This window comes from Lithobates pipiens, unplaced genomic scaffold (assembly GCF_037356315.1).
Source record: "Lithobates pipiens isolate NorthernLeopardFrog02 unplaced genomic scaffold, aLitPip1_a1.2 Scaffold_18, whole genome shotgun sequence".
NCBI classification, from domain to species: domain Eukaryota; kingdom Metazoa; phylum Chordata; class Amphibia; order Anura; family Ranidae; genus Lithobates; species Lithobates pipiens.
This window is the reverse complement of record NW_027507758.1, coordinates 449,193,898-449,482,255: the sequence shown is the minus strand read 5'-3', so window position 1 is coordinate 449,482,255 and position 288,358 is coordinate 449,193,898. Positions and strand designations below refer to the sequence as shown.

The window sequence follows — 288,358 nt, the reverse complement described above, 5'->3', positions numbered from 1 at the left end:
GTCCATCTCAGCTCCCGGGGGCTGATATTTCTTCAGTCGGCCTCCAGCCCCCCACGCCTATGCTCAGACTCATGGGCACATTTGTAAGTAGTTTTGGGAATTGCCTTTTTCCCTCGTCCTCTCTCTCCAGATAGACCTAGTCTACAATCCCTGTTTTTAACATATGTTTTAATATTTTTAGACATCTACCTCATACTCGCTCCTGAAGAGTGGCTGTCGCCACGAAACGCGCCGAGCCAATAGATGCCTTGTCGCTTATACATTGCAATATTATTGCCAACTACCTTATATACCAACTGGATTGTACCAACCAATCAGGGTTACAGTTATTTACTATGGAAACACGTTTCAATGAACTTGGCTTTTTACAGTGCTTACAATGTGAACTAATTATGTTATAGGGTTAAGAGCCACTAGATGCTCCCCTGTTGTTACTACAATTGTATTATTACTTTATATATCAATTGGAATTTATCTACTATGGTTACAATTATTTATTGTAAAGATATGCCTTAATGAATTTTACCCTTTAGAATGTTTACAGCTTGAATCAACTATGTTAATATATTATGTTATTATTACTGTTATACTTAATATACAACTAAACCATTGAATGCCAATTGATGTCATGCATTGCCTCATTTAACGCTTTTAGTTCCATTTTTTCTAGTTATTGGCGATATTCATTGTAATCATGTTATTTCTCGAGATGCATGCCTCATACAAAGTCCCACCATTCTTCTTTCTTGTCAAATTATCGGGGATGGAGGCGTTTGGCTTTAGATGCCCTATGCCTCAGATAAAGTCCCACCCTTTAGCTATTTTGTTTTTATTTCCAATTAAACTTATAAATGTTAGTCACATAGACTGGATAGGGTTGAGGGGCAATATTTTCAAATCAGTGTGCCCAATCTCTGAAAACTAGCGCAAATGGAGTTGGACATTGACTAGAAATGTTGGAAAGCTAATATAGGACTTGGTCTGAACTAGCAAACATTGAGGGGGCTGCAAGCTGCATCTTTTTGATTACTTCTTTATAATCATTCCAACAATAAATATACAACTGGTAACTAAGACAATGTGATAAACTTAGCTAAAAGAATCAAAGGGCACAAGAGAGCCGGTGTCCTATCAAATATGGTCCCCCATCGGATAGCAGTACACACAGATTCCGAAAATAGCAGAGGATGAACGGTGCCTGCGCCGTGACTCCAGGTTCTATCCCCACCATCCAAGTGGACATAGAGTTAGAATAAAAAGAGCCGAGCGCAGCGAAGCCGAGCCCGAAGCATGGCGAGCGAAGCTCGCTCGCGAGGGGCACTCTAATTTTCCCAGCCCTATGTCCGCTTGGATGGGGGGGCTAACATCTCCACTCACGGCGCAGGCGCCGTTCATCTTCAGAGATTTTCCGAAGCTTCATCTGCCCCGTACTGCACATGCGCAGTATGGGGCGGACACTATATGATGGCAGGACACTATCTGCCAGAACACTGGCAAAACCTTTTTACTGATAAGAAAAACAGTATAGTAAACTTACATACCACAATTGGCCTGAAAAATAAATATAAGGTACGCGCAGTTGACCATGTTATACATTACCACATGAAGTCTTTTGTGTGAAGTATATGACCTTACAGATTTTCCCATTTGACCGCTATACAGCCACAGGCAAAAGCTTAGCATGAAAAGCTCTCATAATAAAACACCCTTGACATGGTAGCAGAATTTAACTGTTCCAGTGATGTACATTTAACAGAAAAATTCTGTTCCGAGAATCAACAGAGCTTAAATGCGCTCTCTTCACCTCCTTATGGAGTTTCAGTTGGAGTATCAATAAAGAGAACCAAAGGTATATACCTGCATTAAATGTTTATTTGTAAAATAAATAAATCACATAAGATATCAGTTTTAAAAAATGTAAGCCCTTGTACACACGGTCGGACATTCCGACAACAAAAAGATTTTGTCCGAAACTGGTGTTGCATACACACGGTCGGACAAAGTTGTCGGAAAATCCGATCGTTCAGAACGTGATGACGTTATTTTCTTATGACGAGAATACGTTCAAGCTAGTAGCCAATAGCTTTGGTCTTGTAATTTGATCTGACCATGCATGGAACTTTGTCCGATCGGAATTCTCTACTAACGATCGGACAAAGTCTGATCGGACCATGTTGTGGGAAAATTTTATAGCCCAGCTCTAAAATTTTGTTGGTCGGATATTCTGACGGAAACAGTCTGATGGAGCCCACACACGGTCAGATTATCCGACAACACGGTCCACAGTGTGTACAGGGGCTTTCAGTAAAAAAATAATTATAATATCCCTTTAAAGTGACTGCCAATCTTAAAGCAAAACTCAAGCAATAAATACTCACCTTTTCAACAACCCATCGCCGGTGCTAGCATCTTCTTCTGTGTGCCAGTTTTTGGCCATCTACATTGGCCGGTGCGCCGTGTCTGCTCACATTATGTGACAGCGGAACTAAACCCTCCTATCCTTTACAGACAAGGAAGCTTCCATCTTAGCCTTTGTTTCTGCAGTTGCCATGTGATCAGTTGTGCCACTAGCCATTTGATGTCTTGACAGTTCGATTGACAGCTAATATAAGCACACTCATTCTTTATGAAAACTCTCTTCTATGCACAAGCCACTAATGGTGCAGTACATATTACAAAAAGAGAGGCAAGAAGGCTTAGTCACAAAATGTCAACCTGTCACTCCAAGTATTGTGAACTGAACCAATGCAGTTAAGGCCTCATGCACACTGTACATGAGATCCTGGCATCTCAAGCTGGTGGAAGGTACAGGTGCCTTGCTGCCAGTAGCCTGTAAAACTCTATGAGAGGCTAAAAACTTCTGGATGGGGCAGGACAGTGCACCAAGTGGTGCTAAAATTTAGGGCAATATGTGCCATTAGACAATTGTCCTGAACACAAGAAGGCTGTGTCTTGAGTATTTATTCCTGGTGCATACTTCCTTAACTGCCTCCTTTGTAATTTGTCTATACAGCGGGTGGGATCCTCTCTTGTTCTGGGACGACATCATATGACGTCGCCCCAGTCTCACCGCACGCTGCATGGGGATCGCGGGCATGCCATGTCCCTGGGCGGATCTTTACCCATATGATCAGCTGTGTCCAATCACAGCTATTCACAGTGATGCCAATTTGTGTCCATCAGTGATGTCAATCTGTGCTGCCTATCCGTTCTGCCTATCTTTGCCCATAAGTGCCACCAATGAGGGCCCTTCAGTGCCACCTATCAGTGCCCATCAATGCCACCTATCAGTGCTCATCAATGCTGTATATCATTGCTGTCTATCAGATCCGTCTATCCGTGCTGCATATCCTTGCCCATAAGTGCCACCTATCAGTGCCAATCAGTACCACCTATCAGTGCCTATCAGTGCCACCTATCAGTGCTCATCAGTGCTGCATATCAGTGCCATCTATCAATGCCAATCAGTGCTGCATATTACTGCCTCCTCATCAGTGCCAGGAGCAGAACCAGACGCATATTACTCAAATTTTTTTTTTCAACGGATCTGAATGCAGCACTAGTTTACTGATCTTTACTTAGCTGTGTGCATGGGCCCATAGAAAACAATACACATGATCAGATACAAAATGCAGCATTTTTCCTGGTTGTCCAATACAACCACCAATCAGACCAGATCAGCCTTGGTAGCTTGACTTTGATTGATGTTATAACCCCTTCCCACTCAGCCCTGGCTTCCATTTAACTTGGCCATAAGGTACACTGTGATTGGCTATCACAGTGGTCACATGATCAGAAGCTAGTCCCACCGATCAATAGTAGAGACTGGAAGCTGGGATCTTTGTGCTGGGAGTGCTCAGCAAAGAAACCTCTGCCATCAATGGACGCATATATGCAGTGTGTGTGGGCATTAGAGCCCACCTTCCGTACCATCCCACATATGGGTGAGATGGACGGCAAGAGGTTAACAAGCAGAGAGCCAATAAGTTATATAGAACAGGCTTTAGGAAGCAGATTTACTCGCTCCAGAATTCTTCGGCTGCAGGTTTTACTCTGATCAGGGTAAATTGAGTAAACGTTCCCATTTTAGCACAGCTGCAATATTTGTTGAATAGCAATTGAAATGTGCTAATTTGTTTACTGTTTTATCTGGAATTTCTATTTAACTTATTCCAGGAGCACAACCTTTTTCTTTTCACAGGACTAGAACATTTTTATTTTGGTTTTATGCCAAATAACATTTTTGTGGCCTGCAAAAAATATGCCCCTGAAGGATAATGCGGAGTTCAATATACATATTTGCAATTTGTAGGTTTTTATTTGAAAGAAAAATGAAGAAAATTTGATTTTTATTCAGTCTTACACTTATGTACAGTAATTAGCATAACCTAAGCTATTCATCTTTAAAATATAATCAGCAAAATCTTGAAAATACACAGCTATCAAAAAATGTGCTTTAATATAGGAGCCAGGTAAAGCCCAGAGTAAAAGACCTACTATAAGCATTGCTTTGTAATGGTCATGCAGCAAAAAAAAAAAAAGAAAAAAGAAAAAATGAAAACCAAGTAAAAGTAGCATTACTAGGCGTTTACAACCTGTAATTGTTGTAAATGTTTTAGAACAGTTTTCTTGAAAATAAATGCAGTATGCCTATATATGAAGGACATAAGGCCAGCACAGGATAGTGCAGTTATTTTTTGCTCTGTGACATGGTCATTGGGACGTGAAACCTTTTCCTGATCCCTGACAGTTTAACAGTTTGTGGTTTTATGGGACATGATTAGTCAAATACGTTGATGCAAATTTTATAGGGCATGTCCAGTCAAATAAAAAATGCTAAATTAAATTTGAGTATCAGTATGAAATAGGGCCGGCCCAATACATTGTACTGCCTGGGCCCAAAAATGAAATGCTGCCCCCCCCCCCCCAAACAACAATCACGCCCACCAAAAAGCCCCCACATTCATTATTTTATATCATGATAATTAAAACTAAAATGACATTTATCATAAAATCAGATGCACATGCAACAGCACCTAGTCTATATGCAAAATTATATCACAAACCATTACGTTCAAATCCCAAAATGTTTTTGTTTATAGCACAAAAAATAAAATGGCAGAGGTGATCAAATGCCACCAAAAGAAAGCTCTATTTGTAGGAAAAAAACTAAAATTTTGTTTGGGGCATGAGCGTGCAGTTGTCAGTTAAAGCGATGCAGTGCCGTATAGCAAAAAATTGTCTGGTCATTAAGGGGGCAAATCCTTCCAGCCTGAAGTGGTCAATCAGAATCAGGGCTGGGCGAGGCAAGTCCCTATCAGGCTGTCATGTCTCATACAACTTGTGATGTGTGTTTGTACTTACAGTTTTGATTCAGACTCCTGCAGACAATGCTGCTATGCGGAACTCACTGGTGGCGAAATGGACAGGGTGAGGGTCATGTGTGTGAGCAGTCTATTGCATTAGGGTTTGCACCCCAAAGCTCAAAAACACATGCGTATATATGTATATATATATATATATATATATATATATATATATATATATATACATTATATGACCAACAGTATTGGGGTGCCTGCCTTTACACACACATTAACTTTAATGGCATCTCAGTCTTAGTCCATAGGGTTCAATACTGAGTTGGCCCACCCTTTGCAGCTATAACAGCTTCAATCCTTCTGGGAAGGCTGTCCACAAGGTTTAGGAGTGTGTCGATGGGAATGTTTGACCATTCTTTCAGAAGTGCATTTATGAGGCACTGATGTTGGATGAGAAGGCCTGGCTCTAATGCATCCCAAAGGTGCTTTATTGGCTTGAAGCCAGTCAGGTTCCTCCACCCCAAACTCGCTCACCCATGTCTTTATGGACCTTGCTTTGTGCACTGGTCCAAATCATTTGGTGGAGGATGAATGGTGTGGGGTTGTTTTTTAGGGGTTGGGCCTTAATGACGCCCTCTGGGAGGGTGAAACGTTGACGCAATTTCTGGTATCACTGATGTCACTTCCCGTCCCGTGGAACGCACGCCAGAAATGACGTTTTTACACTTACAGCTCTATGTGTGAGGCTTCTTGTCTTGTCTTACTTTTTGTAAGTACCCACTCCCTTGTACAATAAAACCGTTTTTAATGGTACTTCACTATCAGTTCCATTCTTTCTTTACTTCTGGGTACCTGTCTGTTCTGCTGAGAAATTTCTTAAAGGAATTTCAGATTTGAGGATTTGACACCATATCCATCATCCCTAAACACCATTACAAAGCCTTAAGTGACCCACCAGACTGAAAATCTGGGGGTCGTCCCAATCTGGTGAGTGGAGACACATGAAGGGGGGGTTGCACACCTGAATACTTCTGAAGCATTTTTGCACTGTTTCTTCTTCGGATTGGAGCACCTTTAGTCACTTTTAGTTTGGACATTGTTTGGTTTATTATATATTGTAGTATATTCACTCATTGTGTTTGTGAGAACTATATTTATATTTATATGTTTTTCAAGTGATCAGCACTTTGTTATTAGCAGCTGCATTTTTATTTATTCATTTTCATTTTTTGTTTTGTATACACCACTAACATATGTTTAGCTTATATTTTTCACAATGCCAACCTAGCTAGCAGGGCAACTGATTGGCACAGGAACTGAAAACAAGTAGAGATAACAGCGGTAGTGGTGCCTACTACAGCTTTTCCAGCTTCCAGTTGGATTGGTCCAGTATGGTAGATGCACCATGTAAAAATATTCATACCTGAAAGAAAATAATTATTTTATATTATTATTTTGTTTCACTTTAAAGGGTAACTCCACTTTTGGGGGGTGAGGGTGGGGGGGGGGGGGGGAATAGCAAATAAAGAAAAAATAATATAGCACATATAATTGCCACACTAATCATATTGTAATTGAACGTTATTAATAATTACCTTTCCTTTTTAATCTGCAGCCGCTGTAATTTTCAGAGAATGCAATGCAATATGGCTACCTGGAGTTGTTCTGCACACACAATGTGTACTGACCATCCCCCCGCCCCAGAAACATAATTTCCTGCTTGTGTGATTGGCTCACCAACTTTCCCAGAAGTCTGCCTAAGATACAAGTCAGATTTCAGGCATCCCCTGCAACAAAATGTCATTTTTGGAGAGATACTTTCAATAGGAACACGTCTAAAGGGATGCAGGCCCAGCAGATTTCCTCATTAGAGCCCTGTAGCTGCACACCTGACAATTAATTATGAAAGCACTCCCATTAGACCCACTCAGTACAGAGGCACAGATTAACACACAGGGATTTTTTCAGAACAACAAAAGGTAGGCATCTGCAACAAAGGTTGTTATAATCCTTGCAAGGTACATAGATCACCCAGAGGGGATTTTTTTCTCAACAAACGTGGAGTTACGCTTTAATGTAATTGTCCTTGCAGGTAATTAGCACATAAACTTCATGCCTCTGAAATTTCTGCACCTGCTCTGGTCTGATAAAATGCAGAAGAGCTAGGCTACTGAAGTTAAGGGCTTCCCGCCCTGGCTACTCCCAAATGATGTCCTTCAGGTATCACGCCTCGAGCACTGCACGGGCCACGCTGCGCCGTGATCTGTCACCCGTTGTGTCCAGCCACTGGTCACAGTATGTAAAAGAAAAAGAAAATCTTAAAAAAGTTCTTTAAAAATGCCACCACACCACTTATATAATTATGCTGTACTGCACTGGTGAAAGTATGTAAAAATAAAATTGTGAGAATAAAAAAACAAACGTTTTCATTTCTTCATTTTCCACAAAATTGTGACAAAAAATGACAACTTATAAAGACTTGCCATACCTCTTACTAAATACCTTGGACTGTCTACTTTGCAAAAGGGATTAATTTGCAGGGTATTTATACTATCCTGGTATTTTTGGGCTTCAGGAAATGTGATAGGGTGTCAGTACATCAGGATTGATCAATTTTCTCATATATATATATATATATATATATATATATATATATATATATATATACAGTATAAACCATCGTTTTTTGGACTCTATAACTTCCCTCCAGACTAGTTTATATACACTTATTGGGGTTATCTTCACCAAAGAAATGTAGCAGTATAGATTTTGGTCTACATTTTTAAAGAAAATGCATATATTTGCAAACTTTTATTACAGAAACAAAGAAAATGCTTTTATTTTATTTTATTTTTTTAATTTGTTTATTTAGCAAATGATAAAAATCCCAGTTGTGATTAAATACCACCAAAAGAAAGCTCTACTTGTGTGAGAAATGATAGTGTTTTCATTTTGGTACAGTGTTGCATGATCGCACAGTTGTCATTCAAAGTGTGAGAGTGCTGAATGCTGGAAATTGGCCTGGGTTTTTTATTTAGACTTTGTATCTGAAACATTATGTGTTACTATAGAATTTGTTACAACTGATAAGGGAATCAAGGCCTGGGTGAGAAATAGTTTGTATTTAACATTATGGTTGACTGGAAATGAAGTGTGAAGATGTTGCTGGTCAATGAATGTGGCATATACAGTAATATGCAGTTATATCTGCATACACAACACTTGGCAGAACATGTACCGTAAGAAAGTTAAGTAAAGTTGAGAAGATAACATGCCCAGGAGTGACTTTGGCTCCACAGCTGGAGGATGCCCATCGGCTGAATTACATGGAAGTGACACAATCTCTTGCAAAGCTGTGAAGGTTCCCGAGGAGGAAATACACAACATTATATAACCTAACACAGTGCCTGAACAAATGTGTGAGTATCATATTTAGTACTTAGTGGAGCTTGGGATTGTTTTCTGTTACCCTTTCAGTACTATAAGGCAATGACATCCTGTCGGAAGAATAGTAATCACTGTCATGTCTTACAACCTTGCTTAATAGTGCTTGCAGTTCAGAACAGGTATATTGTACAGACATAAATGTGTATTCATTAAATCACAACTGCTATATGCTCTCACACGCTGCAATTTTTTTCCTGCAACTATGGGTTGGATTTCCCCATCAACACAAACAGCGCTGGCAAAGCAATCCCTCCTGAGGAGCAATTGTATGCTCCCGGTGGGGGGAAGCCGTTCCTGCCAGGAGAAGACAGTGATTATTGCTAGCCGCTATATCAGCCACTAGCAATAATCATAAGAGAATCTGGCAGCCTGGTTATACCCAAGTTGATCGGGTGTTCAACTTAGTACATTCAGCCTGCCCATTAATGGTTCCAGTCTTAGCCGGTTCCTGCTAACCCGGCCAAGATTTGAACCATGTATGGCGGGCCTAAGTGCAGAGAACAATAAAAAAAAGAAAAATCAGCACAAGGGACGCAACTTACAGTCAATAGGATGTATGCCTTGTGCTGATGTTTCCTATTTTAGTTGAAATCCCCCTCTGTCTATGCCCTACCCCTGCCACTGAAATCATCCCGTGTGGCAAGAATTAATATTAATATTAATGGCAGGAATTAATATAACTGAAGCCTGGTACACCGTTTTTTTGTTCAACCCAGGGTGCCCCCCCCCCAGAACATGCCAGTCAGTGTTCAGTCTTTGCCTGCCAGTGCTGATCAGATATGAGTTGGATACTCCCAGCATGCCCATTCAACGCATTCAATGCCCATGTCGGACAGGCTGAAAGTCGGCTGGTTTCCATTGAACCGGTCGATATCGGTCCAACGTCAGTCGATGTGTACCAGGCTTAAGGACTGTCACAGGCTCTCATCAAGAGAGCCCAATTATGGCTGCCCTCTCTGCCCAGCTCCACCCTTCATAAAAGCCATTCTACAGCTTCTATGTCTTGATGAGTGCCTGTGACAGCCCCCTAGCATTAACTGCTTCCTCACCAGAGGACTATGGCCACAGGGGTTAGGACATGGCCAGAAGAGGATTTCAACTAATGCCACGTACACACAATTGGACTATCCGGCGGACAAACCGCCGGATTTTGCAGCGGAGGTTCGCCGGACTTTCCGAACGAGCGGACCTGCCCACACACGACCGGACTTTTCCTGGCAGACAATCCGCCGGACTATGGCAGGAGTCCGCCTAACTTTTGAAATGAACGGACCTGTTCATTCATTAATTTTAAACGCGGCTCCAGGTAGATGGGACTAGCGCAGGAAGTCAATGTCGCTGCCTCCATCGGCGAGATTGACACCTCACTGGCCCCGTCACCTGGTATGGACTTAAAGGGGAAGCTCTACGCTGAAAAAACAGCGTGGGGGTCCCCCCAAGTCCATATCAGACCCTTATCCGAGCATCTAGCCTGGCCAGTCAGGATAGGGGGTAGGGACGAGCGAGCGCCCCCCCCCCCCCCCCTCCTGAGCCGTACCAGGCCGTGTGCCCTCAACATGAGGGGGTGCTTTGGGGAAGGGGGGTCCTGCGGACAATTTTGAGTCAAAACTTCTCTCTAAGTCCACCAGACTTTTGGAAAGAAAAAGCCCACACACGGGCGGATTGTCTGGCAAACACTGGTCCACCAGACCAAGTCCACCGGATAGTCTGATCGTGTGTACATGGCATAAGAAAATAAATCTGCAAAAGGCTATTGACTGTAAGTCACGTCCCTTGTGCTGATTTTTCTGTATTTGTTTGTTTTGGCTGCAATTAATATAGTCATAGATTGGTGTGTTTTTTTCATTCAGCCTGCAGGCTGAACAAAAAGAAAACTAACACCCACAATCCATGAAAAAAGAGTGTCCGCATTTTAAGTAAAAATAAAATAAATAATGCCCAGGTCAAAAGTATTCCCAGCATCCAAGTGGTAGTGTGCAAAAATGCTGAACACTGAGATTTATGATTAAATCATTGTGTGCTCTTTGCTATCCTCATTCCACAATGTACAGTATTTGGTTGATCTTAGAATGGCAACTGGGACAAATTTTGATGCCCATTGCCCCAATGTAGTTTCTTCTTTCTCAGCTATGTTGCACAACAGATCCCTTTGCCAACTAATCATCTGAATAATCAATGCTAACACTTTTAACAAACAATACTGGTATTGTAATAATACTAATGAAATACACGTAATGTCCCCATTATAAACTCTTTCGTTCTGCTGCATTTCCATGAGAAAAGTAGGTAAAACTATTTATAATGCCATCTGTCACTAACTTAAATATTAACGTCACTGTCGCTGAGAAAAAATATTTCCTTCGAGGTGATCTATGTACATTAAAAGGATATTAATAAACTTTGTTGCAGATTCCTACCTTTTGTTATTCTCAGGAAATGATTTTGTGTTTGTCTGTGTCCATGTCCAAAGTGAATCTGACCTTTCAGCACTATTTGGGCTGCATGACCGGTGCCTATTGTTCCTTTCTTCCTGTTCCTCTGATCTATAGTTACTATTCAACACTATTGACCTTATGACAGCTTTACTTTATTCCTGCAGTTCATACCTACTCTATTTTGTGTTTTATATAATTCTTAAGCAGTAGTGGCTGGTGCTCCATTTGGGGGGGGCAGCAAACAAACCACACGCCCCAACCCCCCTGCCCCCTGGTCGTTCAGCACCCGTTGATCATTTGTCCATCGGCCCACAAGCCCTGCACTTACCCCATCTAGGTCACGAGCAGCTTCGTATCCTTTCTACGTCTCCTCCTCCTCGGTTGATTTTCAGCTTCCCAGTGGCTTCCCATGCGTCTCCTCCTCCTTGAAGGCTTCGTCCTCGGTGGCCAATATGGTCGCTTCTCCTCTCGGCCAATCGGGTCTTAGGACCCACTTCCTGATTGACCAGGAGGAAAATCAGGAAGACAATAGCAAATATTAATTCACTATTGTCACAAAAGTGGGTGGGCTTGAGGCACAGAGCACCTTTTTGAAGCCTCCAGTTCTAATCACATACTTAAAAAAAACACAAACCCCATTGGAATCCAAGCATCCAGCGCCCTGCATGTAGATTAGGGGCTGGATGTATTGGATTAGGGGGGCGGCACCCCTGTGCCTCGTACGCATGGGTCACAACTGTTATTGAGAATAAATTCATGCTGTTGATTACACATGTAAGTGCAATCAGAAAATAAAATAAATGGTATTGCAGTTTTGTGACTTGTACAGTGGGTATAGAAAAGAATCACAGAGAGATCTAGTACTAAGAATATAGAGATTTACTTTTACTTCATGTCCCAGAAACCCCCTGATTTTAATATCCTTAAAACATGCACTTTCGGCATTTCTTGTTATATTTTACAGTACCTTATGTGTGATGCATTCTTTGTCAATGTGTGAGCTTGTTAGACATCCAATTTCAAACCAATGGGTGGTGCCCTGCTCTCCTTGTGACTATAAGTTTCTACTACTCTGGGAAGGCTTTCTGCAAGATTTTAGAGTGTGCCTGTGAAAATGTATGCCTATTTGGCCGAACAGGTCATTTGTGAGATCAGGTACTGGTGATGAATGAGAAGACCTGCCTCACCAATGACATTACAAATCACCAAAAAGCTGTTTAATAGGGTTGAGATTAGGGCTTTGTGCAGGCCACTCAAGTTTCTTTTCATATCAAATTCATCAAATCATGCAGCAGGCTTTGTGCACAGGGCCTCAGGCATGCTGCAAGCCTTCCCCAAACTATTGACACAAGGTTGGAACTGCACAAATGTCTTTGTATGCTGTAACATTACCAGTACCCTTCACTGAAAACATCAATAACCATATAGTAGGATGGTCAGGTGACCACAAACCTTTGACCATTTAGTGTGTCAAATATAGATGAGTGGCTCTTTGACAAGTTAGAGGTCAAAGTTCTGAATATTTTTTTTTAATATACTGTACATATCTTTGCTTGTTTGACCTAAAAAAGTGTATACATTTTTTTGCAATCTTGTGTTCCTAGGGAGATCATTTCCACATTTTACAAAGTAATTCTACAAAAGCAAGAAAAGTATTTTATTGTTCCATCTGGGAAACAATGTATTACTTAGTGCAAAGGAGAATTCACAGCACAGCAGTATTGTAAGACATTTATCAAGGCTGGCGTGTCACATTCTACTATAGATACCCAAAGTGTTAATTCATACACCTGGGGAGTCAGGGAACCCCCTAGGATGCCACAATACTTGTAATAAAGTAAATCTGTCTACAAGTCATATTAAAACATGATTATTACATTTACCACATACTGGTTTTATCATTATGAATATCTCAGAAAGCAGACAATTATAATGCATTGCATTAAAAAAGCCTATTTAGTTACTAAAAACAATATTCATTATTAAATATTTCCCTTCTTTGGGTGAATAGGCAAAGAATATAAAAACAATTAATAGAATAACACTTATCTATAAGCCTTAAAATATGTAACGCTTTTATCATTCTTTAAATGTCTTTCACAGTTTGTCTATTGTCACATGAATTCATTTATCATGTGCATTCAACTTGGTATATGTGTAACATTTAGAGTATGAAAAAATAATATGCAGCTTGGAAAAGAGTCACACTCTTCATATTATGTATAGATTTGTGTGGATTCTTCTGCAGCCATGGAACAGTCTCCTAATAAATCTATTCATTGAGGGAGTGCAAAGAGCAGTAATGATCTCAGATAGCAAGTAATTGTGCTGCAAGTTTGAAATGAACTTGCTAAGCTATTGCTAGACTTGCCAGACTTTACAAGTTTGTTGCACAATTACAGCAAGTCCACATTGCATGACTCCAGGTCAGCTTTCTTTGCAAATTTTCTGCAAGTCTTCTGCAAGTGCTGCCTCATGTTGTGCAATATTCATCCCACCACAGGGGTCACTGTGACTTGCAGAACTCTTGCTGTAGACTCACCACTGCAACTTTGCTCTTGTTAGAAGCTTGCCATGCAAATTTGCTATAAATTGGAAAAATGGCACGTCAAACTTGTGCTTCAAGTGTTCTGCAAGTGTACAACTTGCCAGTGAAAATGTGCAACAAGTTAACAATTCAACACTGCCACACATTTGTGGCAAGTTATCCTTGCTATCTGGGATGCTGAATGTACATTAACCCAAAGCAGACAATCGGACTACAGTTATAGTAAATCTTTAAGAAGAGAACATTTTTGTTGCAACATGAGTTGCAAATGCTAAATTCTCTTTCTGAAAATGTTAGTTGACCGGCTGTCACATTTAATCGGTACTTTTTGAGTCACTGATCTAGAGAAAGTATACATATCAAGAGTTTGAGCTTTACTTTGCCTTCCCTGCCTGCATATTTGATTTTGATCAAAGACTAAGAAAGCTTAAGCCGGCCGTAGATGAATCGAATCTTGGCTGGTTCAGCGTGGAACATCTGAGATACAATCCATCTATGGTCAGGCTGGTTTGAACCAAGTTGATCCATTGATTGGCTTGGGTACAACCAGTCTGTTGGATTTTTTACATGCAATTACTGCTGGAGGCAATAACCACTAGCATTAATTATTGTGTTTAGCACTGCGGAGGTTGTCGTGCTAATCCAAACAACACCTAAAGCAGGCCATATATGATTTACCGTATATACTCGAGTATAAGTCGACCCGAATATAAGCCGAGGCCCCCAATTTACCACAAAAAAACTGGGAAACTTATTGACTCGTGTATAAGCCGAGGGTGAGACATCCCTGTGTCCATCCCTGTGTCCCGTCCATCCCTGTGTCCATTCCTGTGTCCCGTCCATCCCTGTGTCCATCCCTGTGTCCCGTCCGTCCCTGTATCCATCCCTGTGTCCCGTCCGTCCCTGTGTCCCATCCGTCCCTGTGTCCCGTCCGTCGCTGTGTCCCGTCCGTCACTGTGTCCCGTCCGTCGCTGTGTCCCGTCCATCCCTGCCTACCTGTGCCAATCTGCAGCCTCTGTGTGCCATGCTCTCCTCGTCTGACAGACGGCGGCAATTCCTCTGTTCAAAAGCCGCGCCTCCCTGTCTGTGATAGGCGGAACACTCAATTTCCCAGCAGTCAGTGTTCCGCCTATCACGGACATCCTCTCATCCTCGTCCGTAGTATGAGAATGAGCGGATGTCCGTGATAGGTGGACCACTGACTGCTGGGAAATTGAGTGTTCCGCCTATCACAGACAGGGAGGCTCGGCTTTTGAACAGAGGAATGGCCGCCGTCTGTCTGCACGACACGCTGATCGGGCAGGCAGACGGCGATGACTCGAGTATAAGCCGAGGGGGGCACTTTCAGCCTCAAAAAAGAGGCTGAAAATCTCGGCTTATACTCGAGTATATACGGTAATATTCTTTTCTTTCCATCTGCCTTATGTGTTGTTTTAATTAGTATGACAGACAGAAAGTTAGCATTTTCAATAAGACAACAATAACAACCTTCATATATGAATCAGCACAGTTTTTTTTTTGTTTTTTTTTCATTTAAGTTAGGCAGGTGGAAGAATGAACATCAATGGTTACAATGGGCTACTGATATTACTAATAAAAAGCAGATTAGAAAACTCTAGTACTTATTTCAGAGGAAGAGATTGAGGCGTCCCACTACCATAATGCATTGCATGGTCTTTGAACAGTAGTCAACAGTCAGTGAATTGGAAACTGCAGAAGGGAAAGCTGACAAACTGCAAAGATTAGGGTCTATTAGCTCTATCAGCGTTTGGACAGTTAACCGCTTTTCTGTCTTTTTTTGTTATCATTATTTGTTCTTTTTTTTTTTCTTTTATTTTGTGGTTTAAAGTCAGCAGCTTTCAGGTGTTTTCAGTCTTTTGTTAAAATAATAAGGGGTTTTGTTCCAGGGGTGGTATTTTGGGCTTTTCATTTATTTTGGAGGTATATTGTTTTTTTATTTATGTTGTAAGGGTCTTTTTTTAGGTTAATTTTTTTTTTTTTTTTTTTGCAAGGCTTCCCTTTAAAAAATGGGCTTTTGTTCCCGGAGTGATATTTTGGGGTTTTCTTTTAAATATTTATTTGTGTTGATAAGTGTTTTTTTTTAAAGGTCATGGGACCCAAAGGAGATCATTAAATTGTTACTGAACATCGGTTCTTGGAGCTGCCTTTTCTTTTTAGCACACTGCTGCACTGGTAAAAAACAAAATGAATGCACTGATGATTCTTATTGGAGTACTTCCACTTTATGTAAACTGTATGTTAGAATTTATTATGGAGTAAACTACCGTATATACTCGAGTATAGGCCGACCCGAATATAAGCCGAGGCCCCCAATTTACCCCCAAAAAAACTGGCAAACTTATTGACTCGTGTATAAGCCGAGGGTGAGACATGCCTGTCCATCCCTGTGTGTGTGTCCGTCCATCCCTGTGTGTCCGTCCATCCCTGTGTGTCCGTCCATCCCTGTGTGTCCGTCCATCCCTGTGTGTCCGTCCATCCATCCCTGTGTGTGTGTGTGTCCATCCATCCATCCATCCCTGTGTGTGTGTCTCCATCCATCCATCCATCCATCCCTGTGTGTGTGTGTCTCCATCCATCCATCCATCCATCCATCCCTGTGTGTGTGTGTCTCCATCCATCCATCCATCCATCCCTGTGTGTGTCTCCATCCGTGTGTGTGTGTGTGTGTGTGTGTGTGTGTGTGTGTGTGTGTGTGTGTGTGTGTGTGTGTGTGTGTCCAGCCTACCTTTGTCCCGAGCCTCCGTCCCGTGCCTTGCCTCCTTGCCTCCGTCCCGTGCCGTGCCTTGCCTCCTTGCATCCGTCCCGTGTCGTGCCTTGCCTTGCCCCCGTCCCGTCCCGTCCCGTGCCGTGCCGTCCCGTGCCCTCTTCGTCGGCGGCCATTGTAAAGTTCAAAAGCTGCGCCGCCGCCTTCGCCTGTGATAGGCGGAACACTGAATTTCCCAGCAGCCTGTGTTCCGCCTATCACAGACGTCGTATCATCCTCGTCCGTAGTACGAGGATGATACGACGTCCGTGATAGGCGGAACACAGGCTGCTGGGAAATTCAGTGTTCCGCCTATCACAGGCGAAGGCGGAGCCGGAGGCGCGGCTTTTGAATAGAATGGCCGCTGTCTGTCTGCTCGACACGCTGATCGAGCGGGCAGACAGCGATGACTCGAGTATAAGCCGAGGGGGGCACTTTCAGCCTCAAAAAAGAGGCTGAAAATCTCGGCTTATACTCGAGTATATACGGTATGTGTTCTTCTTTATAACCTCAATAAAAAAAGATTGAACAGAAAAACAAACACGTTTTTCAGAACACAATAGTTCATCAGGGAGAGATCGCTGTAACAACATACTGGGTTGATAGAGAATCGTGTTCTTATCTGCAACTCCACCATCGGCTCTCAACCCGCACCAGGAGGGACAGCAAAGAGGCCTCAGGTGAGAAAAAATGTATTTCTCATATTATAAAGTACTGTCTTTCTGTGCGGTTTTGAGGAGCCGGGTGGGGCTTGTGGAATACAGAAGGTAACACGTTCCTTTTGATTTTATTCATTCTGTCTATGTATGATTACTGAGAATGTTATTGGTACCAGTTAAAAATTAAGCATGCAAAAGTACTTACTTGCCCTTCTTCTTACTCTCAGAAATGACAATGAATATAGTCATGTTATTAAGGGATGTGTAAAATGCAGGTACCACAATTTCTATGAGCAAATAGAAGGTGGTGAATGTTGAATTTTTTGTGTGATTTTTTGAGAACGTTTGTGGTCCTAAGGCGGATAGGTTTGCCTTCAGCGGATAGCCACAAATGGGTGAATGACCTGCTGTATGCTCTCTGGAATAGGGAGTCGAGATAGGGACTAGCCTATTACCACTCAGAAAGGAGATGTCCTTCTGAGAGTAGAACGAAGTGAGATGTCTCAAAATATGTACTGGGCTGCTGGTACACATCCGTAAGAAGAAACAGTAGAGCTCTTAGTCCCGGAGTTCTAAATTTTTGTCATTTCTGAATAGAGTAACAGGAAAAATACCAAGAAAATGGGAAATTTGCTTGATAAAAATATTTTACCTGTAATGAATACTTTTGGGTTAACAAAAGAGAGGGCAAAGAAATTATTAATAATAGCAAAGAAAACAGGATTAAGCGTAGCAAAATTGTATCCGAGTGCTCCTACCATCAAGATGATGGTGAGTGGAGACCCGGATGCTTTGAAACATCATATAAAATGGTGTAATATTACAAAGAAAGAATACAAAGAGGACCCTTCTAAATGGTGGCCACCGGAAGGTTCCCTCAATACCCCAACAATTGATGCATTATTTAATTTACTTTTTTTTAAATGTCTGATTGTGGGGGATTGAATGTTTAGCTGCTTGGGAAGAAGCATCTCGAAAGGATATTAAGTCACCCCCCTATAAAATGTGTGCTGAAAAAGCTGCTCTAAATCTAGATGATGAAGAGGAACTACCTAATGCTTGGGCTTCCCCTTATGATCTCGTAAGAAGGGATTTAGTCATAGCATCCAGAGTAGCATCTGCCCCTATAGCTGAAGCCGTCCCTATGGGACAAAGGGAAGTGGCCCTACCAGGGAACATGGTAGGTAATGAATATGTAGCAAATATGGCAAAAGTTTATATCCCTTGGAAACCAATGAAATTAGGGCGATTGTGGCAGAACTGCACAACATGGAGAAGTGCCCTATGAAATGGTATAGAAAGATGATGTGGATGGAGAGAACTCAACAAGCCACATATACAGATATGTTTAGATGAGAGAAGTAAGTGATGAGTTAGCAAATGGGTTAATCTCTCCCTATCGGTGTGCACGGGGACGGCTAGCAAATTGCAGATGTGCTTATGATTTTCTGAAAGGAAGGGATCAACAGGCTCCGTGTCAGTGAGTGAAGGAACGGTGCAGGCAGACGCCTGCTGCTACAGTTTCTGACTCGGCAATAAGAATTTAAGGAGAATTAAAAGAAAGTGTAAAGACATAGTCTGGTTAACGTTTTCATGGGAGGATTGTTATAGGAAGTTAAAGAATGGAGAAAGAAGCCAGCGCTAGAATTAGTGAATATTGAATCTTAAAGAATCTAAGAGATTAATAAGGATAGAGATAAAAATAGTGAATGTGTAACAAGTTCCCATACCTAAGAAAACAGCACTGCATATGGAAAGTATTGAAGTGCAGGTTGTAGCTCTTCAAATTAAACGGGAAAGACAAAAAAGACTTTGTTAAATATATGTGATGCCAATTTTCCAACTTCGAATCAGCAGGTATTTTTTTTGGTTGAGGTAAGTAATGATGTAATTACTGCCAAAGTCACTGAACCTCTATAGGTAAGAGTTGGTGTATCGCTATACTCCCCTAGCAGTCTACTAGACAGAGAAAATATAAGAGTAACTATAGTTTTAATGCCTGAAGGGATGGGAGTAAAACATACTTGAAGCAAAGGGTGATGTTAAGTTTGCTCCTTATGCCAGAACTTTATTAACCCTAAATAGGAGGGATTACAAGAAGCCCACAAGGGGCTTATGGACAGGGCCGCTGATAGGGCAGTACAACCAGCCCTGTTGTACCGGGCCCGGCCAGCAGGGGGGGCCCGAGCAGCTTTTAACTTCTAGCTAAAAAAAAAAAAAAAAAAAAAAAAAAAACGAAATAACTATATTAACCTGCACCCACTTGATTACTAACATATATTAGGAATATATATTCATTTCCTGGGCCCCATCAGGTTACCAGAGGGGCCCAGGAGGTGAAAGCAGAAGAGGGACTTTTTTTCTATTTTCGGGTGCAGGGATACAATGCTGTGCCGCATGCTGTTCTCAGTATACCTGCACAAACTAAAGTTCTTCCTGCTCACTGTATGCCTCCCCGGCGGATGGATATTACTGTTATACGGCTCCCTTCATCCAGTAAGTGCTGCAGCTTGAGGGACTTATCACTGGGACGGCTGAGACAGACAGAGCAGCAAGAGTAATCTGGATAACGGCAGTGGTGCACAGGCAAGCAGTCCCCTGCACACACACACACCCACTGACAGGTCACACTATTGTAGCATGTGCAGTCCCTAGACTCTGTGTGCTCATGGTTATTATCATTATGATGATCAGGGCACAGTAGGTGCTGTATGGCTCTGTCAGTGTAACATGACTGTGTGGTGCTGACTTTCCTGATATATGACTGTACTGTGTGTTACAGACTATAACTCAGCACAGCCATAACAAAGTCAGCATCACACAGTCATGTTACACTGACAGAGCCACACAGCACATGCTGTGCTCTGATCATCATAATGATAATGACCATGTGCACATAGTGAGATGCTACTTTTACACATGTGATGGGGGAAGGGACAGTAAAAATACATAGCCAAGCTGCATTTTTACCACCCCCAAACCACTCTCCTTTCATAACCTTTCACCCAAGCTTTGCAATTAGGTCCTTTTTCATGCAGACCTGATTGAAAGCTCCGTATGAAGACACAAACTGAATGGGCACAGATGTCAAAACACTGACATCTCTCCCATTCAGATGCAGTTATGATTGGTGGGGCGCTGTAAATGTTAAATGTTCCAGCTCCTGCCTCCTGCCCTGACAGCGTGGAGGCAGGGGTGGGGTTATGGGCGGAGCCAGGATGGGTTGTGGGCGGGGTCAATGGGGCCCCGTCAGGTAGGCTGTATGGGGCCCCATGATTTCTAACAGTGGCCCTGCTTATGGATCCAGCAGTCTGGATTACTGGAATCCAGCAGTCTGGATTACTGGAAATTCTCACCAGACTATATTAAAGTGGCCACGGTGAAAAGTCATGGGGATTTAGCCCTGTCAGTACCAAGATTTTTTCAGTATCTTGAGTAGAGAAGCCATCGGAGGAAGCTGCCCGGTGATTAAGAATAGATAATAAATAAATTTAAAAAAATAAATAAAAATTTTACTGGATGAAGGAGATTCAATCCTCCACTAGTATTAGGTCTTTTACAGGTATTATTAAAGGGACATACAAAGGGTAGTTATAAGTTTATCGAGGACAAATTAACCCCAGCAGTGAAGAAAGAACTTAAAGAAGCTTTACTGACAACCCCAAATCTTGGGCTACCTGACTATAGTAAACCTTACTACCTATTTTATGTAACAAGCCAATGAATATGCTAAAGGAGCAATCTACGAATAGCCATCCGGTGCCATGCCTATGTTGTTAAAGAAAAAAAGGTTTAATTGGCACTGTCAACAGATAAGACACGCAAACCAAAATTAACAGGAGGGATGTGTTGGGTGGTGAACAAACACTGGTGGGCTCCAGGCTTTCATACATATGCTGCTAAATAGATTAATGAATGTGCAATATGTCAAATGCATAACATTGGAAAACCAGTGACCACCCATATGAAGCATATTCCACATACTGAGGAGCCGTTTCAAATTGTGCAGATTGACTTCTCAGATATGCCCCCTTGTGGTCGGCCCAAGTATCTTTTAGTTTGCATGTGCCAGGAGTGATGCCCGCACAGTAGTAAAATGTCTCATTAGAGAGTTAATCCCAAGATTTGGTATAGGGGCTGTTTTCTCCTCAGATAGAGGTACACACTTTGATAACAAGTTAATGGCAAGTTTGATAACAAGATGAATATTCTGGGGATAAGACAGCAGCTGCACACCCCATATAGGCCACAAGCTAGCGGGATGGTGGAGTGCAGCAATCAAACTTTAAAGGGGTATCTGGCCAAGATAACTGCTAATGGGAAAAGCACATGGGTAGAAGCACTGCCAATAGCCTTAGCTACCATTAGGACCACCCTTAAGGTGAAGCATGGACTATCACCCTTTGATATACTATTTGGGCGACTGCCTAAGAGACTTCCTGCAACCCTTGTACCACCAGAGACAGTGACTTTGTTAAAAGGTCAAGATGCCATGATAGACTATGTACGCAAATGGGCAAATGTATTTTCTGATACTTTTTCCAGAGCCAAAGCAGGACAACCAGTGGATACAAGTGAAGGAGCACATGGACTAAAGTCAGGAGATTGGGTGTACATCAAGAATCAAATACCCGGGACCACTTTGTCTCCTAAGTGGAAAGCACCATTTCAGATCATTCTTGTATCTCCCACTGCTGTAAAGCTGAAAGACTACAAGTATTGGGTGCATGGTTCACACTGTAAAATAACTGTAGCTCCAAAAGAACACATAGGTCGTTCTGCTGCTGGCAGGTATTGTTCTGTGCCCTTACTTTCCAGGTCATCTCCACCACTTACTCGTGCCTAAGCAAGAAGACTGCAGAATGAATCTCCTGGGGCCTAAACCTGATGTGAAGCTCTGGAGTGTTATCCTCTGCGGTGGATCGATGGTATGGATTAGGTTCATGGCATTTGAATGGACATACCATAAGGAAAAGGGTAAGATACATAATACTTACCTTTTGAATGCTACTGTATTGAATGAAAAACTACAGTTTGAAACAAGTTTAACTCCTGATCAATGGCCAAGAAGATAGGATACAGCATGGAGCACGGATCGATATCAAGAACTACATGACTATACACATCGTCAGCATTCTAGGCAAAACAATATGAAGTTATTAATGTGCTTGCAGGGGTATAATTTCAATAAGGCTTGTGCAGCTCCCCCAGGTTACTATTTCATATGTGGGAAGAAGGCTTATACTTGGATCCCTTTAAATTCTATGGGAGTTTGTTATTTTGGAAGGGTCATACCTGCCACTTGGTAGATGAGTGACAATGAGTTTAAAGAATCCCAAATCCGCAAGATTCCCATACATCTTCTTAAAAGAGATCTGGCTTCCCAATCAGAACCTGGGAGGGAGGAGGATAGCCATGATGAGAATAAAGATCTAGATATGAACAAGGAGGGTGAGACTAATATTGATATACCGCCACTTATGTCTGAGGAAGATACTAATGATACTGACACTAATGTAGAGTCACATGATAAGGAAATAAAGCCAATATTCTCTATACCCTGGGTGAATAGATGTTGCATTAAAAATGCTTTCAGTTTTATCATTGATTTAGCAGATTTAATTGACAATATTACAGCATTGTATGATAGGAATTTTGTGCCACAGAACTAAAAATGGTTAAAAAGGAGATTTTGCAGCACTGGCTGGTGCTGGATTATCTTACAGCAAGCCAGGAAGGAATATGCGCCATAGTGGGAACTGGCTGTTGCAACTACATTGGAAATGATACAAAAGCAGACGACGCTATCATTTCACATGTGGAACAGGTGCAACAGCTTAAGCTCAATTTTCGGAAAGAGCATACTGAAACTGCTTGGGTTGAAGGAAGCTGGGAAAGCTGGCTTTCCTGGCTTAATCCGGTCAACTGGTTTTCAAGTATTGGAGGATGGTTTGCTGGTATATTACATGGTATCCTTTATATTGTTGGTATCATAGTACTTATAATCCTTATAATCAAATGCGCACCTATGTTATGCAAATGTTGCTTGAAGATAACTACAACTTCTTGTAGTGCTATTTGGAAAGTTTGTACTAATGTTGGTTCCTTTGAGCCCTCAAGGTCAAGAGTCAGGACTGCTCATGAAATGGTAACCCGCATACCCGGAGGCAAACCCAGAGACATAGAGGAGGTCTAAAGAAGAATACCCAAAGAATCATAAACATAGGAGGGACTGTGAAGATATGAAAATATATGCAGCACATATCTGTATAGTACTCAGAGTTCCCCTTCGATATAAGAATGTATTTCTTAGCAAAATGTTTCTGAATTCTTTTGGTATTTCTTAAAGTCTTGCAACACATATGTTGTTTGTGTATCTTGCTCTCCGGATGACATGAGATGTCCTGCCAATAAGATGATAAAGGATATTATTCCCAGAAATTATGTTGAAATGTTTTTATGGAAAGTCCCTGTTTATAATATAATTTTTCCCCGTCTTAATTAATCTCTATCCTGTCAAACTGACCTTTATATTGTTATTGTGTTTGGGTCAGTATGACCAGATGAAATATGAAATAGATTATCCTGGAATGTATTGTGTATTTTGTAACTTGGGCTCGTGCCCGCCATACACTGTAATGTTATCATTTTCTTATAAAAAGCTGTAACAGATTGTATTCTGTATCACAACTAGTGATGGACGAACGTTTCGCCCGGCGGTCGTTTCGCGGCGAATTTCCGACTTTCGCCGTCCGCGGGTTCGAACGCCTTTTTCCGTCGTTCGCCCCGGCGGACTTACGTGTTTAATGTATACAAGAACTTTAACCTTTCGTGACACGTTTATCATGTGTTACAGGACAACCAATTGAGACATGACAGCTCATGGACACTTGGACATTCCCCCTAACCTATAAATACACCCGATCCGGTGGCCATTTTACATTCTTTCTTCTGTCACTGTAGGGAAAGGATCCTGTGTGGAGTAGGGACAGAGAAAACGCTAGCTATTTGGTACACAAAAGTTCTTTTCAGGACTGGTATAGGTGTTAGGTCAGCAGCCTGAGTTTCTTTTGTCAGTTTAGATAAAGGGACAGAGCGCTGTATGCTGCTATTTTAGGGACAGCTCAGCCAGATTAGTCTTTCTTCATCATCATCATCATCATCATCATTAGCTGTTACTATCAGGTCCACAAAAGAGCTATTCCAGCTAATCGTTCCAGCCTACTCTTTTTTGCCAATTTGTATAGGGACAGGCAGGAAGCAGTGTGTCAGGCAGTGAGGATAATTTTAAAGACTTGCTGTTACTATTAGTTCCACAAAGGTTCTTTTCAGGACTGGTATCAGTGGTACGGTAATAGGCTTGTACACGTATAATATTCTTTCTTCCAAATATAGAAAGAATATTATACTTGACTGCTGCCCTTCTGCTGCAGTCTGCTAATCATTCACAACTCACTTGTTCCACAAAGCTCTTTATCAGGACTGGTAACTTGGTCTGTCTAGGGTGCTACGGTACATAGGCTTGGGTGCGGTACAGTCTGCTGTTCTGTAAGGACCGCTATCGGTCCACAATACATAGGGTTGCCGTGCACTACTGCTGACCGCTGCCCTATACTGCAGCAGTCCTTCAGCGGTATAGGGACTGACGCACAGTCTGCTAAACACTAATACACAACCTGCTTGGTCCACAAAAGTTCTTATAAGGACTGGTAACTTGGTATAGGGTGCTACGGTACATAGGCCTGAGTGCGTTACAGTCTGCTGTTCTGTAAGGACCGCTATCGGTCCACAATACATAGGGTTGCCGTGCACTACTGCTGACCGCTGCCCTATACTGCAGCAGTCCTTCAGCGGTATAGGGACTGACGCACAGTCTGCTAAACACTAACACACAACCTGCTTGGTCCACAAAAGTTTTTATAAGGACTGGTAACTTGGTATAGGGTGCTACGGTACATAGGCCTGAGTGCAGTACAGTCTGCTGTTCTGTAAGGACCGCTATCGGTCCACAATACATAGGGTTGCCGTGCACTACTGCTGACCGCTGCCCTATACTGCAGCAGTCCTTCATTGGTATAGGGACTGACGTACAGTCTGCTAATCACTAACACACAACCTGCTTGGTCCACAAAAGTTCTTATAAGGACTGGTAACTTGGTATAGGGTGCTACGGTACATAGGCCTGAGTGCGTTACAGTCTGCTGTTCTGTAAGGACCGCTATCGGTCCACAATACATAGGGTTGCCGTGCACTACTGCTGACCGCTGCCCTATACTGCAGCAGTCCTTCAGCGGTATAGGGACTGACGCACAGTCTGCTAAACACTAACACACAACCTGCTTGGTCCACAAAAGTTTTTATAAGGACTGGTAACTTGGTATAGGGTGCTACGGTACATAGGCCTGAGTGCAGTACAGTCTGCTGTTCTGTAAGGACCGCTATCGGTCCACAATACATAGGGTTGCCGTGCACTACTGCTGACCGCTGCCCTATACTGCAGCAGTCCTTCATTGGTATAGGGACTGACGTACAGTCTGCTAATCACTAACACACAACCTGCTTGGTCCACAAAAGTTCTTATAAGGACTGGTAACTTGGTATAGGGTGCTACGGTACATAGGCCTGAGTGCGTTACAGTCTGCTGTTCTGTAAGGACCGCTATCGGTCCACAATACATAGGGTTGCCGTGCACTACTGCTGACCGCTGCCCTATACTGCAGCAGTCCTTCAGCGGTATAGGGACTGACGCACAGTCTGCTAAACACTAACACACAACCTGCTTGGTCCACAAAAGTTTTTATAAGGACTGGTAACTTGGTATAGGGTGCTACGGTACATAGGCCTGAGTGCAGTACAGTCTGCTGTTCTGTAAGGACCGCTATCGGTCCACAATACATAGGGTTGACGTGCACTACTGCTGACCGCTGCCCTATACTGCAGCAGTCCTTCAGCGGTATAGGGACTAAGAGTTTTGTCACAGGGTGATTTAAAAAATGACAGGCAGAGGAAGAGGCAGGCCCTTCCGCAGGGGTGGTAGGGGTAGGGCAGGAGCAACAGCCTTGAGCCAAAGTGGGAAGTTGCAGAAGGTGCGTTCAATTACTTTAAAGGACGCACCAGACTTGGTTGAGTGGCTCACTCAGCCTTATTCTTCTGCACCCTCCTCATCCTCTCGATCTGCACCCTCTTCTTCACTCTCTGCTATGTGCACCCCCAAAGACACTACCACCAACAACACCACCACCACCACATACCTTCCGCTTGAGTGCAAATGGGGGCCTTCATGCTCCAGTGTTTTAATAGGGACCCCCGTATAAAAAGCATGAGGGTCAAGGACCAGTACTGGGTGGCAACGTACTTAGATCCCCGGTACAAACACAAAATGGCGGAAATGTTACCGCCGTCGCAGAGGGCTGTCAGAATGCAGCACTTCCAGGCCTTGCTTCGAGAAATGCTGCATTCTGCTTTTGCGTGCGCTGGCAGAGGAGCAATTCCCACTCCCAGAGAAGGATTTGCGGGTACCAATCCAACAGCGCCTGCAAGAAGAGGCCGGTTTGAAGATGTGTTGGTGACTTCGGATATGAGGTCATTCTTTCAGCCGACCCATCGACAGGTGTCATCCGGATCCAGCATCAGGGAACGCCTAGACCGTCAGGTGTCCGACTACATTGGGTTAACGGCCGATGTGGACGCTCTGAGGAGTGATGAACCCCTAGACTACTGGGTGGGCAGGCTTGACCTCTGGCCAGAGCTTGCCCAATTTGCAATCGAACTGTTGGCTTGCCCCTCATCCAGTGTCCTGTCCGAAAGGACGTTCAGCGCAGCAGGGGGGATTGTGACCGATAAGCGTACTCGCCTAGCTCACGACAGTGTTAACTACCTCACATTTCTAAAAATGAATGAGGCATGGATCTCGGAGGAATTCAACACATGTGATCAGTAGACCATGTATATGTCTATAAACAATTTTTGGAATCAAGCACACAGACCTTCTTAATTCATTTGGCTCACTTCCCTGACCCAAAAAAGCACACCGTACTATATGCCCCTACCCTCCTCTTTGAAGAGGTTGAGCGGTGTCATATTTCTACTGGGGCTGCTTATTATGAGGGGTTCCCACCATCCCTGTGCTGTGCTGACTTCCTCCTGGGTGTTCTTATTATGAGGGGCTCCCACCATCCCTGTGCTGTGCTGACTTCCTCCTGGGGGTTCTTATTATGAGGGGATCACACCATCCCTGTGCTGTGCTGACTTCCTCCTGGGGCTGCTTACGGTGCTGCTGTCAGCGCTGTATGTCACGGAGCTGCTGTCAGCGCTGTATGTCACGGAGCTGCTGTCAGCGCTGTATGTCACGGAGCTGCTGTCAGCGCTGTATGTCACGGAGCTGCTGTCAGCGCTGTATGTCACGGAGCTGCTGTCAGCGCTGTATGTCACGGAGCTGCTGTCAGCGCTGTATGTCACGGAGCTGCTGTCAGCGCTGTATGTCACGGTGCTGCTGTCAGCGCTGTATGTCACGGAGCTGCTGTCAGCGCTGTATGTCACGGAGCTGCTGTCAGCGCTGTATGTCACGGAGCTGCTGTCAGCGCTGTATGTCACGGAGCTGCTGTCAGCGCTGTATGTCACGGAGCTGCTGTCAGCGCTGTATGTCACGGTGCTGATGTCAGTGCTCTGTATTACGGTGCTGCTGTCAGTGCTCTGTATCTCCTGCACCCTCTTGTTTGCCTACCCTGGTCCCTGACCTTCCCTCTCCTCCATTGCCTTCATTAGCTCCATAGTCCTGAATTGTCAGAACAATTTCCCAAATAAAAAAAAAATGCTTGTAGTTATCGATCCCAAATTCACCTCATACATGTATTATGCTATTGTCCAGGTGGTGGGACTACGTGCTACCCCCTAATAATTACCCCGTGGCCGCAAATTCGACCTAAAGGTTTGCGAAATTCGCCTCCCATTGAAGTCAATGGAGCCCGCGGCGAACGGTCGTTTTCGCGAACGTTTGTGTCCGTTCGCGTTTCGCGTTCGCGAAACGTCCCGTCGGAAGTTCGTCCATCACTAATCACAACCCCTTGGAAGGTGTGATCCGCTGTACAGTGCGTATTCTGAAGTAAACATACATTGAGACGAATGCTACTTCGTAGATTTCCTTTATTTCAAGGCTGTATGTTATAACTTATTACTCTTCTTTCTGCCCTTTAAAATCCAAGGGGGCATCTCTTCCATGCACTTTGTTGCAGTTATTTCTCTATAAATATGATATAGGATGCTGGCAGCACACTTATCATTCTCATATTCCCATTTTTTCTGTTTAACATATTGGCCTGAACAGAAAAAAACTACTGGTGTGTACTAGGCTTTAGTGTAAGAGCTCTGTGTACCTAAACCACTTCTTGTACATTTCAGGCAACTCTCCCTCATTAAAAATGTTCATTGGTCAATTTTATACTAATGTATCCTGTGTGGTATCTACAAACATGTAGTAAATCCCCAGCCTGTGCTCTTTGTCTCTAGTAACTTTCAATTTACGCTCATTTTCACTCATTAAAAATGTCCTGTTGCTGGTTCATTTTACACAGCTTTATCACCTGTGGCCTGTTAAATTTTAAAGAGAGCTTGATAAAGATAATAATCCAGTGGCTGTGCAGTTTTACATTAGCAAAAACTGGGACAGGCACACCAAACTGCTGGCCAGTTTTTATCTGTTGTTTAAATCAGGTGTTTTACCATTCAACGAAAACGCATCTATTAGTGCTAAATCTACCTGAAAAAAAAATTGAGATTTCTAATTGAAATGTATCAGATTAGGGTGCTTCTGATGTATGTGAGCCAAAATAATTGTTAAAATAAGAATAAGAATTCCACACTTAGTGTATGCTGTTTTTGAGACTGTCTATAAAAATTATACTGTTATGTAACACCACATGCAGCTTTAAGGGAATCCCCCAAGAATTTTATTATATTTGTGTATTTTCACAATTGGCTTTGAAACCACATTAAAAAAAAAACTCCATGGCAGCCTACGTATGGGAAATAACTAGCCATACAAACCCAAGTGGGAAATTGCTGGTTAAAGAAAAAAAGGTTTAATTGGCACTGTCAACAGATAAGACATGCAAACCAAAATTAACTGAAGACAGAGAAGCCGGTTCTACACAAAAGTGCATTATAAATTTGTTAATCGATGACCATGAGGCCACAGATTACTTACGGTGATACATGACAGGTGCCTGCCCATGATGTAGAAACGCTCCTGGTTGAATGAACTGTCACTGCCTCCGGAAGGAGCCAGACCCTTAGCCTTATAAGCCCCTTGGATGGCCTGAACAAGCCAGGCTGCAATGGTTCTGGAAGAAGCACACAATCCTTTCCTTTTCCCCTGGAAGTAAATGAACAGATGATCAGACTGCCGAAAAGCAGCTGTGGCTTCTAAGTATTGCTTTAAAACTTCACCAACATCTAAAGGATGAATATGGAAAGTTGGAAGAACAATCTCCTGATCCCTGTAAAATACAAATGTTACTTTAGGATATGATCCTAGCATAGGAATCAAGACTACTTGATCAGGGAAGAAAGAAAGGAATGGTTCCTTGAATCCTAGAGAACCAATCTCAGAGACCCTCTTAGCTGATGTTATGGCTACCAAGAAGACAGCTTTGAGAGAAAGTTCTTTAATAGATAACTGATCCATATGTTGTATTTCTCTTCCTGAGAAGAAATCCAGGACAAGAAGAAGATCCCACTTGGAAAATCTCGGTTTTCTTTGAGGTCTGAGCCTTATTGCTCCTCTGAAAAACTGCCTAGTAAGAGAGTGTTTAGCCCAGTATATACCTGTGAAGGCAGAAATTGCAGAAAACTGAACCCATAAAGAACTAACTGATAAGGACAGATCCAAGCCTGTTTGTAGAAAGCCTAGGATATTCTGTATCTTTGGATCATTACAGGAACAGTCAGTGGTGGAAACATAATCTGCGAACTTCGACCAAATCCTTAGATAAACCCTGTTGGTACTTGCTCTTCTGGCATTCAGCAATGTAGCAATAGCTCTACTTGGATTATCCTAGTGCTTACAGCCTTCCAGCCTCTCTCACGAAAACCTAGCCATCAGTTGCAGATGGGCATGGATGAAGAGTCATTCCCTGCAACAGGAGATCTGGTCTGGAAGGGAGAGGAACTGGATCCCGGTAGCTGAGCTTCATCAGGAGAGGAAACCATGGTCTGTTGGGCCAATACAGGACAATTGCCACTACTTCAGCTTCTTCCCACCTGAGCTTCGATACAAATCAGAGAATGACCGCAACTGGGGAAAAAGCATAGGCCCTGCTGAATCTCAACTGGTTCGTCAGAGCATCCACTCTGAAGGCCTGGGGACAACGACATCTCATGTAATACCTCTTCAGTTTGAAGTGGCACGGGGAGGCAAACAGGTCTACCTCTGGCATGATTCCCAGAGACAGGACCCAGTTGAAGACCTTAGTGTGGAGAGACCATTCGTTGTTGTCTAGGGAAACCCTTGAAAGAAAGTCTGCCTGGACGTTCTGAATTCCGGGAAGATAAACACCTGTCAGATTTGTCAAGTTTGCCTGGGCCCAGGACATGATCAGACTTACCTCTTTCAGTAAGGAGAGACTGTGGGTACCCCTGTCTCTTGATATATGATACTGCTGTTGTATTGTCCAGCCTTAGGAGAACTGAGGCTCCTGATGTCAAGTGGAGAAATGCTTGTTGAGCACGGAAGGCTGCTCGGAGCTCCATAACATTCGACACTATCCCTCAGGATGGGAAAACTGAAAACAATCCAACAAGGCAGATAAGCAGAGCAGATTTGACAAGCACAGAAAACAATCCATTAGTCGGGTAATACAGCATAAACCCCCTACCTTAGACACCAGCGATACAAGCACGGGGAAGCAGGTGCCTGAGCCTGCAAAGCAACCCAAAGAATAGCTGTATCTGACAGCTATTTGAATCTGCCACTTGATGATGATGTCATTACATCTGCAGCGCACCTATGCTGTGTCCAATGCCGCTCTATTGCGCTCACGCACATGCATGCCCGCCGCCATCTTGCCCTGACCACGCACGCACAAACTGATCAAGGCTTCTCAGATCTGCAGACAGAATGAGAAGTGGAGGACTGGAACACATATGCGTCCCAGCCGCCATGGCCAGAAACCAAAGCTGGTTAAAGGACAAACAACAAAAACAAGCACAGCTGCCATGTAAAAGAGAAATTGTATAAATTACCACCACGGCACGAACACGATCCGACCTGGGACTGGGAGCTGTAAAGCACTCACTGCGCGACCGGGGCATTTCAAGAAGGGGCCTCCCGCTAATAGCTGGGACTTTTGGCCATGTTGCTGCTTGCCAGCCAATGGCTGGCTAGTGAAATCTTCAAGGCATCGCTTTTAATCGCCCGTGTCTGCCCTGCTAATAGCTGGGGAAGCTGGACTCTAGAAAGAACACCGCCTTCACCATCATTCATGTGCAAACCACCAGGATCGGATCAAGAACTCCATAAGGTAAGACTACACCTTGGTTCTAGGAGGAGGACAAAAAAAGGAACACCGTCTCTGACTAGAAGCAAAGATTTATGGGAGTGGGGTCCTATGAGGTATGAGAGGCGGGATTAACCCATACGTAGGCTGCCATGGAGTCTGTCAGGAAAGACCCTTTCCCTGCTGTATGGCATTTTTTTGTATTGTTACATATCCCCTATGGCAGTGCCTTGCCTCTAATTTCAGGCTCATTCTATTTTAAACAAGATTCGACAAACCCTTGGTGAATTAAGGTAAACAAAAACCTACTGCATTTAGAACCACTTTAAGGCTTTTTCCCTTTACTTTCAGCCAGTTATGCTGCCAATAACACATTTCTAATCCTGCTCCTTCATGGCTACACTCATTTTTCCACTGTATCTGAAGAGCCATGGTTGTCACACAAGCTAGACTTCCAATATGTCAGCCTTTGTTGACCTCCATTACATACTAGATTGATGGGACTGATGGTTTATAAAACAGGGATGACATTGTTTTATGCGACTAGATTTGTAGATTAGATCCCCATGAAGAAGTCACGTGGTATGACGTAACGCGTAGGGAGTGGCCGTAGGACAAACCGGAAGTAGCGTAAGACTGGCAGAAGATGCCAGATCTCCATCTTACTCTATCTGTTTGAATTTTTTCTTTTAAATGTGAGAGTCCATTTTTATCGCTTAATAAATTTGTTCATTTATTGAAACCACTACACGATTGGAGTCCCCTCTCTCTCCCCCTTTCCCCCTCTCCTCTGTGTTCTTTTCAAGTTCCACACCACGGAAATACAAGTCCATAGCTGCAGTATTACATTCAAGAGCTGGAAATGGCCCTCTAGTGGCAGAAGTGTATACTACATGCTTTATCTGCAATTCCTTGGTTATTGTATACAAAGAAGCAAAGGAGAAGTTTTTGGGGTTATTTTCATTTGTCTGAATATTTCATCTTGAGGTGAGAGTTCTGAGAGCCTGGATTTATATATTTTGGAACATTTGGTCCCGTTCTTTCTCTTGTTTTCCACTTTATACCTTCACTCATCGGTGTGTTTATTTTTTGATTTTTTATTGACTGTTTTTATTTTTTATATTTTTATATTCATCATCAATTTTTTCAGTGGCACGATTTGCGCAGGACTCTTTATTTTATTCATTTTGATGCGATAGTTTGTGTTTACTATTTTGTCCCGCTGCATTTTGTATTATTTAGTAGCACTTGCACTTTTGTATCACTTCACTGGTTATTTCACTTATATTGTTTATTGGTATATTTTCCATTTTTTACACGTACTTAGATACATTTTCACGTTTAGCACTTAGTGGCGCGAGGGTCCATTTTTTACAAATAATACAAGGTACTTTACTGGATACATATGAGATGTATTTTTAAGGTGTCACATCATGTTCAAATAAATATATATATTTTTTTAATTCCATTGTTTGAAAAAATAAACATAAAAGAAGATTTAGTTGTCATTGATTGTACCACAATCATGTAAACAGCTGCATATTATTCCCATATAAATACCTTTTACCACACTCTGGCATGTGAGTTATACAGACCTTGTTTCACAGAATGCACCATTGTTTTGATTGGAAGATGGTGGGTATATGTTTCACAACTCAATCTTCTTCATCAGACTATATGGCAAAATATTCTCTATTGCACAAATTGTTTTATGCTTTCTTTTCAGCTCATAAGGAGTGACAAGAAGAATGCATCTCTATGATTAAGCCCCGTACACTGCCTTGAAAAAAGTATTAATATCCATTGGAATTTTCCACATTTTGTCATGTTACAACCAATGTAAATGTATTTTATGGGGATTTTATGTGACAGACCAACACAAAGTGGCACATAACTGTGAAATGGAAGGAAAATGATAAATGGTTTTCAAATTGTTTAACAAATAAATATGTGTAAAGTGTGGCGTGCATTTGTATTTAGCCCCCCTGAGTCAATGCTTTGTAGAACCACCTTTCACTGCAATTACAGCTGCATGTCTTTTTTGGGATGTCTCCAGCTTTGCAAATCTAGAGAGTGACATTTTTTCTGATTCCCCTCTTGCAAAATAGCTCAAGCTCTGTCAGATTTGATATGATGTGAACAGATAGTTTCAAGTCTTGTCACAGATTCTCAATTGAATTTAGGTCTGGACTTTGACTGGGCCATTCTAACACATGAATATGCTTTGATCTAAATCATTCCATTGTATGGCTGTATGTTTAGGGTCGTTGTCCTGCTGGAAGGTGAGCCTCCACCCCAGTCTCAAGTCTTTTGCAGACTCTAACAGGTTTTCTTCTAAGATTGCCTTGTAATTGGCTCCATCCATCTTCCCATCAACTCTGACCAGCTTCCCTGTCCCTGCTGAAGAAAAGCATCTCCACAGCTGCCACCACCATGTTTTACAGTGGTGATGGTGTGTTCAGGGTGATGTGCAGTGTTAATTTTCCACCACACATAGCGTTTTGCTTTTAGGCCACAAAGTTCAATTTTGGTCTCATCTGACCAGAGCGCCTTCTTCCACATGTTTGATGTGCCCCCCACATGTCTTCTCGTAAACTGAAAACGGGACTTCTTATGGCTTTCTTTCACCACTGGCTTTCTTCTTGCCACTCTTCCATAAAGGCCAGATTTGTGAAGTGTATGACTAATAGTTGTCCTGTGGACAGATTCCCTCACCTGAGCTGTGGATCTCTTCAGCTCCTTTAGAGTTACCATGGGCATCTTGACTGCTTCTCTGTTGAATGCTCTCCTTGTCTGGCCTGTCAGTTTAGGTGGATGGCTGTGTCTTGGTAGCTTTGCAGTTGTTCCATACTCTTTCCATTCCCGGATGATGGATTGAAGAGATCCGTGAGATGTTCAAAGCTTGTGATTTTTTTTTATAACCTATCCCTGCTTTAAACTTCTCCACAACTTTATCCCTGACCTGTCTAGTGTGCTCCTTGGCCTTCGTGATGCTGTTTGTGCACTAAGGTTCTCCAACAAACCTCTGAGGGCTTCACGGAACAGCTGTATTTATGCTGAGATTAAATTACACACAGGTGGACTCTATTTACTAAGTAGGTGACTTCTGAAGGCAATTGGTTCCACTAGATTTTAGTTAGGGGTATCAGAGTAAAGGAGGCTGAATTCAAAAACATGCCACACTTTTCAGATATTAATTTGTAGAAAATGTTCAAGACCATTTAGCATTTTCCATCAATTCACAATTATGTGTCACTTTGTGTTGGTCTATAAAATCCCAATAAAATACATTTACGTTTTTTTTATTGTAACATGACAAAATGTTTTAAAGGGTATGAATACTTGTTCGAGGTACTGTAGGTAATGTGAAAAATTTTAAATGAGCATATCCAGGAGGAATTCCTCTCTATATAGTGGCTGGGTTCTGCTGTGTGACGTTTCTTCTGTCTTCCGATCTGTTTCAGCCAGCCTGGATGAGCTTGTTTGAACATCAGCACCCAATCTTTATAGTGGCTGGTTCCAGTGTGTGGCATTTCCCTTAATATAGTTTTATTTGTTAAAAGGGACTCTGTGGGAGTGAACATGTAACATGTTCCAAAAGTGAACTTATCCTTTAAGGGTCAGGAAAGTCAAGCTATTAAAAATCCTAAACCATATCAAACCTAATCAATATAGCAAATGTAAAAAGAACATATATAAATAGATATTAAAATAAATTGATAAATTACATATAAGAAGGGAGGTTTGGGACTTTAAATGAAGCACTTGGATAGTGGAGGTAAGTTTTAACCATATTTTGATATTTATTGATTATTCGGTGGAAAACCATGGATTATAATAATAAGGCAAATTCATGATATATATAGGCATCAATACATTAAAACACAATATATAGTATCCACATAACACTGCTTGACAATGGTAATTACATTAAATAAATGGAGAGGCATAATAATGCCTATGACAGCAAGCCCGGCATCGAAATTTCATCGGGTAATTTTTTCATTTTTTACAACTCTAGTGAATATACCTATATCCCACACCTAGTCCTTAGATTTATTGGGTTCAACAATCATCACACTTTTTATTTTTATTTTTAGACACACCCTCTTTTTCTGGTCCTTTCCTTATTTTGCCCGAAGCTGCATCCATCTTTCAGCCGCCTCAGTTCCCCGGGGAGGGAATGTGTGCCTAGCCCGCCCGGCATCCACCGCCGCACACGGCACTTACCGTCTGGACTGGTGAGTTTGCTTCGGCCAAACCATTTACATGTACAAAATCCTTATTATTATGGCTGGTACACTATTTTTATATTTTTTATCTTACTCCACAGGAACTCTGCGATAACATCAGCTCCTGATGAGTGGGGAGATAGCCACGAAACGCGTCGAGGTTTTTTGATTAGATGTCCCAGTTGTATTCTATATGGAATCATGTTTATTGTGTTATGAATTGATTACTTAATTATATATCAACTATTCTTAGTGGATGCTTATTTACCATGTTGGTATACCTATCGATGCCGGGCTTGCTGTCATAGGCATTATTATGCCACTCCATTTATTTAATGTAATTACCATTGTCAAGCAGTGTTATGTGGATACTATATATTGTGTTTTAATGTATTGATGCCTATATATATCATGAATTTGCCTTATTATTATAATCTATGATTTTCCACCGAATAATCAATAAATATCCAAATATGGTTAAAACTTACCTCCACTATCCAAGTGCTTCATTTAAAGTCCCAAACCTCCCTTCTTATACGTAACAAATTACTGGAATGGAGGCACGTATCCAGGCCTCATTTAAAGTTCCAAAAAAAAAAAACCCTTTACCTAAATTGATAAATTAGTAAATAAACAAACAGAAAAATAAATTAAAAAAAAAGATGAAAACAGAACATCCTAATTACGGTATAGTGCAGTCCCCATCTAGTAAACATATCAATCTTTCAGCTAACATCTACATTAATACCATTAGGGTTAAAGCCATTCACAGGAAGTCTTGTGTATTTATGAATGAATAGAAGGCTTCTTCTGATTGTCTGAGATGCATAGATGTGTGGAAGGTGTTTTGACCCTTCCACCTTAGGTTTTGCCTGTCTATTGCAATTCACCCATCCAGGCTTAGTCATGGACTAAAGGTGGAAGGATGCTGTGTGTGCTGTCTATTAAAGAACTTACATGGAGTGTGAACGGGGCTCAACTGCTCCTGGCTTTCTGCATCATGGGAGAACAACTGGACAGCTTGATGTGGTGGGGTTTCAAGTTTCTTTTAATAATGTACTGTAAGTGTCGTTGTTGAGAAATAACTGAATTTGTCGCACATGCCAGTAATAGCATTAGAACTGTAAGACTGTTTTTCTTAATTTGATGCAGGATATTTTTGGACAGATTAATGCCAGAAAAGTTTCACAAATTCTATACTGAATTGCCCCAATGTCATTTAAGCCATTGTAGTGTATAGTCATTGTAAGTATGTTGTATATTTAATCCCATAATAAGTTTTTTCAAATTCTAGCAGTATGTCTCATATATTAGAATCTGCAAGTGAACTGCAATAATTATACAGCATGCGTTGTGTGGAAATATTTGCTATTTATGATTATTTACAGCAAAAATCAATCCATGTGGTTTTCTTTGCATTCTTTTAAAGGCTCTACTTCTGAATATAAACAGGTTCCTTTAAAAAAAAAGTATGTTTTCTGTTCTTTAGAGGATCAGTGTTGCCTTATGAGTTTATGTTAAATCTCCAGTAACAACTGTATAATATTGTAATCATGAATATAATTAATTTAGAGTTGTATCAATGTGGGTGTGTAATATAGCTTCCCGGAAGATCCTGTTATACAGACGATTCAGTTCCTAAGCTCGTTTATCTAAACAATGGGACCCAAGCCTCTTTCTTCTACAAATATCCACTTCAAAGGATCCCTTGTTTAGATATGCAGTGAAGGCCCTCAATACTTAACTTGCCTGAAAATGTCATGTACCTACAAGTTAAGTTTCCAGCTCAAAATAGTCTGTGCCAAGGATTTTCATTAAAGGGGACTGACTTATGCAAAGTATAGGGATTGAAGATTTAGCCAATCCTTAACCATGAATAGGGGGGCCCACAAATCAGAGCCACACCATGTCAACGAGGCACCAGCCTATACTGATATACACAGACTAGATGGGAGGGGAGAGAACACTCTCTGGAAGGGCAGTCACCAGAATAGAGCCCTCACGTGCAGAAGCATGGTAACTATGCACTTAGATCTAAATGTATGTCATGTCTTTTCCCTCACATTGTTTGTATTTTAATGATTTGAGGAATATACTCTGTATTCCCTCAGTTAACCTATGATTGTTCCTTTGCTGTGAAATAGTTAGATTGATGTGTATTCGTTTAGACCCTCTTACTACTTACCAATACATTTTTGTTATGGTATTAAAGCTTTCACTCATGGTCAAAGAACTCTCATTTAACCCAAATCATATTTGAGAGATATTAAATCTCAAATATAGTATACGCGTTAGGGATGAGATGAACACCCCCCCCCCCACCCGGTTTGGTTTGCAGAACATGCGAAAAGGCAAAAGATTTGTGTTGTGTGAATATGCGAACACCGTTAAAGTCTATGGGATGCGAATGTGAAAAATCAAAAGTGCTCATTTTAAAGGCTCATATGCATGGTATTGTCATAAAAAGTGTTTAGGGACCTGGGTCCTGCCCCAGGGGACATGTATCAATGCAAAAAAAAGTTTTAAAAACTGCCATTTTTTTGGGGGCAGTGATTTTAAAAATGCTTGAAGTGAAACAATAAAAATGTAATATTCCTTTAAATATCCTGCCTGGGGGTCTCCTTAGTCTGCCTGTAAAGTAGCGCATTTTTCCCATGTTTATAACAGCAGAAGGATATTTCTAAAGGAAAAAATTTAATTTAACCACTTCCCGACCGGCGCACATCAATGTACGTCGGCACAATGCCACGGGCAGGCATATTGGCGTACAGGTACGTCCAATTTTAAATGCCGCCCTACCATTGCGAATGTGACGCCGGCGGCTCGCTCACGTGCCGGTCGGGACTCCCGTGAGTCCAGACTCGATCGACGCCGGCATACCTGCGATCGTCTCACGGGGCGGCTGCACTGGGAGATGCCGTTGTAAAGAGCATCTGCCCCGATCTGCCTAGCAACAAGTGACGCTGATCTCTGCTCCATGTGATTGGAGCAGAGATCAGTGTTCACTAAAAGAAAGCCCAGTCCCCCACAGTTAGTAACACACCCCTAGGAACACTTAACCCCTACACTGCCACCCACTGGTTAACCCCTTCACTGCCAGTGTCATTTACACAGGAATCACTGCATTTTTATAGCAGTGATTGCTGTATAAATGACAATGGTCCCAAAAATGTGTCAAAAATGTCCGATGTGTCCGCCATAATGTCGCAGTGACAATAAAAATCACTGATCACCGCCATTTCTAGTAAAAAACAAAATTATTAATAAAAATGTCATAAAACTATCCCCTATTTTGTAAACGCTATAACTTTTGTGCAAACCAATCAATAATCGTTTATTGCGATTTTTTTACCAAAAATATGTAGAAGAATACGTATCGGCCTAAACTGAGGCAAAAAAATGTTTTTTATATATTTTTGGGGATATTTATTAGAACAAAAAGTAAAAAATAATGCGTTTTTTTCAAAATTGTCGCTCTATTTTTGTTTATAGCACAAAAAATAAAAACCGCAGGGGTGATCAAATACCACCAAAAGAAAGCTCTATTTGTGGAAAAAAAGGACGTCAATTTTATTTGGGAGCCACGTCGCATGACCGCGCAATTGTCAGTTAAAGCGACGCAGTGCCGAATCGCAAAAAGTGGTCTGGTCTTTGGCCAGCAAAATGGTCTGGGGCTGAAGTGGTTAAACCTGCTCACGGCTGTAATGTATTGTCAGATCCCGGCGATATAGATAAAAAGCATTGAAAAAAACGGCGCACCACAAATACTAAAAAAAGCGTGGATGTCCTTCGGGTCTGGTATGGATATTAAGGGGAAGCCCGCACCAAAATGTTTTCAAAAAATGGCTTGGGGGGCCCCCAGGCACTATATACTCTGAACAGCAGTAAATATACTATATGACCTGTCCTATACACTTTGCAGAAAAATTGGGCCTTAGGTGTTGGTGGTGCCAGAACACTGTAACCCATCACAGTTACACTTGTTGGGTGCAGGAACGGGCCCTGCTGTGAAATATTATGTCAAATATTGTAATTACATGCCCCTGTTAAACAGGGGCAGAAAAATTGGGACCTGGGGGGTAGTGGTTACAACACTGTAACCCCTCACAGTTACTCTTGTTGGGAGCAGGGCCGGGCCCTGCTGTGAAATATTATCTCAAAAATTGTAATAACATGCCCCTGTTAAACGGGGTTAGAAAAGTTGGGCCTTTGGCTTTGGTAGTGCCAGAACACTGTAAGCCATCACAGTTACTGTTGTTGGGTGCAGAAACAGGCCCTGCGTTGAAATATTATATCAAAAATTTTAATTACATGACCTGGTAAACATGGTTAGAAAAATTGGGCGTTTTTGGTTTTGGTAGTGCCAGAACACTGTAAGCCCTCACAGTTGCTCTTGTTGGGCGCAGGAACGGGTCCTGCTGTGAAATATTATATCAAAAATTTTAATTACATACCCCTGTTAAAGAGGGTTAGAAAAATTGGGCCTTTGGTTTTGGTGGTGCCAGAACACTGTAAGCCCTCAGAGTTATCTTGTTGGGCGCAGGAATGCACCCTGTGTTGAAATATATCAAAAGTTATAATTACATGCCCCTGTTAAACAGGGACAGAAAAATTGGGCCTTGAGTAGTGGTGGTGGTGCCACAACACTGTAACCCCTCACGGATACTCTTGTTGGGCACACTAATGGCCCTGCTGTGTAATACTATATCAAAAATTGTAATTACATGCCCCTATTAAATATGCAGGATAGGCCAATAGCTCAGTTGCATATTGTGCAAGTTCTGGCCAGTGGTCCATCCTGAAGACCCAGTAACTCAGTGGATGCTCTGTTGGAAACGTCTCCAAGTCTGCTCTTGCCCCATGATAATCCTGCAAAAATAATGCAGACGCTGGCAATGGTTTCTTGAAATGATCAGACCTTGGCGCTGAGGACTGAAAAGTTGTTTAAAGGCATTATTCAGCTGGCCACCTTCTCCACTGCTCTTCCTCTGACTGAACGAATGCCTCAGCAACACAGTGTCCAGCACCAGGAAATGGTAACCTCTCAGGGTCTGGAAATGCATTACACAAAACTTTCTTCAAGGCCTCCTGAAGATTTTTTATCCTCTGCTCCCTCTGAGAAGGCAGAATGAGTTCTGCAACTTTACCCTTGTAATGTGGATCATGAAGGGTTGCCAGCCAGTAATGATACCACAAATCCTAGTGTCCTTCTGCAAGCTTTGCAGAATCAGGGAGGCTATGCAGCGTAAGTTTGCAGAGGCATTCGATTCTGAGTCCTCTGGGTCACTCAGGATCACATTATCCGTAACTACCTCCTCCCAGCCCCGTACAAATCCTTGGGTTTCTGGGGACTGAAAACCATCCCTGGAAGACTACTGCTGAGTGTTATCCTTCACATCCATGCTGACACAATCCTCCTCCTCCTCCTCCTCTTCTTCTTGTGTGTTTGGCAGGCCCACGGGAATGCTATCTGGATAAAGGGGGGCTTGAGAGGAAATAAATCCTCCCGCTGTTCTGCCTCAGGTGTCCTGTCCATGATTCCATGAAGCGTGTGCTCCAGCAGGAAAACTAGCGGGACAGTGTCACTGATGCATGCATTGTTGCTGCTCACCCTCCTTGTGGCCTCCTCAAATGGTGACAGGACAGTGCATGCATCTTTGATCAGTAGTCACTGATGTGGCGAAAAGAAGCTAAGCTCACCTGACTCTGTCCTGATGCCATACTCACATAGGTACTCATTGATGGCCCTCTGCTGTGTGTGCAGCCGCTGTAGCATTGCCAATGTTGAGTTCCACCTGGTGGGCATGTCACAAGTGAGGCGGTTGGTCGGCAGGTTGCCTTCCCTTTGAATGCCAGCCAGCCGAGCACTGTCATTGTATGACTGGCAGAAATGACCACAGACTTTTCTGGTCTGCCTCAGGAGATCTTGTACGCCTAAGTACCTGGTCAAGAACCGATGCACCAGCAAATTCAGGACGTGTGCCAAACATGGAACATAGGTCAAGTGTCCCTGTTGGAGGGCAGAGAGAAGGTTGGTGCCATTGTCGCATACAACCATTCCTGGCTGAAGCTGGCGTGGCGTCAACCACCTCTGAGTCTGCCCCTGCAGAGCTGACAGAATCTCTGCCCCAGAGTGGCTCCTGCCTCCTAGGCAGACCAACTCAAGCACTGAATGGCATCTTTTAGGCTGATTGCTTGCGTAGCCCCTTAAACGCTTAAGCCCCATACACACTATCAGATTTTCCGCAGATTTTTTTCCTTCAGATTTACCACCTTTTTCTATGATGTAGGTTTTTCAAGTGCTGTTGCCAACAGACTGCATGGCAGGTCGTCATATGTCTGGTCAAACACGTAGGGCCGAAGCAGCTGCTGTTCTGGCCACACCCGCTTCAGACATAGGTTGCAAACAGCAACGGTGCAATCTGCTTAAGCCCCATACACACTATCAGATTTTCTGCAGATTTTTTCCTTCAGATTTACCAAAATCATATAATATGAGGTCAAACCTTAAGATTTTCAATTTGTATGCAATCAGTTAGGCCCCTGCACTACTTCGTTTTGGTAAATCTGAAGGAAAAAATTAGCAGAAAATCTGATAGTGTGTATGGGGCTTTATAGAACACTGCTGGTTCAGAGGACAAATCTGCAGAAGAGGCCATAGAGGAAGAAGAAGAGGAGGGGTGGAGGAGAGAGCTGTGGCAGAATCACCACTAGCATTTTGGAGGCATGGTGGCGGAACAAGCTCCAACAACACTGAACCCTGTCCTGCATCCTTCCCAGCTGCCAGCAGAGTTACCCAGTGCACCGTGAAGGAAAGGAAATGTCCCTGCCCATGCCTGCTGGACCATGAGTCAGCAGTAATATAAACTTTACTGCTGACCGCCCTGTCCAACGAGGCCAAAACATTGCTATCCACATGCTGGTAGAGAGCCGGAAGGGTCTTCCATGAAAAGAAATGGCATTTTGGAATCTGCCACTGAGGTACAGCACATTCCACAAATTCACGAAAGGGGCAGAGTCTACCAGCTGAAAAGGCAACAGATGCTGAGCATGTGGATAGCTCGGACCAAATATATTTTTACGGTTCAACTGAGGTAGGGAAATTTGCCTGCTAAAATTTATTGCTGGTGTACTGCTAGAAGATTGGCTGAAAGTACTTGGGACACCTATCGCTATACCTTCATTCCTCTCGGTGCAGGTTTTTGAGAGGACTGGAGGTATAGTAAGGTTGGAGATCCCAAATGAGGAGCAAGGAGAAAACCACCTTTTTCTATGATGTAGGTCTTTCAAGTGCTGTTGCCAACAGACTGCATGGCAGGTCATCATATGTCTGGTCAAACACGTAGTGCCGAAGCGGCTGCTGTTCTGGCCACACCCGCTTCAGACATAGGTTGCAAACAGCAACGGTGCAATCTGCTGCACACTTGTCGAAAAAGGCCCACACCAAGGAACTTTTAAAAGTCAGCGGGGAGTCAACTGGGAGTCAGCAGTGCCCTGCACCTGCAGAGCTCTACAGAGTGATGCAATAGGATGGCTGCCCTTAAGCTGCCTCCTAGAGGGCATCCTGCCTCATTGGAGTTGTGCCTCTGTCAGGGCTGGCTTAGCCCTTCCTCCTCTGGGCTGGTTGCTCAGCTGTCGTCTAATTGCCAGCTCTCTTCTCTTTCCACAGTTACCAGCTGTTCCCGATGATGCTCGTCTGACCTGCCTATTTAAAGCCTTCCAGCTCACTCTTTCCTTTGCCTTTGCGTTGGTCACATCACTAGGAACCATCTCCTGCTGTTTGTTTCAAGACTGGCTTGCTGACATCCCTCCTGGCTTCTATCCTGTTGCAGTTGCTCTCCTTGGATCCCTGACATCTGGACTGGCTGATTACCCGATCTGGTTTATGAACTTTGGACTGGCTGACTAGGCTTTTTCCTATTTACCTTTTTATTTTTATTAATAAACAAGTGTGATTTGATTGTACTTCTGTCTCTGTCTGTTTCATGGTTCCTGACAGTACGCGAAGGCCATGAATTCCGAAAATACAGTCAATCCACTTGTTGGTAATATTTTTTCCAGATTGGATGAGCAAGATCACCACATGGATCAGTTTGCCTTGGCGTTACAAATGCTCCTGAATCGCACTGCTCACCTGGAATCCCCCACGGTGGTTGCTCCGGTACAACCTGAGTCGCAGGCCGTCCCTGCTACTGCACCAGTCTCTGTGCAGGCAACCGCCTCAAGTATTACCTCTATAAGAGGTATGTCTGGTTCTGCTCTGCTTCCCCAGCGATTTGGGGGCAATCCAGTTCAATGCAGAGGGTTTCTCAATCAGGTTGGGATATACTTCAAAATGCTGCCCCAGGCGTTTCCCACGGACAGAAGCAAAGTAGGTTTCGTGATATCTTTGCTTTCTGAGAGAGCCTTGGCCTGGGATAACCCTCTATGGAAGACGCAAAAATCTGTTGTCTTGAATTACCCTCAGTTTGTGGCCTCCTTTAAAAGGGTTTTTGACGTTCCCGCATGCCCCGCTTCTGCTGCCAAGTGCCTCATGGCCATCAAACAGAGTACGAGAACTGCTGCCGACTACGCCATTGAATTCCGTACTCTGGCAACAGAGGTTGCTTGGAACAATGAGGCCCTTGTGGATGCTTTTTCTCATGGTCTCTCGGATTCCATTAAGGATGAGATAGCAGCCCGAGATATACCCTCTGAGTTGGAGAGCTTGATCTCATTTGCCATCCTCATTGACTCCAGACTCAGAGAAAGACTTTCTCTTAAGGAGCGCTTGCGGAAGCCTCCTGTATGTTTGCCTCCGAGCTTTGTAGTCCCACCCATGCCTCCCTCACCTCCCATGCCTCCTGGTACCGAGTTGGTCAGTGAAGATGAACCCATGTACCTGGGCTTCACGCGTCTCTCTGTGGATGAGAGAGCCTTTAGTGGGAGGGAGAGATTGTGCCTTTATTGTGGCCAGGCAGGTCACTTTTTGAAGTCTTGTCCTACCCGTCCAGGGAATGCCCGAACCTTGAGGTTCTGTCATGGACAGACCTTAGGTGACGTTGTTTAGTCTCCAGTTATCCAGAAGGATAAGCCTCTGGTTTTGGTCACCCTTTCTTGGGCTGAGTCATCCATCGAGATACAGGTACTAATCGACTCCGGGGCTGCAGGCCTGTTCACTGATGCTGCATTTGTTTCGCAGCACTCGATTCCGCTGCAGCTGCGTGACACTCCATTTGCCATTGAGGCTCTTGACGGGAGACCTTTACAGCCTGCCCATGTGACTCATGAGACTGTTCTGTTGTCCATGGCCGTAGGGGCTCTTCACCACGAGATAATCCAATTCCAAGTTATTTCCTCACCTAAGTTTCCGCTGGTTATTGGTTATCCTTGGTTACAGAGGCACAATCCTTCTTTTGATTGGCTCCGTGCTGAGGTTCTCTCCTGGTCACTACAATGCAGTAAAACATGCTTCCAGAAAGTAGCCAAGGTCCTGTGCAACTCTTCACTCTCCTCCCTGCCGGAGGAGTACCACGATTTTAGCGATGTCTTTGACAAAGATCAAGCTGGTAATTTGTCTCCACACCGGTCGTATGATTGCGCAATTGATCTTCAACCTGGTGCCATACTCCCTCATGACCGTGTTTAGCCTTTGACGGTCTTGGAGGATAAGGCCATGGAGGAGTATGCTGCAGACACCCTTTCTCAAGGTTTTAGCCGCAAATCCCCATCTCCTGCTGGTGCTGGTTTCTTCTTTGTGAAGAAGAGTGGTGAACTGAGACCTTATATTGATTATAGGGGTCTCAATCATTTCACGATTAAGAATGCCTATCCAATTCCATTGATTACGGAGTTATTTGACCACCTCAAGGGACGCTTGATTTGAGAGGGGCATACAATTTCGTGAGGATTAAGGAGGGCGGCGAGTGGAAAACTGCTTTTAATACCAGAACAGGCCATTATGAGTACCTCGTAATGCCTTTTGGCCTTTGTAACGTCCAGGCAGTTTTCCAGGAATTTATTAACAATGTTCTCCAAGATTTGTTGCAGTTATGTGTGGTGGTTTATCTCAATGATATCCTCATATTTTCCAAGTCCCTGGAGAGCCACCACACAGATGTCTGTCATGTACTTCAGAAACGAAGAGAGAACAATCTCTATTGTAAACTGGAGACGTGCGAATTCCATCGTGAACAGGTTAAATTCCAGGGTTATGTCATTTCCACGGTTTTTACATGGACCCAGAGAAACTTACAGCAGTCCTACGGTAGCCCGACCCATGGGTTTACATCCTCTGCAGTGTTTTCTTGGCTTTGCCAACTATTATCAGAAGTTTATTCGTAATTTCTCGTCTCTGGTCATGTCCCTGACTGATATGACCAGCAAGGATGGTAACCCACAGAGTTCGTCTCTGGAGTCCATTAAGGTCTTTCAGAGTCTCAAGGCTGCCTTTTTTTCTGCTCCTAAATTGGCACATCCTGATCCTACGTTACCTTTTATCCTTGAGGTTGATGCTTCTGAGAATGGAGTTGGCACCCTTCTGTGTCAACGTCCTACCTCTGAGAGCTCTATGCATCCTTGTGGCAACTTTTCCAAGAAATTGCCACTTGCGAAATGCAATTACGAGATTGGTGACAGAGAGCTGTTAGTGATCATTTTATCCCTTAAAGAATGGAGACATCTCCTTGAAGGTACCTCTGTGGCAGTTCTCATTCTTACTGACCATAAGTATCTGACATTCTTGTCTAAGGCTAAACGCCTCTCTCCCAGGAGGGTGCGATTGGCTCTTTTCTTGTCAAGTTTCAATTACATTGTCTCATTCCTAACTGGTACTAACAATCAGGGCCGGTGCTACCACTAGGCAAACTAGGCAACCGCCTAGGGCGTACTGCTGCCTAGGGGTGCCTGGCCACTGGTTTCCCTCTGCGTCTGCATGCTCTGCAGGCTGCAGCGTGTAACTAACTCAGTCTCAAGCAGCTGCTCCGTCCAACCGGTAGTGTAATTAGAGGTGCAGTGCAGCACTGGAGCCAGCGACAGAGAAAGCAGAGCCGATGCTTCCTGTATAGCGCCACCTCCCGTCATATGGGCAGGGCAAAGGGGTGGAGTCAGGGGTGGAGCCAATGGGGGCGGCAAAATTAGGTTTCGCCTAGGGTGTCAAAAATCCTTGCACCAGCCCTGCTAACAATGTAAGGGCTGACACTTTGTCACGACAATTTTCTTCCACTTCCGAGATTAAGTTGGTTCCTGTGATTCCTCCTTATCGTATTCTGGCTATGGTTCGCACCAGTCTCACTTTTCCTTTGGGTGACAAAATTCTTGCTGCTCAGGTCCATGCATAGGCGGCTCTAGGCTTTGTGAGGCCTTAGGCGAAACTTACACATGAGGCCCCACTCACGCCCATAATGGAGTAAAAAATTTGAGCAATAAAAATAGCTGCAAAAAGATGCACAGATCTAGCTCACAGTTCCACACCACTTCCAGGGCACTCTCCTCAAACCCTCTAAGAATTTCCTGTGTCTTGGGAGAATAGGGAGGGGTTGTCACTGAGTCCTTCCACATCCACAGAGGAAGTAGAGAGGGAGGGAGGGGGTGAGATAGAGAGGAGGGGAGGGAGATAGAGAGGAAGGGAGGGAGATAGAGAGGAGGGGAGGGAGATAGAGGGGAGAGAGAGATAGAGGGAGAGAGAGAGGGTGAGGGAAGAGAGAGAGGGGGGAGGGAGGAGAGAGAGGGGGGAGAGGAGAGAGAGAGGGGCGAGAGAGAGGGGGGAGGGGAGAGAGAGAGGGGGATGTGAGAGAGAGGGGGAAGAGAGAGAAAGAGTGAGGATGAGAGAGAGAGGAGGAGAGGGGGAGGAGAGAGTGAGATAGAGAGGTACGGGGAGAGAGAGGAGCAAAAGATTGTGAGCGAGAGGGGGAGAGAGAGAAAGAGAGAGAGGGGGAGGGAGAGAGTGGGGGGAGGGAGCGAGAGAAAGAGAGAAGGTCGGAGAGAGAGAGGGGAGGGAGAGAGAGAGGGTGAGCAAGAGGGGGAGAGGGGGTGAGAGAGGGGAAGAGAAAGGGTGTGCAAAAGGAGGAGAGAAAGAGGGTGAGCGATGGGGGAGAGAGAAGGGTATGGAGGGGGAGAGAGAGGGAGAGAGAGGGGGGAGGGAGAGAGAGAGAAAAAGAGTGAGGGGGAGAGAGAGAGAGAGTGGGAAAGGTGAGAAAGAGGGGGGTGAGGGAAAGGGGGCGAGAGAGATCTCTAGCCCCGTCCCTGTCTGCAGCCCCTCCTGTGCCCCATGTCTCAGTCTGTGAGAACATGGGGGGGCAAAGAGCAGGGAGGAGCTAGAGTGTGCTGGGGGGTAGGGGCCAGAGGGTGCTGGGGGGGGCAGAGAGTGCAGGGGAGTGGTGGGCAGAGAGTGCTGGTAGGTGGGGGCCGGAGGGTGTTGGGGGGTGGGGGCAGGAGAGTGCAGGGGGGTGGGGGGAGTAGAGTGCTGGTAGGTGGAGGTAGGGGAGTGTAGGGGGGTGGGGGCGGAGAGTGCTGGTAGGTGGGGGCCGGAGGGTGCTGGGGGTAGGGGGCAGAGATTGCAGGTGGGTGGGGGCGGAGAGTGCTGGTAGCTGGGGGCAGGAGAGTGCAGGGGGGTGGGGGGTGGAGAGTGCAGGGGGTGGGAGCAGGAAAGTGCAGGAGGTGTGGGGCGGAGAGTGCAGAGGGGTGGGGGTGGAGAGTGCTGGTAGCTGGGGGCAGGAGAGTGCAGGGGGGTTGGGGGGCTGAGAGTGCAGGGGGGTGGGAGCAGGAGAGTGCAGGGGGTGGGGAGTGGAGAGTGCAGGGGGGTGGGGGCGGAGAGTGCTGGTAGCTGGGGGCAGGAGAGTGCAGGGGGTGGGGGGCAGAGAGTGCAGGGGGCGGAGAGTTCTGGTATGTGGGGGCTGAGGTATGGGGGGCAGAGAGTGCAGGGGGTGGGGGCGGAGAGTGCTGGTAGCTGGGGGCAGGAGAGTGCAGGGGGGTTGGGGGGCTGAGAGTGCAGGGGGGTGGGAGCAGGAGAGTGCAGGGGGTGGGGGTGGAGAGTGCAGGGGGGTGGGAGGCGGAGAGTGCTGGTAGCTGGGGGCAGGAGAGTGCAGGGGGTGGGGGGCAGAGAGTGCAGGGGGGTGGGAGCAGGAGAGTGCAGGGGGTGGGGGGCAGAGTGTGCAGGGGGTGGGGGGAAGAGAGTGCAGGGGGGTGGGGGGCGGAGAGTGCTGGTAGGTGGGGGCTGGGGTGTGGGGGGCAGAGAGTGCAGGGGGTGGGGGCGGAGAGTGCTGGTAGCTGGGGCAGGAGAGTGCAGGGGGGTTGGGGGGCTGAGAGTGCAGGGGGGTGGGGGGTGGAGAGTGCTGGTAGCTGGGGGCAGGAGAGTGCAGGGGGTGGGGGGAAGAGAGTGCAGGGGGGTGGGGGGCGGAGAGTGCTGGTAGGTGGGGGCTGGGGTGTGGGGGGCAGAGAGTGCAGAGGGGTGGGGGCGGAGAGTGCTCGTAGCTGGGGGCAGGAGAGTGCAGGGGGGTTGGGGGGCTGAGAGTGCAGGGGGGTGGGAGCAGGAGAGTGCAGGGGTGGGGGGAAGAGAGTGCAGGGGGGTGGGGGGCGGAGAGTGCAGGGGTTGGGGGCAGCAGATTGCAGGGGGGTAGGGGGCAAAGAGTGCAGGGGGTGGTCTGCAGAGAGTGCAGGGGGTAGGGGCCAGAGGGTGCTGGCAGGAGATTGCCGGGGGGTGAGGGGTGGAGAGTGCAGGGGGTGGGGGCCGGAGGGTGCTGGGGGTGTGGGCCAGAGATTGCAGGGGGAGGTGGGCCAGAGAGTGCTGGGGGGTGGGAGCAAGAGAGTGCTGGGGGATGGGAGCAGGAGACTGCTGGGGGCCAAAGACAATTGGGAAAGGTGGAGAGCACAGGAGGGGTGGGGGCTGGAGAGGGGCAGCAGAAAGAATTGGAGTGGAGAGCAGGGGGTGCTGGCGAAATGGGGGCGGAGCCAGGGAGGACAAGGAGGGTCTGGAGAGCAGGAGGGGCAGGGCCAGGGAGCACACGGAGACGCTGGAGAACAGGAGGGGCAGAGCCAGGGAGCACAAGGAGGGGCTGGAGAGCAGGAGGGGCGGAGCCAGGGAGCACACGGAGATGCTGGAGAGCAGGAGGGGCGGGGCCAGGGAGCACAAGGAGGGGCTGGAGAGCAGGAGGGGCGGAGACAGGGAGAACACGGAGGGGCTGGAAAGCAGGAGGGGCAGAGCAAGGGAGAACACAGAGGGGGCGGAGAGCACGGGGATACAGAAAAAGTTAGAAAGGAGGAGCGATGGGGAGACTGCACATAGTGGAATTGATTTTTCCATATTCCTCCTGAAGCCACTTCTCCTCCTCCTCTCCCTCCTGCAGACATTCAGCGGCTGCAGGAGGAAAATGGAAAGATCAATTCCATTATGTTCAGTCTCCCCACCGCTCCTCCTATTCAGGCACACAGGGAGGCTGCACAGACACGCACCTTCTCTCCGGTCAGCTAGGCAGCATAAGAGGTCCTTCCTCTTCACAATCATGGGGCAGCTCAGCTGGATAGCGTCAGCGGCTCCCCCCCCCCACTGCTGAATCAAATAGGAGGCCGCAGCGGAGGAGAGGTCGGGGGAGCGGCGCAGGCTGAAAGAGCAGCTCAGCTGCGGGTCCCATGGACATGCCGCCCGCATGCCTTGGAGCCGGGTGATGTAATTCAGCCGCTGCGCCACCTAGAGGCCTCTCCTGTCTCACTCCGAGCATTTGCTGCCATTGGACCGGGACGGTCCGAGATGAGATCTTGATATCAGCATTTGATCACAGGCAAATTAGGCAACCCACGAGGCCCCTGTGTGTGCGGCGCCTTAGGCGATCGCCTAATTTGCCTAATTAGAGAGCTACATGTTCCTCCTGAGAAACCTTGTGACCACTGCTTTGTCCCACAGAGTCTCCGTACTGCCGTGCTTCAGACTTCCCATTCTCCCAAGGGTGCTGGCCACCCTGGGAAGAACCAACTCTTCTGGCCCATTTCCTAACAATTCTGGTGGCCCAGTCTACGTGCTGATGTAACCGCCTTCATAGCTGTCTGTTCCGTGTGTTCTCAGAGTAAGACTCCGTGATACCTTCCAGTGAATCTCCTACAACCCATAACCAATAGAGAGAGGCCCTGGATCCACCTTTCTATGGATTTCATTGTGGAGTTACCCAACTCCCAGGGCAACACAGTTATCCTTATGGTGGTTGACTGGTTCTGGAAAATGTCTCATTGTATTCCACTTAAGAAGTTGCCCACTTCTAAGGAACTGGCTTCCATTTTTGCTCGGTAGATCTTTCGCTTATATGGGCTACCCAAGGTGATTGTCTCGGACAGGGGTAGTCAGTTTGTCTCCCGGTTCTAGCAAGCCTCTTGTGCACAGTTGGGAATTCAGCTTGTTTTCTCCTCTGCGTATCACCCGCAGTCTAATGGGGCCACAGAACGAGCCAATCAGTCCTTGTAGCAATCCCTACATTGCTATATTGCTGACCATAATAACAACTGGTCAGACCTCTTACCGTGGGCAGAGTTTGCTCACAATAGTGCCTTAAATTGTGCTTCCCGATTGTCCCCATTTATTTTTTTTATTTTTTTTATTCTTTATTAAGATATTTATTTTGTTTACAAAATACATCAAAATCAAACATCCCCTCAGCCCCCCTCCCCCTCCCTCCCATCACCTTATCAGATAAGAATATAACAACAACAAAAAAAAATCGTTCATATCTTGGGTGGCCTAAGAGGGGATTGGTATCATGGGGGCCATCCTATCTGATGTTCCATTTAATCTAGATTCCTACTCTATCACACGTCTCTCTCATCCCCATTCTCGCACACTTCCATCATCTTCATTTGCCCTCTTACTTTAATTCCTATTGGGTCACTTTTCATCGTTAGAATATTTTTCCACACTATTATTATTCACATATCAATCCCTCTGGCTTCCCACCAAGGTTTGTGAAGAAAAAAAAAATCTTGATTTTGCAAAGAATTGTGGGCAAAAATTACAACTTAAAAAAACTCACCATGCCTCTTACTAAATTCCTTGGAATGTCTACTTTCCAAAAAGGGTCATTTGGGGGAGGGGGGGTATTTCTACTTTCCTGTAGTGATGGCCGAACGGTTCGCCCGGCGGTCGTTTCGCGGCGAATTTCCGACTTTCGCCGTCCGCGGGTTCGAACGCCTTTTTCCGTCGTTCGCCCCGGCGGACTTACGTGTTTAATGTATACAAGAACTTTAACCTTTCGTGACACGTTTATCATGTGTTACAGGACAACCAATTGAGACATGACAGCTCATGGACACTTGGACATTCCCCCTAACCTATAAATACACCCGATCCGGTGGCCATTTTACATTCTTTCTTCTGTCACTGTAGGGAAAGGATCCTGTGTGGAGTAGGGACAGAGAAAACGCTAGCTATTTGGTACACAAAAGTTCTTTTCAGGACTGGTATAGGTGTTAGGTCAGCAGCCTGAGTTTCTTTTGTCAGTTTAGATAAAGGGACAGAGCGCTGTATGCTGCTATTTTAGGGACAGCTCAGCCAGATTAGTCTTTCTTCATCATCATCATCATCATCATCATTAGCTGTTACTATCAGGTCCACAAAAGAGCTGTTCCAGCTAATCGTTCCAGCCTACTCTTTTTTGCCAATTTGTATAGGGACAGGCAGGAAGCAGTGTGTCAGGCAGTGAGGATAATTTTAAAGACTTGCTGTTACTATTAGTTCCACAAAGGTTCTTTTCAGGACTGGTATCAGTGGTACGGTAATAGGCTTGTACACGTATAATATTCTTTCTTCCAAATATAGAAAGAATATTATACTTGACTGCTGCCCTTCTGCTGCAGTCTGCTAATCATTCACAACTCACTTGTTCCACAAAGCTCTTTATCAGGACTGGTAACTTGGTCTGTCTAGGGTGCTACGGTACATAGGCTTGGGTGCGGTACAGTCTGCTGTTCTGTAAGGACCGCTATCGGTCCACAATACATAGGGTTGCCGTGCACTACTGCTGACCGCTGCCCTATACTGCAGCAGTCCTTCATTGGTATAGGGACTGACGTACAGTCTGCTAATCACTAACACACAACCTGCTTGGTCCACAAAAGTTCTTATAAGGACTGGTAACTTGGTATAGGGTGCTACGGTACATAGGCCTGAGTGCGTTACAGTCTGCTGTTCTGTAAGGACCGCTATCGGTCCACAATACATAGGGTTGCCGTGCACTACTGCTGACCGCTGCCCTATACTGCAGCAGTCCTTCAGCGGTATAGGGACTGACGCACAGTCTGCTAAACACTAACACACAACCTGCTTGGTCCACAAAAGTTTTTATAAGGACTGGTAACTTGGTATAGGGTGCTACGGTACATAGGCCTGAGTGCAGTACAGTCTGCTGTTCTGTAAGGACCGCTATCGGTCCACAATACATAGGGTTGCCGTGCACTACTGCTGACCGCTGCCCTATACTGCAGCAGTCCTTCATTGGTATAGGGACTGACGTACAGTCTGCTAATCACTAACACACAACCTGCTTGGTCCACAAAAGTTCTTATAAGGACTGGTAACTTGGTATAGGGTGCTACGGTACATAGGCCTGAGTGCGTTACAGTCTGCTGTTCTGTAAGGACCGCTATCGGTCCACAATACATAGGGTTGACGTGCACCACTGCTGACCGCTGCCCTATACTGCAGCAGTCCTTCAGCGGTATAGGGACTGACGTACAGTCTGCTAAACACTAATACACAACCTGCTTGGTCCACAAAAGTTCTTATAAGGACTGGTAACTTGGTATAGGGTGCTACGGTACATAGGCTTGAGTGCGGTACAGTCTGCTGTTCTGTAAGGACCGCTATCGGTCCACAATAGATAGGGTTGACGTGCACCACTGCTGACCGCTGCCCTATACTGCAGCAGTCCTTCAGCGGTATAGGGACTGACGCACAGTCTGCTAAACACTAACACACAACCTGCTTGGTCCACAAAAGTTTTTATAAGGACTGGTAACTTGGTATAGGGTGCTACGGTACATAGGCCTGAGTGCGTTACAGTCTGCTGTTCTGTAAGGACCGCTATCGGTCCACAATACATAGGGTTGCCGTGCACTACTGCTGACCGCTGCCCTATACTGCAGCAGTCCTTCATTGGTATAGGGACTGACGTACAGTCTGCTAATCACTAACACACAACCTGCTTGGTCCACAAAAGTTCTTATAAGGACTGGTAACTTGGTATAGGGTGCTACGGTACATAGGCCTGAGTGCGTTACAGTCTGCTGTTCTGTAAGGACCGCTATCGGTCCACAATACATAGGGTTGACGTGCACCACTGCTGACCGCTGCCCTATACTGCAGCAGTCCTTCAGCGGTATAGGGACTGACGTACAGTCTGCTAAACACTAATACACAACCTGCTTGGTCCACAAAAGTTCTTATAAGGACTGGTAACTTGGTATAGGGTGCTACGGTACATAGGCTTGAGTGCGGTACAGTCTGCTGTTCTGTAAGGACCGCTATCGGTCCACAATACATAGGGTTGCCGTGCACTACTGCTGACCGCTGCCCTATACTGCAGCAGTCCTTCATTGGTATAGGGACTGACGTACAGTCTGCTAATCACTAACACACAACCTGCTTGTTCCACAAAAGTTCTTATAAGGACTGGTAACTTGGTATAGGGTGCTACGGTACATAGGCTTGAGTGCGGTACAGTCTGCTGTTCTGTAAGGACCGCTATCGGTCCACAATAGATAGGGTTGACGTGCACCACTGCTGACCGCTGCCCTATACTGCAGCAGTCCTTCAGCGGTATAGGGACTGACGTACAGTCTGCTAAACACTAATACACAACCTGCTTGGTCCACAAAAGTTCTTATAAGGACTGGTAACTTGGTATAGGGTGCTACGGTACATAGGCTTGAGTGCGGTACAGTCTGCTGTTCTGTAAGGACCGCTATCGGTCCACAATAGATAGGGTTGACGTGCACCACTGCTGACCGCTGCCCTATACTGCAGCAGTCCTTCAGCGGTATAGGGACTGACGTACAGTCTGCTAAACACTAATACACAACCTGCTTGGTCCACAAAAGTTCTTATAAGGACTGGTAACTTGGTATAGGGTGCTACGGTACATAGGCTTGAGTGCGGTACAGTCTGCTGTTCTGTAAGGACCGCTATAGGTCCACAATAGATAGGGTTGACGTGCACCACTGCTGACCGCTCACCTATACTGCAGCAGTCCTTCAGCGGTATAGGGACTAAGAGTTTTGTCACAGGGTCATTTAAAAAATGACATGCAGAGGAAGAGGCAGGCCCTTCCGCAGGGGTGGTAGGGGTAGGGCAGGAGCAACAGGCTTGAGCCAAAGTGGGAAGTTGCAGAAGGTGCGTTCAATTACTTTAAAGGATGCACCAGACTTGGTTGAGTGGCTCGCTCAGCCTTACTCTTCTGCACCCTCCTCATCCTCTCGATCTGCACCCTCTTCTTCACTCTCTGCTATGTGCACCCCCAAAGACACTACCACCAACAACACGACCACCACCACCACCACCACATACCTTCCGCTTGAGTCACTGGAATTATTTTCCGATCCATATCAAGAGGACATTTCTGATGCGCAGCCACTCTTGGTATTGGATCAGGAAGAGGAGGTAGCAACAAGCGCTACTCAGCAGTCTGACGCCAGTACCCAGATCAGCCCAAGGAGGAGGTTGGTCCCCGGTGTTGCTGCCTACTCTACTTATAGCGGTGGGGAAGGTGACGTTGATGATGACGTGTCTAGTGATGTCACGTGGGTGCCCACAAGAGAGGAAGAGGAGGGGAGTTCAGAGGGAGATATGGACCAGCAGATAGGGAGGAGAAGCAGCAATGACTTACATTGCACAGCAGGGACAAAGCAGACTGCAAATGTATCAGGAGCGAGTCATCGACCATGTACGGTCACATCTGGCGCTCCCAGGACACCGGCACATGGCTCCGCAGTGTGGGCTTTTTTTAACGTGTCCGCTGCTGACAATAGCGTTGCCATCTGCAATCTTTGCAGTCAACGCGTTAGTCGCGGTAAGCCCAATACTCACCTAGGGACGACCGCCTTAAGAAGGCACATGAGCAGCCATCACCGAGCCCAGTGGGAGCAACGGAACACACAAAGCCACACTGCAGGCTCTCACCGTCCAGCCTCGTCTTCTACTTCTCCTTCTCCTCTCTCCTCACAATTGTCCTCCACTCCACCTTCCATCACGCCAAGCTCACATTTTTCTGCAAAAAGGCAGGCTTCCGTGGGCCTAATGTTTGAGCGTAAAAAAATGATGACGCCGGATAACCCTCTTGCCCAACGGTTGGCGGCTGGCTTGTCAGAACTCATAGCCCGCCAACTACTGCCATATAAACTGGTGGACTCGGAGGCCTTTCGCAAATTTGTGGCCATTGGAACACCACAATGGAAGGTCCCAGGAAGGAAGTATTTCTCAGAGAAGGGCATCCCAGAGCTATATGGCCATGTTCAGCGGCAAGTGAATGTATCTCTGGCACACAGTGTCGGTGCCAAGATACATCTGACCACAGACACGTGGTCTAGCAAACACGGGCAGGGAAGGTATATCAGTTTTACTGCCCACTGGGTGAACCTTCTGACGGCCGTCAAGCATGTAACCCGTGGCACCCGTGTAGATTTGGTTTTACCGCCACGGATTGCATGCAGGCCTGACTCTTCTTCTCCTCCTCCTACTCCATCCTCCTCCCTCTCCTCCTCAGCTGCCTCCTCCTTTTCCGCTGCTAGCGTCTCTTCCACTGCACCGCCCAAGCTCCCCAGAACCTATTCCACATGCCAGGTGAGACGTTGCCATGCCGTGCTGCGTCTGTTGTGCCTGGAAGCAAAGAGCCACACTGGCCCGGCACTCCTTTCAGCTTTGCGTTCACAGGCAGATGAGTGGCTAACACCGCTCAATTTGACAGTTGGTAAAGTGGTGTGTGACAACGGTGCCAATCTGCTTAGCGCATTGAAACAGGGCAAAATCACGCACGTGCCGTGCATGGCACACGTCTTAAACTTGGTCGTGCAGCGATTCCTTGTCAAATACCCTGGGGTCCAGGACATCTTGCGGCAGGCAAGGAAAATCTCGGCCCATTTCAGAAGATCTTACACGGCCATGGCTCGCCTTGCTGACATTCAGCGGCGACACCATCTGCCGGTCAGACGTCTTATTTGCGATTGCCCGACGCGATGGAACTCAACCTTCTATATGCTTGATAGGCTGCTCCAGCAGAAACGTGCAGTTAACGTCTACCTGTATGAACTCTGCGAAAGAAACGGTTCTGGGGAGCTGGGTTTTTTTTCACCGCGCCAGTGGCTGCTCATGCGCGACACATGCAGACTTCTGCGGCCATTTGAGGAGATCACCAAACTGGTCAGTCGCAGCCATGGCGCCATCAGTGACATGGTACCTTATGCCTTCTTTCTGGAGCGTGCATTGCGTCGTGTCATTGATCAGGCTGTGGAGGAGCAGGAGCGGGAAGATGAGGAAGTCGCAATGCTGGATGAATTCCCAGGGGGGGCTACTCTATCTGAGACAAGTCAACAACAGGAGTCTGATGAGGAGTCAGAGGAGGATGGTGCCGGGGCGGATGAGCAGGAGCAAGAAGAGCATGCTTTAAACCTTTCTGGGATCCCTGTTGTGCGAGGATGGGGAGAGGAGAATGAAGAGGACGACATTATCCTGGATGATGAGCAGGAGCCAGGCCACCACACCGCTTCCACTTTAGTGCAAATGGGGGCCTTCATGCTCCAGTGTTTTAATAGGGACCCCCGTATAAAAAGCATGAGGGTCAAGGACCAGTACTGGGTGGCAACGTACTTAGACCCCCGGTACAAACACAAAATGGCGGAAATGTTACCGCCGTCGCAGAGGGCTGTCAGAATGCAGCACTTCCAGGCCTTGCTTCGAGAAATGCTGCATTCTGCTTTTGCGTGCGCTGGCAGAGGAGCAATTCCCACTCCCAGAGAAGGATTTGCGGGTACCAATCCAACAGCGCCTGCAAGAAGAGGCCGGTTTGAAGATGTGTTGGTGACTTCGGATATGAGGTCATTCTTTCAGCCGACCCATCGACAGGTGTCATCCGGATCCAGCATCAGGGAACGCCTAGACCGTCAGGTGTCCGACTACATTGGGTTAACGGCCGATGTGGACGCTCTGAGGAGTGATGAACCCCTAGACTACTGGGTGGGCAGGCTTGACCTCTGGCCAGAGCTTGCCCAATTTGCAATCGAACTGTTGGCTTGCCCCTCATCCAGTGTCCTGTCCGAAAGGACGTTCAGCGCAGCAGGGGGGATTGTGACCGATAAGCGTACTCGCCTAGCTCACCACAGTGTTAACTACCTCACATTTCTAAAAATGAATGAGGCATGGATCTCGGAGGAATTCAACACATGTGATCAGTAGACCATGTATATGTCTATAAACAATTTTTGGAATCAAGCACACAGACCTTCTTAATTCATTTGGCTCACTTCCCTGACCCAAAAAAGCACACCGTACTATATGCCCCTACCCTCCTCTTTGAAGAGGTTGAGCGGTGTCATATTTCTACTGGGGCTGCTTATTATGAGGGGTTCCCACCATCCCTGTGCTGTGCTGACTTCCTCCTGGGTGTTCTTATTATGAGGGGCTCCCACCATCCCTGTGCTGTGCTGACTTCCTCCTGGGGGTTCTTATTATGAGGGGATCACACCATCCCTGTGCTGTGCTGACTTCCTCCTGGGGCTGCTTACGGTGCTGCTGTCAGCGCTGTATGTCACGGAGCTGCTGTCAGCGCTGTATGTCACGGAGCTGCTGTCAGCGCTGTATGTCACGGAGCTGCTGTCAGCGCTGTATGTCACGGAGCTGCTGTCAGCGCTGTATGTCACGGAGCTGCTGTCAGCGCTGTATGTCACGGAGCTGCTGTCAGCGCTGTATGTCACGGAGCTGCTGTCAGCGCTGTATGTCACGGAGCTGCTGTCAGCGCTGTATGTCACGGAGCTGCTGTCAGCGCTGTATGTCACGGAGCTGCTGTCAGCGCTGTATGTCACGGAGCTGCTGTCAGCGCTGTATGTCACGGAGCTGCTGTCAGCGCTGTATGTCACGGTGCTGCTGTCAGCGCTGTATGTCACGGAGCTGCTGTCAGCGCTGTATGTCACGGAGCTGCTGTCAGTGCTGTATGTCACGGAGCTGCTGTCAGCGCTGTATGTCACGGAGCTGCTGTCAGCGCTGTATGTCACGGAGCTGCTGTCAGCGCTGTATGTCACGGTGCTGCTGTCAGCGCTGTATGTCACGGAGCTGCTGTCAGCGCTGTATGTCACGGAGCTGCTGTCAGCGCTGTATGTCACGGAGCTGCTGTCAGCGCTGTATGTCACGGAGCTGCTGTCAGCGCTGTATGTCACGGAGCTGCTGTCAGCGCTGTATGTCACGGTGCTGCTGTCAGCGCTGTATGTCACGGAGCTGCTGTCAGCGCTGTATGTCACGGAGCTGCTGTCAGTGCTGTATGTCACGGAGCTGCTGTCAGCGCTGTATGTCACGGAGCTGCTGTCAGCGCTGTATGTCACGGAGCTGCTGTCAGCGCTGTATGTCACGGTGCTGCTGTCAGCGCTGTATGTCACGGAGCTGCTGTCAGCGCTGTATGTCACGGAGCTGCTGTCAGCGCTGTATGTCACGGAGCTGCTGTCAGCGCTGTATGTCACGGAGCTGCTGTCAGCGCTGTATGTCACGGAGCTGCTGTCAGCGCTGTATGTCACGGTGCTGATGTCAGTGCTCTGTATTACGGTGCTGCTGTCAGTGCTCTGTATCTCCTGCACCCTCTTGTTTGCCTACCCTGGTCCCTGACCTTCCCTCTCCTCCATTGCCTTCATTAGCTCCATAGTCCTGAATTGTCAGAACAATTTCCCAAATAAAAAAAAAATGCTTGTAGTTATCGATCCCAAATTCACCTCATACATGTATTATGCTATTGTCCAGGTGGTGGGACTACGTGCTACCCCCTAATAATTACCCCGTGGCCGCAAATTCGACCTAAAGGTTTGCGAAATTCGCCTCCCATTGAAGTCAATGGAGCCCGCGGCGAACGGTCGTTTTCGCGAACGTTTGTGTCCGTTCGCGTTTCGCGTTCGCGAAACGTCCCGTCGGAAGTTCGTCCATCACTACTTTCCTGTCTTGTTAGGGTCTCAAGGATTGAGATAGGCCATCAGTGCATCAGATGTGATCAATTTTCAGAGATTGGCACCATAGCTTGTGGACTCTATAACTTTCACAAAGACCAACTAATATACACCATTTTGCGTTATTTTACCAAAGATATGTAGCAGTATAAATTTTGGCCAAAATTTATAAAGAAAAATTACAAATTTGCTAAATTTTACAACAGAAAAAAAGAAAAATGCATTTTTTTTAACAGGATTTTCTTTTTTTTTTCTTTTATAGTGCAAAAAAAAAACCAGCGGTGATTAAATACCACCAAAAGAAAGCTCTATTTGTGTGGAAAAAAGGACAAAAATCTGATGGGGCTGTACTGGCGGGCACTGATAAGGCGTCACTGATGGACACTGATGAGGTGGCACCAATGAGGTGGCACTGATGAGGTGACATTGATGGGCACTGATGATGGGCACTAATATGGGGCATTGATGGGGCACTGATAGGCGGCACTGATGGGGACTGATAGGTGGCACTGATATACAGCACTGAAGGATACACATAGGTGGCACGGATGGGCACTGATAAGCGGCACGGATGGGCATGGATGGGCACTGATAGGTAGCACTGTTGTACTGTAATGTATGGTACTGATGGATGCCAATCAGTACCAAACAATAATGCCTGCCAATCAGTGATGCCCATTGTGGGCACCGATTGGCATCCCTAGTGGTCTTGGGTGGCATACCTGGTGGTGGGCATCCCTAGTGGTCCTAGTGGCGTCCCTGGTGGACCAGTGTGGGCATCCTTGAGGGGGCTGCGCTGATAATCGATCAGTACAGACCCCCCCCTGTCAGAGGAGCAGCCAATCAGCTCTCCTCTACTTGTGTCTGACAGACGCTAGTGAGGAAAAGCCGTTCAATGGCTCTTCCTGTTTACACTACAATCAGCTGTAATTGGACAGTGATCGGTGTTGTGATGTGTCAGACCGACACACCGCAACAATATCATGGCGAGGTCATATGACATCCAGTCAGGATATTGAAACCACTTTACCGCCGTCATTGTGCTATATGGTGAGCGGCAAGTGGTTAAATATTGTGCCTGGAGGGGCACTTAGTCTGCCTGTAAAGTGGCACATCTTTCTCATGTGTTTTACTGTGCTGCAGCAAAATGAAATTTCGAAAGGAAAAAATGTAATCTAAAATTGCTTGCGGCTGTAATGTATTGCCGGGTCCCGGCAATATAGATAAAGATCTATGAAAAAAATCGGCGTGGGCCCCCTCCCAGTCCATACTAGGCCCTTCAGGGTCTGGTACGGATATTAAGGGGAACTCCACGCCAAAAAAAAAAAACAGCGTGGTGTCCCCCCTAAAATCCATACCCAGCCCTTCAGGTCTGGTATGGATTTAAGGGGAACTCCATGGCAATTTTTTTTTATTAAAAAAATCCCCCCAAAAATCCATACCAGACCCTTATGCAAGCAAGCAGCCATGGCAGGCCAGGAAAGAGGGGAAAAGCAAGCGCCCCCTGAACTATACCAGGCCGCTTGCCCTCAACATGGGGAAGGTGCTTTGGGATCCCCCCCAAAGCACTTTGTCCCCATGTTGATGGGGACAAGGGCCTCATCACCACAACCCTTGCCCGGTGGTTGTAGAGTCTGCGGGCGGGGGGCTTATCGGAATCTGGAAGCTCCCTTTAACAAGGGGGCCCCCAGATCCTATCCCCGATGTAAATGGGTTATTGTACCCCTACCCATTCTCCAAAAAAAGTGTCAGGAAAGTAGAAACGACATGAGACAGTTTTTGACAATCCCTTTATTTAAAAAAAAGTGTCCTGTGATGTCCATCCATCTTCAATCACTGCACCGATGGACCCGAAAAAAAAAAAGAAAAAGCTCCATCTCAATGGGAGGGGTCCCGCCAGTGATGTAAACAGGTGGCCCCACCCTTGCCTATATAACAGCTGTCACCACGAAAAGACAGCAGTTGGCGGGCACCTCCCATCGAGTCTGAGCTTTTTTTCTTCTATTTTTGCCAAAAACTCTCTCCTGTAATTTTTACTTTTTTTTTACACTTTTTTTGGTGAATAGGTAGGGGTACAATGTACCCCTACCCATTAACATTGGGGGGCGGGATCTGGGGGCCATGTAATATCTCCCTTGCACTTAGATCTAAATGTTTGTCTGATGTCTTTTCCCTCTCATTATTTGTATTTTAATGTTTTGAGGAATACACTCTGTATTCCTTCCGTTAACCTATGATTGTTCATTTTCCTGTACAATAGATAGATTTCTGTGTATTAGTTTAGACCTTCTTACTACTTACCAATACATTTTTGTTATGATGTTAAAGCTTTCACTTATGGTCAAAGAACTCTCATTTAACCCAAATTATATCTGAGAGATATTAAACCTCAAATATAATCTCAAATATAGTATATGGGTAAAAATCAGCTGTACCCATGGTCAATTTATTCTTCAAAGAGAGCCCTCTTTCATGTATAATTCATGGTGCAGATGAAAGTACAGGACCTAATATTTTTTCTTTCAGTAAAATGGACCAATGTCTATTAATAACATTTTCTATATATTGAAAATTGTTATCTGTAACAAATGAAAAATTACTTTTTGACTCTTGTGTCTCTGGTTTTTGAACTGAATTAAGTCTAATCTATCAAATGTTGCAACCCTACAAATTTCTTCATCCAAGATATATATTTTTTCAGTAAAGTAGTATTTAGGTATATCTGCTTGATTGTAAAGGTCCTTATCATTTTGTGTCATACATGTATCAGGATGTCTGTAGTCTTAAAAACTGTTTATGTCCTTATCCTGTCTTCCTCAATAAAAACTTCCAAAAGTATATAGAATGCTTGTTAAAAACAAAAGTAAAGTGTATATTTTTGTTATTCTTGTTACTGTGCTGCAAAAAACCCAAAGTTATTTCATACCTAGTCTGCCTAATAGCGAATGACTACCACTGACTTTTGGGCAGATAGGAGACTGCTCTGCATGTTTTATGAACCCATGTTAATTAAAGTTTTAAGATCTTTGAACTAGTTGGGGTGGGGTCCTTCTTTAAGGTACAATATTCATTTATATGGGAGAAAAACCTGCCCACATAGTAGATTACTGATTAGCACTTTTGTATTGCAGCTCTGGGGTCCTCACATTGAATCCCATATCGGACACTTCCTCTATGGAGTTTGCATTGATGGGTTTTGCATACACACGGTCGCACAAAGTTGTCGGAAAATCCGATCGTTCAGAACGAGGTGACGTACAACACATATGACGGGGCTATAAAGTGGGCAGTAGCCAATAGCTTTCGTCTTGTAATTTCATCCTGGACCTAATCCTAACTAAGATAATGTAGTGGCCCAGGCATGCCTCCATGAGGTGAGAGTCCATTATGGCTCTGTCCCCACAATCACTTTTTATAGGTGGGCCAGACAGAACCAAAGGCCAAAAAAGTTTAACCCTTTCCCTAGCCTGGGCCGGCTGCTGAATAACTAACTGCACACATATTTTCAATCTGCCTACATGTGAGATAGGGACCTTGAATTGTAAGCTTCTGGAGCACAGGAATTGATGTGAATGTACACAATTGTAAAGTGCTGCAGAAATTGTTGACGCTATATAAATATTTTTAATAAATAGTAATTGTTTTTCTTTAAAATAAATATATAAAATAACTAATCCTATGTCTTTGTCTGCTGAACATATCACTATATAATCTCATTTTTGTAATTATGACAGTATGCTCCTCATATGCAGGGATGTTTATTTTTGACAAATGTGTTATTTTCAAACATTAACATAATTAATTAATATTTTCATTTTTTTTTAAATATCTATTGTTTTGCTTCTTACAAATTACTGAACGAGACACTATTGCTAGCTTACTAAAGCTCTGTAAACATTTTCAACTATCTGATTTAACTTGGTTTTTTATAATCAACATATAACACTATGAGAAGCCTCTTTTGTCTTTACTGAACATTGCACACCTACAGTATATGCTGGTACAAGAACACACTGATGTGTCACTGGGATATTCATCTACACAGAGTTCAAAACCATAAAGGGAAGCAAATATGGTTCCATGAAGAGGTTTTTCTTTTTGACTTACCTTTAAACAGATGGTAATTTTGATGCAGTGAGCTTCAGTCCAGTAGATAATGGCATTGCACCCGAATTACTGATTGATACACTTACCGGTAAGTGGATGCATTGAATATTTAATATTGACAATAGTTTATATATCCATAGACATATGGACTATTGTTTCATGTTGTTTTTTCCTTGATTCATACAGTTAACTTTAAAACATCTTGTTATTATGTTTGCTGCCCATGGGCTTAACAATGGGGTCCCATATCAAAATTTGGTTGGCGCTAACTCGCTCTGTAGCAGCTGGCAGTGCCAACTGTGATAATATGTGTCATTGATCATAACATAAATGTATGCCTAATTCAAAGGAAGACAGAAGGAGAGCTATCAGCATAGTCAGATTACGAGGGGCCAGTGCCTTGGATAAAAGGTATTGTAATATTAATAGTAATAATAATAACAACCATAATGATATTTCTTATGCCAAAATTATGAATGCTCTTGAACATAATTACTGTTTTAGCAGGCCTCCACTGGCACTGCTTATTATTATTTGTTACACCATTGGCACTGCTTATTATTGTTTGTTACACCATTGGTACTGCTTATTATTATTTGTTACATCATTGGTCCGGCGTATTATTATTTGTTTCACCATTAGTACTGCTTATTATTATTTTTTACATCATTGGTACGGCTTATTATTATTTGTTTCACCATTGGTACGGCTTATTATTATTTGTTTTACCATTGGTATGGCTTATTATTATTTGTTACACCACTTACACTGATTATTATTATTTCTTAAACTATTGACACAGCTTATTGCTATTTGTTATGTCACTTGCACTGCTTATTATTTGTTTTATGTAATTTAAACATCTTTGGTTAGTCTACTGTACATTTAAGATACTAATATACACTAAATAGTTATCTAGTAACATGTAAAAAAAAAAAAACAACTGCCCACAGTTAAAATGGCTGAAGCCAGACTCAGTGGAGGGAGATTTCTGCAGCATATTTGGCACGTACAGAATCACAGTATATATAAAATAATATGTAAAGTGGTTGGAGGGAAGCTTCAGAATGGCAAAGATGTTTTTATTGCAAATTATGTGAGCAGACTACAGTTCCTCTTTAAATTCAAATTTTCAGGAAAAAATACACTTAGATTATTTTTAGTGCATGCAAACACAATATAATTCCTTGTACACACGGTCAGAAATTCCAACGGAAAAGGTCCGATCGGATTATATTGTCGGAAAATCTGATCGTGTGTGGGCTCTATCGGACTTTTTCCGTTGGAAAAAATTTGAGAGCGGGATCTCAAATTTTCTGACAAAAAAAATCTGATTGGTCTTTTTCCGATCGTTTGTAGAGAATTCTGTTTGAACAAAGTGCCGCGCATGCTCAGATCAAATTACGAGACCAAAGCTATTGGCTGCTAGCCTCAATGTCGTCCCGTCGTAACGAACGGACATCATCACGTTCCGAACGATCAGTTTTTCCGACAACTTTGTCCGACCGTGTGTATGCAACACCAGTTTAGGACAAAATCCGTCTGAAAAAATCCGATGGATTTTGTGGTCGGAATGTCCGACCGTGTGTACAAGGCATAACACCCACTTTTTTGGTAAAATATAAAAGATGATACTGCGAGTAAATAGGTACCCAATGTGTCAAGATTAAAAATTTTGCACACCTGTGAAATGGCGAAAAACTACGGTACCTAAAATTGTCCATAGGCAACTCATTAAAATACTTTACAGGTTATTAGTTTAAGGTTAAATCTGAGCTCTGGTGCTAGAATTATTACTCTCACTCTGACGTTTTTGATACTTCACATGTGTGGTGCAATCACTGTTTACATATTCGTGTTAGACCTACTTGCGCGATTGGATGTGAGCACGGGGGGAGGGGAGTGCTTTTCAATTTTAAATTTTTTAATTTTATTCTGTTTTATTGTTTTTTTTTAGATTTAACTTTACTGCTCCCAAAAGGGTGAACATCAACTCTTGTGATAGTTTGGGGCAGTGACAGGCACTTATTAACCACTTCAATACAGGGCACTTAAACACCTTCCTGCCCAGACCAATTTTGAGCTTTCAGCGCTGTCGCAATTTGAATGACAATTGCGCGGTCATGCTACACTGTACCCAAATGAAATTTTTATCATTTTTTTCCCACAAATAGAGCTTTCTTTTGGTGGTATTTGATCACCTCTGCGGTTTTTATTTTTTGTGCTACAAATAAAAAAATACCGAAAATTTAGAAAAAAAAATGTTTTTTTTTTGTTTCAGTTTCAAAACTTTGTAAATAAGTACGTTTTCTCCTTCACGGATGGGCACTGATGGGGCTACACTGATGGGCACTGATAAGGCGGCACTGATGGGCACCAATGAAGTGGCACTGATGAGGTGGCATTGATGGACACTGATAGGCGGCACTGATAGGCGACACTGATAGGCGACACTGATAGGTGACACGGATGGGCGACACGGATGGACACTGATAGGTGGCACAAATTGGCACTGATAGCTGGCACGGATTGGCATGGATGGGCGGCACAGATGGGCATGGGTAGGCGGCACAGATGGGCATGGGTAGGCGGCACAGATGGGCATGGGTGGGCACTGATAGGCGGCACAGGTGGGCACTGATAGGCGGCACAGGTGGGCACTCATTAGCGGCACAGGTGGGCACTCATTAGCGGCACAGGTGGGCACTCATTAGCAGCACAGGTGGGCACTCATTAGCAACACAGGTGTTATACTGTACTAATGGATGCCAATCAGTGCCAAACAATAATGCATGCCAATCAGTGATGCCCATTGTGGGCACTGATTGCCATCCATTATGGGCACTGATTGCCATCCATTGTGCCTGACTGGCATCCCTGGAGGATTACCTCTGCTGGGCATCCCTGGTGGTCTGGTGGCGTCCCTGGTGGTCCAGTGTGGGCATCCTCGGGGGGGCTGTGCTGATAATCGATCAGCACAGACCCCCCCTGTCAGAGGAGCAGCCGATCGGCTCTCCTCTACTCGCGTCTGACAGATGCGAGTGAGGAAAAGCCGATCACCGGCTCTTCCCATTTACACTGTGATCAGCCGTGATTGGACACGGCTGATCACGTGGTAAAGAGTCTCCGTCGGAGACTCTTTACCGAGATCGTAGTTGCTGGGTGTCAGACTGACACCCCGCAACAACGATCGCCGCGATGCGCGCCCCCGGGGGCGCGCAGTGGCTCATAATCCTGATCACGTCATATGACGTCCGGTTAGGATTATGAAACCACTTTGCCGCCGTCTATTTGTAATAGGGCGGGCGGCAAGTGGTTAAAAAAGGAAGTAAACACTGTCTCTTCTTTTTTTTTTTGGTGACCTGCAAAGTAAAGGCACAATGTCTGTGGACTCCGGCTGTGTGACTGGTCACAGCACAGGGCTCTGAAGAAATGGCACGGGCGGCCTTTCCTTCAGAGCGCAATTAAGTCATCAGCAGCATATACAGTAAATATCTTCTAAACGGTGTATATTTACAGCACCTATAGTACCAATAGGTAATAGATACCAGGATGATACCAGGATCATAGCTACTGATATAACTGCTTGCTGCCTAAACCGTATATATACTGCCTCTGGGCTGAAAGCAGTTAAAGCCCAACTGATGAATTACTGTAATGCAGATAGGCATCATGTGCAGTAATAAGGCCCCTTTCACACTGGGGCGGTTTTCAGGTGCTACAGCGCTAAATATAGCGCCTGAAAAAAACGGCCCCTTTCAGTGGCGCTTTGCGGGCGTTTTTAACCCTTTTTCTGCCGCTAGTGGGGGTTAAAACCGCCCCACTAGTGGCCGCATACTGCTGCTAAAACAACGGTAAAGCGCCGCTAAAAATAGCAGCGCTTTATCGCCGACGCCCGCACCGCCCCAGTGTGAAAGGGGCCTAACTGTTGTACTTTTTTTTTAGCTGATAACTAGTTATAACATGAGTTAGAACCCTGTGCTGACAGCAAGTAGGAGAGTCTGACCATTACTTTCACACACAAGCATTGGCCTGACCCTTCCAAAACACACTGAAAAGCACTACTGATTAGAGCAATATTCCCGGATAAGTCAAGTGTACTGTGTTGTGTGTGACAGCAGTTGTCCGACTTTAGTGTGTGCAGCCGACACAGGGTATTTAACCCTTGCTGAAGCTTGTAGCAGCTACTACAGGAGACATGGAAAACGAAAGAGAGGACTGTGCTGGGGGAACCAATAGCCCCAGCACCACCAAAGAGAGTCACACTGTATCGCACCACCAGAGAGAGAGACACTCTGTACCCGCACCACCAGAGAGAGAGCAACTCTGTACCCGCACCACCAGAGAGAGAGCCACTCTGTACCCGCACCACTAGAGACACGCTGTACCCGCACCACCAGAGAGAGAGCCATGCTGTACCCACACCACTAGAGAGAGCCACGCTGTAGCCACACCACCAGAGAGAGCCACGCTGTACCCACACCACCAGAGAGAGCCACGCTGTACCCGCACCACCAGAGAGAGCCACGCTGTACCCGCACCACCAGAAAGAGAGCAGGCCAGTGTCACTGGGCAGTGTGGGCACAATAGGAGACAGACAGTACTAGCATTGTATGGCCACAATAGGACTGGGACACTGTAATATAAAGGGGACTGCACTGTAAAGGGGCACTGGTCCCTGGAAAAGTTGGCTGCTCAGTCTAAAATGCCCAGGCCTATTTTTTGTCCCAGTCCGGGCCTGCTGCTGACAGTAGGGGGGGGGGCATTTTTTCCATCCATCTGACTGGTCAAATACCTGTGACAGCTGGAGAGCACTGAAGCAGCTGTTTTTCAAGACACAAGCTTCTAGAAAGTACGTATGTTCCTCTTTTACCTGTAGTGACAGGGACACTTTAAGATAAGCATTTATCACAGTAAGAACACAATCTAAAACTATTCTAAGAATTATAATGGGTCATAGAAAAACCTGCATTGTGACTTTATTTTTATTGTAATATCACATCATTCTACAAAGTAATGACAAAGCTGGTAAGATATAAGAACACAGACATATACATAGTAGCTTGAACCATTACATACTGTAACTAACCTTTGAAGTTATGAATAGTATAGAGTGTGCTTAAGGGCATAGTTACAGCTTACATGACAAGCATGGATGAAACACCTAGAGCATATCCCATTATGTGCATAATGTAAAGCTGGGAGATTCCAGTAGTTAGAGACAATGGCTTGCAAACAATAGGTGTTACAACTTCTCTAAAGAAAGCTATTTTATAGAGAATGGGAAAGCAGAAATTTGATCTGAGGATATAGGTGTGACAATTATTTTAATTTGCGGAAAGCCTGGGGCGTAGAACTATGGAGGTGAGTCACACAGCCATTCACACTCGAGCGAGGGGACGTATTGGATATATTTTGACTGCCATTGTGCTATTCCTGGGTGTCCAGTGTGTCCCTTTACCTTTAAGAAAGGGGTGGGCTCCTTACTTTATCTATCCTTTGGTATATATGTGCTCTAACTCTGGAAACTCTCAAAATTAATTATAAAGTTAGGACTGCAGTACACTGGGGTGTCATGACATGGCCGCTGCAGCTTACTCATGTATTTGCAAATGTGTGCAAACTAAACCCCTTGTTTTTAACATGAACTGTTACACAGGGTCAGTTAGGTTTGTTGCAGGCTGGCTGGGTAATTTGTGTTTTTGTTGTTTTTTGACATGTGTCACACTTCCATTTGCTCCTTGCTGCAAAAGGCCAGTTATAGGTTGGGGTGGTTGCCATTTGTTTGTAGTTGAAGAAATATATATTAAACTGGATGTCCTGAGAATAATTCAAGATTTATTGGACATATCTGACCCTGGATTTACTAAACACACAGACATCTCATCTTTTCAGTTCATGAAATTATATTTAGAATGCACACTATACTATATCTGCCTCTCCTATTGACAAAAATTATGTCTGTCTACATAAATAGCGTATGGTCGGTAATGAAATATTTCAGGTCAGAAGTAAATAGCCATCTCAGGTGATGTATATAACTATACCTTTATGTATATTTATAAATATATTTATATAACTATATCATTGCCAGAGTGGCTTCAGAAGTTTCTTTTTATTTTATATTTATTTATTTATTTATTTATTTATTTATTATTGCTTAGTTAAGTGTTTTTATTCTTGTTAAACAATACATTTTTTGTGTTTCAGAGAAAATCATTTTTTTTTCCCCTCTGTTTTTTCGTTTCTTTTTTTTTTCTGTTTTTGTATTTAAAAACCGATCCAACAATTATTTTTTAAAGAAATACTTTAGATAAATAGATTTTAAATCTAAATACAGTTTTACAAATGCAAAATAAACAGACAGAAAACCTTTAGATAAAATAAAGACAGCTTCAGAAAAAAGATACCTATTATCACTATTACACAGTAGAAAAATAAATAAAAACAAAAAAAAAGGATTACTTAAATCGGGGGAAATATATATATATATATTACACGTCCTCCTTGGGTCAGCTGATAGCCTCCCATGGCTTTCACTACCATTTATATGCTGATGACACCCAAATCTATCTCTCTACCCCTCAGCTCACCCCATCAATCTCCTCACGCATCGCTGATCTACTAACAGACATATCAGCCTGGATGTCACACCACTTCCTCAAACTTAATCTATCTAAAACCGAGCTCTTAATATTTCCTCCCCCACGTACCCCTTCGCCTGACTTCTCTGTCAAGATCAATGGCACATCTATCAGTCCATTCCCACATGCCAGGGTGCTAGGGGTAACCTTAGACTCCGAACTGTCCTTTCAGGCCCACATACAAGCCCTGTCCAAATCATGCCGCCTTAGCCACCGCAACATTTACAGAATACGCCCCTTTTTAACTAATGACACCACTAAGCTTCTAATTCACTCCCTGGTCATCTCTCGCCTCGACTACTGCAACTCCCTCCTCGTTGGATTACCTTTACACAGACTATCCCCCCTCCAGTCCATAATGAATGCCGCTGCCAGACTCATCCACCTTACCAGCCATTCAGTGTCCTTCACCCCCTTCTGCCAATCCCTGCACTGGCTTCCACTCACCCAATGAATAAAATTCAAAGTACTAACAATAATTTACAAAGCCATCCATAACTCTGCCCCCAGCTACATCACTGACCTAGTCCCAAAATACCAACCAAACCGCCCTCTACGGTCATCCCAAGACCTCCTGCTCTCTAGCTCCCTTGTCACCTCCTCCCATGCTCGCCTCCAGGATTTCTCCAGAGTTTCTCCCATCCTTTGGAACTCCCTACCCCAATCTGTCCCACTGTCCCCTAATCTATCTATCTTTAGACGATCCCTGAAAACCCTTCTCTTCAAAAAAGCCTATCCTGCTTCTAACTAACACTGTTTTACTTCCTCCATCAGCTCATCCCCCACAGCTATTACCTCTTGTATCAATTGCCCCTTCCTTTTTAGATTGTAAGCTCTAACGAGCAGGGCCCTCTTATTAATCTTGTGCCAAATTGTAATGTAAATGTAATGTCTGCCCTCATGTTGTAAAGCGCTGAGCAAACTATTGGCGCTATATAAAACCTGTATAATAATAATATATATATATATATATATATATATATATATATATATATATATATATATATATATATATATATATATATATATATATATATATATTTACAGGTTGCAACTAATGCTTATGCAAGAATCTGAATACCTACAGGTCTGCTTGTTTGTTGTGCAGATTTGACAAACATATGCACAATCAGGGCAAAAAAACGCCACACCTCCCCTAGGCAAAATGCACTCTCCCCCCCAGAAAGGCAGTACCTTAATCAGGAAAACATATAATTTGGCCACTAGACTGCGCCGACAATACAGGAACCATACACAAAGGAAGTATGGCAATATGGAAGGGGGATTTGTTTTGGAAGGGGGAATTTGGGGGATGGCAGTATTGTTCTAGGAGGGGAAATTCAGTGGGGGGTGTTAAGAGTGGTGATTTTTGGTATTTGTGTAGGGAGAGGGATGGCTAGAAGATTTGTTACTTTTTATCCCCATGGTTTAAGTCTTTAGTGTATGTAAGAATAGAAAAAAAGCACACATGCAGTACATCTCTGCATGCACTTTTGTTTTTCCCTTTAAAGGCCCATGCAAGTACATGGTGGCAGCATCATGCTATGGGGCTGTTTTATAGCGGTCAGAACTGGGAAACTGGTCAGAGTTAAGGGAAAGATGGATGGTGCTAAATACAGGGATATTCTTGAGCAAAATTTGTACCACTCTGTGTGTGATTTGAGGCTAGAATGGAGGTTCACCTTCCAGCAGGACAATGACCCCAAACACACTGCTAAAACAACACTTGAGTCGTTTAAGGGAAACATGTAAATGTGTTGGAATGGCCTAGTCAAAGCCCAGACCTCAATCTAATAGAAAATCTGTGGTCAAACTTAAAGATTGCTGTTCACCACCGTAAACCATCCAACTTGAAGGAGTTGGAGCAGTTTTGCAGGGAGGAATGGGCAAAAATCCCAGTGGTAGGATGTGGCAAGCTCAAAGAGACGTATCCAAAGCAACTAGCCGCAAAAGGTGGCTCTACAAAGTATTGACTTTAGGGGGAGGGATAGTTATGCACATTGACCTTTTCTGTTATTTTGTCCTATTTGTTGTTAGCTTCACAATAAAAAAAAAAAATTCTTCAAAGTTGTGGGCATAGTTAAATGATGCAAATCCTCAAACAATCCATGTTAATTCCAGGTTGTGAGGCAACAAAACACAAAAAATACCAAGAAGGGGGAATACTTTTGCATGGCACTGTATATCTACTTTAACAGTGGCACATAGCTGGGTACAACTGCCTTCCCCATTCATATCTATGGCAGGCTGTATGCAGCATCCCCCAGGACATTCTAGACACAAGTCATATGCAGCATATTTGTTCTGCATGGGCAAATGCACCCATGTACATGAAGCCTTCGTTTTCTTTCTTCCCTTCAGTTTCACCTGGTAATTCTGATGGTAACACACTTCCTGTCCTACAGTGACAGCATTTTCTCCCTGTGCTGAATCTATGGAGGAGCAGCACTGTCAACCTAGGACGTTGTACTGATTTGTACTACAGATACAACCCCAACCCCCCCGCATTCCATTGCTTGGATAACATTGAAGTGCAGGAAAAGTTACAAGGACTCTGGAATTTTGTAAGGTTTAACAGGTATTTCCTGTATTTACTGGAATTGCTGAAAAAGTTTTTAGTCTGATAAAAAATAAAATAATGTCCACAAGGACTGGAAAGCTGCAATGTTTTACATTGTTATTTTTAGGTTTGGACCCTTTAGCCCAGGGATCAGCAACCTTAAAGAGGTGGAGATCTACAAGAACAACATGGTAAAAAACAAAGATCACGATCACTAGGCACAGTGTCGCCTCCTCACAACTAATTTAAACCTTAAACTTCTAATTGCCGTACTATTGTGTCACAATCGTGTGCATTGCATGGCAATCATCGGTTTAAATCAGGTAGTGTGGAGGCAACATATCGCCTCCTCATTACCTGTCAAACACACTCGGATCGCTTTTCAGAGGAGCAGCTGTGCCTGCTGCACTTGTGAATGAGCCCTGAGTTGCATTTGGCAGCGGCACCCTTAGGGCTTGTGCACACAAAGTTGAGGCAGGGTGGTAAAACCCTGCGGTTGATTCACAGATTTACCATCATCAGTCCCTACTCCCTTTAGCTGTTGAGGCAGCAGCCAAAGGTGTACAGATGCCACAGTAGGAATTAAACCTCCTGTTGCTTTTGGTGGGTACTACTGCTTGCCATTAATGACCCATTCAGGTAAATTATTCTAATATATCCTGCAGGCATTTTCTGAAACGTGCCAAAACTCCTGCATTCAGAAAGTTCACCAAACCCACAGGATATAATTTAAGTCTATAGCTAAGCACAACAAACCTGCAGGAAAGTTGCAGGTACACTGCACTATACCCACTGTTTGGGTAAACTGTAGCACATTAGCGTGAAAGCAGCCCTATACTATTATGTTCAGTGTATTGCTCACACTGACCTGAAGATCTCTTCTTTCCTGCTGCTGGCACCACTTTGGAGACCTCTAGCTGGGATAAGAGGGTGATTGCAGTTTGTCTCATTCCACATGGGACAGGAGCCAGTACTGCAGAGGAGGAGGCATCATGCGGCTCTTGCTCCCTACTATAGATCCAACAAGTAGTTCCTCTGCATTGCACTCTGTTTGATGCCCTAGGATGGTGGGTTAGCAAGCCCAGACTACGATCCACCAATCACCTGTCCATGATCTACTGGTTGCTGACCCCTGCTTTAGCTCTTTTACAGCAAGCATATGTGCGTATGTGGATGCACTGAAGTGGGTCTTCTTCCGTGGGACCACATTTGTGCGTTCTTGTGTTTGTGTCACCATGTCTCATATCAGGAGGTGGAATATCTGGTTCTTAATCACATGATTTCTGTGATAGCTTGTGATTGGCTATTATAGTGTGATTGGCTATTATAGTTTCATACCCCTTGAAATTTTCCACATTTTGTTGTGATACAACCAAAAACGTAAAAACTTAAATATTGGGATTTTATGTGATAGGTAGATGAAAGACAATCCGCAACTCCATATATGCCCTTTAAATCAGTCCAAATTTATTTTATCTCCATAAAAAATATATATGTGCTTTTTTTTTTGGAAGGTAAGGAAGGGTTAGCATGGCACCCGGGTTTGCCTCTTGTAAGTGACGCTTTGACGCGACTGGCGCCGGTTCGTGTGGAGGCATGGCTTGGAGTTGGCGGTGGAGGGAGGAAGGGAGTTTGGTGGTGGTGGCGGGCCAGGCTGAGGCCGGCATGGACAGGGACTCAGGGCCTCCATCTGGTTTACAGTGTGAGGCCTGTGCGCATTCCATGCTGCGGTGCCAAGCGTGAGGTGAGGGCCGGGGCAGGTGTTGGCCAGCAGCGGCTGTCTTCTTCACCTCCATCTCCCGGACTGGGCTCTGTGGGCGCCATGTCACGGGGAGATATCTGTCCATCCATCCAAAACATGGTTGTTCCTAATATAAAAAGAAATGACTATCAGATCATTGGCATAACTAAGGGAAACCTGTCCCTGCTGTATGACAATGGTGACATTCGTGATGATCTCAAGGTGCCAGACAGAGACCTAGGAAAGGAAATAGAGGGTATATATGATGAGATAATGATCTCAGTTTTGCAAGCAACGGAAGAAGAATGTATACCATCAAGGTGATGACCAAATAAACAGGGATCCGGAGACTGGAGCAATCTGCTCAGGTCAAGATTAACCACAGATCTTAAATTTGGTTCTGATTGTCACCAAAGCTATGGCCTTCACAAAAACCTCATTCGTTTTTTTGTTTGTTTTTTGCAAATACTGCTGGAGTCTGAGTTTTGGTTATGCAATTTCCAATTTCCAAATTGGCAATTTCCGAAATCACTGCAGTTTTAAACTTCAGTACTCAAGTTACCGTTAACATACCTAAAGCCATTGAGTCCAAATGAACAGATCAAACACCTCTGCCGTGGAGTTCAGAATGCGTTTACTTGTGATGCATACTTTAGATCAAGCCTGTAAAGCCCCATACACACAGATACACATCAGATTTTCTGTTGTGTTTTTCTTTCAGATTTACCAAAACCATGTAGTACAAGGGCCTCCCTGATTGCATACACATTGAAACTCCTAAGGTTTGACCTCATATTATATGGTTTTGGTAAATCTGAAGGAAAAACTCAGCAGAAAATCTGAAAGTGTGTATGGGACTTTATGGGTAAATGCATCTAAAAGTGATAAAGGTAATTGTAGTGTTAATGTTAAGCCAACTTTGTATTCTGCTTAGTTTAACTGAAACAAATCTAACATTTATTTTGTTTGTCAGCATTTGGAACTTCCAAATGCATTCACTTGTAACACTTAAAAAGGAAAGTGATTTAGGATTGCCAGTTGATGCATTTTCCTGTACCCTTCCTTAGAAACTGCAATAACAGCTGCAAATCTTTTTGGGTTTGTCTCTACCGGCTTTGCACATCTAAAGAGTGACATTTTGCCTATTCTTCTTTGCAAAATAGCTCAAGCTCTGTCAGATTGGATGGAGAACATCTGTAAACAGCAATTTTCAAGTCTTGTCACAGATTCCCAACTGGATTTAGGTCTGGACTTTGACTGGGCCATTTTAACAGATGAACATGACAAGAACTGAAGGTAAATCTCCTCAAGGGGACACAGAAGGGAAAAAATAAACTGACAGGGGTTATAACCCTCCCCTGCTCTATCCAAAATATGAAAAAAAAAAGTTTTGCCTATAGTTCTACTTTAAAGTTAATATACTGTATACTGTTGTAGTTAAACAAAATGATTTTATGGATGGTCTATACACACTGATATTGGCAGATCATACAGAACTTTACTGTAAAAAGTGAAGAAAAAAAGTGAAAACAAAAATCGGCCCTTTACTTAAAAGGGCCACATTGGTAAATGTGTCCATCTAACCTGGTTATACAACCCCTGCCAAAAAGTATGCAATCACCACTCTTGGGAAATGTTCTTTCAATTGTTTAATTGTGTAGAAAAAAAATAATCACATACATACCTTAAAACTATTTCCAATTAACATTCCAACCTTCTGGCTTTAAGAAACGGTTAAAAAAAAATTAAGTAAGAAAACTAGTCAGTTGCAACTGTTTTTGCAGATCAAGCAGAGGAAAAAAATATGCAATCACTCAAACACAAAATTGTAGTTCTAAAACAAACATCTGCATCAGATTACATCCTGAAAAATGATGTCATCATCACCAAACATCCTTTCAATTGATGGAATAAGAAAAGTGTCCAAAATCGCAATATAAACTTGTGCATTTATTGAACATTTAATGACTGTCATCTCCCCTGTAGCTTTACCTGACATGCAGCCCCATATCTCCAATGATTGTGGAAATTTGTATGTTTTCTTCAGGCAGTTGTCTTCATACATTTCATTGGAACGGCACAAACACAAGGGTTCCAGCATCATCACCCTGCTCAATGCAGATTCCTAATTCATCGCTGAATGTAACTTTTCTCCACAGTCCATGATTGCTTTTCTTTATCCCAATGTAACCTTGTTAATGTGTCAGAAACCATGAAATCAGGCCGAGACAGAAGTACAGTTAACCACTTCAATACCGGGCACTTATACACCTTCCTGCCCAGACGAATTTTGAGCTTTCAGCTCTATCGCACTTTGAATCACAATTGCACGGTCATGCTACACCGTACCCAAGCTAAATTTTTATAATTTTGTTCCCACAAATAGAGCTTTCCTTTGGTGGTATTTGATCACCTCTGGGATTTTTATTTTCTGCTAAACAAATTAAAAAAAGCCAAAAATTTTGAAAAAAAACTTTTTTTTTGTTTCAGTTACAAAACTTTGTAAATAAGTAAGTTTTCTCCTTCAATGATGGGCACTGACAGGGCCGCAGTGACTGGCATTGATAAGGCGGCACTGATGGGCACCACTGATAGATGGCACTGATAGATGGCACTTATATGCGACACAGATAGACACTGATAGGTGGCACAAATAGGTACTGATAGGTGGCACGGATTGTCATGGATAGGTGGCACGGATTGGCATGGATGGGTGGCATGGATGGGTGGCATGGGCACTGATAAGCGGAATTGATGGGCACTGATAGGCGGCATGGATGGGCATGGATGGGCACTGATAGGCAGCATAGATGGGCACTGATAGGTGGCATGGATGGACACTGATAGGCGGCACAGATGGGCATTGTAGTGTACAGTATTATATAGGGATGGATGCCAATCAGTGCCAAACAATAATGCATGCCAATCAGTGATGACTATTGTGGGCACTGATTGGCATCCATTATGGGCATTGATTGGCATCCATTGTGGGCAATGGCTGGGATCCCTGGTGGTCTAGGGGGGCATACCTTTTGCTGGGTATCCCTGGTGGTCTGATGACGTCCCTGGTGGTCCAGTGAGGGCATCCTCGGAGGGGGCTGTGCTGATAATCGATCAGCACAGACCCCCCCCCCCTGTCAGAGGAGCAAACGATCGGCTCTCCTCTACTCGCGTCTGACAGATGTGAGTGAGGAAAAGCCAATCACCGGCTCTTCCTATTTACACTGGGATCCGCCGTGAATGGACACGGCTGATCACATTGTAAAGAGTCTCCGTCAGAGACTCTTTACCGAGATCATAGTTGTGGGGTGTCAGACTGACACCCCGCAACAACGATCGCTGCGATGCATGCCCCCGGGGGCGCGCAGCGGCTTAATATCCTGATCATGTCATATGACGTCCGGTCAGGATATTAAAACCACTTTGCCACCGTCATTTTGCTATATGGCGGGCGGCAAGTGGTTAAATCAGACTTGTTTAATAATATAAGTAAAAATAACAAATGTAGTCAAAACATAGCCATAGTTCAGTAACCGGAATAGATAGTCAGCCAAGCCAGAAGTCAGGGATCAATGTAGTGGAACAGCAAGCAGGATCTGGAGCTAGAAGGGATGTCAGCAAAGCAAGTCTTGAACAGGATCACAGGAGATAGTTTCTGTGATGTTGACCAAGACGAAGGCAGAGCTCCTCTGGACTGGATGGCTTAAGTAGGCAGGACTGACAAGCAGGATATCATCAACAGGTGAGCAACTGTGGAGAGAGATGGGAGCTGGCAATTATCCAACAGCTGAGTGGCCAGCTCAGAGAAGGAAGAGCTCAGCCCAGCCCTGACATAATAATGGTTTTTATTAGTACAAATCAAATGGAAAGGTTTTTAAAGGTAGACCAAGGAAGACATCAGAGTGTCAAGCAATATGCCTTAAAAACAGAAAATGCACAAAAAAACAAATAAGGAACAAATGATCAGAAACTGGAGTCAATGTTATGAGTGAACTGTAAGCCCTTGTACACACGGTCGGACATTCCGACAACCAAATCCGTCGGATTTTGTCGGACGGATTTTGTCCAAAACTGTTGCATACACACAGTCGGACAAAGTTGTCAGAAAATCTGATCGTACTTAACGTGATGATGTTATTTCGTTAGGACGGGACTACGTTCAAGCTAGTAGCCAATAGCTTTGGTATAGGAATTTGATCTGAGCATGCGTGGCACTTTGTCCGATCAGAATTCTCTACAGATGATCGGACAAAGTCCGATCGGATTATGTTGTCGGAAAATTTTATAGCCCAGCTGGAAAACTTGGTCCTTCGGATACTCCGATGGAAACAGTCTGATGGAGCTCACACACTGTCGGATTATCCGACAACGCGGTCCTATCGGACATTGTCCATCGGAATGTCTGACCGTGTGTACAAGGCCTAAAACTTGTGCTAAAGGAAATGGGATTTACATACAGAAAAGCCAAGCGAAAATAATCATTATCACTAGGGTTGAGCTTCGAGTTCGAGTCAAACTCATGCTCGACACGAAAAATTGCCTGTTCACCGAACAGCAAACAATTTGGGATGTTCGTGGCAATTTCGAAAAGCCACGGAACACCCTGTACAAGTCTATGGGAGAAATCTAAAGTGCTAATTTTAAAGGCTTATATGCAAGTTATTCTCATAAAAAGTGTTTGGGGGCCTGGGTCCTGCCCCAGGGGACATGTATCAAAGGAATGGATTGAAAATATTGGAGTGGCATTAAGAATGGAAAAATTGGTATACCAGCATAGATGTAGCACATACAAGTTTGAGAAACTGTGGGCATTATGGTTAGATGTACCGGGACTAGCCTCACCTGGGAATAAATGTCAGGTGAGGATTGAGATATGCAAAATAATAAAGGGGATAATGTGACATTGTTGGTGTGGCTATGAAAGTGGTTGTTTTTCTGGCTGGACAAAATGCACCTAATCCCATACTGCACTGAAGACTGTATGTGTAATGCACTTCAACCTATATTGCAATGAGAAATATGGTTGTAATGTACCTCTGCAAACTAAATAAAATTTTGTTGGATTAAAAAAAAAAACGGTACGGGGAGATGACAGTCATTAATCACTTCCCATCCACCATATAGCAGAATAATATGCACAAAGTTGTTAAGTTATCCTGACTGGACGTTATATGACGTCCAGCAGGATAAGCCCCGATTGTGTGCAGCGTGGAGATCGTTGGTGTGGTGTGTCAGTCTGACACACCGCATTAACCAATCTAGGTAAAGATCCTCTGACATAGGGTCTTTACCATGTGATCAGCTGTGTCCAATCACAGCTGATCACAGCGTAAACAGGAAGAGCCATTTATTGGCTTTTCCTTCACTCGGCTGCTCTCCGGACAGGGTGTCGGTGCTTATTCATTATCAGTCCAGCCCCCCTGAGGATGCCCACCTGTGTCCACTAGGGATGCCCACTTTGGACCACCGGGTATGCCCACCCATAACCACTAGGGTTGCCAATCAGTGCCCATTAGAGGTCCCAATCAATGACCATTAGAGGTGCACATCAGTAATGCCTGCTAGTGCCTCCTCATCAGTGCTGCCTATCAGACCCACCTATCAGTGCCCATCAGTGCAACCCATCAGTGCCCATCAGTGCTGACTATGAGTGCCCATCAGTGCAGCCTTTCAGTGCCCATCAGTGTTGCCTATCTGTGCTCATCAGTGTCACCTACGAGTGCCCATCAGTGCCGCCTATCAATGCCCATCAGTGCTGCATATCAGTGCCACCTATCAGTGCCCATCAGTGCTGCATATTAGTGCCTCATCTTCAGTGCCCATCATTGCTACCTCATTAGTGCCACCTCATCAGTGAAGGAGAAAATTACTTATTTACAAAATCTTATAACAGAAACAAAGAAAAAGATAATTTTTTTTAAATTTAATTTTCAGTCTTTTTTTATTTGTTTAGCAAAAAATAAAAACCCCATTGATGATCAAATACCACCAAAAGAAAGCTCTATTTGTGGGAACAAAATGAGAAAAACGTTGTTTGGGTACAGTGTTGCATGACCACGCAAATTTCATTTAAAATGTGACAGCGCTGAAAGCTGAAGATTGGCCTGGGCAGGAAGGAGGGAAGTGCCCAGTATTGAAGTGGTTGAATCTTCAGTAAATGCACAAGTTTATATTGACATTTAAGACACTTTTCTTATTCCATCAATTGTAAGGATGTTTGGTGATGATGACATAATTTTTCAGGAATTAATCTGATGCAGATGTGTGGTTTTAGAACTGCAAAGTACATTGTGATTCCATAATATTTTCCTCAAAATTGAGTGATTCCAGATTTTTTTTTTTACGGTAACTGTTTTTTAAAGCCAGAAGGTTGGAGTGTTAAATGTAGTTTTGAGGCATGTGTGTGGTTCATTTTTTTACACAATTAAACAATTGAATGAACTTTTTGCCAGAGGTTTTAAAGGCCTGGACATTTGTTCATCAGCTTCCATCTGTCAGGTTTGAAATTAAATCAGAGAAATGAATTAGATGCTATGAACTGCAAGACATTTTTACCTATAGCACATTTGACATCTTTGTGACTCTAGAGCCTTATGGCTGGTGATTTTAGAGAAACCTGCTCTGTTTGTTCAGGAGTTGAAAAGTTTCTTATTGACCTGAGACAAAGCTGAAAGAGTATTTGTCAGTTTAATGTGAATTCTGTTTTTTATTTAAGGTATTCCAAGGCCCTAGTAACAAGCTAACTCCTATATTACCATCATGAAGGACACAAAACTGCAATAAGTACATTTTAATTTTGGGAAAAGAAGTGACGTTTATGTGTTCAGTTGGGCATAACAAAGAAGCAGAAAAGCAATCGTTTTAAGGGCTGGTCCACACCATGACAAGTCGTGGCAGTGTGAACCAGGGCTAATGGTCATCAAGCCATTTGTCTTGCATAGATCATCAAGAAATGGATTACTCTAACCATTGTCTCTGATTTTCTCCACATTATCCATGTGCTAATTCCCTGTCAAAAGTGAAATATTTATTTGGCACGCTGCACATTTACAGTAAGGCCCACTATATTTTATCATGTTACAATGCAAGCTTTATCAATTCAATTCAGTCTTTCTTTTAATAACATAAAAACCAATAAACTCTGTAAAATCCTAAGTTTTTTGGCACTATTTTGACTTATTATTTATTATTACAAAATTATAACATTATTATAAATACAGTACAATGAATTTTAGATACAATTTCATTTTCTCCTTTGGATCTAACACTGCCATGCAGTCTGTGTGAACACTTTACTGAGCATTTTCTAACTTAGCTGGCAGCAGCTACACAGCAATTTGCAGGGCAGCTAAATAAATAAGCTTCCTTTTACCTTTTTCCCCACGTGTTGCGTCTATTCGGAGACATGAGGACATGTGACATGCCTCACTATGCTGTTATAGAAGTCTGCCAGAAATTCCTCATTACTGCAGCCAGATGCAAAACTCATCCCAAGGAACAGTTTATCTGTTCACTGAATAAGTACATGAAAATATCCGAATAGGAAATTTCATCTTGTCATTTTCAGGCCCCCAAGGTATTGTTGTTGCTGGAAAAAAAGAATATTTCAGTGAAATCTGAAGTTATTTTCATATATGTTATTTTAATGTTATTTTTATGATATGAATTGGCATTATTCACAACTACAACCCAAATAGTAATTATTAAATGTATTTACAGGAGAGATAGTGGAAAGGTTATTGCTGTAATATTCTATTTGCCTTCCTCCTTCCCTTGCTTTTACTTTCTTTCCATTTAAATATATATTTTCCGTGTAAAAATTAATGACCAAATAATTTTGATTATTTAAGGTATAAGGTTTAATTTATTTAACCACTTTCAGACCGGACCAATTTGCTGGTCAAAGACCAGACCACTTTTTGCGATTCGGCACTGCGGCTCTTTTACTGACAATTGCGCGGTCGTGCGACGTGGCTCCCAAACAAAATTGACGTCCTTTTTTTCCCACAAATAGAGCTTTCTTTTGGTGGTATTTGATCACCCCTGCGGTTTATATTTTTTGCGCTATAAACAAAAATAGAGCGACAATTTTGAAAAAAACGCATTATTTTTTACTTTTTGTTATAATAAATATCCCCCAAAAATATATAAAAAAACATTTTTTTCCCTCAGTTTAGGCCGATACGTATTCTTCTACATATTTTTGGTAAAAAAATCACAATAAGCGATTATTGATTGGTTTGCGCAAAAGTTATAGCGTTTACAAAATAGGGATAGTTTTATAGCATTTTTATTAATAATTTTTTATTATTATTTTTTACTAGTAATGGCGGCGATCAGCGATTTTTATTGTGACTGCGACATTGTGGGGGACCCATCGGACATTTTTGACACATTTTTGGGACCATTGTCATTTATACAGTAATCACTGCTATATAAATGCAGTGATTCCTGTGTAAATGACACTGGCAGTGAAGGGGTTAACCAGTGGGTGGCAGTGTAGGGGTTAAGTGTTCCTAGGGATGTGTTACTAACTGTGGGGGGGTTGGGCTTTCATTTAGTGAACACTGATCTCTGCTCCAATCACATGGAGCAGAGATCAGCGTCACTAGTTGCTAGGCAGAATGGAGAAATGTTGTTTACAACGGCACTTCTCCATTCGGCCGCTCCGTGAGACGATCGCGGGGATGCCCGCGGCGATCGAGTCCGCGGGTCCCGTGACCGGACTCATGGGGGTCCCGACCAGAGGATTTTTGTATTTTGCCTGTAGAAGCAGCACAATGTTACCCTATGTGTCCATGCACATTAGGATGATTAGAGGCATAGTTTGAGTTCAGCGTTTAGAGGTAGGAAAAAACTCTTCTGATTTGCATTTCTGATTGGAACACTATGGCAGAAAAAAATGCTAAACACTTCTAAGCTCACCTAAACTCTGTACAAAAATGCTCTATATCGTTTTTTTTTTTAATGCCAAGGGATCCTGAAGTTTTTTTGAAGCCCAATGTGCATGGAGACTTATATGTGTTACTTTTCTTGGTGCCTTTCTCCGGGCGAACGTACCATTCCCTAACAATTGGCCCTAAATGGAATCTACCCATAAAAAACATTTAACAGTTGATGAACATTCAATAATAGAGAAATAACCAAATACTATAGGACAGTGATGGCAAACCTTGGCACCCCAGATGTTTTTGAACTATATTTCCCATGATGCTCAACTACACTGCAGAGTGCATGAGCATCATGGGAAATGTAGTTCAAAAACATCTGGGGCGCCAAGGTTCGCCCTCACTGCTCTAGGATAAGAAAATGTGACCAGCAGGGGAAATAATAGGAGAGAGCTCAGCACTGTGTACAGTCTATGGAGATTCCTGTACAAACCTTTAGCTGTAGTGTGAAGTGAAACAACTAGCAATGGCATTATTACTCCTCAAGTCTGGTATGGATTTTATTGGGGAATCCAATGCAAGAAAAAAGTGTGGGGTCCCCCCAAAAATACATACCAATAAGTTAACAGGTTCTTTCTTTTATTTTTTCAATATTTTTATTGAGTTTTGCATAGCATACAAAAATAAAATAGAAAGGAATTATAGAGAAAAATGAAAGTAAAAATTATTCTAGGCTAACAGGTTCTAAGAGACTTTAACAGTTCAATCCAATGTAAATGCAGTTACTTGCAGTTCCCTGTGTAGTAACTTCTGTCTCTCATACTGGAGTGGCCTGCAGGTGGCAGTACAGGTGGTTGCCCAAAGGGGCTCCTAGGCCTGTTTGCAATGGAAAGGCAACAGGCGACTCTGGTCTGGATGCACTGTAGGTGGCTGTATGTTCAGCTTCACCCTACTGGGAACTAAGCACTCCTGGTAAAGCTGGTCTAAGGTGCTCTACACTGACTGGTATTTGTAGGGTGTCTGCATGCTTTCTTCTTCACTAACAGCCCACATGCCAGACACAACATTGTAAGGCCTAGTGCCTGGTGACAGCTCACATGCCCAGTCACTGCTGTACATTAAGATGTGGTCCCTCTAAGCACAGGAGTGTGGGAAAAGTTGGAATTTACAGTATCTCACCAAAGTGAGTACACCCCTCACATTTTTCTAAATATAGAATGCATTTAGATAAAAAAAAAAAGTCTGCCATAACAATCATTTTAACAATTTTTATTGAAAAATATATTTTTAGAAAAGCACATGGATACATGCACTGTGTACATAACAGATATTTTGTATGCATAGTATACTGAAAAAAAAACTATTCAATAGACATTATCAAAATAAATGAAGAGACATCAACAATAGTAATGGTACATCATCAAGGGCCAATAATGTGGGCTATGTAGAACAGGTAGTCAGGACTCAAAGTTAGTAGTGTGTCAGCATTCAAAGAACAAGAGAAGGCTCAAAATTATACCAGTATTGAAGCCTAAAAACTGAAGTGTGACATATCTTAAAAATAAAACGATAGAGAGAGCCAGAACATACCAGCTAGGAAGAAATGAGAAAGGAGGGGAAAAAGTGTGGAAAGAAAAGACTGTCACGGCCTCTCAAAACCTCAGAGGGGAGCTAGCAACAAGAGTTAGGGTAGGCCCAGAGGAAGTTCATTCACGGGTTGGTCTTTCTTGAGGCGCTATAATTCCGAAACTAGATTGTGAGCCTCTAATTTATCATAAATTTTAGCTGTCAATTTTTACATGAATTCCACATCTTTGATTCTAGCATACAAAGCAGCTGAGGATGAGGTGGGTTTTTCCCAGTTGAGTACTATAAGGTATGTTGCAGAGCACATGGTGTAACAGCTTTTTGTGGGGTTTAGCAAGGTTCAGAGAGGACAGACCCAACAAAAAAAGTTTTGGGGTAGATGGGATAGACACCTCGAAGAGGTGATTTAATAGGTTTCGTACTGAATTCCAGAAGGGCATGATTGCTGGGCAACTCCAGTAGATATGATAAAGTGTACCTTTATCTCATTGGCATTGCCAAGAACGATCAGTGCTGGTGGGCAACCTGGGCCCCCCCAGCTGTTGCAGAACTACAAATCCCAACATGCCTCTGGGAGTAATTGTAACCGCCAGCCTTGCAATGCGTTATGGGAAATCTAGTTTCACAACAGCTGGAGGGCCCCAGGTTGCCTACCCTTGTAGTAGGTTAAATAGCATTTTATACGCATTTACTTTGTAGAGAGTACAGAGTGAACTCTTGGGGGTGTGGTCATTTTATTGTTTCCTGGGTTGCTCACTGAATTAATTGTTACTATTGCTGCACCTTAATGGAAACTTGTACTTAAGGCAATACAGAAGCTACTAACTATGAATTCTTCTGACAACCATATGTCATTATGTATAACAGTGGCGGCTGGTGTTTTTTTGTTTGGAGAGGGAGCCAAACAACCACCCCCCCACTGTTTGCCGGTCCACCAGCACTTACCCCATTGGCAGCGGGGATCGGCAGACACATTGGGCAGGGGGACAGGCTGCGAGGGGCATCTGGCAGAGTCTCCTGTGCCTTCTACACTTCTGAGATCACAGCGATTTCTGCCTCCTCCTAGGCGTCCAAAAGGATTGCCCGACCTTTCAGCCAATTGGGGAACGGGTAACAGACCCACGCTTTCTGAATGGCGGAGAGGCGATTCAGTGTTAGAAAAGCGAATATTCATTTGCTTTTCTAACACACCTGGGTGGGCTCCGAGCGCAATGCTCTGCGCTCTGAGTCCACCCTATTTTGAAGCCAATTAGAGCCTATGGCTCTAATCCGGTGCTTAAAAACACCCCCGGCGCTGTAATTCATAGGGATAGGGGGTGACCGCGGTGGACGTGGATAGATTCATGCATGAATCTATCCATTAACCATATAGGGGTGTGGCGTGCACAGAGGGGGCAGCGCCCGTGCGCCCTTAATGGACGGGCTGCCCCTGATGTATAAACACAACTTATGTCGATCTCACCATCTGCTGCGCATGCTTCGCAGACTCATCCCTTTTATCCCAAAGAATGACAAAGCAGTGGTAGTTGGAACAATCATTAATTCACGACTGGACTACGCAAACTCGCTTTACATAGGATTACCACAATATCAACTTGCGCGATTACAACTGATCCAAAACACGGCGGCAAGGCTGATAACAGGAAAAAAACCCTGGGAATCCATTTCTCCTTCACTGAGGAGCTTACATTGGCTAACCGTAAAAAATCGGATCACGTTCAAGACCCTTTGCCTCACCCACAAATGCGTGCATAGAGAAGCTCCGCAATACCTAATGGAGAAAATAAATCATTACACACCAAACCGCAGTCTTCGATCAGCCAACAAAAACCTCCTCCTCGTGCCCAAAGCCCGGTATAAATCCAAGGGTGATCGGAGATTCGCTGTCCAAGGGCCTCGGCTATGGAATGCTCTACCAATCAACATCCGCCTGGAAGAAAATCACCTGGCTTTTAGGAAAAAACTCAAGACCTTCCTCTTTTAGCAGATGATCAAAGCTCGCCACAGCGCCTAGAGGCGATTCAGTTCGCATTGTGCGCTATACAAGTATTTCATTCATTCATGTGCATCACCATCCACTGGACAACACCCCAAAGCGGAGAACAGGCACCTGATGACCACAAACAGTGGAATGATTCTCTGATAATGATCTATTTGTACACATGTTGACATGAGGATACAATCTTTGAAATAATACGTTGTGTAGCGCCCTCCTAGGTGGGTTGCTAGGGTGACAGGTAAATGTTATAGTAAATGTAATTCAGCAGACAAACAAAGCAGCAAATATCATTTGATCAATTCAATAAGATAGAGACAAAGATACAGCAGTCTCATCCAAAAGTTGCCCAGAAGCATTCATAGTGAAAGGACAGCAAAAAAAAAAAAAAGGGAGACTGTGTTCAAAAGTTATTTGTCAACCACAACGGCAAGGAATCTATACTGTAGTCATATGTGGATTGAAAAGAAGCACAGAAACCATCCATAAATTGGATTAGTACCAACTTTCACAAAATTATTGTGGAAATGGGGGGGTAGAAGAAGTAGAAAAGTGGGAGGAGACAAAAAACATAAGAGCGGGGATCAGTATTATAAGATTGAAAACAGGATTCCTAACAGGTACCACAAGCATCAATCCAAGCTCTCCAGATTTGATCAAACTTCCTTGAGAATTTCCTGCTTATGATAGGTAAATTTAGTTCTCCTTGGCTCATCTGTAAACAGTGGAGATTGAATATTTAGTGTGCTTCAGCCAATCCTTGAGGAGGCATGCCCAGCAGGTAGCTGAAGAAAACGTAAATAGTCTCGGGTCTAGAGCTGCCATTGTTCTTGTCCTGCTGGAGAAGTTCCCAGCCTTAGGGTCTGTTGCCCATTTGAGGTCATTCTGAAGGAGTCTGCTGATGTTCATCAAGGTTCCAACTATAGCAGATCTGGGGGGACTATTTATAATTACTCCTGGAGCTAAGGAGGACCCTCTGAAGAGTGGCTGGTGGGAACTGGGAGCTGTGAAGCTAACATGGGAAATTGTGATTACTGATCCAAGCTCAAGAATCCTTGACTGTTTGCTGTTCTACTTTGGGGGCTAGCAGTCGCTCCTTCTCACAGACTGCTTCTACAGGGTCTCGATTCTGGACTTCCACTGGGTTATTGGGACTGCTCATAGAAGTTGCAGTTAGTGAAGTGTGTCCTCCTGTTACAAGTCAGCATATCTGAAGTACCCCATACCACCCCATCCCCTCTCCAGTTACAAGTTCTACAAGCAATACATTTTCTAAAGAAATTTAGTCTGGACTGCTTATTGGAGCCAAAGTGAATGGGCTGTTACCTGTGTGATTGGTAGCCTCTGTATCTTTTGGGAAAGAACAAGTTAAAATCAGTCGCTCTGCGGTGGGTAACGCTACAGTTGTGTTATGTAGGTTTCCCCTGTCCTGAAGAAGCAGGCAAGACCTCCAAAATGCTTGGACAACTTTTGGGATAGCCCTTTTTAATTATGTATACTTTATATGGTTATAATTGCTGGCCTGTGTTGATATCTAATCATGTATCCAATGTGTTGCTATGATTGCTGATAGATATGTATCTGAATTCTGCACACACTAGAACTGTTATTTTTAAGCTATAAGGAACTATGCTGTTACTCCTTGGTTTTAAGGAATTTGGTATACAGTATGGTGAATAAATATGACATCTATTTTTCTATTTCTTGTGGTTGGCTCATTCTTTGGTTGCATGTGATGATATGCTTGAAAACTTCTATTTTTTTTTTTTTATATAGAGTTTTTTTGAGTAGTGAGGAATAATGGATGCTGCAATTGATGACCTTTCTTACTGCAAATACAAATTTTCTGGCTGTCATGCTGATTCTGTATTTTTCAAGTCACTGACTTGGCACAAATATGAAGCTTAGGAGTTCTGAATTCACAATGACTTTTTTGATGTGAATGATTTTTCTTTGTCCGTTTTCTCCAAGTGCTGAGTCCAGGGACATCAGCTTTTTTTTAATTTGGTGAAAGTAGCCTCCTTATTTCTCTTTGTACAGCCCCATACATGTTCCACTAATGATAATGCTAGTGTCAAGGTCACAGTTCTCTTTATGAAAATTCCAGGAGCCCTGGGAAAATAGGAATCTATTAATTTCTCTGACTAGAGCGACAAATGATTTGATTGGGCCTTTATTTATCTTACATGAATAACATTTCTATAACATATGTAGGAAATGATTTTATGTATTGTCACCTAGAGATGGAAAATGCTGGAGGGGACGTGTGTCCTGAACGTGAATTTGTGAGTCTTTGCTGACACAGGGAGCATGTGGCACATCAATGCTTTTGTGGCTACCGTGTAACAAAGAAGTAAAAAGAACCTTTTATATCCACTGACCCATAATGCCACCTGCTGATTCTCTTCAGCATCTCCTGAGACCTAAATACACATGAATATCGCTTCCATTCATTCAGTGTGGGAACACAGCCATGTACTATAAATGTACACAGCAAACAGATCCCTTTAATGGCACATCTTGTATATTTAACAACAGAGTTCGGTCATGCAGCAGTAAGTGTTTAAGAACGACATTCAAAACAAATGGTACGATTCTAAAAGTACATAATTCTCATTTAATTTTATAGCTTTGTGAAAGTTGCTGCTCTTTGAAAATGGTTAATGCTAACTTGCATGCATCCTACATTAGAAAAATGAAAGCTTAAAGGGTGACTCCACTTTTGGAAAAAAAAATATAGCAAATAAAAAAAATAAAATAGAGCATATACAGTTGAAACACAAGCCATATCATAATTTAATGTTATTAAAAAGTGCTTTTCATTTTCAATCTGCAGCTCTGTGATTTAGGCACTAAGGCAAACTGGAGATGTTCTGTACATAACTGGTGCACAGAACACCTCTGAAAATGTTAATGTGTGATTGTCTCACAAATTTTCCCAAAAGTCTGCACTAGTCAGATTTTATGCCCACCTACAACAGAAATTGAAGTTTTGGTTAGATAGTCCCCAAGGATTAACCACTTCTCAAGGGATGCAGACACCAAAATGTTCCTTATTAGTAAATAATATAATAATAATAATAATATTCCTTATTATTACTCACTACTCAGAAAGTGTGTCAGCTGATTAATAATGAACCAATCACTCCCATTCAGAATGAGTATACGATCAGTATTACCAGTCTGATCAGTCTGGTGAAGCAAAGAGTAATTTCTTCACAGCGACACAAGGCAGGAATCTGCTACTAAATTTTTTAAATTGTTGCATTGTACATTGATCACTCAGAGGGGGGGTTGTGTTTTTCTCAATAAAAGTGGACTTTTGATGAGTGCCTATGACAAATCCATTGGCTCATATTAAAGTGTTACTAAACCCAGTAATATGAAAATAGTTCATCCGTCCCTACCAACACTTGTTTGAAGTTGGACTACATTTGTAGGATATTTTGGTCATTTGAAATGTAAGAATAGGTTGCCACTAATGATGTCTGCCCCAAGTGTGGCTGCTATAACTTTTAGTTCTATTGTTCCCACACCTCATGGTAAGCACCACATAACCAACCCTGAAACTTACAGTTCCGACTGGAGTAGAGTTTTCATTGCAGGCCACTCACTCTCACCCTAGCTATTCATAAACCATTTTGCATTCTTATCATTAAATAAAAGGCGTTCTGTGAATGGAGAAAGGGAGAGATGTTCATCTGCCTCTCATACCATTAGAATGTCTTAATTTCTCTCATTGAGCTGGAACAGTTTGTAGATTCTGATTTTGCTCTGACATTCTAATCTGCATCCTTGTTCCAGGTGGGTAAAGCCTAGTACACACAGGCCGAATGTCTAGCGACATCGGCCGGTTCAATAAACACCAGCTAACATTTGGCCCATGTGTATGGCAGCTGGTCCAACAGAAGACAGCCGTTTGGTCTCCATCCCACTCTCCTTCCCACAAATAGACACTTTTTTTTCTTTACTTTTTTAAGGATTAGGTTTTGCCCCATCTTCCCTCCTCGTCTAGGCGAATGACGTCAGTGCCTCCTGGGATATGTGCCCTGCATATCCCAGGATGCACTGGGAGCACTACAGTCATTCTATACGCTAAAGGAGGAGGGGTCGGAACTAGTAACACAACATTGGGAGGCTGTGCCTGAATCCAGACAGCCTCCTAAGGATGTCCCAGGAGATCATGGCAGGACCCAAGTAGTGCTGCAGAGAAGTGGATCTTAGCAGGATAACACTGGATCTCCTGGGTGGTTGGGTATATGGTCTGTGAGGAACCCAGTACCAGGTAAGGGGGGGGTTAATGGGGGGAGGGTGGAGTTCCTCTTTAAAGCTTATCTATGGTCAAAATGTAAAATCATATTTATCAAAGCTGAGCTGATTTCAGCCATATCATGATAGTGTGCATATGCTTATGCATGGTCAAAATGTAAAATCATATATTTCCACATTATATTTTAAATTATTTCTAGCTTTCCCTTATTGATCAGAATGATCTTCAAGTTTGTATACGTAAGTTGTGAAGATCCCCATTCACTTTCTGGAATACGTAACAAATATTCATTATGCCTTGTGAGTAGGCACTGCTGTGTCGTACATTTCACAGATCCTGCCTTCTGAACAACAGAGGCACTAAGAGGAGGCATTCAGGAGTAAGAGCCAGTACAGGAATCACTGCTTGCAGGCAGCAAGGCACCATGGGATATGTAGTCCTTAGCAATAGAAAGTAAACAGCAGAGGAGAAGCTGCAAAGCATGCAGGGAATCCAGGAAATTGTGGAAAGAAATGGCCATCAGACAGATAGCACTCACAACATGCAAGGAGATTTTTCAACTAAGCGTCATTAAAGTAAGTCATTAAAAATAACTATTGTTTGTATTTTTATTAGAATGGTGATGTTATACAATGAAAGTATATGCTTTAACTCAAAAAACTTTCTGTAACCTGATAAAACCTAAGGTCTCCACTCGAACTCCTGTAAATCCATCCAGTGTATACTGCAATGGGTGCTGGCAGGGCAGGAGTCCGTCTAACTTCTCAAATACTGTGGATATGCATAAAGAAAGGTCCCAAACATCACACACATAGAAAGTCATTCGTGAACAGGTGAAAGCAGCCTCAGCCAGCTTCATTCAAAGCCACGCACCAATGCGTTTCACCCTGCTTATGGGGCTTAATCATGGAGGTCCATGGAGATGTTTGGGACCTGCATATCAAAAAAAAATTCCATTGCTCTCAGGCTCTTGCAAATCTCCAAATTCTTTTTTTTTCTCTGCTCAGATCCAACGTCCTCCTAGAAGGTGTCTATACTCATTCTCTATGGTCCCGCTGTATGAAGGAACATAGCCACCTTATCTTTCTTGGTCCCAAGATGGACCATGGGATTTGTAGTATGCATAGAAAAGTGCACAAGAACACAACTAACATTTATTGTTCATTTCAAACAAACAAAAGGGGGTAAAACAGGAGGTTTAGAAGCTGACAGAGGACATTACAAGGAGACAGATAAACACAGTAAGGAATAATTTGATACAAAATAGATTTCAAGATCATTAAGTAGTGGATATGTATAGATTATTTTTGGAAAACAAGGATTGTTTAGTGTCCCTTCAACCCAACAGATCCAAGAAAAAAACAAAAAGCATGGATTTTTCTTTTTAATATTTGTGTTGTATATTCAGACGCAGCAGGCATGTTATAGCTGTAGGAATATTCAAATGTTTAGCACAGCTAGATATCTAAAGAGTAAATTAAAACCAAGATACTCCATCCAAAGTATAAAATATGGATGCTATGAAAAATGGGCCTTAGGAATGGGATTCACAGACACTGCTTGCCATAGACCAGATGTCAGATACAGTATATCCATATATATTTAATATCCACTCTCCCTTCTTTTTCTCTCTGGTGATTCAAACACCAGAAAAAGAAAAAATACAAAATTGCTGATAACTTTTGGCTTTGAACATTGAATGCAATTAGCTTTTTTTTTTTTTTTTTGCATCATCTAAGTAGGCTACGTTTGATTTTGTGACAATTTGCTGGGATGGTAATGTACAGAGAAGGAAGAGAGGAAATAGATGGAAAGTAAACAAATGAAAAGAAAAAGGAATGGAGGGTAGAGCGGATCTAGTTAGCTAGTGATAACCCCTTTGTGATAGCAGATGAAAGCTTTGAGTTTTATGCTCTGTAATGAACACATGGCCTGTGGTCCTCAGCGCTAACTGCAGAAAATGAATGAACTACATTTATGGTTTAAAAACCATCCAACAAGACCAAATTAAGGCAAGGTGATCACGAATATGTGGAGTATTTCACAAAAGTGAGTATATCCCTCATATTTTTGTAAATATTTTATTATATCTTTCATGTGACAATACTGAAGAAATTACACTTTGCTACAATGTAAAGTAGTGAGTGTACAGCTTGTATAACAGTGTCAATTTGCTGTCCCCTCAAAATAACTCAACATACAGCTATTAATGTCTAAACTGCTGGCAACAAAAGTGAGTACTGTTTTTAAGCTTTTTGTCTCTTTAAATATTCCATGTTTAATCATCATATTTGTTTATTTAAGGTGTCCTTGCTTTGCTTATAATACCTGGTTGACCTTGCCAGTCCACCTTCTTCTTTCTTAAAGAGGGATTCCACCAAAAAAAAAATATTAAAAGCCAGCAGCTATAAATACTACAGCTGCTGACTTTTAATAAATGGACACTCACCTGTCCCGGGTTCCAGCGATGCCGGCAGCCGAGGCCGATCGATCGCTCGGCTCTCGGCTGCTGCCGCCACCATTCTAGGTGAGGGAATCAGGAAGTGAAGCGAATCGGCTTCACTTCCCGGTTCCCTACTGCGCATGCGCAAGTCGCGCCGCGCAATAGGAAATCTCCGCGCTGTCACTGGGACCCGTGTGTGTCCCAGCAGACAGCGCGGCAGGGCAGGAAATGGCGTAGACTCCCACGGGAGTCTATGCCCGGAAGTGGGTGTAAATACCTGTCTTTGACAGGTATCTCCACCCCCCTCCCCCCTGAAAGGTGTCAATTGTGACACCGGAGGGGGGGAGGGATTCGATCAGTGGAGGTTCCACTTTAGGGTGGAATCCCGCTTTAAAGTAACCAAGCTAAGCACAGAAGCTGATCTGTGTTTCCCTGGTCAATTTGCATTCCATGCCCCTGTCAATCCCTACACTGTGACACTAGTACAGATCAATAGTCATGCCCACCGGCGGCTCCATGTTGAGCTATGCAGGAATTGCAGTGATGTGACACTGGGATAAAACTTTAAAAATATATAGGTATTTAGACAGTGATTTTAGGATTTTTTTTTTTATTACTCAATTTAGAAAGAGGCTGCTATCACATGCCAATTTCTTTCTAGTAGGCACCAAGAATTTTACAACTACTTTAATAATTTTGCATACAAGCATGTTTAATAAGGGGGCCCCCAGATCCCAGCCCCCCACCCTATGTGAATGAGAATGGGGTACATGGTACCCCTACCCATTCACCTGAGGGAAAAAATATTAATAAAAAAAACACAACACAGATTTTTAAAGTAGTTTATTAGACAGCTCTGGGGGTCTTCTTTTCCGACTTCAGGGGTCTTCTCGCCAGGTTCCTCCAATATCTTCTGTTCTTTTACCACTCGCCGCCTTCTTCTTCTTCCTTCTTCTTCCCTTCTTTCAATGTTGACACAACGCTCTCTTCGCCCAAAATGCCAGGGACACGTTGCGCGGTGACTTATATAGGCATAAGGGGCGGGGTCACCGGGTGATGTCACACGGTGACCCCGCCCCTTATGATGTCACCGCCCCAGAATCCCCCGGGACTGTTACATCATAAGGGGCGGGTCACCATGTGACATTACCCGTTGACTTCACCCCTTATGCCTATATAAGTCGCCGCGCAACGCGTCCCTGGCATTGTGGACGGAGCGAGCGCCGTGTCAACATCGGAAGAAGGGAAGAAGGATGAAAAAGAAGAAGGTGGCGACAGCGACAGAAGACCAGGTCAACGCTAGTAAAAGAGCTGGAAGAAGATAGCGGAGGCATCGGCAGAAGAAAGGAAGAGCAGAACAAGACTGCCGAAGTCAGAAGAAGACCCCCAGACGGCGGCGACGAAGGTGAAAGCCGGGCTCCTTCGCTAGTAAAAGAGCGGTAAAAGAGAAGAAGATAGCAGAGGAGCCCGGCGAGAAGACCCCCAAAGTTGAAGAAGACCCCCGAAGCTGTCTAATAAACTACTTTAAAAACCGGTGTTGTGTTTTTTTTATGAACACTTTTTCCCTCAGGTGAATGGGTAGGGGTACCATGTACCCCATAGTCATTCACATAGGGTGGGGGGCCGGGATCTGGGGGCCCCCTTATTAAAGGGGGCTCCCGGATTCTGATAAGCCCCCCGCCTGCAGACCCCGACAACCAGCGGCCAGGGTTGTCGGGAAGAGGCTCTTGTCCTCATCAACATGGGGACAAGGTGCTTTGGGGTGGGGGCGGCAGGGCCCCCCTTCCCCAAAGCGCCCACCCCCTATGTTGAGGGCATGCGGCCTGGTACAGCTCAGGAGGGGGGGCGCTAGCTCATCCCCACTCCCTTACCTGGCCGGCCAGGCTGCGTGCTTGGATAAGGGTCTAGTATGGACTTTGGGGGGACCCCCACACCATTTTTTCGGGATAGGGGTTCCCCTCTAAATCCATACCAGGCGACGGGACTCGCGAGGTGTCAATCTCGCCGATGAAGGCGGCGACATTGACTTCCTTTGTTAGTCCCGTCGTACCTCAAGTCACGTTCAAAATGAACGGACTTTACTCCGTGTGTGGGCAAGTCCGTTCATTTGGAAAGTCCGGTGGACCTCCGCTGCAAAGTCCGGCAGATTGTCAGCCGGACTAAGTCCGCCGGATAGTCTGATCGTGTGTACGCGGCATAAGGGTTACCTCAGTTGCACTCCTTTGTGAAATAATAGTAACTGTGTGGAATGTACTAAAGTGCAAGGCTTCTCATTACGGAAAAAAAAAGGTGTTTGTTTGATAGCCCAGATGTATTTGGATGATATCCTTAACTCTTTTTCCACCCTACAAGGGGAATTTGATCTACCTAAACACCACTTTATAAATATTTACAGCCGTTTCATGCACTGCAATCACAAACAGTTCACACATAGATGGTCTTAGTAGACTCTCAGCTTATTTGTGAAGTTATTATTATTATTATTATTCACGTTTTATATAGCGCCAACAGTTTACGCAGCGCTTTACAATGTATAGGGGGACAACACACTAAAAGAGAATGATCTCTCGTATCTACAGTACTTTATTAGCACAAGTTCAAGACTCAGCTACACTGCCCTACAGAAGCAATGGGAGGAAGATGTGGGCCATATAGATGGTGAGCAGTGGGAAGTTATTCTAGCATCCACCCCCCCCCCCCCCCCCACCTTGTCCATATTAGCATCTCAAACATTATTGCAACTTTTTCTGCTGCATCAAGGCTATAAGAAAACTCTATAAATGGGTCAGGCGAGGCACTCCTCTTTGTCCACAATGCAATGCTAAAGGCGGTAATACATATGTTTTGGAGATGCCCAAAACTCTTTAGATACTAGCAGGCCATTGTTACCACTATTACTTCAGTATTTGATACCCTTATACCATACAACCCAATGGTCTGTCTCCTAGGCACAATAGACAAGGAGCTGTACTCGCCACCTATTTATACTGCTATTTTAAGTTGCTCATAAACAGATTCCCCGGCTGTGGCCTACTCCACACTCCCCTATTCTTCAGCAGTAGATTACTCAGGTTAACTCTATATTAAGATGGGAAAAACTGATCTATCAGCATAACAATTCCCCTACCAAATTCACAAAAATTTGGCAACCATGGCTAGACACTCTGGACCTGGCTTTTCAGCTAATTAAGGATAAACTTTTACAAATTGAAATAGGCTCTTGTAATTGTTTATGGGTGGGACTTGCTTATGGGTCTGTGGCCCTGTATGGGCCCGACATTCAGCCTGTGCTTAGTAGACTTTAGTGTTGTTCATTTCCTGTTATTCCTAAATGCTGCCTCAATGTCTAAGCCCTTGCACACATGGTCGGACATTTCAACAACCAAATCCGTCTGATTTTGTCCGACGGATTTTGTCGGACGGATTGTGTCTGAAACTGTTGCATACACACGGTCGGACAAAGTTGTCAGAAAATCTGATCTTTCAGAACGTGATGACGTAATTTAGTTACGATGGGACTACGTTCAGGCTAGTAGCCAATAGCTTTGATGTAGGAATTTGATCTGAGCATGCGTGGCACTTTGTCCGATCGGAATTCTCTACACATGATCGGAGTTTGTCCGATTGGACCAGTTTGTCGGAAAATATTTCCAGCAAGTTGGAAAATTTGGTCCGACGGATATTCCAACGGAAACAGTCCGATGCATACAACACACAGTCGGATTATCCGACAAAATGGTCTGACAGGACACATTCCGACAGATTTTCCGACCGTGCGTACAAGGGCTTAAAGTGATTGTAAAGTCTTGTTTAAAAAAAAAAAAAATGTTATACTTACCTGCTCTGTGTAGTAGCTTTGTACAGGGCAGCCTCAACCCTCCTCTTTTCAGGTGCCTCTTCGCTGCTCCTTTCCCTTACCTCTTGTCAAGTGCCCCCACAGCAAGCAACTTCCTATGGGGGCACCCGAGCTGTGCTGCAGCTCCGTGGGTCCATTCAGACACGGAGCCCCAGCCCCTCTCTCTCCTCATTGGCTCACTTTACAATCCCTTTAATATCTGCAATTGGTCATGGTTGTCTTTTTACAATTGTACACTGCATATTGTAATGGTTTTGCTATTCAATAAAAACAGATCTGATTTAAAAAAAAAATGTTGAGTGAGATCTTTTCTGTGTCATACATACAGGATATAACTGGGTACCTTGAGAGGTATAGGTAAAATATTGCTTTCTAGTGAAACCGCGGCACTGTTTGCTGGACTTTTTTAGGAGACACCTATCCTTTAAAGTATATCTAAAAAAAATTTTTTGTTCTGGATACAAGGAATTCGTTTTTTTTGGATGCGTGTTTATCCTATCAGGGTGATTTTTCCTAACTTCCTGTCTTGAGACACAATGGAGAGTGAGAAAATCTCTCCAAAATAAGGGAAATGCCCTCTGTTGTCACTAAAACAAGTGGTCCCATTGGAAGATTGCCCTTGAAGGTTCTAACCCTTCTCTATTCAAAACAAAAGGGGTTAGATACAGTTTAAGTGTAGATTTTGTATAGGCGTAGTTTAAAAAAAAATCATGTGTGTCTACTATCAGTAAAGCACCATTATTCATTTTGTTAATGTGAATGCAGCTAGGGTCTTTAAACATACATAAACGGACGTAGCACTAGCACAAAACAAGTTCTGCATATTACTACACTAGGTGATTTCTCAGAAACGAAATGCTCTGATTCTGCTGATAACTTTTCAGCTGATTCCTTGTCCCTAGGTCAAATTTTTTTGTAAAACATATCAATGTCCCTGATTGAGGGAACTTGCGTTTATGAGTCAAATGTCTCTATAGCTGCGAGAGATGATGAACCCTTGTGACGCATTACTTCTAGTTTTATCCTAGTGCAATGTGACTCTTTTATGTCAATAACACACAATGGAACAATCTCTTTATAGAGATGTGCCCACGTGATGCTAGGAAAATCTTTTTTCTTTCTATTGCTACCCTTACAGATGTTTCAGTTGTCTGCAGCGGATTACACTGATCTACATGTCAGCAGGAATTCTCAGATGTGCTTTGCCCTGCTAAACCGAATTTGCCATGAATTGCGATTATGCAAGCCTGCCATTCTGCATTTAGCCTATCTTCATGAAATGGAATAAGTCTTCACATTGTGCCCTTGTGCTGTGGTTTATATTTTAGAATGTCAATGTAAGAGAACTTTGTAAATACTAATATGACGTACGTTATATTTGTATGCACTGTACATCTAAGAAGAATTTGTGTTTGTTTAATATGATGCAAATACCGTAATGATATTTATCAGCTACATTAAGATGTTGGTAGTTATATAGTTATAGAGTAAATCTATTTTTTGGATCAGATTTATTTTAAAACTTTCTAAAAAAAAAAATGTTTTTTTAACTGCTGTCTTTTTTTTTATATATAATCTTTATTTCACAAGTAAACAGACAACACAGCAGTGACTACCTACTTTGAGACTCTATTGGTATGTCTGAGCCCAACCATAAGTCACAACTAATGAGTCATTCAGTTCTGAGTGTTAAATGCAGCTTGAGGTATGGATGGAAACACAGCAGACAACCAAAAGAACTCCATTGTGTAGTAAGTTTTAATAAAATAATCTCAGAAAAAAAATTCCCTGAGGCCACTAAAGCCGTTACAGCACGCATTAAGAAGCCAGCACGTCTCAAGCTTCATGCCTCCAGATGGCATTAGCAGGTCATCAGAACCATGTTTTGGAGATATAAATTCTTTGTTCTTTGATGTCCTACTAGCAGAAATGCCCACAATATGCAAAAAATGGCTAGTTGTATATTGGGGCTAATAAGCATACATCCATTGTTAAAAAAGGAATCATAAAAATGCAAAAACATCTACAATGGAAACAGTATATAAAAAAAACAAACAACAAAAACAGATATACAGAGGCACGGATACATTAGAGGCGGTTTGGGATCTAGCATGCTCGAGTGCCCCTAGAGCAAGCAGTTGGGGACACTAAGCAAGAGAGAAGGGCCAAGAGCACCGGCAGGGGGCACGAGAAGAGGAGGATCCGGGCTGTTCTGTGGAAGAGCAGGTAAGTATGACATATTTGTTATTTATATAAAAAATTTAACCTTTACAAACACTTTAACTATAGGAAAAGAATTTCAACTGAGGGTTGTGCAAAATACCAAACAAACACTAACAGGTCCATGTAACAAATTGATCAAAATTGGCTAGACAGAACTCAGAAAGCTGCTTGAAGCACTTTATGCCCAAAATTGCCATTAGAAAAGGCCTGAACATCCACCCAGTAAAGCTTAACAAATGTGTGAACTAAAAACCAGGTGATAGCCTTCCAAATATGGGAAACAGATGCCTGATGCTAAAAAAAAACACGAAGCACATCTGGTATACTGAGCCTTATAAGAAAAGTATGGCAAAACCTTTTTTGGCCATACAAATACTTCTCTTCTGGGTCAAAAGAGTGCACTTATGTCTGCACTCTTGTGACCCACTTTCAGCTGACAGAGGACAAAAGCCTTCAGTTAGCTGACATCACAGAGTCAGTTCAGGCTCTGGAAGGATCCTGACTTTAATGTCAGGATTCACCCCACCCAGATGCCTGACGGTCAGCTGGCTTAGCCTCTAAACACTGCTGAGAGTCTGAGGCAGCTAATTTTGCCTCCTCCACACAGCACTCCAGTGAGTGAGCATTGGAGGGGCAGAGCAGAGAGCAGTGATTGTCAGTCACCGCTCTCTGCTCAGTGAAGACTAAGAACTGAGCAATCAGCAGTCATACCACGCCTCCTTTATTGTGGAAGGGAGGAATGCTATCCTTTAGACTATAAGCTTAAAGTGCTACTAACGCAGGACCCTACATTCACTATATCTGGTCTCTCGCAGTACACAGAACATGAAATGCAATCATTTTAGTAAATATAAACTGCTAAATACCTTTTCTCATCAGCACTATCTAGCAGTCTTGTGACTTCTATCAGTTCCTGGTTAAAGCTTGTAGGAGGGATTTCCATACTGCACTGAGCTGTCCTATCAGGATCCAGAACCCCCGACCCTCTGTCTGAACAGTGCTAATTGGCCCTGTGCTGATCACATGCACTCTCCTAAGAAAAAAAACCTCTCTAGCAATACACACCAAACTGAGCATGTGCAGCCTGACTCCAGTAACTCTGTCTTATCCAGGCCTGTTCTGGAGTCAGTGGACTAAGAGGAGGATCTGTGCATACAAGATCAAACAGCCTTTTTAGACAACGCAGAGGATTAATGCATGCTTTACTGCATATACAGACTGATTTTACTGTTCTGTGTTTAGTATCACTTGTCAAATCCACATAGCAATGGTGGAGCAAGAAGTAGTGAGAAGTTCCCTGCAGGAATCTTCAAGGAAGACAAAGAAGTTGGGAGTCCTCCGTAATGTTTTAGAGCAGGACATAAGGAGGGGAGGATGTTGTTCAGGTTGATTTGGAAGGAGAGAGAAAATAAGCTTTTGGCCTCAGGATTACATGTCATTGTGTAACACCTGGAAAAGCTCTTAACAGAATAAGGTTGTTAACTTAGAAGCCCTTCATGCAGAGGTGATAGCCATGAGATAGCCCACCTTGAGAGTGAGGTCAGCCAGGAATATCCTTAACAGGTCCACCTTTAAAGGGCAAAAGAACCAGGATAAGGTCCCATGATGTTACAGGGAAATGTGTGAGACACTGTAAAAAAAATTATGAAAAGCCAACAGTCTTCAAGAAGGTAGGGATGGCTGAACATGATAGGCCCCTATCCCTTTGGACCTTGGTTTCAACAGCCATACCATTAAAGCCTGATGTAAGCCTGATAGAAGTTTGATTTGGTCCTGTGGACAGAAGGTCTGGACAATCTGGGGGGTCAATAGTGTGCCTGCCAGGAGTTAGCGTACAAGGTGGTACAAAATTTTCGAGACTAGTTTTGTAACATGCCAACAGATGGCAGCACAAGGCTGCACACACAGACACAGGGAACACCAACCTTCATAAGTCAGTTTGCCAAAAGACATCATCCTGTATACATCGGGAGCTGTGCAACTGGTGCTATTCTGACCATGTGCGTTACCACATCTGCTATATTCCATGATTTCTGTATATCGTGTTGTCCCTCTAATGCCCAGTATCACTAACTGACACCATATTTGTGAGCCAAACAAAAGGGATTGTGGGATTGGTAGTTCCTCAGAATGGCAATTGCTCCACCTGACTATACACCTGGATTACATATCCCAGGGATCTTTGCTACCATCAGAGAGATTGCTGGGAGGAGCTATAAACAAAGCCAGAGACCCGCCTCACGCTCTCCTCCTGGGCCTCGTGCATGACAGACCTCTCCGTGCAGGGAGGATGAGGTCGCAGCCTACCACGCAGGGTAAAAATTCCAACCTGGACCAGAAGGGTCTAAAACTGCTTGCTGTTAGTCAGACATTCATTCAGCATTATCTCGGTCTTCCGACAACTGTGCTTCGAGATTCACATCGGGAGATCGTCACAACGGATGTGCTGCAAGGATGTCGCTCCAAAAGCTGCTGTCCAGAAGGCATTGAATCAGCCTGGTCGTTGGTGAGAAGGCAATTGCCCACTTTTGCAAGCCTGTTGTTATTACTTCACTGGGACACTGTGTACAGACAGCTTTACCTTAGGAATACTTTACTGCACCTATCTTTGAACCCTGTACATAGACATCTTTAGCTTCAGCTATTCCAAGAAATACCATTCATTTGTTACTGCATCTTTTTGGATATAGTTAATTAGCTCCATCTGCCGGTGAAGACCTTCAGGCCTGCAACGGGGACATTGCTGTCATTATCCCTTTCATAACTAAGCCTATTTTTGACATTTGGTGTTTACAAGTTAAAATCCATATTTTTTGCTAGAAAATTACTTGGAACCCCCAAACATTATATATAATTTTTTTAGTAGAGACTCTAGAGAATAAAACGGCGATTATTGCACTATTTTATGTCACATGGTATTTGCGCAGCGGTGTTTTAAACGCAACTTTTTGGGAAAAGGGACATTTTCATGAATTTAAAAAAAATTAAACAATAAAATTAGCCAAATTTTTTTGCATAATGTGAAAGATAATGTTATGCCAAGTAAATAGATACCAAACATGTCACGCTTTATAATTGCACGCACTTGTGGAATGATGACAAACTACGGTACCTAAAAAACTCATTAGGCGACGCTTAAATTTTTTTTCCCGGTTACCAGGTTAGAGTTACAGAGTTATTGCTCTCGCTCTGACGATCTCGGCGATACCTCACATGTGTGATTTGAACACCGTTTACATATGCGGGTGCGACTTCCATACGCGTTTTCTTTGTTGCGCCAGAAAATAAGTCCTCTATGTACTACCTGTGGCTTTTATGTATCTAAAAAATAAATCTCAATATAAACGTACACTTGTCCTCTAAAATTGGTTTTATTAAGTGATTTCAGCAACTGCATTTTCCATTTAACCAGAATTCTTTAGTATGCCTCCTGTATTTATTCTACTGTCAAAGTACAGCAATATTTCCATACACTAAACAAAATTTCAGGGATATCTAAAATATAAACCTGAACCCAGCGCACCTATGGGTTCAGCTAAACATGCAAACTCTAAACAATTAATACCGTGAGGCGATCACTCCTCTTTGGTACCTAGCAGCTGTTATAAATACAAAGACAATACTATACAATGTGGTTGACCCTACAAATCAAACACTAACAGCGCTCAATTTCACAATCTGAATGGTTACTCAAATTTCTAAAAGTGCTTTCAAATAAAACTCTTATTATAACAACATGAATCACATGCCAGACATAGTTATCTTAAAAGAGTCCTTCTAGCGAAGAGTAATGCAGATAGAGAAATGCCTTCCCCCCGTGAGGTTGTATTTTAAAAACAGAAGATGTCTGTCCTACACCATCACCGTTTCCACCAGCGTGCATTCCCACATAGATGGCCGCTTACCAGAACACCTCTACAAATAGGCCTGTATATACTGGGTCTTTCAATGTAACTGGGTCTTCAATGCTCCTTACTCCTCCGCTCTCTAGCACAATCTTCTCATTACACGTAAGCATGTAAGAATACAAGGGGACTGGTATAGTGTTATACCCTTTATTTAAATTACCCTCTCCCCTTTTACATAATGCACTTACATACACAAATGATGAAAATAACTTTAAAAGCGTGTCAGCATAGCATCACAAACATCTCACCGCTGACCGATCTTTCCTCTGAACTGTCCGCTAGTAGAGTCCCGGGGTTCATTTGCTGTTGCCGACCATACACCTCGCGTGACCATGCCCTGATGCGTTTTCGTGATTACGTCTTCAGAGGGCGTGGTCATGCTTTACACGCTGTGTATTTATATGGTAGGGCGGGGGCGGAGACGGCGGCGCCACGTGTTCTGCAGCGTCATCTGTCTTCCGTCCCTCCCCTCACCGTTCATTCGAATGGACCGCTGTCTACAATGTATGTCCTTCCAACTTCCGCATTTCCACGGAATACAATTGCGTGGACTGCAGTTTTGGTGTCACCTATAACAGACTGCACAGCGAGCCACTCACCCGAACTGTCATCACCCCTCGCTGTATAATTTTCATTAGGACTGCGTGGTATACACAACTGTGGGTACAATGTAATACTTTTTACAATATCATCTGGCCCCATGGGCGATCGCAGGTAGGGGCAAGGGGGGTCAAGTGCCCCCACCTGGAATCAGGGATGAGATCTTAAATTCAACACAGTTCCATCCCTATCGGGGTGCGGGCAGCCCACACCCATGTGCAACCCGCCAGTGGGGTGACACCATCAAGGTTCTGCCAAGCCCCCCTATCAGTGTAGCGTGACTGCGGGCTCTTTTCCGTGCTCAGTCCAGCAGAGAACTCGGCAGCGGTGCTATCAGGTTTACCCCGGTCACCCCCTCCTTTCTCCTGTCAGGGAGAAGAGACGACGGCTCTCACCAGGTTCCTCGCCCAGCTTCCTGCCCGCTCTGTTCCTTCACTATTGGCCATAACTGTTCCTGCCCGCTCTGTTTATTCCCTATTGGCCATAACTGAGGGCCAATCAAAAGAGACTAGGAGAGGAGAGAATCATAGGACATGTAGTTACAAAGATTGGTGGCCCCATTTTCCACAGGGAGGAGGATACAGCTTGATCGAGAGATTGAGAGACTGTAGCCTGGGAAAAAAGCTGAGGGAGAGGGTGCTACAGGAAAAAGAACAAGGATTGTGCTGGGCAGAAGCCAGATAGAGAGAGCCACGCTGCCCAGCGCCACCAGAGAGAGAACTACACTGCCCCATGCCACCAGAGAGAGCCATGCTGTCCAGCACCACCAGAGAGAGAAAGACTGAGTCACTGCCAGGGTACATACATGCTACACTACTGACCAGAGTCGCTCCTGTGGCGCGTGAGCGATCTTCCAGCCGGAGGGATCACTGGTGTTGTTTCGCTGGGTCTGGTAAGAGAGCCTGTTGGCCATTATCCATTACCTATCCTAGAGATTGTACTAAGTCTGCAGTCTCTAACCATGATAATCTGATAATGACATTGTCGAAAAGGGGCGGCGCATGGGTGACCCTAAAATTATGCCCCCCCCTTGAAAAAAGTTCTGCGGACGCCCATGTCTGGCCTATATATATTACACCTCTTATTGCATTTCTGCACACATTCTCTTCTTAAAACATATATCAGTGCATTCATATAAATACATTACAATAATGATATAGTAAAACCCAATACTATAAAATACTCGTCTCTGCTTATAATTCTCTTCTTTACCTCATATGCAATTAGTCTATCTTTATTGACTCCCCCATTTTTAATTTCTGTCCGCTGCAACTATTATCATTCTGCTTGTCTTATTACGGTGATATATTTTATTGCAAGCTCTCACTCTAATCTGTATCAACTTATTATTCACACTAGGCAGTTGATTGCAACTGCTTATTCCACTCCTATTTTTTATATCAAATATATCACTACTATGATGGTTATCCTAAATGAAAACATTAGGGGTCTGCTTAAATGGATTCATGCTTACCCCTCTACATTACTACTTCCTCAACCTAAAACTCTGTTAAACTCTACACTTTCCTCAACTTTCCCTCTTACTAATATCCACCCCCCCCCATATTGTATATCATCCTTAATGATATTTAATAATTACTAATGTGGCAGTTTACATCCAGTTCTATGTTCAGGCCCTTAGGGCTAAGCGTGTCAGTTAAAAAAATCCACTCAGTTTCTCGACGGGAAATCTCCTTTACCATATCTGCTCCTCTCCAACTGGGGTACAATTTATCTATACCCCAGAATTTGAGGCCCATGGGATTTATACCCAATGCTGATGTTATAAATATGCTCCGCCACCCTTGTGGTGAGCATGCGTTTAGTACGGCCTATATACATAAGCCCACACAGGCATTCTAATGCGTAAACAACGTGCGTGGAGGCACAGGAAATTAATTCCTTAATTTGGAACTCCTTTCAATTGGCAGTGGAGGTAAAGTTGGTTAATCCGCTGATCTAATCCGCTTTACATCTCCTGCACGCGTGAAAGCTTGTTTAGTCCCAAAACATCTTTAGCCTCTTCGGAGGATCCAACACCTTTTTTACTATTTGGTCCCCAAAAGATGCATTTTTTCAATAAATGAAGGGAGGTTTCTCTGGAAGAGCTCTTCCTATTACTTTGTCCATCTGAAGAATATTCCAATATCTGGAAATTATTGCTTCTATGACTTTATATTGTTTATGGTATTGTAAAATGAAGCCCCACTCATGTTTATTATCTCGCTGTCTATTGGTAGGTTGCAATAGATTTTCTTGGGTTTTATGACCTATCTTGTTTATTAATCTTTCCAACTACGGGGCCTTATAGCCTTTCTCTTCAAACTGTCGTTTTAGGGTATCTACCTGTGTAAAGTAGTCCTCATCGGATGTACAATTCCGTCTTAATCTAGTAAACTGTCCCTTCGGAATGTTCATCAACCATTTTGGATGATGCTCAAATCTGGGGATAAAGCTGTTCCTGAAGCTGAACTTCTACTAAACACGCGATAAACACGAGATCAGCAGAAGGAGCCCAAAGGGTGCCATATGTGGTGCTGAACTTCCCTTTTCTAGTCCCGTAGTACGTGGTGGACGTCACCGTGTTCTAAATGATCAGAATTTGGTGTGATTGTGTGTAGGCAAGACAGCTTGAGCGGAATTCCGTCGGAATTCTGTCGGGAAAACCATCAGAGCTTCTTCCGACAAGAATTCCAATCGTGTGTATGCGGCATTAGAAAAATAGAGGGGGGGGGGAGGTCGCCGATATCAGAGTTAGACCTCATGCACACAGTACCTGGGACCATGCAATTTAACATTTGGGCATAATTTTCTGCTAGCCGGCCATAAAAATCAATAGCTGTATCAATACTTGTGTAAAAAAAACATGTACATGCATACATACGTATGTTCCTGGATGAAGAAAGTCTGCATTCTGGGTCAAACATCTACATTCATGTGCCCTTACATGGCCGTTGGTTGTCAGGGTCTGCGGGTGGGGGGCTTATCGGAATCCGGTAGCCCCCTTTAATAAGGGGGTCCCCGGATACCGGCCCCCTACCCTATGTGAATGAGTGTGGGGTACAATGTACCCCTACCCATTCACCTGTGAAAAAAATGTAAATAAAACACAACACACAAGGGCTAAAAATAATTTATTGCACAGCTCCGGGGGTCTTCTTCCGTCTTGGGGGGTCTTCTCATCGGACTCCTCCGCTATCTTCTGCTCTTTTGCTGGCTCTTTTACTAGCAGAGGACCCCGGCTTTCTTCTTCGTCGCCGCCGCCCGGGGGTCTTCTTCCGACTTTGGGGGTCTTGTCCCCCTCTTCGGGGGTCTTGTCCCCCTCTTTGATTCTTCTTGCCGAGCCTCCGCTCCTTCTTCCAGCTCTTTTACTGGCGGTGGCCCGGTCTTCTGTCGCCGCTGTCTTCGTCGCCTTCTGTTCTTCTGTTCTTCTCTTCTTGAGATGTTGACTCGTCGCTGTCTCTGGCCGTAATGACAGGGACGTGTTGCACGGTGACTTATATAGGGACAATGGGCGGGGTCACGGGTGATGTCCCCACCCATTATGATGTCACAGTCCCAGCATCCTCTGGGACTGTGACATCATAATGGGCGGGGTCATCACCCGGCGATGGCCCTATATAAGTCGCCGCACGCCGCGTCCCTGTCATTGCGGTCAGAGACAGCGACGAGTTAACATCTGAAGAAGAGAAGAACAGAAGAAAAGAAGGCGGTGACAGAAGACCGTCCCACCACCAGTAAAAGAGCTAGAAGAAGGAGCGGAAGCCCGGCATGAAGAACCGAAGAGGGAGACAAGACCCCCGAAGTCGGAAGAAGACCCCTGGGCAGCGGCGACGAAGAAGAAAGCCGGGCTCCTCCGCTAGTAAAAGAGCTAGCAAAAGAGCAGAAGATAGTGGAGGAGTCCGACGAGAAGACCCCTCCCAAGACGGAAGAAGACCCCCCGAGCTGTGCAATAAATTATTTTTAACCCTTGTGTGTTGTGTTTTATTTACATTTTTTTCACAGGTGAATGGGTAGGGGTACCCCATACTCATCCACATAGGGTGGGGGCCGGTATCCGATAAGCCCCCCATCCGCAGACCCCGACAACCAATGGCCAGGGTTGTCGGGAAGAGGCTCTTGTCCTCATTAATATGGGGACAAGGTGCTTTGGGGTGGGCCACGCACCCCCCCATGTTGAGGGCACGCGGCCTAGTACGGCTCAGGAGGGGGGCGCTTGCTCGTCCCTACCCCCTTTTATGACCGTCCGGGTAGCGTGCTTGGATAAGGGTCTGATATGGACCTAGGGGGGGACCCCCACGCCGTTTTTTCGGCGTAGGGCTTCCCCTCTAAGTCCATACCAGGTGACGGGGCCAGCGACGTGTCAATCTCGCCGTCAAAGGCAGCGACATTGACTTCCTTCGATAGTCCCGGCTACCTGGAGCCGCGCTCAAAATAAACAGGCTTTTCTCTGTGCGGGAAAAGTCCGTTCATTTCAAAAGTACAGCGGACTAGCACACACACGGCCGTATTGTCCGCCGGACTCGACAATTTTTGAGTCCAAACTACTTTCTAAGTCCGTCAAACTCGAGTCCGCCGGACAACCCACCCGTGTGTGGGCTCCGGCGGACTCGAGTTTGATCGTGTGTACGCGGCATAAGAGGGTAAATTTGTCTGGCAAATTTGTTTATCTTTTTTTAACCTTGAAGTGATTCCAATTAATGTTCTGCAACATCACAGCGTGTTTTCCTATTGTCAGGTCAGTAAAATGGTGAGGCCAACATATAGAGTTTGGAAACATTTACAATTTCTGTTGAGAGCTAAACTGCAATTTGCAAACATTTTGAGAAGAAATATTATTTTCCAAATCCTACAAGGAGGACAAAAATCATTCTTGCATGCCAGAGGTGCCCTAAAGGCATAAAAGCAAATTCTTTATCAAATGAAATGATGAGGTAAGTAGCTTTTCCCTCAAGAGTTCTCCATTCCAGAAACACTTTCTGCTACTTCTGGATCATCACAAAGTGTTTCTTCACCAGCCGCATCTTCAAGTAGGGTAGTGTTACAAACCACTGCCTTACAAAAATACACAATACGAGGGGGCGTAGCTTGGACATGGAAGCACAGCTCCTCAGCTCCTCACTGACTGCCGCTGAATTAGCTACTACTGGGGATATACGTAGTACTTCTGGGCACTTCTTGAGATGTCCCAGTGCTGCAGAGGGAACACACAGCAGAGGGGCACCACAAAGCCCAGTCAGGGCTCAATCAACTCTTTTTTCCTTGATGGAGGGCAGCCGCGGTGTGAGGCTTCCAAGATGGTGCCCGGCCGCGGCAGAGGCCAGGACGTTCCTCCTGCGACCTGCTCCTCTCTGCAACCAGCTGCCTCCCCAATCGTATCACCAAGGATGGTGAGTGACACAGCCCCTCTGGTGTCACCCGACTCCTCCATCTCCCAAGATCAGGGCTCTGACATTCTAGATCTGCAAGGAGACAGGGATCTGAGGGCAGCACATCTAGTTTCTCCCTACTAAGGAGGATCTACAGAGGTTTGCCTGCGGGATGGAACAGGCCCTGAAACAGGATATTGAGCAGCTCAAGACACACCATTTACCTGTACACTAGATTAGAAATGCTGGAAAAAAGATTTGAGGACTCCCTACCCACTATAACTCAGCTCAGAGATAAATGTTCAGCACAAGATCAGAGGATCGAGGCCCTGGTGTGCCAACTTGACGATTATGAAAATCGTCATCTCCGCTCTAATATCCACATTTGCGAGTTCACCAAGGCAACGGCAGCCAAAGACATCGTCCCTACCTAACAAGGCATATTTAGGGAGATCCTGGATCTTTCCCTCACCAAATCATTTGAAATTGATAGAGCTCATAGGGCCCTCAGACCACTGGCCCCGGTGGGTGGCTTCCTCTGGTTGTCCCCGGTGAGCGGCTATCCTCTCTTGGAAACTGGATGAGAGACGGCATTTACAGCTTGGCATGTTTCGTGCAAGGACCAGGGCAGCCATCAGACATTTTTGGGCCCCTTACACAGCTTTAGACCTGGCCTGATCCTGACCACCAACAATCCCCAGGGCTTGCCTATGGGCCATCCTACCGAATCCACACACCGGCCACCCCACCTGTACGCACTCAGACCCCCCCTCAATCATGTATATATGTCAGCCCCATCACACCTGTATATTTGTCAGCCCCCCAAACCTGTATATTTGTTAGCCCCCCTCACACACACCTGTATATATGTCAGCTTCCCCCCACACCTGTATACATGTCAGCCCCCCCCACATCCACACACATGTATATATGGCAGCCCCCCTCACACACACACCTGTATATATGTCAGACCCCCCTATACATACACACACACCTGTATATATGTCAGCACCCCACACACACCTGTATATTTGGCAGCCCCCTCACACACACATACACACCTGTATATTTGGCAGCCCCCTCACACACACACACCTGTATATATGTCAGCCCCCCTATACATACATACACACACACATCTGTATATATGTCAGCCCCACACACACACACACACACACACACACACACACACACCTGTATATATGTCAGCGCCCCCCCCACCCACACACATACCTGTATATATGTCAGCTCCCCCCCACACACACACACCTGTATATATGTCAGAGCCCCCCCCCCACACACACACACACACCTGTATATATGGCAGCCCCACATACACAAATCTGTACACATACAAGCCTCTGGCCCCTCCCTGTGCACAAACAGCCCCCTCCCTTTCCTTCCCAGTCCCTACTTGTAACTTCCTACCTGGTCCCAGCTCGTTTTTACAAAGCTGACATGTTGAGAAGCATGGTACAGGAAGATCACTGTCCCACGAGGGGTGCACATGCACATAGTAGCCAGAGGTGGCAGTAAAGAGCTTGATGTCTAAAATCAATGACAGGTGAATTGCAGAAACTGAGATTGTTTCTACACTCCACAGCACGTATCCCCTTCACTTGTCCTGACTTCTTCTGCCCCAGACGGGCCCCTTACAGTTGTAACGGCTGTACCCCCCTGATGGCGGCCCTGGCAAGGACATACTTTAGTTTCATATACTACCTTAAGGGAAAGCTATGGCAGTTACTCCTTTGATTTTTGGCACTTGCAAACTTAGTCGCATCGCAGTATCATGTAGCACCGCTTAGAACTACCCTTACGGAATTTGAAACTTATGGGCTGAACAAGACCCTCAGCCACACATGATCGTTGCCCTTTATAAACTACTAGAAGCAGCCAAGCCTAGTCCTAAACCATTTTACAAAGAATGGGAGTGTTAACTCCAGTGTGAGTTTATGAATTAACAACCGAACCACCTATATTACCTAACACATCCAAGTTCAGTGGAGTCTAAAGCCCCGTACACACTATCAGATTGTCTGCTGAGTTTTTCCTTCAGATTTACCAAAACCATATAATATGAGGTCAAACCTTAGGAGTTTCAATGTGTATGTAATCAGGCAGGCCCTTCTACTACATGGTTTTGGTAAGTCTGAAGGAAAAACTCAGCAGACAATCTGATAGTGTGTACAGGGCTTAAGACTCAGGAGAATATTTATAAAATACTTTCTACTTTGGTATTGGGTGCCTGCGATCCTGGCCAGGATTTATCCCATGGCTTCTGACCTGTGCTGGAGGGGTTGTGAACAGAGAGGAAAATTTCTTCACATATGGTGGGACTGTCCTATACATAAGCATATCTCTGATGGTCTTGGTGTGGATATCCCTGACTTACCGAGTCACTTCCCCCACCACACCCCCCCCCCCATGTCCCTAGCACGCTACAAACTAAGTGCTCTCCCACACTTCAACGCAGCTAGACGCCTAATTCCAATTTATTGGTAAAGCTTGCGCATCGCGAGTGAAGTAGAATGGATGGGGAAAATCATGGATCCAGAGGGGTACTCGGAAAAGGTTTGACTCCATTTGGACATCCTGGAGAGACATCTCAGGGACGTTCTCAGTCTCATTCAGCTTGGACACAGCCTTGCTGGCTCTGGCTGACCCCAAATTTAAACAGCTAGTCCTGGTGAACCAGAACTCTCTGGGTGATAACCTCTAGGTTACGGTGCCCAATCAATCATCGAGCCAGGTGTGAACATTGAATTCACATGGTGTGAACAATAATTTGACCTAATATTTTTCTGGTCATCAGTATAACGAATATGTAGTGAGTTATATGTCGGTAAGAATCTTGTTTGAAGTTAACAGGGTCCTCCTCCCTCACCCAGTCTGTGGGGGGGGGTGTCCATAGGGACCGATTGTCCTGGGACTTCACTGGTTTTATATAGTGATGATACAGCTCACTGTTTTATGACATTGGGGCTGATTTACAAAGCATTTGTGCCATGAGTAGCGGCGCACGCTGACGCGCAACAGCCATTTTTCTATTGACAAAGCATTTGCGCCTGTAACAGCGCAATTCCCCATTTACTATCATGTTGCTGGCGCATGGGCGGCCTATAGACCTGGCGCACTCCATCTTCAACTCAGAATTAAAAGAAGCTTGAAGTGTGAATATTATGGGGGTGATGTGGGGTGATGTGAGGAAGTATAGATATGACTGTTCAAGTAAAAAATATGGCCAAAATAAGATGGAATATTAACTTTCTCTGAGCAAGCCTGCTGCGCCTGTAAATACACTGGAGCTGCGTGAGATCATTTTATGCACTGCACATGCACAAATGGCATTTGCGCCCGTTCAAGTGCTCTGGTCCACTGCACCGGCAAAATGTCAAGTCACGTAGGTTCATTTGCATAAATTGACCAGGCGCACCTCTCAATGGTTCCATGTGTCAGAGGGGGGCCCCGCCCTCCGTTATATAAGACCTGTCAGAAGAAGAGAAGCGTCACACAGCGGGAGCCTCCCATTGCGCTGAGTTTTTTTTTAAATTAAAGTCGCCTGGCCTGGGCGACTTAAAGTTGTGTTGTAAGTCGCTGCAAGTCGCGCTGTGATTCACACTCAAGTCGTGTCCAAATTGTCTCCCAAAGTTGCGCTCAAAGTCGTGTTGCCCCTGTGTGAATGCACTGTTAATGATACGGCGCTCGCTAATATGAATTGCGCCAGCATATCATGTGTTGCGCTTATGCGTGCGCTGGTTCATACGCTCACTTGAAAATTTATTGGCGCACAAATGGAGGTATGAACCGGCGCAACACATTTATGTTAGTAAATCAGCCCCATTGTCTTTCAGAGTCGCAGAAGATGATGACTACTTTTCTCTTTTCTGTTTTATTTTTCCTTCTTTGTGTTTTATTGCTGACTTGTTCTGGCAAAAACTTTAAATTATTACTTTAAAGATTATAAGAAATAAAAATATAAATAATACACAATACCTTTATTTATACCTTTATTTATACAGTAGATAAAATGACACCTGAAAATCAGGAGACCATTAATCAAGCTCTTGCAAGAGTAAAAAAATATGATTCTTAATCAGCATTGTAACTGAAAATGCATATTGGCAGGAAGCTTTTAAATTATTATGAGGAAAAATGGGTGGTTACCTGTTCTCATGCTAAGTTTAAATGTTCTTAATGTATGCAGTCTTTGTTATTTCATTTGTAATAAAAAAGAAAATTTTAAAAAGCAAGTTTAGTTAATTTACTGAATAAACAAAACCATACCCTTCTTGGATTTGATGATCTATAAGGACACACAGAATGGGCTCGCTACTAAACTGTTCTGGAAAAGTACTGCAGGCAACACTATATTGCATGCTCAAAGTGGACATCCCACCTCCCTTGTTAATAGCATGCCTTACGCCCAGTCTGCCTTCAACGTAATTGCACTCACGAACATGACTTCAAGTTTGAAGCAGCAGAATTCGTCAGCTGGACTACAGCAAAAGCCTGCTTAGGAAGGTATGCAATAAAGCACTCAATCGCAGTAGAAATTCCCTGCTATATCCCAACTCAAATTCAAATATCAAGTAACACACGATTGTGTTCATTACCAAGTACTCCACACAGCATCACCAGCTACAAACCTGTATGCAAAAACATTGACACCTTCTGAGCGAGGACCCCGGTCTCAAAAAATACGTGAGAGAAACCCCGGAGATAGTGTTCCATAAGACTACCTCAATAGGGAGCAAAATTACAACCAGCCAATATATACCCAATGTCAACAAGTAGAGGGATCTCGATTTGCGGACAATGCACATATTGCCCATGGGTATGGACCAGTACACTCTTTCATGCGGACTGCGATACGCGAGGAGTGGTATATTTGATGCTCTGCCAGTGCAGAGAATTTTATGTAGGGAAAACAATCCGCATGTTCAAACAACGGAACTAAGACCACATATACTATTCCCAATATGCCAAAATGATTACCCCCGTTAGCCGACACCTGGGTCTATATCACAAATTTAACACTGCCCTTGTGCGATTTCTAGTACTAGAAGTGATACCCCAGGACCCCCGTGGCGACAACTGGGACAAACAGATTCTCCAGAAGGAGACTTTATGAATCGAGTGTCTGGAAGCTACCAAGTCACCTAGCATTAATGAGGTTTTATCATATAGACCATTTCTTTGATGGAGATGGGTGATGCTTTCACTATTGGTACCCAGTCATATGTCTCCGACATATAACCTCAATTTATTTGGCATGCTAACACAATGTGGGTCGTGGATCCAATATTATTGGGTACTACTTAGTTAGTAGGCCTAGGAGGCCAAATGGAAGTTCAATGCCACCCTTAATGGTTTATGTGTTTTTATGTTGCATATGTTATTGTATTGTTTTATTATGTTGTATGGATCAATTATCTTGGCCTGGCATCTGGTTGTCCCTCCAGGGATGCCACCCAATGGTGCCCCCATGGAGGGATTCAGATGTGTTCAGGCATGGATATATACAATCAGTTCTGATTGTAATTTGTATGTACACTTGCTGACCATGGAATCCTGGCCCAATGCCTCCTTTCACCACTGGGGGCCTGCACCTATAGGTCTCCGCGCAGCATAGTCAGTGTGTGCATCCGAGCCGCCAGGGACATGGCTGTGGCTCTGCAGAGTGGGGGCTTCCGCTTCCGCAGACAACACTAACTTTGTCAGCCTGCGGTGCCCTGGGACATGTTCTATTGTTCTCCAATTGCACTGCAGTGAGCCGTTGTCAGCAGGCACTGGGTCCGGCTTCGGCCGGGCTCCCCAGTGCACCTGCGCCTTCTCAGCACATGCGCAGAGCGCTAGCAGCCAGACCGGGTAACGTCAGACGTTGTTCTGACACATGATCCAGGTCGGGGCATACAAAATAGAGTAGAGGTTGCCATTGCCTTAGGCGACTCGAGGGAGACTGATGTCCCTCACTCTGGTCTTATCCAGGATATACTTGGGAAGTTCACCATCCAGGTGGGTCACGTATGTACCGAGTTGTACACACACCTGGAGCCACTTACCTTAATTGTACACTGCTCTTTTTCTTATTACTTTTTTAGTTACCAAGTTGCCTGGTACCCATGGCGCAAGTGAGTTCAGATCTATTTCCTACATACATTGAATGTATTTTTGCAGCTATTTGTTTTCATTTTACAATCGTAAGCTGTTTTATCATTACTAAAAATATATTTCCATATAGAAATATTCAAGCTCCTGAAGAAGAGATGGTCATAGTCGCGAAACATGTAGAGCAGAAGTGTTTTTAATCTACAAGTGGAAAAGTGGAACCCCAACTGAGAGGATACCCTCGCGTGGACGTATTTTCAGTATTGTCACACAGGAAATGATATCCAGGTTCTTACATTAGGGGAAACACAACTAGTCCCACTTTTATGTTTAACGCTATATATGTATTGTGAAATATGTACATTAATAAATACATTTTGATAAAAAAAAAATTATGTGAATGCCTTCAAAGTCCATTTTTCCAAACTTTTCAAATTCCATATACTTTGTGGGACGTGGCACAGCTATACTATTTTAGGTGCCCTATTGCCACCTACAGGCACCAACAAACCAAATTTTCATATTTTATGAATAAGCTGTACTTTTATTTAACCACTTCCCATTTGGCCTTTAGCAGAATGATGGCCCGGTGGTGGTTCAGTTATCCTGACTGGGCGTCATATGACGTCCTTCAGAATAACAGCTGCCGTGCCTGTGGGGGCACGCATTGCGGCGATCGGTGGTGCGGTGTGTCAGTCAGTCCGGTGGAGGCTCTTTACCACATGATCAGCCGTGTCCAATCATGGCTGATCACAAAGTAAACAGGAAGAGACGTTGATCGGCTTTTCCTCACTCGCGTCTGACAGACGCAAGTAGAGGGGAGCCAATCGGCGGCTCTCTTGACAGGGGAGGTCTGTGCTAATTGTTTATCAGGGCAGCCCCCCTCAGATGCCCTCACTAGACCACCAGGGAAGCCCCCAGGACCACCAGGAAAGCCCCCAGCATGTGGATGGCCAGGTACATACCCCAAAAATATGCCCAAAATATGCCAATCGGTGCCCCCAAATGGGCACTGACTGGCACTTCTGTGGCACATTACAAAATAGGGATGCCCAGCAATGCCACCCATCAGTGTCATCAGTGCTTCCCATAAATAGCCATCAGTGCCACCCATAAGTATCCATCAGTGCCACCTATGAGTGCCCAGTGCTGCCTACTAGTGCCCATCAGTGCCGCATACCAATGCCGATTATCAGTGCCCATCATCAGTGCAACCTCATCAGTGCAACCTCATCAGTGCCGTCTTATCAGTGCCCATCATCAGTGCAACCTCATCAATGCCCATCAGTGTAGTCTTATCAGTGCCCGTCAGTGCAGCCATATCAGTGCCCGTCATTGAAGAAGAAAACATACTTATTTACAAAACAAAGGAACAGAAACAAAGAAAAACTTTTTTTTTTTTCAAAATTTTCAGTCTTTTTTTATTTGTTGCGCAAAAAATAAAAATCACAGAGGTGATCAAATACCACCAAAATAAAGCTATATTTGTGGTAACAAAATGATAAAAAATTTGTTTGCGTACAGTGTAGCATGACCGCGCAATTGTCATTCAAATTGCGACAGTGTTGAAAGCTGAAAATTGGCTTGGGCAGGAAGGTTTCCAAGTACCTGGTATTGAAGTGGTGAAAGCATATTAGATGTATATAAACGGCATTTTACCTTCCCTATGTAACTTTCAATTTCTAAATATGGTCCACACTGAATTTTTTTTTTCCCCAAAAATTTCCTTTTTTTCCGGAAAAAACAGGGAATAAAACATTTTTTTTTTTAAATCTTCAAAGTTTCCAGATATGTTACATTTCTAGGTGCAGGTGACTTTTTTAGCCACCAAAGAAAAGGTTTACATGCCACTGGAATGGTATTCTTGATCTTTTTCAACAGTCATTAACACTAAATACTACATACATTTATTGGGTACCCTCTAAAAGTTTTTCATTATCCAGAAACAAAAACGAAATAATTATTTCCCAGTAACAATGGGTGACATGCACGAGCCTGAAATATCTTTTTTCTTCTACAAGCAATGGCATCATTATAAAACAATGAGGTACATACCGCTGCTTTTATTTTTGTCAAAGATATGGCTCTAAATTAACAAGAAATAATGTTCCCAGCATTTCTGCTAATGTATACAGTAACTCTCTTTAATTCTATTCAAACATCATCTGTGCCACGCACATTAGAAGTCTTCTGTCTGTTTAAACATTTAGGATACACCCTGGTGTAACACATGCATGCTAACCTGTGCTGCATGAAGGCAGCCTATTCATTTACTTTTTTTAAGTAATGCCTGTGATGTATTGAGAATCATGGTACTCTGCAACACAGGAGCCTTAGTAAGGGGCGCTGGAGAGGCATTAAGAATGAATGGCACTGGAGCGTATAACGCCCATTAACACAGCACAATAGTGCCAACCCAGCCTTGAAGTTGACCAGCAACAGAACCTTTTTAAAGCGCTCATTGGAACCCTCCCCCCCTCCGGTGCCACAATTGGCACCTTTCAGGGGGGAGGGGGTGCAGGTACCTGTACAGTACAGGTATCTGCACCCACTTCCGGCGTAGATTCTGCAGAATCTGCGCCCCTTTCCGAAGGTCCCCCGCTGCCTGCTGGGAAACACACGGATCCCAGAGACAGCGGGGACCATCCTTATTGCGCAGCGCGACTCGCGCATGTGCAGTAGGGAACCCGGAAGTGAAGTCGCAAGGCGCCACTTCCTGATTCCCATACCCAAGATGGCGGCGGCAGCACCCGAGAGACGATCGAGAGATCGGCTTCGGGTGCCGACATCGCGGGCGCGCTGGGCGGGTGAGTGTCATTATTTTAAAAGTCAGCAGCTGCAGTATTTGTAGCTGCTGGCTTTTAAAAAAAATAAAATGGCGGACTCCCACTTTAAATGCTTTTATTTCAAGTATGACATCTTTTTTATTTATTTTTTTGTAAATTCTTTATGTAACAGTTTTTCAGTGAATACAAAAAAATCCAGAAAAGTTGCAGTAATTAGTGACAAAAATCTAATCAGTACACAAATCCATAGAATTACAGAAGGAAACACTGTCAGAGCACTACAACCTATAAGTACAGTTATCAGACAGAAGAGGTCCAGGTAGGAGACATTTCTAAAACGCATGTGGGATTGCCACGTAGTAGGGTTACGCGGATACAGTTTTTTAAATTGGCGGGTACCGATACTATCAGTATATCGGTATCTCCAATACCGAGTATCTGTACTTTTCGGTGGAATTTGTGTCAATACAAAATAAATGGGCATGAATTGCACTGCAAAGAATCACATGCAATTTGAACAGGAATGCGGTTTAATTCCTGTCCGAATCGCATGCGTTTGTGTATAGAAAGGGAAAAGCTCCATTGAGTAGGTAGTTTATTAAAAATGTTAGCACTCACATTAAAGCGGAGTTCCAGCAAAAAATACAACTAGGTCTTAAACAAAAGACAACCTTTTGAAGTGTACAAATGTGCACTTCCATTCTAACGCCACCACCGCGGCAAGGTATGTAATTTCCGCATCTGGATTGACCCACTCTTTCTTCCCCCCTGTTGCCTTCTGGGACCAGTGTTTGTCCCAGAAGATGAAGAACCATTCAGAAAGTGCAGTGCAACTCGCGCATGAGCACTAGGAAACAGTCTGTGAAGCCTGAATGCTTCACTGCCAGTTTCCCTTAGTTGCAATGGCGGCGCCTGCACGCGAGCCATTGGACGAAACGGCTTTGAGGGGACGATATTGCGGGATCCCTGGACAGGTAAGTGTCCTTATAATAAAAGTCAGCAGTTACATTATTTGTAGCTGCTGCCTTTTACTTTTTTTTTTAAGAGGTTGGAACTCCACTTTAACTACATATCTGGGCAAATGTAAAATCTGCATAGGTGTCCCAGTCCCGCCGATGATAGAAAATCACAGCCAATGGAGGTGCTCACAGGCCTGGAGACGTTTCGGGGACCCCGTGGCTATAGGGCAAAATTATGTCAACTTGGGGGGCAAACTGGCTAGACATCTCCTGAACACTGATTTTCTATTAGTGGGACCGGGACACCGCTTTAAGTACAGTTTAAATGCAAAATCTACATCTGTGTTCCAGCCACAAAAATATATATATTTTTTAAAGTCAGTAGCTACAAACACTGTAGCTGCTGACTTTTACCACTTACCTGTCCAGGGAGCCTGCAAAGTCGCATCCCTGAGGACAATCCGTCCATCCGATCAGATGCAGGCACCATCATTCTAAAGAAAACCGGCAGTGGACCCTTCAGGCTTCACCGGCAGCTTCCTACTGCACATGTGCGAGTCGCACAGTGCTTTTTGAATGGCCCCTTCGTCTTCTGGGACACACACAGGTCACAGAAGGCAGCAGGGGAACAGGAGGATATGACACCCTGGACCGCGGTGAGGTGGGATGAAAGAAAAAACAAAACGATGGTTATCCAAAAACAAGTGGTGGAGGGGTGGTCTTTCCTTTAAGACCAAGTTATAAAAGTTGGTGGAACTCCGCTTTAATGTGAGTTCTAACATTTTTAATAAACTGCCCACTAGATGGTGCTTTTCCCTTTATAGATATATATATATATATATATATATATATAATATATATATATATACACACACACACACACACACAGGAGCAGTGGGGGAAATCACATGGGATTCAGACAGGAATTTGCACCCATTCATTTTGTATTGACACACCACAAAGTATCGGTTTCTGAGTCAGGAGCATTTTCACAAGTACTCTTGAAAATGCTTGTGACAGCAACGAAACCGGTATCGATGCATCCCTACCAGGAAGATAAAATAAAAACACAAAACAAAAAAAAGGGGGGGGCAACCCTTCTCAGGAGCAAGGGGGAAAAGTAAGGGCATAACCGGGAAAGGGGAAGGGAGAGAGGTAGGGGTTAAAGGCCACCAGTCTCCCGAGTTCAGAAGAGTTAGCCAGGCATATCTGGGGCAAGTTGAAATAACTTCAAGCTATTATATATATATATTTGGGAGAATACGGAAATTCATGCCATTAAAACAATTTCTGTCTACATTTTTCACAAGTATCCTTTTCAGCAGCTATCAGATCTTCCATGTGGTAAATCTTGTTAACTTTTCCCAGCTATTTCGCAAAGGTAGGAGCGGGTTATTGCTTCCAACAGTCCGGGATACAACTGCAGGCGGTATTAACTAACAGTGGCAATATTGAACGATGTATAAGATGATCCGGGAAAGGTATAATGATTCAATAGGAAGAAAAGAGTGTCCAATTGGAGCGGGTGGTCTATAAATTTCTGCGTGAAGTACCTTTGACCAAAAGTAACATTATCACAAGACCAAAAAACATGTGGTATACAGTGGTGGCTGGTGCTCAATATTTGGGGGCGGGGGGGTTCGGCCAACAAATCTGCCCCCCTCACTTGCACAACCACCACGCCCCCCCCCATTTCTAAGACTCCCTAGCCAAATCGGGTCTCAGGACCCGCTTCTGCTCCCCAAGCCCACCTTTTTTTTAAGCCAATTAGAGCCTCAGGCTCTAATCATGTGCTTAAAGGGGTTGTAAAGGTTTGTGTTTTTTCACTTTAATGCATCCTATGCATTAAACTGAAAAAAAAAGACCTGGCAATGACGGCCCCCCCGTTTACTTACCTGAGCCAGTTCACCTGTTGTGCGTGTCCCCCAGCGTTCTTTTCTCCACAGCGTCTGTCCGTTGATTAGATAGATAGGGTAGATTGATAGCAGAGCAGCCATTGGCTCGCGCTGCTGTCAATCACATCCAATGACGCGGCCCGCCGGGGGCGGGACCGAGTCATACACTCTGTGTCTATGGACACAACGTGTATGACAGGGAGCGCGCCCACAAGCTAACCCCCTCAGGATAGAGCTTCCCAGAGGGGGTGTTAGCTATTGCGGGAAGGAGCCGAGACAGCCTCCGAGGGACCCCACAACAGGAGTATTGGGGCCACATTGTGCAAAACTAACTGCACAGTGGAGGTAAGTATAACATGTTTGTTATTATAAAGAAAAAAAAACATACAACCCCTTTAGAAAAAAAAAATGCATCCAGTGACCTGCATGTGAGCAGCTGCCACTAGTGGTGTATAACCTACTGTGTTCCCAAATCTCCAGAAGTTGTCTGAGCAGGTCGGAAACATTTTGCTTAGTCAGGACAGAGTATAGTACCACCTGATGAGTATTTTGAAGCTTGACTCCCGGTATTTAGAACAAATCGAGACCTTTTAAGAGGACTATCCAGCTAACAGTCATGTTCCCACTTGGTAGGATATGGCAGTTTATAATCCATTGTGGGAGAGTTAAGCATCCAATAAGTCAGAGAGATAGCATGTCCAAGAGGGTCTGGGGAATTGCAGCGCTGCATGAAAGGTGTAGGTGCCCGTGAAAACCGAGGCCAGAGGCAAAGAGGAAAGGAAATGTGTCAATTAGGCCTTATTCCTGAAAGTAAGGGTGGATAGCACCAGATGAGAGGACAATGGAACCATTGATTTCCGGACACTGGTATGCCCAAAGGAAATCATGATCATAAAGGATTTAAAAACACGGGTCTTCCAATCCAAGTTAGAAAGAAGGGTTTCCTATGATAGAAAAGAGGATAGGGGCTTGGGGAGATGGCTTAGTTCAGAAACACTTTTTGGCAGATAGTCCAAGTTACTCAGATAGTGGGATGTAATCTAACGGTCTGCAGTAATAATGTGGAGCACCAGGGAAGGGTAGACAAGGGGATCTGAAAGAAAGCCTGCTCGATAGTCACCCAATGTTTATAGGGGCCATGCTTTAGCCAATTGAGGACCCTATTCAGGTAACACAATGCCTGATAACTATGGACATTTTGAAACACAAGCCTACCAGAAAGTTTTGGTAGTCAGAGGACTGAGTGAGGAAGTCTGAGAGATTTGATGGCCCAGAGAAAATAAGCCAGGGTGAGCATCTAGTTCATGGACAGAGATACCGGCTCAGAGAGTATGCAGTTATGTAAAATGTAGTGCTTGTGCCGTTCTCAATTATGATCATAAATTTCAGAAAAGATCAGCCTGTGCTACAGCCTCTCATCTTGTTACTTGCTCAAAACTACAACATTGCAGCCTGGACAACAGGAGAAGGGGGACTTAAAATGGTTGTAAAGGTAGAAGGTCTTTTACCTTAAAGAGGAAATAAACTCTGCATTATTTTTCTTTTTTTTTAAAATGTCAATCTACAAAGTACAGGTTAATGGTAATAACAATGATTATAACATACTATTTAAAAATGTTATAATATAATCGTCTTCCTTTCCATCTTTAGCGGCGATTTATGCTTCCCCTGTGGACGTCATTTCCACCCTACCTCATTTCAACACCCGAAATCTCACGCATGCATGGTCCAAGCCTCTTTCTCGATCTTGCCCATATGGAGGTCTATGAGAAGCCCTGGTTCACTGTCCCTGTGTGACATCTTACAGTCACAAGGGGAGAACCAGGAAGCAGGAGAGTGAAAGCACAGCATTGAGGGTCTTCCTAGCTGTGCTACTGTCAGAGGAACTGACATAGACGGCATGATATGGATGGGGAAACGGCACACATAGCGTGCCATGAATCAAATGACATGCGCCAGTAATGAAACACAGGGGGGACGGATTGCAACAAGGTTATACAAGGAGAGTGTCACAGGCAGCAACGCATAGTGTTATTAATGTGGATTACAATGTGCAAAAGTTTTACTGGAGAGTTGACTTCCTTTTTAAAGTGGAAGTAAACCCATGAATTTAAACAGTTAAAAAAAAGGCATGCCAGGAATGCTAACTGCACATTGGCTGTGCTCTCAGCCAAACTATCAAACCATCCAATGGCTGGTGTCATAACGAATCACGTGCAGCACCATAGCAGTTGAAGATTAACCACTTACAGACCGGACCATTTTGATGGTCAAAGACCAGACCACTTTTTGCGATTCGGCACTGCGTCACTTTAACTGACAATTGAGCGGTCGTGCGACGTGGCTCCCAAACAAAATTGACGTCCTTTTTTTCCCACAAATAGAGCTTTCTTTTGGTGGTATTTGATCACCCCTGCGGTTTTTATTTTTTGCGCTATAAACAAAAATAGAGCGACAATTTTGAAAAAAAACGCATTATTTTTTACTTTTTGTTATAATAAATATCCCCCAAAAATATATAAAAAAACATTTTTTTCCCTCAGTTTAGGCCGATACGTATTCTTCTACATATTTTTGGTAAAAAAAAATCGCAATAAGAGATTATTGATTGGTTTGCGCAAAAGTTATAGCGTTTACAAAATAGGGATAGTTTTATAGCATTTTTATTAATAATTTTTTATTATTTTTTTTTTTTACTAGTAATGGTGGTGAGCAGTGATTTTTATTGTGACTGCGACATTGTGGGGGACCCATCAGACATTTTTGACACATTTTTGGGACCATTGTCATTTATACAGCAGTGATTACTGTATAAATGACAGTTAGTAACACACCCCTAGGAACACTTAACCCCTACACTGCCACCCACTGGTTAATTCATGTGTAAATGACACTGGCAGTGAAGGGGTTAACCAGTGGGTGGCAGTGTAGGGGTTAAGTGTTCCTAGGGGTGTGTTACTAACTGTGGGGGGGTTGGGCTTTCATTTAGTGAAACATGGAGCAGAGATCAGCGTCACTAGTTGCTAGGCAGAATGGAGAAATGCTGTTTACACGGCATTTCCTCCATTCAGCCGTCCCGTGAGACGATCGCGGGGATGCCTGTGGCGATCGAGTCCACGGGTCCCGTGACCGGACTCGCGGGGGTCCCGACCAGCCCGATGGCAGGGCGGCATTGAATATTGGACGTACCTGTACGCCAATATGCCTGCCCGTGCCATTCTGTCGACGTACATCGTCGTGCGCTGGTCGGGAACCGGTTAAACAGAGGCAAAGATGGCAGCTTCCTTGGCTGAAAACGATAAGGGAGTTTACTTCCACTTTAATGCATTCTCTGTATTAAAGTAATGGTTATTTAAAAAAAAAAAAATACCCAAAGGTTTACAAACATATCATACTTACCTCCATTGTGCAGTTTGTTTTGCACAGTGTGGACCCGAACCTTGTCTTCTGGAGTCCCCCAGCGGCTCCTCCTCATATCATATAACCCCCTGGGAGAAGCGCTGTCTCAAGGAGGTTACCTTGCGGGCACACTCCCGAGTCCAGCATTTGCATCCATAGACACAGAATACCGGACTCAGCCCCCGTGTTGATTTGGCTGACAGCAGCAGGAGCCAATGGCTGAGCTGCTATCAATCTATCCAATCAAGATCCAAGAACCCCGGGCAGAGAGGAAGAGCGTGACTCCAACGAGGTAAAACAGGGGGGGTAGGGGCCGGTAAGTTTTTTTTTCACCTTAATACATAGGCTGCATTAGGGTGAAAAAACACAAGGGTTTACAACCCCTTTAAGGTAAAAAAACAAAACAAAAAAAACTGTTTTCAGCTTCCCCCAGCTCCCCTTACCTTATGGTCACACCTATGTTTTCTGGTGTGATTTGCAGAAATGCATTAGAGCACAGCTACACGCTGATAAACACAAGATTGCAGAGTATACATTGGAGTGTCTCCTTATCTGTGCTTATACAGATCGCGTGAATGATGAGTCAGTTGCCTCTGCCAGAGCCCCGGTGATACAGCTGCATTACAGTACAGGGAGGAAGTAGCACCTACTTTTATGTATGTAGCCTTGAGATATATTCTAATGGCTCTGACTATGTCCAGGCAATATAGAGACTTTCTTTGTATGCTTAGGAGTAGGGCAGAAGAAGGGAAAGACAATGTATTTGTTAAAGTTATTGTAAACCACTTTTTTATTTTTTAAATAACAAAAATGTTATACTTGCCTGCTTTGTGCAATGGTTTTGAGCAGAGCAGCCCCGATCCTACTCTTCTTGGGTCCCCTGCCAATGCATCAGGCTCCTTCCTCCCTGAGTGCCCACCATAGTAACCCTTCTGTTATGGGGCACTTATGCAAGCGTGCTCCAAAGCCTGCTGTGTGTCAATAGACAGAGTGCAGCTTGGGCCCAACCCCTGCTCCCTCATCACTGGCTGTGATCGAGAGCAGTGGGAGCCCATGGCTCCTGCTGCTGTCTCTGAGACTATACAGAGGGAGAGAGCGGAGAGACACACTGCTTTCTGTACATCACTGGATCGAGATCAGGTAAGTATAAGGGGGGGCTAGGGAGCTGAACTCAGGTTTTTTTATCTTATGCAGAAAATGCATAACATAAAAAAGCCTTCAGGACCACTTTAAGGTGGAATGCTGAGACCACCTTCGGGAGAGAGGATGTTCTAATGCGTAGGATACAGTGCATCCAGAAATTATTCATAGAGATTCACCTTTTCCACATTTTGTTATGTTACAGCCTTATTCCAAAATGGATTAAATTCATTTTTTTCCTCAAAATTCTACAAACAATACCCCATATTGACAACGTGAAACAAAATATGGAAAAAGTGAAGTGCTGTGAATACTTTCTGGATGCACTGTATACAATGCTGTTGTCTGGCAGTGGGATGGGAATTTCCCATCCTGCTCCAGGAACAAAAGAGAATGTGACATCTGCCCACCTCAGGAAAAGAGGAAGCTTTGTATTCATTCATAGAAGATCTCTGTGAATGGCTGAGCAGCGCTCATCCCGACTCAATTTTGTTCCAGGAGTGGGATGGGAAGTTTCTGTGTCACTGCCGGAGAACAGCATTGTATAATGTTTGTAGCCGCGGTTAAATAGAATATATACAACACTCAAAGCTGCTGCATCTGTTAGTAAATAGTTTGGATGAAACTAAACTAAACAATGTTCACTAAAACTTGGAGTTCTGCTTTAAGAATACTTAAAGCGAAACTTTACTCATAACAATTGATAAAAAAAAATAAAAAAAAGACGTTCTTTAGTAAGGAACATACATTCCACATTCGCAATTATGCTACCAAAATTAGAGTGTGCTGTAATTGCCTCCAGCATTGTTCCTGTTTTTTCATGCTGGAGGCTGACATTTTGTTGAAGCCCAGGGTCCCGAGCAAAAGTTAAAGCAGAATTAAACTAGAGGTCGACCAATATATCGGCCGGCCGATATATCGGCCGATATTTGCCGTTTTTTAAATAATCGGCATCGGCCGATTTGTGCTGATAAAAAGCCGATTTAGAACTACAGCGACTTTGAAATGACTTCTGTATAGAATGGTCTAAGTTGACTGAGTCGTCATAGCAACCCTTTCCTCCTCTCTGGGCAGGCTGCCAAGAAAAGAACAGAATGATACAATGTTTACACTTGAATGAATGAAATCATCTCTGTGTGTAGAAGTTCTCAGTTTAACCATTTAAAGACTAAATCTTTTCTGACACTTGTTGCTTACAAGTAAAAAATCCTGTATTTTCTGCCAGAAAATCACTTAGACCCCCCAAAAATTATATATATTTTTTTAGCAGAGATCCTAGGGAATAAAATAGCGGTTGTTGCAATATTTTATGTCACACGGCATTTGCACAGAGGTCTTTCAAATGCATTTTTTTGGGAAAAAAATACACCATTTAAAAAATAAAAATAAAATAAAAACAGTAAAGTTAGCCCATTTTTTTTTTTTTTGTCCAAAAGTTTTGACTACCTGTTTTTATTTAATATATATATATATATATATATATATATATATTTTTTTTTTTTAAATCTAAATCATACATACAAGTAAACTGATTGGAGGTTTGTTTTGTTTAATAAATGTTTAAGTGTAAGAAATTTTCTGTATCACGTATGAAGGCCGCTTTCACACTGGAGCGGGCAGGCGTTGATGGTAAAACGCAAGTTTTAGCGGCTCTTTATCATAATTTTAGCGGTGCTATTTGGCTGCTAGTGGGGCACATATAACCCAGCTAGCGGCCAAGGAAGAGGTTAAATGCGCCCATGAAGCACCGCTGCCAAATCGCATTGCATGCGCTTCGGCAGTGGTGCCCATTCATATCAATGGGCAGGAGTGGTGGAGGAGCGGTATACACCACTCCAAACGTGCTGCTTGCAGGACTTTTTTTTAAGATCCTGCCAGCGCATCGCCTCAGTGTGAAAGCGCTCTGTCTTTCACACAGACTGCAGGGGAGCCATTTTACAGGCACTTTACAGGCGCTATTTTTAGCCCAAAAGCGCCTTAAAACGCCCCAGTGGGAAAGGTGTGTTAGATCAAGGGGGATTAAAAATAAATAAATAAAATAAAATCGGCCTAACATATCGGCCCAAAAAAATCGGCATCATATATCGGCTATCGGCCGCCATGATTTCTAAATATCGGCATCGGCATCGGCCAGAGAAAAACCCATATCGGTCGACCTCTAAATTAAACCCTCCTATCTTTTTCAGCCAAGGAAGCTGCCATGGTGTTGCACATACAATCACGTTATGACACTTGATGTCATTTGATGTTTTGACAGTTTGGCTGAGAACATAAGCAAATGTAACCGTTTTTTTTTTAACTGTTAAATCGAGGTTTAGTTCCGCTTTAATCTTTAGACTGTCAGCAGAGCGCCCTCTACAAATTCGGCACAGTGCCTAAAATAGGAAGCAACTGAGCATGTGCAATGCAGGGCGAGACCATGCATTACTGGATTATAAACGGTATAGGCAATTATTTTTAACCACTTCAGCCCCAGAAGAATTGACTGCTCAATGACCAGGCCATTTTTATTTTTTTTTGCGATACGGCACTGTGCCCCTTTAACTGACAATTGCGCGGTCGTGCGATGTTGTACCCAAACAAAGTTGATGTCCTCTTTTTCTCACAAATAGAGCTTTCTTTTGGTGGTATTTGATCATCTCTTTGGTTCTTATGTTTTGCGCTATAAACAAAAAAGTGCGACAATTTTGAAAAAAACACAATATTTTGCACTTTTTGCTGTAATAAATTGCCCCAATTTTTTTTTTTTTTAAAGCTATTTTATTTTCCTCAGTTTAGGCCAATGTGTATTCTTCTACGTATTTTTGGTAATAAAAATCACATTTTTTTTTTTACTAGTAATGGCGGCGATCCGTGATTTTTATTGAGACTGCAACATTATGGCGGACACATTTTTGGGACGATTGACAATTATACAGAAATCAGTGCTATAAAAAACAGCAAAGATGTCTTATTTTAGAACTTTTTTGACAACAAATAATTAGCAGGGATGAGCTCAAGTGTGTTCGGACCGTAGTCTGAACCCACCTTAGCTATACCACCAGGAAGCTTTACAGAACCCCACCAAGCATTACTGGATCTGAATGGGAGAGATGTCAGTGTTTTGACATCTGTGCCTGTTCAGTTTGTGTCTGCATACACCACAGACTTGTGTGCATTTACACCAGGTTACCTCTGATCTGTCACATTTTAGATCTGGAAAAAATAGAAAAGAATGTTCTTTTCCATTATTTTTTTTGGACCTGAATAGACACACAGGTAGGTCGATCTAAATGCACAAGTCAATTCATATCTGGACTCCTATAGACCTACATGGAGCTTTCAATCAGGTCTGCATGAAAAACTGACAGGCAGACCTAATTGCAAAGGTTGGATGAAAAATTCTGAAAGGGAAGTGGTTTTGGGGTGGTAAAAATGCAGCTTGGCAGTGTTTTTACTGGCCCCTCCCCCAACACAGGTGCAAAGTAGCATCTCACTATGTCATGGTCATCATCAGTATGATGATCAGAGCACAGCAGGTGCTGTATGGCTCTGTCAGTGCTACATGGCTGTGTGGGCGCGGACTGTTATGGCTGCAATGTGTGTTACAGACTATATCAGGAAAGTCAGCACCCAACAGCATGTTACACTGACAGAGCCATACAGCACCTGCTGTGCTCTGATCATCATAAGGATGATGATGATGTCCATGAGCACACAATGGAGTCTGGGGACTGCACCTTAGCCTGGGTGATCATGTGTCCGTGTGTGTGCAGGGGACTGCTTGCCTGTGGACTGGCGGCGGGATTACTCTTGCTGCGCTGTCTCAGCCTCAGTAATCAGTCTCTCCCTCAGGCTGCAGCACGGCACTTACTGAGAGAAGGGAGCCACATTACAATTGAATCCATCCGTCTGGGAAAGCATACAGTGAGGCTGGATTCCCACCTATGCATTTTTTGTGCTTTTTGCATTTTGCAGATTTGCACTACAGTCCATTTAACATGGTTTCCTATGGAACAGGTTCTGTAGTGCAAATCTGCAAAATGCAAAAAGCACTAAAAATGCATAGGTGGGAATCCAGCCTGAGCGTCCGGAACTTTAGTTTGTTACAAGGTACATTGGTGGAGAGCATGCATTGTCTGTCTGTGTCCGAAAATTGAGAAAAAATCCCTCTTCTGCTCCCACCTCCTGGGCCCCTTTGTTAACCTGATAGGGCCCAGGAAGGTACTACATACCTTGCTAATCAAGTAGGTGCAGGTTAATAAAGTTATGTAGCCCATCAATTTTTTTTAAGCTAGAAATAAACTACAAAGTTGCTCGGCCCCGGTACAACAGGGATGGTCGTACTGCCCTATTAGAGGCCCCGCATGTACCTCCAGTATTAGTTAATGTAAGTGTGGATTATTTTTTGCAATAAATGCTATGTTTTCATTCATTCCTGCAGTTTGGCTACTTTGTGTTTTCTGCATGTCGCTGAGGATCCTTCCCTGATCTCATGTGCCTGAGCTATGGAAATTTCATTCTTTTTGTCATCTTCATCAATCCACCTATCCCCCGTTTGGTTCATCCATCTGCACCATCACACATCACCCTATATGACTGACTGCTACAGGAGCACATTGCTTTGATCAATTTCCACACTAAGAACTGCCACAGGAGCACCACCCTTCAAAAAAAGTACTGTGAACTATTTATCATATCATTTACCTACTGGATATATGAGTTGAGGTGCTACTCGCCCCATGGCATGAACGTTGATTGGGATATCAACAGTTTCATTGACCGGGGGTGAGTGGCACCTATTTTCTTTCCTTCTCCCGTGGGTTTCTGCTTTCCCCAGGTTTTGTAGGTTATAAGGTGCCTTCGTTTCGGGACACCTTTTTATAGAAGGGTAGGGGGCATTTTTTGCTTAGGGGTTGTAGAGGGTGGATATCTTTATTGAGTGCTTTTAGTGGGGGTTAAACTGTATCGTTGGGATGCGGTTCTCTCCCCTATGATAAATTATTTCCATCCAGGCTGGCATTATTTTGATACAACCTGTGGATGGGCCCTTCCCTTTTTATTGTTTTTTATTGTATTTCATTTTACTTTAGTTTATTGTATTTGGTCCTATTCAGAAAGGCCATTAAAGAGCACATCTGAGATAAAGATAAAACACATTTTTTTATAGTGGGTGAGAATGCTATTATAACCTAATTCCATTAGGTTTGATTGCTCTGTGGGGGTATCTATATAGTATTTTTAACTTTCATTCACCCTTATTTTATTTGGTTGTGTTTTGGTGTGATTCCCCCTTTTTTTCATTATATCTGGGTTCCACACGCGTACTTCCGGGTTGGGTGCTTTGGCGTCCCCTCCGCATTGCGCTCCAGTGTTGGAGCGCGGGCGGAGTTATTTTCTGTGAATCCGGATGTGAGGTGCGCGTGTTGACGTGATGGCGTTGGTGGTACAGAGACGTCCCTTCCGGGTTACACTCCGGTCTTCGGAGTGCATGAGAAGATAAGGGGCCTGGCTCCAGACATGATGCCGTCTTGCGGAAGTGAAGTTTTTGTCACTTCCGTTTTTGAAACCGAGGCTTGGAGCGCAAATAAGATGTTGGTAGCGGAATTCTTATGCTAATATCTGACAGATAACAATGGGGTTGTACATCGGAAAGCGATTTTATGTGATGGTTATAAGAAGGTTTAATTATGTGTCCTGTTTTGTTGCTTTATTGGTTTCAGAATGTGAGAGGGTGCACCTACTTCCGGTTTTCGAGTTAAACTGTGGAACGCAAGCGGAGCAGACATTTTGTCCATGCTTGCGTTCCATAGATGAATACTTGTCTACGTCTATGATCAGGAGTATAAACCTTTAATAGAAACAGCGCCATTTGACAGTGAGGTCAGTGTGCCAAATAAATGTGATCTTGTACATGTGGGATGTGAGATGCTCTGTATGGCGGCGTCCTTAACATGGTGTGAGTATACGTTAGGGTTAACTATGTAGGCGGTGGCCTCCCATATGTTCTGATTATCTTCTAATTTGGTAGTATATATATTATGGCAATGTGGGGGGTCAGGTTATGCCCCAGTAGACGACTTTGTGGTCGAAACGCATAGGGATAGGATATTCCTGCTCCGCACATTGCTTTTTCTTTTATATTTTTGTATCACTTGATTCTATGCATTTGTGTCCTTTTTATATTTATTTTTTCTACAATAAACCTTCAGTGGTTGAACTTCACTATGAGAAGTGCTTTTTTGTGCTTTCCCCTTTTTATGGTGAGTCTTTGTGTAGCCATTTGAGATCAAGTTCTGTAGACGTCTGTGCCCTGGATATCCAAACCACCTTTTCGAATTGGCGATCGTGGAGGACCGAGGATTGGGACGACTAACCCCCTGAGGAGATACATCTGGGAACCCTTCTGTTCGGGCCACCAGAGCCCCTCTGAGCCTTTATGACACATTACTATACGGTAGCTGTGTCCAACCCATCCCGTAAGAGTACCTACCTCTTTCAGTGATTATCCAGTAGTCGTTTGCAAGATCTGCTGTGTTCTGGACTCTTGGAAAAATCTGAATCATACGAATTTAACTGATATCAGTGGACATTTATATAACCATCAGTATTGGGACTCTGGTCACTGTTGCTTATATATTTGGATTGATTTCACTTACACATTTTTATTTTATTTTTTTACATACACACTAATTGTCATATATAGGTGTACTTAAGCGCAGCTTACTTTTTTGATATATATTTTCGATATATTGTTGCAAGATCCTCTGTGCTCTGGGTTGTTGGATAACTTAAATCTCAAGATTCCAATCAATACTAGTGGACAATTTTATGATTATCATCATTGGACTTTAGTCATTGGGTTTTCCCTTTAAAAATTTTTTCCCACATACACTAATTTCTATATATAGGTGTACTTAAGCGCTGCACTTTTTGATATATCGTACTTTTGAGCTTGGCTGTGTTTATTCACAGATTGTGTTTATTCATTTATTATAGAATATTTTATGTTTATTTCACTTACACTTGCAAGGTAGCGTTGTGTTTTCCCCCTTTTCCTACGTATTTATCATATCAGTACATTTTTCTTTATGCAGATCTTCCCAGTCCTTTTATCAACCATGTCCTTTTCAGCCTTCACATACCTAGACTGAGTGCGTATATATATATATATATATAAAGATATATATATATATATATATATATATATATAAATAAATATATAAATATATATATATATATATATATATATATATACTGTATATATATATATATATATATATATATATAAATAAATAAATAAATAAATATATATTTTATATATTTTTATATATATATATATATTGTGCCTTCTTCATGGTTGATGTCCATCTAAACCTACTTGTCCTCGCAACTGTACCCTCTCCACAGGGTGGCTACATTGCTCCTCCATCAATAGAGTGAGCCAGTGTTTCTCAACTCCAGTCCTCAAGGTGCCCCCACAGGTCATGTTTTCAGGATTTCCCTCAGATGAAACGGCTGTGAGAAATACCAAGGCAGTGAAACTGATCAAATCACCTGTGCAAAATAATGGGAAGCCTGCAAACATGAGCTGTTGGGGCGCCTGGAGGACTGGAGTTGAGAAACATTGAGTGAGCATTCCAGAAGGGGAGGCTTGTATGCAGTGATATCTTTCCGGCGTTAGGGACGGGAGGAATTCCTCCAATTATTGGACAGGAGCAAATCGAGAGAAGGAACCTGCTTTTTCCAGGTCAAGGTTTGTTGGATAGTTCTTGAATGGAAATTCTCAAACGTGCACTTAGAAAAATAACTTTTTCTAGGAGATAGACCTTTGTTTTGAAAGGATCTGGGACCAGATCCACCTATTCCAGGCAAAGGGAAAACTTGAGAGCAGATTTGTTGAACTTGATCACCCAAAGGCATGTTCCTGTGGACATTTTCTGATAGCTGGAAGGGAGAGAAGTCTATGAGAAGATGGTCAACTAGATAAGTACATACAGTAAGCAATACAGCCCTTAAGAGCACCTGATATAAAAGATACTCACAGGTGAGGATCTGGGGTAAAGGGATTTACATATACAGCGAGGGGAAAAGGTATTTGATCCCCTGCTGATTTTGTACATTTGCCCACTGACAAAGAAATGATCAGTCTATAAATTTTAAAGGTAGGGTTATTTTTAACAGCAGAACAAAAAAGAAAAACACATTTCAAAAAAGTCATAAATTGATTTGCATTTTAATGAGTGAAATTCGTATTGGACCCCTTTGCAAAACTAGACTTAGTACTTGGTTGCAAAACACTTGCAGTTGGCCACCAGGTTTGCACACATTTCAGGAGGGATTTTGTCCTGTTCCTCTTTGCAGATCCTCTCCAAGTCATTAAGGTTTCGAGGTTGACATTTGGTAACTCGAACCTTCAGCTCCCTCCACATATTTTCTATGGGATTGAGATCTGGAGACCAGCTAGGCCACTCCAGGAACTTCCTGTGCTTCTTCTTGAGCCACTCCTACAACACGACGAGTTGAGACTAAAGAGCTTGATTTTGGTCTAATCTGCACCCACAACACTTTCACCCAGTTTTCCTCTGAATCATTCAGATGTTAATTGGCAAACTTCAGACGAGCCTGTACATGTTCTTTCTTGAGCAGGGGGACCTTGCAGGTGTTGTAGGATTTCAGTCCTTCGCGGTGTAGTGCGTTACCAATTGTTTTCTTGGTGACTATAGCCCCAGCTGCCTTGAGATGCCTTATTTGAAAATAATTGCACCAAGTGTTGTCACCCTCCCACCAAGCTGCTTGGCGATGGTCTTGTAGTCCATTCCAGCCTTGTGTAGGTCTACAATCTTGTCCCTGACATCCTTGGACAGCTCTTCGGTCTTGGCCATAGTGGAAAGATTGTAATCTGATTTGATTGATTCTGTGGACAGGTGTCTTTTAGACTGGTAACAAGCCGAGATTAGGAGCTACTCACTTTAAGAGACTGCTCCTAATCTCAGATTGTTACCTATATATAGAAGAGAAGACATCTGGGAGCCAGAAACCTTTCTCGTTGATATGGGAGCAAATATTTAGTTCACACATTAAAAAGAAAATAAATTTACAACTTTTTTGAAATGTGTTTTTCTGGATATTTTTGTTGTTATACAACTCTCACTAATAAAATAAACCCATCATTAAAATTATAGACTGACCATTTTTTTTGTCAGTGGAAAAACATACAAAATCAGCAGGGGAATCAAAAACTTTTTTTTCCCCCTTCACTGTATTCAAAGTAGGAAATTACAGTGTCGGGATTTTCTTATAGCGGCAAAGACTAGGATTTCACGATCCCAGTTGAGAAACAAGAATAGGAAGAGAGGCGTTTTTTTTGTTTTGTTTTTTTAAGGCTGTAATCTGTTCCAGGAAATGTGACACAGATGCAGAGAATTCTGCCTTAATCAAATAGGCTGCTTGTTTCATGCCTGAAATGCAGCTAAAATTGAATGTGGAGTCAGTTCTTGCAAAGGATTCATCGTCACTCTGATGCTGAGTGGGCTTACAGCAGAGAAAATGTTTGCAGTGACTGTCTTTTGCCTAATCTATGCCAAGGTTATTTCCCAGTGGGGCACTCATGGAATATGGTGCAGAGTATAGGGTTAGGAGAATGCAGTAACCCAGGTGTAGACCAACCATCCTGTAACACATTCTTGTGGCAGGAGGAAGCGCCCGAGTACTTTATTAGGGCGATCAGTGGTAGAAGGTAACACCTTATCACCCACCCAAGACTGAATGCTCTGAGTGGTTGAATTGTAGTTAAGTTTACACTGTGGTGAACACAATCCCAATATAGATTAGTTTTTACAGTAATAGCCAGAGATAAAGGATAACCCCATCTTAAATATCCACAACACTTCCACATTCACAGCGGGAATACCACGGCCCTGCACCTGCACTGCAACCTTTGGCTAATTCACTGCCATTATACCAAGTGCCAACGTGATAGACCATGCAGGATCCAGTGCCTGAAGCCTGGGTATGGTTCCCAAGGTTTTACAGAGGTTGTACCAATCCAGACACACTGCTTCTGTGCTGGCATTAGAAAATATTGAGGACTTTACTGAAAAATTTAAAATAAAATAATTATGAAAAATTATAAAAAAAAGTTTCCAAGCAAAGGGTGGTTTTCTCCATGAAGGATAAAATGTCCATCGCCTTCAAATGCTAGCACAAAACTGAAGACTCATGGAGTCAATTAGGGTTATTGGGGAGGCCCCCAGGATGCCTGTCCTATAAATCTTTGACAGTGTCCAATCGCCCGAAGGTACACTGCCATTACCCATGATGTATGCATACTCTACCTGTGCCCTGTACTGTACAATGAAATGCGTAGTTTCTTTTTTGCAATAAACAGTCCTTTTTTCCCGTCCGTATGTTCCTCCCAATTGCCACAGTGACACAGGCCACAGATTAGCGTTGATGCATCTAGAATCAATTAAAAAATAAATAAAAAAACTCTGGAATATCACATGGAGTTTTTTATTTATTTTTTAATTGATTCTAGATGCATCGACGCTAATCTGTGGCCTGTGTCACTGTGGCAATTGGGAGGAACATACGGACGCCCGAGGACACCTTAGCTCCGATCGACTAAGTCTTTCCGAGCGAGCTGTCCGATCGCTGGCAGCAATGCCTGCGTATTAGCCTGGGGAGTCTTCCATCAAAGGGTAGTGCAAGCATGATTCGCTTAATGCTACACTCCCCTTGTGTTCGCTGCTCCCTTTCAGCGTAACACTAAATGCCGGTGATTGTACTGCTGCATTTTGGGAAATGTCGTTTTCCGTTCTATCTTCTCCCCTCGCGCATGCGCATTGCTGCCCTAGACATCCGCATCGAGCCGGTGACATCAGACGCCGGCTTGATGGATGGCGGCTTTATAGCGGGACACGAGCATACCCGGCTCAGCTGCGGAGGAGCCGTGCTAGGAGGAGGTTACGCTTTCAAACGGTCAGTGGAAATTCCCTTAAGATACACTCCCTGGGATCTTTATGCAATAACTAATCTATAATACTTCTCCTTATATTTTAGACACCCTGCGAACAGGCAGTGAAGCCTGTTGGGTGTGCTATCCCCTGTAGCCTAATCTACTTCGAAGGGACTCCTGGATACCCCTAGTGGGCCAATGATAAATTGTTGGATTTGGAAAAAGAAATCTTTACTTTTTCATTGATTATGTAAGTGTATGAATTATTATTAATCTTTCCTTCTACTTTATAAGAATTAAAATCATTAAACTAAAATACTGGTTGGATAATATGAATTGTTCTAATATTAAAGTAAATTTTATACTGTCCACTCTATATGCCTATATGGTTAATAAATATAATGGAATTAGGATAGGGTATATGAATACCTTGTAAAATAATTAATAAGTTTGAACCCTTTTTCTTCTTATAAAATAATATCTAGAATTATAAAATATATTTTTTTCTGCCCCGATTAGCCATTGTCTATGCCCTCCTTGCTAGACCATTTGGCCATTGAGCATGCTGCCTTGCATCTTCTATGTCATCTTGACGATTTTCTGGCGGTGAATGGGTTGGTGAAATAAGGGTGCGCATGCCTATCCATCTGGAGCCTTACTCATGCCTTGTGTTAACCATGTATATGTCTTACTATATATACAAAGCTATGTAAAATTGTCTAAAGTATTGGACTTGGCAAAATTAACTTATGTTTTTCTTTTTTATTGTTTGATTTTGTTATTTTGGTAGTTGGCATATCCTCTGATGAAGCAATAAGCGAAATATGTCGGGATAGACCAATCACAACTACCTCAATCATACCTCTTTCTGGATCGCAAGTTGTATAGAAAATATTTTGTATGACTATAAAGGATGACTTTTGTTTTTTATGGGATTGTTATAATAAAATATTTATAAACTTTTTTTTATATATATATATATTTCTTTTTTGAGTATTGCACCATTAATGTCCCACTTCCCTGGTTTGTTTTTTTCCCAAAAATTCTTTGATACCTATATTAAATGTTATGCTCCTGTTAACAGACCACCTTTTCATAATCTTTTACATGACAGCAATCAGATCTCAGCTCAGTTTTGGCTTTCATGCATGAAAATTAATTTGCCAACTCTATAAACACCATAAAACGGTCGACACCCCATTCACGAATCGCTTCTGCAGAGCCCTCTTGTTATACCTGAAGGGTTCCACATGTACTGTCACTTTAAGGCTGGCTCCACCCAGGAGTGATGACAAGGGTCAAGGGGTATAGTAGCCATCTTAGAGCACATGTAAGGAGCATAATAAGATGTACTGTCCTGAGATATACCATGGAGTCGAATTGGGGCCCTCTCTCCCTGTTCTACTAGTCAACGAATAACTTGATTGGAACAAATCGGGAATTAGTAGTGTGTAAAAAGGGGGGGCGGATTTGGGAGGGATAGCGGGTAGAAAAATAATAATCACTCTTCTCTAACTTGCACCATTCGTTGTACATTTCTTAATAATGTATGTTGTTAAGCTTGTTATTTGAAACATAATAAAAAACAGAGAATTGGAAAAAAAAAAAAAAAAAAAAAAAACATTGGTGTTAAATAATCTGCAAATACAAAAAAAAACATTTTGAAGAGCAGAGCTTTAGCCACTTCAAGGTCAAACATATTTTCTAAATAATTTTTTGGAGGTTTATTTGGATTACTTATTCAAGCTGAATGTCTCCAATGACTGTTAGAAATTTGGTCAAGTGTGAACAAGCCCTAACACTTAAACACTCCTATAACATTAGTATGGGCGTTAAATGAGCTATAGTATGACCATTAGACTGGCATTTTACAAGCGTTAATGAAAAATTAATAATGCTTCCCAAACACCCTATGGGCAGTTCTTACGCATTTGATGAGCATTAAAACTGCACCACAAATGCCTATTTCATTACAGTTAATGAACTAATCTTAACGCCCCACAACTAAACCGCATCTGCCTGCCAGAGCATTTGCGAAGCATTACCATAGATTTGAATGGAAGTAGTTGAAATGCTTCAATTTTGACAATAGCGCTTCATGTAATGTCTCTCCAACGCCTGCTTTTAATGCCGGCGTTACTTGGACAATTGTTATTCTGTAATGGTATACTTAAAGTGGAAGTAAACCCATGGATTTAAACAGTTAAAAACAAAAGGCATGTCGGGAATGCTAACTGCACATTGGCTGTGCTCTCAGCCAAACTTTTAAACCATCCAATGGCTGGTGTCATAACGAAGCACATGTGTAGCACCATAGCAGTTGAAGATTAAACAGAGGCAAAGATGGCAGCTTCCTTGGCTGAAAACGATAGGGGAGTTTACTTCCACTTTAAAGTGGAAGTAAACCCTAAAATTTCACTTTTCATTGATATTGCCATCCATTCATCCAAAACTCATTTGCGTTCATCATTTTTTTCCTACCTGCTTCCTTCCTGTGTAATCAGTATATCTCTCACTGCTTACGTCACCGCGCATGCGCACTAATGCCCGAAAAATCCGGCAGCCCGAGCCCGGCCGGAATTATTCTTGTGTCTGTCGGGGCTGCGTCATTTCCTGTTGTAGACGTCAGCCCCGACATCCCGCGAGGATTGCCATTGTTTATTTTATCAGAGGATCTGGATTATCACGTGACTCCTCTGTCACGTGCTCCAGGAGATAGACGGCGTGCGTGGATTTCGGAATCTGAGAAAGCTTACTTCCAAATACAGACACTGCACAGTACAGTATTTATTTTAATCTAATCTTACAATAAATGTCCTGCTTTTTGTTTTTTATTTAAACATGTATTTAATCTTTAATAAAACTTTTTTTAAATATTTTAAATGTGTTGTGTCATTTTTTTTTCATGTAAAAAACTTTATATTTGTAATGTAAATAAAAATATATATATGTTTGTGTATATGTATATGTCTGCTTCTTATTGAATATATATAAGAGTGTTTGTGTGTGTATGTTTGTGTGTATGTATGTATATATATATATATATATATATATATATATATATATATATATATATATCTCGAATATCTCTCTCTCTCTCTCTCTCTCTCTCTCTCTCTCTCTATATATATTATACGTTATACATAAATATATCAACATATTTTAAATGATTATATATAGTGATACACAAATATATATACATATATATATGTGTATCAGGTGTGTATATATATATATATATATATATATAGAGTGATATATATATAAATTTTTAATAAAGTTTGATCTATGCTTTTAAAAGTAATTAGTATGGAGGTTTTATTGCCATTATCAAACCTTGCAAGCGCAGAGAGATTTTCCGTGTGATGTGGGCTGTCCAATACTGTCCCCGACACTAAGCGATGGGGCGACAGTAGTTGGCAGCACACCTCCGTTGGCTATGAGAAACCTTTCCTCGTTTCCATAGAAACCGGAAACGAATACGAGGCTTGAATATTGTGCACGTATTGCGCATGCGCGGGATTACAGCGCAGCGCGAAGTGTGGGCGGAAATACAAATTGAAAAGAAATAGGATGAACCACATCCGAGATGGCGCTGAGTTAGACACTGACCGACGAAATGCAAACAGCACGGATTATACAGTAAGGACACATTTTTTCATAATGGCACCTAGCTATATAGTTTTATATTGTCTCGCTGATTACAAAAATGGTCTTATCTAAAAACAGAGGGTAGGGTTTACTACCACTTTAATCAAGTCATGTTAACTTTGAAGGCCATATTTTTATGCACTTGCGCTGAACATGCATCAACTACTCATAGTATACTTGCTCTTGAAATATTTAAGAAACTTCTAATTAAAAAAAAAACAAAAAACTCAGCTACTTGAAAAGTATAATAATAAACAGCGTGGCTATTTTGAAAATCAGACACTAACAGCGCTATAAATGTTTATCCTCAGACATCACTCAGACCTCACTAGTAGGTCAGTAATTGATTATACACAAATCTATATATGCAACAGGTGATTGAGATAACCGAAACACTTCTGGTAACACTATAGAAATAGTTCCACTAATCACATGCATATAACAGTCCGTAACTGCAGACGTGAGAGAGATAGAGGTGTCAACAGAAAAGTTCAATCCCCCGCAGAGACATATGCAACAGCAAGGGTTAACTGTCCTACACCGTCACCACCTTGCGCATTCCCCCATGGATGGCTGCTTACCAGAACGGAACTGCAATCAGGCTTTAATGTGGAAGACACTTAAACTGCTCTGCTCCCTCAGACCTCTTATCTCATCAGTAGGCACATGCATGTAAGGATACACATGAAATCTGATATAGTGTTATACCCTTTATTGCACATTCCCCACATACAAATTGCGCTTACATTGCGTGGCCATGCAACATTGCGGTCGAACACAGCGAGCGCCTCCCGGGACTCATCCGGCTGATCGAGCAGAGGAAACGCCAGTTGCGGGTGAGACGCTACGCAGTGCTGGCACGCCTGTATGCTGATATTATTTGTTCTCAATGTAAGCGCAATTTGTATGTGGGGAATGTGAATGTGCAATAAAGGGTAGAACACTATATCAGATTTCATGTGTATCCTTACATGCATGTGCCTACTGATGAGATAAACTGCTCTACTCCCTCAGACCTCTTAAGTGTCTTCCACATTAAAGCCTGATTGCAGTTCTGTTCTGGTAAGCAGCCATCCATGGAGTAATGCACAAAGTGGTGATGGTGTAGGACAGTTAACCCTTGCTGTTGAATATGTCTCTGCGGTGGATTGAACTTTTCTGTTGACACCTCTACCTCTCTCACGTCGGCAGTTACGGACTGTTATATGCATGCGATTAGTGGAACTATTTCTATAGTGTGACCATAAGTGCTTCACTTATCTCAATCACCTGTTGCATATATAGATTTGTGTATAATCAATTACTGACCTACTAGTGAGGTCGGAGTGATGTTTATGTTGAGAATAAACATTTATAGTGCTGTTAGTGTCTGATTTTCAATTAGCCATGCTGTTAATTATTTGTCTTATGTATTCATTTATAACAGCTGCTGTATTTTAGTATTGATCTTTTATTGTTTTACCTTTAGTATTCCATTGAGCGCTGGGATCAGGAGTATTTTGTTATTTCTGAATTTTGCATACTTGAAAAGTATGAAATAACTTACCAAAAACAAATTACAAGCTCCTACAGAGTAAATGATAGGTCAACGTCTTATTCATTGGTTCTTTGGGACAAGTGACCAGTGCATCAAATGTCCTCTTATTAAAAAGGTAAAATGTTACTCAGTTGTGAATATATACTGTGCATGCCTGACCCCCCCACAAATCGGGCAATTTCTTGCAACTCTTAAGTATCTAAGCATGTTCCCTTATGGACCCTATGAATCAAATGAAAGGACCACTGAGCCCCTACCAGACATTGTATGTGTTTTGTGAAAGAGCTACAAACATTTACAACTATACACGTAAACGGTCAAAAACCCTGCAAGCAAATCACATCAAAGCTAATGGAGGGAAAAGTTAATTTTATAATATCTATATCTAGTGGTAGCATTTAACAAACAAAATATGCAGCACTGTAATTATTATAAACAATAGTTGCATAAACATAAAAAAAAATATTAAGAAGTCCTTCTGTGTTAAACAAAAAGTCCATTGTTCCCACTCTAAGTGCAAAAGAAGGTGTCCGGCCACTATAAGGATTGAAGGCTTACCAGAATTTGTGGCTACACAATTAAGTGGAAACAGGCTTTGATAATGCCACTCATGGGGAGTATGATGAATCCTCTCCTTTGCTACTCATCTGAAACGCCAGATAGGCCGGGAAAAAAACAAAAACAAAAAACAAATATGGTGCAATATTGTTACCACTCTGATAAATTACACCCAGGTGAACAACACTCCATGCATAAATATAAGTGCAATATGTCATGCCGCTAGACTCACATATAACAACTCCACACGGACCTCCACTGTGGTGGTGGTGGTGGTGGTGTTATATGCGAGTCTAGCAGCATGATATATTGTTTTTATGCAATTTTACCTGTTCATTCTATGTCCTTTTAATAAATACTACACTATGAGGCATATGTTTGGTTTATGGCCTTTGGTATTTTGAGACAGATGAATAGAGCTCTACCCTGTGAAGTGAGATAATAGGAGAGGAAATCCTTGTACTGAAACGTGTGGACATTCCAGTTTTCACCTTTGAGGCTTCTTACATTCTTTTGTTCAGTAAGTGCGCACTGCATTGGGGTGAAAGCTGGTGATCTGCAGTTACACATATACAGTATTTATGCATGGAGTGTTATTCACCTGGGTGTAATTTATCAGAGTGGTAAAAATATTATGCCATATTATTATTTTTTTTTTTTTTTCCCGGCAAATCTGGAGTTCCAGAGATGGGGATGAAAAGGAGAGGATTCATCATATTCCACATGAGTGGCATTATCAAAGCCTGTTTGCTGCACTTGTGTAGCCACAAATTCTGGTAAGCCTTCAATGCTTATGGTGGTTGGACACCACATTTTGCACTTACAGAGTGGGAACATTGGACATTTTGTTTAACACAGAAGGGCTTTTTTTTTTTTTTTTTTTTTTTACGTTTATGTAACTAGTGTTTATAATCATTACAGCACTGCATATTTTATGTTGATTGCTTTAGAGCAGTGATGGCAAACCTTGGCACCCTAGATGTTTTGGAACTACATTTCCCATGATGCTCAACTACACTGCAGAGTGCATGAGCATCATGGGAAATGTAGTTCCAAAACATCTGGGGTGCTAAGGTTCGCCATCACTGCTTTAGAGGATTGGATATATTGCCTTTTTTGCTAGCAGGTGTTATTTAATTTTATTTTCCTGAAGCATCATGGCAGCACATATACTGGGTTGTGACTCTGCCCCCACAACTTGATAGGACTGGTTAGCTATAAGTTTTGAAGAAGAGCCCCTTGCTGCATTCTCCTTTTTTTTTCCCCCGCCTGTTAGGACTGACGGGATAAAGCACAGGCCTCTTACCACTTCGCCCCAGCTAGGTTCAGCCTCTCCTAGTTGGAAGCCCTGACTGTACAGTCTCTAAGTGAGCTTTATGCAGGGACCCCACTCTGATGGTCTCAGGGGAGTTACATAGTCTTATCACAAGTCTTAAATAGGCTTACACCACCAGGCAGTGACCCCCATCCTTTACTTACACATTTATTTTCCTATGACCTTTTTTGCTTAGATTGTTGTTTACCCCAGCCAGAACTGCTGAGCTGTTTAGTCCTACGGCCACCGTGACCTTCCCATCATGGCGGCCATGATCATCTAGGCAGCATTTTCCGCAAGTGACACAGACATTCTTGTCACATATCGCCAGCTTACAAGATGGCGCCGCGGATCGCTATGGCACATGCGTCTCCAACACTTCCACCACAGCGGCCTATTTAAAAACAGTAATAGCAATGATTGGCCACACAGAGGCTCGCTTACACTCTGCTTTCTTTCACATACCATAATGCTGCTACCACTCTAGAAGCCCTTCTGACCTGGTAAGACCTTCCCTTTTTTTTTTCCCCCCCATCATTGATTCTTTATTCATATATGCCTGCTCTGTGATAAGCTCACAAGGTTAACCCTCTCACTCCCAGATACCGTACTGGCTGTGGATGGTCTGCTGGGGCAGCGGCCTCCATAAGGAGCAGAGGGTAAGAGGCTGCATGTTTTGGTAAGTAGTGAAGAGGAGAAAAAGTGAGCCCTGCCACTAATATCACTTGATCCTGATAGCCCTGGCAGGTCGTCAAGATCATCTCACTCCAATCGGAGAGAAAGATCTCCTTCGAAACATTCACACTCTAGAAGAAGCTGGTCGAGAACTTCCTCCCACCGTCACAATAAAATATCTTCCACCCAATACAGCATGTCCACCGTACCAAACCTGCAGCTAACGCTTGCTGGATATGTGTAGCACAAGCCCTTCCTATCAAGTTAGCTTGGCAGACATGTGTCAAACAGGCAACCAGGGAAAGGGAATCAGACGCATTGGAAGTATCAAATATAATCAAGGAATCTGTGAAGGAATCGTTACTGCAGGTGACAAAAACTGACCCAGCTAGACCAGCTCAAAATACACCCGCAACAATCCCCTGCGCACCGCAAGAATCAGACGACTCATCAGCCGAAGAAGAGTTTACAGTGTCAGTCGGTTTCAATTTTGCTTTAGCAGACCCTTTCGCAAAGTCCGTAAAGGAGGCAATTGCTTGGGAGGAGCCAAAGGAAACGCCCCGCAAGCTCAGGAGGCATTTTCCTAACCTCAAAAAGGGACCAGAGACCTTCCCTTTTATCGATGAACTAGAAGAGTTAATTAAGGATGAGTGGCAAAAACCCGGCAAAAAATCCAGCCCAAACAATAGAATAGCAAAACCATACCTCCTGAAATAACCAGCTGTAAACTCTCTCATCATGGCTCCTGTAGTAGACACCTTGCTAATGCATCTGGCTAGACATGTGACATTGGCAATAGAGGATGCAGTGAATTTCAGGGATGTCTTGGACCAGAAAAGTGATCTTGACCTCAAGAAAGCCTGTTCGGCAGCAGGAGGAGCATGCAGACTGGCTATCGCACTAGAGGCATTTGAAAGAGCAATTAATAGTTGGACCTCCGACATTGAAAAACTACTATCAGAAGCAGCTGACCAGGAGAGGATCGTCTCTGCTCTACAAGAGCTTAGCCTAGCAAGAGATTTCGTAGCCGAAGCATCAGTAGATATAATAAGATCAGCAGCAAGAGCAATGCTATCCTTGGTTATGTTCAGAAGGGCCCTATGGTTGAAACCGTGGGGGGCCGATACAGCTTCCAAATCGAATTGGTGTAAGATCCCTTATGACGGATCTAACCGGTTCGGCCCCAAGTTAGACCTAGCCATCTCAAAGGTCACAGGTGGGAAATCGGGCCTTATTCCCGAAGACCAAAACAGCAAAAGGTTCTGCCCTTTAGGCGTAAACTTCCTGAGCGATACTGAGACGCGAGATCTTATAGACCAAGTAGAGTTCAAACGAAATTGGCGCAATACCCAAATCGGCTTTCCTGGGGATGCAGAAACCCAAAGCTCCTACTACAGGAGATCAAGTCATGTTGATGGCAAGGCCCCCCCAGCCTGTGTTAGTGGGAGTCGGGCTGTTTTCACAGGTTTGGGCAGAACATATCTATAAGGGATCCGTGGACAATAAAAAACAGTCCCAAGGCCACAAATGGAGTTTCAAATACAAAAAAACCCCAAAAACCACTTCCTATACCCCCCAACTCCTGTCATCTCTTCAAAAACGAGGACTCCTACGATCGCCTGTTTCTGTAATAAGTCTAGTACATATTTGAATAGAAGTTCCTCAGCACCAGAAAGGAAAAGGCGTTTACTCCCTCCTCTTTCTTGTGAAGGGGGGAGGGGAAAAAAAAAAAAAAAAACACACAGGGGACCCGTGTCCAGTTCTGGATCTCAAGAACGTCAGCAGAACGATCCTAGTAGAATCTTTCAAAATGGAGTCTTCAGTCTATACTACTGGCAATAAATACAAAAGACTGGATGTTATCAATATATTTATGCGACGCCTATCTCCACGTTCCTATACAGATTTTCAAAAATACCTTCGGTTTGCAATCGGGTAACGGAGCAGAATATCAATGCCAACATCGTGGGTCTCCCTCAGGAAAAAAAATAGTACCATTGGTCCAGAAAATCCGAAGACTAATGGAAGCAACACACCTATCTGCCAGAACATGCCTCAGCATATTGGGGTCCATGTCTTCCACCTTCACGATGGTCCCAGTGGCATATGAGGACATTCCAGATTTAGTTCCTGAAACAATGGAATGGAACATCAATGAGTCAGCGAATTTTCATCAACCATTCAGTGAACCAGTCCGCATGGTGGTGGATGCGAATCAGCAACCTAAAAACGTCATCACATTGTGCCCCCTCAGCCAAAAATAGTCAGACGCAAGCCTCCAAGGTTGGGGAGCACATTACCAGGATCAGGTGGCCCAAGGCCGCTTGTCTTTTCACCCCTAGGGCGTAGCATTGAACATTCTGGAGCTCAGGGCCGCTTTATCAGCCCTTCTAGCATTCAGGCAATCCCTCACAGGGAAAAGTGTTTCAACTCAAATAGACAATACGGTGGCAGTGAATTACATCCGAAGGTGGGGGGGGGGGGGGGGCAGGCGGAGCAGAGCCCTCACGCAAGAAGTGTGTCCGAATCCTAGACTGGGCCCAGATCCATTTGAAGGACCTGAAAGCAGTATATGTCCCGGCAGCAAAAAACCAACTAGCAGACGACATAAGCTGAAGGTTCATCTCGAACAACGAATGGTCACTAAGTCACCAAGCCTTTTCCTTACTGACACACAAGTGGGGCATTCCCGATATCACCTTGGCAGCAATCCCAATGAACAACAAGTGCGCCAAGTTCCTGGCGAGGGTCGCCTATCCAACAGCACTAGGGGTCGACTGTCTCCATCACCAGTGGAAGTTCCACTTGGGTTACATATTTCCACCAATCCCCTTAATAGTCAGGTTCCTGGCCAGATTGAGGAATTCAACAGTCAATATCTATATAGGACCAAACCCTTAAATTAACCTTTTTAGTGGCAATAACATTCGCAAAGAGTATCTGAGCTACAAGCACTTTCAATAAAAGGGCCCAATTGGCGGGTTGTTCTAATGCCATGTGAGCAATTCGTACCTAAAGTAGAATCCGCCTTCCACTTCAATCCAGAGATTGTTTTACCAGCCTTCCTTAATAACCAAGGGGACCCACATCCACTGGATATTAAATCAGTTATCTCATCATATCTGGCGGTTACTAACCCATTCAGGAGAACAGAAAACTCGCTAATTACAGTGCCTTGCGAAAGCATTCAGCCCCCTTGAACTTTTCAACCTTTTGCCACATTTCAGGCTTCAAACAGATATAAAAATTTTATTTTTTGTGAAGAATCACCAACAAGTGGGACACAATTGTGAAGTGGAACGAAATCTATTGGATTTTTGAACCTTTTTTAACTAATAAAAAAAATGAAAAGTGGGGCGTGTAAATTATTCGGCCCCCTTGCGTTAATACTTTGTAGAGCCACCTTTTGCTGCGATTACAGCTGCAAGTCGCTTGGGGTATGTCTCTATCAGTTTTGCACATCGAGAGACTGAAATTCTTGCCCATTCTTCCTTGCAAAACAGCTCGAGCTCAGTGAGGTTGGATGGAGAGCGTTTGTGAACAGCAGTTTTCAGCTCTTTCCAGATTCTTGATTGAATTCAGGTCTGGACTTTGACTTGGCCATTCTAACACCTGGATACGTTTATTTGTGAACCATTCCTTTGTAGATTTTGCTGTATGTTTGGGATCATTGTCTTGTTGGAAGATAAATCTCCGTCAGTTTCAGGTCTTTTGCAGACTCCAACAGGTTTTCATCCAGAATGGTCCTGTATTTGGCTGCATCCATCTTCCCCTAAATTTTAACCATCTTCCCTGCCCCTGCTGAAGAAAAGCAGGCCCAAACCATGATGCTGCCACCACCATGTTTGACAGTGGGGATGGTGTGTTGAAGGTGATGAGCTGTGTTGCTTTTACACTAAACATATCGTCTTGCATTGTGGGCAAAAAGTTCGATTTTTGTTTCATCTGACCAGAGCACCTTCTTCCACATGTTTGGTGTGTCTCCCAGGTGGCTTGTGGCAAACTTTAGACAAGACTTTTTATGGATATCTTTGAGAAATGTCTTTCTTCTTGCCACTCTTCCATAAAGGCCAGATTTGTGCAGTGTACGACTGATTGTTGTCCTCTGGACAGACTCTCCCACCTCAGCTGTAGTTCTCTGCAGTTCATCCAGAGTGATCATGGGCCTCTTGGCTGCATCTCTGATCAGTCTTCTCCTTGTCTGAGCTGAAAGTTTAGAGGGACGGCCAGGTCTTGGTAGATTTGCAGTGGTCTGATACTCCTTCCATTTCAAAATGATTGCTTGAACAGTGCTCCTTGGGATGTTTAAAGCTTGGGAAATCTTTTTGAATCCAAATCCGGCTTTAAACTTCTCCACAACAGTATTACGGACCTGCCTGGTGTGTTCCTTGGTCTTCATGATGCTCTCTGCGCTTTCAACAGAACCCTGAGACTATCACAGAGCAGGTGCATTGATACAGAGACTTGATTACACACAGGTGGATTCTATTTATCACCATCAGTCATTTAGGACAACATTGGATCATTCAGAGATCCTCGCTGAACTTCTGGAGTGAGTTTGCTGCACTGAAAGTAAAGGGGCCAAATAATTTTGCACGCACCACTTTTCAGTTTTTTATTTGCTAAAAAGTTTAAAATATCCAATAGATTTCGTTCCACTTCACAATTGTGTCCCACTTGTTGGTGATTCTTCACAAAAAATTTTAATTTTATATCTTTGTTTGAAGCCTGAAATGTGGCAAAAGGTTGAAAAGTTCAAGGGGGCCGAATACTTTCGCAATGCACTGTATACCTCATGGCCCCAAGAAAGGGCAAGCAGCCTCTTCCAGGGCAATAGCCTCTTGGCTAATAAAGGGCATATGCAATCCAGCTCCTTCCAATTCCTAGCAACCTAAAGACTCATTCGACCAGGGCAGTGGAGACATCTTGGGCAGCATACTGTAGTGTCTCCGGAAACAATTTGCAAAGCAGCAACTTGGTCCTCTAGAACGACATTCATGTCTCATTACAGAACAGACCTGGCACGGCTGACGGTTGAATTTGGGAGATCGATCATTAAAGCTAATTCGTTCATATCCTGTGAATAAAATAAATCTTCTTGCAAAGCACCCACCCATGTAGCAAGTTATTTCCCAGTGTGTGTACTGCCATTATGCGTCAGAAAACAGAAAATTGTATACTCGTCTTTCCTGACGCATCCCATGGCAGCACACAGGTACCCACCCGTCTAAGGTGATCGTTACTGAGAATGCAACAGGGGGCTCCTCTTCAAAACTTATAGCTAACCAGTCCTATCAGGTTGTGGGGGCGGAGTCACAACCCAGTGTGTGCTGCCATGGGATGCGTCAGGAAAGGAAAATTACAGGGAGGTGAGTATACAATTTTCCATTTTTCTGTTTAGCGCTCACTTTATTTTTTAAGTATCATTTAACATAATCCGTGATGCAGATAATTGGTGTTGCAAAACATCACTCTCTGCTTAGCCTTTACAGTATGCCATAAATCTGCTCACATTCTTAACACTTTTATATATTTATCCACAAATATCTGGATTTATGGCAAAGAAAATAAAAATAATCCAATATAATGGTGTAGGTACCTGCAATTAGCAATGAGCAAAACAACCCTCAGACGCTTATATGCAAGATTTCCCATAGGTGGGGATTTGGGGAAAAGGGATTACATATCCCAATAAGGAATAGGAAATGCTGGTGCCAGGACTTGCTCTAGCATTGATTGAGGTACAAAAATGATATCTTCAGTATTGAAGATCCAAGCACAAAAAAGTGAACAAGCAAACAAGGCATAAAGCTTACATAAGCAAGTACTAGTATTGGGCAGACGAAGGTCTCCATGGTTTTCCCAGCACTGAAAGCCAATGTATTGTGGAAAGCTCCTAGAAGTCTCATGAGGACAGTTCTGAAATGATTAGGCACTAGCAACTCATGGTGCCTGCATTTGACACCTTTTACAGTTTTCTTTTTCTACATAAAAGGGGCTTCTACAAAAAAAAAAAAAAAACTATTTATGAAAATGATGCACTCTGTATCCAGTGACCCATATTTCAAATCTATAAAAAAAGAAGCCCACACAAAACAGATCAATATCTGCTCTTTACAGTGAAACTGTCCAGGTACATTAACGTATTCAGAAAAATACTTCCAAGTTACAGGCACCATGTTGTGCCTTGATAATTCTGTTATTAATTTTGCCCTACCTGGAAGCTAAGGTTCAGAGGAACATTCTGTCCAACATGAAGCTAATACTTAGTACACACAGTTTTTTCCAGTGATCTGAACAAAAAAATAAAACAAAAAAACTGAGGAACTTGCTGTACCAACTATCCCATGTTAGTAAGGTCTCCCTGCCAGAACACACAGGTCAGCGCTCACAGTGCTGATCAGATGATGATCGACTGCTGCTTTTCCATTCCAGCATGTTCGTCTAGCTGGCTTCTGTCAGACAGGCTGGTGTACACACAGGTTGAATGTTGGTCAGTTTCTGTTGAACCGGCCGATTTTCCTCCAGTGTGTACCAGGCTTATATAGAAAGGGCTCCTGCGCTACTCTAGAAAATAATTTTATAATCAACAGGTGCTGCACAAACCGTTTGAGTCAGACCTAGCTCAAGAAAAAGAAAAAAAAATAATGGTGTTGCGCTCCTATTATGTGAAATATAATAAATTGATAAAGCACGTGTAAAATAATGTGTAAAGATTAAAATATAAATCAATATATGCTACAATGTGCTAATCGAATATAAAGTGACAGTGTGCAAATATTAAATTGCCAATGTGCAAATGAATATTAAATCAATGAATTACCAATGTGCAAACAAGTATTCAATCATTTAATTAGTGATATATAAATACTACATACAAAACATGTGAACTAATATACTCACATATAAACACGCGACTTCAACAGGGTCGAAGTCACGTGACAGTGACATAACACGTAGGACAAGCATACGGACACCGGAAGTGACATCTCTGTACGAGCGTGACAGTCGTTTTTGTATACTGTGTGTTCTTAATGGATAAAATGTGAGTAGTTTGTATTTTAATTTTAAATAAACAAATTGATGGGAAATACTACAACATAGTATGCTCTATTCCTCTCTTACGAGTATTGCAAGTAACCCATGTGGCTCATTACGAAAAGGAAATAGGAGTCAGATCACCGGAGTTGTCCTCATTCCACTACTATTCACCACTATCTACATGCCGTTTGCCTTACAGCAGTAAGGTAATTATTTTGTATATATGTGGGTGCTGTGGACACCGTAAGGATCACTAGTACTTTGAACTACCTTGTCACCTGGTTGCTGTGATCACTGTTTGCTTTTTTAAAGGACCTTGTTTGCATGTTGCACTTTGGACTGTGATTGATCAATTGTCCACCTTTGTGTGTTTTGGACTTTTATTTTTATTACTATATTTTGTATTTTTTATAAATGTTTTAATACTTCATATTTATTTTATAATTGATTTGGGATTAGTAGCATTTTGATTTTTTTAGCTTTGTCACACTATCATGTGTTTATATGTGAGTATATTAGTTCACATGTTTTGTATGCAATTCATCGATTTAATATTCATTTGCACATTGGCAATTTATTTAATATTTGCACACTGGCACTTTATATTCGTGTACCAGGCTTAACCTCTGTCATGTACGAGTACAATGTGTGAGAATCTAAATGTCACTAAGGATCTGGTATTGACCTGCTAACGGCAATGGTTTAGCTAGACATCAGACACAAGTCAACACTCTCTATATATTGTGTGTACAGGGTTCAGAAGAACAGAAAAAAAATGGAGGGTTACCAGAGTAACAAGTAGGCACCACAAGGTGCCTCTAAGCTTGAAAGTATTTCAGAAAACACAAATAGACCTGACAGATTCACCTTTAACTGAGAACTACATTCACAGCAGACACTTTCATTGTATAACATCAGCATTGTAATAGTATTACAAACAATAGTTATTTGACAACTCAATCTAAGCTTACTTGAAAACACTTTCCACAACTTCATGGATTCCCTCTGCATGCTTTACCTTCTGCTGTATAAGTTTCATTTCTAAGGACAACATATGCCATGGTACCTTGCTACATGCAAGCAGTGACTCCTGTACGATTCTAACTCAAACTCTTTCTCCCAGCTCCTCTATACCTCAGAAGGCGAATGTGTAATGTGTGACATAGCAGTACCGACTTACAGGGCACAATGAATATATGACACAGAATTCAAGGAAGTAAATGTGAGAATCTTCACAAAGCAAGTTTACAAACTTAAAGATCATTCAGATTAATAGGAGTAGTCTAAAAATAAATGAAATACAATGTGGAAAAATAATTTGACTTTATGACCATTCTTTAAGCATATTGCCATGATATGGCTGAAAGCAGCTCAACAGCTGCATGTAAGCACATATTCAATGTGAAAGCTGTCATTCATTTCCTGGACGTTTGGAAAAATTTAATAATATTATACAACATTAAAATCACAATTTCTACACTCAGATCCAAATAGTTCATGCTGATTGCCAGCAGAAGCATCTTTTCTCTGAGCAAGGCCCAAGCAAGTTGATAATAATCATTTCAGATTTTATTTGAAACCTAACGCAAATTCTGTAAAGCTACAAAAATGAGGGCAAGGAAACAAGTTCACATTTTAAAAACAAACAAGGATAGGGGAGGCAGAGAAAAAAAAATGATGTTTACTACCGCCAGCAGATCATATACAGACAGTGGTGGAGAAATTCCTAGCACGAACAGTTCATTTGGTGGAAATACATAGTCACGGTGGACAGGGCTTTCTTTGTACAATATAAAACAGTGACAAGTTCTACAGATGCAGTTACTTACATGCATTCACAGAAAATGTAGGAATGCTGCCTTATTGGGTTTTTGATAATTTTCCTTTTTTTTTCCAGGTTTTTTTTTTTTTCTCTCAAACGTCTCAGGCACAAAGAAAAAAAAAAAGCAATTTAAATGACATCTTCATAAAAAAAAAAAAAGAAAAAAAAAGAAAAAAAAAAGGTGGTGGTAAGAAGTCCTGTCAGTGTTTGCTTTTCTTTGACTTTTTGTGAGATCTGTGTGGGGATCGGGACTGGGATCTGGACTTTTTCATAGATTTTTTAGGTGACCTTGATCGTGACCGTCGAGATCTTTTAGGCGTTCGAGATCCAGATGGTGACCTGAAACACAAGGTTTGTGCTTGTATGAGACATTTGTGTGTAGAAACTGTTGCATACTGATTATAACATGGCTAAATTATCAAAAGACAACACAATATCTTCAATTTACCTTAAAAAAAAAAAAAAAAAAAAAGTTGCAAAGAAAGGATATGCAAAAACCTGAATACAGATATGCTTGTTAAAGATGTATACTCTCCCCCCCCCCTACTACCTTTTTCTTGCACTGGCAACTCAGCGTGTACAATCTTGGCATGCCGTGGGTACAGAGATGAACTCTGATGTACGTACACGGGAGTCAAGTTATTTTGGCCCGGCCAATCAAGACAGCCGAAGACTGATCCAAAAACAAGACCAGAAGATGAAAGTATGGGCGATGAGGGGGAGCACAGACATTGCATTGCCGGAGGAGGGAACTTTTAAGGGTAAAGTTAACATAATGTCTGAATATGCTGAGCATATTTACACAATATGGCGAAAGCTTCTAAAGGCCCCAAAAGCTTAATTTTAACAGAGTTCAATTTAGTTCTGCTTTATATCTGACCTTAAAGTGGTTGTAAAGGCAGAAGGTTTTTTTTTATCTTAATGCATTCTATGTGCATGTGTTCAGTCAGCACAGTACACAGGCACTGTACCAGAATGTAAACCGAGTGGCAAATGTGCTGCTCAGTGTACATTTTAACCACTACTTATCAACCAGCCGTTATACTGTGGCAAGATCCTGCAAATCGCTGTAGGTGTACGTTGGCTCAGGAACTCGCTTTTGTGGGCACGCGGTCGCTCCCATTGGCCAGCGGGGGAGCCAATCAGCGATTCTGGTGGACTCTATGTCCACAGGCCACCCACGATCGTTGACTGCAGTGACAGAACCGGAATCTTTTTTTGATGATGTTTTATAGCAGAAAGTAAAAAAATATATTTTTTTTGTTTCTTTTAAATTGCTCTTTTTTGATTTATAGCGCAAAAGAAGAAACGCAAAGGTGATCAAATCCTACCAAAAAAAAGCTCCATTTGTGGGGGGGTTGGGGGAAGGACATCAATTTTGTTTGGGTACAGCATCGCACAACTGTGCAAATGTCAGTTAAAGCGACACAGTGCCATATCGAGTAAAAAAAAAAATGGCGTGTTCAGAAAGTGGGTAGATCCTTCCAAGGCTGAACTGCATGCAGGTTTATTTTATTGCTGAATATTTTTTAATTTTACACTTTACTTCTGCTTTAACCACTTGAAGACAAGGCCTTTTTTGACACTATTGGTTTACAAGTAAAAGTCTGCATTGTTTGCTAGGAAATTACTTAGAACCCTCAAATATAGAAAAAAAACCGCAACAGCCTCCATTGTATTCTCTAGGGCCTCTGTAAAAAAAAATATCCACAATACCGGAAAGTCTTCCCCCTGTGGGTTTTTTCCGCAGCAAAATTACAATCATCATTTAGAAAAGTTTTTTTTATTGAATAGCATTTTTTCAATAAAAAAAAACTTTTCTAAACCATTTTCTAATGATTGTAATTTTGCTGCTAAAAAACCCCACTGGGGGAGACTGTCATATTGTGACCCATTTGGGGCATCAGCAATTATATCACTCAAATTCATGCGTCTTTCCCATTCTACAAAATCATCATCACTTTTTATGTAATTCCCAAGAAAAGCAAACATCCCTTGCGATAGAAATAAAGCACAACAGGTCCTCTTTATGGAGACATCTGGGGTTTATGATCTCATGCTTACCAGTAAAAGAAAAAATAGAAAAAGAAAAAAATGGAAGTATTTACATCTGCCCTAGCCGTAAGTGATGAAAATGCTTGTTGCTTGCAGTCTCCTAGACGATAGAGGTGATCGGAGACGAGCAGTTAAGGCAGTTGACAAGACAACTGTCAAACCTCACAATGACCTCTAGCCTGTGCCATTTTTTTGGGGGGGGGGGGGGGAGCAGAAACCTCCTTTTTAGAGGGTTTCAGTTCCCACTTATTCCCAGGGCACTGCCAGCAAGTTCAACTCTCCCTTGCGGCCAGTCACAGTGCACCACGCATGCCCAGCTGGGCACCCACAGTGACAATGCTGGCGGTGCAGAGAGGAGGGGGAGATGAGCAGGGCTTCAGTCCCTCACATCGCTGGACCCTGGGACAGGTAAGTGTCTGATTATTAAAAGTCAGCAGCTGCAGTATTTTTAGCTGCTCACTTTTTTGTTTTTCTAAGCGGAACTCCGCTTTAAAGTATAAGTCCACCCTAAAACTAAAATCCCCGCATCTACAGACATCCACGATCTAACACTAACCTATCTAGCCCTGTAAAGAATATCAGTATACATACCCTTTTTGAAGCCGATCTGACTTGATCTCCAGTAGCAGAAGCTCTGCAGAGGACATAGTCGACAACGGCTGTGAAATGAATGGAGAGTGACGTCATCCATAGACTTACTATGGAGATTTCGTTGTCAGGTATGTCCTCTGCACCCGCCTACACGGCTGACACCTCAGAATAGGAATTGGGTCAGATCAGCTTCAAAAAAGTATGTATATCGATGTTTTCCTTTCTCTACAGGGCTAGACAAGTTAACGTTAGATTGTGGAGGTCTGTAGATGCAGGGATTTAAGGGTTAGGGTGGACTTCTACTTTAAGCTAAATTCTTGCTTTTTGAATGCTGCCTTCGTCCAACTGGCTACATATTAGTTCTAAGGCTGAAATATCAGATTCTGAACAGGTTCCTTACCATATTTTCAGTAGGAATGTGGCAGAAAAATAAATAAAATAAAAAGATTTAGCCTGGTAACAGACTGCCTTTTAAGAAGTATTCAGAATTACAATTAGAAGCCACACCACGAGCGAGAGGTGCCAGGCTCTTCACACAAATATATTTTTACACATTTTCCCTGCAACTGTGATTATGCCAGAATGTCATTGTTATAGTGCAAACTAACTGAACAAAATGTCACACCCTTAATGAATATAGAAGATATTGTCTCTTTTTTTTTTTTTGCAAATACAAACCAAAAAAGTATGCGAAAATAATTTATTTTAAATTTTAAATGGCATGGATGAATTTACAGCTCACCTTTTGGACTTCTTCGTGGTATCTCTGGGAGAGTCTTTATGAGAGGATCGTGATCTGGAGTTGTCCTTGTGTGACCTCTCAGATCGTTCTGATTTTGGTGAAGGAGATTTGCCTCGCTTACTACTGCTACTGCGTGATGGACTGGGGGAACCACTGTGACGTTTTTTCCTGGAGGAATGTGAGCAAATGATAATTCTAGTATCAGGAACCACTATATTTATAAAGACATTTTAGAAGCCTGAAAATGACACCCATCCAATTACTGCTTAAACATGTGCCAATTAACTCAAAACGTGCCTCTCATAGTAATAAACATAGCTGAACTAAAGTGCAAAAGGCAAGGTAAAAGTAAAGATTAGAATTATGCTGAAAGCCTTAGGGGAAAGGCTAATAGTGGATTGACAGAAAAAACACAAATGTAATAAAGCAACCCAGTGTAATAAAGACAAACATGCTGAGATCAAACATAACTGATGTGTATGGACAAATCTGTAAGCCCACTGGCAGACATCGGATTAATGTTTTTTTTATTTTTTTTATCAAGAGACTCTCTCCTTCCCTATATTTTAGCTATTTGACAAGTGAGCCTGTAATAAAATGACATAGCTTTTGGACAGTGAAGGTTGGGCCTCATACAAGTAGCAGTAACTATGGGCCCGAAGTAGATATGCATCCTTGGCTTATACTATGCTGGCATTTCTCTCTGCTGCTGGCCACGTGAAAAGGATTCCCAGTTCAGGCCTGACAAAAGTTAAGACACTGTGTAAAATTTACATAACAAAATATAACAATCTGCAAATCTCAAACCTTATTGTATTCACAATAGAAAACATATCAAATGCTTAAACTGAGAAAATGCCCCAAGAAAAAATAAAAAATAAAAAAATCAGGGAAATTTTAAATTGATGGTAGAAACACGTCTCAAAAAAGTTGGGGCAGGGCCATGTTTACCACAGTGCATTTTCCCCCCCTCTAACAAAACTCTGTAAACATCTGGGAACCGAGGAGACCAGTTGTTGGAGTTTTGGGAGAGAAAATTTTTCCCATTTTTGCACAATATGCGATTCTAACTGCTCAACAGCCCTGGGTCGTTGTCGTATTTTTCATGTCAAGATGCGCAAAATATTTTCAATTGGTTAAAGGTCTGGACTGCAGACAGGCCAATTAAAGCACAGTTCCACCTAAAATAAATGTCAGCAGCTACAAATACTGCAGCTGCTGACGTTTAAAATAAGAACATATACCTGTCCAGGGTGCCCGTGATGTCCTCACTCGAAGCCGACCCGTCCCTCAGCTCCAGGTGGAGGTGCCAGCATTGCTAGCACGGGAATCAGCAAGAGAAGCCTCGGGGCTTTCACACTACAGACAATTTCGCAGCTGGTTTAAGGCAGATTGCAGGCGCTATTTCTAACACTATAGCGCCTGCAAAGCGTCCTTGGTGTGAAAGGGGTCTAAAACCCCACTATATCTTTCAGCATTGAGGTGCCTTTCCAGATGCACAACATGCCCATTCCATAGGCACTAATGTGCCCCAATACCATCAGAGATGTAGTCTTTTGAACTGAGCGCTGATAACAAGCTGGAAGGTCTCTCTCTCCTTTTTAGTCTGGAGGATGTGGAAAATGTTGCCAAAAAGAATGTCAAAATTTCAGTTCATCTGACCACATACATTTTCCACTTTGCATCAGATCATTTAAAACTAGCTTTGGTTCAAAGAAAATGGCGGCGTTTCTGGATCATGTTCAGATATGGCTTCTACTTTGCATGGTAGAGCTTTACCTTACATCTTTGGATGGCATGGTGAACTGTGTTCACAGGCAGTGATTTTTGGAAGTATTTCTGAGCACATGCGGTGATGTCCATCACAGAATCAAGCTCGTTTTTATTGTAATGCAGCCTCAAAGATCAAAAGTATTATATTATATGTTTATAATATAATATAATATTGCGTTTTGTCCTTTGCACACAGAGATTTCCTTAGATTCTCTGAATCTTTAGATGATAGTATGTACTGTAGGTGATGATATATGTAAGGATTTTTCAAGTGTATATTAAGGAATATTATGCTCAAATTGCTTGCCAATTGTTAGATGCAACTTTTTTCACGGACTGGTGAACCTCTGGTCATCTGTACACCTGAGACTGTCACTCCATGATGCTCTTTTTTTTATCCCAAGTCATGTTGTTACGGACAAGTTGCCAATGAACATTAGTTGAAAAAGGTCCTTCCAGCTCTTCCTTGCTAGTACCACTTACTTTGCCAGCTCTTTGCTGCCCTGTTCCAACTTTTGACATATTGCTGCCACCAATTTCAAATTTACTTAAATTCTTTTTTTTATTTTTATTTTTTTATTAGTTTCTCAGACTAGGCTTTCTAATTTCTACTGTAAATAAAATATAAGTTTGAGATTTACAAATCATTGCATTCTGTTTTTACACACTGTCCCAACTTTTTTGGAATTGGGGGTCGTGCTACACTATGGAGTGGTGTTTAGTTAACAGTTATATAATGCTGACCAGTCTTGCCAACCTCATTAAAGTCCATAAGAGTTCATTTTTTACATTTTTGGACTTCAAGAAAAATATTTTACCAGTAACTCAAAAACCCTAATTTCTTCATTGTACGTCACAGGACAAAGGAATTTGTATTCATGACTACTTGGGGTGTCCTAAAGCACTGAACATGAGGGTTGGGCATAAAAGGAACAGGGCCAACATGCCCAAAAGAGAAGAGGTTAATCTCCACTACAAAGCTACCTGTAAGACCTTCCACCCAAAACTTGCATCTGAAAAGGCATGACCATCTACCTGGTAAAACTTCAAGAGAAGCTTGATGCTGAATAGCCCAGGGAGCTTTGACACCCCTAGTGGAAAGGGCCTTTCCTAGGAAAGGAGGAACCTTGTCCTTGTTACTACAGACCTAAGAAATGAGCTGATAAATCCATCTAGAAATCGATGCCGCCTGACCCTTACGAGGAACTTCAGACATAACAAAGGGGAACCAGACTATAGTTGTAGTCTTTGGATAAACTTGAAGATCTCCAATCAGCAGGCACATTTTTTTTCAGATGGTGGATTTGTTAGTTGAATGACCAGGAAAGGTTCAGTGCAGAAAAGCGCAGTCAACTCAGATGCTGAGCGGGTTGATCTACTAAGACCTGGAGAGTGCAAAATCTGGTGCGGCTGTGAATACTAGCCAATCAGGTTCTAATTTCAGCATGTTCACTTAAGCTTTGACAATAGAACATGAAAGATGATTGGCTTATATGCAGAGCTGCACCAGATGTAGCACTCTCCAGTTTTAGTAAATCAACTCCTCCTGTGAGTCAAGATAATGGCCAACAAAAAAGACCATCTTGCATGTAAGAAGCCACAAGGTAAGCAGTCTGCAAAAAAAAAAAAAGACAACCAAATTAAGGTCCCACGGAGACAAGGGGGGGCCCATGTACGTGAAACAATCCCTGTGATAATCCGTGTGACACCCTGTACAAGGCTTTTGACAATGAAGGAGATGAGTTAGGTCTCTGAAAACAAAACAGCCAAGGCCAATATCAAGTGTCATCCCTTGATGGTGCTTAATGCCAGAGTACATCTCCACATCACACTGGGGAAAGTTAGGATGTGACGTGGGAGTCTTACACCAGGCAAAAAAGGCCATCCATGTAGGGTGGTACACCTTCCGGCAGGTTGACTGCCTCAACTTGAGGAGTGTAGGAGATACAGGATCAGAAACGTGCCTATCCCTATTCCAGAGGTGACCTGGCATCAGTTACACTAATTCAGTAACTACTGAGGTTTGTCCTATTAGAACAGGATTATAGCTGAAGAGCTCTGGAGTGACGCGGAGCATAGGCGACAAAATCAAAAGGCAATGTTCAACCCCAGCACCTTCACACAAGCTTGAACCAAGAAACTTTTAAATGACCTTGTGGATTCTGACTGGGCTTGAAGAAATGCAAATTTATTCTGCGGAAGCAGAAACTTCACCTGAGCTGTGTGAAGTAGTAAGCCTAAGTACTCAAGGCGTTGTGATAGAACCAAGCCCAGCTTCTAAAAGTTCAGCACTCAGTTGAACCTCTCCAGGACCAGACATTTAACATCTGTTTCTAGCCAACTGTACCCTGACAAAGGTCCACCAGGTATCCCAGAACATTAAAACCCCAGGTTCTCAACCCCAGAACCGAAACCAACAGCTTGGTAAACACTCTGAGGGATGTGGACTGGCTGTGAGACTATACCACAAATAATTAGTGGCTCTCCTCCATTGCGAATTACAGAAGTTGCTGGTGAGGTTCGAAAACCAGGATGGGTAGGTAAGAATCCTTGATCCACTAATACAATAAAGTCATCTTGATGAAGCAAAGCAATTAATGATCGGGTGGGCTCAAACATTTGTACCTTCAGGAACTTGCTCAGGTTGGAATAGAAGCAACGAGATCTGTCTTTTTCCGATAAAGGTGCCATGATCCCTTAAGACATCATTATTTCTGGGGGTTCTAAGAAAACGTCTCTTTTTTTGTAAATATGAAGATACCGTTGAGTGCATAAAGCCTGGAGGCCGCAAGCCATGAAACACCAGCTTGCAGCCACTGGATACCATGCTGCTGACCCAGTCTTCTGTGACTTCCTAAGTCCAGGTGGCCATGAAGGCCAATGGAGCGACCCTTCACTCATTGGTCTTCAGAAGTGGAGAGCTTGGCGGTTTAGTTCTTACAGAACTGGTATGTTGGGCTTTTGCTTAGGAACCAAGGCATTTACTAAGCAACTGAGGCTATTTTCTTACAAATAGGAACTCTTCTTGGATTCAGAAGGAGTGACCAGTCTCCTGACCTGCCACTTTCTCCTTCGTTAGGGGTAAGAGTGTGCTTCCCCCCCCCCAGTCACCTTCTGGATAAAGGTAACCAAGAACAGTCCAAACAAGCGTTTGCCCACAAAGAGAAGCTTCTCTGTTGGAGAATGACCACATGAGAAGCATCCTATGGGTCAAGTGTTGGTTGGTGGAGATAAGTTCCACCAACCACCACTAGGATGCTTCTTATGTGGTCACACTTGGTACCAAACCAAGAATTCTACTGTACGGAATCTTCCAAATAGACTTTAGGCTCTCAGAAAATTTTTCCAGAAGTTTTCAAATGGCAGGATCTTCCAGGTCTGATTCTCTAGAATGGAGCATATTATATAGCCTTCACCAAGCCCATTAGGGCTTGCTAAACTATCATCTCTCTCAGTGGTAGGAGTGGCTCTGCAGCCTGTGGCAAATATCCTCTTTTCAGTGGCATCTTAAATATTGGGTCAGTTTTATTCAAGCAGGAAACGACAAGGTGAACAGTCGAAGGACCCCATTTTTGTAGAATTCCTTCCTCCTCCATGGGTTATTGGTATGAAAAATGTCAGTGGTGAAAACTCTCTCTGGGTGAGCCCAATTGGCATACATCACTTCCTGCAAGTGAGCTAAAAAAGAAAAAAAGACTTATTTTATGGCGGCTGCCAGGAATCAAAACCAGTGATTTTAAGAGGACAGGATTCTGGCAGTGGTTCATGTTAATGCATACCACATCCGTCAGGATACCCACAGTGGTCTCTTGTCCAAGACTTGAACCCTAAAATTCCTCTTGGGAGGAATCGCCCACAAAGCATACCTGATCTTTACCAGCTTTCTCCTTCCTAAAATGAGACTCTTCCTCAGAAGTTTCATCCCCCTTTAAATGGGGAGGAGAAAAAGAAGAGTAGAAACCAGTGAGAACCCCCTGAGAGCGCATTACTCAAACCAGATATGGCTGCAGAAAATGCCGTCCTTGACACAAAGGAGGGGAAGATTGTGTCTGTGATAGTGTGGAAGCAGAAGGACAGGGATTCGCAGCTAATTTGACCCTTTGGGGAGCCATTGCAGACAAACTGCGCAGTGATCTTTCTCTCCGTTTAGGGAATTTGGGAACCAACCCCATAGTCATTGTCCCCCAACTCCCTGCATGCATGAGGCAATGACTGAGGGTTAAGAGGTCTATAAAACCCAGAAATGAATGGCCACTCCATAATACCCATGTGGCAAGTCACACCCAGTAGACATGTGTCCCAATACTTGCGGTGCTTCTGCCCTCCAGAGTGATCACTGATTTTCTAGCCAGTGTATATCTACCTGAAGGTGACAATATAATCTAAGTAGTCATGAATAGGAGCTCCTCTATGTCCTGTAATGTACAATTGAGAAACTTTTTTTTTGTTAAATCGTTTTTATTGTTTTTTCATAGTAACAAAGAAATAACGTTATATGTGGATATTGTCCGTCATATAGTAGGTTGTAATAAAAATATTCATACAAGTAGTTGCTAATATAACAGAGGTTTTGAACCTGGATATGTTTTATGTTCAATTATAATTACTTAATGCAGAAAGTGTGATTTCCCCTCCTCCATGCACCCCAAAAAAAGGGAACACTTTTGTAACCGGGGGTTGGTCAAGATTGCCATAGATTACTGGTTTGTGAGCATGAGAAACATATTTTAATGTGTATTTTATCGATATTGCTTTGCACTGAGACCTCCATTTTTGTAAGGTAATTTGCCAAAGTGAACACTAAGACTTGAGGTTCTGTTTTTTTAAGAGTTTTTTGCATATTTTTTTGTTAAATCAAAGCGGCAGGATGCAAGCTTTGGTTATCATCAATCAACTGAGTTTACTTTTTAAATCATCATGACAACTGAAACTACCCAAATGACCCTGATCAAACATGTACATACCCTGGTGATTTTGGCCTGATAACATGCACACAAGTTGACACAAAGTGTTTTGAATGGCTATAAAGGTAACCTTCCTCACCTGTGATGTGTGTGTGTGTGTGTGTGTGTGTGTGTGTGTGTGTGTGTGTGTGTGTGTGTGTGTGTGTGTGTGCGCTGACAGACCCTTGCATCTTCCATCCAGTGCTGCACTGATTCTGAATCACAGGGAAAGCAAAAGAATTGTCAAAGGATGTGCGGGAAAGGGTAGTTGAACTTTATAAAAAATTATCCAAGGAATTGAGAATGCCAATCAGCAGTGTGGAGTTCTGTTGAAAACAAAACACGGTCAGGTAGACCAACTAAAATTTTAGCTACAATTGCCAGGAAAATTGTTGGGGATGCAAAGAAAAACCCACAAATAACTTCAGGTGAAATACAGGACTCTGAAAACATGTGGTGTGGCTGTTTCAAGATGCACAATAAGGAGGCACTTGAAGAAAGATGGGTGCATGGTCAAGTCGCCAGAAGAAAGCCATTACTAAGAAAACATTGATGGCAAGATGAAAGCAGTATTTTATCGAAAAATACTGAAGGAACATTTTCACACAAGACAGCCCAATAATTTACTGGAACTGGAGGCTTTTTGCCAAGAGGAATGGGCCGCTTTACCATCTGAGAAGATGAAGAGCCTCATCCACAAATAGCACAAAAGAATTCAAGCTGTCATTGATGTTAACCACTTCCCGACCGGCGCACGCCGATGCACGTCGGCAGAATGGCACGGGCAGGCAAATGGGCGTACCTGTAGGTCCCTTTAAATCTGCCGCCCTGCCATCACGGGCGCGCTCGCGTGCCAGTCGGCACCCGCATGAGTCCATTCGCGGGTCCCGCGGACTTGATCGCCGCGGGCATACCTCGTCTCACGGGGCAGCTGAACTAGGAGATGCCGCTGTAAACAGCATCTCCCAGTTCTGTCTAGCAACAAGTGACGCTGATCTCTGCTCCATGTCATTGGAGCAGAGATCAGTGTTCACTAAAAGAAAGCCCAACCCCCAACAGTTAGTAACACACCCCTAGGAACACTTAACCCCTACACTGCCACCCACTGGTTAACCCCTTCACTGCCAGTGTCATTTACACAGGAATCACTGCATTTGTATAGCAGTGATTGCTGTATAAATGACAATGGTCCCAAAAATGTCCGATGTGTCCACCATAATGTCGCAGCCACGATAAAAAAAAAAAAAGAAAAGAAAATCGCTGATCGCCGCCATTACTAGTAAAAAAAAAAAAAAAATAAAAATAATAAAAATGCATTAAAACTATCCCCTATTTTTTTTACCAAAAATATGCAGAAGAATACCCATCGGCCTAAACTGAGGGGAAAAAATGTTTTTTTAGATGATCGCCGACTAGCCTGCATCTGTGACGGCTTTCCCCCCCCCCCCCCCCGGGCGGAGAGCTGACACAGCCCTGTTTCCGTCGCCAGCATTCACTGGCAACCATCTATGCCGATTCGATTCATCAGCACTGCGGAACTATGGGGATTGTAGTCTGGACGTCGACACGACGGGCTTCGCGCATGCGCATTACCCTCCCCTGGCTGTCCGCATCGAGCCGGTGACGTAAGACGCCGGCTCGATGGATGGAGGATTTATAAGCAGCGCAGTTTAGGGACACATAGATCACAGGTATGATACAGGCACCGCTGCGATGCTGGATCTCCATTCTTTGGTAAATCAGATACATTTGCCACTACATTGTAGCAGATCATGCTTTCTTTCGAATATCCCTACTTATATTTTTTCTATTTGCTTTCAGGTCTAGCAGATACTGAGGGGCAGCAAAGTGCTGCACTCACTAGCTTTTAAAAAGCAGTGTATCGAATTGGCTAACCTGCTGTGATTTTTTCACATTTATTGTATCTATATTGATACATGGTTACACTATTTCATCTTCCTTTATTCTTGAAGGTAAAAGCATTTATTTTTATTTTTTTTACTTTTTTTACTTTTTAGTTATACATTTAAATCAGGCTTTAATTGATAACTAATGTTCAATGTCTGTTCAACTATTATCTAATTTTGTCATTTATTATTAATTACTCTAATCAATATACTATATATTTCTTTGATATGGAGGCTTTTGCCCCAATTCCCCCATATAATTGAGGGCATTATAACGATTAGTATTTAGTCCAATTTAACAATGTTTTAGTTTTATTCATTTTCCTTTTCATTTTATTTTTGTAGCGCTTGCTTACCTCCATCTATGTCCTCCATTGAGCTGGGGGACCTTTGATCTAGCTTGTCTGGCTTACACAATTATTTTCCAACTTTTGCCGGTTCCGGGATTGCGGTGTATCTTTTGAATCAGGGTAAGCACCGCCGTATTGGACCAAGCATATTGAGATTATATATGATCATGTAAAAAATATTTTTTCAAAATATTTTTCGAATATATTTTGAAGTGTACGATATTGTGTATTGATGCTTCTCTTTTTAAAAAATTATTTTTCTCTTCATGTTATTGTTAGTTGCACATTCCCCTGAAGAAGCTCATTGCGAAACATGTTGGGAAGAAGTGCGATCACTTTATCAACAAACATTTTCAGGATCCCCAAAACCCAATAGCTATGTACCTTGTGCACATTTTTTATATCTGTTATTAATGTTTATACAATCTATTTTTAACATATTAAATTAAAACTCTATGAATTTTTATATTTTTGTTATTACTTTCATATAAGCTGCACCGTTGAAAAATCCCCTGTTGCATTCCCCCTCCCCCTTTCCCTTTCATATATGTTTTTTTAATATATTTTTGGGGGATATTATAACAAAAGTAAAAAATGCGTTTTTTTCAAAATTGTCGCTCTATTTTTGTTTATAGCACAAAAAATAAAAACCGCAGGGGTGATCAAATACCACCAAAAGAAACCTCTATTTGTGGGGGGGGAAAAAGGACGTCAATTTTTTTGGGGAGCCACGTCGCACGACCGCGCAATTGTCAGTTAAAGAGATGCAGTGCGGAATCGCAAAAGGTGGTCTGGTCTTAAGCCAGCAAAATGGTCTGGGGCTGAAGTGGTTAATGGGGGCAATACACGGTATTAAGAACTGGGGTATGTAAACTTTTGATCAGGGTCATTTGGGTAGTTTCTGTGGTCATTATGATTTTAAACACAGTTGATTGATAATAAATGTCTTCAGCCAAACACTAACCATAAATGAAAGAAAAGTTTGTGTTATTCATATTCTGTGAAAAATGGGCAAGAAATAATACATTCTGCCAGGGTATGTAAACTTATGAGCACAACTGTAAGTTGTAATAAATAAGTTGACCAGCCGCACGCAATTCATTGCTGTGTTCAACAACAGGGAACAGGCAAACCCAGAAAATGACCAAGTGTTTTGTTTCAAAAGTGTCTTGTATCATATTGCTATGACAACATACACTTCTTACCTCTAGCTTATTCTGAAACAGAAAAGCTTTGGTAAAGTCAAGGTAACAGTGTCGACATGCAAAAAGGATTAACAAGCAAATATAGGCAAATTATCATTAGACATGGCAATAAAATACAGCTTCACCTTAGTTTGTTCTACCAGGAAGACTAAATGTAAAGTTTTAATGCACAAGAAATTGGTAACACGAGGGAACTGCACTGATAAGAACTACTTAAAAAGTCTGAATATTTTTTTTTTAAACATCCTTACTAAGATTATGCCGATGCAGGTGAGATTTTAGATATTTGAAAAAGGAGTTTTTAAGATGAACCAAAAGGCTCCATATACTGACCTCTCTTTTCTTGTTGGTGTGGACTCGTCTTTGTCTTTTTTGTCTTTTGTTCGATATTCAAACTTTTCCTTATCTTTCTTATCTCTGTCTCTTTCCCTCTCCATCTCTTTTTCTCTTTCCTGAAGAAAAAAAAAAAAAAAAAAGATACCCGGTAATGACTATTACTGAAAACATACTGCCACCTAGTGGTTTCTAAGGTAACATCTTTATCATTAACACATATGCCAAGGCAAAAAAGGAAAAAAAGAAAAAAACATGCAGTAAATCTCTGCAATACATGAATATTACCGATGTTTTTTCCCTTTAAAGACCCTGTAAGTACAGAAAATGGATGAATGATCAAGGGAAGCTAAATGGGAGACACCCTGTATAAAAGTCTTAGTGCATAGAGCCAGAGACTGTTGGCCTGGCACCTCAACGATCAAGAGCTAGGTTTCTGCCATTTATATGATGTTTAAGACACTGGTCTAGGCACACAGCTCCAGGAAGGAGAGGATAGACATTGCAGAAAGTCACATTCCTAGCTAGTAGCATTGCCAGAACCACCGATTCAGAGATGCCATTGTCGCTTAAAACCTAAGCTTCAACAGCCATGCCACTGAAGCCAGACACTGAAGTAGAACGGTAAATTAGCCCTCAAGACAAAAAAAATCCAGACAATGTGCAAGAGCTCACGGAACATCCGCCAAGAGTTATACCAGGTTAGCATAATACAATGACTGGGCCAGTTACCAGAGCAGTCACTATATCTGCTATAGGATTTCTGTATCTAGAGATAAACCTGTGCCGCTTGTTATTGAACCTTTGGGGCCAGGTGGCCGACATTCAGCATCCCCAACCTATGACAGAAATCTTGGAACACCTCTAGGCCACTCCTCTGGTTCCCCCTGGGTGTGCTGTTGACTGTGACACTTGAGATGTGCACTGATCTAGGTGGGAATGTGAAGTTTCAGTCTAGGTGGGATTCTTGCTGTGGAGGGACTTTGGCACATCCTTAATTGGTGGCTGATATACACCACTACTTCAGCATTGTTCAACCTGAAGTCCCAGAATGCTGATCATGAGACCAGACTCCAGCAACAACCAACCAATTTCCCTGTACTGACAGGGTGCCCAGGACACATCCCCAGCCTGACAAGCTAGCATCTGTTATGAAGGAAGGATTTCCCCAAATCCTGAGCCATCAAGCAAGAAGTGGATCCTTAGTGCCAAATTAATCAGTATATCCAGGGACAGGAGGTCTTAAAGGAGAAGTCCAGTCAAAGCTTGTTTGGCTGGACTTCTAAGGATCACAGGAGTGCAGTTAGTTTTCTACTGAAACCGGGTCACAGGAGTAAAAAACGTGCTGAAGTCAGGAACCGCTAGGTACCTGGACTGACACGCGGCTCAGCGAGCTGCTGAGAGCCTGAGCTTGCCACCCTCACTCCCTCCACAGCCTCCAATGAGTGAGGAGAGGGCAGAGCAGAAAGCTGAGTCCACAGCTCTCTGCTCACAGATCTCTGAAAACAGAGCGATCAGTGGTGTTAGATCATTCAGTTTTCAGTGCAGAGGTGCCGGGGGTCAGATGCTGCATCAGAGGTAAGTATGATTCTAACAAAAAAATTAAATCCTTTACCTCTCTTTTAAAGTATATTTGGCAAATAAGTCTGCCTCGAAACAGAGGCAAACATGAAGCCCAAGGCTCTTCATGGAAAACAGGGGAATCAGACAACTCCTGGACCAAGTAGCTTAAATCTGAGTTTGGAGAGTCTCACATTTGTCCTGAGAAAACTCTCTGGCCTGAGTGGTTTTACAGGATGAGAGCTAGCTACTACAAATAAAGGCCAGAAGTGACTAAAGAAGCAGGAGAAGATTGAAAATATGAGCTCTTGCAAGGAGTAGCACCAGAAAAAAAGATGCTTCCACAAAGCTGTATGGTGGAAAAGCATGGCATGCACATACGTGACACTCCATCAGGTGGATCGTCACTGTGATGCGACCGGAAGTGGGATATTTGTCAAAACTAGGTACACGCTTGCTACAACACCCTACCGAGCAACTGTGCATGGTAGCCAATCAGATTCCAACTTCAGTTTGTTCAATTAAGCTCTGAAAATAAAACCTGAAAGCCGATTGGTTCCTATCCGGAGCTGCATCAAAGTTTGCACTCTCCAGTTTTAGAAAACCCCCCCAAAATGAGTCTGTCAAACATACAGGTTGAATTTCCAACTGTTAAATGTATCAGCAATAAAACAGAGAGAGACAACTGATAGTGAAGTTCTGCCTGCACGGCACTAACAAGGTCCTCCATGGCAAACATAGCTGCCCAGCCCCCTCATAAAGGAGAACATTTAACTGATATAAAGTAGGTGTTATCCCAGTTTGGCTGTATATGTGGAATATTAAATCTCATCTACTGGTTAAAGCCAAGACAGCTTTTTTTACTGACCTCTCGAACGAGATATCCAGACATCTCCGAACCCTTATCTTAATTTTACTAGCAGCTACAATTGCCATAGCATGAGCATGGAAGACCCCTATAGTTAATCTTACACGTGTCAAAAATAACATTTTGGATTATTATTAACCACTTAAGGACTGGGCCTATTTTTTTAAACTTGTTGTTTACAAGTTAGTTTGCTAGAAAATTACTTAGAAGCCCAAAATATTATATTTCCCCTAACACCCTAGAGAATAAAACGGCGGTCGTTGCAATACTTTTTGTCACACTATATTTGCGCAGCAGTCTTACAAGCGTATTTTTTGGAAAAAAAATCAAGTTTTTGAATTAAAAAATAAAACAGTAAAGTTAGCTTATTTTTTTAATATTGTGAAAGATGATGTTACGCTGAGTAAATTGATACCAAAAATGTCACGCTTAAAAGTTGCGCCCGCTCATGGAATGGAGACAAACTTTTACTGTTAAAGTGGTTGTAAACCCTTACAAACCACTCTGACCAACAGGTAAACCTAAATTAAGGCTTACCTGTAGGTCCAAGAAATATCTCCTAAACCTACACGGTTTAGAAGATATTTACTGAAAGACAGGCACTACTGTCTATGGCGCATGCGCCGTAGACAGCGGGGCGCAGGCGCACTATTGGCGTTAGCAGCATGCCGCTGCTAACAGAGAAATGGCGTTCGTGGCGGCTCCCGTGCGCATGCGCGGGAGTGACATCATCGCTGCTCTAGCGCTGAGTGGCCGGAGCAGCGACACCCGGAAGAAGATGGATGCTCCGGACTACAGGGGACAGCGGTGACATCGCTGGCTCCTGTGTCAGGTAAGTGACACATAATGTGCTACTATGCGATGCATAGTAGCCCATTATGCTTTACATTTACAGGGAGACAAAGAATAAGTAAACCCATCAGGGTTTACTTCCTCTTTAAAAATCTCCAAATGCAACATGTAAAAAAAAAATTCTACAGGTTGGCATGTTTTGATTTACAGAGGAGTTCTATTGCTCTTGCTCTAAGGATCGTAGCGATAACTCACATGTGTAGTTTGAACACAATTTTCATGTGCAGGCTCCACTTATATATGTGTTCGCGTCTGCACATTTAAAAAAAAAAAAAAAAAATCTCATCTTACCTTTTACACTGTTTTAAAGAAAAAATTAGGTGACTTTTATTCTTATTACAAGGAGTGTAAACATCCCTTGTAATAGAAAAAAAAAAAAGTATGGCTGGACCTCTTAAATAAGAGATCTGCGGTCAAAAAGACCTCAAATCTCATAATTACACTAAAATGCAATAAAAAATAAAAATAAAAAAAAATAATTAAATGTCATTTGAAAAACAAAACAAAAAAAACGTTGCTTTAAGAGCTATGGGCGGAAGTGATGTTTTGATGTTGCTTCTGCCCTGCAATGGTATGGAGACGGATGGGGGCCATCTTCCCCTCACTCATCTCCATACCCAACAGGGAGAAGGACCCGATCGCTTCAGAGAGGCGGGGGAGGGGGGGGGGCTCTCTCGCCACCAATTAAAGCAATCTTGCAAGAATCCGCCTCAGACCCCACTTTTACCTGAAAGCGGACCGCCTGCTGAAGAGGATACCGGGGTTCTGGTTAGAGGTCGACCGATATGGGTTTTTCTCTGGCCGATGCCGATATTTAGAAATCATGGCGGCCGATAGCCGATATATGATGCCGATATGTTAGGCCGATTTGATTTTATTTATTTTTTTTTTTCCTTTTTTATTTTTTATTTTATTTTTTAATCCCCCTTGATCTAACGCACCTTTCCCACTGGGGCGTTTTTCAGGCGCTTTTGGGCTAAAAATAGCGCCTGTAAAATGGCTCCCCTGCAGTCTGTGTGAAAGACAGAGTGCTTTCACACTGAGGCGATGCTCTGGCAGGATCTTAAAAAAAAAGTCCTGCAAGCAGCACGTTTGGAGTGGTGTATACCGCTCCTCCACCACTCCTGCCCATTGATATGAATGGGCACCACTGCCGAAGCGCATGCAATGCGATTTGGCAGCAGTGCTTCATGGGCGCATTTAACCTCTTCCTTGGCCGCTAGCTGGGTTATATGTGCCCCACTAGCCAAATAGCACCGCTAAAATGATGGTAAAGAGCCGCTAAAACTTGCGTTTTACCATCAACGCCTGCCCGCTCCAGTGTGAAAGCAACTTCATAAGTGATACAGAAAATTTCTTACATTTAAACATTTATTAAACAAAACAAAACCCCCAATCAGTTTACTTGTATGTATGATTTAGATAATAAAAAAAAAAAAAAAATCTATATATTTAATTAAAACAGGTAGTCAAAACTTTTGGACGAAAAAAAAATGGGCTAACTTTACTGTTTTTATTTTATTTTTATTTTTTAAATAGTGTATTTTTTTCCTAAAAAAATGCATTTGAAAGACCTCTGTGCAAATGCCGTGTGACATAAAATATTGCAACAACCGCTATTTTATTCCCTAGGATCTCTGCTAAAAAAATATATATCATTTTTGGGGGGTCTAAGTGATTTTCTGGCAGAAAATACAAGATTTTTACTTGTAAGCAACAAGTGTCAGAAAAGATTTAGTCTTTAAATGGTTAAACTGAGAACTTCTACACACAGAGATGACTTCATTCATTCAAGTGTAAACATTGTATCATTTAGTTCTTTTCTTGGCAGTCTGCCCAGAGAGGAGGAAAGGGTTGCTATGACTACTCAGGCAACTTACACTGACTGAAATGACTTCTGTAATAGAAAAGTCCCGCTGTAGTTCTAAATCGGCTTTTTATCAGCTCAAATCGGCCGATGCCGATTATTTAAAAAACGGCAAATATCGGCCGATATATCGGCCGGCCGATATATCGGTCGACCTCTAGTTCTGGTAGCTAGCTGCTACCAGAACAATGATATCCCTCTTCAAACAGCTGATGTACAACGACGGCGGGTGGTCTGGAAGCGGTTAATGAAAAACGGAGGCGTAGTCTAAGGGACAAACAAGCCAGATTTAAGAAAGTATTGAATTTCCTGAATTGGATACCTTCAGGATCCTTAGTGGTGGGATTGTGGATCTGGGTTGACAGGACCCACTTCTGCCTTCCCTACCACCACTGCTTTTTTCCCTCTCTCTTGTCTGTCTTTTTCTAAGTCTCACCTTCTCTTTTATTTTTTGCTTTGTTTTTTAATTTTTTTTGTATGGATGTTAATGAGGAGCCCATGGTGTTTCTTTCAGACAAACCTATATTTTGGGATGTAAGGCATAGTACTTTGTGCTAAAGGAAACATTAGTTGGTACTACGGTACCCTATTTTTCAGGAGAGCTGGGAAAATACCGGTGTTCTTTGATAGCACGCATTTTGTGAAGTTCTGGGCTTATTCTGTTTGATGAACATGGGCATTTCTAAATACTGAGCTTTACATTATTAGAAAATTGTTTCATTTGAAAAAAAACTGCCTGCCAGAAGTGGTTCTTCTACTGCTTTTATGTCCTTTCACTGAGACAGGTGGGCCCATGGTTTGGTTCGAGAGTGCAACCACCCTTTTATACTTGTATGCTAATGTCAGTATTTTTGCATTTCAAATTTGTTTGAATAAAAACTAGTGAAAAGAAGAAGCCATAAAAAATATTCCAAATCCATTTTTTGTACAATGCAGAAAAAACAACAGTACAATCATTCAAAAAGGCTACGGTATTACAGCAACAGTGAAATCATCCAGATTGTTATTTAACACTAAGTAACTCATTCTAGTGAGGAAAGTCTTAAGAAAGTGCTGACCTGACAGACATTTGCATAACAGAGCTTTTCTATCTAGATGAATCAATTGGCCACTGTGGAAAAGGGCTCCAGTTTCACACAGGTGATCAGAAAAATCATGACTTTTGTAAGTTGAAAGACACAAGAGACCCTAAAGCCAGGTGGTTATCTGATAAGGAAGAGACTACAGGCTAGCATTTGTTACCGACACACTACACCTCAATGCTATTCCTTGAATATTTTACTTAACTACTAATCTGATGCACTTATCAATCTGAGGGCTTGACTTGAGATCACTTGGGCATTCTCCCTGGGTAAACTAATATGTGGCAGGAGATAGAGATTGGTGATGGTCAGGTATCTGTACTGACCATAAGCTTCTCTGCTCAGATTTTTGACCTAACGTTGCAGTGAATAAATAAATATCAAAGTGCAGATCAGTGTAACCAAAATGACTTTTACACCTCCCTAATTTGGTGAACAAATACCCAACGTGAGAACCAGTTACATTATTTACCAGGAACAAAAGTCATTTCCGAAACACAACACTTCTGTCTAAAAGGTAGCGATCTTTTGAAAACTAAAAAAGAAAGATGGGTGGTGACTTTCCAATACAGCCTGTAAGCAGAAATGTACCCCAAGGCAAACAGGACATGAAAAACTTAAATATGTAAAAACAGTACCCTTTGCAGAAGCTTGTCTCGATAGTGTTCAACTTGTTCCTGAATACTCTGCCCTGACTTCTTCGGCCTTTTACCAGATTCAATTTCATCTTGAAACTTCATTACTTTCAACTAAAGAGGAAAAAGTAAGCAATGCATATAAAAAGAAGAAATATTGACAATTTTTATATTCTTTAAAAGGTGTAATTGAAGTAAACCATCAAATCACATTGCCCCTCCCCCTCTCACCTTTCACAGAGCACTATGTGAAAATAAACTCAGATTAGCTATTAGATACCTGGCATGTGCTTTGCTCCTGTTCCAATTACATTGTATTACAGGAATGTTCAATCACTCAATTCATGCCCAACCTCTTGATCTATTCTACAGGTTTCACATTATAGGTGATCCAAGGAGCGCCTGTGTAGTACTGCAACCTGCTGGCTTGAAATCCAACGTTAACAGAGATGGAGCAAACACAAGGCAATTAAAAAATAGAGTAATAGCAGATCTGAGGTCTGGTAATTAGCACTTGCGTTTGGTGGGGGAAAGGGAGGCGATGTGGCATATTAGTAAAAATCCATAATTAAATTTTTACTTTCAAATGAATCGATCTGTTCATAAAAACACCATACAGTAGCTCTTGGTCAATTGTATTCATATTTAACCTTACAAATTTCTTAGAGTGCAAATTCAACTATACACCCACCTAGCCTTAAAACGGTCCTCTCCCCCACTTTCGTCACCTAAGCTAATCTAAGAAAGATGTATATACACTTGCCTATTTTCAGCCCACTCCACTCTGGTCAAATAATCTTCTCTGTAAACCAGCATTTATATCAAGGGAGAGGAGAAAGCACTCAAAGTAGAAACATAGGCAAAACTTTTTTTGTCATCATGGATAGAACAAGGGAGGGTAATAACCATGGTCAGATTTTTTTCCCCCCGCCATCTATGTCCAACGGCGTAGATTTACCTTCATGTCTGGTCCCAAAGCCAAACAGGAAGCGAGAGGAAATCTCTGCAAATTAACCACTTTCAGACCGGACCATTTTGCTGGTAAATGACCAGAGGTCTTTTTACACTTTGGCACTGCGCTGCTTTAACTGGTAATTGCGCGGTCATGCAATGTTGTACCCAAACAAAATTTGCGTCCTTTTCTTCCCACAAATAGAGCTTTCTTTTGATGGTATTTGATTGCCTCTGCGATTTTTATTTTTTGCGATATAAACGTAAAAAGACCGCAAATTTTGAAAAAAAATGATATTTTCTACTTTTTGTTATTAGAAAAATCCAATAAACTCAATTTTAGTCATACATTTAGGACAAAATGTATTCAGCCACATGTCTTTGGTAAAAAAAAAGTCAATAATTGTATATTTATTGGTTTGCGCAAAAGTTGTCACATCTACAAACTAAGGTACGTTTTCTGGAATTTACGCAGCTTTTAGTTTACGACTGCCTATCTCATTTCTTGAGGTGCTAAAATGACAGGGCAGTACAAAACCCCCCCAAATGACCCCATTTTGGAAAGTAGACCCCCTAAGGAAATTGATAAGAGGCATGTTGAGCCCATTGAATATTTTATTTTTTTGCCTCAAGCGATTGAATAATGACAAAAAAAAAATTTTTTTTTTTTTTTACACAAAGTTGTCACTAAATGATATATTGCTCACACATGCTATGGGCGTATGTGAAATGACACCCCAAAATAAATTCTGCTGCTTCTCCTGAGTACGGGGATACCACATATGTGGGACTTTTTGGGAGCCTAGCCGCGTACAGGGCCCCGAAAACCAAGCACCGCCTTCAGGCTTTCTAAGGGCGTAAATTTTTGATTTCACGCCTCACTACCTATTACAGTTTTGAAGGCCATAAAATGCCAAGATGGCACAAAACCCCCACAAATGACCCCATTTTAGAAAGTAGACACCCCAAGCTATTTGCTGAGAGGCATGTTGAGTCCATGGAATATTTTATATTTTGCCACAAGTTGCGGGAAAATTACAAACTTTTTTTTTTTTTTTTTTTTTTCACAAAGTTGTCACTAAATGATATATTGCTCATGCATGCCATGGGCATATGTGAAATGACACCCCAAAATAAATTCTGCTGCTTCTCCTGAGTACGGGGATACCACATATGTGGGACTTTTTGGGAGCCTAGCCGCGTACGGGGCCCCGAAAACCAAGCACCGCCTTCAGGCTTTCTAAGGGCGTAATTTTTTGAGTTCACTTCTCACTACCTATTACAGTTTTGAAGGCCATAAAATGCCAAGATGGCACAAAACCCCCACAAATGACCCCATTTTAGAAAGTAGACACCCCAAGCTATTTGCTGAGAGGCATGTTGAGTCCATGGAATATTTTATATTTTGCCACAAGTTGCGGGAAAATTACAAACTTTTTTTTTTTTTCACAAAGTTGTCACTAAATGATATATTGCTCACGCATGCCATGGGCATATGTGAAATGACACCCCAAAATAAATTCTGCTGCTTCTCCTGAGTACGGGGATACCACATATGTGGGACTTTTTGGGAGCCTAGCCGCGTACGGGGCCCCAAAAACCAAGCACCGCCTTCAGGCTTTCTAAGGGCGTTACAGTTTTGAAGGCCATAAAATGCCAAGATGGCACAAACCCCCCCCCCCCCAAATGACCCCATTTTAGAAAGTAGACACCCCTAAATTTAGGGGTACACTAGTGAGACTAGGTAATAAATGGCGGGTGCCCTGAAACTATAAAAAAATAACTAACCAACCAGCGTCACCTGTAACAGTTATATGGTGATCACTGGTGAAAGGGTTAACTAGGGGGCAATCAGGGGGCTTTATGCGGTAGTATATGGGGGTCCCTGGCGCTATAAAAAGCTGCGGCGAACCTAAATACCTACCTGCCTAACTAGCGTCACCTGTGACACTAATACAGCGATCAGAAAAACGATCGCTTATTAGGCTGGGTTCACACTGGAGCGATGCGGGAACGCCACGAATGCGCGGCGGGTTCCCGCATCGCATGCCTCCCGGCGGCAGTTCACACTGCCCTATGCGAACTGCTGGGAGTGTCAGTGAAATGTTAATGACACCCCCAGATCAGTTCGCATATCGCAGTGCGATCTGCAAACTTGGATCGCATGGTGTGAACACCCATGCGATCCGATTCTGCTGCGGACCAAAAAAAGGGTCCCGTGCGAGTTTGCGGCGGGTGCGACACGAATTCAGCCATACTATCTGTATAGCTGAACTCGAATCGCACAGAGATCGGATGTGATTTGCACTGCAGTGCGGTGCGAATCACATCCGTTCTCATAAACCGCTGCAATGTGAACCCAGCCTTAGTGACACTGGCGACGGGGGGTGATCACGGGGTTAAACCTTTATTGGGGGGGTTAGGGGGGTACCTTAGAACTAAAGGGGGCTAACCCTAACTGCCCTAACAGTTATTAGTCACAAATGACACCTGCCGGGTGATCAGGGGGTTAAACCTTTATTAGGTAATAAATGGCGGGTGCCCTGAAACTATAAAAAAATAACTAACCAACCAGCGTCACCTGTAACAGTTATATGGTGATCACTGGTGAAAGGGTTAACTAGGGGGCAATCAGGGGGCTTTATGCAGTAGTATATGGGGGTCCCTAGCGCTATAAAAAGCTGCGGCGAACCTAAATACCTACCTGCCTAACTAGCGTCACCTGTGACACTAATACGGCGATCAGAAAAATGATCGCTTATTAGGCTGGGTTCACACTGGAGCGATGCGGAAACGCCGCGAATCCGCGGCGGGTTCCCGCATCGCATGCCTCCCGGCGGCAGTTCACACTGCCCTATGCGAACTGCTGGGAGTGTCAGTGAAATGTTACTGACACCCCCAGATCAGTTCGCATATCGCAGTGCGATCTGCAAACTCGGATCGCATGGTGTGAACACCCATGCGATCCGATTCTGCTGCGGGCCAAAAAAAGGGTCCCGTGCGAATTTGCGGCGGGTGCGGCGGGTGTGGCGGGTGCGGCGAATGGCTGAACTCGAATCGCACAGAGATCGGATGTGATTTGCACTGCAGTGCGGTGCGAATCACATTCGTTCTCATAAACCGCTGCAATGTGAACCCAGCCTTAGTGACACTGGCGACGGGGGGTGATCACGGGGTTAAACCTTTATTGGGGGGGTTAGGGGGGTACATTAGAACTAAAGGGGGCTAACCCTAACTGCCCTAACAGTTATTACAGTCACAAATGACACCAATGCAAAAAAAAAAAAAAAAAAAAAAAAATGACATTGGTGTCACTGTGACTGGGGGGCAGGGGTAATTGGGGGGGTGATCGGGGGGTAAAGGGGGGGTGTGAGTGTGCCTGGCATGTTCTACTGTGTGTGGGATGTGTTGGTGCAACTCACTGATCCGCTCTCCTCCGTGTCGGAACGAAAAATACCGACACGGAGGAGAGAATACATCACTTCCTCTCCTGTGTTTACATTACAGGAGAGGAAGTGATGTCACCGGGGATTTCCATTCGTCGGGAGCGATCGCGAGGGGGTGGCCATGAATGAATGGCCGTCCCCTCGTCCGGGATCGCTCCCGAACGAAAACCGACCGCCGCAGGCACCGGGCGGGGGCCCGATCGGGCCCCCGACCCGCGGGAGGCAAAGGACGTACATATATGTGCTTATGCCTGCCCGTGCCATTCTGATGACGTACATCGGCGTGAGGCGGTCGGCAAGTGGTTAAGGACATTTCTTGGGGACCCCCAGGTCTCCACAAGTGTCCTCATTGGAAGATTTCCCCTCTACTACTTTTCTGGGGACAACCTAAAATTTGGGGTTTTCCTTTACATATAATGGTAAGCAGGGCCAATTGAGAGGGTGAATCTCCTTAACAGGGGCACAGACAGCAATAAAAACTGAACTAAAAAAAAAAGTTGTGTCTATAGTTATTCACCACTTAAGGGCCGGGCCTCTTTGAGACTTGTTGTTTACAAGTTAAAAACAGTTTTTTTTTGCTAGAAAATTACTTCGAACACCCAAACATACCTTTTTTTCCCCTAACTCCCTAGAGAATAAAAATGGCGGTCATTGCAATACTTTGTCACACTGTATTTGCGCAGTGGTCTTTTTTGAAAAAATACACTTTTTTGAATTAAAAAATAAGACAACAGTAATGTTTTTTTTTTTATATTGTGAAAGATGTTACGCCGAGTAAATTGATACCCAATGTCACCCTTCAAAATTACACCCGCTCGTGGAATGGAAAAGTTTTACCCTTAAAAATCTCCATAGGTGACGTTTAAAAAAAATTCTACAGGTTGCATGTTTTGAGTTACAGAGGCCTAGGCTAGAATTATTGCTCTGGCTCTACCGATCGTGGCGATACTTCACATATGTGTTCGCTTCTGCATGCGAGCTCAGTGGAACGGGCGCATTTCAATTTTTTTTGTTCTTATTTATTTTACAGTTTTTTTATTTTTACACTTTTTTTTTTTATTATAAAAGGAATGTAAACATCCCTTGTAATAGAAAAAAAGCATGACAGGTCCTATTAAATGAGATCTGGGGGTCAAAAAGACCTCATATTTACACAAAAATAAAAAATAAAAATAAAATTGTCTTTTGAAAAAATAAAATAAATGGCCCTTTAAGAGCAAGGGCGGAAGTGACATTTTGACGTAGCTTCCGCCCTGCAATGGTATGGAGATAGGTGGGGGACATCTTCCCCTCACTCGTCTCCATACCACACAAGGAAGAGGACCTGATCGCCTCCAGTAAGCGGCAGAGGGAATCGGAGAGCGGTGGGAGGGGGCCTTCTCCCGCAAAAAGTTTTTTGCGGCGAATCCACCGATTATCGGCAACCGGACCGCCCGCTGAAGAGCTTAATCAGGGTTATGGCAGCTAGCTGCAGCCATAACAAAGATATCCCTCTTCAAACTCCCAACGTATATCGGTGTGCGGTGGTCCGGAAGTGGTTAACTGGTAAAGCCTTGAGCAGTGATGTCACCCACAGGCTTCAATGACCCATCTGTTGTCAGCGCTGCCTTTTCTCTCCAGCAGGGACACTGGGTGGCAGAGGGGAGCCAGATGGACTAGAGTGACCTGAAAATAGGCAAGTATACACAACTCTCTACAAAAGTTACTTAGTATAAGTGTTAGGGAAATAGCAGGAATTCCATTTTAACTGTTCGTTCTTAAACCTGCTTTTTTATAGCAGGCTTTAACATTTAAAATAAACAAACATTTTGTTTTACAAATAATCATTTAGTGCACATTACACTCCAAGGATTTCTAATGCAGTTTGAGCTGCTTGTAGCTCTATAATGTTTTCTGCTAAAATAGCAGCCCTCCACATCTAATGCTTTCTATTGGCTAAACAAAATGCCTGAAGCTGTAAAACGCTTTAAAAAAATGCCCAAAAAATGCCAGTAAATCGCTACGATCCGCAATGGATGGAGCCTAAAAAGCACAACAGACTCATTTCTTTGTGGGTTCATTTCAGCTTGAACTACTAAGTTCTGTAAACAACCTGCTTCTTTCAGGGAACCCGAGGAGTATATTCTGATGACGGGGATAAGGTCCCACTGCCTTAGACCAGTGGTCATCAACCCTGTCCTCAGAGCCCACTAACAGGCCAGGTTTTATGTATTACCTTGGGGAGATTCAGACTAGAATACTGCAATCACTGAGCAGCAAATGATATCACCTGTGAATTATTTCAGTAATCTTGCAAACCTGGCCTGTTAGTGGGCCCTGAGGACAGGGTTGATGACCACTGCCTTAGACCATGGGTTATATGTAGGAGGTGCATCCAGAGGTCCACCAAAACAGAGCGGTCTAAAATGGTGTTTGACATGCGGAAAAAACAAAAAACAAAACAAAAAGGGTGCAGTCTGCCCCGGGTGCCACACATTGCTGGGGTGTCACCCTGGCGCGCTCCTCCGAGGCCTCCCCTCCCTCATGGTGTCATGCAGAGCGGTGATCTCCCGCTGTGTTACAGAGATATAATCTGAATTGTTCGGCAGCCCCTGTAACAATGACCGGCCTTGACCTAGATCGCCGCTCTGTGTGATCCATGCAATGTTATGTCTGCAGTCTCTAGCCATCTCCTGTATCATGTCTGCAGTCTCTGGCCATCTCCTGTATCATGTCTGATAGAAGTACACCAAATGGAAATTTTGCTAATACTATTGGCAATGTGTTTAAGTTTAGATAAGAGATTGCAGACATGATACAGGAGATGGTTAGAGACTGAGGGCATGATACAAGAGATAGTCAGAAACTGCATTTTCTTGAGCTTTTCTTGCATTAAAAAAGGTGCCAATAATGGCCAACGATAAATTCATATTAATGTAAATTGATATTATTAAACAGTCAAATACAATTATATATAGAAATATTTTTTTTTAACCACTTAAGCCACGGGGCCATTTGGCTAGCCAAAGACCAGACCACTTTTTGCGATTCGGCACTGCGCCGTTTTAACTGACAATTTCGCGGTCGTGCGACGTGACTCCCAAACAAAATTGATGTCCTTTTTCCCCCACAAATAGAGCTTTCTTTTGGTGGTATTTGATCACCTTTGCTGTGTTTGTTTTTTGCGCTATAAAAGAGCGCACATTTAATTAAAAAAAAAAAAACAAACGCATTATTTTTAACTTTTTGCTATAATAAATATCCCCCAAAAATATATATAAAATTTTTTTCCTACGTTTAGGCCGATACATATTCTTCTACATATTTTTGGTAAAAAAAATAAAGTCGCAATAAACATTTATTGATTGGTTTGCGCAAGCGTTATAGCGTCTACAAAATAGGGGATAGATTTATGGCATTTTTTTTTTTTACTAGTAATCGTGGCGATCAGTGATTTTTATCGTGACTGCGACATTATGACGGACAACTGACATTTTTGGGACCATTGGCATTAATACAGTGCGATTAAAATTGCATTTACTGCTTACTTAATGTGTATTCTATATTTTGTTCTAACTGAAGGGGGGATGGGACTGTGCAGGGAAACTAACAGATCGCTGTCCATACCCTGTATGAACAGACGATGACAGTTCCCTGCTCATAGAAACGGAAACTGTGTGTTTACACACACAGCTGCCAGTTCTCTGTGTGCCCCGAGTGATCGCGGGAGCCCGGCGGGCACTCGCATCGGCTCAGGAGCGAGCGGGGGTGCACCGTCGCCCCCTAGTGGCCGTTTAGGTTACCGACGTAACATAGCGGTGATTCGTGCAGCCGAGCCATGCTGCTGCAGTACACCTGCAGAGGCTGGTCGGCATGCGGTTAAAAACTAGTATTTTCGGTTTTCAGCTAAGTGTATCCTGCATTTTTGGTTTCGGCACCAAAATTTCTATTCGGTGCACCTCTAGTTATATGCTGCCATCTTCATGTCAATGGACACTGGCAAAAGCTTTGCAGAAGCAGCACACCTATTTTACTGATATAATGCTGTCTCTGATCAGAGAAAATAGGGAAAGGACCTGTGCCCTGTACTGTACACCAAGATACAGAATGTAAAGGAATGGTAAAATTGCCATTATCTTTATATTGTACAGTACAGGACACATGAATTGATTAAAGCAAAGATCCATTAGAGACGCACATCATGAAACAGCCACATGTGCATGAAGTGAAATGAATGTCAGCTTCAGCCATAACTCCAGCCAGGCCTCGTCCCCAATGCGTTTCACTCTGTCCCTTAAAAAACTTAATCATTGAGAAACAGTGACAACAAGAAGGGTCAATGGACCTGAGGAGACAGTTGAGAGCAGAAGCACAAAGAAGTCAAAGCTGCATCAGCAGAGGCCCAAACAGCCACCGGAGGATGGTGGCTCTGCAACTTCTGGGATAAACGGATACTAAATGCTGCAAAAAGCCCAAGAGACCCGACATCTCTGAAAGAATGGACTTGTTCCCTAAGGGCAGAAGCTCTAGAAAAAAAAAACAAAAAAAAAACAGCACCCAGTTGAAAAGGAAGGAGGACTTCCATATCGGAAAAAGCAAAGGGACCAGTTCCCAAGGGAACATGTGGCAGGTGAGCATCTATGACTGTCCTGACCCCACCCCCTAAGAGGGATCATAAATTGCTTGATATGACTTCAAAAAAAGAAGAAGGAGGGGGCTACCAAGAATACAAAGGCCAAAGCAGAACTGTGACTGCCAGGGGAAACAAAGAGAAAGTGGTTCCTTTATCACAGAGGACCTTTTTGGGGAGTAACCACCTTGAACACAAGTGGAGGGCTCTGCATGGGAAAAAGCACCCGAAAAAGGCCCCTGAAGGACACAGGTGTTCACAGCAGGTGACAAAGAGCAACTTCTCATAAAGAGTGCACAGGTAATGCAAGTCAAGTTTTAGGAAAAGGATATACAAGGCAGAACTAGGACCTGCAGGGTATAAATGACAAGGTACTTGACAATTGCAAAGAGAAGCTGCAGGGTGAGGAACAGGAACAAGTTCTTATCATACTAGATGTGAACTACCAAACACGACAGATTGCAGAGTATGGAGCGATCTGCATGCCACCAGGAAAGATGGGCACTCTACCTAGAGATTGGAATGTGCCTAACTGGTAAATATGAGAGAATGGAAGATGCTGGGATCTCTATCAAACGTCTTGCAGAGCAGTCATACAACTAGAACAGGATAATTCAATAGGGGGGTTGATTGCAGATAGTAGGGTAGAAACCCACGGTAAATACCTCAATGTATTTATTAAGGGATTTCAAAGAGGAACTCACCGTTGAAGGGCATAGCCAAAGGCACCTTTCTCGGAGCAGGGTCAGCAAAAAAGTAAGTCTGCTCAGATGCACAGGAAGTAAGGGCATTCTGGATATTTGATGAATCCCTTTATTCATGGTGGCTACAGAGAATGTTAGGCCTGAGGGCAAAAGTTGTCATCTTGCAGAAAAGATAAAATTAGAGTCTCCAAAGCCTATTAACTAAATTCTTAAAGGGAATGCCGTTAATAGAAACAGTAGATTGCTTGGTATAAGAATTGGCAGGTCCACAGTGGGAACAGCCCATTTCTATCCAAACTCCTCTTCTATTTGTTACAAGTCAGCAAAGGAAAGAACAACCTTTTTTGGCCAGTCATTATATAAGGTCTACATTGCTTGATCAATAAAAGAAAAAATCTTTCTAGCAATTGCCTTCTTTTATGTCTCTATTGTTTTTTGTGGAGGCTGTGCAGAACTGGGTGTGTCTAGCCAGAGACTAGTATGCCCTACCTCAATCAATGAGTCCACCAAAACCAGTACAGTGCATTCAGAAAGTATTCCCGGTGCTTCACTTTTTTCACATTTTGTTATAGCCTTTTTCCAAAATGGATTACATTCATTTCCTTAAAATTCTACAAACAATACCCCATGGCGACAGCATGAAAGAAGTTTGTTTGAAATCTTTGCAAATTTATTAAATTAAAAAATCATTTATATATGTACAGCCTTTGTCATGACACTCAAAATTGAGTTTAGGTGCAACCTGTTTCCACTGATCATCCTTGAGATGTTTCTACAACTGTTAGAGTCAATTTGTGGTAAATTCAGTTGATTGGACACGATTTGGAAAGGCACACATCTGTCTATACAAGGTCCCACAGTTAACAGTGCATGTCAGAACACAAGCCAACCCATGGAGTCCAAGGAATTGTCTGTAGACCTCAGACAGGATTGTATTGAGGCACAGATCTGGGAAAGGGTACAAAAAAACATTGACCTCCATAATCCATAAATGGAAGAAGTTTGGAACCACCAGGACTCCTCCTAAAGTGGGCCGCCCGGTCAAACTGAGCAATCACGGGAGAAGGGCTTTAGTCAGGGAGGGGACCAAGAACTCAATTGGTCACTCTGACAGAGATCCAGCATTTCACTGTGGAGAGAGGAGAACCTTCCAGAAGAAACACCATACTTGCAGTACTCCACCAATTGGGCCTTTATGGTAGAATGGCCAGATGGAAGCCACCCCTCAGTAAAAGGCACATGATAGCCTGCGTGGAGTTTGCCAAAATGCACCTGAAGCACTCTCAGACCGTGAGAAACAAAGATTGAATGCTTTGGCCTGAATGTTTGGAGGAAACCAGGCACCGCTCATTACCTGGCCAATACCATCCAGGCACCATGCTGTGGGGATGTCTTTCAGTGGCAGGAACTGGGAGACTAGTCAGAATCGAGGGAAAGATGAATGCAGCAATGTACAGAGACATCCTTGCTAAAAACCTGCTCCAGAGTGCTTTGGACATCAGACTGGGACGAAGGTTCATCTTCCAACAGGACAACAAACCTAAGCACACTGTCAAGATAACAAAGGAGTGGCTATGGGACAACTCTGTGAATATCCATGAGTGGCCCAGCCAGAGCCCAGACTTGAACCAGATGGCACATTACCGGAGAGATCTGAAAATGGCTGTGCACCGACGCTCCCCATCCAACCTGATGGAGCTTGAGGGGTCCTGCAAAGAAGAATGTGAAAAACTGACCAAAATAGGTGTGCCAAACGTGCTTCAGTATTAAGCACAGGCCAAGAATACTTATGAATGCGATTCTTTGCATTTTTTATTCTTAATAAATTTGCAAAGATTTCAAACAAACGTCCTTCACGTCGTCATTATGGGGTATTGTTTGTAGAATTTTGAGGAAAATAATGAATTTAATCCATTTTGGACAAGGCTGTAACATAACAAAAAGTGGAAAAGTGAAGCACTGTGAATACTTTCTGGATGCACTGAATATGGAAATGCCGTCATTGCGAGTTCTGTTCAGGGTCCCCTGAAGGGGTCTTCAATTTCTGGATGCCATAGGCATGGACTTCAGCCCCGGACTTGTATCGCTCGCACCTTGCAACTAATTCGCTCATTGCACCATGTGCCGAGGTTACATATTGCATAGTGTGAGATCATTCAAGCAAATAACTTTACATTTTTAAGTCTTCATTTGTGTAAGCAATATTTGGGCCCACACAGGATGTCCAAGCATGTGTGGGATGAGCCTTAAGAAGTTGAAAAAAAAAATCTATTGGTGCTGGGAGTTAATGCAGTAGAAATCTTACGGCCTATGCTATAAACTATAAAGCAGTTATCTAATTTTTTTTTAAATGACTACACAGGTCTACGAAAAGCCAGCTAAATATCACACAATGGGTCAGACATGGTGACATGTTCTAACTGCACACTCATGTCGTTTGAGCACTTTCCAAATATCAAAGAAGTGTGCACATATCATTGCTTGGGAAAACATTCTACGGTCTAAAAGAATGTCCCTACTACTATCCTGAAACAGAAAAGCTTTTGTACAGTCAACAGTGCCTATACATGCAAACAGAATTTACATGGCAAATACAGGGGAATGCTTAATAGAGATTGCAATAAAATTCAAACTTCAGAGAGGCAAGAAAAATAAATATTGCATGACTTGAGTTTGGAATACCAAGCAAGCAACAGATGAGCATTTATAGAAAAGAGAAACACATAGGCTGTGGCTTATGTTAACCCCTTGCTGCCGACTGTAAATATATAAGCAGCCTCATGGAATTGGGTCTCTTTCTGTGAGGCCGCATATATGCGTACATGTGCTTGTGCTGAGAAGCACGCTGTACAGTGCACTCCCAGGACAGAGACTGGGCCTCTCACTGAGAGGCTCTGAAAAAGAAGGCCAGTCCTTCAAAACTCCTCCGCCCAAGGGGTCTCATCCAGGACCCCCCATTGCCAGGTTCGGTGACACGAGCAACCAATGAGAGATGTGCCCACACATGTCCCCCGAAAAATGTGTTTTTAACTTATGTTTGTGCGTAGACATCTTTCAGATTTTATTCACATATCTTTTAATAAATCTGTTGGATAATGCACTAGTCCAGTGCGCCCTCTTATCTTTTTCTCTTACCGAGAGATCTGGGTCTAGTACTAACAATAAGGAATGGGAAGGCCCAGTCCTTGAGCACCTGATCACTGTGATAGCCTCTAATTGGTTATCACAGTGATCAGTCACTGTACTACAGGCCACCCCTGTGTATGTGCTTCCTTGCTAGAGAAGAAAAATGGAAACAAAAAGGTGCATATTTAAAAAAAAAAAAAAAAATGCACATCACTGTTTCTAGGTCCTACTACAGGTACAAACAACATACCCATATTGTCAGGCGCAGGACCATTTGTTTGGGGTTTTACTTTGGTGGTAAAATATGGTAATAGCAAGAAAAATACATCTAAATAAAAAGAAAATATAAATTTTTTTAATTTTGGGCCTAAAAAGAATAGGCAATATACCTATTTATCAGAGCATATAAAAGTTAAATTGGTCCTGAAAAAAAAAAAAAAGAAAAGGATAATCCACACAGATACACTAGGTAGTTGCGATACACTTTTACCAACACAAAGTTGCAAAATTGTGTTCCAACATTAGAATTTGTTTTACCCTCTGTCATGAAAGGGCTCAAGTATTTCAGAAGGAGATGTCAGCTTACATGCGTCTCACATCACCAGTTTCCTTAACTGTGTGATAAAGTCAGTGCTAAAATGGATTTTCACTAAAAGAAGCTCATTACTAATGCTGGCCTTATTGCATAATCTGCAGCAAGCCACTTATTAACAATTATAATAAAAAGCGGGTTATGAATTACCTGTAATAGAGAAAGCTAGGGAGCTAGGATACTTGTGGTTACACACTTGCATATCACGAGTATGCTAGCTCCATCTATAAGACCCCTTTCACACTGGGGCGGTTTTTAGGCACTTTAGCGCTAGAAAGAAAAACTCTGCAAAGCACCTGGAATGCATCAAGGTGAAAAAAAAAACCTTACAGATTAAGAACCACTTTAAGCCTTGATCATTTCTAAGATATGCTTAATTTATTATATTATTATACCTTCTACCAAAAATCAAGGCGTATACAAACTTATCTGCTGGCTTAAGAATGTTTTGCTACAACGTTTTAAACAAATATGTATGCAATGCAGTTTAAAAGAGGAGCTCCAGTCTCCCACAAAATATTAAAGCTACAAATACCTGTCCAGGGATCCCGCGATGTTGGCACCCGAGCCGATTCTTCCATCGGCTTTAGGTGAAGGCACCGAACATGTTCATAGATTGCTACAATGATCTGAGCCGGAAGTGGGAGCAGGTACGTGTCAAAACCAGATAGCTGCCACCCCAAAAAAGTGCCAAATGTGACAGTGGAAGGGACAGGGTGCAAATAAGTGGAGCTCCACTTTAAAGCTTTGGCGCTTTCATTAGTCTAATGGCACGATTTTTACTCCATGTGATTTTCTTCAGTTCAAAGCACTTTTTTATGCCTAATATAATTTGATTATGGGGTTTAAAGGTAAGAATTTTTTTAAATGTATCTGTGCGTGTATGTGTGATCCATACACCTATACACAGACAATTTTATTTTTTGTTGGCTGTTATATGTAATCATTAAAGTGATTTGACTCATTCCCCCCATTGCTTTTTATGTTTAGGATCTTTAGGAAATAGCGTTGTAGGAAAAGCTGGTCCATGACAGATTAGTGTCACTATGAGTAAAAGAGCAAAACTGAAGTAGAAGCTGCCATTTTTACCAACCTCAATTTCTCTAAGTTTGGCACGTTTTTCTTCACTCATTTCAGAATATTTAAATGATTTAGAATCCGACATATCATCTCTAATTGGGTTGGAGTAGTAATGTTGATCCTCTGATTTAGAACTCTGTGTATCCTCTTCATCATCACTCTCCTCCTCTTGACTATAATGAAACAAACATATGCATGATTATAAAGGTTTAGAAAGACGGTCACGATACAAAATAGTGAAGCTGACAAGGTTAGGTAGGAACAAGGTCCTGAGCTGGCATACCTATTCCTATTTTACCACGTTTTTAACCTGTAACCTTGAGCAAGCATGTGCACCACTGAATTCTTGCACAGGCTAAAGCCCTGTACACATGGGCCGAATAACAGGAAACAACTGCTGGTTTAAAATTCTGATTAAAAATATCAGAACACAACAGTGGGGGAGATTGCTGAACTAACCTTGCATGGTTAGTACAGCTGCTCCAACCGGATCTGTCAGCCAGCTGGGTTGCAGAGAAAAAAAAAACAAAAAAATGTAGTGTGTACCTGGCATAGGAAAAGCCATAGGGTGTACACCATTAAAAACCACGACGACAGCTTCCATAACATGTTCAGATGGGTAAAACACGGTCCTCTTGCCAAGGCTTGTGGGAGCTTTGACCACATATGCTGCCGTATTAGACGGCGCTAATCACTGCTGAAGCTATGTAACCAATTCACCATCTCTCTTACAGAGAGTGCAATTGTGATTTCCAGCAGGTCTCCCCATATGGTGACCTAAGGCCAGTTACATTACACTAGCTGCTGTGCCTGCAATACCGTCATTTTAGTGTGCTTGGGCTGGGCACTCCACCTGTGCTTCAAGGGAACACAAACACTGGGATTGCACTCACAGTAGCTAGATTCCCTGTGTGCAAAGGACCTAAGACTAACTGAAGATGAATTGGGAGGTAAAAAATATTTAAATTTTTTTATAAATCTACAGCTAAACAGATTGACTTTTCTGGCAGTTTCTTTACATATAGCTGCGCTCGCAAGTTTACATACCCTGGCAGAATTTATGATTCGCCATTTTTCAGAGAATATGTATGATAACACAAAAACATTTCTTTCACTCATGGTTACTGTTTGGCTGACGCTATTATCAACTGTGTTTACTCTTTTTAAATCATAAATCACAGAATCTACCCAAATGATCCTGATCAAAAGTTTACATACCCTGGTGAATTTGGCCCGATAACATGCACACAAGTCGACACAAAAGGGGTTTGAATGGCCAATAACCACTTCCCGCCCGCGCTATAGCCGAAAGACAGCTACAGCGCGGACGCTACCTGCCGGGAGGGTGTCCCTGGACGTCCTATTTACTTCCGCAATGCACGCTCCTGAGAGCGCTCATAGGGGAAGTTCTATGCTGGCAGTGTCAATGCCAGTGCCTTGGACACAGCCAATCACAGATCACTGCAAACAGCCAATCACAGCGGCCGTTTACAGCGCGATCGGCATGTCCAATGAGAGATGATCTCATGTGTAAACATATGAGATCATCTCTCAGCGCCGCTCTCCCTCATCACACAGACAGCGTGTGAGGAGGGAGAGATGAACGGCTGCAGCGGCCGTAAGTTACAAAAAAAAAAAAAAAAAGTAAAATAAAGTGCCATCTGTCATCAGTGCCACGTATAAGTGCCATCTGTTATCAGTGCCACGTATAAGTGCCATCTGTCATCAGTGCCACGTATAAGTGCCATCTGTCATCAGTGCCATATCAGTGTCACGTGTCAGTACCACATTAGTGCCATCCGTCATTGCCACGTATCAGTGCCCCCTGTCAGTGTCACGTGCCATCTGTTACCAGTGTCACGTGTCATCAATGCCACGTATCAGTGCCATCTGTGCTACGTATTAGTGCCATCTGTCATCAGTGCCATCTGTCATCAGTGTCACTCGTCAGTGCCCCGTATTAGTGGCATCTGTCATCAGTGCCACATCAGTGTCACGTGTCATGAGTGCCACTTATCAGTGCCATCTGTCATCAGTGCCACGTGTCATTGTCCTGGTGCTCCAGAGCCTACAAATGTGTAATAGGTAGTCAACAATTTAGATGTGTAATTTATGTTCCTAGAACACGTGATGGTGCTCCCTGCATGTTGGGCCTCTCTAAATGGCCAGGCTGTGAAAAAGTCCCACACGTGGTATCGTAATACTCAGGAGTAGCAGAATTTATTTTGGGGCATTATTTGTGGTATACACATGCCATGTGAGAGAAATAACATATTACAATGACAATTTTGTGGAAAAAAAAAAAAAAAAAATCTTAATTTTGCAAAGAATTGTGGGAAAAAATGACAACATCAAAAACCTCACCATGCCTCTTACTAAATACCTTGGAATGTCTACTTTCAAAAAAAGGTGTCATTTGGGGGGTATTTGTACTTTCCTGGCTTGTTCGGGTCACAAGAAATGAGATAGGCCACCAGTACATCAGATGTGATCAATTTTGTATGATTCGCACCATAGCTTGTAGACTCTCTAACTTTCACAAAGACCAAATAATATCCACTATATACAAAAATCAAATAAATGGTGTTGCGCTACCTTCAGAGATTAAACTAAAATAAAGTGCCTAGTGCATAATATAAATAGGGCTAAATCGCAAAACTAGCAGAGATAGCACCCCCTACTAATATATACCGTATTTATCGGCGTATAACACGCACTTTTCCCCCCTTAAAATCGGGGGAAAGTCGTGGGTGCGTGTTATACGCCGATCCCCACTGTCTGCGAGTCAAAAATAGAGCGCCGCCGAAAAATACAGAGCCGATTGCTCGGCTCTGCTCGTAGTCCCGCCTCCCTGCTGTTTCTCTAGCGAGCGCTGCTGAAAAAGACCGAGCCGACTGTACTGTGTACTCGGCTCGGCTTGCAGTCCCGCCCAAACTAGGCCGGACTGCGAGCGGAGCCCACAGCAGGGAGGCGGGACTACGAGTGGAGCCGAGCAAGTCGGCTCGGTATTTTTCAGCGGCGCTCGCTAGGTCTGTCTCGGCGGTGGGAAATTTAAACATTGACAAGGCTGTAAACGGCACTGGCCAAGTTGCAAATGACACTGCCAAGCTGCAAACAGCGTGGGGCAAACACTCGTGCGTTTGTTTTGCAAAGCTGTCTCTGTTACCTGTCTTGTGAGTACCTTTCTAAAATACTTTTTAAATAGATTTACATACGTACTTCACCATCGGAGCCTACCTCTCTTTTCTCTATGAGATCCATGTGGAAACTACTGAGCAGTAAGATCTTTGTGGAAACTACTGAGGTATAAACACCAGCTGTGGGGGAAAGCACCTACCTGCCAGGAGTAGGGATACAATTCCTGGATCTTCCACTATTTTTCTGTTCTGCTGTTTGCCTTATAGCAGTAAGGTAAGGGGCCACTCCACCTGGTGTGCCGTGAACACTGGAGAGATACAGGAGTTAAATACACTGGTTTTGGCACCTTTATCTGAAGAAGCACTGAATGAGTCACTGGTCACTTTATTCATCTATGTTCACATAAAGACTCAAATTTTCCCGTTCCTTGCTTACTATTTATTTGCACTGTGTGCCTCACGTTTGAATTACAAAAATTGTTTTATGCATTATCTTTTAATTTAATTATTTTTGCGATATTTGGTTATACTCCACCATTGCACTATTGGAGGTTGGGGTTCTTATATACATGTGATTATGGACTAATCGATTTATGAATACTTAAGCACGAGACACTTTATTTGTTTACTTTCGTTGCTATGTTTAAGCACTGGATACTTTATTCACTTATTGGATTGTTTACGATTTAATTTGCTTAAAGCGGTTCTGCACACATAATAACATTTTCCCATTCTGTTCCCTCTAGACCGTACATTTGATAATGCCACCGTTTTATTTTTTTGATTAACCTACCTTATGTAATTAGTAATATTTGATTTTCATCCCCTGCGGCGATGGGCGGTCTCTTGCGGGGATCAGCATCACTTCCTGCTGAACCCCGCACTGTCTCCTGGGATCTCGTCCACGTAATCCCAGGAGACATTGCGGCTAATACATCCGAAATCTCGCGAGATTTCGAGGACGTGACGTCATCACGCCGGCCACGTTTGGAGGGCGATTTGAATTTCGCCATTGTTCTCCAGGGCAAACAGGTAAACATGACACAGCTCTGCTCTGTAGCTACAGAGCATGTGCGAGAACCGGCAAAGCATGCTGGTTAGAAACCCAGGAAATAAGGAGGAAGTTTAGCTTGTGGGCTTCACTTGCCCACAACAAAAATGACAACGGCCAAACATTGTGAATATAAACGAACATTTTGCACAAAAACGGACATGCAGCAGTCAGAAAACTAAGACAAGTAAGCCTTTTTATATAAAAACATCAATGTTAAAGCATAACCATAAAAAAAAAAAATTCTCAGCAGTGCAGAACCGATTTAAGGTACTTTATCTTTTGAACTGTTTTTTTTGCACTATTATGTAATTATCTGATCTAGGACAAATTTTTTATATTTATATAATAGTAGGAGGTGCTATCTCTGCTAGTTTTGCGATTTAGCCCTATTTATATTATGCACTAGGCACTTTATTTTAGTTTAATCTCCGAAGGTAGCGCAACACCATTTGTTTGATTTTTGTATATCATTTTTGGGGGTAGGGTATATACCTCTGTCAGTGGTTTGCTGCAACCTACCCTTAGTGATAGTTTATGCCCTTTATGATAGCGCGGGGATACTCTAACTCATTCTAAATAATATCCAATAGTTTGGGTTATTTTTACCAAAGATATGTAGCAGTATAAATTGTGGCCAAAATTTATGAAGAAAAAATAATAATTTGCATAATTTTATCACAGAAAAATTCATTTTTTTCTAAATTTTCAGTCTTTTTTCATTTATAGCACAAAAAATAAAAAACCCAGAGGTGATCAAATACCGCCAAAAGAAAGCTCTATTTGTGGGGAAAAAAAGGACAAAAAAAATCATTTGGGTACAGTGTTGCATGACTGAGTAATTGTCATTCAAAGAGAACACATTCAAGGAGAGCACCGAAAGCTGAAAATTGGTCTGGGCAGGAGGGGTGTTTAAGTGCCCAGTAGGAAAGTGGTTAAAGGTAACCAGTTTTGCACTGACGTTTCTGGATTCTGAGTCATGAGGAAAGCAAAAGAATTGTCAAAGGATCTGCAGAAAAAGGTAGTTGTACTGTATAAAACAGGAAAGGGATATAAAAAGATATCGAAGGAATTGAGAATGCCAATCAGCAGTGTTCAAACTCTAATCAAGAAGTGGAAAACGAGGAGTTTTGAAACCAAAACACGGTCAGGTAGACCAACTAAAATTTCAGTCACAACTGCCAGGAAAATTGTTCAGAATGCAAAGAAAAACCCACAAATAACTTCAAGTGAAATACAGGGCTCTCTGAAAACGTGGTGTGGCCGTTTCAAGATGCACAATAAGGAGGCACTTAAAGAAATATGGGCTGCATGGTCGAGTCGCCAGAAGAAAGTCAATGCTACACAAATGTATCCCCCTTACAATACACTAAACAGTACAGAGCCAAGCCTCAATCCTTCTGGCGCAAAGTCATGTGGAGTGATGAGACCAAAACTGAGCTTTTTGGCCACAAGCATAAACGCTACATTTGGAGAGGAGTCAACAAGGTCTTTGATGAAAGGTACATCATTCCTACTGTAAAACACGGAGGTGGATTGCTTATGTTTTGGGGATGTGTGAGCTACAAAGGCACAGGAAATTTGGTCAAAATTGAGGGCAAGATGAATGCAGTATGTTATCAAAAAATGCTGCAGGAACATTGGCATTCATCAGCCAGGAAGCTGCGCACGGGACGTACTTGGACATGACAATCGTCCAAAACACAAGGCCAAGTCGACCAGTCATTGGCTGCAGCAGAATAAAGTGAAGGTAATGGAGTGGACATCTCAAGTCTCCTGACCTCAATATCATTGAGATCTCAAACGTGCAGTTCATGAAAGACAGCCCAAAACTGGAGGCTCTTTGCCAAGAGGAATGAGCAGCTTTACCATCTGAGAAGAAAAAGAGCCTCATCCACAAATACCACAAAAGACTTTAAGCTCTAATTGATGTTAACCACATCAATACTGGGCACTTTCGCCCCCTTCCTTCCCAGGCGAAATTTAATTTTTATCATTTTGTTCGTGCAAATAAAGCTTTTTGCTGGTATTTATTCAGGGCTCAGTTTTAAAATTTTCTGCGATATAGGCGAAAAAAAGAGTGGAAATTTGGGGTGGAAAAAAACAATATTTTCTTTATTCTATTTTAAAAGAAATCAAATAAAATCTAAATTTTGTCATAAATTTAAGCCAAAATTTATTCTGCTAGATGTTTTTGTTAAAAAAAAAAAAAAAAATCCCATTAAGTGTATAATTGGTTTGTGTGATCATGGACATGTGTGTGCAAATGATCATTGGTGTATCTGATTTTACAGTTATATATGTGGGGGACATGGGTTTTGGGGATCATTGCTATGTGGGGACATGTGTGTTTACGTGTGTTCATTGTGTATTTTACATTGTGGGGACATGTGTGTTTTACACTGTGTGGACACTAGGTTGGTTAAATTAAATTTGATGTGCATCTACCACAGGGTGGTCCTGGGGACAATAGGTTGGTGATCAGCAAGTGAAAAAAAACGGCTTAGTCACTGATCACCAGCCAGCTGCAGAGATCCGCTCTCCTCACTGACAACTTCCGTGAGAGGAGAGGAGAGCCAATTGCCTAGAAACCAGCTGTTTACATCACATGATGGTCGTGATTGGACACGGCTGTCATGTGATCAGGAGGGCCAATCACCGAGCCCTCCTGCTGATCTAAGATGCGCGCGATCCCCCTCATTCTGAGGGACATTCATGAACATCCACTCAGAAGGAGAGAGCGCCCACCCAGCCGTACATATGCAGTGGCCGGGTGGGAAGTGGTTAAAGGGGGCAATAAACTGTATTAAGAACAGGGGTGTGTAAACATTCGAACAGGGTCATTTGGGTAGTTTGTTGCCATTATGATTTAAAAAGAATAAACACAGTTGATTGATAATAAATGGCTTCAGTCAAACACCAACCATGAGAGAAAGAAAAGTTTGTGTTATCATTCATATTCTCTGAAAAATGGCCAAGAAATCATAAATTCTGCAAGGGTATGTAAACTTATGAGCACAACTGTAAATTCTTTGGCAAGTTCTTAATCGCACAAATGGTACTAGCAAAAAATCAAACAGATTTCCACTTGTGCTTAACAAGACCAAATCTATGGAACTATTGTTGGTGTACAGTTAAGTAACTACAATAAGCCCACTTTACATACTTTTGATTTTCTTCCTCATCAGACTCTTCATGCTGGTCAAACAATTCCCACTTGGATGTGGTGACCGCTAAAATAAAGCAAAAATAAATTGTATTTATTTGGTAACATAACTTACATCCCTACATTTTTTTTTGTCATTACAGTATCCCATACACTGAGAATCATGCCATGCTCATATGTAACAGTGTTCGTTACTCCCCTTCATGGCAATGTAGAGGATTTCCTTAGCAGTAATTACCTTGCGACTCCAGCTCTGCTTCATCTACAGCCTCCCATTTAGATGGTGCTACTTTAAAAATGGGCTCATTCTTTTTAGAATCTTCAGAAATGTCCACTTTAATAAAAAAAAAAAAAAAGATAGGATGTCAGGAATCAGACTCCTGGCAAACAAGTTAAATTTTAAAGTAGTATTATAAAAATTCTCTCTTACGTGGAACTCCATCCAGATCATCATCAAGAGCTTTTATAGGCACGCCATCCAAGTCGTCAAGTGGAGCTATATCAAGTGGAATTCCATCCACATCTTCCAGTGGAGCCCCATCTAACTCTTCTTCAATTGGAGCACCATCCAAATCATCTATTACCTCCTATGAGCACAAGAGAATTGTCTGCTATTGTCTTGCATTATGGACAAAGCAAAGACTTGTGTAGAATTTTTATATTTAGCTTATATTTTACTATTGTGCTGCTTACAAGGACCTGCAAGCATACACACACACACACATACACACACACACACATTAAAACAGGGTACTTTGAGCTAATCTTTATCCTGCCACCTCGCTTTGTTTACAATTTCAAACCGGATTGGGAAAACCCATGGTCACCCTAAACTGAAAAAGTCCAGTGAATTTTTATACTCTCTGCAAGTGATCATTATTAATACGCACTTACCTCAGTATCCTTCTCATCAATATTTACAAGACCAAGGAAAATATTTTGCAGCTTGATTAAAAAGGGTTCAGGATAAATAGTCCAGTCTTCCCAGGCCCGGAAGCAGGCCATAACACGTTGCTGCATAAAAAGAATAGAATATATTTCTTTATTCAGTCTCCAACATTTCCTGCAATGAGCCAGGAATCATAATACCAACACTGTTCACATTAAGACTTGGGAGAATATATGAATGCTAAAGGTTTAGTTCCATCTGAACTGGAACATTAAGGGTAGATTCACATCTATGTGGGTGCAGGACTGCATATAAAATCGCTCAACTAAAATGTGCTGCTGTTAGCGGTTGTAAAACCTTCCATATACCCAGTAAAGTGACTGGCCTCAGGTGATACAGAGATTTAACAAAATCTCCTATATAAGTTGTGTCTGTCTATCTGCGGCCCTTTCTTCTATACAGACATTTAAAGCCCATCATTTTAAAGCCTGTCAGAGTTCAAAGGAAGCGGAGAGCTGAAGTTACACTGCAGAGCTCAGGGAGGAGAACTCAGAGCTGAGGGGTGGGAAGGGAAGGGACACATACCCACCCTGGGAAATCCCCCCCCCCCCCCTTCACCCCCATCATACAAACAGAGCTGAGGCTGACAATGATCTCTCCCCTGCCATCATTTTTCTCTTATTGTCAGGAATACCTGTCAAAAGTGATTCATAGTGATAGAGGAATGAGGCAGCAGACAGAAATGACACTTTGTGCTCTTAATTGAAACACACTCTAGAGGGCTATGCTTTGCTCATATTTCACGTCTGAGGTTTACAATCACTTTAAGCCACACTAGAGTGCCAATATTGGTTAATGGACCACCACGCATTGAAAACTGATGTGTTTTCCTATGCTGGGAAACGCATAGCACTATGCAGTTTTCCTGTTGCTGCGATTTTGGAAAAAGGTACAGGGTCCTTTTCTCCAGCTTTTCCCGCAGGTACAGTAGCCGAGTCAAATGACTGGGCAGCTGTTTCAGCGCAAACACAGCCACAGGGAAATCAACAGTGTAAACCTAGCTTGGGAACTAGAACAAAACTCAAAACTTCCATCTTTAAAGAGACCCTGCCACTAACAAAATTGCAGGTAAAAAGCACAGAAAATCATGCATCATAAAATGCTTACTTGCAGGGTTTTGCATACCCAATCATTTATTCACTGAAACATGCCTTTGATCTTTATATGGAATTTGACCACCCCAGGTGGTGTCAATTCCCTATTACCAACCCCCCCCCCCCCCCCCCTCGCCTACCACGTCCTAGCCCTCTCCATGTCTGGAACTATCTAATGACTGTACTGGATGAGCTCCTCTGCCAGGTGAGAGATTCTATGTTTGTTCTGCTCCTAACCCACTTATTTGAAAATACTGGATTTTGTTAGTCTGAATTTAACTGGCAATTATTGGGATATTACTCGGAGTTTAATGTCTGATAAAAAAAAAAAAAACAGAGCTTTGTTTATTTATTCCTGGGCACAGCAACTGCATGTATAAAAGGCGACAATGATATAAAGTGACTGGCATTGGGCATCAGTGACTGCACATCACGGCAGGAAGCGCTGAAAAATATTTTCAACAGACAAAAATCAAAAATTCTAAATGCATATTAGTAGAGTGTAAAAGGGTTAAAACTGCTGAAAATATTTACATGGCTGTCTGTGCCTTCTTGCTCTTGTGACAACCCCACCACACCTTCAATTTCTTTTACAAGCATCAAAAAAAAAAAAAAAAAAAAGAAGAAGTATAGAAAACAAAAAACATACTTTGGAAGGTTTCAACACTTTGAAAAAAAATTTTTTTGTTCAAATTGTGTTTTTTTATGTTTATAGTGCATAAAATAAAAAAACACAGTGGTGATCAAATACCACCAAAAAAAAGCTCTATTTTTGGGGAAAAAAAGACATAAATTTTAGCAGTTTTTTTTTTTTTTAACAAAACATAACTCCAAGCACAAAGCTAAACACACAGCTAATCAGCATACACTATGTTACCAAAAGTATTGGGACACCTGTCTTTACACACACATGATATTTAATGGCATTGTACACTGGTCCAAATCACTTGGTGGAGGGGAGATTATGGTGTGGGGTTGTTCTTCAGGGGTTGTGTTTGGCCCCTTAGTTCCAGTGAAGGGAACACTTAATGCGTCAGCATACCAAGACATTTTGGACAATTTCATGCTCACAACTTTGCGGGAACAGTTTGGGGATGGCCCCTTCCTGTTCCTGACTGCGTACAAGTGCATAAAGCAAGGTCCATAAAGACATGGATAAGCGAGTTTGGGATGGAGGAATTTAACTGGCCTTCACAGAGTCCCGACGTCAACCCGAAAACCTTTGGGAAGAATTAGAGCGGAGATTGCAAGCCAGGCCTTCTTGCCCAACATCAGTGCCTGACCTCACAAATGCACTTCTGGAAGAATGGTCAAACATTGCCATAGACACACTCCTAAATCTTGCAGATAGCCATCCCAGAGGATTAAAGCTGTTATAGCTGCAAAGGATGGGCGAACTCAATATTGAACCCTACGGACTAAGACTGGGATGCCATTAAAGTTCATGTGTGTGTAAAGCAAATGAAGTTCCTAAACTGCCAATGAATTTGTAATTCTGGTAAGCCAGTCTTATGACCTAGAAACCACTGCCAAACAGCACAACCAGGTCAAACATCCCAGTCCTCTATGAAGTCTATATTACAACTGAAAGTACACCCTGGCCCCCTTTTGAACAGTGATAAGTGGTACAATGATGAGTTATAATAACCATATTCAGAGAAAACGCAGTGCTGCTCATCTATTTCACAGTCCGAGTGCTGATGTAAAAATAAATTCAGGTGTTTTTGTCAACTTGCTGTATATGCAAAAACACAGTATGACTTTAATGAAACCAAAAATAGATAAAAATTATTTAGTTTCCATGTAAAATTAAATAACCAACTTGAAAAGCTTTTGGAATATGATGAATGTCTGTAAATATTTAAAAACAAATCTGCATTTTCGTGACAAGAAACGATCATCTTACACGAGTGAACACACAAAGTTCTCACAAGAGTGAACACAGATCAAGTTCACAACTGACCTTAAAATTTTCTGACTGCAAATGTCCTTGTATGGCTCTGTAGGCAGCATTCAGATCAGCAAAGACTTGGCATAATTTAGTTTCAAAGCTAATGAGGTAAACAGAGATGTTAATTTATTTCACATGTCTTGGACAGATACACCACATCAAAAATGGTTAAGGATACTGATTAAAAATGTATTTGATAAATCAATATGGTTTTAAAAGTGGAATACTTCCATCTTTTGCTTTTACCTAAAGGGAACACTGTAATAATGCTTACCTATAGGTAATGTAAATATTTCCTAAACATTCGCCGCTTAGGAGATATTTACATTACATCCAGACAGTGACATCACTGGTGCATGCAATCTGAATAAACGGTCACCCGTGCCGTTCCTTTAGAGCCCTGTGCCGTGAACGGCGGCTCCTGCACATGATGTCATTGTGGCTCCCGACAGGTGAAGATGGGAGCCCCAGCAACACGGACTTCTAGACACGGCAGGGCTTTGTTTTAAAGGTTAGTTTTGAGGCAAGTTCACCATAATGTGCTAGTATGCGATGTATACTAGCACATTATGGATTTACCTTGCAGGTTCTGAAAAAAAATGAAATTAAGCTGATCTCTAAAAATTATAACCAAAGGCAATTGCGTGTTTTTTTTTGTTTTTTAGTTTTGGATAGTGGAGAGGGATTAGAACACAGTTTTTTGTTTTGTTTTTATTGCTGTCTTTGTTCCTTTTAGGGAGATTCACCCTCTCCATCTGTCCTGTCCCAAATTTTGGGTTGTCTCCAGAAAAGAAAGATTGGAAATCTTCCAATCGGAACACTAGTTCTGGTGACAACCAGGAATTCCTTAACTTGAGGGTATTTTTCCTCACTTCCTGTTTCGACTATTTGCCTTTAGTTGGCCCCTTTCACACTTGTGCGACTTGTCCTGCAACTTGGGACTTTAAAGTCACATGACAAGTTGTTCCCAGTGACTTCCAATGATAACCATTCATATATGTGTGACTTCAAAGCAGTCCCTGTGCTACTTTGGTCCGACTTTATTTCAGGTACATATATAGCTGTCAATTTACGCAACGCTTTACATATACATTGTACATTCACATCAGTCCCTACCCTCAAGAAGCTTACAATCTAAGGTCCATAGCACACATTTATACATACTAGGGCCAATTTAGACAGGATCCGATTAACCTACCAGCATGTCTTTCATACGAGTTGAGGCCCATAGACCTCAGGTTTACATAGGCATTCCCTGAAATCACGTCAAAATCACTGTAAATTCGTAGCAGTGTTAAAGGGGCCTAAAGTGTTAACTTAAAAAAAAAAAATCACTGTAAGCCTAAATCCGTAATCCTACGTTGTGCAAGTGGAAAATTAAGCCTCTAAATACCTTTTTCAATTCTGTTCTGGCCCGTCACATGATCTCCGGCCACTCTCCTCCCCATGGGTAGCCTAAAGGCTACAGCGGGAGGGGCTGAGGGGACAAGCACAGTGGTCATTTGACCTCCCCGGTTGACATTAGAGGGAATCTCGACACCCTTCCTGCTGTAGCACTTATATGGGAGTAGGAGAGCGGCCGGAGGTCACGTGACCGGCCAGAACAGATCTGAATAAGGGCATTTAGAGGTATTGTTTTCTACAAACACTTACACGGTGTAAGAAGCCTGCATAAGAGATATGGCAGTGATATTTTTTTATTTTACAACCACTTTAAGGCAAAAAGCAAAGCACAGAGTTGCACAGAAGCCAATTAGAATACATCTTAGATAGATCTGATTTAAATCACAACAGAACCCCCAGCACCTGACTCAAGGCCACCAGCTCAAAATACTTATATATTTTTTTGCTGTGTAGCGCTGACAACAGCTGCACAGCTTTTGCAGTGAAAATGCCCCCATGAATACTTACAGGTAAGCCATACTCTGCAGGACTGCCAGCTATAACCACGAGTAGGACTTACCCCTAAGAACAAAAGGGGCTGAGGTATTCCGTGTGTGCTAGGATGAAGACCTGGCGGGGACATTTTCACTGGAAAATCTGTGCTTTGCTGGACAGGGCCATACAGCAGATTGCTGAATTAGGGAGGACAGTAAGTGTTTGAAATGGTAGGTTTCACTTCGATGGGTGGATAAATTGATTAAAAAGACAACTAAACAAAAAGGCGCAGCGGTGCTTTGGTTAAAATCTTATTACCAAAAACTACTGTGTACAAAAGTACCTCTCTTTGCACTGCTGCATTTAAAGATTCGGCATGTTCCAGTAAGACAGGCTATAACAACTATTCACAAAATTAGTTGGCATGAGAGTGCAGTGGTTGTGACTCAGACACTGAACCATCCTGTTGTGGCCAACTCATCAGTAGATAGATCAGCACAATAACAGATTAACATAAGATCTCTCTACTGTTTAGCAGCACCTTCAATGCCACAATGTATTATGGCATCACTGTGCACCTACAACCAATGAAATACCTGTAAATCATGTTACAAATACTTTTATGGCTAAACACAAACATTCTCATGTGAATAAACACACATTAGATTTTTAAAACAACTCCTAAAAATAAGTTCACGTTTACAAAAAAAATAAAATATTTTTTATAATAAATGTATATTTTTTGCAGGTAAAAAAAATATGCATTTATTATGTGTTTTGTTAGGGACATGTAAAGCATTGCATGAACAGCAAATTGTGGGTGTAAAGCCATGTTCCTGCAGACAGTCTGTCTGCCCTTATCTCAGACAGGAGCAGGCAGTTACACTGACAGGAAGCTCAAAGAACGCAACAGCTTCCTGGTAGTTCATTATGAACTACAACCCAACAGCCATAAAGGCTATGAATGAATGGTGTGGCCAGCCCCTGCAACACCCCCAATCCCCTACTCAATTGCTTTATTAGCGACTTTTAAATCGCACCAGCAAGTTTTTTCCAGGAAAAACAGAAAAATCAATCTACTCTTCCTTAGGTGGTTTATTGAATATAGGAGAATCGTAGGCACATTCGGGACACTCCCCCCACTATGGATAGGCTTCAATTGTTTTATTAGCGACTTTTAAAATCACACCAGCAAGGTTTTTATTTTATTTTTATTTTTTCCAGGATAACAGAAAAATCAATCTACTTTGCCTTAGGTGGTTTACTGAATATAGGAGAATCGTAGGCACATTCGGGGCACTCCCCCCACTATGGATAGGCTTTTCACGTCTTTTTATAGTCATCTTCCCTTCCCCCTCCCCCCTCTTATGATTAATGATTGTTATTATGTCCATTATCTTTCTCACGTTTTAATATAACTGTTAGATGAATGTTTTTATTTACTCTGCGATATACGTCATTTCTGGGTACGTCTATATATAAAAAAAAAATGATATATTTATTAATTATGCGACTTTTACGCTAGTGCTTTATTAATTTAAAAAAAATCCTCTAATATTTTAAAGATTTTCTCCAGGAATTTTTAATTTCTTTCCCTTCCCCTCCGATTATATTAAATGTAATTTTATTTTTATTTTAATTTTCCCCTCATAGTTATATATATATATATATATATATATATATATATATATATATATACCTATTGGTATATACATACACATATCTATTAATATATTTTTTATATTTTAACAGTGTATGGTTTGTTCAGTGCCACATAACGCAATACGTCCCTTAACTAGCAATCTTGCTTGTTTTATCTGTGTTCACATTTCTTTATTTATATTTACATATGTAAAACGGTCCTCTATATCCAGTATGTTCACTAACCATTCTGTGACATATAACTAACCATATCAATGGCGCCGGCCGCATTTCCTGTTTAATGGATAGATGAGCAGATGCCTTCTATCCATTTCCGGGCTTTAAAACACAATAAGTATGTCAGACACCAAAAAAATGGCCGCGGTCCCCTTTCCTGCGACATTATCAACAACAAAATGGCCGCCGGCTGACTTCCAGGTCTCCATAATAATGGCTGCCATATACTAGCTCTGTTTAAGCTATTTAAGGACACTTTCTACTGTTGTGTTTATCCCCTGATAAAGTCACATGACCCGTGACGAACACGCGTCGGGACACAGCAACCAGGAAGTGACGTAGACCGAGCCCGCAGCTCGTTTATACACTGCTTGTACAGACTGCGAGTATTTTTAAACTGTTTTAATAACAATAAACCTGTTGAAGCACTTTACACTATGGAGTATTCTTCCTCCATCTCTGCTTAAACCCATGTATATGCCATACCACTGAGGAACCCTGACTGCAATACCACAGAGGAAACCCCCTTAAAAGGGACCATATCATTGGCCAGGACCTGGGCACCCCACAGTAAAGGGAAAATTCCGCTAAAGGATCCCAAAAAGCTCTCTATATATACGCTGTTACCTTACAGCGGTAAGGTAAGGGGACATCCATTACTGGTATATACGGGACCACCAAGGCCATATCCCCTTCCACCAGCACCACTTCCCTTCCCATTGCAACAGCTCCACATCGTATATCTTGCTGAAGAAGTCACATCCTATGCGATTTTGAGAATAATCGCAGCACTTTGCACTGAAAACTGACTTTTTGTCTGATACACTTATATTTTTTTTGTCACTTAATTATTATTTATGTTTGAAGGTTTGCCTATGTGCACCACAACAGAACACCTGCACTCTATGCGATTTTAGGATCGCAACACGCTGCAATTTTGAATGTTATATTGTGTTTTTTCTTTTTTCTTGTTTTTATTATTTCACGGTTTTATGTTGTAGATTTTACACTAATACCAACGAGCATTATTGTTTTATCAGCCACAGCGGCACATTGGAATATTTGCACTTTTATGCGACTACAGGATCGCAACACGTTGCACTTTGGATTTTATATGAATTTTCACTATGTTATGTATTTATGTTGTGGACTATTAGTAGAAATGAGTGTTGCTGTTTAAACTAGTCACATAGACCTACCCAGACCTGTATTGTTTACTGGATATCCCCCCATTGCGAATTTTATATACTGCTTTTATCAATAGATAGATCCTCCTTGTGTACAGCGCACCACTAACCTTTCTTACTCATTACCCCCAATCCCCTACTTGCTGTCAAAACAGGGGATCAGGGGAGTGTGGGGGCCGGTTCATTTGAATATGGGTGTAAAATGTTACAAAAGGTGAACGTGTGCTTTAAAGCAACATGTAACAACGAGACTCACAATTTTCTGTAGTATGATGCATTGGCAACTTTAGCAGATGAGTTATACAAGACATCGGACACCAGGTAAAGTCTGGCAATCTATAGGGAAAAAAGAAACAATCATGAAACTAATAATTTGGTAAATAATACGTGAAGTTCCAGTAAAATTGCAGACAACAAAAATTTGAGACGAGCTTGGATGAACTCCAAACTCTTCTCTATCTGAACTATTGCTTTCTTTCTTTTTTTTATTATTTTCAAAAAATTAGCTGTGGGCCAAGCCATTCCCTACCCACAGCTCATGTAAACAAAGAAGAAGGCTGGAATGACCCAGCCTGCAGCACACTGCAATAAAAACAAAAAAACAAAAAGGAGCACAAACTTGGAGTTTAGCTAGAGTAGAGTTATGACACCCAAGCTCATCTCTAATATCAAACAGCAAAACTTGAAATTTTCTCAACTGACTATGGATAATTCAAATGCTTACACAAGCAAAAAGTGGAAAAAGGGCACAATAAATAATTTCACTAACCTGCCTGACAAAATCCTGTAGGTTTGAAAGGTGGGGTTGGGTTATAAGGCAGAGTCAATATATAAACATGCATAAGCAATAGACATGGTAATACCTTTTTAGGGAGGGGGGTTTTCAAGATAGACAAAGACTCCGCTATGCAGTCTACAATCTCTTCTGCTGCTTCGCCATGGTTAAGACAGAACATCATGGCATCACCAATGTCATTTTTCCGTGGAGTTAATCCTCGTAACACCTCCTCTAATTTGTCTCTTTGTCTAAAACAGAAACTGATGTCAAAAGTACTAGACAAAATGTAAAAGTGATGGATAAAACAAACAATAACTCTAATAAAAGTGAAATTTGTACCATCCAACAATATGTACTTAAAGTGGAACTTTACCCATAACAACTTAATAAAAATAATGTTCTTTAGCAAGGGGCATTCCAATATTTATGCCATCGATATTAGTGTGTGCTGTAAATTGCCTGCAGCATTGTTACCATTTATTCTTAACGAAGGCTGCCATTTTGCAGCTCCCAGTATATCACCTTAATGCTGTCAGCAGATCGGCCTCTACAAATTTGGCAGTACCTAAAAATAGCAAGTAAACGAGCATGTGCACAGTAGTGCATTACTAGATTTTAAACAGTATAGGCACTTGTTTTTAATGTTTTACATAGCTCTACCTGCAAAAGGGGCCAACCTGAAGTGATCTAGTAGGACTTAATTGTCCGATTAAAGTTCCATTTTAACAGGATTAGTCACTGAAGTTCTGACTGGCTGGGATGGCAACAAACAATAAGCTGGATAAGATGATTTACTTTAAAAGTGCATGTACAATACATATAAAAATCATATCAGATGATTACTTATACGTTTCTTTACAAAGACAAGCTGTTGAAAATGAGCAGTTAAAGACTTAAAGCGGTATTTGGTTTTTTGGAATACAGCATTAAACACATTAGTTCTGAGTAATGGTGTGTATCCCGATACCTGCAGGCAGTGACTTCTGGTACAGATATCCTATTCAGTGCCTTCTTAGCGGCTGTTGGGTAGTGCCCTGAGCGGTTATCTTCCAACACTGTGTGAGTTAACAGCAGCCACTGCTATTGAGAGAAGTTGCACTGCTTGCAACCCCCCCCAAAATCTGTCTTTTCCGCCATTCACAAAGCTCATATCACTATTCTTCCATAATGAATCACGTTCCGAGAGTCAAGGAGCAGCTGAAGGACAGGATCTTCATAGCACATTCACAGAACACATTTTTGAAGAATAGCGATATTAACAATATGAATGACAGAGAACTTTTCTTAATGGCATATGCTACTAACTTTCACAGGAGTAGGAAGACTGCCACTCAGGGCAATAATCTGGTGGCTCCAAAGGAGGCAATGAAAAGGTTTGTTACCCAATGTAACCTGATGCATGTAATGGAATGCACAACATTACACAAAACTAATTTGTTTGATGCTTTATTCCAAAAATAAAATACATAAAAAATTGCAGTAACCGCTAATGGTGAAATTCAGTATTGACACCTGATAATAAAGATTTTATAGTAACAACTATGTAACTGGCCAAACTTCAGAAATTAATATGACTGGTACAACCAGAAAAAAAAACAAAAAAAAAGAAATACAGTACATAAGCTTTTTAAAAAAATTTAAACTGGGCTATATGCAGCTACCGTCAGGTCACTGGACACTGGCAAAAAGAAAGACTGTAGTACACCCCCCTATATAATCCCTCCCACTACCCCGCTAGAATCCGTTTGTACAATAGGGAGATCATAACAGAGGGGAGGGTTCTGGTCTAGAACTGTATGCCAGGAAACAGATTTCACTGGTGAGTCAATCCTATTTCTCTGATCGTACAACACACATGCTTCTTTAAATCAGTACAATTGGGATGTCCAAAAGCAGTCAAAGAGTAAACAATGCCAACTGGCCCACATAAAAAAAAAAAAAAACCAACAGGTCATGGAGGGCTTGACAGACTCAGGAGGGCAGCTTGAAGCACCTTGTGACCAAAACTGGCATCAGAAAAGGCTTGAATATCCACACGGAACTAAAACAATAACAGAAGCCCGGGTGGCAGTTGTTTAATTACAAGAACAGATGCCAGATGCTGAAAAGCTCAAAGCTGAACTGGTAGAATATACTTGAATAGGGAAGGTAGGAACTCTATCCTTCAGACAATGGTCCTTAACGATAACTTGCCTGAACCACCTAGCAATGGTGGAGTGAGAATCCTCAGGAAGCACAAAATATAGGAAATGTGATTTTCTACAAGTGGCAGCAGCTGAAAGGTAACCCCCCAACTGCACGCACAATTAGTAGGCCTATTAGATCACACCGCTCCAAGCATCCATATCCTCCGAGTTGTCCCAGGAGCTTGCTCAGGATAGCATCCTTGCTCATTGCACCCTTTATCGTAGGCATGACTGGCTGCACGCCGATGATGTAAAGGAAGTAAAAATCAACTTTGTTGCGGTCAGACAAACATGCCAAGCATCCACCCTTGAAGCCATTTCAACGTGGCCCATCATTCCTCTCACCGTGTGCACCACTTCCAGACAGAGGGATTCCCATAGCTGCTTCGAGGTAGGAGATGAGGAGGGAAGGACAATATCCTGTTTTAAAGTGGATGTAAATACATTTACCCAAGTGAAGTGTACAGCCTCAGATGATACACAGGGATAAAACAAAATCTCCCTACATAAGTTTTATATATGCTGTCTTCAGCTTTATATACTGCTTAGCGAGTGCACGCCCCGTTTAGAATTTATTTTTTACCTATCCACCTGTGGGTGTGAATTTTTGCCATACACTGAGACAGCTTTTTGAAGGAAAGGCACACACACCCTCTCCATCCACATAGGCAGAAAAAGGAACAAACAATGCAGAGCTGTTCTGTGAATAGACCAGCAGTCAGCTAACCTATTTCTATGCATCCACCCTGACACAAAATTCAGCCTGGTTTTATCTCAGTTGATGGAGAACTTGTCAGAAGTTATCATGCTGATAACAGAAGAACAGAGCAGCAGAAAGCCATGGGATTTAGGGTTTTGGAGAGAGACAAGTGACCGCTACAGATATATGCCCAGGTCAAATTTCATGAATGGGGTAAAACGCCAAGAAAGGCTCCTTACAAGGTAAAGTGATACTAAACACACACCATTTAAAAGAGAAGTATGGGTTTTGTTTTTTATACTCATACTTACCTAGGTGGATGGAGCATCAGACCGATGCTGCAGCTGTCCCCGGCATCTCTACACTGTGTACCAAGCCACCGAACACTGCCAATGGCCCAGTTCTCTCACCTCCTGTGCGGAGAGATGCTGCCTGTCAGTCAGCATCTCTCCTGTTCTGATCCTCCACACTCATTGGAGCGCTGAGCTGTGGAGGGGCAGAGAAAGGCTTTATCAGCGGCTCACTGAGACAGCCATCAATCAAGGCAGCTGGCAGATGCAGACTTGGGAAGTAGGGATGACTCGCTGCCTCGACTAATGGCAGTGATGTCAGCGGACTTCAGAAGGTTCTTAGCTCAAAACGGGTCACAGGAGTGCAAAACTATTTGCACTCCTGTGACCCAGAGGAGAGGCCCAGCCTAAAAAGCTCAGGCTGGACTTCTCCTTTAATTTACATTATCACATTACATTAAATACCGTTTTCCTAATCGATATACAGCTGTCAAATGACCCAGCTCTTTCCTAGCCTGTCTGCAGGGAAATATAAGCAGGAGGAGATTCTAGTCCTCTGCTGCTGGTCACATGTTAAAAAAACTAACACAAAAACAAAACAAAAAACACAGCCTCTTCTAGTCTACCCAGTGTAAACAAAAATGTCCCATGGAGGTACTCCTGACCTGCAGTGGTGAAGGAAGAGGGGGAATGGTTTGGTGCAGATTCTTCCATCAGTTTGGATACAGTATCCCAAGGCTCTGCCACTGATCCTGAGCGTGGAGTACCAATTACCTGAATGCAGCTGCATATAACGTCAGAATAATTTCAAGACAACTGTGTCCCGCTTTGTACAATCAGGAAAAAAAGATTTCTAGTAAATTAGCTTTTAAATATCTTAAGCAAAATTTAGAGATTAATCTGACGTCTGAAGCAATATATTAGAAACCTACTCTTCTTTAAGGGATCCCTTTTTGATGGGCTCTTCAATAAAAGGCTCGGGTTCCTGTTCTTCAGCCATTCCATGCAGATAAGGATTTAATGGTGGTGGTCTCCAGAAAGAACCATTTTTAAACATTCGGAAATCTTCTGTCCTCCATTTTGTAGGAGAATCTCCCTAAGTAACAAGGTACAAAGGATAACGTTTATTTTGTACAAAACTACAACACACACACACAGTGTGAGAAAGTGTATACTGAGGTATTATTCACCTGTAGTATTGAGTAAAGCTTCCATCTGTAATACACGTGGGCAGGGGTCTGGTTTTCAAACAAGAATCTAGAAAAGCGAAAGGAAAAAACTTGCACTATTCACTAAAAGCATTGGAAAAGCATGCACCAGTGTTAACAGATACACAGAAATCTGTAACAGAGCATCCCTAGCCATAAAACTTTGAAAGCGCTGTACTGCATTTACCAACCAAGCTTCATCAAAAATATACGGTAGCCCAATGCATCATTAAAAAAGCATAGACCAGCAAAATCTTGCTTTTAGTTGTACACACACACACACACTATACAGATGTATTGTTTTATTAACATTTATATACACATGGCATAAATGCATCCTACTGGCCTATGCCACCAATTACACACTATTGAGGTTTACATGCTGGTCCTGTGAATTACTCATTTAAGTGCTGGAGGTTAGATAAATAACACATGATCTATGGTTAGCTGCCGGTTATGGACAGAGGTGGGGCTTGTATATTTCAGGCATCAAGCAGCAGGTAGGTTGGGGATTAGGCTCATGGGCTGGTTTAAGTCATAGGAGAGAGCAAAAGGAGAACAGCAGTGAAGACAGCAGCAATGGCATTGTTCATATCTAAAATTCAGCTGGCATTCAGCCATCAGGCTGCATTAACAATGTACACTTGTATACATGATGAGGTTCCACAAATGTTAACATGCTTACAGTGCAGTTAACACTTAAATTTACCACCCTGGATGCAATTGTGCTCTATATTTTTTTTTTTTTAGGCAACTGAATACAGAGCAACATCATGGCTCCAGAATCAGTTGTCGGAAAGAGCCCATAGATTTGTATATTGCTGGGTACATAACTAGACATGGTGTGCATCTCTACACAGCTTTTTTTTATGCCAGTGTAGATGATCACTATAGGAAAGGGAGGGCACACCAGTATCGTGTAATAGTTCAATGGAAATTAAAGAATTGGCATGACAAATGCTTGACACCTAATAATAAACTGGAAATTGTGAAGCAAATAACGTGTTTTTTTCATTATGTGTAATTGGGTAATGCATTTACCAGGAAACTTAATGCACCAACATTTTTACCTGAACATGGGATTGTTGATTTCTCGGTTCATGATCATAGCTTCAAACATTGGCCCTTCACGCACCACAAATTCGATCATGCGATGAATCAGAGCGAGTAAATTCCTACAACGACAGTAGAGTTAAAGGAAAATGTATTCAGACCCTACATACTAATTGCATCCCATCTACCAACTATAGTACAGAGGCTGCTGCTACATAACAGCACTATTAGAAGATGCATTGTAGCTGCCAAGCTGTTTTTTGTATTAGTAATATATAGCAGCCCTTTACCTGATAAGGGCTAAACCCTCTGAAATGCAGAAAAAGGACTATCTGGCTATCAGGTAAGAAAAGAAAGAGTGGCATAAAAAGCCATGTGTCATGTTACATTGAGAAAGTAGGGCAGCAGCATGTAATAAATGTTATACTACAATAAAAAAATAATAACAGTTTGAAGGATTCTCTCAGGTTTATAAGAATGTTGGAATTCCAAACGAAAGATAGTAAAAGGTAAAGCACAAAGAAAACCCTTTTGTCATCATTCAGGAAAGGCTATTAGGGCAGCAAAGAACACTGTCCGCATAGCATAAAACCCCTTTCACACTTGGGCATTTTCAGGCGCTTCTGGGCTAAAAACAGCGCCTGCACAGCATCTGAAAAATAGCGCTGCTAAAACTAGCGGCACTTTACCGCTAACACGCCCCCTCCCCCAGCATGAAAGGGGTCTTACTGCTATTCATGTAACTCATTTTGCAAAACTTACAAATAAGTGTCATTTTAAAAGAAACATGACAACAAGGGCTGTTTGATGACAAAAAGGACACTGGCTCAAATAACAAATGTGCTTTAAAAAAAAAAAAAAAAAAAAGGGCACATCCAACAAGCTTGAAAACATTTAAAAAATAAAGAAACAGAGAAAAGAATTAAAAACTATGACTCCTACCTAAACACATACATATACACACACAGTTGTGCTCATAAGTTTACATACCCTGGCAGAATTTATTATTTCTTGGCCATTTTTCAGAGAATATGAATGATGACACAAACTTTTTCACTCATGGTTAGTTTGGCTGAAGCCATTTATCATCCCTCAACTGCGTTTACTCTTTAAATCATAATGGCAACAAAAACTACCCAAATAACCCTGATCAAAAGTTTACATACCCCAGTTCTCAATACCGTGTATTGCCACCCTTAACATTAATGACAGCTTGAAGTCTCTTGTGGTATTTGTGGATGAGGCTCTTTATCTTTTCAGATGGTAAAACAGCCCATTCCTCTTGGCAAAAAGCCTCCAGTTCCTGTAAATTCTTGGGCTGGTTTGCACGAACTGCACATTTAACCACTTCCCACCCAACGTATGCCATATGAAGTCCTTGACTTTGTACAGGTATATCTGAATGATGCCTGCAGCTACAGGCATCATACAGATATCCTCTTTTTCATCCGGCGATTCCCTACACAAAAACAAATCATAGGGGCTGTTCCGCCACTTGACAGTTCTTACTGGCGGCGAGAGGGGACTTCTGTGCCCCCCCCTGCCCTCAGGTGCTTCAACTGACTCACTTGCATCGGTGAGTCGGAGAACGGATCCGCTGGCCCCACATGTTTACCATAGAGATTTCCGGTGGACCAGATTGTCGCCAGGAGTCTCTATGATCGTTCAGAGGCCAGGCGCAATGTTATAAATGTCACGCCCAGCCTCTGCATTCAAACAAACGGCATATAGCAGTATTCACAATTCCTCAGACCATGTGGATAGAAAGACAGGCCATAGTGCTCTCCATAGAAAAATGTTTTAATGATGAATATACATAAAAAACCCACTTACAATAATGAAGCTTCATACGATCGTTAAAATGAACAATGACCGCGGGTGACGTCACGTGATCTCCGTCCATTACGTCCCTATGGGCGGGACTTCATCAGCGGACACGGAAACGTTTAATTTTTTTATTTCAGGCTTCCCAGCCTAGGAGGCGAGATGTGGGGTCTTATTGACTCCATATCTCACTGTAAAGAGGACCGATCATGCCACATTCCTATTACAAAGGATATTTACATTCCTTGTAAAAGGAATAAAAGTAAAAAAAAAATATTTTTTTTTATCAAAAGTGTCTAACAAAAGAAAATTATATATATATATATATATATATATATATATATATATATATATAAAGCGCCCCTGTCCCCATGTGCTCGCACGCAGAAGCGAACGCATGCATAAGTCCTGCCCGCTTATGAAAACAGTGTTCAAACCACACGTGAGCTATCGCCGCGAACATTTGAGCGAGAGCAATAATTCTAGCCCTACACCTCCTCTGTAACGCAAAACATGCAACCAGAAAAAAAAAAAAAAAAAAAGGAAAGCGTCGCCTATGGAGATTAAGCACCGAAGTTTGACGCCATTTCACGAGCATGTGCAATTTTGAAGCATGGCATGTCAGGTATCTATTTACTCGGCAGTAACTTCATCTTTCACATTATGCAAAAAAATTGGGCTAAATTTAAAAAAAAAAAAAATTGTAAAGCATGAAAAAAAAATTTCCCCAAAAATTGCTACGCAAATACCGTGCGAAATAAAAAGTTGCAACAACTGCCATTGTATTCTCTAGGGCCTTTGCAGAACTGGCCTGGATGGCAAGTGGTTAAGATCTCCCCAGAGTGGCTCAATGATTTTGAGGTCAAGAGACTAAGATGGCCACTCCAGAACCTTCATTTTTTTTCTGCTCTAGCCAATGACAGGTCAACTTGGCCTTGTGTTTTGGATCATTGTCATGTTGGAATGTTTAAGTACGTCCCATGTGCACCTTCCTGGCTGATGAATGCAAATGTTCCTCCAGAATTTTTTGATAACACAGTAGGAATGGTGTACCTTAATAGGCCTTGAGACTCCTCACCAAATGAAGTGTTTATTGTTGTGGCCAAAAAGCTAAATTTTGGTCTCACCACTCCGAATTACTTTGTGCCAAAATGCTTAAGGCTTGTATCTGTGCTGTTTGGTGCAATGAAAGTGGGATACATTGTGGCATTTGCTTAGTAATTGCTTTCTGCTGCCGACCCGACCATGCAGCCCATCTTTCTTCGGGTGCCTCCTTATTGTGTGTCTTGAAACAGCCACACCACATGTTTTCAGAGTCCTGTATTTCTTCTGAAGTTATTTGTGGGTTTTTCTTTGCATACCAAACAAATTTTCCTGGAAATCATGGCTGAAATTTTAGTTTGTCTACCTGACCGTGGTTTGGTTTCAACAGAACCCCTCATTTTTCACTTCTTGATTAGTTTGAACACTGCTGATTAGCATTCCTTGAATACCTTTTTATATCCCTTTCCTGTTTTATACAGTTCAACTACCCTTTCCCGCAGATTTTTTGACAAGTCTTTTGAATCCAGAAATGTCAGTGCAGCACTGGATGAAAGATGCAAGGGTCTGTCAGGAGTCCAGAGACTTATTAACCTTTTATATATGCACACAAATTACAAGTATACAGATCATAGGTGAGGATGGTTACCTTTAATAGCCATTCAAACCCCTTTGTGTCAACTTGTGTGCATGTTATCAGGCCAAAATCACCGGGGTATGTAAACTTTTGATCAGGGTCTTTTGGGTAGTTTCTGTTGTCATTATGATTTAAAAAGAGTAAAACACAGTTGACTAATAAATGGCTTCAGCCAAACACTAACCATGAGTGAAAGGTTTTTGTGTTATTCATATTCTCTGAAAAATGGCCAAGAAATCATAAATTCTGACAGGGTATGTAAACTTAGGAGCACAACTGTATATATAAAACAGCGTAACCAAATTAGGGCAAGTAATGCCAATTATATTACATATAAAACTAAGTTAAGGAAAAAAGAAATAATAAAAAAAATAATCCCAACTATGAAAAAGCATAAGACCTATGGTGTGTTGGTGCACAATTAAATCTGGGTAATTTCCAGTGGAGCACCAATACAACAAAAATAGCCATGTTTTGGTATATTAACAGTATATACTACCCTGAAACTGCAGTAATATCTGAGATGAAATTACTCTATTAATGGGCAACTACCTTTGTAAAGTGAAAAACCTCCTAGAGTAAAATAGTGTAGTACTCGAAGAGTAATTGTGGAACTACAGTTTGACCTATAATCATGTTACGTTCTTTAATTATAACACAACCACATTTATTGGAGTCGATCGTACCAATGTCTGGTCAAAATACTTTCCCAATCCATCCCTTGATGTTTTCCTGGTCCCCCGCTGCCGCAGACTGTTCAGCTGTGGTGTTGCTCACCAAGGCCAATGTCAAAGGTCAATGGGAATTTGAAATTTGATTCTTCTTGGGTTGTATTTTCTTGTCTTGAAAGTAAGACTGTGCTTTCCTGAGCAAGAGTTTATCGGACACCCTCCCTAGCCAGAAGACAACTAAAGGGTTAATCCAAGCCAAAACTAATACTTCAGTTTCTAGCTCTGTGCCCCAAAACAGTGGTCAGGCTCTTGCTGAATGCATAACTTCACCTTTCCTTTAATTAAAATAAATTGAAAGAAGAAAAAAAAAGGCAGCCAGACACTGCAACACACTTAAAGCTGGGAAGACCTGGAAACTTCACTTATAATATTAAAAGGCTGGAGCGTGGTTGAGCCAGCATCAATCTAGAACTGAAATATGAGTGCTATTCACATTCAAATCACTCAATTATAGATGTAATATAAAATCCTCAAGCGGAATAAAAGTAATAAATGCTGCTTTATGTTCTTTTCATGCGACCCTTTAAAAAAAAAAAAAAAACTCAGCGCATCCAAAGACCTTATCTAACTATCAGTCAAGAATATTGTGTCTATAGGAACACCCCAAGACATCCAGCCAGTCAGGAGTAAGGAAGATGGGGAACATTAAAGAACCTACTGGCCCACATACACATGAGGATATCAGACGGGGGAAAAAAAAAAAAAAACGCATTCGGAGCGATAGTCTGATAATCTGATCATTCATACACAACTTTTTTGAGAGCTGATCACAACAGTTCATGTGAAAATATCCGAAAGAGACCAGCATAAAAATTTCTCGTACAAGAACCGAACAAATGATTTTCATGTAATTGGTATAGTATTTGTACGAGAAAAAACAAACAAAAACGTGTGACCAAGGCCACACATGCTTTGACACAAAAGAATACATTGCATCATTTTTATACAAAGTTGTATTCTGTTGAAGAATTTTCATAACTTTAGTAGTCTGCTGGTTTTTGATATGAGACTTGCAAAGAAAAAAAAAGTGAATAATTTTCTGGATATTCTCATTGTATGCATTAGGCTTAACATGATCGCTGTTGATCCCCTGCTGATCAGCTGATGCCAACAAAATGTTCACTCTTCTTTCGCACCTTCCCCTATCCACAGAAGACACTCCACTGGTTGATTTGTATCTGCATGCTCAACTTGAAAGCAGCTTTAGAAAAACATTCAGACAGGAAATCTTCCAGTCTTTTCTATTACTTTTCTAAATGTATAATCCTACAGATTTTTGACAGGTCAGATGCTAGCTTAACCGTGTATTGTGCATTTAAATGAACAGGGAAAAACAAAACAAAACAAAAAAAAAAAAAAAACTGTTGCTCAGTGAAGCGCCAATCACCTCCCTCAAGACCATCAACCAATCATTTGTATTTCTGAAGGGGATATTTTCTAAAATCACATGAGTAATAATAAAGAAAAAAAAATGTACCTTTCTGTTGGGATAACCACTTTGACTATGGCTTGCGACAGAGTCTGTATATGAAGTCACATCAGATAATAAACATAGAATATGTGAGTATTGTTAACAAGTAACAAGCAAAAGAAATTATACATATCATTAAACACTAGACATCTAGTACATGTTTATGCAGGCACTTCTTGAAAAGCATAAACAACTAACAAGATACAATGAATGTGCCCACAGAGTGGGTGATAGTTGAAATGTCCTGATATATATTGCACATTAAAACATCAAAATAGGTACTACACTGGAAATTGTAAAGGCAAATACAGCTATGGGGGGCCACTATCTGTACACTCCTGTATTTCTGAACATAGCAAACAATACCCTGGCTGAACTACGCTTTCAATAACATATCAGAAACAACGGCTATTACAATATATACATACAGGGCTTTGTTAAAATAGAGGCACTTTGAAAAAATAGTTTAATATAATACAAAAAGGCCAGGCTCTAGTTTAAAAGTAAATGTTATTTGTAAAACAGACCCTGAGGGGGTCTAAATTGAAATGACATTTTAATCTCCCCCCCCCCCCCCCCCAATTCCATGATACGCTTTTCTTGCAATTCAGTCCGATCAGTGCAAAACAAAACTTGCCTGATTGGGCCAAGCTATAGGAGAGGTATTATGTACTCTGTCATGCAGGATGTAGAGGTTTCTAGAATAATGAGAAGTTCTACCAGCTGGATACCTGTGGCTGGAATACCAAATCTGTGCAAAGAGCTGTGGCCACTCAGCAATGAGTTACCTGCGTCACTCCACCCATATGGTCTTTCCTATAAATGGCTGCATTTACAAGTGAGTTCACAGGCAATTCGGAGTGTTTTTTTTTATGTAAAGGTTTTGTGTTTTTATTAGGCACATTCATACTCAAGTGTTTTTTTTTTTTCAGCTAATAGATAGCTACTGGGTTACTAGGAGCAGATGTTTGCTCAAGAATCAAAATGCTTGACTTATGGTGTTTTTCAGGCATATCTATTGAAGTTTATGGGGTCCAAAACACCTCATACACATTTCCAAGCTTCAGGTGTCACATGTGATCAGGCACAAGGTATTTTGGTTGTTAAGCATTTTGGAGCTTTGGCCCTCAAACCAAATGATTGCGTAAAATTCAGCTTCCCACAACATTGAAGATATAGGGGGTCTCTACTTTGCATGTCACAATGAGGGGGGGGGGGGGCTCTGCTGTTACGATGTGGTAAGAGCATCTCTACATCGCTATATGTAATGAGAGATGTCAATTAGACAGAACAAGTAGGTATAACATACCATGTTCAGGGTGCCTGGCCAAAGACTGTATACATTATGTTACTAAACCCAGGGCCCTGCATTCACTATAGCTGGTCTCCCACAATACATGGAAATGCAATTATTTTAGTAAATATAAAACTGATAAATACCCTCTCTCGTCAGCAGTATATAGCAGCCTTGTGACTTCTATCAGTTACTAGCAAAGCTTGTAGGAGTTTTCATTCTCCCCTGACCCTCTGTCTGGACAGTGGCAATTCGCCCTGTGCTGATCACATTCACCCTAAGAAAAAAACTGAGCATGTGCATCCCCATCCCCTGGCTCTGTAAATGAGTTATTTTTGGAGACGGTGGAAGAAGCAGAGGATATGTGCATATGAGTTCAAACAACCTTTTTTTTTTTTTTTTTTTACACAATGCAGAGGATTAACCCCTTCCACAGTGAGTATAACAAGTATGCTTTACTGCATATACAGAATGATTTTACGGTTGTGGATTGCACTGTTCTCCCGATGCAAACACAGGAGGTAAAAGCCTTTAAGGTTAATGCAATCAGCCGTGTTTTACTCCTGACATGCATCTTTGAAAATGTTAGACCACATGAAATTAATTGCATTGGTTGTTGCTTTTCCCATGCACTCTGTGGAGTTTTAGTCCGCAAAACAAATACATTTGAAGCCTTAATAAACACATCTCAAACGTGTCTCAAATGCAAGCTATCGTTCCCTTAAAATAAATGTAAAGCCAAAGTTTTTTTTTTTTTTAGTTATGGATAGCGTGGGGAAAGCTTAAAGTGGATGTAAACCGGATTCATGAAATTTTAGCTGGGCACATATATCTGTAGTGTGTTATCTCTTTTCAAAGCACTATGTCCCATAGCTGTCTCCTGCTCCGTTCTGTTATCAGCCTGAGAACTCCTTACAAGTTCTCTGTCACATATGATAAAAGCACCCAGCGTTTTCTGTTGCGGAGCACGTTATAAATAGATTAGTGAACGATTCAACGACCAGCTCTGAAAGTCTCTACCACTGGGGAAAAGGTGTGTGTGTGCCTTTCCTCCAATCAGCTGTCTTGGCTGTTTGCCCAGTCTTCACTGCAGTGGTAACCAGGAAGAGAAAATCTAACACAATCTGAACTTTCTAAACAGTATATAAAAGATAAAGACAGCAGATATGCATGTAAAACTTATGTAAGGAGATGTGTTTCATCTGTGTATTATCTGGGGCTGTTCACTTAACTGGGTATATGTGAGAGTTTACATCCACTTTAAGGCTAGGTTCACATGGTTGGGGGTATCACAGCTGTTCCTGCACCCACAACCACCCGCAGCCAAAACACACTGTTATTCATTCTTAATGGCACCCCCATGCATTTAAACCCACAGCCCGTTTGTGGGTACTGCAGGGAAATTGTATGGTGCAAAAGCTGCATTTTCTGCAGGAAAACGCAGGTGCAGCATATTCAAATGAATGGGCTGCCATGCCCCACGTAAACACAGGGCACAAACCTGTAACAGTGTGAACCTATCCCAAAACCCCAATCCGTTAAATTTTTGCTGCTTTTTTTCAGGCTGGAGAGATTTCTAGTCACTTCTTCCAGAGGGGCAAAATTAAGCGAGAGAAAATCTCTACAAAGTGAGGGGTATGCCCCTCAGACAGTTGGCATTAGAACACCTTCTTGTTTTGGTGATACCTGTAAAATTTCAGATTTCCCATCACTTTTTAACCACTTCCCAACCGGCGCACGCCGATGTACGTCGGCAGAATGGCACGGGCAGGCAAATGGGCATACCTGTATGGCCCTTTAAATTTGCCGCCCTGCCATCGCAAGCGCGTGCCAGTCGGGACCCCCGTGAGTCCAGTCGCGGGTCCCGCGGACTCGATCGCCGCGGGCATACCCGCTATTGTCTCGTGTGGCGGCTGAACTAGGAGATGCCATTGTAAACGGCATCTCCCTGTTCTGTCTAGCAACAAGTGACGCTGATCTCTAAAAGAGTGTTCACTAAAAGAAAGCCCAGCCCCCAACAGTTAGCAACACGCCCCTAGGAAAACTTAACCCCTACACTGCCATTTATACAGGAATCACTGCATTTGTATAGCAGTGATTGCTGTATAAAATTACAATGGTCCCAAAAATGTCCGATAATGTCGCAGTCACAAAAAAAAAAAAAAAAAAAAAAAAAAAAAAAATCGCTGACCTCCGTCATTACTAGTAAACAAAAAAAATGTATCAAAATGCCATAAAACTATCCGCTATTTTGTAAACGCTATAAATTTTGCGCAAACCAATCAATCGCTTATTGCAATTTTTTTTACCATAAATATGTAGAAGAATACGTATCTGCCTAAACTGAGGGAAAAGAAATGTTTTTTTTTATATATTTGGGGGATATTTTTTATAACAAAAAGAAAATGCTTTTTTTCAAAATTTTCGCTCTATTTTTGTTTATAGCGCAAAAAATAAAAACCGGAGGGGTGATCAAATACCACCAAAAGAAAGAAGTCAATTTTGTTTGGGAGCCACGTCACACGACCGCGCAATTGTCAGTTAAAGCGACGCAGTGCTGAACCGCAAAAAGTGGTCTGGTCTTAAGCCAGCAAAATGGTCCGGTCTGAAAGTGGTTAAGGACAAATAGAGAGGGTGAATCTATTTAGCAGAGACAGACGGCAATAAAAAAAAAGAAAAGAAAAACGACTAGCCAGACAATGAAACGCCTTGATGTGCTGAAATGCATTTGCAAAAACATGCTTGGGTGCATTATTAAAGGTGCTTTCTCCTGCCAGGGGAAAAGCATTTATGAAAACCCCAGTGTGCATGAGGTCTAAACGCCCGAAAGAATGTTACAACTGGCTTCCTTCTAAGCCCAACATCCGTATAAAATGTATTTTTAACAGCTCCTTTGTCTAAAGCAATATTCTGCTCTCATTAGAAAGATAGACTTGTGCAAACAAAAAGTGTACCAAAACAACCAAGGATGGATTTTGCATATTGTTATATTTTTTTCAAAGACAAAGTTTTAGATATGGAATTTATTCAGAAAATTAAACCAACAAAAAGTTAGAACTCAAGTTTAACCAAGCCCTGTATATACAAGTTCTATACGCAAACCATGAACTTCCTAGAATCACATACCTGTAACCCAGTCGGCTAAATAACTAAATCACATGACTTGTCCAATGCAATAAATGTCACACCTTTATTTTTATATTACTAATCCTGGAATGAACATCAAAACTAACCTTTATGGATTATGCGAACCATGTAGTAATGTTTAGAAGTGTGTGTATAAATATATATATATGGGGGCAGAGAAAATCCTTTATCTGTATGTAGAATGTATCCAGCACCACTGGCTATGAGGAAAAAACATTGTTATATTTCATTAATTACCTTCTCAAACTCCTCCTTATTTTTGGGTGGTGGTAACATGGGAGAATTGGGGTTCTTGAGGCGCTCTCTCGGCTGGGCGTTAAAAGGCAGACCAGATGGTGGAGGTGGTAGAGTGTGCTCCATCATAGATGGGGGAATATATATAGGGTGTGGAGGGATAGGCACAGCTTTTCCCCAACCCAGCTTCATTTCAAAAGACATAACCATTTTTCCTGAAATCAGAATAGCGAAATTATAAGTAGTTAACTAGCATTCCATAACCTCCCTCCTCCACTACCCCCCCCGATTAATAAAAATACATTAACAGAACAGTATGGCAAAAGGTACCAAGATAGAATATTGCTCAAGGGGTCTGCAAGCTTGCCTACTGCCTCTATCACAGACATGGGTCCTCATGAGGAAGATAATGCTGTCCAAGCTCAGAACTTATAATGCACAGGTTCTTCGGGCCCACTGTGACAACTTTAGGTTCTTTACTTTTGATCTGGAGCCAATCAACGTGGTCTCATCATCTCATCATCATGCAATTACCATAACAGCAAAATTATGTAGACCACATGCAGGTTTAATAAAACCTCTCTAGTTAAGATGCCATTGCAGCATAAAGAGGGCAGTGTATTTAATACTGTAACTGCCAGATATAATTACAGCAATGAAAAAATTAACGCTGTGTTTTTTATTTTTGCAGCTTGCAAAAGACAAAAAAAAACAAAAAACTGTGGTAGTAAACCCCCTTTTTAAAACCTGTACCTACAGGTAAGCCTACTATAATAAGGCTTACCTGTAGGTACAGTAAATATATCCTAAACTTGCAGGAAATATTCACACTGCATGGAGCCGGTGATATCACAGATGCATGTCAGCGGTGAGAGGGAATCGCCAGAGGGATTCATTCTAAGTTGTTTCATAATGTGCAAGTATGCAATTAGCACTTTATTCCATTGACATATTTATTTTATACACTATAAGCATGGGAATGCAATACATACACAAAATATATATTATATATATATATATATATATATATATATATATATATATATATATATATATATATATATATATATATTTTTTTTTTTAAACAGCTTACCTGTAAAATTTTGGGAATACATCACGGGACACAGAGCCTTTGATAATTACTTAGTGGGTTAGATAGTACAGACCAAGTTGCAGCCTTGCAGATCTGAGCCATGGAGGCCTGGTGATGCACTGCCCATGAAGCACTATCTGCCCTAGTAGAGTGCGCTTTAACCTGGAAAGGAGGAACTTTCTTCTTTATATCATAAGCCTGAACAATAACCTGTCAAATCCATCTAGAGATAGTGGATTTTGATGCTGCCTGGCCCTTTTTGGTGCCTTCTGGCAGAATAAATAAATAGACAACCAGTCTTTTGTATCTGAGCCGTTGCCTGCAGATAGATTTTTGACTGCTTTTACAACATCTAGAGAGAGTCCTCGCGGACTGCGGATATGGAAAAAAGCACGGTAGGATCACATCTTAATAGAGATGGAATCCTGAAACCACTTGAGGATAAAAAGTCAGGTAAGGACACAACACCACCCTGTCTTTGTGAACAAAATATGGCTCTTTACAAGAGAGCTGCTAATTCTTATACCCTCCTAGCTGGGGATATTGCTACCAGAAAAAACTATTTGTCAAAAGAACTAAAGAAGCATGGTGCAAGGGTTAAAAAGGTTGTTCCTGTAAAACAGACAAGACCAAATTTAAATCCGATGGGCACACGGAAGGCTTAACTGGCAGATTCAAGCACAGTGCCCCCTGAACAAAGGCCCGGATCAGATCGGATGAGAGGCAAGCGGCCTTTGAAAGAATACTGAAAAGGCAGAGATCTCGCCCTTGATAGTGCCAGAGGCCAGCTTAATTTCTATGCCTAATTGTAGAAAATCAAGAATCCTGCTAATGGCATACTTTCTAGGATGACACCCCCTGGATTCACACCAGGAAACATACTTTGCAGATTCTGTAGTAGATGAGCCTGGAGGCCGGCTTCCTAGCATTTACCAGAGTGGATAGGACTGGCCCCGAAAGTCAACGGCTCTTCAGAATGTGGGTCTTAACAGCCAAACCGTCAAATTCAGACTTCGTAAGGCAGGATGGAATATTGGACCCTGTGAGAGTAGATCTTGGCGTAGCGGAAGAACCCAAGGTTCCAAGCTGACCCAAGCCAGAGCCACCAGAATTACCGGCTTCCCTTTCCTTTTGACCCTCCAAAGGAATCGCAGGAGAAGTGGAACTGGAGGGAACACATAGATACGAGAGCACTGATCCAATGGAATCGCTAAGGCATCTGATCCTTTGTGCTAGGGGATCTTTTGCTCTTGACACAAAGCTGTCCAGTTTTCTGTTGAACTTGGAAGCCAACAGGTCCACATCCGGGGTACCCCAATTCTGACATATGGCTTGAAAAATGTTGGGGTGTAGAGACCATTCTCCTGGACACAGCTGCTGATTGATATAGGCCACTGCCGTAGCATTGTCGGCCTGTAACCGGACAGGGCAACCTTTAAGTTCATACCCTGAGGGCTAGACAAATTGTCCAAATCTTCAGAATGTTGAATGGAAGCTTCTTACAGAACCGCTCCCTAGCCTATTAGGCTGGCATCCGTGGTTACGATTTTCCAAGTAACTGGGACAAAGGATTTTGCTTTCAGTAGATTTTTGGTCAGCAACCACCAATTGAGGCTCTGGCATACCCATGGTGATAGGCACATTGGAAGATGCAAGGCTTGAACTCTTGTTCCAGGCTGAGAGAATGCTGCTCTGTAAGGGCCTAGAGCGAAACTGGGTGTAAGGAACAGACTCGAATGAGGCCACCATTTTCCCCCAATAGTCTCTTGCATAGTCGAATGGAAGGATTTTTTCTTGCTATGACTACCCGGACCAAATCCTTTATGGCTTTGGCTTTTGACCCGGGTAAAAATACTGTTTTGGATTGCGTCTATGACTATACCCAAATACTCCAGCCTTTTTTAGGGGCTGTAAGGAGGATTTTTCTTGATTGAGGACCCAGCCTAGGTACTCCAAGTACTCCACTGTGCTGAGCAGATTGCGGACTAATCGTGCTATGGACTGTTCTGAATAGCAAATTGTCCAGCATCTGTCACTGTTATGACCTGAACCCTTAGTTTTGCCAAGGGCGGGGCTAGAATTTTTGTTAACACTCAAGGTGCGGTAGCAAGATCAAAAAGGTAGGGCCACAAATTGGAAGTGGTGCCAATGCAGCACAAACCTTAGAGTGCGTAGGAAATATTGGCACATGTAAATATGCATCTTTGACGTCTATTGATACCAAGAATTCTCCTCCCTGAAGGGTGGAAACCACTGAGCGGATTGACTCCATGCGGAAAGAGCAAATGTTTAGGAACTGATTCAGGCCTTTTAGATCTAGACTAGGTCTGACATCCCCGTTCGGTTTTGGAATCAAAGAGGTTTGAGTAGAACCCCGAGCCTTGCTCTTCTAAGGCTAATTCCATAATTACCCCTTGGGATAACAGACGTTCTAAGGCTAGAAACAAGGGCCTCCTATTTTCTGGATCCTTGGAGACTCCTGACCTTAGGAAACGAGATGGCAGAAGCTACCGGAACTCCAACTTGTAACCCAGAGACACCATGGAGGTTACCCATTTGTCCTGAATGTCTTACTGCCAGGTGCCTGCAAACTGCAGCAGCCTTGCCCCCACTCGGCCAAGCAGGTGCGCCTCTTCATAGAGAGGCTTTGGGGTTCTGCTTACCAGATCTTGGACCCCCTACACTATTTTTGCCCTTGGGCTTGGCCTTGGACCTTACCCCCAGTATTGGACTGGGGAGGCCGTCGCTACTGCCTGGAGGTCGATGCTCCGTGGGCTGGGGAAAGAATGTCTAAACGAGGGACGCTTCTTCTTCTTAACCAGTAACAATGTGGTATTGCTCCCGGTAGTCTTAAGGATAGATTTGTCCAGATCATCCCCAAACAGGCATTCCCCATAAAAAAAATGAACCCAGTCAAATATCATTTGCATGAAGCCTCAACTGCCCAACATTTAAGCCAAAGGGACCTGCACATGTGTACCAGCAGGAGAGTAAGGTGGAATGCTTGCTAAACAGAATCCATAATGGCATCAACCGCAAAACACAAGGCCTTAGGAAGGTCTGCATAAATCCAGACCTCCTCGGTGGGGAGATGGTTAAGCACCGAGGGGGGAGAAAGGAGAGCACCTGAGGACTTTGCAGGACCCCCAAACTGCATGGAATCCACTTTCATCTTATGTGGCAGAGCCTGCAGCAGAGGAGGTGAGCGGCTTCTCAGTCCAGCATCACTGAGCGTATATCCTGGATGGCATGTAAGTATACACCAGGTTTGTCTCTTACTCCCTTCTCTAGTGGTGGAAACCAGGTAAGACATGCAAAGTACTCAAAAAAAGAAGATAATCCATAAGGTCTATACTTAGGCTTGCCTTCACTTACCTTATCCCTGCCACAGAAAAAAAAAACTGAGGTACTCTCCATGTGGGAGGGGTTATATAAGGGAGGAACTCATCTTGTAATTAGGGTTGCCAGTGTCCAATCAATCACCTGATGACTATATAACCCACTACCTAATTATCAAAGGCTCTGTGTCCAGTGATGTATGAATAAGAAATATATATTAGTGTGATTTAAAGATTTGTATATGCTTGAATATATTTAAAAGTTCAGTGTCCCAAGTTCAGCTTTATAGCTGAAGTCTACACAAGCAGCATGTGTGTGACAGCTATGTACCAAATGTGTGGTAATTTGGTACAGCTACTCCCACCAGGAAAACAATAATAGGTCCTTGACCTCCGCTATAGCACAGGATAAATGATACACTTAGCCTGCCAAGTGAACAATAAAGACATAACAGCAGGCCGGGGAGATCTTTCTGTTTACGGCTAACACACGTGCAAGCTGCAAAGCCTTACTGGTGCCTAGTGCTGTTCCTTTCTCTTCCAGTCCAAGTGATGCCATATAGGAGATTATAGCACATGTTAGGATATATATACACACACACACAAGGCATTTACACAGGTTGTATTTATGTTTGTGTTTTTATTCTGCCTGGAGTTTGACTCACCATATTGTAAGAGCAACGATAGGCTGTAATAGCAATAAATGTGCAACTATCACCAAATCATATCACTGTGACAAATTCTGTCACGGACTAATTTCTGTAAAGCAACTATTTGTGGAGCTTACCGACAGAGGTCAGGTCTGTCTTAGTCTGTAGCTCAGGGCATGCTTCAAGGAGAGACATTCTCCATGCCCAGGCACTGTACCCCACAACTCCAGAAGATGTAAACCATGTCCACATCTGAAGTCTGTTAAAGAAAACAGTGGAAAAATCCTCTTCAGAAAAAAGTAATCTTACCATTCAAGTTTTTCAATGCTCTCTCTGCATCACGCCTATTCATAAAGGCAACAAAGCCACAGTTCCTCTCCCGTGCTCTCTCCTCATCTGTCCGTGGCCACATGATTTTAACACTAGCCAATGGCCCAAACTTTCCAAATTCATGACACAACATCTCTTCGTTCATCTAAAAAAATTTAAGAAACATTTTAAAAATCAAAAAATTAAAACATACATCTTTGATTCTTTAGTAATTGTCATAATGAAGACTGAGAATTTTTTTTTTTTTTTTAGCTCTCATGGTTGAGGCTACAACCACGGTCCCAGTATTGTTTACAGCCAGCGATTCCCTACACCGTAAAAGTGATTTGAGCAGTGATTGAGCCATTGGATCTCTTTTACAGGCAGTAGATGGGGCCCAATGCAATGCTTTATGGCAAGGATCAATACCTTTAGAGCACCCTTGGGGCAATAAAGAGACCCTCCTAGTTTAGAAGTGCTGAATATGTACAACCATAGATTACCCAATTTTTTTAATTTTTTTTTTGAAAACCTGTTTGACAGAGATGGGTCTTTTGCCTTCTTACTGAAATAAGGAATAGATTGTGCTGCTGTATTCAAGAAAAATAGCAAATGTAACAGTAGGTACCAGCACTACAGGTAGGAGGTGGGCAGATTTCTCTTCAATTTCCGTAGTTGGGAAAAAACATCTGTCTGACTTTGATAAATCACAGCTCAACATAATTAAACAGAAAGCATAAAGCCCAGGAGTCACGAACATTCCCTAAACATTAAAAATAGAAACACTTTAAATAATTTAGAATTTTAATACCCTTTTAAGTGAACAAGTCACAGTTAAAAGTAATTACATGGCTTAAATACAAATACATAATCGTGTATTCAAGAACCTGCATTAATCCGGCTGCACACACAGCAAATTTCTGTATCGCTAAAATAAACCTGCTAAAATTCGTTCAATGAGTGGCCATTTCACCCAACAACCTTGGACTGCAAAAAAATCAAAGGAGCTAGGCAGAAACCATTCAGTATACAGTTTCTGCATCCAAACAGATGAATGCACTGTTTGGGTATTCTGGCAGCCGGCGATGATGGCCAGCAAAACACAATAGCCATAGTAGGATGTTCACCATCAGTGCTGTTTAATGTGAATGAATCTGTAAAGTAAAGCCAACTTTAGACTTCAAATTCCTGAGACCCTGCAGAAAAATCTGGATCCCAGGCTATGCCTGTTAGTCAGCACTAAGCTCCGCCACCTCCCTGGACTGGTCAAATCCCTGCCATTTATTTATCAAATGTTAGAGCTTCTACTTGCCACTAAGATTCTGACATTACAGATAAAGCTCAGCACATGGATGGGTAGCTCCGTGCCTCCATGGACAGAAGTCAAGACTCTAGATACTATGTGACCAAACAAAACAAATTCCACCAAAAGTCATTTGTGTATTAAGTCCACTTGAATAATCAATTGTGAATATGATAAAAAGTGGTCCCATCCATATAAGTGACTTCCTCCACCAAAATCTGCGAGATTCCTCCCATCACAAAGCCATGCTGCCAGAGGGAGGAGCAGCAGAATGAGCTTAATTCAATATGCCTGGTCTGGTCCACATTCACACACAACAGGTCCCATATAACTGAAATCCTCTTCACTCCACTGGGGGCAATCACTGCACTATGTACTCATAAGACACAGTCACAAGATATAAAGGCATCATAGTGTAGTATTTATTGGTAAAACATCATGGTACAGTGTGCTTACACACTAGTAGAAGACATCCACATCCTCATGAAAGTGGCATAAAATGCCTCTAATACACACTTGCATCAATCGCCGCCTCTAACCCAATAGGCGTGGTGACATCATGCGCTATGCTCCGCCCCCAAAATGTTTCACACAATCGTGTTTCCTCGGGGGCCTCAAAATGCAAAAGAGGAGCATAGAGGTCCCCCAAGGACGATTACAAAAAATGTTTTGTGCAGTGCACAGAGCGTGACGTCATGCCACCACAGCAATATGAGGATGTGGATGTCTAATGTTTTGGCACATTGGGGTTGATTTACTAAAACTGGAGAGTGCAAAATCTGGTGCGGCTGTGCATGGTAGCCAGCTTCTAACAGTTTGTTTAATTAAGCTTTGTCAATAAAACCTGAAAGCTGGTTTCTACGCAGAGCTGCACCAGACTTTGCACTCTACAGTTTAGTAAATCAAGTAAATCAACCCCTCTGTACCATAAGATTTTACCAATAAATACTTCACTATGATGCCTTCATATCTTGTGGCTGCCTGTGTCTTATGAGTACATAGTGCAGAGATTCCCCCCAGTGGAGTGAGAGGATTTCTATTACACAGGGACCTGCTGAAAGTGAAAGTGGACCAGATCAGGGATAATGAATTAAGCTCATACTGGTGCGCCTCCCTCTGGCAGCATGGCTGTGTGATGGGTGTACAGTCTCTAGTCTATGGAAGGAATTGCACAGATTTTGGTGCACATTTTGGAACTATGGTGGAGGAAGTCACATATGTGTATGAAACAAATATTTAGCATATTCACAATATATTATTAAAATGGACTTACTACACAAATTACTTTTGGTGGAATTTACATATTTACGCTTGCTCATGTGATATTTTATCTATAAGTGCTGCAATTTATAAATTCTTATTCTGTATTTGGCGTTTGTATATCAGCCTATATTACACACGGATTTGGAGTTTAACCACTACAGATCCGCGCTATTGCCAAATGACGGCATCAGAGCGGACCTACATTTCCGGGACTACGTCTATTGACGTCGTCCCGGATACGAGCGGCCTGCGCGCCCCCTGAGGGGCGCGCGCGGCGCGCTCTGTGATCGGCGAGTCCGTGAGACTCGCCTGATCACCGATCCGTGCAAGGGGTCGATCCCGACCCCTTATCACGTGATCAGCGGTCAGCCAATGACAGCTGATCATGTGATAGAACGGAGCCGGTAATCGCCTATTATTCCTCCTCGCGCTGACAGCGCGGGGAGAGAAAAAAAAAAGCGGATCACCGGCGGCCGTGATAGGGACATCAGTCCCGATCACGGCCAGCAATACAGCTGACCACCTGCCCCCTGCCAGTGCCCACCTGCCCACCGCCGTGCCATCCTGAATAAAAGTAAGTGCCCCCCATCAGTGCCCATAGTGCCCACAGTGCCACCTACAGTGCCACCCACAATGCCATCCAGCAGTGCCACCAACAGTGCCCACAATCTGCCTCAAAGGTGCTGCGACCCAGTGCCGCCCATCAGTGCCCAGCAGTGCCCAGCAGTGCCACCTATCAGAGCCACCTATCAGTGCCACCTATCAGTGCCCATCAGTCCCATCTATCAGTGGTACCTATCAGTGCCCATCCGTGCCACCCATCCATGCCATCTTATCTGTGCCCATCTTTGCCCATCAGTGCCACCTTATCTGTGCCTATTAGTGCCGCCTTAACTATGCCTATCAGTGCCCACCAATGCAGCCCATCAGTGCCCACCAGTGCAGCCCATCAGTGCCCACCAGTGCAGCCCATCAGTGCCCACCAGTGCAGCCCATCAGTGCCCACCAATGCAGCCCATCAGTGCCCACCAATGCAGCCCATCAGTGCCCACCAATGCAGCCCATCAGTGCCCACCAATGCAGCCCATCAGTGCCCACCAATGCAGCCCATCAGTGCCCACCAATGCAGCCCATCAGTGCCCACCAATGCAGCCCATCAGTGCCCACCAATGCAGCCCATCAGTGCCCACCAATGCAGCCCATCAGTGCCCACCAATGCAGCCCATCAGTGCCGCCTAATCAGCGCACTTCAATGAAGGAGAAAAATGACCCGTTTGCAAAATTTTATAACAAACTATTAAAACATGATTTATTTATTTTTATTTTTTTGCATCTTTTTTTGTTTGTTTAGCAAAAAAATAAAACTCCGAGCTGTAACTAAATACCACCAAAAGAAAGCTCTATTTGTGGGAAAAAAATGATAAAAATTTCATTTGGGTACAGTGTTGTATGCCCGCGCAATTGTCATTCAAAGTGCATCAGCGCTGAAAGCTGAAAATTGGTCTGGGACTGAGGGGGGTTTAAGTGCCCAGTAAGCAAGTGGTTAAGCATTGACTATAGTTTTATAATTTAAGATCCTAGATACTGCCTGAGCCTAAAATCCAGAGACTCTCCAGTGACACAGAATTGATGACTAACTAGCATTTGCAGACACCACAAGCCGTTTACATGTTATGGGTATAAGAGAATTACAGGTTAGGTACCTGAGGGTTGATGTTCCCAAGATAAAGATTAGTTGTACTTGGATCACCCACATCATGTGACCCAGGAGCATAGTCATCAAGAGCTTCATGCAAAGAAAAACAAAAAAAGTTACCATTAAACGAAAATTTTAAAAAAAATTATAATAAAAAAAATAAAAAAATAATAATAATAATAATAATAAAAAAAAGTTTAAAAAAAAGCAAAATTTTAGATATATGAAATAGAATACCACCAGAGGATCGGTTTCTTCTTGACTGTTGATCCGCTAATAAAAAGAGATAGAAAATATTATTACTACTAATACTGGAACTTATAGCACCATCAATTTACACAGTGCTTTTAAAATAGATACTGTATTGTACAGTCACATCAGTAAACAAATATCAAAGCAGACAGAACTAGCCAAGGATTAATTGAAAATGTACGGCTTTCATAACAGAAGCAGTTAAACAAAGTAATTTGTAAATCAAAGACAATTTACAGATCACCACCATCAAAATAGTAGCTGCATAAGTGCAATACCAATAAAACCAGGGAAAAAAAAATAAAAATAAAAAAAAAATAAAAAAAACAGCTTTTCTTACCTGGCCTTCGCTGTCCATCAGCATCTACTTGCGGAGGTTCAAATCTGCTTGTTCTGCCTTTTGTTTTATGTCGTTCATCTCTCTCTTCTTGAATCCTGCAAAGGATTTTATATTATAAGGAAAACGAGAATAAAATGTGTCCTTCAGACCTTATGCTATTACGGTTGGAAACTTCAGGTTTCTGTTCCACAGCACAAAATCTTTTTTTCCTGGAATTACAGTTCTTAACCACTTCCCGACCAGCGCACGACGATGTACGTCGACAGAATGGCACGGGCAGGCATATTGGTGTACAGGTAAGTCCAATATTCAATGCCGCTCCGTCATCGGGAGCGCGCCGCCGGCGGCACGCTCCCGCGCTGGTCGGGACCCCCGTGAGTCCGGTCGCGGGACCCGCGGACTCGATCGCCGCGGGCATCCCCGCGATCGTCTCACAGAGCGGCCGAATGGAGGAAATGCTGTGTAAACAACATTTCTCCATTCTGCCTAGCAACTAGTGACGCTGATCTCTGCTCCATGTGATTGGAGCAGAGATCAGTGTTCACTAAATGAATGCCCAACCCCCCCACAGTTAGTAACACACCCCTAGGAACACTTAACCCCATTCACTGCCAGTGTCATTTACACAGGAATCACTGCATTTATATAGCAGTGATTACTGTATAAATGACAATGGTCCCAAAAACGTGTCAAAAATGTCCGATGGGTCCCCCACAAATGTCGCAGTCACAATAAAAATTGCTGATCGCCGCCATTACTAGTAAAAAAAAAAAAAATTATTAATAAAAAAAATGCTATAAAACTATCCCTATTTTGTAAACGCTATAACTTTTGCGCAAACCAATCAATAATTGCTTATTGCGATTTTTTTTACCAAAAATATGTAGAAGAATACGTATCGGCCTAAACTGAGGGAAAAAAATGTTTTTTTATATATTTTTGGGGGATATTTATTATAACAAAAAGTAAAAAATAATGTGTTTTTTTCAAAATTGTCGCTCTATTTTTGTTTATAGTGCAAAAAATAGAAAACCGCAGGGGTGATCAAATACCACCAAAAAAAAAGCTCTATTTGTGGGAAAAAAAGGACGTCAATTTTGTTTGGGAGCCACGTCGCACGACCGCGCAATTGTCAGTTAAAGCGACGCAGTGCCGAATCGCAAAAAGTGGTCTGGTCTTTGACCAGAAAAATGGTCCGGTCTGTAAGTGGTTAAAGTACAAATTTGTTGTAGAAAAACATATCTGACACAAAAATTTGTGATGTGTGTATCTGGGAATATGTCTTTCTATGCAACACTTCTACAAACTCTGCCTTTGCAGTGGGGCTGTGTCCTCACTGCAAAGGTGGTGGTGGCTAAGGAGCCAGTGACTGGCAGGTGTTTTTTCAATTTAATGCATAGTGAAAAAACACAAACCTTTACAACCCCTTTAAAGTGGAAGTAAACCCATCGATTTAAACAGTTAAAAAAAAAAAAAAAAAAGAGGCATGCCAGGAATGCTAACTGCACATTGGCTGTGCTCTCAGCCAAACTATCAAATGATCCAATGTCTGGTGTCACCATAGCAGTTGAAGATTAAACAGAGGCAAAGATGGCAGCTTCCTTGGCTGAAAACGACAGGGGAGTTTACTTCCACTTTAAGCTCTGGGGGATTTGGGAAAGAAGTTTTTACTTATTGGAACCTCCATTCCTGCAGACTCTTCCACATTGCTAGACCAATTCCAGCAGACTCTCCTCCCATGCAATCTAATATCCTTTCAATGTCATCAAGGCCAATGCAGGGTACATAAGCCCTGCACTGGATGTGAGGACACAGAGGGATAGTCCACCACTAAAGCATGAGAGAGCCTGCCAGGGGAGCAGAGAATTAGGCAAGTAGAACTGCTTTTACTGTCCCCTAGACAGGAAAATCAGTTTGCTGCAAGGGAGAAGTTTTAGTTTTACTGGATTTGGGTTTTAAGTCAATTTTGGGAAAACCTAATTCATGACCTACTGCCTCTATTCTGGCCTAATTGACAATTTATAAAACAGACCATATTATATATTACATTACTGGGAACATGTTTTCAGAGAACAAAGCTAAGACCAGTGCATGCCTGTGTCTCAGGGTAAAATTCCATTCCAGGCTAGAAGATAATGTGCAAGAAAATTTCAGTACATATATATATACACACACACACACACACACACACACACACACACACACCACTTACTGTTTGAGTTCTTCTTTGAAAAGCTCCAAATTACTTTTCTTCTTTTCTTTCTCGCCTTTCTTTAAAGGCTACAAAGAAACAAAGTAACTAAATACACATACCAATAAAATGTCTATTACTTAACCACCCTTCCTATCAGACATAAACATAACCCCCATAATGTAAAAAGAGCACAAGTCATTTTTTTGCAGACTATATCTTGCAAAGGATGATAGGCAATGCCACATTTTCCTTTCCCAATTTTTAAAGGCAAAACACCTTTTTGTATTTGACAGCAGAGACCACCAAACATATTCAGGTGATTGCAGCTACAGGCAACTTCTGCAGTTTCATAAACATTTAGCTTTTAAACAAGACTCACCTGAAATCTAAGCGTAGTTCAAGTGCTGTATCACAGAATACAATGAATAAAACAATGGTGAACATGTGGGTTTGCATATGTCACACTGGCAGCAATTTATAAGAGTCAAAAAGAAGTAGGCAGACAACAAAGCATGTTATTCAGGAGAGCAGCTGCATGCTTTCTATGTGAGTTGCTAAGTAGCAAGATTAATAGTCTAAAATTGTACACCTTTCATAATTTTTTCATAAATGCACTAGGAGATTCAGAAGAAAGGCCGTTTTTAGTTATTTATAGAATTTCCCTGTGGCAGTGGAAAGAGATATCGTTTTTGTGTCAAATCCTAAACATACTGCCTAAAACAGACATATAACCTATAAGAACACTGTGTTGAATGCATTCTGACCCACCCCACTCAATGTAGAGAAAAAATATTTATTTTTTAAATGTGAGGCCAATTCCTCCCAAAACAATTAACCTCTTCAATACCAGGCACTTTTGCCCCTTCCTACCCAGGACAATTTTCAGCGCCGTCATAATTGCGCGGTAATGCTATACTGTACCCAAATGAAATTTTTAGAATGTTCTTCCCACAAATATAGCTTTCTTTTGGTGGTATTTGATCACCTTTGGGGTTTTTATATTTTGCTAAAACTAAAAAAGACCAACATTTGAAAAAAAAAAAAAAAAAAAACGTTTCTTAGTTTGTCCTAAAATTTTATTTTCCCCTTCACCGACAGGCACTGATGAGGTGGCATTGATGGGCAACAATAGGTGGCACTGATATGCAGTACTGATGGGCACCGACAGCAATGATTGGCACTGATAGGTAGCTGTAATGGGCACTGACAGGCGGCACTGATTGGCAATGATATTGCTTTTGATGAAGGCCTAACGACACCAGCATTTTTGGATGATGTTACCGTTGTAATGCTTAAATATTTTCTATGGAGAAGCTGTTGAGTTGCCGGCTTGTACTTTCTATGGATCTTTTGTAAGCTAATTAGCCAGAGCACAGACTACTCTACACACCCAACTATATTATATAGCGGTACAGCTTGAGTCGGTTTTTCTCCCAATTGGCAATGATAGGCAGCACTGATGAGGTACTGACAAGTGTTACTACAGGGCACTGATTTGCACTGGCAGACTATTATTGGGGCACTGAATGGTAGCCGATTGACCCATCAGATGGGGGCTGTGCTGATGATGAAAACAGCACAGACACCCCCCACCGCCCTCCTGCAGCTCTCCCTGACAGCGTGAACCGAAGAATGCTGTTTATCGGCACTTCTTGGTTCACGCATTGATCAGCTGTGATTGGTCACAGCTGATCATGTTGTAAGAAGCCTCTGACAGACTCCAGAGATGCGGCGTGTCAGACTTCGCCACATGCCATCCTGCTGGACATCAAATGACCAAAATAAATAAATAATTTTCGGCTGTTAATCTGCTATAGGCCAGGCAGAAAGTGGTTAAGAGAAAAAAAAAGGTGGGTGGAAATGGTCATACAAAACTATATGCAGAGTACACAGAGTTTGGGGTATTTCTTTTTTGGGGAAGCATGTTGAAAATTGGAACTACACTACAAACCAAAAACTATTTAGTTGATTTTTAATATATAAAGCAAGCTCCCCCATCCCTCCATGGCTCCATGCTTTATTTTGTTAAGAAATTACTTTGAAAAACACCCTCTAGCATTCCTGGCTGTGACCACCTTGAGTAAGGGCAGATGATTCATGTAGCAGTTACTTGCTGGAACCCATCTGCCCTTGGCTGAGGCAGGAGGGTGTGCTTAGCGAAGAAAACCCCTTCTCCCCTCCTGAAGTCTATGACATCATTTTGTAAGTAAATTCAATATACTTTTCCATCTCTTTAATAATGCTAGCAGCATAAGGATTAAAAATAGTCAATGCTCAATGAGAAAGTGAAGTTCTGCTTCAAAATATACCAACCCATTTTTCACTGCAAAAATTGATGAGAATTTTATTGCTTTTTCACAAACAGTTTTGGTACCCCATTAATTTATACATCAGCTACTAAATGGATGCTTACACCGGGGTTTGCACACTAGTGTTGAGGCATTCCAGTACAGACACAACCCTATGCTCAGCCAGCTTAAAGCAGAGTTTTACCCACAAGTGGAACTTCCAATCATTTGTCTCCTTTTTGCACCTTTCAGGGGGGAGCGGTAGTGGGGTGTCCTGCCCCCACTTCCAGGAGTTTGGGGCGCAGTGAATTACGTCAGCAGCTCAGCTCCCTCCTCCCTATGCCGGGCCAGTAGGAGAGCACATCGGTGCCTCGTGCATGTGCAGTAGGGACCCAGTGTGGCGCTGTAATGCTACACTGCTTGGTTCCCTTACCGGCAATGGTGGCAAGACCCGACAGCTGGTGGAATCATCAGCTGCCGTGCCAAAATCGCTGGACTCCAGGACAGGTAAGTTTACTATTATTAATAGTCAGCAGCTGCAGTATGCATCTGCTGGCTTAATTTTTGCAGGGGTGGGAGGACCTCCTTTAATGAAAGTCAACATAAACAAAGCCAGTGTGCTGCTAGAAATAAATATTATATATATATATATATATATATATATATATATATATATATATATATATATATATATATATATATATATATATATACATACATACACACACACACACACACACACACATATACATACACACACACAAACTCTACTAACATTTAATTTACATTATTCATTAAGGTTATCAAAGACAGAAGTTTTTTTTATTTAGAAAGCACTAAAGCATCCCTTCTATAATCACATGTACAAACATTTTAGAAAGTGACATTAAGAGGCGTTTGAAATAATGCAGATAAAAAAAAAAGATGGGCTAATCACTGTACCGAAATGAAGAGAACATCATCATTTGTTCTTACAGGTTTCTTCGGTTCCATGGGTATTACTGGAGGAGGTGGTCGCTCAATAGGTGGCAGCTGTGGTTTTGCTTCAGAGAATCGGGAAGATGGTTTATACAGCTTGCCTTTCTTTTCATCTGTCTCATGCTCATCTGCAACAAAATAATCGCAATACTTTACAAAACAATATATATTGTGAATATTTCATGTTAGTCATCATTTATACATATCTGATACAAAAGAACTTGGTGGAGTTTACATACAATTTTGTAAAACTGCTTCCCACCTGCAAGATTTAGATAATAAGTGTCTTTTCACACAAGCGTTCTGTTTGTCCAGATGAAAACGGACACCCATGTATTCCTAATGGAAAGCAGGGGATCATCCCTTAACATCAGCTGACATCAGCCTTCATTAACATCAGTTTTCTGAAATGGAAGAATGCCCTAATTTTCTTCAGTTTAAAAAATGGAAGCAGACCTAAAATGGATGTCAACGGACAAGCGGTCCATCTTTGCACCTGTTAGGAGCCGGCACCCTTTGGAATCCTGACAACTGAGGACTCTCTTGTACCCTGAGGAAACTAGTTTGCAGACCCACTGGTCAGAAAGCAGGGAGGTCCACCGAGCTGAAAACTCCCGAAGGCAACCTCCCACCCGAGAGTCGGGCGGGGCAAACCTTCATTGTGGTAACAGATTTGCTTGCAGGCTTGTTTGGGCTGTGAAACCAGGGGCGCTTTTGTCCCTCGGCAGGCACCTTGTCAGACTGGGAACGAACCTGCCGACCTGGGTGGACGAAAAATCTGCTTCTGAGCGGAAAAGGAGGGCCCTTGACTACGGCGTGGCTCCTTACCTTTCCTGGACTGTGGGAGCAACGTACTCTTACCCCCATTAACATTCATAATAATGTCATCCAGCGAGGCTCCAAATAGTCTCTCTCCCTCTCCCCAAGTCCTCCAGTGCTTTCTTAGAAGCCTGGTCCGCAGACAAGCATTTCAGCCAAATCAGGCGACATAGCACCACTGCTGATACTGAGGCTTTAGAGAGCAAGGGGGCTATATCTAAGGCCACGTCACAGACATACCTAAGGCCCTGCACCAACTGGTCTGCCAGTTCCATGCAGACTGGGGAAGCCTGTTGCTTCTCCAATTCACGGTGCAACAATTTAGCCCATTCCGTCAGTGTCTGCGATACCAGGGCCATGGCTAACACTGGCTGCAATGCTGCCCCCACCACGATAAACATGGACTGGGCAAACGCCTCGGCCCTTCTGTTGGTAGGGTCCTTGAAAATAGGAATCCCTTCCACCGGAATCGTGGTTGCCTTATTTAACCTGGATTTTGGTGTGTCAACAAGGAGAAGGAGATGTCCATTTCTTCAGGAAACTCTCCTCAAAAAGGGTAATGCACTGCCATGCGTATCAAAATAAGTTAGTTAAGGAAACACCTTAGGCGTGCAGACCCCAAAAGGGACGACATCTCTGTAGATGCCCCCGCCGTATCCTCCATTTTTAGGGTATCCTGCACCGCTATAATAAGTGTACCTACAAGCGCCTTTTCCTGTGCTGACCTGGACATGGAGTCATACTCACTGTCCAAATGGTCCTGGTCCACATCCTCCGATACATCAGAACAGGGGTCACCAGTCACAGTGGGGCCAGAGTCTGAATCAGAGCTTATCCCAGAAGACGGTGGGGGGGGGGGGGGGGGGGGGGGGGAGTGGCGGTTTTTTACCCCCCTTGCGCCTGCACACGACTTCTACCCTGGCAGCAAAGGCCTCCAGGACCGCCGACAGAGCGTCCATAGGCACCGCTGGTGCAGGGGAACCACAATTGCAATCACAGGTAGGTCTGGTGAAGAAGCGCCAGCTTCTGACGCCATACTGACCCACACTCGCCTGTCACCACTTAGGGACCTAAGGCAAGTCACATAAAAGTCCACCCTCCTAGCTGAACAGACTGAGGTGCCCCCCGCATGACCCAGGTACTGTGTTGATGTCCGCTCTCCCCTGTGCAACCCACGAGGTGTCTGTGTGGAAGCATGCTGTTCTAGAAGGAAACAAGCCCAGTGCTAGAGGCAAAACCTCCTGAGGCTACTACAAAATGGCCACCGGCCACCTCAACAAAGAACGTCTGAGAGCGCCAAGAAAATGGCCGCCGAAATGACTAGAAAATGGCTGAAGGCAAGGAAACTAGCTGTGGCTACCACAAAATGGCTGCGCCCCCCCCCCCCCCACATGGCTCATACAGCACAGACAACCCCCATGGCCCAGAAAAAAGGGAATTGGATGAGCGGACCACCAACACCTGGTGCAGCCCCCTGCCAGGACCCAGAACCCCCCCCCCCCCCCGGGAGGACCCCCGGGCCAGGGTACTTGTACCGCACCCCCATGTGCCGAAATAGCGGTCCATAGCATGGGGAGGAGGGAAAGGACCAGGAAAGAAGAAAGGGAGAGTGAGAGACCCCCTAGTCGACCTCCCAGGGAATGCCCAGCTGCTCCATCCTGCCGAGACAGGTGGAACCATACTTACCCCTCCTGCAGGAACTGCTGGACGCATTCCACAGATAGATGAGGCATGTCATGGCCGACCCATCACATAGCTAAGGCCTGCTCACAGTTGATGGCCAGGCTGGGGAGACTACAAGGATCTCTATTATCCAGCCTGTCACCCAGTCTGGCTGTTGATTGAAGATCACAGGAATCAAAAATGCAGAAAAAAGAAGAAAAACAAAAAAATTCCTAGGACCAATGGTCCCATCGGGAGCCAGGTTCTTCTACACTGGGCAGAAAAAAAAAACGGAGCTACTGGATGCAGTGTGAGGGGTTATAGCCAGTAGGACCATCCCCTGGGCGGTACTGTGTAAGTGTTGCTGTTTTTAACACTTTCTGCCTAGTCCTCTCCTAAAGGGGCGATATAACCCTAAATTCAAGAAGAGCTGCTGTGTTCATCAATGAACGATAAAGAAAAAGGTAAAGCTTTCGCATTTACATATATGAATCGGTGTGCAGAGTATGAGGTATGTTCGCTGGCGGTACAGCCAATTGAATACCACAAAAGGGTATCATTTTTGCCATGGCAAGTGTACAACCCCCTCTGGCCACTGTTAGCTTTTTTTTTTTTGCTCAATGAAGGAGCGAGAATTCATTATTGTTCTTACTGCATTGCAGCTTGCTGTGATGCACAGCATAGTGTTTAAATGCAGAATGCTCAATTATTACCCATCGCAAAGAGCTGGTATGAACCAAGCCTCTTGGAAACAATGTATTTTTTTTTTCGTTGGGCCCATGTTAAGCAATGCAGACCAATGCACATGGTGTGAATGGGCCCTTACAATAAACAGTTTAAACTGGTTGTAAAGGCAGAGGAATTGTCATCTTAATACATTAACCACCTTCAGACCGGACCATTTTGCTGGTAAATGACCAGAGGTCTTTTTACAATTTGGCACTGCGCTGCTTTAACTGGTAATTGCGCGGTCATGCAACGTTGTACCCAAACAAAATTTGCGTCCTTTTCTTCCCACAAATAGAGCTTTCTTTTGATGGTATTTGATTGCCTCTGCGATTTTTATTTTTTGCGATATAAACGTAAAAAGACCGCAAATTTTGAAAAAAAATTATATTTTCTACTTTTTGTTATTAGAAAAATCCAATAAACTCAATTTTAGTCATACATTTAGGCCAAAATGTATTCAGCCACATGTCTTTGGTAAAAAAAAAGTCAATAATTGTATATTTATTGGTTTGCGCAAAAGTTGTCACATCTACAAACTAAGGTACGTTTTCTGGAATTTACGCAGCTTTTAGTTTACGACTGCCTATCTCATTTCTTGAGGTGCTAAAATGGCAGGGCAGTACAAAACCCCCCCAAATGACCCCATTTTGGAAAGTAGACACCCTGAGGAAATTGATAAGTGGCATGTTGAGCCCATTGAATATTTTATTTTTTTGCCTCAAGCGATTGAATAATGACAAAAAAAATTTTTTTTTTTTTTTTTTTTACACAAAGTTGTCACTAAATGATATATTGCTCACACATGCTATGGGCATATGTGAAATGACACCCCAAAATAAATTCTGCTGCTTCTCCTGAGTATGGGGATACCACATATGTGGGACTTTTTGGGAGCCTAGCCGCGTACGGGGCCCCGAAAACCAAGCACCGCCTTCAGGCTTTCTAAGGGCGTAAATTTTTGATTTCACGCCTCACTACCTATTACAGTTTTGAAGGCCATAAAATGCCAAGATGGCACAAAACCCCCACAAATGACCCCATTTTAGAAAGTAGACACCCCAAGCTATTTGCTGAGAGGCATTTTGAGTCCATGGAATATTTTATATTTTGCCACAAGTTGCGGGAAAATTACAAACTTTTTTTTTTTTTTTTTTTTCACAAAGTTGTCACTAAATGATATATTGCTCACGCATGCCATGGGCATATGTGAAATGACACCCCAAAATAAATTCTGCTGCTTCTCCTGAGTACGGGGATACCACATATGTGGGACTTTTTGGGAGCCTAGCCGCGTACGGGGCCCCGAAAACCAAGCACCGCCTTCAGGCTTTCTAAGGGCGTTACAGTTTTGAAGGCCATAAAATGCCAAGATGGCACAAACCCCCCCCCAAATGACCCCATTTTGGAAAGTAGACACCCCTAAATTTAGGGGTACACTAGTGAGACTAGGTAATAAATGGCGGGTGCCCTGAAACTATAAAAAAAATAACTAACCAATCAGCGTCACCTGTAACAGTTATATGGTGATCACTGGTGAAAGGGTTAACTAGGGGGCAATCAGGGGGCTTTATGCAGTAGTATATGGGGGTCCCTGGCGCTATAAAAAGCTGCGGCGAACCTAAATACCTACCTGCCTAACTAGCGTCACCTGTGACACTAATACAGCGATCAGAAAAACGATCGCTTATTAGTCTGGGTTCACACTGGAGCGATGCGGGAACGCCACGAATGCGCGGCGGGTTCCCGCATCGCATGCCTCCCGGCGGCAGTTCACACTGCCCTATGCGAACTGCTGGGAGTGTCAGTGAAATGTTAATGACACCCCCAGATCAGTTCGCATATCGCAGTGCGATCTGCAAACTCGGATCGCATGGTGTGAACACCCATGCGATCCGATTCTGCTGCGGACCAAAAAAAGGGTCCGTGCGAGTTTGCGGCGGGTGCGGCGGGTGCGACACGAATTCAGCCATACTATCTGTATGGCTGAACTCGAATCGCACAGAGATCGGATGTGATTTGCACTGCAGTGCGAATCACATCCGTTCTCATAAACCGCTGCAATGTGAACCCAGCCTTAGTGACACTGGCGACGGGGGTGATCACGGGGTTAAACCTTTATTGGGGGGGTTAGGGGGGTACCTTAGAACTAAAGGGGGCTAACCCTAACTGCCCTAACAGTTATTACAGTCACAAATGACACCCGCCGGGTGATCAGGGGGTTAAACCTTTATTAGGTAATAAATGGCGGGTGCCCTGAAACTATAAAAAAATAACTAACCAACCAGCGTCACCTGTAACAGTTATATGGTGATCACTGGTGAAAGGGTTAACTAGGGGGCAATCAGGGGGCTTTATGCGGTAGTATATGGGGGTCCCTGGCGCTATAAAAAGCTGCGGCGAACCTAAATACCTACCTGCCTAACTAGCGTCACCTGTGACACTAATACAGCGATCAGAAAAACGATCGCTTATTAGGCTGGGTTCACACTGGAGCGATGCGGGAACGCCACGAATGCGCGGCGGGTTCCCGCATCGCATGCCTCCCGGCGGCAGTTCACACTGCCCTATGCGAACTGCTGGGAGTGTCAGTGAAATGTTAATGACACCCCCAGATCAGTTCGCATATCGCAGTGCGATCTGCAAACTCGGATCGCATGGTGTGAACACCCATGCGATCCGATTCTGCTGCGGACCAAAAAAAGGGTCCGTGCGAGTTTGCGGCGGGTGCGGCGGGTGCGACACGAATTCAGCCATACTATCTGTATGGCTGAACTCGAATCGCACAGAGATCGGATGTGATTTGCACTGCAGTGCGAATCACATCCGTTCTCATAAACCGCTGCAATGTGAACCCAGCCTTAGTGACACTGGCGACGGGGGTGATCACGGGGTTAAACCTTTATTGGGGGGGTTAGGGGGGTACCTTAGAACTAAAGGGGGCTAACCCTAACTGCCCTAACAGTTATTACAGTCACAAATGACACCCGCCGGGTGATCAGGGGGTTAAACCTTTATTAGGTAATAAATGGCGGGTGCCCTGAAACTATAAAAAAATAACTAACCAACCAGCGTCACCTGTAACAGTTATATGGTGATCACTGGTGAAAGGGTTAACTAGGGGGCAATCAGGGGGCTTTATGCGGTAGTATATGGGGGTCCCTGGCGCTATAAAAAGCTGCGGCGAACCTAAATACCTACCTGCCTAACTAGCGTCACCTGTGACACTAATACGGCGATCAGAAAAATGATCGCTTATTAGGCTGGGTTCACACTGGAGCGATGCGGGAACGCCATGAATCCGCGGCGGGTTCCCGCATCGCATGCCTCCCGGCGGCAGTTCACACTGCCCTATGCGAACTGCTGGGAGTGTCAGTGAAATGTTACTGACACCCCCAGATCAGTTCGCATATCGCAGTGCGATCTGCAAACTCGGATCGCATGGTGTGAACACCCATGCGATCCGATTCTGCTGCGGGCCAAAAAAGGGTCCCGTGCGAATTTGCGGCGGGTGTGGCGAATGGCTGAACTCGAATCGCACAGAGATCGGATGTGATTTGCACTGCAGTGCGGTGCGAATCACATTCGTTCTCATAAACCGCTGCAATGTGAACCCTGCCTTAGTGACACTGGCAACGGGGGGTGATCACGGGGTTAAACCTTTATTGGGGGGGTTAGGGGGGCACATTAGAACTAAAGGGGGCTAACCCTAACTGCCCTAACAGTTATTACAGTCACAAATGACACCAATGCAAAAAAAAAAAAAAAAAAAAAAAAGCAATTGGTGTCACTGTGACTGGGGGGGCAGGGGTAATTGGGGGGTGATCGGGGGGTAAAGGGGGGGTGTGAGTGTGCCTGGCATGTTCTACTGTGTAGTGTAGTGCTTGTGCAACTCACCGATGCTCTCTCCTCGGTGCCGGAATGAAAACTACCGACACAGAGGAGAGAATACATCACTTCCTCTCCTGTGTTTACATTACAGGAGAGGAAGTGATGTCACCGGACAATTTCATTCGCCGGGAGCGATCGCGAGGGGGTGGCCATGAATGAATGGCCATCCCCTCGTCCGGGATCGCTCCCGAACGAATACCGACCGCCGCAGGCACCGGGCGGGGGCCCGATCGGGCCCCCGACCCGCGGGAGGCAAGGGACGTACATGTAAGCCCTTATGCCTGCCCGTGCCATTCTGCCGACGTACATCGGCGTGCGGCGGTCGGCAAGTGGTTAAGATAATAACACTTCTGTGTGCAGCAACACCCAATACTTACCTGCACCCGATCTTTCTCCAGGGATGTGGACGAGTGTCTTGGCCATGCTGGACTCTCCCTTCTGATTCGCTGAAACACAGCAGCGGCACCCGCTGATGTTAATCAAAGTCAGTTAACCAATCAGGAGAGAGAGAGGGGGTGGGGCAGAACTGGGGCTCTGTATCTGAATGGATAAGTAAAACGTTATTTTTAACAAAAAATAAAATAAAAATTAGTGATTTACAATCACTTAAGTATAAGTTCACCTTTTGTAACATGTTACACCGGTATTTATGGTTCAACATATTACTGCACAGCACCTGCCCACATCCCCCGAGCATCCATTGTGACAGCGGGTGGGAGATTCTCTCCCGGGACCCACTGTCACAATTTAGAAAGAGAGCAGCTAAACCAAGGGTTCGCCCACACAGCCAAGTCATTAATTCACACAGATCTGTGAATAAACTACAAGTCCCCTCTGCAACCACAGCAGCTTGTAATTCTCAACGATCAGTGCCTTGGTAGTTCACCGATGGCTTCTGCATCTAAGCAACTGTCTGCCTCTATGGGCAGACAGCTCCCGGTTACCCCTGCAGGAGACTGACCTAGCACCTGCGATCGACTGAGCAGGGTGTGCAAAGCTATGCAGGCTCAATAAAAAAAAAAAAAAAAAAATGAATGCATTTATCACCCACGCGCCTTTAGCTCGGAATGCACTGAGTGTAATAAAGGGACAAAAACTGTCCTATAAAGATCTCTTGGGTCTGCTGGTAACTTAATACCTAGGTATGCAAGAGGGAAACTCTAAAGCTTGTCTCTGATGCAGAAATATTTATTTAAAAGGCATAAGGACCGGTTTCCCAAGGTTAACTTTAAAGTTTAAAAAGGTAATTTCGCTCAAAAGGTTGGGCAATGTCGTTTGGAGGGGTGCTGAGGAAGAAGTGCACTTCATCCGCAATAGTGGCCAATTTGTGTTCTGTTGAGCCCACCTTGATCCCAATGTACACCTTTTCTAAGCTGGGTATATCAAGATCTGACACTGGTGGAGCAGGAAAAGGGGCTCGATTTTGTAGCCCTAGAGAGAGCCGGCTGTATAGTTTAAGAAACTGACATAATTACAGAAAAATATGCCTTTGTCAGGTAGATCGTTTTTGCTTTGCCTGAAATGCAACAAAAGGTCGGATGCAGAGACCGGTGGTTAGGATCTGGTCCTGCTCTGATGCAAGGGAAGCATTGTCACTCTGAGGGCGAATGCTGTGCAGGCCTTCGCAAAATAGGATTTTTATAACAGCTTACCTGTAAAATCCATTTCTGTAAAATCCTTTTCTTTGAAGTACATCACGGGACACAGGGTCATAGTAGTTAGTATGTGGGTTATAGGCCACCTTCAGGTGATGGACACTGGCATGCCCCAAGACAAAGTACACTCCCTATACAACCCCTCCCACTACTGGGAGTACCTCAGTTTGTAGCCAAGCAATACATGTGTATACCAAAGAAGGGAGGGACCACTGTGTCCCGTGATGTTCATCAAAGGATTTTACAGGTAAGCGGTTATAAAAATCCTATTTTTTTGTCATACATCACGGGACACAGAGCCATAGTAGTTACCATGTAGGATGTCCCATAGCAATGGCAACTGAAGGGAGGGAGACAACAAAAGTAGGGCACCAAGAGACTAGGACTTATACTGCAGCCTGCAGTACACCGCCTAAAGGCGATATTCCTCCTGACCTTTTACATCTACTTGATAGAATCTGGTAAATGTATGGACTGAAGACCAAGTCACGGCCTTGCAGATCTGAGCCATAGAGGCTTAGTGATGCACTGCCTAAGAAGCACTAAAAGCCCTAGTGGAGTGCGCTTTAATATGAAAAGGAGGAATTTTCCTCTTTAAACCAAAAGCTTGAACAATCACTTCACGAATCCATTTAGAAATAGTAGACTTCGATGCTGCCCGTCCTCTCTTAGGACCTGCAGCACAAACAAAACATCTGTATTACAAATCTGAGCGGTCGCTTTCAAATAGACCTTGACCGCCCTCACTACATCAAGAGAATGTAGTGACCTTTCTTCCACAGAATGAGGTTCTGGAAAAAATGAAGGCAGAACAATATCCCGGTTTAAATGAAAACCTGATACCACCTTCGGTAGGAAATTAGGATGTCGCAATAAAAAATTATCCTCATGAATAATCAAATATGGCTCTTTAAAGAATGAGCAACCAACTCAGATACGCTTCTTGCATAAGATATGGCAACCAAGAAAAATGATTTTCTTCATCAAGAGGACCAAGAAAATATCTTGAATTGGCTCAAACGGCTGTTTTTGTAAAGCCGACAGGACTAAATTGAAGTCCCAAGGGTTCAGGGGTGATCTAACTGGGGGATTAATCTGTGTTAGCCCCCGAATAAAGTTACGAACCAGAGAGTGTGAAGCAAGTGGACGTTGAAAAAAATACTGATAAGGCCTTCACCTGGCCCTCAATAGTACTCAAGGCCAGCTTCATCTCTAATCCCATCTGCAGGAAATTCAAGGATCCTACCTATGACATTTTCTGGGGTGCCAACCCCTGGATTCACACCAGGAGAAATATGCCTTCCAGACTCTATAGTATATTATTCTGGAGGCTGGCTTCCTAGCATTAACCACAGTGGAAACTACTGAAGTTGATAGCCCATGGTCCTTTAGAATGTGGGTCTCAATAGCCAAACCATTAAATTTAGCGTAAGGTAGGATGGAATACCGGACCATGCAAGATAAGGTCTGGCCACAGTGGTAGATTCCAAGGGTCCCCTACTGCCATCTTTATGATCTCGGAAAACCAAGATCTCCTGGGCCACAATAATCCCCTCCTTCCCTTCTTGTTTGATCCTGCGAAGAAGCCATGGAAGCAGCAGAAACTGAGGGAACGCATAGATCAGTGAGAACGGATCCCATGGAAAGACCAAGGCATCTGTTGCCATTGGATATCTTGTCCTTGACACAAAGTTGTCGATCTTGTTGTTGAACCTGGATGCAAACAGATCCACATCCGGAACTCCCCATTTTTGACATATTGACAGAAAGATGTCGGGATGAAGGGACCATTCTCCCGGGAACAACTGTTGGTGACTCAAGTAGTCCGCCTGCCAATTCTCTATCCCTGGAATGAAAATTGCTGATAGGCAAGGAATGTTGTTTTCTGCCCAAGAAAGAGAATATGATTTACCTCTCTCTGGGTCGCACGACTTCTCATGCCCCCTTGGTGATTGATGTAGGCCACTGTTGTGACATTGTCCTGACACAATAATTCCATAGTCTGAGCGTCCAGGCGTGCTACTGAATCTCTAGAATATTGATGGGCAAGGTCTTCTCTGATTTGGACCATTTCCCCTGACAGATGCTTCTTCCAGGACCGCTCCCCAACCTAGAAGGCTGGCATCTGTTACCACCTTCCAGGTGACTGGTAGAAAGGATTTCCCTTTTTGAAGATTCTTGGATATCAACCAGCAATTGAGGCTCTGACACACATTGGGAGGTAAATGCATTGGGAAGTCCAGAGCTTGGAACTTCATGTCCCAAGTAGACAGGATACTGTTTTGTAGTAGTCTTGAATGAAACTGCGCATAAGGAATGGCCTCGAAGGAAGCCACCGTCTTTCCCAACAATTTCATGCAAAGTCGAATAGAAGGATTCTTGTTTGTTTTGACTAACAATCAGTTCCTTTATGGAAATGATCCTTTCCTGGGGCAGAAACACCCTAATTTGAGCTGCATCTATGACCAGCCCCAAGTACTGCAATCTCCTTGATGGTTTTATTGAGGATTTCTCTAGGTTGAAAATCCAACCTAGGTTTTCCAGGTAGCTGACTGCAGTGACCAAAGTTTGGTTTAAGCAGGCTGCTGATTGATCCATCAAGAGTAGGTCATCTAAGTAGGCTAGTATTGTTCTACCTTTGGCCCTTCACCTAGCTAAAGGAGGAGCCGGACCTTTGTAATCACTCGAGGTGCAGTAGCTAGACCGTAGAGCTACAAACTGAAAATTAAGATTTTCTACCTCGAAGTGTAGAAATTTCTGATGAGCAGGGAAAATAAATAAATAAAATAAAAAAATCGGCACAAGGAGATAAGCATCCTTGATATCAATTGACGCCATAAGTTCTCCCCCTGTAGGATGGAGACTACTGATCGGATTGACTCCATGTGAAAGGAACAGATATTTAAAAACTGGTTTAGATGTTTGAGATCTAAAATGGGTCTGACATAAAAGCCCAAACCTCACTCTTCCAAGGGGACCTCCTCTGAGATAAGAGATGATCCAGAGGTAGAAAGAGAGACTTTTTTCATTGGATCTCTGGGAAAGTTTGATCTGAGAAAATGAGACCTGAGAAAATGAGACGAGAACTCTCGGAACTCTAGTTTGTAACCTAGAGAAATTGAGGAAATCGCCCATCTGTCTTGACATTGTTCCTGCCAGGCCCTTGAAAACTGTAGAAGCCTTCACCCCACTCGACCGAGCGGGGGCGTCCCTTCATAAGGAGGCTTTAGTATTTTGTTTGGTGGGTTTCCTCCCCCAGGTGCTCTTTTGGCTTTGGGACTCACCCAAAAGGTTTACCTTTTGAATCTGACGGAGGAGGCCGCCGTGACTGCCTGGAGGCTGCTGCTCCTGGCACTGGAGAAGAAGTACGTTTAAAAGTAAAATGCTTAAACTTCTTAACCAGTAAAAGGGAACTTTTCCCATTAGAAATTTTTGGGATATCCAGATCATATCCGAACAACCGTTCACCATGAAAAGGGAAACTGGCTGACCAATTTTTCAACCATAGGATTCTACACACATGTATCAGCCCTATCAGCCCTAGCATGAGCAGTGAGGCCTGGAGAATAGAATCTTTCATAGCGTCTGTGAAGCACAATGCCTTTGATATACTGGCCAAATCCTGGTCCTGCTGATCAGGAAAAACTGAGTACATCTGTAAACTGGTCCTTCAAGGACTGAGATACTCTGATCGCTGCCAGTGCAGGTTGAATGACTGAACCTGAGAGCGAAATATAGTTTTTAAAAAGGAACTCCAACTTCTTATCTGTTGGATCCTTTAGCATATGAGCATTGTCAACTGGACAAGTCAGGTTTTTATTTACAGAGGATATAGCAGCATCAATTGGTGGAATTCCCCATTTCTTATAAAAGTCTTCCTCCATAGGATCAAGTATAGAAAACTTTTTTGGAGGGAAAAATTGTTTATCTGGGTGCTCCCATTCAGAATACATAAGCTTCCTTAGCCATGAATGGATAGGAAAATAATAATCTGGTTTGGGTTCACTAAAGCCTCCCCAACCGGAAGTGGGCTCATCGACTGACTGCACTGCTGGCAGTAAAAGCGTAGAGCAGGCCAACCCAGTGAGATTGTACCAATAACCTCTCCTGTGAACCAGATATCTCCGTATCAGGTTCTTCGGAAGAGGAGACTTCAGCCTCTTCTTCGTTCGTTGAAAGAAATTCATCATCTCTTGCTCCTTGTTCCTCAGTATGAGGGTCCTGAGCAATGGACGGAGACCTGCTACGCTTAGCCCCAGTCTGGAATGCAAATAAACCATCAATTTTTTGCTCCAAGCTTAAAATGACTGAAGAAAAAACCTCCTGGGTAATATACATGGGGGTTCCATTGTTAAGAGTAGCTGCAACACTTGCCCCTGCCGATGGATCACTCTGACCAGTCATATCACTCTCAGGGGAGGATGCCATCTTTTTTGAGATGGTTCTAGGCTGCCGTCTGACTATAGTAGTCTTACTAGAGCCCTTTTTTTTTTACCCCCCTTTCCTCTCATAGCCCGATGCACAAAGCAAAGGTACTACCATAAGGAATGCATCCACTGCTTGAGCAATATTCCAGCTCTCTTGCTGCTATCAATGCTCAGCCTGATGTTGTAAATGTCAAAAAGGAATGCCTGCGTCACCAAACCTCTTAATACCACCTTTGCTCGTGTCCCTCCAGCAGCATGAAACATTTAAAACCTCCCTACCCACGCTGAACGTTGGAGGACACCAACGCAGCGCTAAGCCCCTTGTCTGAGCTTTTAGCACGGCTCCCTTTTACCTTGTACCGCCATAGCTTTGGGTGAGGCTGCCCCCCTGTAGGGTAACTCAGGAGTATAGGCCGATATTTGCCGTTTTTTAATTAATCGGCTTCGGCCGATTGAGCTGATAAGAAGGCCGATTTACAACAGCGGGACTTGGAAATGACTTCTGTAATAGAAGTCAGTGTAAGTTGCCTGAGTCATCATAGAAACCTTGTCTCCTCTCTGGGCAGTCTGCCAAGAAGAAAATGATACAATGTTTACACTTGAATGAAGTCATCTCTGTGTGTAGAAGTTCTCAGTTTAACCATTTAAAGACTAAATCTTTTCTGACACTTGTTGCTTACAAGTAAAAGTCCGGTATTTTCTGCAAGAAAAATCACTTAGACCCCCCAAAAAGTATATACATTTTTTTAGCAGAGATCCTAGGGAATAAAATAGCGGTTGTTGCAACATTTTTATGTCACACGGCATTTGCGCAGAGGTCTTTCAAATGCATTTTGGGGGGGGGGAATTCACTAAACGATTTATAAAAAAAAAAAAAAAAAAACAACTAAAAACAGTAAAAGTTAGTCCATTTTTTTTTTTCGTCCAAACGTTTTGAGTACTTTTTATTATTTTTTTTATTTTATAGGCTGCTTGCACACTGGAGCGGGCAGGCGTTGATGGTAAAATGTTGCTAGTTTTAGCAGCGCTTTACCATCATTTTAGCTGTGCTATTTGGCTGCTAGTGGGGCGCATATAATCCAGCTAGCGGCCGAAGAAGAGGTTAAATGCGCCCGTGAAGCACCGCTGCCAAAACGCATTGCATGCGCTTGGGCAGTGGTGCCCATTAATATCAATGGGCAGGAATGGTGGAGAAGCGGTATACACCACTAAACGTGCTGCTTGCAGGACTTTTTTTTTTTTTAACATCCTGACAGCGTCTTTCACACTGACTGCAGGGGAGCCGTTTTGCAGGCACTTTACAGGCGCTATTTTTAGCCCAAAAGCGCCTAAAAAAACGCCCCAGTGGGAAAGGTGTCTGTTAGGTTTTATGAGATGAAGGGGGATAAAAAAATAAAAATAAAAATCGGCCTAACATCGGCCCAAAAAAAAAAAAAAAAAAAAAAAAAAAATCGGCATCATATATCGGCCATCGGCCGCCATGATTTCCAAATATCGGCATCGGCCAGAGGAAAACCCATATCGGTCGACCTCTACTCAGGAGTAGGGTGTGGAATATAGGGTAAGCGTGTTCAGAAGGAAAACGCAGCAACACAAGTGCAGGCTGTCCAGTAGTGAAGTCCTTGTGGCAAAAGTAAGTGACTGAGTACCTGATAAGGGTTCCAGGCAGAAGTGGTGGTAAAATATGCACCAAGTAGTGTGATGCAATTACGGGGAGCAATGAGTGGTTGAGTTTTAGTTCACGCCACTTTAAAATAGTTTGAACTGTATGGTAAATGCAATCCAAACATAGCCCTGTTTTTTATGGTAATTGTCAAAGATAAAGGGGACCCCATCTTACCTGTCCACACAGGCCTGCATTCCAAAAGACCTGTATGGAACCCTGTGGCTGACTACAAGCATTGTACAAAGCGCCAAGGTGAGCACATGTGCAGGATCCAGTGGCCGAAGCAACATTACAGACTTTTCCCACAGTAACAGTTTCAAAATTTTTGCAGCGGTTGCACATCTTCTCTTGTGGTATCAGAAGACAGTGTAGAGTTGATTGAAGAACACAGTTAAACTAAGAGCCCTTTCACACTGGCTGTCAGCTGTGTTAGCCCTTGTACACACGGTCGGAGAATCCGTTGGAATGTGTCCTATCGAAACGTGTTGTCGGATAATCCGAATGTGTGTGGTATGCATCGGACTGATTCCGTCGGACCCAATTTTCCAACTTGTTGGAAATATTTTCTGACAAACTGGTCCGATCGGACATACTCCGATCACGTGTAGAGAATTCCGATCGGACAAAGTGCCACGCATGCTCAGATCAAATTCCTACACCAAAGATACTAGCCTGAACGTAGTCCCGTCGTAACGAAATAACGTCATCACGTTCTGAACGATCGGATTTTCTGACAACTTGGTCCGACCGTGTGTATGCAACAGTTTCGGACACAATCCGTCGGACAAAATCCAACGGATTTGGTTGCCAGAATGTCCGACCGTGTGTACAAGGGCTTAGTGGTAAAGCATCGCTAGTTTAAGACGGCGCTTTACCAATGGTTTTTGGGCTGCTAGCAGGGCACTCTTAACCTATGCTGGCAGCTAAAGAAAGGCTCAATAGTGCATGAAACGCGCTAAAGCACTTGCAAGCGCACCGCCCCAGTGTGAAAGCACTCAGGCTCTCACACTGGGGCTGCAGGGGAGGAGTTTTTAATAGCACTATTTTTAGCCCAAAAGCGCCTGAAAAAAAACACCCCAGTGTGAAAGGGGTCCAAGAGTTATTTCCCTATAAGAGAGAAGAGATTCATCACCTTAGCACACTAGCAAAAACATTTGGACCCACACATTGGAGTAGCGTTGTTGGGAAGGTGCCCAGGTGGCATGTACTCAAAAGCTTTGCAGTGTCCAATTACCTGAAAATACAAGCCTATAACCCAGGATCTATGCATACTCAGTCTGTGTCCTGTACTATACAATTAAGATATGCATTGTAACTACAGCTGGTGTAAGCACCTGAAGATGTCCTAATATCAGCCTTGTGTAATACTGTACAGCAGCAACCAGAATGGGAGAGGCAGCACTACACCAACTCAAGTGTGCTACATGCACACGTGCTGACAAGGAACATGCTGAGAAGAGAGCAAAGCGTTGGCTCAGTAATCTGTTCGGCTACCCAAACTGGAAGCAGGGAGATGCCCAGGATGAATTTCTTAACTGCAGAAAAGAGAAGGTCACCAATCTTGCTATGCTATTTGACAGTGCTGTTTAGGTCTTTGCACTGGAGAATCAATATTAAAAATCCTTTAGCAGGTAAAACAGCGGATTTTTTTTCCTCTATGCATTTAGCTGTTTGCTAAATACAATTCTCCTTTAACCAAGACCAGGAGCAGCCCATTTAACTAAGCAATAAAATAACCTTACCCCTGTTGCCCGGCACACACCCACATCTTTTTATTCTACTGGGTCTTTTTTTCCTGAAAGCATTCTAGGGGTTTTATGTCATTTTAGTGCTAAAATGCAGATTTTTACATGTGAGCAAAAAAAAAAAAAAAAAAATTAAAAATAAATAAATTAAAAAAACTTGCTCTAATACCGAAGTTGTTAATGAAACTGATCTGAGCAACACCTATATGGACGTGCAACCTTTCTTTCCCTCCTTTGATAAGAATTGCCTTTGTGTACTTGAAGCATCAAAACTTGAAGATGACCAGCTGCATAATTCTGACACGTGAGGGCACAATGTTTTTAGTGGCATGTATCAAAATTTGTTTCAGTTCAAGTTTAAGATTTTTAAAACAAGCAAAAACAAGTATAAGAACTAGTTTACAAAACACATTTATAAAATAAAATTCCTGAGTAATACAACAGTGATGGAGTTCTAGATGAAGCTCTTACCTTTTGTGGCATTGACAATTCCTCCCCTCACAAATGTTTTAACTTTGCTGGCATCACTTCCTTCAAAAGCAGCTAAAAACTCTTCATAGATCTCTGCAGCAGCCTTTTCATCTTCCTGTAAAGAAAAAGACAGATCCGTTTCCATGTCCCTGCATCAGATTGAATTCAGCTTGTCACAGCTCCTGATATAATATTACATGTTCTTGTGTTATCATGGGATCAGGAAAAGTTACAGTAGTTCTACAATTTCATCTGGACACTGCTTGTGAACCCGGTAAACTTCTCTCTTCAGAATAAGAACATGTTCAAAGTATGCAAGTCACATACTAGAATAGAGCAAGCAGAAACTTGATGCACTGGTACTATTGATGTGACACAGGAAAGTCTTTTATACTTATGTATATTATGGCCTGCACAAAGACTGTGCGGGAAAGTAATCAGAATACTTGCATGAGCCCAATAGGGACTTGCTCTTTGGGTTGCTGTTTAGAACCCATCCTGCAGGAAAGCACACAGCTATGAGGAAAGATTAGAGGAACTGAATGTATTCATTCTTGAGAAGAGGAGATTAAGGGGGGATATGATCACCATGTATAAATATATAAAGGGGTCCATATAGTGAACTTGGTGTTGTGTTATTCACTTTACGGTCAATACTGAGGACAAGGGGGCACTTTGTCTAGAGGAAAAGAGATTTAATCTCCAAATACGGAAAGGTTTCTTCACAGTAAGAGCTGTGAAAATATGGAATAGACTCCCTCCAGATGTGGTTCTGGCCAGCTCAGTATATTGCTTTAAGAAAGGCCTGGATTATTTCCTAAAATGTACACAATATAACTGGGTACTAACATTTAGACAGATTTCACACCGAGCTGCCGTGGGCGGTAAAGCGGCAGTATTTTTAGTGTTGATATTCGGCCCCGGGTGGGGTGGTTTTAACACCCCGCTAGCAGCCGGAAAAGGGGTTAAATCCGACCGCAAAATGTCGCCAGTCTCGCGTCTTTTTTCAGGAGCTATTTTTAGCGCTGTAACGCCTGGCAAAAGCTAGCAGTGTGAAAGGGGTCTTATAGGTAAAGTTGATCCAGGGAAAATTGGATTGCCTCTCAGGGATCAGGAAGGAATATTTTCCCCTACTGTAGCAAATTGGATGATGCTTTTCTGGGGGGGGGGGGGGGGGGGGGGGGGTTCGCCTTCCCCTGGATCAACTGTGGATATAGAATTAGATATATGGGAGTGTATATTTATTTTATTTATTTTTGTATGGTTGAACTAGATGGACCTGTGTCTTTTTTCAACCCATGTAACTATGAAATAAAATAGAAGTTGGCAATACAACATGAAATAAATATTTTGATATGAAGTTAAAAACGAGCCCTGCTAACAACCAATTCATAAGCTACCTACTGGGGATAGTTATCTGTCGATGGATGGTCAACACTGAATGGGATTTTGGGGAAAAAAAAATCATACAAGAAGCAGTAAATTCTCATCAGGGGAATGTGCATGCCTCACCTATGCATAAGGGATGGGGAGCACTTTAGCATCAGCTTATTTTCAGGGGAAACAGTAGGGGGGGGGGGGTCACTTGGGGAAAAAGTCTTCTAGTCAACACTTCAGACTTGGGAATGCTTCAATTAGGGATATTTGCCAGGGTGGGAGAGAAGAACAAAGCTCATGGTCATAATTAGCCATCTCATGCTTGAAGGTACTTTTAGAACGACTTTCTTTTGTAACAATACTAGACAATTTGCTACATATCTAAACATGTTTTTTCACTATAAAAGTAACAAACAATAACAAAATGGAAAACCTGTGGACAACCAACATTTTCAGAGTCTGTATCATGAACTACGAAGTACTATGCATGCAATATATTGAGTGACTGCAAAGCAAGCCTACACACCAATGACACTATGAAACATGGCATTAACAGGACAGTCACATTTCGCCAAACATGCCTGTTGATATGGAATATCAATCCAAAACAAAACCATGCATACAAGTTAAGCGAAAGTGCCCCTTCTAGCAGTGGAGATCAGTGATCCCATGCTGCAGTCTGTGCCTGTCAAAAACATATCCCCCTCAATGTGATCTCATTATGCCACTGCAGTCTAGAGGACCTGAGTGGACCACACAAGTGGATATGTAACAGGAAGTGTCCATGACACCAAAGAAGCGGGGCACCTGGAGGAGGGCCCTCCCGCTCTGCTGTGGGAAAGAGAAGAGACTCGGTACCTGCCACATCAAGTGACCATAAATTTAGGCAAGCGACAGGTTTTAACCACTTGCCGCCCGCCCTATAGGGAATTGACGGCGGCAAAGTGGTTTCATAATCCTGACCGGACGTCATATGACGTGATCAGGATTATGAGCCGCTGCGTGCCCCCGGGGGCGCGCATCGCGGCGATCGTTGTTGCGGGGTGTCAGTTTGACACCCGGCAACTACGATCTCAGTAAAGAGTCTCCGACGGAGACTCTTTACCATGTGATCAGCCGTGTCCAATCACGGCTGATCACAGTGTAAATGGGAAGAGCCGGTGATCGGCTTTCCCTCACTCGCGTCTGTCAGACGCGAGTAGAGGGGAGCCGATCGGCTGCTCCTCTGACAGGGGGGGTCTGTGCTGATCGATTATCAGCACAGCCCCCCCCCCCCCCCCCCCCGAGGATACCCACACTGGACCACCAGGGACGCCACTAGACCACCAGGGAAAAGGTAATAAAGGCCATAATCCTCCCTAGACCACCAGGGATGCCAGTCAGCACAATGGGTGCCAATCAGTGCCCATAATGGATGCCAATCAGTGCCCACAATGGGCATCACTGATTGACATGCATTATTGTTTGGCACCGATTGGCATCCATTACTATAACACCGATGCCGCCTATCCGTGCCCACCTGTGCCGCCTATCCATGCCCACCTGTGCCGCCTATCCATGCCCACCTGTGCCGCCTATCCATGCCGCCCATCCGTGCCAGCTATCAGTGCCAATTTGTGCCACCTATCAGTGTCCGTCCGTGTCGCCCATCAGTGCCGCCTATCAGTGCCACTTCATTGGTGCCACATTGGTGCCCATCAGTGCCACCTTATCAGTGCCCATCAGTGTAGCCCCATCAGTGCCCATCAGTGAAGGAGAAAACGTACTTATTTACAAAGTTTTGAAACTGAAACAAAAAAAAACATTTTTTTCAAAATTTTCGGTTTTTTATTTGTAGCGCAAAAAATAAAAACCGTAGAGGTGATCAAATACCACCAAAAGAAAGCTCTATTTGTGGGAAAAAAATGATAAAAATTTCATTTGGGTACAGTGTAGTATGACCGCGCAATTGTCATTCAAAGTGCGACAGCACTGAAAGCTCAAAATTGGTCTGGGCAGGAAGGTGTTTAAGTGCCCGGTATTGAAGTGGTTAATATAGATTTAAAAAATATATGTCCACCAGCCAGCCTATTTCATGAATAATACAGGTTACCCCAAGTGGTTTGTTTTAATTGAATACATTATTGTTACCTAGTAAGGTGTTGGGGGCATTGAACCAAGTTGAGAGAAGAAAAAAAAAATGCTTTATTTGGGTTAAGAGGTTGGTGTAAGATTTAGCAGATAGGAGATGCCATAAGCTAATGTCTTTTGAGAAAAATCCCTTTTACTTATCAGTATGACACCAAGTTATGTCTGAGCAACAAAACACCACAAGTCACCATCTTCAATAAAATGTCTCAATAAGCTAAAATGTAAGGGCCCATTCACAACAGAAGTTGCAAGTAACTGCATGTGTTATCTCATTGTACCTATGCATGCACTTGATACACATTTTTCTATCTGCATTTGTCCTGCGAGGTCACTTCCTGCTTTCTTTCCTTAGGCTTTTAGGTGTACTGTGATGTGTTGCAGTGCCTTTGCATATGTTTTTGCAGGTTTGCGGTGTTATATCGGCCCAGGGGGCGGTACCACTGGCTATAACCCCTCACTCTACTTCTTGCAGCTCAGTTCGTCAAAAAGCAATACAAAACAGAAATAGGAGGGTTGGGTGCTGTGTCCGTCAACTAACTTCAGACAAGAGGATTTTACGGCGAGTACAAAAATCCTATTTTCTCTTTCCTTCATTGACGGACACAGCTCCTTTAAATCTTGACCTTATGGATGTCCCCAAGCAGTGTAAACAAAACGAGGGGTGGAAACCGCAACAAAGAGGAACTCCTCAATAGAGGAGTTGCCAACTTAAAAACGGCCACCAGCAAAACCTGGGGCCAACTTATGCATTCGAAGATGCGCTTACAACAACCTTGTAACTTAAAGAGAGATTCCACCAAAAAAAAAAAAATTTATATTATATATATATATATATATATATATATATATATATATATATATATATATATATATATATATATATATATATATATATATATTTATTTATATTAAAAGCCAGCAGCTATAAATACTACAGCTGCTGACTTTTAATAAATGGACACTCACCTGTGCCGGGGTCCAGCGATGCCGGCAGCCGAGGCCGATCGCTCGGCTGCTGCCGTCACCATTCTAGGTGAGGGAATCAGGAAGTGAAGCGAATCGGCTTCACTTCCCGGTTCCCTACTGCGCATGCGCGAGTCGCACAGCGCAATAGGAATTCTCCGCGCTGTCTCTGAGACCCGTGTGTGTCCCAGCAGACAGCGCGGCAGGACAGGAAATGGGGTAGACTCCCACGGGAGTCTATGCCCAGAAGTGGGTGTAAATACCTGTCTTTGGCAGGTATCTCCACCCCCTTCCCCCTGAAAGGTGCCAATTGTGACACCGGAGGGGGGGGAGGGTTCCGATCAGCGGAGGTTCCACTTTAGGGTGGAACCCCACTTTAAAAGAAAGTGTGAATTGCAACCTTATACAGCCACCTGCAAAACCTTGCGGCCAAAACAAGCATCTGAAGATGTGCTCACGTCAACTTTGTCAAATTTAGCGAAAGTGTGAACATAGGACATAGGGATGGCAGAACGATGGCCTCATTTAGATGAAAAGCCGAAAGCACCTTCGGAAGAAAAGAGCTGCGGACGTAGCACTGCCTTATCCTTGTGGAGAATCAGGTAGGGAGACTTGCACGACAAGGCCGCCAATTCAGAAACTCTCCTGGCAGATGTAATTGCCACTAGAAAGACTACTTAGAGAGAAATCTCCCCAATATTTTCAAATGGTGGTTTCTGAAGAACCGATAGCACCAGATTAAGATCCTACGGAGGCAGCGGTGGTCGAACCAGAGGGGCTAAGTGTCAAACCCCTTGCACAAATGTATTCACCAATGAGTGAGTCGCCAAGGGACATTGAAAGAAGACAGCCAAGGCTGATATCTGCCCCTTGATGGTGCTTAAGGTAAGTTTCCGATTTACTCCTCGCTGCAAAAATAGCAGGATCCTGGAAACGGAGTATGTGCACTGACGCCACACCATCTCCTCACACATGGAGACATAGGCCTTCCACATAGATTACTTCCGTGCCCTCAGCATAGTGGAAATTATCGAGTCTGACAGACCTTGGTCCCTTAGCACCTGGCTTTCAAACAGCCATGCCGTTAAAACCAGTGACGGTAAAGCAGGGTGAAGTATTAGACCTTGCAATAGAAGGTCCTCTTGCATTGGAATCCACCAAGGAACATCCACCACCAGTCGTACTACATTGGCGTACCAAGGACGCCGAAGCCAATCCGGGGCAATCACTGGAATCCGCGAGGCAATAAGCTTGTCTGACTGGATCTGACCGGACGCACTGCAGCCTCTTTAACCATGTGGAGAGGCACCGCCTGATCGCCTGAAGCTCGAGCACATTGATCGGTAGGTGGCATTCCTCCCACGACCAATGGACCTGGGCCTACTGTACGCCCAAAACTCTCTCTCCCCCCAAACCGGTCAGGCTGGCGTCCGTTGTGATCACCATCCAATGGAGAGGAAGGAAAGATTTCCCAGACCGAAGGGCCGGAGACCTCAGCCACCAGAGCAGGGAATCCCTGACTAACTAAGCTCACCCCGAATTTGATAATCCGGGGATAACAGAGATTTATCCCATTTTGACAAAATCTTTCTGCAAGACTCGAGTGTGAAATAGAGAGTACGGTACCGCCTCGAAAGTGGCTACCATGAGACCCAGGACTCACATGCAGAAACGTAGCGGCGACCACCTGCGGTTCACCAATAACTTCACCGCAGCTTGTCTGAAGGGAGAAAGATTCTCGCTTCTGAGGAGTCCATCAGTAAGCCCAGGTACTCCAGGTGTTGAGTCTGCACCAACACCAACTTTTTTATGTTCAGTAACCAACCAAACTCCCGTAGAGTTTGCATGGTGATCGCCACATCCTCCCTTAATTCTGAGGCGGAAGCTGCTCTCAGAAGGAGGTAGTCTAGGTAACCCACGATTGCGATCCCACATTGCCTTAAGAACGCCAGAATTGGGGCTAACAACTTGGTGAAGACCCAGGGTGCCGACGCCAGGCCAAAAGGGAGGGCCACAAATTGGTAGTGCTCTTCCTCGACAGCAAAATCACAGAAACCTCTGATGCCTGAGGCATATGGGTACATGTAAGTATGCATCTGATGTCGAAGGACACCAGGAAGTCTCCTTGATGGAGTGAAGCGACCACGGAGAGAACGGATTCCACCCTGAACCTTTGTACTTTCACAAAGCTGTTGAGGGCCTTGAGGTGCAGGATTGGACGGACTCCTTCCTTCTTTGGGACTACATAACAGATTGCAGTAGAATCCCTGAAACCTTTCCAGTGTCGGTATAGGTACTATCACCCTGCAGAGTAGCAGGTCCCGTACTGCCCTAAACAAGGGCTCCCGAGAAGCTGGAAAAAGATGAAGGTTGGAGGGAAAGAATCCGTTTGGCGCACAAGAAAGAAACTATCTTGCATCCCGATGAAACCAGTTCGCTGACCCATTGGTCGGACAGTAGGGAGGGCCACCGAGCTGCAAACTCCTGAAGGCAACCCTGAAGGCAACCCCCCACCGAGAGTCGGGCGAGGGCAAACCTTCATGCAGTAACCGTCCCGTGCCTCCTCCGTCCCGTGCCGTGCCGATGGATCGCCGCTCCAGGATCGCCGCTCTTCTCGGCGGCCATTCTACAATTCAAAAGCCGCGCCTCCGCCTGTGATAGGCGGAACACTCAATTTCCCAGCAGCCTGTGTTCCGCCTATCACGGACATCGTCTCATCCTCGTCCGTAGTACGAGGATGAGACGATGTCCGTGATAGGCGGAACACAGGCTGCTGGGAAATTGAGTGTTCCGCCTATCACAGGCGGAGGCGGAGAAGGAGGCGCGGCTTTTGAATTTTAATGTCCGCCGTCTGTCTGCTCGATACGCTGATCGAGCAGTCAGACAGCGGTGACTCGAGTATAAGCCGAGGGGGCACTTTCAGCCTCAAAAAAGAGGCTGAAAATCTCGGCGTATACTCGAGTATATACGGTAATTTTATGAAAGCACATAAGTAGAATAAAAAGAACTTGCTACAAATTTTTTTTTTTTTTTTTTTTTTTTTTAGACACCACGGTATTTGCGCAAATGTTTATCAAATCAATATATTTGCAAAAGATACACTAAAACCATTATTATGCCTTCCTTAGCATTGGTGAGCCTTCCTTAGCTAAAACCATTATTAGTAGATAAAAAAAAAAAAAAAAAAAAAAAAAGCAAATATTGCGAAATTCATATGAAATATAAAAGCTTAACCTGTATTGAGTGAATAAATAACAAATATCCGTAACTTTTAAAAATTGTTAAATTTTCACCATTTCGCAAAAAGGCGCAATTTAAAAAGTTACAAATATTTGTTATTTATTAAATCCCTAAAGGTTAAGCTTTTATATTTAGTAGGGATGTAGCAGTAATTTTGTAAAATTAGCTGTGTTTTTTTGCTAATGCTGCCAATAATGGTTTTAGTGTATTTTTTTGTGAATATATTGGTTCGATAAACATTTGCGCAAATACCACGGGGTCTAAAAGATCAATAGCACCTTCTTTTTATTCTAGAGATCATATACACTAAAATCATTATTAGCAGATTTTAAAAACACAGCCAATTAAAAAAAAAAAATACTGTTAAATCCCTACTAAATATAAAAGCTTAACCTGTATGGATCTAATAAATAAATATTTGTAAATTGTGCCTTTTTGCAAAATGGCAAAAATCAAATGTACCCGAAAATCGTGAGGTTTTCATTTTTCACTCACAGCTTTCAGAATTTAAAAAGACCCCTCAAACTAGACATTTTCTAAAAGCCAATGGCTAGTGGAAAAAAAAAAGTGCTACAGGTTTTTTAGGAAACACATGTTTATTAAGCTGCCCACCCACCCACCCTCACCATCCCCTCCCTCCCCTTCATACAAATATAGCTTTCTTTTGGTGATATTTACTCACCACTGGGTTTTTTTTATTTTTTGTGACAAATGAAAAAAAAAAAAAAAGAGCGAAAACATCTCATTCCTACCTATCACACTTTTGAAGGTCCTTGGCACCAGGACAGTGGAATTACCCACAAAATTACCCCACTTTGGAAAGCAAATACCCCAACATATATTCTATAAGGCACGGCCAGCAGGTAGGTACTCGGGCACGCCGATGGCCTGGTGACAGGTACTCGGATGGGCGGACTACCACAGGTACTCGGGTACTTTGATGGGTGGTGACAGAAACTCCGATGGGCTGCGACAGGTACTCGGGTACTTGGATGGGCTGTGACAGTTACTTTGATGGGTGGTGACAGGTACTCTTTATTTGGGGGGGGGGGGGGGGGCAGTGTGTTTTGGTGTGCACTGCAAGCGTTAACGATATGTTACCGCAATCTCCTTCTCACACATGATCGGTGTGAGGAGGAGAACCCAATAACATCTCGTTACGGCGGTTTGTTTACATTCTGTGACTGGCTGTGATTGGACCTGATTGGACACAGCCAGTCACATGGTAAACTGCGATCGGGGTTGGGTTGTGTCAGGGTGACAGGACGCATCCCCGATCGCCGCTCTGTGCACGCCCTAGGGGAGTGCACGAGCACGTGCACGAGGGGCGTGCACGAGGTCAATGCATGTGACCGGCTGTGATTGGACGCAGCCAGTCACATAGTAAAGAGCCATTTGTTATTGGCTCTTTACCCGAATCAGGGATGGGCTGTGTCTCGAGGGACACACCTTATCCATGATTACTGCTCTGAGGGCCCCCGGGGGCCCGCAGGAGTAGCGAAATACTGAGGACGTCATATGACGCCCGCCCAGGATGAGAGATCCCATCTGCGGACATCATATGACTATGGCCCGGTATTGAAGTGGTTAAAAAATGCACAGCAACCAGATTGCATGGTATTAGTGTACCATGTGATCAAGTGCAAGCCAATGCACTTAATTTGTAACCCCTTTCTGGGCTGTCGTTACGTTAACACTGACACCTGCCACAGATGCTAGTGCAGTGCGTTTTGAATGAAGTGCAGGAAATGCGCACAAAACATAGGTTTCCCACACTGCTCTCTGCTGTGAACTGGCCCTAAAACCACTTTAAAAATAAACACATTCTGTTTGAAAAAAAAAAAAAAATTATAAAATAAAAAGGAAGAAGAATCATTCGGCTGACTTATAGCATATCTAGCGATCTTAAATTTTGATGTGCTTCACCTTTTTCTTAAGCTCCTCCTGTTCTTTCTTGCTTAATGTTCTCTTTGCAGGAGCCATCTTGCCAATGCTGAAAGCTTTCAGTTTACTTTCCATGAGAGGTTGCTGCATGACAAAAAAAAAAAAACAAAAAAAAAAAAAAACACATAATCATTATATTTACAGCAACATAAATGTAATCACAAAAAGGTCATTAAAACATATATATCCCCAATGGTGTCTCAATGCACATTTGATGATTCTTCCTTCGTTTTTTGGAATATATATATATATATATATATACACACATTTTTTTTGTTTTTGTTTTTTTAACCCCTTCATGCCGACCGTATGCAAATATGCGGCCCCACTGGACTGAGCTTTTTTTCCATGTGGGCGCTATTTTTGCATATCTCTTTGTGCTGGGTAGCGTACTCCCAGCACAGAGACCAGGGTCTTACTGAGAGCTCCAAGTCCCATTCTACCAATTTGATAGCCTCCGATTGGTTATGACAGTGGTCAGTCACTATGAAGCCTGCCCCTGTGCTTTCTGTCTCTGTGAATGGATGAGAGACAAAATAATAATACCTAGATCAATGTTGATCTAGGTCAGTGCCAGGGTTAGTGTCAGGGTCAAAGGTCAAGGTCAGTATTTTTAGCAAAGGATTTTATTTTTTTAATTTGCGTCAGTGTGTTTTAAGTATATCTATCTATAAATAAAAAACAAAATGCGCACTATTGTTTCTGGGCTATACTACGAGTACAAACAACAACTAACATACACATATGTAGTATTGCTGCGATCGTCAGAAGCAGGAGAATTTATGGTAGTAGCAAGAAATATACATTTTAAAAAAAATGTAAAATTAAAATAAATAAATCAGGAGATAAACATTACCATTTACCACCAAATGAAAGCCCAATTTGTCCCGAAAAAAAAAAAAAAAACAAGGTATAATACACCTGGATGTACAAAGTAGCAGTGAGGATATGTATGGTTTTACTTACACGTCAAAATTTAAAAAAAAAATTGGGCTTCGGCATTTAAATTTGTTATACCCTAAGGCATGACAGGGTTAAATATATATTTACTATGCACCCCAAGAGATATAGACATTCTGAAATGTAACAAATGCAAACAGGCTCTGTTACGAGGCGATAGCTCATGCCGATATTCTTGATTTTGAAGCACAGTAGGTTATGTTAGTACTGTATCATTTATACCACCCCCCCCCCCCCCCCCCTTTTCTAGGTTCTGTATCCCTGGCTAGTCCTAAGAAAGCCTTCAATAAAAGCAGATTGATAAAGAAGTCACCCTGGGCACCTCCATAGAAATAAATAAAGAAAAAAAAAGCAGCTCTGTCTCCTAGACTCAATCTCTGGAGGTTTCTCAATGCTCCAACGTCAGCTCTTCTTCCAGGTTGAATGACACCCAGCTTTATTCAACCCACTTCCTGTGAGCCCAGGGTGTCAGGGCTCCACCCCTGGCCTCACTGGAGAATGCTGCAGATAGAGGTGCTATGCTATTACAAACTAATGAAGAAAAACTAGGACATTTGGGGGCAGGTCAAGAAGTCAGTCTGTAGTACTGCAGTGCTCATGTGCCAACACGGTAGCAAGAAAAGGTCCCCAGCTTTGCCAGACAGTACTGTATATGTTAGAGCTGTGTTAAATATCAATATAAAGAACTGGATGGACAGAAATACAATACAACACAGGTAATCAGGAAAGGGGTTAGGCTCCCAGAGATGAAAGGATGTGCTGTGTGTGGGGTGCACTACACACATACTCACCTGTAGACAGTAAAAATAACCCTTTCCACCTTACTGTACCCTCCCTATCACTGCACAAGCAGCACAAACCACAGCCATTACCTGCTAGCTGCAAACATACCACTCAGCAGCCGGTTGCAGAAGTGACAGGCTGTCTACGCAAACAGTCACCGTCAGTTAGGTTCCCAGGTCTGCTAGTAAGGGTACGTCACCTAGCAGAAATGTAGATCAGTGAGGGCCGGCTGCTAAAAGCAGACCTGTGACTGCTACTGCCCCCTCTGCTTCACATGCCTAGGGGGTTCAAGGGAATGAGCACTGGCAGGCACACTGCGCCACAACCAAATGCTTGCCTTGCATATCAGTCCTATACACTTTAATGAGTTGTGTATGGTGGTAGTGAATGGAATCTGTCAATTTGCAGCTAGGCGGTAAGAGAACACACTGATCACCTATTTGTAACACACCCCCCGCCCATGTCCACAAGGCATAAGGCACCTCCTTTTGCTTCCCTGCACTGAAAATATATGATTTTGCGATTTTACCCAGTTTACAATGATATAAAGTAATTATCACCTAACTTCCTGCAACCACAAAAAAAATAAAAACTTCTATATAAACTGTCAATTTGATCTATAAAACAGATTTCCCTTGGTTATTTTACTTCAAAATGAGTAACTAGACAATACAGCCTGAATAAATAAAATGGACACAACTGTCACAAACAAGATTTCCAATTTAAGGACCAGAGCAATTAAATGCCCAAAAAAACGCATGTCAACGCACATAAAAATGCACACTAATGGCAATGCACATTTATATGTGAAGAGGCCCTAAAAAGGAAATTGCCACTTTGACAGGTTAAAATTGTACATGTGTTTACTTTGTAACATTTAGATGTGCAGAGTAATAAAACCAGAAGGGAAACGATATCCCGGTAAACAAACTGCTGTCACAAGCAGAAATAGTTTTTGCACGTCTTCTTCCTACCCTAATCAACTACATTCAAATGACACACAGGGGAGAATTAAAAATATGTCCAATATGAGTTCCATCTAAAATTGACCCAATACTGTACTATTTTAATTATATTAACTATTTGACCCCTGGAAGATTTTCACCCCTTCATGAACAGGCCACTATTTGGGATACGGCACTGCATTACTTTAGCTGACAATTGTGTGGTCATGCAACGCTGTACACAAATAAAATGTATGTCCTTTTTTCCCCCACAAATAGAGCGTTCCTTTGGTGGTATTTCGTCACCACTGAGTTTTTTTTGTTATTTCTTGCGCTATTAGGCCCCTTTAACACGTGGATGGTATGTCTGTATTTCATCCATCCATTTTCGGATGAAATACGGACATACATGCATCCCTATGGGATGTTCATCCACTGACACCCAATATCATCCGTCCCCACTATGGTCCGATTCTGCAGACGGAGGAAAATCCTATTTTTCTGTCCATCTGCAGAGCAGATCGGATGAACACAGATAGACGGTCCGTGTTCATCTGATCCCCCCCCCCCCATAGGGGAGAGCGGAGATCAACGGAGTGATCCCCGCTGAGCAAGTGGATGTTCACGGGGCGGATTATCACGGATCCATCCGTGTGAAAGGACCCTAAACGAAAACATATAAAAGACAATTTTGAAAAAATAAAAAATAAATAAAAAAAGTCAGGTGGAGGTGCAGGATCATGTATATGCAAGTTATATACAGTTTAAAATTAAAATGAAAGCCAAAAAGATTTGTCTACATATTTAAAATAAACACATACTTTTTTTGTTAAATGATAATCTTCTGTTCTCAGCTGCATAAGTGGTTTGGAGAGGTGGAGAAACAGCAAAACTCTCCGCTCCCCCTTACAATTTTTATACGAGTCTATAGCATACTGCAGTGTTGTCTGGAATTTAACCACTTCAGCTCCGGACCAATAAACACCTTAAGGACCAGGGGTCTTTTTGCAATTTCGCACTGCGCTGCTTTAACTGGTAATTGCGCGGTCATGCAATATTGCACCCAAACGAAATTTGCGTCCTTTTCTTCCCACAAATAGAGCTTTCTTTTGATGGTATTTGATTGCCTCTGCGATTTTTTTTTTTTGCGATATAAATGGAAAAAGAGCGAAAATTTTGAAAAAAATAAGATATTTTCTTCTTTTTGTTATAAGAAAAATCGAATAAACTAAATTTTAGTCATACATTGAGGGCAAAATTTATTCAGCCACATGTCTTTAGTAAAAAAAATGTCAATAAGCGTATATTTTTTGGTTTGCGCAAAAGTTATAGCGTCTACAAACTAGAGTACATTTTCTGGAATTTACACAGCTTTTAATTTATGACTGCCGATCTCATTTCTTGAGGTGCTAAAATGGCAGGGCAGTACAAATCCCCCCCAAATGACCCCATTTTGGAAAGTAGACACCCCAAGGAAATTGCTGATGGGTATGTTGAGCCCATTGAATATTTTTTTTTTTTGTCCTAAGGGATTGAATAATGACAAAAAAAAAAAAAAAATTTTTTTTACAAAAAGTTGTCACTAAATGATATATTGCTCACACATGCCATGGTTATATGTGGAATTGCACCCCAAAATATATTCCGCTACTTCTCCCGAGTATGGGGATACCACATGTGTGGGACTTTTTGGGAGTCTAGTCGCGCACGGCACCCCGAAAACCAATCACCACCTTCAGGATTTCTAAGGGTGCAAATTTTTGATTTAACTCCTCACTACCTATCACAGTTTCGAAGGCCATAAAATGCCAAAATAGCACAAAACCCCCCCAAATGACCCCATTTTGGAAAGTAGACACCCCAAGCTATTTACTGAGAGGCATGTTGAGTCCATGGAATATTTTATATTTTGCCAAAAGTTGCGGGAATATTACAAACTTTTTTTTTTTTGCACAAAGTTGTCACTAAATGATATATTGCTCACACATGCTATGGGCAGAAGTCAAATTACACCCCAAAATAAATTCTGCTGCTTCTCCCGAGTACGGGGATACCACATGTGGGGGACTTTTTGGGAGCCTAGTTAACTAGCTACCTAGCGACACTAGCGACACTGATGCAGCGTTCAGAAAAATTATTGCTTAGTGACACTGGCAAAAGGGGGTGAAAGGGTTAACTAGCGGAAATCAGGGGGTTAAAACCATTATTGGGTAGTATATCGGGGTACCTAGCGCTATAAAAACCTGGCGGTGAACCTAAAAAAATAATTAGCTACCTAGCGACTGTAGCGACACTAATGCAGCGATCAGAAAAACGATCGCTTAGTGACACTGGCAAAAGGGGGTGAAAGGGTTAACTAGCGGCAATCAGGGGGTTAAAAACATTATTGGGTAGTATATCGGGGTACCTAGCGATATAAAAACCTGGCGGTGAACCTAAAAAAATAACTAGCTACCTAGCGACACATGCAGCGATCAGAAAAATGATCGCTTAGTGACACTGGCAAAAGGGGGTGAAAGGGTTAACTAGCGGCAATCAGGGGGTTAAAAACATTATTGGGTAGTATATCGGGGTACCTAGCGCTATAAAAACCTGGCGGTGAACCTAAAAAAATAACTAGCTACCTAGCGACTGTAGCGACACTAATGCAGCGATCAGAAAAATGATCGCTTAGTGACACTGGCAAAAGGGGGTGAAAGGGTTAACTCTAGGGGCAATCAGGGGGTTAAATCTTTATTGGGGGGTGATAGGGGGCTACCCTGGACCTAACACTAACTGTCCTGACAGTTTTTACTGTCACAACTGACACTGAATGCATTGATCAGTAAAGAAATGATCAATGCAATCAGTGACACTGTGACTGGGGGGGGAGGGGGGGCGGATCGGGGGGGGTTTGTGTGCCTGTGTGTACCTACATGTCAGTGTAGTGTTGGTGCACACTTACTTTTACTGTTCTCCTCGTAGTCCGGTCAAAAAGACCGCCCCGAGGAGAATGACATCACTTCCTCCTTCCTGTGTAAACAATACACAGGGGAGGAAGCTTCTCATTGGCCAGGAGCGATCCAGAGGGGGTGGCCGAAAACCAACGGCCATCCCCTCATCACGGAGCGCTCCTGGACCGAATCGGACCGCCGTAACCAGCGGGAGGGGGTCCGATCGGACCCCCCACCCGCTGGAAGGCAATCACGTGGATGTACGTGATTATGCCTGCCTGTGCCATTGTGCTGACGTACAATGGCAATACGGCGGTCCTCAAGTGGTTAATATGTCCAAGTTTTCCCCAGCCAGCTACGGGGAACTCTCCTGGACCTCCCCTACTTCATGTCCCTCACAGTTGATTATGGGTGCTATTTCTGCTTTTCCGCTGGCACCATGTAGGCCTGACTATACATATATGTTGCCAGTTCTAGCCCTTATGTGAGCGGATTAGGTGCTTTTCCTTGTTACTCTGGTTTAAATGAATAAAACATTTTCTACCAGAAACAGCAACACACTGATCTTTCCAGTGAATGACGTTGCAGGCGAGGGTGTCAGCACATGTCTGACCATCAGAGGACAGGCAGCCTGTTCTCCCAGTACAGCCAGAAAACTGATATGCTGGGAAGATGTGCTCTCATGTCTGGTGGCAAGTTTGATAAAGCAAGGCAGGGGGGACTGGCAGGAAACCAGGTATTTACTCTGCAGGAGCCTGACATTGCACCCGTGATCTACTGATCGTGGATGCAATGCTTTGCAGGTAAAAAGAAAAAAAAAAAAAAACACTAAATTTTTATACATGCAAAATCATGTGCAATTAATATTTTATTTACAAAAGGTGATTTTTGCCTTTAAAACCTTTCTTTGAGTATCCACGTCACACAGTCTACCAGTGCCTGATAAGGAGAAAGAATGGGCACCCCACCAACAAAAAATAAATAAATGCATATATTTTTGCAGGAAAATGTGCATTTATTTTTCACAGGTGCCTGCAGGCATTGCACGCAGCTGCAATCAATGGATTGTGGGCGCAGTGCCAGCTTTCTTGAGTGTCAATGGACTAGGAGTGCATTTGTATTTCACTGAGAACTACAAGTCTATGGTTCTTTAGGGGTAGGGGGTTGCTTAGGAACAATTTATACCCCTAAAGTGGTTGTAAACCCAGATAACAAAAACAAGACTGAACATTTTACCTTAATCAGCAATGCAGCACAACTAATTTGTGCAGTCTAACAGGGATACCAGCAGCCTGTCAGCTGTAATCCTCCCCGCTGGAAAAGAATCCGACATATGTAGTAAATGTGTCGCAACGCCCCCTCTCCTTTGACTGACTGGCATGCAGAGGAGACCCATGTACGAGCATGAGCTAAGGGTGTGCATCTCCTGCTGCACCAGCCTGAGAAAAAGACAGTTTTATTTTAGGTGGTTGCAAACCTCTTCTGTATCATTTCCCCAATACATGCATCATCGTATAGTTTGTCATGTAAACATCCAAAAAAAAATCGCTGTATTATTACTTCTGTATTCTAATCTCCAAGCTTATCACAGCTCTCTGGAAAACACCAGTCCATGGGCGGTGCAGTCGTCACATCACTGGCCCCACCTCCCAGCATTGAGTGACATGCATGCAGATTTCTAGCATGGTTTGTGCTGCTAAGCTGGCGCTAGTGTGTAAGTATACAGTGGGAATGTGGAGCCAGTGATGCCATGACTCCACCTCCAGAGCTCCAGTCCATAGACACACCCATGGACCGGAGATTTTCAGAGAGATGTGACAGGCTTACAGATGAGAATACAAAAAGGTAATACAACGTTCTGGATTTTTACATAACTATCAAATGGTGCATGTATTAGAGAAAGGATGCATATGAGTTTTACAACCACTTTAATTTGGGTGTAACATGTTGCCTGAAGGTGGAGTTAGCTGTAAATTTCATATATGGTGGGCAATTTGGTGCAGCCAGTATTGTGATCCAGGTATCTGTGCCAGAAAACGCAACTTGATTTTAATTGCAGAATTGCTTGTTCAAGTAACCCGGTCAACAACACACCCCAGCCTGCATGTGTCTAAGAAAAGTACATAATTGTGCTGAGAGAGCTACAATGCAGAGGCTGCCACTGCTGTGAAAATGCAGGAAATGCTAGGAGCTTGGCTGTCATTGATTTGAAATAACCATGCAGCAGGTAAACTGAAAACTCCTTATCTGCATACTTGTTACAAGCCAGTGAATTACAAAGTGATGAAACCTCAGATAAGCTTTATGGCAATGAAACACACTCCGGAAGGGGACAGCAAACTTCAGTAATAAAGGGTTCACTTCTTTCACCCATTGCTGCACTGACATTTCTGGATTCTGAGTCATAGGGAAAGCAAAAGACTTGTCAAAGGATCTGCGAGAAAAGGTAGTTGATCTGTATAAAACAGGAAAGGGATATAAAAAGAAATCCAAAGAACTGAGAATGACAATCAGTAGTGTTTCAAAGTCTAATCAAGAAGTGCAAAATGAGGGGTTCTGTTGAAACCAAAACAGTCAGGTAGACCAACTAAAATTTCAGATACAACTGCCAGGGAAATTGTTTGGGATGCAAAAAAATAAAAAAAATAAAAAATAAATAAAAAAATCACAAATAACTTTAGGGCTCTCTGTAAACATGGTGTGGCTGTTTCAAGATGCACAATAAGGAGACACTTGAAGAAAGATGGGGTGCATGATTAAGTCGCCAGAAGAAAAACAAATGCCACAAAGTACCCCACTTACAATAAGCCAAACAGCACAGAGACAAGCCTCAAACCTTCTGGCACAAAGTCATTTGGAGTGATGAGACCAAAATTTAGCTATTTGGCCACAACCATAAATGCTTGATTTTGGAGAGGAGTCAACATTCCTACTGTGAAACACGGAGGTGGATTGCTGCTGTTTTGGGGATGTGTGAGCGACAAAGGCACAATAAATTTGGTCAAAATTGATGGCAAGATGAAGGCAGTATGTTATTAAAAAAAAAAAAATACTGGAAGAAAATTTGCATTCATCAGCCAGGAAGCTGCGCATGGGACGTACTTGTGCAATCCAACATGACAATGATCCAAAACACAAGGCCAAGTCAACCTGTGATTGGCTACAGCAGAATAAAGTGAAGGTTCTGCAGTGGTCACCTCAGTCTCCTGACCTCAATATCATTGAGCCACTCTGGGGAGATCTCAAAACATGCAGTTCATGCAAGACGGCCCAAGAATTTATAGGAACTGGAGGCTTTTTGCCAAGGGGAATGAGCAACATTACCATCTGAGAAGATAAAGAGCCTCATCCACAAAAGACTTCAAGCTGTCATTGATGTTAAAGGGGGCAATACACGGTATTAATAACTGGGGTATGTAAACTTTTGATCAGGGTCATTTTGGGTAGTTTCTGTTGTCATAATTTAAAAAGAGTAAACACAGTTGATAATAAATGGCTTCAGCCAAACACTAATCATCGGTGAAAAAAGGTTTTGTTTTATCATTCATATTCTCTGAAAAATGGCCAAAAAAAATAATCGAATTCTGTCAGGATATGTAAACTTATGAGCACAAGTGTGTGCGTTCATTTTTTTCAGAGGGAGGGAAGCAATAAAGAGTAACATTTTAGAAATGTCATTTTAATGCATAGTTTTGTCATTTGATTTGTACATGGGAGCAATCATATTTGCTTGTTACCTACTAAGGTTCCGATTCCTGCTTTGTATCGCTACACAGTAGTTGTACTGTGCTGCTCCTTCTCCAAATGCAAGTCTACAAGTTTACTAATTCATTAAAAACAACACTCTCCTTTTTGTAAAAGTGCACTTTACCTGGCCTAAAACATTACTATTGTAACAGCGCCTTACAGTCAGACATCTTTGGTGGTGCCTGCAAATACTGTTTACCTTACGTGATCTCACAGTGAGGTAAACAGGCTGGGCCATACTTTGGATGGTATTTAGCATCACGGCCTAAAATGTCGGACAACGCGGATGCCTTGTCACCTAGTGCCTTCCTCCAGTTTGGAGGTCAACATTAACGGTATATATCTAGGCAAAAGTTCTATTGTTTTGGGGGGGGGGGGGGGCTTAACTCCACACCTGATTTTTGTATTGTATGTAAATGTACACCGACAACTGTGTTATAGCCCGTGGGTGTCCGTCGCAAGAGTGGCTCGTTATTTGTATGCTTAAAAAAAAAATGAAAAAGAATTTTCAAAAAAATACAAAAAATACACTGATCAGCATTGCCAGCAGCAAAAATCTGACAGGTAGATCGGTAGACTTCTGTACAACCACTCTGCCCATACATTAATCAAAACATGAGCCTGAAAGCTAAAGTCAGGACAACAAATCAGAAGAGAGGGGAAAAAAAATAAACAATACTCAATGGGAAACGGCAGGAAAAAGGCAAACAACTGAGAGGATAACTTCACACCCCACCAACTAACTACTAAAAACCAAAAAAAAATAAAAAAAAATATATCAGTACAGCCAACAGCATACGGAAAGGGGGATATTTCTTCCATAAAATTACATATTCCAGTAACAGGGTAGGTAAATACTTATTAAAAAATCTGTACCTCTAGACATTAGAGCTGCACAATTAATCGTTAAAAAAATAAATATCATCATCTTGATTCAACCCCCTGAGATCTCTATTGCAGAGTTTGCCATGAAGAGACTTAGCTGTTCACTCAGCTGTCAAAAGAAAACATCTGGGCAGTCTGCCAAGTTTTTAAAATGAAACATTGTAACAATCTTCCTTCTTAGATCAAAGGGAGAAACTTCTATGTGAAAAATACAAGCAGTCTGCCAAGTTTTCAAACAAGGAAGTTTAACCACATAAAGTCTAATGCCCCATATACACGGTCGGACATTCCGACCACAAAATCCGTCTAATTTTTTCAGATGGATTTTGGCCGAAACTTGTCTTGCATACACACGGTCGCACAAAGTTGTCAGAAAATCCGATCGCTCAGAACGAGGTGACATACAAAACATACGACGGGACTATGTAGAGGCCAGTAGCCAAAAGCATTTGTCTCCAAATTTTTTGTGAGCATGCGTGGCTCTCATACAGAGATTTTATATCCAGCTACCCCATACACACAGTCGGAAATTCCAACAGGAAAAGTCCGATAGAGACCACACACGATTGGATTTTCCGACAACATAATCCGATCAGACTTTTTCCGTCAGAATTTCCGACTGTGTGTATGGGGCATTAGTCTTTTTCTGATACTTGTTTAAGTTAAAATCAATGTTTGTTGCTAGAAAATTACTTGGATCCCCCAAACATTACATACATTTTAGCAGAGAGACCCTAAAATATTGATTTTAATTTAAGAAAGAAGCTTCAGAAAAAGATTTAGACTTTAGGTGGTTAAACTTCCTGCATTTATAGTTGTTGAAAACTTGGCAGGTTGCCCTGACTTTTTTTTTTTTTTTTTTACAAACAAGTATCTCTTTGATCTAAGAAGGAAGGTTAGGTACAATGTTTCATATTCTAAACTTGGCAGGCTGCCCGAATGTTTTCTTTTGACAGCTGAGTGAGCAGAGCTGGGTGATTTTCTATAAAAAAAAAATAAAAATTTTTTTTAAAAACCTTCGATTCAAATCAAGTTTTTTTTTCTTTTTTTTTTTTTAATGGACACCGCGCTGGTCCTGGGGAGCTGCAGGCTGGAGTTTTTAGGCGAGGTCGTGGCTTCGGCCTAGTCTGCAGCGTCTGGCCTCGCGGACTAGGCTGAAGCCGCGCCCTCGCCTAAAAACTCCAGCCTGCAGCACCTAAGGACCAGTGCGGTGGTGAAAAAAATAAAATAACGATTTGCTTAAATTTTGAATAGATCTGACCTCTCAACCCGATTCAACATTTACATTTATTTTTTCCCCAGCCCTAATAGTGAGATCGTGGGGGGGGGTGAATCGAGTTTGCGATTTAACAATTAATTGTGCAGCTCTAAGCAGTAGGTGAAGTAAATCATCCACTGCACCAGACATGACGCATTTCCACATACCACACAATCCCTTCTCTGCAATACTGGAAAGATGAAGAAGCCGGCCTCCGTCACTCTAAACTTCACATATAGCATCCAGTGGGGGAATACAGAAACTCTCTGCACACAACAAAAAGACCATTTCCAGTACAGACCTGTCCTGCCACAGTGTCATCACCTCATGAGGGGATAAGCAAAGCAGCATAAGGTGCAAGTGTCCTCCCTATCCCCACAGCGCAACAAACACCATGGTGGTCACTGACCAATTGGCTATTTATTCATTACAACAAACAAACACTGTGTTGAGTTCCTGGTGGTAGGAAACACAAAGTGGAGTCTGAGGTGGTTGGAGGGGTATTTTAGAGTGGAATTCCACCCAAATGTGGAAGTTCCGCTATCTGCTTCCACCCCCATCCCCCCTCTGTGCCACATTTGGGAGGGGGGGCATCCACTCCCAATTCCTTGAAAGGGTGCCATGGAGACCATTGTCATTTGCGGCCCCTTCTCGTTGCCCCCCCTCACCCTTCTGGGAGACACACACAGGTCCCAGAAGATAGCAGAACCATTCAGAAAGTGCAGAGCGACTCACGCATGCACATTATGAAACAGGCTGTGAAGCCGCAAAGGCTTCGCTTCCTGTTTCCCCTAGTAAGGATGCCAGTGCCTGCACCCAGAACTGATGGATGAGTCGGCTTTGGGTACAGACATCGCAGGCTCCCTGGACAGGTAAGTGTCCTTATACGGTGCCTTGCAAAAGTATTCAACCCCTTGGCTTTTTCCCCATTTTGTTACATTACAGCCTTTAGCTCAATGTTTTTTTATTCTGAACTATATGTGATGGTTCAGAACACAATAGTCTAAGTTGGTGAAGTAAAATTAGAAAAATATATACATAAAGCTAGTTTTAAGGAAAAAAAAAATGATAATTGGCATGTGTATATGTCGTCACCCCCTTGGTTATGAAGCCCAGAGACTGGAGTATCTGTACATAGAGTGACAATAAGCCGTACGCTCCATAGAGTTGGGCTTTATGGCAGAGGGCAGAAGAAAGCCATTACTTTCAGCAAAAAACAAAATGGCATGGAGTTTGCGAAAAGGCACCTGGGAGACTCCCAAAAAGTATGGAGGAAGGTGCTCTGGTCTGAGACAAAAATTTAACGTTTTGGCCATCAAAAAAAAACACTATGTCTGGCCCAAACCCAACACATCACCCAAAGAACACCATCATCATGCTGTGGGGAGGTTTTTCAGCAGTCGGGACTGGGAAACTGATCAGAGTTGAGGGAAAGATGGTGCTAAATACAGGGATATATTCTTGAGAAAAATCTGTACCCCTCTGCATGTGTGATTTGAGGCTAGGATGAAGGTTCACCTTCCAGCAGGACAATGACCTCAAACACACTGCTAAAGCAACACTTGAGTGGTTTAAGGGGAAACATGTAAATGCGTTGGAGTGGCCTAGTCAAAGCCCAGACCTCAATTCAATAGAAAATCTGTGGTCAGACTTAAAGATTGCTATTCACAAGCGCAAAGCATCCAACTTGAAGGAGCTGGAGCAGTTTTGCAAGGAGATATGGACAAAAATCCCAGTGGTAGGATGTGGCAAGCTCATAGAGACTTATCCAAAGAGACTTGGAGCTGTGATAGCTGCAAAGGGTGGATCTAAAAAGTATTGACTTTAGAAAGGTGAATAGTTAGGCACATTGATTTTTTCTGATATTTTGTCCTGTTTGTTGTTTGCGTCACAATAATAATAATAAAAAAAAAAAAAAAACAGAACACCTTTTTCAAAGTTGTGGGGATGTTCTGTAAACAAAGTGATGCAAATCCTCAAACAATCCATGTTAATTCTGGGTTGTGAGGCAACAAAACATGGAAAACGCCAAAGGGGGTGGTGAATACTTTTGTGAGACACTGTATTAAAAGTCAGCAGCTACAGTATTTGTAGCTGCTAACTTAATTTTTTTTCCTCCTCCAGGCTGGAACTCTGCTTCCTATAGTAGAATGAAGTAATCATCTGACATGTAGCTGTCCTGAAAGAGGAATAGGGAAAGTGAATGAAGTTGGACACAGCTGGCATTTTAGCAGGTTTAGAAGGATGCCTGCAATACTTCTGATGACAGAGTAATCCAAGACTAATTAGTGACATGAACACACACAGCCATTCACACAGGACAGTTTGAAACATGGAAAAGTACACATCCCAGTAACAGGGTGGATGAATACTTATTCAAAACATTGTAGCTCTAGATATCGAATTCTAGAACCCCAGCATAGGGCATGTGCGCACAAAAACTTGGCATGGTATACACATGTGAACCAAACGACAGCCAAAGACTTCTACAGGAATGCATGGCATGTCACCGGCTCACACAGCCATGTACCCAAGGAAAGCAAGTGAAATACATACAAACAGGTGTGTGTACAGACCAGGTCACCCGTCCCACCGCATCACAGGACGCTTATCCAATACACAGGACACTCAGACTGTATATGCAGACCAGGACGCTCATCACACTGCGTACACAGGACAAAACACTCATCCTTTACACAGGACAGGGCAATCTTCACACTGTATATGCAGACCAGGACATTCATCCCATACACAGAACACTAATCCTTCCTTGTGTGCAGACCAGGACAGTCAGCGCCCTGTATATGGAGACCAGAAGAGTCAGCGTCCTGTATATGGAGACCAGGACACTGTATACGGAGACCAGGACATTCAGCGTCCTGTATATGGAGACCAGGACACTGTATACGGAGACCAGGACATTCAGCGTCCTGTATATGCAGACCAGGACATTCATCCCATACACAGAACACTAATCCTTCCTTGTGTGAAGACCAGGACAGTCAGCGCCCTGTATATGGAGACCAGGACACTGTATATGGAGACCAGGACAGTCAGCGCCCTGTATATGGAGACCAGGACAGTCAGCGCCCTGTATATGGAGACCAGGACAGTCAGCGCCCTGCATATGGAGACCAGGACACTGTATACGGAGACCAGGACAGTCAGCACCCTGCATACGGAGACCAGGACACTGTATACGGAGACCAGGACAGTCAGCGCCCTGCATACGGAGACCAGGACACTGTATACGGAGACCAGGACAGTCAGCGCCCTGCATACGGAGACCAGGACACTGTATACGGAGACCAGGACAGTCAGCGCCCTGCATACGGAGACCAGGACACTGTATACGGAGACCAGGACAGTCAGCGCCCTGCATACGGAGACCAGGACACTGTATACGGAGACCAGGACAGTCAGCGCCCTGCATACGGAGACCAGGACACTGTATACGGAGACCGAGACAGTCAGCGCCCTGCATACGGAGACCGAGACAGTCAGCGCCCTGCATACGGAGACCAGGATACTGTATATGGAGACCAGGACAGTCAGCGCCCTGTATATGGGGGGGTGGGGGACAGCACACTGTATATGGGGGGGGGGGACAGCACACTGTATATGGGGGGGGGGGGGGACAGCACACTGTATATGGGGGGGGGGGACAGCACACTGTATATGGGGGGGGGGGGACAGCACACTGTATATGGGGGGGGGGGGACAGCACACTGTATATGGGGGGGGGGGGACAGCACACTGTATATGGGGGGGGGGGACAGCACACTGTATATGGGGGGGGGGGGACAGCACACTGTATATGGGGGGGGGGGGGGGACAGCACACTGTATATGGGGGGGGGGGGGACAGCACACTGTATATGGGGGGGGGGACAGCACACTGTATATGGGGGGGGGGGGACAGCACACTGTATATGGGGAGGGGGGGACAGCACACTGTATATGGGGAGGGGGGGACAGCACACTGTATATGGGGAGGGGGGGACAGCACACTGTATATGGGGAGGGGGGGACAGCACACTGTATATGGGGAGGGGGGGACAGCACACTGTATATGGGGAGGGGGGGACAGCACACTGTATATGGGGAGGGGGGGACAGCACACTGTATATGGGGAGGGGGGGACAGCACACTGTATATGGGGAGGGGGGGACAGCACACTGTATATGGGGAGGGGGGGACAGCACACTGTATATGGGGAGGGGGGGACAGCACACTGTATATGGGGAGGGGGGGACAGCACACTGTATATGGGGAGGGGGGGACAGCACACTGTATATGGGGAGGGGGGGACAGCACACTGTATATGGGGAGGGGGGGACAGCACACTGTATATGGGGAGGGGGGGACAGCACACTGTATATGGGGAGGGGGGGACAGCACACTGTATATGGGGAGGGGGGGACAGCACACTGTATATGGGGAGGGGGGGACAGCACACTGTATATGGGGAGGGGGGGACAGCACACTGTATATGGGGAGGGGGGGACAGCACACTGTATATGGGGAGGGGGGGACAGCACACTGTATATGGGGAGGGGGGGACAGCACACTGTATATGGGGAGGGGGGGACAGCACACTGTATATGGGGAGGGGGGGACAGCACACTGTATATGGGGAGGGGGGGACAGCACACTGTATATGGGGAGGGGGGGACAGCACACTGTATATGGGGGGGGGGACAGCACACTGTATATGGGGGGGGGGGAACAGCACACTGTATATGGGGGGGGGGGGGGAACAGCACACTGTATATGGGGGGGGGGGGAACAGCACACTGTATATGGGGGGGGGGGACAGCACACTGTATATGGGGGGGGGGACAGCACACTGTATATGGGGGGGGGGGACAGCACACTGTATATGGGGGGGGGACAGCACACTGTATATGGGGGGGGGACAGCACACTGTATATGGGGGGGGGACAGCACACTGTATATGGGGGGGGGGACAGCACACTGTATATGGGGGGGCAGCACACTGTATATGGGGGGGGGGGGACAGCACACTGTATATGGGGGGGGGGGACAGCACACTGTATATGGGGGGGGGGGGGGCAGCACACTGTATATGGGGGGGGGGGACAGCACACTGTATATGGGGGGGGGGGGGACAGCACACTGTATATGGGGGGGGGGACAGCCACACTGTATATTGGGAATAATGCGTTATGTAGAGTAAAACCTGTGTACAGCGAATGACGAGTAAGGCGGGCTTTGCGGCTCCAATGTCCTGTCTCCTCCAGAGAGGAGTGTGTCTCTATAGAGAAGGCCTCGGCTCTTGCGCACCTCGTACACCGGCAACACATCGCTCTCTCCCATCCCCTGACCTTGCCTATTCCTCTCTGTACCCACCCAACCATCAGCAGCGTCCTCCACCGAGCACAGCCCTGCCCCCGCCTGCACCCCGGCCTCACCTTCGATCCCGCTCTGTGCGAGCCGCCAGACATTTTCTCCGCCATGTTGCGTCTCTCCCCCTTGCAGGCTAACCAATCGAGAGCTGAGTCTAAGCAGCGAAAAAAGGCGTGCTTGAAGAGGTCAGGTGGGCAGTCGATCCCTGAGCTATCGATCTAGCACAATAGGTAACTGTGCGGCGCTAGGAGAGTGAGATGATGTCACGGCAGCAGATCATCTGTTAACGACTGACGATCGTCACATGAGCCCATTTCTAGAAGTCATTGCTTACCCAGTACCCACCAAATAATGCCTTGTGTCAAGGGCCGGACTGGCAATAAAAACCAGCCCTGGAAAAAAATTTCATACCAGCCCCACAGCATAACCTCATTTTAATGCACATTTGATGAAGAGTGTATTATATATAGATATGAAACCACACAGCGCTATATATATATATATATATATATATATATATATATATATATATATATATATATATATATATATATATATATATATATATATATATATATATATATATATATGCAAATTCCAGTTAAAAGTGGTCAATCATCAAGGGGGACCCCATGGAACTCAGAACGTGGGGGGTTGACCACCTTCCGCAGGAAGAATACACTAAGGTAAGGGTGGGTGGGTTACTAATAAAGGGGGGAACCCTTTATATCAATGCCCCCTTACATTATCGTATTCACTCCCCCTTTACATCAGTGCCCCCCCTCCCCCCCCCCCCCACCTGGCCTTGCGGTGCTCTCAGGTGCACTGTGCAGGGCTCAGTCAGTGGCTCTGGTTTTATCCTATAGTCTCCTCTCCACAGTCCACACAAGTCTGACTTCTCCCATGACCCCCATCCCGGCGGTGCTCCCACTCTTGACTTCTCTCCAGACTCCCTCAGAGACTGCAGACACAATACCGGAGATGGTCAGAGACTGCAGACTTGATGCAAGAGCTCAATGCAGCCTCACCAGCGCCCATGAAATGCAGCCTCACTGTGCCCACCAAATGCAGCTTTACTCTGCCCGTGAATGCAGTCTCACTGTACCCACCATTGCAGCCTCACTATGCGCAACAAATGCAGCTTTACTGTGCCGTGAATGCAGTCTCACTGTGCCCATGAATGCAGCCTCACTGTGCCCATCATCGCAGCCCCTCCCGTGTCCCATGTCCCAGTCTGCAGTCCCTGTCTGTGGGAAGGTGTGTTGTTGATGCTCTGTACGGTACCTTGCATGCCAGCAGGATATCCATGACAGGCAGCAGCAGGCAGGCTCTGTTCTCATTTTGGATGGGGACAGTGCTCCTTCCAGAGGATCTGCTTGCTGTGAGATTAAGTGGTCCCTGGCAAACTTCATCTGGGGAAACATGGGGGGAGAGCACGGGGGAGTAGAGAGCCCTGGGGGTGGAGAACAGGGGGGAGAGCACTTGGGGGGGAAGAACATGGGGGGGAGAGCACAGGGGAGTATAGAGCACTGGGGGCGATAGCACTGGGGGTGAGAGCACGGGGGGGAATGGGGGCGAGAGCATGGGGGAAGTGGAGAGCACAGGGGAGTAGAGAGCACTGGGGGCGAGAGCACTGGGGGGGGAGAACAGGGGGGAGAGCATGGTGGGAGTGGAGAGCACTGGGGGGAACATGGGGGGAGAGCACGGGGGAGTGGAGAGCACTGGGGGGGAGAACGGGGGAGCACAGGGATGGTGGCTAGAGAAGGATGGGGAGAGCTGGAGGGGGGCAGACAGAACAGGGGAGGAGAGAAATGTGAGGGGGGCAGGAGAGTGTGGTGGGGGAGGAGAGCACGGGGGGGGCAGGGACATAAGGTGAACAGGGGTGGAAGTAAAAAAAGGTGGATAGGAGGATCGGCAGGGGGGCTGCATATAGAGCAGATGAGCCTTCTGTATTCCTCCATGCAGCCGCTGAATGCTTGATTCTCCTCCTCTCACTCCTGCAAGCATTCAGCGGCTGCATGGAGGAATATAGAAAGCTAGTTTCCTCTATATGCAGCCCCCTCCTCGATCTTTTTATCCAGGCACTGTGGCACACAGGGCGAGCTGTACGGGCGCATCTCCTCCTATGGATCACATAGAGCTGGCTGGCTCTGTGTTCAACGGTCATGCTGTAACACAGTCCCGCACCCCCAGTCCGGCTCGTGTGATAGGCGGAATGTTCATTCTCTCTACTATCACACAAGACGGTCTGGGGGCGGGGGGGGGCAGGACTGTGTTACAGCACGGCCGCCGAACACAGAGCCAGCCAGCTCTATGTGATCCATAGGAGACAGCGCCCCCCCCCCCCGGTAGGCCAGTCCGGCCCTGCTTGTGTCCTCTATCCCATTCACGTACATGTTTATTCATTCTTTAACCACTTCAGCTCCAAATGTTTTACCCTCTTCATAAGCAGGTCATTTTTGGCTATTCAGCACTGTGTTACCTTAAAGTGGTTGTAAACCTGGAGAAATGAAAACCTGTAAGATAAAGGCATAATCAGCTAATATGCATGGCATCACATACTTACCTCAGAACGAAGCCCTGCAGTGCCGCCCACACCGCTGACATGGCTGACATCTTCCCGAGTGTTTTCCCAGTGCTTCACTGTGATTGGTTGGAGCCACAATGACGTCACTCCCACACAGGCATTCAGGAGCCACTGGACACGGCACAGGGCTCTGAAGAAAGGGCACAGGGACACGGCACAGGGCTCTGAAGAAAGGACATAAGGACACGTTACAGGGCTCTGAAGAAAGGACACAGGGACATGGCAAAGGGCTCTGAAGAAAAGGCACAGGGACACGGCATAGGGCTCTGGAGAAAGGGCACAGGGACAGGGCAAAGGGCTCTGAAGAAAGGGCACAGGGACACGGCACAGGGCTCTGAAATTAGGACATAGGGACACAGCAAAGGGCTCTGAAAAAAGGGCACAGGGACACGGCAAAGGGCTCTGAAGAAAGGGCACAGGGACACGGCAAAGGGCTCTGAAGAAAGGGCACAGGGACACGGCAAAGGGCTCTGAAGAAAGGGCACAGGGACACAGCACAGGGCTCTGAAGAAAGGGCACAGGGACACAGCACAGGGCTCCTCAGAAAGGGCACAGGGACACGGGAAAGGGCTCTGAAGAAAGGGTACAGGGATACGGCACAGGGCTCTGAAGAAAGGGCACAGGGACATGCACAGGGCTCTGAAGGAAGGACACAGGGACATGGCAAAGGGCTCTGAAGAAAGGGCACAGGGACACAGCACAGCACTCTGAAGAAAGGGCACAGGGACACAGCACAGGGCTTTGAAGAAAGGGCACAGGGCTCTGAAGAAAGGGCGCAGGGACACGGCAAAGGGCTCTGAAGAAAGGGCACAGGGACACGCACAGGGCTCTGAAGAAAGGGCACAGGGACACGCACAGGGCTCTGAAGAAAGGGCACAGGGACAGGGCAAAGGGCTCTGACGAAAGGGCAAAGGGACACGGGAAAGGGCTCTGAAGAAAGGGCAAAGGGACACGCCAAAGGGCTCTGAAGAAAGGGCACAGGGACACGGCAAAGGGCTCTGAAGAAAGGGCACAGGGACACGGCAAAGGGCTCTGAAGAAAGGGCACAGGGACATGGCAAAGGGCTCTTAAGAAAGGGCACAGGGGCACGGCAAAGGGCTCTGAAGAAAGGGCACAGGGACACAGCACAGGGCTCTGAAGAAAGGGCACAGGGACACGACAAAGGGCTCCAAAGAAAGGGCACATAGGGACACGGCACAGGGCTCTGAAGAAAGGGCACAGGGACACAGCACAGGGCTCTGAAGAAAGGGCACAGGGACACGGCACAGGGCTCTGAAGAAAGGGCACAGGGACACGGCACAGGGCTCTGAAGAAAGGGCACAGGGACATGCACAGGGCTCTGAAAAAAGGGCACAGGGACACGGCACAGGGCTCTGAAAAAAGTGCACAGGGACACGGCACAGGGCTCTAAAGAAAGGGCACAGGGACACGGCACAGGGCTCTGAAGAAAGGGCACAAGCAGCCGTTCCTTCAGAGCGCATGCACCAATGATGTCATTAGCGGCGTATACAGTAAATATCTCCTAAATGGTGCAAGTGTAGGTGATATTTACAGTACCTATAGGTAGGTCTTGTGCAAAAATTTAACAAAAAGGTGCAGATGGCCACACTCCAATCAAAACTATTTCTTTATTGTTATAATAAATCCATGCAGTAAGGATAAAACCACTGACGCGTTTCACACCGTTATAGCAGGTGCTTATTCATAGGTAGGTCTTGTTATAGGCTTACCTATAGGTACATACAATCAAGGGACGTTTACTTCCTCTTTAAGTGACAATTGTGCAGTCATGCAATGCTGTACAGAAATTACATTTACCGTATATCTTTTTTTCTCATATAAATACAGCTTTCTTTTTGGTGGTATTTAATCAGTGTTTGGTTATTTATTTATTTTTTGCTATATAAACAAAGAAAATACCAAAAGATTTGAAAAAAAAACAAGTCATGTTTTCTGTTATAAAATTTGGCAAATTATGGTATATACATTCAAAAAGTGATCATTCCTGATGTACAGACAGCCTATCTGAATTCTCAAAGGGTAAGTTCACATTTACAGAAAAATCTGTAAGGTGAACTTACACAGGACCCCCCCCCCCCCAGTCCCGCTGACCTGGATCATGGCAATCTCCTGTTCTGAGCCCCGGTATATCCTTGTCAGGAGTCGGGGCTCAGTCCCCTCAGCATCCACGCATCTTCTTCCCAGCTGACAGGATGGGCTACGCCACTTCTGATTGGCCAGAGCCGCCCATGTGATGGCACCGACCAATTAGAGTGCTCTGAAACGTCCCTCCTGGTGGGGTACATTTTGGAGATTCCGCTGCATGGATTTTTAAACCCCCGGACTCCTGATGCGGACATACCGGGGGTCAGAACGGGAGATTGCTACACAATCCAGGTCAATCCAGGTCAGCAGGGCGGGGGGGGGGGGGGTAACGAGGAGGGGGTCCTGTGTAAGTTCACATTACAGATTCTTTTGTAAAGGTGAACTTACCCTTTGAGGCTCTAAAATGTCAGGACAGTAGAAATACCCCCCAAATGACCCCTTTTTGGAAAGTAGACAGTTCAAGGTATTTAGCAAGAGGCATGGCGAGTTTCATGAAGTTGTCGTTTGTTGTCACAATTTTTTTGAAAATTAAAAAAATAAAAGTTGTTTTTATTTTACATTCTTTTATACACTGTCATCAGTGCAGTACAGTGTCATCATATAACTAATGTGGCAATGATCAGGGATACTGACTGGTGACAATATGTAAAAATTACAATAAAAAAATATATATAAATATAGATAGATATTAAATATCTAAAATAAAAATAAATTATTTAATTATTTTTTCCTTTTTTATTATACAATTTGTTTACATACTCTCATCAGAGTAGTTCGGTATCACCATAGTGACACTGTACTACTCTGGGAGGTTAATCAAGGATTTTTTTTTTTTGTTATACTGTGATTACTTGCTACAGTGATGGTCACTGTAGCTGCAATCACTTGAAATGTCATGAATGGCTTTCATTCGTGACTCTTTGTTTACTATTGTGGTGCTGTGATCGGCCCACAGCTATCACATGGTACGGGGAGTTACATAGTTAGTCTGGGTTCTGTGATTGGCCCAGGCACCATGTGATTACTGGTGACCAATCACACACAGTAGTAAACAATGATGTCATGAATGGATTCCATTCATGACTATTGTTCTCTATGTGACATGTGATCATGTGGTATCTGGGCCGCTCGTAGTGGCACAATACCGAGAACTGCAACTTGCTGTGTCAAATTTCCCAATCCACATATTCAAGGTCTTCCCTATCATCAGAATACACAGATCAGACTCTTGCCTATGACACTGATTGAGCCAAAAAATACAGACAGGTTGATCGAACACAATTCAGTCAGTAGATCGGCTTCTGTTCAACTACAGTGGAACTACATGGATCAAAATTCAGCTGGTCCCTGCTGAACTATTTGACTTTCAATCCATGTATTGCCAGCCTTAGTCAGAGTACAGCTGCAGCTGTTTGTCAAGAAAAAAATTCCAACATGTCGCTTCGACAGAACTTGATCAGTCAACTTCTGTCAAGTGTCGAATATGTATGTCCCTGTCAGGAAATGTTCCATCCGCTGATAATATCTGTCTTTTGGCGTGAAGTACTGAGGTCCACCAGCAGGTGTCTCCTGTCAGTTTTGAGCTGTCAGGAGAGCTTTTCCCTGCCGATGTTATATCATCTTTGGGCTGCAGTACTGGCGTCCACCAGCGGATGGATCCTGGCAGTATGGAGCAGGCAGCACCTCCTGCAATCAGGTGTCATTTGAGGCCAATCACAGGCCTATAAATAGCTGGCAAGCACTCATATGTTTGCCTTGGTATTGTCCTTGTGCCCTGACCTGCTGCTTGTGTTCCTGATTCTGTTCCTGATTCTGTTCCTGATTCTGTTCCTGATTCTGTTCCTGATTCTGTTCCTGATTCTGTTCCTGATTCTGTTCCTGATTCTGTTCCTGCGCCCTGAACCTGAACCTGTGACCTGTGGTTCTGATCCTGTTTTCCTGTCCTGGTCCCTACCCTGTCCCACCTGTTACCATCATCCCTGTCCTGCAGTCTGATCCTTCCATCCTCTCCCTGTCCTGTTTTCCTTACCCCATCTGCTGATCTCCCCATGTATGACCTTGGCCTGGCTTGTGTCTCTGATTCTGGACTGCCCTTGTTTATCTACTGATCCTCTGTGCATGACCCTGGCCTGCCTATCGTTTACG

At 43.2% G+C, this 288,358-nt stretch overlaps 1 protein-coding gene across 8 annotated transcripts; it reads right to left on the bottom strand.

Moving 5' to 3' along the window:
• Positions 1 to 153,790: 153,790 nt before the first annotated feature.
• Positions 153,791 to 281,710, bottom strand: U2SURP (U2 snRNP associated SURP domain containing). 8 transcript variants are annotated; one of them, XM_077488227.1, is made up of 27 exons: positions 281,586 to 281,710; positions 264,624 to 264,725; positions 254,988 to 255,102; positions 237,890 to 238,053; positions 234,678 to 234,745; positions 232,466 to 232,560; positions 232,111 to 232,146; positions 231,881 to 231,963; positions 227,612 to 227,777; positions 222,225 to 222,436; positions 217,553 to 217,596; positions 211,860 to 211,964; positions 210,772 to 210,838; positions 210,514 to 210,677; positions 206,491 to 206,665; positions 205,884 to 205,963; positions 200,697 to 200,784; positions 197,585 to 197,704; positions 197,121 to 197,277; positions 196,929 to 197,024; positions 196,691 to 196,757; positions 192,674 to 192,781; positions 189,350 to 189,509; positions 174,832 to 174,942; positions 167,965 to 168,083; positions 157,454 to 157,621; positions 153,791 to 154,404 (listed from the first exon to the last, which is right to left on the bottom strand). In XM_077488227.1, the coding sequence occupies exons 1-27, from the start codon at positions 281,628 to 281,630 to the stop codon at positions 154,266 to 154,268; spliced, it is 3,054 nt and encodes a 1,017-aa protein (XP_077344353.1). In that variant the 5' UTR covers positions 281,631 to 281,710; the 3' UTR covers positions 153,791 to 154,265. The 8 variants fall into 8 exon arrangements, with proteins under 8 accessions (XP_077344353.1, XP_077344355.1, XP_077344354.1 ...); XM_077488229.1 differs by having other exon boundaries at positions 206,491 to 206,653; XM_077488228.1 differs by having other exon boundaries at positions 232,114 to 232,146.
• Between the last annotated feature and the right edge of the window lie 6,648 nt (positions 281,711 to 288,358).

What these genes read in the sequence shown, in the direction of transcription:
- U2SURP (XM_077488227.1), bottom strand. Translation starts at nt 281,630, where the DNA reads ATGGCGGAGAAAATGTCTGGCGGCTCGCACAGAGCGGGATCGAAG. An exon ending in TTCAAAGAAGAACTCAAACA is followed by an intron (nt 232,561 to 234,677) that starts GTAAGTGGTGTG and finishes AATCCTTTGCAG; the next exon opens with GATTCAAGAAGAGAGAGATG. An exon ending in AAGGGATCCCTTAAAGAAGA is followed by an intron (nt 206,666 to 210,513) that starts GTAGGTTTCTAA and finishes TTTTGACATCAG; the next exon opens with TTTCTGTTTTAGACAAAGAG.